At 40.4% G+C, this 256,080-nt stretch overlaps 1 protein-coding gene and 1 long non-coding RNA gene across 2 annotated transcripts; both read right to left on the bottom strand.

Annotated features, from left to right (window-relative positions):
• Nucleotides 1-4,372: 4,372 nt before the first annotated feature.
• Nucleotides 4,373-198,344, bottom strand: SCUBE1 (signal peptide, CUB domain and EGF like domain containing 1). The gene is made up of 23 exons (XM_069003376.1): nucleotides 198,227-198,344; nucleotides 195,319-195,441; nucleotides 167,290-167,418; nucleotides 146,706-146,840; nucleotides 99,171-99,296; nucleotides 90,973-91,089; nucleotides 88,026-88,115; nucleotides 72,345-72,461; nucleotides 51,899-52,021; nucleotides 32,301-32,417; nucleotides 30,168-30,290; nucleotides 26,674-26,793; nucleotides 25,517-25,609; nucleotides 24,715-24,831; nucleotides 22,948-23,106; nucleotides 21,748-21,951; nucleotides 20,198-20,359; nucleotides 16,730-16,897; nucleotides 15,727-15,888; nucleotides 14,138-14,335; nucleotides 12,543-12,695; nucleotides 11,993-12,072; nucleotides 4,373-10,939 (listed from the first exon to the last, which is right to left on the bottom strand). The coding sequence occupies exons 1-23, from the start codon at nucleotides 198,312-198,314 to the stop codon at nucleotides 10,787-10,789; spliced, it is 3,057 nt and encodes a 1,018-aa protein (XP_068859477.1). The 5' UTR covers nucleotides 198,315-198,344; the 3' UTR covers nucleotides 4,373-10,786.
• A 24,615-nt stretch (nucleotides 198,345-222,959) lies between these two features.
• LOC138104754 (uncharacterized) lies at nucleotides 222,960-246,817 on the bottom strand. Its single transcript, XR_011148264.1, has 7 exons — nucleotides 246,547-246,817; nucleotides 234,540-234,605; nucleotides 233,529-233,710; nucleotides 229,210-229,273; nucleotides 226,487-226,586; nucleotides 224,875-225,120; nucleotides 222,960-224,131 (listed from the first exon to the last, which is right to left on the bottom strand). It is a non-coding gene; the product is annotated as an uncharacterized lncRNA (long non-coding RNA).
• Between the last annotated feature and the right edge of the window lie 9,263 nt (nucleotides 246,818-256,080).

Consider the following 256,080-nt stretch of genomic DNA (forward strand, 5'->3'; position numbering starts at 1 on the left):
AAGGTCTATATATTGAAGGGCTGCAGTAGGTTGGCCGGACAGAAAGGAAGTAGAAAGAGAGAAGAAATGGTGCCTACGTGCTGTAACTATACATCACCACTTAGCATCTGAGGATCTAACTCAAATCTCCAGGTTGGCTATCTGAATAGTAAATGCAGGCAAATTTTCCTCTTTGCCTGAGACTGTGTCTGCCTCACCACATTTCTGTGGTGCTGTGTTCCCACATTTCCTCAGCATAAAGGCTCCACTAGGATGTCTCTAAGGAGACCTCTCTGATTAAACAGCGGAAGATCAAAAAATGGTTGGATTTCCAGTGTTCCTTGACTGCGTTCCCACCCTGCTACCCTGAGTTTGAGCACATTTTTTGCTAATACTGTGGTTTAGGGAAAGAGGATGGCTGTGGTGTTGATCTTGCCCTAGTATTGTAAAATGTGGAGATTTGACCACTTACTAGTCCTCCTGGGGACCTTACTTACTGAGAAGGCCACCCTTCTCTCATTTCTGTCTTTGCCATGTTACGTAGTTAACTCAAATATTTTACTTACCTTAAAAAAAATCCATCTTTTTTCCTTAAACAGACCAAGGAGGAAAAGTGTGGGGTGTTTTCCTGTCTTTGTTCAGTAGAGCGACAGTGATCACGTGTTGTCCATAGGCAAGGGGAATGTGATCCTGTTTGAACATGAGATTTACATAATTCTTTTTCTCACCAAGTGTAGGCAGGTGCTTTCTCACTGCTTGTTTACACTTCCACCTCACTTTGGATGGGAGTTGTGGCTGCTGGCCAGCTGGCTGTGGTGCCAGGCTGTTTGTGTGAGTTTCCAGGTCTGGGGGCTGCTGCTGATAAACTCCAGGTAATAGACACAGTGAGAATCACTGAGGTTAAGCCTGTACGTAGGCTCTTCCCTGACTTTGTCCAGCACTTACTTAAATGTAGTCTTACTCAGCTGCTGTGCTTGGCAGCTTGTTTTGCTTTTTTTGCTGGTTTTCCACAACAGGAGTAATTCCTGGAGCGGGGGCCAGCGCTCACCATTCTACCACTGCTTCGAGCAACATGAGGCTTTTAGGAGCAGTCCTTCCTACTCTGATGTAGATCACCTGTGATGCCAGAGCCATAGCCCAGGGATACTACTGCCAGCCTCTCATGAAAGCAGGTGTTTGTGGATAATCTTTGTAAAGGAAAGTCACCACAGTATTTTATTCTGATTGTTTCCTGAGGAAGAGTGGCTGATTTACAGTGCCTGAACAGTGCAGCCCTTAACTCAATGTGCTTGTTAAATTTAATAGGTTACATTCACAGAGTATGCAAAAAGGTCTCAGCAAGGCTGAGCTTACTAGCACCACCCCAGTCTAAAATAAGAGGACTTAGCCTGCTGGCACTGTCCATAGGAAGCCAACCCATGGAGCCTCGAGCCTCTCAGTCACAGCAGGCCCCATGACTTATCCACCACCACCACATTTGGTTCCCACCCTGCAGCAGTCTGTAGCAGAAATTTATCATGAGTTAGCAGATGTGAAGTAGCATTTGCCCCCAACAAACACAACTAGAGATTTTCAAAGTTTTGCAAGTCTGGCAGTTTGTGACTTTATTCCAAGTGTTTATGGCTATCTCATCCAAATAGATCTGACGTGCATTCCTCACTTCACATTCCTGTTGTTTTAACATGAGAACTTTCCTCTTTGCCAACATGGCATGGAAACCTCATGAAGAGAGGTAAGGATATAAGGGGCAGAAAAGACCTTAACATCATAGTGAAAAGGAGGTGAAGGGACATATTTTTGGTGCATTTGACAATAAACCCTCTAATATGTTATAAAATAAACCATTTGCTTTCAAGTCAACAGCTTTCTCAAGGGTAAAACTAGAACTTCACAGCATGGAAAGCTGTGATAGGGGCTCAGATGAGAGGACCATCCTTTGGTGTAAATATTTTATCATAGCTGTATGTGTGAGTTTAAAACCTCAGAGAGGTTTGTAAGAAGGCTGTTTTAAGAAGGCAAAATGTATTCTTCTGCATCAAAATAGCAGGTATTGTATATAGATATTGCCTGCTTGCTTTGTGGACAGGTACCATTTTTGGGAAGGTTTTGGAACACCCACCTGTCAGCTGGAGTCTGTACGAGGTCTCTCCTATACCCTGGCTACCATGTGACAGTGGGGCTGTGCTGTCCTGCTGTGTGCCTGGATGGACACCCGAGTGAGGAGGGAAACCCATGATTTGATCTTGGAATGGGCGCCCATGTGAGCGTGGAGTTTGGAAAGAGCCTTGGAGAACACCCTGCAGGTGGATGAGTGATCTCAGGAGGTTGGACTCAGCCTCCTCTCTAAAGGTCTGGCAAGAGATCAGTGTGTTAAGGATAATGAACCAAACAAATTGTCTGGCACAAGCAATACTCTGACTGTGTGTTTTCCCCAAGAGACACATTTACTGCACCCACATTATGCGCTGACAAGCGCAGGTGTTTTACTTTCAAAGACACTCTCTCACTGCTCATGCAGTACTGGGGTGGAGGGAGGCTGCCCTCATTCTGGGGGTACAACATGAAAAAACATCTTGCCAGGCAGCTCCAAGGATCTTTTGTCCACGTAGGCAATTCAGCATGCTGCCCTCAGTCCTGAGGTATCCTGCTGCACCTCCACAGCCACTGCTGCAGTTTTTCACCAGCTGCTTGGGTGCCTTCAGAAAGGCAGATCCCTGCTTTTCCCTTTCCCATGTCTTTAGAGGTACATAGCATGCTGTCTAGTATATTACTTTTATAACAGTTGGAGCATTACTTAGGAGTACTGTTCTACACACACAATACAAGTGAGCTGGAGGTGCTGTTATTCTACATTTGAAAAAGTGCTTTTGGAGTGTAACATATCTCATGCTGTGCTGACTGCCCATTTAGATGTTATATTTATGAGGCAAAAATAGCCAGTTGTGGTGGTTGTAGAGGACCGGCCCTTTCTGTGACACCAGGAGTCAGCTGATGTTGATCCCTGGACAAAGAGAAGAATAAATAATCTATGCCCAGCCTGCCTTCACTTACCTGCTGGGTTGTGCCAGAGTGCTGTTCCTCAGGCCATTATGTTTTGTATACTTGTTGGGAAGTTATGGAAAGACTGGAACTGAGAATGGGCCCCTCTGCAATTGGCATCAGGCAATGTCTGTTTCAGTAAATGAGAATCTTGTGCTCAAATGAAGACTGTCACGACTGCTGAAACTTAAGTGGCTGTTATCAAATAGCCTTTTATAGGCTGTTCTAGAAGGCAATCAGTTTGACAAGCAGGGGTTTCCTCTCATGAAGCTGTGCTGGCTGTGACTGATGCCTGTGTTGTCCTCCAGGTGTTTTTCAATACCTCCTGGAATAACCTTTTCCATGATTTTACCAGGCACTGAAGTGACACTGACAGGCCTGTAGTCTCTGGAGTCCTCCTTTCTTGCCTGTCTTGAAAATCAGGACAATGTTTGCCGACTTCCAGTCAGCTGGGACCTCTCCGGATTCCCATTCCAGATTCTGTCCTTGTGCACAGATACTTCCTTACCAGTAGTCAGCTTGATTTCCAATGACTCTTAGGAACTTGGAGGTTCAGCTTCTCTGTCTCTGATAGGAGCTGACTTTTCTTGTCACTCATTTAGAGCTCTGAAGCCACAAGGACAGCTGACTGCCCTTTCATATGGCACGTCTGCAGTCCCATCAAAGTGATGTTGTGTCTTCTTGGAATGCAGGGAGGACAGCTGCCCAGATTACCTGAGTGAATTACTACCGGCTGAAAAAGGCAGTAATTGATATTTTGCAGCCGGTTTCCTGATGCCTTTCAAACCTGCCAGAGACACCGAGCGTCATCAGTCATACTGACAGGATATATACAATTAACAATGTATATAAAAACAGCCAAGCTGATACTGTCACATTGTAAATGCTTTCTCTTAACAAGCTGAGCTGCTCACATGAGGATGGCAGCAGAATGGCACGTGCCATGCGGCACATGGGAGCTTCCTTCCTCTTTCTTTGAGGCTGCTTCTCAGTAGAGGAGTGTGACAAAGGGCAGCTGCATGAGCTATACATGGTAGCACCAGAGTTACCAGTTTAACAAGTAGTTAAAGGTCCTGAAGGGATATTGGTGATGTGGTCCTTCACTGTGGCCAGGATTTCTTCTTTGAAAAACTCTTCTTGAAGCCTGTCTGGAAGGAACTTACATCAGTGTCCCAAAAACTCAAGTGGTTTGATGAGAAAGAAAAAGCTCTCTGTTGCTTAAGGATGAAAATTAGACCAAAATATGTAAATGCTATCAAAAAAGAGAAGTTCTCTTCTGATTCTTGTCCACACTCGTGCAAGAAGCCTTGTCCACATACACAAATAAATGGCAGGCAGGGGCATCCGTTCCATTTTATGTTTATTATGAAAGTGATTTTAACAAAAGTTTTATTACATGCTTCGTTTTTAACTTTGACATAGAAATCAAAGCTATTAATATACAGAGGCAAAAGGAAATGTATTTTCTTATAAGGTACATTTACAACAACATTTTCTACTATAAATCTGACAGAATTGTTAAAATATTGGTAAAGCTTAGCACTGTATTTTATTTTCTAAGTATCAAATTTTGTACAGTTAATCACTACCCTTGCTCTAAACTATTATCGTACACTTCATATGGAAATAGCTGTTTGTACACAATTTACATTGGTAATAAAGCTTAGAAGTCCCAGCAGCATCTACAACAGTTCCGTTTAAAATCTCACTCCTGCGCAGTGGTTACGTGGAGCAAATTGATGCAGAAACCAGTATTACACTCCGTGTGCTTCCCCCTGAAATCCAGCCTGCCACAAACTCCTGCTTACACTGGTGCTGGACATGATCATCATGAACTTTTTTGCAGGTGGAAGTACCACTGGGCTCAGTGGTTTTGCCTAAAAAGGCTCTGTGATCTGATCCAATGTGAGGTTTCATCAATTCCACTGCTCCCTATGAGCGTAGAGATCCCACAGCTTTCCTTGTCTTTCCACTATCCACGGGTGTAATCTGTTAAATTCCCTTTTATTTCTGAGTTTTGTGTTGTTTCTTATCCTAACAATGGAAGAAGTACGAGCACTAACTTTAAAATACATATTTGTATGTTATGAAAATGGGAAGCACTTGAGAATGACACTTGATAGTAAATTCTGTTTAAATTAGCATGTTAAATTGCCCTACAAAATGCTTCCTGTGATGCCAGTGAGACTGAAGAAATAACGGGATCTGTATTTATCGGAATGATAAATCTGGCAACTGCTCACATCCACCCCAGTCTCCTAAAGTATCTTTATAATCAACATGTTGAGTCCCTGCTGCTCTCAATGCAAATTAATGGCCTTTCTAAGTTATAAAACATAGAAAACAATATTTACAAAATAATTTTAATTAAAAAAGTAACAAAAACAAACTCTAAAAAAGATATTTTCACAATAATTAAAATAAAGTTTAATTAATCAAAGCCACTTTTTTTCTAGATATTGAGAAAATTGAATTGCAATTGTTTGTATATCTTTAAACTTGTTATCTCCGCTCTCTGAATACAGATGGTTTAAATTATTACATCTAAAGGTACTTCTGTACATTTTACTCTTGTATATTACATATTAATTTTATAATTAAAAGCTTTATGATGCAAGAATAAATAAATGAAATAACAAACTGGAATTGTATAAATTCAGATCCTTAGATAACAGTTGACATTGTTTCTTTCCCAGTCTGCTTCTATTCAGATGAGAGATAAAACATGAGACTTGTCTCTGAATCCAAGTCTCTCGCTGAGGAGTAAGTTCATAGTACCTTACAGAAATTTCCCTTCTTCCATAAATTCTTATGGAAGACAAAAGTATTCCTTTTCCCAAGTGCTTACAACAGTCTCTCATTCTAGAAAACTATTTCATTAAAGTCCCAAAGTACTGAGATTCTATAAGAACTCCTCCAGTTACTCCCATTCCTGTCAATCAGTGGTTTTCAACTATGAAAAAATGCAACTCCTTGAACTCATGACACAGATATAAGGAACTCTGTGTGTCGCTCGTTCCCATCATTAAAAAATCATCCAGGCCCCTTAGGTGACTGAGAAATTTGCCACTGGGTCCAGTTCTTGAAGATTTTACTCCAGCTAAGTTTTAAAGAGCATTCAAAGGTATTTAGAGTCCAGACATGGGAGCTGTCATAGAGCAGGTGGGTTTTCCTGTCAAACACTTGTCAACAGACCCTGTATAAGAACCACAGCACTACTTTTGCTCCTGAAGTTCCTAACCTGCTATCTGCAATATTAAAACTGGGCTGTTTATAGGTAAGACTGATCTGAGAAATTTGAATCTGTTGGGCAGGCTTATAAAAAGGCACAGGGTGGGGTTTGACTGTCCTTTTGGAATGCTGAACACATGTAAAGGATGTTTCTCACTTATGTGTCAGCATCCTTTCATTCTGCTCACAGACAGGACTTCAGGTGAGCTGTGCTCTTTAAAACACGCTGAGAACTCAGAATAGGGATCCTCTGAAAACTCTCTGACCAATCCTGTATTTATTTAAGCTAGTCTAAAACTAAACTAAAGTAAACCTGGCTTACAAGGTAAGCTAGTTTTAAGTAAGCTTATTTACTTTTAAGTGTGCTTACTCTAGAATGAAGCTGCTGTGTAGGAAGGATTAGTCTAAATCTTAAGTAGCCGTAACTTTATTCTATGGGGGAGGCACAAGGAGGAAATAAATGTCTTTTGAAAAGCTGGTCTTTATGTAAAAATCTAATGTATGATGGAAGAAGGAAGACAGGGCAAGAAAATGGGCTGAAAGAAAGACTTCAGAACTTTTAAATCCATCAGTGGGCTAAATCTCCAGGCAGAATAAATCTTGTCATTGAAGGCAAGATGCAGTGTGGCAGAAGAGGTGGCAATGTACTGAACACAGAATCCCACTGCTCCCTGTACTCAAATGATACACAGAGGCACCTTGTCCTCAGTGCTTTCAAGGCACAACTCAGGGCTTGATGAGCAACTTGTGATTGCTGCAGTGTCCTGGCCTGCAGCAGGTGTGCAGGCAGTGATTTGGTGGCCTGTGAGAATGTTTAGGGATGATTCACTACCACCTCACTAAAAATAAGTGCAGTATTTAAAGTAGAAGGAGAGGCTTAAAATGGTAAGTGCTGCAGGTGCAGCTTTTAAGCATACAGGCATTTGCAAATTGAAAATAAAGAGCTTTGTTTGTGCCACGGAATTGGGCAATCACACATGGGCACTTCTTCAGTCTACCTGTAATAACACATAAATGTGTTGTTGCAGCTGTCCTGCAGACAATGTGTAATTTCATAAGAACAGATACAAGGCTGTATTTATTGACGTGTTCAAATGCAGTATTTCATATTCAGGGTAAAAGCTACAATGTTATATTCTCCCATATTCCCAAAGCTGCTTTGCCTAAAGGCAGCTGTATTTCTCCTTGTGTGGTTTTTGGTTGCCAAATGTGTCTAGGTCTTCTCTGTAGAAGAAGACATTCTTTGTTGTTGTGCTGTTATTGTGTAGTAGCAACAGGTTCTCTGACTTTGACAAGGAAGGCATCCTATACTAACAGATGAAGAGCTGAACTCACCTCCTCTTTGGTGACTGCCAGTTTCTGTAACTATAAATCTAGTATGAAAGTCAAAGCATTTGTAACTTCTAGAGCTGATATGAAAATTCTGTGCTGTTCTACGAATCAACTGAAACCTTAAAGTTCGGACTGCCCTATATACCACTTGTCATTACTTATTTCATTAGAAATTTGCACATCCAAGAGCATTTCTGTGCAGAGTGGCAGGCGTTCAAGCCCGACTCATTTTCTAAATATATCAAATATGAACACCCCATATGTTCACAAGCATTTGCGTGTCAACTTTTGAGGGTCAAATTATTCTCTTTCTTTCCATGCTTTCAGCAACACAAAGCCTGTGTTGGCCACAGGAGTCCACAAGTGCCTTGTCCTGGCTGTGGAGTCCCTGCCCTGACGTGGCTCTGGGGAATATGAGCCTCATTCTCAGGTCTGTCAGGATGAACTGGACAAATTCTGGTTTTGTGTAGTGTGGTTTTAAGTCAGGGCAAGTGGTACCAGAGCCAAATGCAACTACTCTCACCTGTATTCACCCCTCACAGCTCTACCAAGGCCCCACTACCAGTGCCCAGAACTGGGACATGTCCCTCTTATGGTTTCTCTCTGGCACTGGATTTCCCATGGAGCTAAGAACCTGGAAAATGTTACGGTGCTGCCTGTGGTTTCTGGGCTCTGGCATCAGTGTCATACAATGGTATTACATCCAAACATGTTGGTTGTTAAACAAATATTTTAGCAAGGATTGTACTAAACTCAGTGTACAGTAGCAGGTTCTGAAGCTTGCTCACTCAAGTTTGAAATCTAAAGATTACTGTAAATCATTTGCCAAGTGAGCAAGTTATTTTTCTCCATATTTTTCATCTCTTTTCCTTCATATCTTTCAGTAGAATGGCTGCAATCCTGACTTATTCTAATGGATCTGAATAAAACTCTGACTAACCTATCAGACTTTGAACTACTGTTTGGCTGAAGTAGTTTTGTAGCTATATACTCCTACAGAATTGAGTACCTGAAAGGATTTTTGCTTTTTAAAGTTTTGGTTTTTTGGTACAAATGACTACTGTTAAAGAAAAAATTCATGAATTTTTTTTTCATTCCAGGCACACAATGAATCTAGGACTGATGAGATGTTCTTTGTCCATCTTTAGTGGCCCTTGGTGAATAATAAATAAAAGTAGTTTGAACATCCTCAAGAAAAAGTTAGGTTTAACAGCCTTTAACAAAGGACTTTTATGGAGAAGTGACATTTTTTAACAATGCTTAATGTATATATTTAAAAGAAAGCTCACCAAAGATCTGAGGTCCATGAGTGGAAAAAAATTAATTGTTAGACTAGAAGTTCAGGCTGTTCAGGCATAGAAAGAAAAAGTTATATTCTTCAACAGAAAAGGAAAAAAAGGCAAGCAAAATTACAAGATGGTTAAGTAGAAAAATTCAACAGAATACTTAAGGTATATTCTCATAGAAATGGAATATTCAACCACTTGTAGTCAACAGAAAACAACTGTGTAAATTTAGGCAGTACTTGCTCAAGGACAAAAAAAAAGTCAGAAGATAACCACAACCACCTCTAATATATGTCTTTGAGAACATCCAAGGATGTGCTAAACTACAGGGTAGACAGGCAAAAAAAATGCAGCAAAGCAAAACTGTGTGTTAATCTTCTCCTGAAAGGATGCTGCCAGGAGTTCATTTCTCCATGTAGTAAACTTGCAGAATCAAAAGGGAAAAGGACTGAAAAGGAAAGAGGCTGAAATACTAATACAAAGAAAAGGCTCCTCTCTCATTTGAATTAGCTTCTGTGCCAGGAAGCAGCAGGAAACCCAGGATTTATCATCATGGCAAACCCACTGTCGCTCTGTGAGCAGGGCCTGAGCACAAGGCTAAAGCTCTCCTACAGTCCCTGTGCTTGATGGGCCCTGTGGCTACAAATCTGGAATAAAAGGGAGAGCTGGTTCTCTGGAAAAACAGAGCCTGCCCTCCAACTCTTCTGCAAAACTGTGTCCTGTTCACCCCTGAGCCCCTGGCAGTCTGGGGTAACTCTGTTGGTCTACATGTGGGGGGTTCCCAAGGAAGAGGCAATAGCTAACCCTTTATTGGGCAGCAACTGCATCTTCACTGATGCTATTTTTCCTGGAATAATACATATTGAAAGAGATTGTCCCAGAGTAAATCATTATCCAGTATTATAAAACCTCAAAAGGCTTCAGTTGGGTGTTAATAGAGGTGACAAGCACTTGGAGAAGTCATTTAATTGTCTACACAAAGTTACATATAGATATGAGTAAATAGAGTGTGTGGGAGTAAAGATTTAAGCATGAATAATATTTACAGTAACTAGAGATAACATTACTAATGTACCCACAAATAGAAGTATATATTTATATATTTATATATTGTACTTAATTAGATGCTCTCTTAATGGAAAGAAAAACAAGACTACTAGTGTTGTTGTTCATTTCTCACATATCCTACTGTAAATGTCTTTAAAGGGACCAACTGATGCATGGAAATCCAGAGCTAAATCAGTTTCAATTAAGTAATTGACAAACCTCTGAAGAAGTTTAGAACAGGACAGATAAAAACATTAGGACGTTGGGGCATGGGACTCAATCTCATGTAATTCATAAAACAAAATTATACAGTTTTTTTCTTCTTTTTTTTCCTTTTTGATTTCTACTTGGACAGAGGTTCCACCAAGCCACAAATGAGAAATAACAAAATTTAGATTGTTTTGTTTCCTTCTAAAGATTCAAATATAAACTTCAAGTGCAATTCAAAATCCAAGTATTATTTATACTACAAACTTCTTTCTATAACAGAACTTATCTGCAGGTAGTTTAATCATATTTGAATAGATTCCTCCTTTCTTTGATAAAAGTTATTGTTGATGAAAAATAAAAAGGTAGAAAGAATATTTTTACATAGTGAAATTTCAGATGGAAAGTGAGGATACGCCAGTGCAGGCCCAAATCTGGATCTACAACCAGATGCACTCAGGGATACACAATTTTTTTTTTTTGTAGTAAGAATCCCATTCAGAACATTGACTTTTAACAATTATAAAACATTATAGGTGTTCTTCAGTAACAATTGAGAACAAAGACTGCAAGAAAGAGCCTTCAAATTAGCAAATGTTTCTACGATGGAGGAAAGACGATATTTGACAGGAATGCAAAGTAACCAAAAACTGAGTACTGCTAGACTATTTGTATGGTCGTAGAAACCTGGAAACTTTTGATCGCAGTAGCTTTATAAATGATCTTGGAAACATTTCTTTTGACTCTTGTGCTGTGTACTTGAAGTAGTTTTGTGGGTGTGCCAGTACATCAAAGAGAGCTTTAATCAGTTTCTTGTCCTACGGAAGACAACACAGATACGTTAGATAAAAGCAGGATTTGGATTTAGTGTCGGCACAGGTGTCAAAACTGAGTAACAATCAGGTCTGTGAGTCTGGGCAAAGCAGTGTAAGGAAACTGCTCCATGGTGCTGTGGAGTCTTAGAGGGATGAGTCTTCGGGCTGTGCTGGATGTTTTTTGCAGTGCTCCTCGCAGGTCCTGCCCTAGGAGGGCAGCACTGAATTAACCACAAACTGCAGGTGTCAGGCATTAGAACTGCAAACTGCCTCTGACTGTCCTTCCAGACTGTTCCATGCTGCTCTCCAGGCCTTCCCTCCATGGGTGGGAGACAAGGCTGGTCCTCAGTGATGCTGAGCTTCCTAAGGACCTTCTCCTGTACCTAGGGAAAGCCTTGCTTCAGAGCCTCAGCTGAGCCTGTGCCTGGCACTGTGCACTGCAGCTGGGACCTGAGCAACCCAAAAGCTGGAGTGAGAGAGCAGAGCTGGGCAGGGATGGCCAAGGGAGCCGGCTCTTCCTCAGCTCCTGTCCTTCCAAGCCCTTCATTCATATGGCTCAATTTTGCCCTCTGAACAGCCTTTTGTCACTTTTAATTAGTTAGTTGTTACAGGTGTTGCTTGTACCTTTGGAAAACCATTTCTTATTGAGGCAAGATAGTGATTTAGGTAAACAGATCTTTTAGTGCACAGCAAACTTAATGAGTCATTTAAACATTTAAATGTCAGACTGAGGCTGAAGAAGGCTCTTCAAATAAAACATTCTTCATTCTTGGCTGACTAATTTTTCTAACATACAATCTTATTAATCATATTAGCAAACATTTCATTTAGTTCCTGATTCCACAAAGGACATGAACATGTGCTCAGCCCAACTGAGCTACTTGATTTTGAGCTGCTTCAAATACCAGCATAATCCTCAGAAGACAGAGAACTGAATTTGGGGTCACCCTTGAGCTTTAAATATAATGACTCTATCAAGGTAACAAGAACTATTTTAGGAAAATGTGTAGGAGAAGGAATTCTTGGTTGGCCTCAAAGAAAGCAGAAATATCTTACCTTGAGAATTTCTTGATGGTTTTCTGATGCATATAATCGGCCATCTCGAACAATGTCTTCTATGAGTTGTTGGTAATCCTCTGAAAAATAAAGGTCAGTTGAGTGACTGTGACATCTGTTGGGAGGGCAATAGTCAGACATGAGCTAGACCTCCTCTTGAAGAGAGAGGTGAGAAATTTTGTATCCAGTTAATTAATCAGTGTCTCTCAGGCTGCTGAATTCTAATTTAATAACCTTAAAATTCTCTATTTCTTTACAACAGTGATTTTGAATTATCCCTATAAATAGTAACATCCTCAAAAAACGAATCCCTCCAGATAATAATGCTGTATTATCTCCACTCTAGAGATGAAGAAACAGGGATACAAAATCATTTTTCAAACATTATATATATGTATGTTATTTCAAAGTCTTTGCAACTAAAATCAAATGAGTCACATAAAGTTTTTCCTCATTCCTCTGTCCCTGTAAGCAGTGTAAGAGATATTCTAAAGGAAAATTTTCTGTAATTCAGATGTAACACAAAGATGAAAAACAATTCCATTCTCACCATCGTAGGTCACATAGGGGACCTGAAATCCTTTGCCACTGTTTCCTTCATTTGACTTGAACTGAATCCAGAGTTTCCTCGATCTTGAGGTAAATGCAATAGGTCTCTCATATGTCTGACATGTTTCATATGTAGTAATTGAAGTAGGAGAAGCTGGAAATAAAGTTAAATGATGTTCTTTATAAAATAACTTTCTGCACCCTTCCTCATCTAGAGGTCAGAAATGTCAAATTGACAAGACGCTTCTCAGCTGCCATATTCCCGAGAGCAGAAGTTTTTTGTGATAGAATGGATGTTGTCCTTATTTGCCAATAAAGAGGTTTTTCCACAAAGGTACTGGGAGTCCCCCAGCAAGAAGCTTAAGCAGATGGTGAGGTATCATTTTTGACGTTTATAAAATTATTATCAATATTACTTATTTTTTTTACTACTCTAGCATTGTATCCCAGAGTTCCTATATGCTTGTCCCAGATAGGTAAGAACAGGTGAGCTGCATGCCAGGCAGACATGATAACCAGCCCCTGACATGCCCAGTTTGGGGAGTTCATCTGATAGCAATAAACCACTTATAAATACAAAATTATAAAACCAGAATGTAATGTCTGGTGTAGTAATTCTGACCAAAAGACTGACAGAGTCAGTGACCCACGAACAGTGAACCTGCGTGTGAGGAGGTGACTGGTGACAGCCAACACAGCTTCACGAAGGGCAAATCATGCCTGAAGTGTAGCTTTACCCTGATGTGACTGGCTTTGGTCACTGTTGGAACCGCAGTTTGGGGTTAGAAGGACAACTGATGTGTTTTGTTATAGTAAGTGCTTTCCTTTAAAAAATCTCATCTGGACAGGTATAATTTCCTGCCATCTATAGTGACCAGGTGTCTTCCTTCTGATATACAGAAATGTCAACACAGGCCCTCAGGGATAAAAAGTTGTGAAAATTGTTTTAGCAAATAAAAGACACCATTTTTGTGAGTAAATACACTGTTTTGAACAAAACTCCATACAAACAATTGCCTTTCAGGTTTGGTGCTTGTTGGAGAATAAGCAACAAATCACCAGAAGGATGCCCACATCCTCCATGCAAAAGAATGCATCTCATTGGGATCTTAACTTCAGAAGCTGCTGAATTAACTTCAAAATCAAAGACACAATGCACCCCCTCCATTCCATAGAAAAGCAGGATAACTTTGGATTTCTTGAGGGTGTAATTTGTACCAACCCACTGCCCAGATTTAGCAATAACTGCAGCATATATGTATTTACAAAGGGTGAGGGCACAATTTGTACAGATTACAGACATAGTTCTCCAAATATAATTTAGCATTGTTGACTTCGACAGAGGCAGTGATTTATCCCTTGTGGTAACTGGGCCAGACAGAAGCCCATTAACTGCTTTGTGATTCAGACAATAAACTTGAATAATTAATATCACTCTGCTAACTGTTATTGGCAGTGTTCTGTTTTAACTTGCTGTGCCACTTCATTCAAGAAACCTTTCAGAAACACTGGCTGCACTGAAGACACTCATCCCTTCAATATGAACTATTCACTCCATCAGTTTGCAGAAAATATAACCCATGTCTGGCAACTTACCACTTTTTCTCATTACTAAAACATCACCACATTCATCTTCAATCGGGAGAAATATCTCAGGTACTACGATGAGTATTCTTCTCTTTGGGGGTGGGTTTATATTCCAAATGCATTCCACATTAGCTGGGTAGTCTCCAGGATAGTTGGGAGATTCAATGTAGCCAGTGTAGTCCCCCAGTTCTCCTCCACAGTGCTGGTCTGGGGAGAAACATAAATTAGCATTTGTGTTAGTTGATTAGTTAATCTGAGGTGTTTTCCTAGATCTGTCAGCAGCAAGTCTTAAACTCGTGCTTGTGGCTTTAGAAACGCACGCATTGTCCTGCTGTAAAGGAATATTTGATCCACAAGGTTGCTCCAACTGATTGCAAAACCTTAATCTCCAGTGCAGGAACTGATTCAAAGCTTCACCCAGGCTGCTTTAACATTTGATTGAGAAACACAGGTAAATAAACATGATCTGATTGTGGTTACCATGGATACTGACATGCTGACATGCAGAACATATTCTGCTTTAACTTACTTGGCTTTTAACTGGGTTTATGCTGGTCCCAGTAGCCAGCCTTACTTGATTACAGATCTGCACTGCTTCGTCTTAGATTAAACCAGTTAATAAAGAATCTCCACTGAGGGATCAGGTTTTCTTTCTGAGTTTTCAAAACTCCTACTGAATTTGGCACAAGTTACTTAAGCTTGATCTCTCCAGGCCTACTCATCTACATGAAATTAGATACATGTTTAAATATTTTGCTTAATCCAACCCTCAAATAGCATGCAAGGTCAGAAACTGGCTTGAAAAGTGAGAGGATCTAAGACAGCAAAGTAACAAGGGTGGTTTTATTTTACAGGAAAATCATCAAACTTCTTCAAATTTCATACAAACATATAATTTACTCAAATAACATTAGAAATTATGAAGGGCTTAAAAGACACATGGCACACAATCAGAATAAAAATTTACAGTAGATCTGCACATCAATAGTTAGATGACATTGCTTAATTATTATAGAAACATTCTCTTAAATTAGCATGGTAGAGATGAAAAAATTTCTTGCCTAAAATAATCAGTCATTCACAAAAGATCAAATAACACTGCACTGAAATCCTTGGGGATATTTAAAATGGTAATTAAGATAGGAGGCTGAGTACTGCAAAAAAGCCTCCAAGAAGATCTCACTGTCATAAGCGATTTCCTGGCAAATGCAGCATGCATAACCATATCTTCTAATATTTTATAATTATTCTAAAATGGCAGTTACTCTGACAGAAGATATTTTGCTCTACAGAGACACAGAGAAATATTCATCACTGTTACACAAGCTACAGGATCTGGGAAATGAAAGGCTCTGTAGTTTTAACTTGTAGCTGGCACTGTGTGAAATCATATTAAAGCTAAAACACTCATATGCATCAAGTGGTACTTTCCCAACTCTTTTTCCTCCTTGTTTTCTCAACTTTTACTATGCTCTCTGGCAGTAGATATGTGCTAACTAGGAAATACAGAACTGAAGTCCAGCCTGACACATGGAGCCTTCAAGCTGCAGTTCAGACCCAAAGACACGCTCTGTGTCACTGATATAAATGTAACTTACTTTTGCAATGTGTGACATTGGTGGAGCCATCGAAATCTGTGCTGGTGTTGCCAGGGCAGGTGATGCAGTAGTTTTGACCAAACTCAGGCTGGTATGTTCCCACAGGGCACCGGATACATCTGTGTGTTGTGGAGTTGTAGTAGTGTCCAGGAGAACAGTGAACTGCAAGGTATGAGGTGTATTATTTTCAAAAAGTAGCAACCTCCAGTGCTTAGAGAACTTTCCTCTGCCCTGGACATACCTGGTCTGCAACATTAGGCCATAAAGGGCAGAAAAGACGCCAGCTTCCTGTATTTCCCAGTATTTCCAACTGAAACCCCATGACTAGAGCTGAACCCTTATGACTTAGAAATGTGTGATACACATCTCTCACTGTATTTAATATATTTGTAATAAATGGAAGTGGATGTAAATCCACCTCAACAAGAAAAATTACTTTCCCAGTTGCAGGAGAGAAGTTTCCATTAGTGTATGCTTGCCAGGACCAGCATGTCATTCCAGTAACTAAACCAAAATGCATTTGGGCAGATTCCTTTTTCAGCATTGGCATTGGAAGTTGATATTATGGAATACAGAATGCGTTGTACACTTACAGTTTCTGCCTAGCCCATGAGTAATCAATCCTTAACTTCATACAACTTCTGCAGTGTTTAGTGTTTTTGACACAGTAAATAAAAATATACAGGACAAGAAAGCTAAAGCATTGTCTAATCCAAGTTTGTGTTATTTACAGCCACACAGTGGGGCTGATTCCCTTACCAGCTGCAGTGCTGACCCCATACCTGCCTGTGGTAAATTCCAGAGAAAACCATAAATCCTTTTCAGTCTGCACAACCTTGGGAGACCATTCCCAGTTTACAGATTTCTTGACCATTTCATTTAATCACATGCCCATACAGTGACAATGTTTATTTTGGAGTCTTCAAGAGCCCCTTGGCACTAATGATAATAAACCAAAGGCCAAAAAGTAAGAAGATGAATTGTGGAAAGATTTTGAATTCACCTTTGGTTTCACAGTCTTGAAAGGAAACAGCACCTTCGTATTTGGTCACAAGCCCACCGCCACAGGGAAAGCAGAGGGTCCTTCCTGGTTCAGGCTGATATGTACCAAGAGGACAGACTGTACAAGGTTTAAAACCATCTGAAGAGTAGTGCCCAGGAGAACACTGCCCTAGAAATTGAAAATGATAATCTGTATTAGTGTGTTGACTTTTCTGGATGGAGTATAAAACCCACTAGTAGTTAGCAAGGCTTTCTTTCACTTGAACATGTGACATCAAGACAGCTGCAGATCAAATTCTAGTCTTACCTGCAAATTTTGTATTGTTCCTGTATCTTCTTCCTAAAACCACCACCAGTAAATAGAACCAGTTTCATAATATGCTTTTTGGCAACTATGTTTCTGTCTGGATAATTTTTTAATTTGTTTTGGTTTTTTTTAGAAATGGGTCTATTAAGATTTCATTAGAATACTTTGTACTTACACCAAGGCTTTCATCTCAATATTTCAAAGCACTTTTATAGGAAAAAATGAAACTGCACTATGCCTATGAAGCAAATTTTTGTATCTCCATTTTAGAGATATGGACAGTGGATCATGGGATTTACAAGATGGGATGGTACCAGTCCAGCACCTTCTCTGTGAGAATACCTAACACTAGCAACTTTCCATGTAGTTGTGAAAAGTAGTGCTTGTCAGATGCTCCTCTGCCAGGAAGTGGTGATTTGTGTAAAGCAAATTGTTTTGTCAATGAATCTACTGACAGAAGTTTCCAAACTCACTCTCCAGGCAGTTCCTGATAGGCATTTGTTTGGCTTGGTTCTCGCTAGCTTGAGTACTTTACTCTGTGACAACCTGAGCAGAAGGATGTCAGGTTTTTCAGGATTATGGCATGAATGTGTATCTTCACACCACTCCAGACAGGGACACCAGTGCTGTGAGATGCTACATATTCCCTGAGGCTGCCCAATCCCAGGACTTTGTAATTTAGCTTCCCTAAGAACTGCACAGCAGACAGAAAAAACTGGCTGGAAAACAAGAAAGTTTTGAGAGCTCTAGGTATTGTTGGAGTCTTGTAAGAGCCCTGATACTTGTTGGGAAATGCTTGGGGCATTCAGTATCTTGGGTGCTTGGCATGGACAAGGAGCTTTGGTACTTAGGATGAACTAGAGCTCCTGAGTGAAAGCAAAGTTCAGGTTCTGTCCCCCCAAAAGCCAAACTCCTGTGGACACCTGTGGGGCCAGGATCTCCAGGATTTACTTTTTCTTCCATCCCAGCTGGCTGGAATATGACTGTACAAACTGTTGTGACACAGACCTCAAAGAAATACTATGAAGTTACTAATTTGAAGACAATTCTGCTCTTGTTTTTAGTAGCAAAACTGGTCTACCTGGCCTGGTCCAATCAGTTACTGGAACCCAGACCAGAACAGGTTTTCTGGTGGGACTTGTGGCCCTGTGGGGGACCCGTGCTGGAGCAGGCTGTGCCTGAAGGACTGACCCTGTGGAAAAGTGACTCGTATTGGAGAACGCTTGCCCATGAGATGGAGTCACATTGAAGAAGTTAATGAAGTCTCCTGTTGGAGGGACTCCACGCTGAAGCAGCAGCAGGAACATCAGTGTGATGAAATGACCAGAACCTCCATTTCCATCTCCCTGTGCTGCTGGGGGGGAGGAGGTAGAGCTGGGAAGGAGAGAGGAGTGCGGAAGAGGTGTTTTTAAGAGATATTTTATTTCTCCTAATCCTGCTCTGATTTTGATTAGTAATGAATTCACTGAATTTTCCCAATTCGAGTCTGTTTGATATTTGGTGAGTGGTCTCTCCCTGCCCTTAAGAATTGAACCTTTGTTATCCTATCTCTTCCCTCTCCACCTGAGGAGGGCAGTGATAGATCAGCTTTGGTGGGTGCCTGGCATCCAGGCAGGGGCAACCTGCAGCAGCACGGAGTTCACTTGCAGCTACAAGTGATTTCGGCACAACAGGCACTTAAAACCTCTGACATACTTGTGGAATGTACATTCCTCACCTTTAGCAGTGAGGATTTCAGTAAAAGTTAATTGATTACTGCACAAGCATTTCTGCCCTGGAAGATAGGATGAAAAAATACTATTGATTACTGGCAGTGAGTACATTTCTAACAAAGTCTGGCTATCAAAAATACACTGTTTCATCACATGTGCTGACACAAATTTTGATATAATCTTTGACAGGGAAATTTATGAAGTCCAAAGCATATTCTCTCTTGCCACTTCCAGAGGAAAAGGGGAGAGCTGAGCAGAAAAACACTGTTATGATCTGACAGTAAATATTAGGAGATAAATCCATCCAGCAAAAATAATCAGAAGGGTTTCTTTTTGTTGTTGTACAGAACAATAATTCCAATTTAAGCCTTGAAACAAAAGTCTTTTTCCTCTAGTTGCTATACTGCTTTTGTCAGTATGCTATAGTCAATCTTTATAAACTCAGGCTGTATTTTGAGAAGCTATTCTTGTGTTTTGGATAAATACAAATCAGCATAGCAAAGATGCACAGGTGTTTCAAATTTTTCCACTGATAGTTCCTTCATACATCAAATCAGCAAAATTTATCAAATGTTTGGAGTGGAGACACTACAGTTATTTTTTATTCAGCAGATGGGAAAAAGTAGCAGTTTCTCAAGTGACATTTGCCACGTGTTCACTTTAGATATCCTTGAAGAAAGCATTAATGTAAATTGCATGGATGAGTTGTCAAGTTAGAACTTGTGTAGCAGATAGGACAGATTTATTTAAAAGTCAGATAATGTATCTGTTACAAAGTAGATTTTGATAGTCTGTAATGAAATGAGGTAAAGAAAATAATTAGCAGTTTTTTTGTCTTAAAAACTTATACTGATCAAATTACAGTAGAAGCACCAAGTATTATCATCATTATAATTTAGTTTATAAATCATGAAGTTGAATCAGAGATGCTACATCACTTGCCAAAAGCTACAGTGCATTCAAGCAGCACTGAAAGTTGTAGTCATTAGTTCTGAGTCTGGCTTACAGATCCTTGCAGCATAACTATCTCAAATTTATAATTGCTGCTAATGAGAGCAGGTAAGCTGCATCTCATGCAAAACATTAAATCAGCGGGTTCATTATTAGACTCACCAATACCAGTCCAAAGTAATCCATTCCTTTGGCTCACAAGATACTGATGAATCCTTACAAGTCAAGGTACTTCCATGCCTGACTTGAAGCACAAAGTGCTTTACTTGGCTTGCTCATTTCCATACCACAACTCACATTGCTGTAGCAGATCCCATCTTCTTGTCAGCAGTGTGAGTGCATGGCCCAAGCCCAACCCTCCGTTTCTCGTAAGGGCACAGAGGTTTCTTCTGTTGCCTTTACAAGACAGAAGTGTGGCAGGCTCTCTCCTCTCGCAGCCTCCCTCCCTCACAGCGTGTGTGGCAAACACCTAAAGCTTTTATAACCACGTTCAACTTGCCTCCACATTCCGACACGTTCCGGGCGCCCGCGACTCCCTGGCCATCGTTACTGGGGCAAGGCTCACAGGTGAGCTGACCTTCCGTGTCCTGGTACGTTCCCGGCGAGCACGGAACGCACTGGTTCTGTTCTCCGCTATAAAAGGTGCCCGTGCTGCAGGTAACTGAGGAAAGAAAAGGGGAGGCTACAGAAGGATGTTCATTTTGATCACATCATTTGTCCTAATAGCAAACTTAGAGAATAGCAAATTTATGTCCTAATAGCAAATTTAGAGAAGATGGATGTCTTTGGCCCCAGGATTATGATGGCATATGTTTCGCATGTGTTAGTCCAGGATCCTCACCTGGTGTAAACCACATCTCCACTGTGGTCTAGGTCAATTTCTATCAGGGTGAGGTCCTACTTCTATTGTTCAAACTATTAAATGGCTTTGTAATGCACTCAGGTGTTTCTCACACGTGTGTTACTGGGTGCAGTCTTAAAACAGTATCTTGCAGTTTATTAAAGCAGTGCTGCACAAAGTGTGGGAAATGTGAGCTTTTAGTTTATACCAGGTGCAGTTACAAGCTGGGTTTATGGCAAATGACTAGAAAAAGTCTGCCTCCTGAGATCAGTTCTAGAGATTTCTCCATGGGCAATGTATTCCCTGTAATAATTTGTGTCTCTTGCAACTCAGATACCCCAACTGTACAGCATCTTAAGAACAGATATGAATACACGAGCTTTTCTTGCTACAACAGGGCATGTAACTACATTACACATTTTTCTCTGCTGGATAGGGGTGGTTAAAATGCCTGAGTTTCTAAAAACTAATAGCAACAGTCTTTCAAATACAGTTTATAAACCACTGTTCCCATATGATGACAACTACCTCTGAACCCACTCATTGGAAGCACCTTTCACATCTGACTTCTTTTAGCTTGTAAATCACTTGGTGTCTAAAAAGCTGGAGAAATAGATATGATGATTTTTGAGTAAGTGATTAGAAAGCTTGCAGTGCTGAGAACTGCCATTAATAAGATTGCACAAGCACACTGTCCCCAGCAAAGCACAGAGTGCCTATGTGAAAAGGCTTAAAGAAATTAAGTATTTTACATAAAATAGATTGCTATAATTTTTTTTAACTGGACCTCTTGAGCATTAAATAGAACACCACATTATTTGGCGGTGAGGTGAGTGAGAGTGGTGGTGTAAAAGTAAATATATAGCAACGAGGCAAACATCATAATATTATTTTATGGAATTGTAATTATATTTTGATAAGATGGGAGCAACTGGGAACTAATTGCCAACATTGTCTTGTGGCAGGATTTGATACCTACCACCTGACAGCATGGGAATGTATCCATATTTATGCTTTTGATTTCCTACAACCATCTAATGAATTCCCCCCAGAGTCTTATGAACCATCTATGGTCCATGCATATATACTGAGTATTAAATTCTCAATCATTATCTCAGAGATTTCCTCCCTGGTTCACCATGGAAAAGGTAATTTTGGACTGCTTGTTTTGGGGGTTATGACTGAATATTTGAGCTGTTTGGACTTACCACATTTTCCATCCTGCAGTACTTGCCCTGTACTGCACGCTTCATGCCCTTCAGTAGCTTTAGCTGGCTTCTGAGCCACTTCATATTCTGTCCCAGAAAACTGAATGTAAAATTGCTGTTTATTAATAGATTTCCTCAATGTTTTGATTGCAGTTTGCAGCTTCTGCTCCATCCTTTTCCGAACACAGTCAATGTTACAGGTGTCTAGATGGGAAATGATAACAAAACTAGAAGCAATTGAGATTCATGTTTAAAAGAGGTGCTTAACAAAAAGCTCAGCCTGCATTGCACTGTGACGCCTCTGTTTGCTTCACTGTCTTGTCCATATAAACTGAAGCAGCAGCTCACTGTATTCAAGATCAGGCCTTTCAAAGGGACAGGACAGTATCCTGAGGTCCATGGAACAGTTCCATGGCCTACAAGTGCATGCTGAGTACTGCAGAAAGCGACAATCCCGATGTGTTCTCCTTCCAGGTGTGTTCAGTCTGCCACCATTAATGTTCCTGAATTTTCACTGCCTATGCTTTTCTCAGTTGATTAGGAACTCCTGCCACTTCCCTGACCTAAACACCTTTGTGTCAGTGACAAAAAGAAAGGTGCTTTCATGCACAACTACTGTTTGAATCACTTGGCTAATGAGGCGCCCCTCAAGGTTAAGAAATCTGCCTTTGAGAACTGACATCTTTATAGGATTCAGTCCACATTTTCTTTGGCTGGAATTTATAAGATAATATTGCATCTCATTAAGAACTTAATTAGTTTTATTCCTGAAGTTTGGTAAGAAAACATGAATTTATCAACTGTGTGATAAAACTGTGTGATTCACAGACTAAATATTCAGCAGCTTACATTTTGGAGGATATTTTTACCATCGTTTTTGCAGAACTTCTACCTAATCTTTATGTTCCCTGTACATCAATTAGCACTTCTGCTGTTTAAAGAAATCAGACTGAATTAAAGCACATGACTTAAGGCCTTGAAGGAATTTTGACGCAGGTTTAATCTTTGTTCCTTTGGCTTAATTTCATCCCTGGTTCTTTTCAATGAAATCTCTGAAACTTTGAGTTTGGAAAGGCTGTTGAGTGAGGCTTGTGCTAAAGGGTGTTCATGGCAGCTAGATGAAATAGCATCAAAGAGATTTTAACAACACACTGAGGAAGTAAATTCTGATTTCTCTCCATAGAACAATCTTTCACAAACCTGAGACTTCTTCAGACTTCATCTCCACTTCAAACTCTGCTGTGATATGGGACACTTCTTTTGATGGTGACTTGCGGCCTCTGCGTTTTTTCTTGGAGGAATCGCACTTGAGATTCACAAAGGTCACCTGACAGTTGTCTGTACAGGAGAACTGACCTCCTTTGCATGAGAGAAGCAACACAGAAAAGAAATCAAGTAGCAAAGTAGCAAGTGACAGGCTAACAAGTGATATCTCACTGGGTTATCGTGAATGCAGTGACAGGCTTCATAATGTTTCCTGTGTGTTGTGAGACACCTCCTTCTCTGGGCAGTGCTGGGTTTGCTCCTTTTGCCAGGGAATGCAGAAGGCATAAGCACGGTCTGGTGATGCTCAGCTGCACAGTGCTACCTCCAGTGCCTAAAAACTGCCCAGCCCTTTTCTGCATAAGGATTAGAAAGCTCTTTACAGAAATTATTTTAAATCAGCAGATACTATAAACAGACATTTGATGATGGCTAGAGAGTCGATTTCATAAATCTATGAGAATGTCAGGCCTGGGCCTCTAGAAACTATCAGCAGGTATTCCATCCCTTTCAGAAGTGACAATCATCAGATAGCAAAGGCTTTAAAAGGCTTTGATTGTGAGGTTATGAAAATGTACTGGAAGGTTTTATCTGAGCAGGAATCATAGTTTGCCACAGGTGACAGACCTTCCAGGTGAGGGAGCAATTTGTAGCACTCAAGCCACCAGAAGGATTTAATTCTGAGGGTGTGGTTGTATGGTATAATCTTACTGTTAGAGGTTCAGATGACATAAACACAAAGCAAAGCAAGCAAAGGACAAGGAAATGCATCCAAGGGATTGTATGGACCAAAAAATTAAATTCAGCTTCTGTGACTTTAAAAATGAGTCTGATAATCACATCTTATTCACAGGGCAAGTATCTTAATGACTAAGACCTAAGTCAACACTTGCAAAATTAGAGACATAAATGTGTAGATTTCAGGGTAAAGATGAAATATGAGTCTAAATTTGTAAACCATTCACTTTTTTTTAAAACCAGTATTTTTACTCTTCTGTGTTCCGGGCTCATGTAAGACTTCTCACTCACTAGTGAAAGTGGTGGTAAGAAAAATTCACAACAGAGAATGGATCACCAGTAGATGTTTGGTGTTTTAAGCAGCAATATAGCTTTTTTAACACCACATTTTTGTTAATTACATCTAAATCTTACAAATATTTTTTCTAACATCATTACTACCCACTCTTTCATAACAAAAGATCTAAGGCTGCATAACATCAGATTTTTGTAATAACCTTCCCTCTTAGGAGTTTTCTTTGGTGCCATAATAGGTTACTAATCCAGCATAAACCAAACAAATAACAGCTTTTGTTTTCTTTTAAAAACCTCATTTGGGAAAACTAAACCAAACCAAACTAAACCAAACCAAACCAAACCAAACCAAACCAGCCCTGTTTCACATAACTTTGCATTAGTCATAGCTTTTTGTCTCAGGGTATTTCTGCCATTATCAAGGCCAGAAAAAGGATCATCTTAATTCCCAACTCATGTACTTTTGAACAAAGATTTTTCAAAGCAACTGGTGAGATTTTCAGCACCCAAGATCCAACCCAAGGCAGTGTTCAGCCAGAGTGGGAACCTTGGTCTGAACTTAAAATTCCGACTGATTTTTTTTCCTGTCTGCAGTGTAAAAACAAAGCATGCAAATGAACAAGCAAAAAAAAAAAAAGAAGTGTTGTTTACATGCTGGAAGAAACCACCTACCTGAAACAGCCTGCTTCCCAGAATCTTTTGTTTTTTCTTTGCTGCGAGGTCGTAAATGGCATTTTGCATCTTTGATTTTAAAACGAGCTTTCTGCTTGATTGGAGGGGCCAGGGAATCTGTTGATGTAAAGTAAAAAAATCTACCACTGGGACAGAAATGAAATGAGATCTGAAACTTATTTTTAAAAACAGACTCAAAAACTTTCTTGTGACATAGAAAAGAGGCAGCCCAAGAATTACACAGCTTGTGCAAGGGGGTTCATTGTCACAAGCACATTTCTTTCATGTGAGTACCTACCCTTGAGCCCACACAGATCAGTGAATGTGCTAGTACCACGCTTGCTCTGCACATCTTGTTGGATTTTGGGTGAATTTGTCTTTTACTATGTTTAGCCTTATTCTTAAGAGAAGTCCTGACAAGGACATCGTATTTTCTACCAGAACTTAAGAGACTTATCAAGAGAATAGGGTAGGGAAACTCCAAGGGGGCTGACCCAAGGGTGGGTTACTGGGGTAACTGATTTCCTATTGGATGTCCCGGCCAGATATACTAATTAATTAACCCTACAGAATTACAGAAATCCTGTACCACAGGTGCACGATGCTGTACTTTGCACACCTGAAAGCTTTCATTAAAGAGCCGCTTTTCTATCTTAACACTTTAACTCTGTTGCAAGGTTTTTCCTTTTGTTACTGGGCAACACCTTAACCCTTGCCTTACCTAACGAACGAGCCTGATGTCCTGCAATCCCTGGAGGTCCATGCCCTCCCTCCCCGGGCCCAGCAGCAGGGCAGCACCCACCTGAGCAGCTGGGCAGGGTGGCGTTGCGCCTGGGCTGCGCCTTGCCGTGCTGCGCGGGGACGCCGCAGCTCAGCGTGTAGCTGTTCTCCGAGTCTGGGGGACAGAACACAGTCAGCACACGGGCAACAGCCTCACAAAGCACCTGCCTGAGGCTTCAACTTCTTAATGCTGCTAAGCAAGGAGACATTGTAAGTGCTGAACTTGGGTTTTAAATGGCTGAAATACTTGAAATGTATTGAACGCTTCACAGCGTTGACTGCAAGAGCCGTTTCTTCCGGCACTGAAATGATAATTTTGTAAGTGATTTGGCACAAGGTTAGCCGTGCACATGTAAAAAATATTTTGTGATTGTCCATGGCGAAGTCCTTCTGCTTTGATCACCCCTATAATTTAAAAAATAAACCATGTACTTTCATAATAATTTTAGCTTCAGGTTCTGACAGAATTTCTTGGCGGAAACAAAAATGGCATACTTAGAACCAGAACAGTGTCTACATATTGCAGAGATAGAACTGTGTCCTGGTGCTTACAAGTTAGAGAAATGCACAGTTCCAGTAATCTCTGCTAAACTGAAAATAAAGTCTGAATAGCTTCACTGCATATAGGGCCAAGACTAAATGTGAAAAGCAGACACTCAAAAATAATCCTATGCCAGAACATCTATGAGAAAGCAGCAGCAATCCCCCCCTCCTTCCCTGCAAAACTGTGAAGATGAAAACTACCAGTAGCAAATGCTAAAAAAAAGTAGAGAAGGGAACAAAATGCCCAAATTTTTATAAATACTACTCAGCTGGACTGAGAGACACATCCACCTTAAGCAGGATGGTGCAGAAAAATGTTGTTATATATTGAATTGCTGTGACAAAAGGGAGGGCAAAAATGAACAGCTGATTTCAGTGAATTCCTGTTACTTTTTAATACAAGCTTTTTGTTAGAATTTTCCCACCTTCGCAACTGACACCTCAAATTAGGCAATGAAGGACCAAAGTTCTCATGTGTAGTTGACAATCCGCTCTTCTTGATTTAATTTATAGTGATGTTTTGCTCATTTACTGTTGTCCATATCAAAAAATTATTGCAAAAATCATGAATACATTAACAGAGAAAAATCATCATGTCACACCCTAGATGTAAGAGGACAAATACTTTGTACAAACCTGGAACAAAAAGAGTATTGGATGGGCACGACAGGAAGCAGCTCTCTATGCCTCCTGTCTTACTGCACACTAGCTGAGCCTTGGGAGCTGGTTTGGCATTTGGGAGACATTTCACCATCTCTGAGGAGAAGAAAAAGAAAGAAATGTAAAACAGTCGGATGCTGCCCAACCCAGAACCTTGTGTGCACACTTGGGTACAATGGTGAGAAAAGGCAGGAAGGGGCAAAGACCATAATGGCAGATACACGTATTTCTGAAATAAGCACGTGTTAAGGGAGGGCGTCTGGATTTGGATGTTGAGCTTGTACTTGAAAATGAAACTCCTTCACATTTTTACACCTAAACTCTAGATTAGTCTTTCCCTCCTATCCTCTACTTCGGGATCTGGATAGGCAGGTGACTCTATGAGCACAATTCTGTGTGCACATCTCGATCTCAGAAGCAACAGGTAATACTAATGCCCTGAGATTTCCTTTCCCCCTTTTGGAGGCAGAGCTCTCTGTTTTAACAGACCAACTACACACTGTGCACAGTGATCTGTTTGCTTAGATGACCACTAAAATGGTATTTTTTAATTCTCCAACTCTCACAGACTTTTAAACTTTAGCTCTGTGCCCTAGCTTCTGGAGCTAAGAACCTTCCGAGCCAGGCAGAAGTGAGGCAGGAGATGCTGGGATGGAGATGGACGGTCCTGCTGGTCCTTTCAGACACTGCTGAAATGCCCCAAACAATGCTAGAAGGGACCCTGTGACACACAAAGAGATCACAGAGCCATTTCTCATCAGTGCCCACAGCATGAGGCACAGTGCAGCTCATGTGAAGGAGAAATCCAGCTTCTCCTCTTCACTTCATGGCAGGATGAAGACAGAGAACCCTGCAGGTCTCACAAGTGACTCTTTGTACTTGGATAAGGGAGTGCTTGTGTTTTAGCAGAAAGCACATGAAGTTGCTGTTAATTGTTGGAGCAGTCTCTGTGCTTCATCCTGAGATGATGGTATGACACTGATAATCATAAACCTGCACTTATTTTAATTTGCCATCCTTTTGGATTGAAATATTACTGAAGTACATCTTTTCCCTCACAAATGACAAGGTTCATTCCTGGCTACTGTTGGCACATGCCATCACTTCCTACAGGGAGGAGGCCTCACTGCTTCCCTCCTTTCCCCAGAGGTTCCCCTCTGCACTGACTGCTGACCAAGTGCAGCTGGGCACCTCTTCAAGCAGCTATTTCTGCAGCAGCTGCTTAAATCTCAGCCAAGTGGCTGAAGGGCAGTTCTTGCTTCAGCCCCACAGAAATGCTGTTTCAGGTACATGATTTTTCTCCAAATGTTTCTTGCTACTGTTTTCTTCCAACTGTTTCTTCCAAGCCTGCTCTCCTTACAAGACAGGTTTGGCTGACATTTGTTTTTCTCACTGCTGACTGTGGTACTGCAAATGTCATTTTTCCTACCTGTCAGCTCACTAGCAGACCACACCGAGGTAGGGGTTGCTTCTGACACCAGAGCTGTAGCAGCTAGGCTGGTTTGGGTATACCAGTGCTTGGGAAAAGCCCAGTAAAACCAGCATGAAACCAAGCAGCTCCAGTGCAGTAGCTGGAATGAGTGTTGCCTGTCTTGGCTTGAGTGCAGAGGAAGAGTCCCAGCAGCCTCCAGCTGGTTTGTATTCCTGGCCTCACTGGTCATTAAATATAAATATATACAAGTCCCATAAACATGCCTGATGTTCACATCTCAAATATGGGAATAATCATCCTCCACTTATCTCCCTCCTATGTCTTCTATGTTGCTCTGGTGATGTCTTTAAAGGAACTATTTCCTTGGATTGAGGAGGCAGCAAAACACAAAGTTCCACTGCTCAGTAAGAGAGGGTTTTGTTACTGCAAATGTCTCCAAATCACGTGGCATTCAGGATCACTAAATACAATTCCTCTGCTTTTTATTGTGCTTTTGTAACAATTTAGAATATAGTTTCCTCTCAAAAATGTTGGTAATAAAGGCAGGTGATCAGCAGGGAGATGACACTCATTTTAAGCCTCACTGAAGTCATCAAATACTAGAGTGTGTATCAACAGACAAGAGCATCCTATTTCCATCTCCCAGCTGAGCATTTTAAATAATGAGGAGAAATTTACAACCAGGAAAATATTTTCAATACAGCCTCTTACCATGGGAACAGCATTCTTAGTACATTGAGAGGGAATATTGCACAAGTAGTCTAGCTTTATACCAGACCTCCAAAAATTTTAGTCCCAGCTGTTAACTTACAAAATCCTTTCCAGAGGAATAACTGGTATGTGGCAAGGGAGACCCAGTGGATAACTACAAACAATACTGAGCTATTTCTTACTGTCACAGTGCTTAGTTCTCTACATAGCAGGGAAGGTAATGTACAGACAGGTAAGCAGGAAAGTGAAGCACTTAATTGTGGTTAGGAAGAACATAATGGCAAAGGCTGGAATTCAGCTTGAGGCTCTCACCCCCCACCCCACCTTGGTTATAAAGTGCTTTCCATACTGCTGTATCCATGTAAAAAATGCCACAATTGTGTGATCACATGAGGCCAGTGCAGTGCTCTCTACTCCAGATTAAGAAGTGCTTTCTCTCTGTATGTGCAGAGATTCCCTGAAAGTAGATTCCCCTTTTTCTTGTTCTGTCTTGCCCCCAGTTAGGTATTAGGCATCATCCCCTAATAACAGGAATACAAATGTGCCTATGAGAAGTTATTTGTGGTTAAAAAATTTGGCCATAAAATGCCCAGGTATGCCGTTCTCATTAAAAATGAAAAACCAGAATTAAAATCTCACAGAAAATACTTTGGCTGTAGCCATGACCAAGATTTTCTGTGCTTCAAATATGACTCCAGAAAAGAAGTAATCTATTTAAAGGATACAGAAATTCAGGTCTGCCACAAAGTGGCACTAGTGGCAAGTGCCAGAAGTTTCCTGGTCTCAGGATTTGTGCTCATTTGATTAATACTTTTGACTCAGCTAGTATCAGTACTTTATATGAGGCAGGATACCTTTAGAGATAATTTGAAAAATTGGGGCATGGTTCTGTGAATACCCCAATTATACCATGAATACCATGTCTTACCTGTAAACAGTTAACTATTTTGAATATTCTAAATAGTGTTAGAGGTAAACAGAGTAACAGCTGACATTACAGAGATGGGAAAAGGGCAAATTAAGGACAAAAGTATAAAATACATAAGATAATAATAATACTTAGATTTCTGTGAATGGACCCATAAGCTTAAAAAAAGCGTTCCACACAAATAAAATCCAACATACTGCTCCTTTGCTAATTGACCTGCAGTTGTATCCTAGCCCGTGGAGCTCCACAGGATCAGGTGTTACCTGAGTTTATAAAATGAATTTGGGGATCTAGATGGTGAAAATGAAGCTTCTCTCAAGCAAAACCATGGGCTTTTCCACCCTCCTGGAGAACAGGAACCTCACCACAGTCACTTCTGAGTCTCACTTCCACACTTACCAACACAGTCCTTTTTATTCCAGTGCAGTTTCTTTCCAGGTGGGCAGACACACTCATAGCTCCCCATGGTATTAAGACACCCAAAGTCACAGCTACCATTGCTGATGCTGCATTCATCAATATCTGAAAACATTTTTAAAGTTGTGAAGAGTCTTAACCATGTGTACACACATGTATCATGCATTAAGATATGATTTGCATAAGGAAATCTATTTCTACTGTACCTTCTACATCTGAGTCTAAATAAAAATGTATAAAGACAAACAGGGCCAAACAACTTCAGTGCATATTGCATGTATTTGTCCTTAACCTGTCCAGCTCTTACTCTCCCATGGATTTATGCATCTGGTACAGTTTACTTGCCAGGACTAGTTCCACTGAAATTCTTGGAAGTACTCACAAGATACAAAACATGCTCAAAAGTCTCTGCTGCATCTAGACAATAATGCATTATATAGAAAAATTTCAAAGGCATAAACTTCTGTGAGATGACAGCACTTCTGCAAAACAAGCAGATAAATTTACACAGCGATTCCCAGAGTTTTCTTTTAGAAATTCAGGTGAAGGAGGAAATGATGCATTCAACAGAAACTTAGCAGATGAAGTGTAGTTTAGGCTTCTACTCCTCGAATAAAAATAAAAGGTAAAGCTTGCAAGAAGGCAAAGAAACTATCCTATATGTTATCAGCAATATTCCACAGAAAATCTTTCAACTTTTGGGACATTAGAAAAGTATTTAGCCAGTATGATGTGTATCCTCTTCAGTCCATGCACTCATCATTCATATACTTATGCCAACAAGGGCAATCTCTCATCTCCTCTCTTCCCACCACCAGGAGGACGTTTATTTATTTAATGAGCTGAAATGACACCGAATCAACAGGAGATACACAGAATTGCTAATGCTCTGGCTCACTGGTAGACCTCAAAATTAAGCATGCAAGGACTCAAACTAACGACAGGCCTAAGTGGCAAAACTTGAGGCCTGGACAAATCTGGATTCAGAGTTGTGATGTTGTATCTGCTCATAATGGAAAAAAGCAGGAGGTTTGGATCTGGTTATGTTTTTGCTCAAAGTTCAGCACTGAGTATTTCCAGTTAGAGTTTTGGTCCTTCTTCAGTCTTATTAAAAAGACTGAAGCTGAACTGAGGCTTAAGGTTATTTAAAGACTGAGGCAGAACCCCAAACTTTGCGGCTTTCCCTAAATTAGTACATTAGGTCATTAAGGAATTAACAGTGAAACTGAGGATCAGTCTGTCCACACCTCACATAACACAGATCCCAAAAACTTTCGGACTCTGAATTTGCTTTCACAACTGCTCTCAAGTGGAGTCTGATCCCAAATTGCTTCCTTGGTTGGACTCCTATTTCTCTTCCTGCCTGCCTCTACTCTTACCATGAATTCACGTGATACTTCTCTATAAAAGAGAGACCAGCATACACCTCCTACACCTTTCTCCCAAAAAAGAAGCCATGCAGAGATACCATTAGCAGTGTCTCATGTTGACATTACAAAATCAGGTGAACTCAGCCCTCAGAAGTGAGGGGCCAGCACCTGTTTCTGCTACATCAGTTCAACCTCTAATTTGGTCATTGGGGTAATACTGCACTTCAAAAATATCCCTCCCCTAGATAATGAAACATTACAGCACCAATTCTTTCCAGTCATACCTAAAAGACTGAAACTAACTCCCCAGAAAATGGGAGGAAGATCCACTACAGCCTTCTGTTATGCATTTCACAGGTAGTTTATATCACATACTGGTAAGGACAAATGCCAACAGAGTCTAAATACACAAACTTTGCAAAATGGACATCCTTCCCCTATTCTCTTTGTTGCCCATCGTATGAAGCCTCCTAACAGTTCTGAGTAACCTCATTCCTGTGGAAGTACTGATCAAAAAATGGTGGGACACTGGTTTTCATTGGTGCTTTTCTCTTGGGAATGCTTCAGCAAATTTGAGATGCTGAAATTTTAGTCCCATCCAGCTCATGGCATTTTAAGTTTATTTTAACATTACGTCTTTATCATCTTGAGTTGTAAAACCTTAATCTAAAAGAATGTGTGGCTCTGTAAAGAGTTCACAAAGCAAACAAGCACACATGATGTAAGCAAAACTCAGTTTCCAAACCTCCACAGTGCGTCAGTCCGTACAAGGTGTAGCCTTTGTGGCAGAGACACTCAAAGCTTCCAGGGTAGTTGATACAGGTGTGGTCACAGGTCCTTTCAAAGGAACACTCATCTATATCTGAATTCACAGAAAAAGCATTAAGAAATTAGACTTACTCAGGTTACAGTGAATGATTGGATTTTCTCATTGGGTTGCAATGTCTTGTTACTGACAAAGTATCATTTACCATCCCAGGTAAAATCTGAATAAAATGTTGTTCTCATTCCTCTAGTGCCTTGTAAAGAAAATACTTACAGGTACATGCAGAAGGACAAGAAGAGGTGATTTGCTAAAACCCCACGAAGACTGTATTATGTATGTTCCCCATTAGATGGCAACCTTTAACTTCTGATCATACTGACCCAGCAGGCCTGGGAGAGTATGGAGCTTTTGGGGACGGTAGTGGCACAAAGGAAAAAAGGTTTGGGTTGAATCAAGCAACTCCCTCTTTCACTGACCAACATGCTGACATCTGCCCACCAGGACAGGGAGTTGCTCCCAGATTTCTCCTCTGCCCTACAAGACTGTACAGAGTTGGAGAGGCTAAGCAAAACACTGCCGGCATCAGGAATGGACAGGCTGCACCTAGCACAGAAAACATTAGTCCAAAGTCCACATTCTACCCAACTCAAGAAAATATGACCTCTTTCCCCTAAGAAAAGTCAAGCATCTCTAATTATCACTGCTCAGCAATGTGAAACCCTGGCTTACACAGCCTCTTCAACCCAGCAGGCCATGAAAAAAGCAACCAAGAGCACGTTGCTCCCAGGACAGTACAAAGGCTTTGCTGAGCAGGTGCTGTGGAGGTTTATTTGACAGCAGTCCTGACAAAATGGGCTTGCTGAAAACATTAAAGGTACCTTAAACAGCAATCTGTGCAAAATAACACTTTTGAGTTAATTTTATTGTCCTTTTTTTAAAAAACAATCTCTTCTGTGATTAATTTTTCTGCTTATGGGTCAGAAAATTGAATACAATGACATAATTTGAGTGGTCATTTCAAGAAATCTCATTCCTCCAATGCTCCTGACTTACAAATGAATGGAATAGTACTCCTATGACAGTTTCCACACTTTCTAGAGCTACTTTTTAAAAATAAAACCTGAATGCCACCATTACAATATGTAACTTAGACTTTCGTATTGTACATGCCTGGAAAGCTGCTGGTGTTTTAAAAAACTTGAAAACTCACCATACTTCAGGGTATTCTACCCAATTCCTATATCCAAGCATTATTTACATAGTTCTGACATTTAATGAAACATTCTAGGTCTCATTCTGCTATTATAAATGCAAATACTTACCTTCAAGAACTACAAAATTAAGATTTCCTGTATGTGTACACAAACCCAAAATCTGTGTGAGAGTTTATGCACAAATTCAGAATGTCATAAGCAGCTATATTTTATATGACCTCCAACTTTCAATGTTTCAAAACATTCACACGAGATAATTCACAATGTGGGAAGCAACTGTTCAGGCAAATGCATAACATAAAATGAAATAAACATGATGAAAAAAAATCTGTGCTATCCAGTTTTATGTGTGCATCACAATCACTTGCTATGATCAAGTCACACAAAGATGACAACTGAGATCTTCTCTTTCTTACATCTACTTAATTTTTAATGCATTTTTGTATCCTTTTTAAAATATCATCATTTGAATTCCTAAAGTAATTTATTTTTAAGGTTTCCTTTACAGTCTTGGAAATATGCAGCTTTTGAATACACATAAATGGCAAACTGTTTCAGCTTTCTCTAAATAAATACACAAAGTAAAATCATTTGGGAATGAACACCGCAGCTATAGTTAAAAAGGATTTTTAATGCTTGAGAAGCCAAATCATACATCATGGTTTCATTCATGTGTAAGCTCGTTTGCTATGTGGAATTGCAGGAAATTTACAAAAGCAGTTCATTTTCTGGCCTCTGACTTACCTTGGAAGTCTCTTTTTCAAAACCAATTTCGTATTTCTCAACAGTGATCTTATCCTGCACTAGTTTAGTCCATAGTGTTTATGCACTGCTTTCACATGCAGCACTTTGTGTTGCTGCATAAAAGGCTTATTTCTCTTCACATTAAGGAGGATGCACTTCCCTCTTTGCCCGTGGAAAAACAGTCTGCCTGATGACATGACCACTGCTTGCTGAGTAACAGGCACTCAGGATGGCCAAATGCATTTCTATTCCATAGCTTTTTCACCCTTTAAAGCCCTCATCCCCCCTCCTGCTGCTGTTCTCAGAAGTTCAATCTGCTGAATTCAGCATCCTGCTCTGGCTGCTGGAACAAGGGAAGCCCCTGTGCAGGTTCCCCTGGCTGAGCCTCAACCCCGGCTGTTCCCGGCTGAGGAAGGCAGGGAGGGACCCAGCTTTCTGCAGAGCCCTGTCTGCACAATCACCAGCCCCCTGAGGAATTCAGCACTTGTCATAGAAAAGGGAAAAATATGCGCTGCATACTCTTCATTACAAGAAACTGGTGGTGTGATACAGGACGCTGGGATGCTGAAATCCTCTTTTTTTTTTTTTTTTTTTTTTTTTTTTTTTTTTTTTTGAAACTCTGAAATCTGTGCTCTGGATGATGTTATCCCCAGGCTCCCAGGAACTTTGAAGCTGGCCTTCACACCTCTGTGGTGCTTCACAATACCTCTCCATATTTAGCCTGAAAGGATGTGCTTATTTCCCACCACCCTCAGGACACAGGTGTATCTCACAAGAGACCACGGAGTTGGGAATTTGACCTTCACAGCCCCGGGTTTCAAATCCTGCTTTACCACAACAATGGGGAAGAAACGTGGGCATCTAAATCCTGTCTCCTTTGTACACAAAACACTACAAAATCTGGTAGCCTCATCTACTGAAGAGAAATCAAAAAATACAAAAGCAGAGATGTGACAGGTTACAGTCCCGTCCCCACCCCCACGTACACACTCAAACATACAAACATTTTTGTATTGTGTTGCTCTGAATTTCCCCCCTCCCACACCCCAAAATAAATACTGATAAATTAACTTTCTGGGTCTGTGGTGCTCTTAAAATGATTTAAAGTTATTCAAATTAAGTTTTTTAACTGCTTTAAGATGAAAAGTCAAAATGTTGTGTTTCTGAGGAACCACGGTGGAAAACTTCAGCTTAAGGCTGAAGTTTGTTTTCTATTTTTAGTTGCATTTGGCATAAATTCACATGTAGTCCCAGCTGTCTGAGAACATTTCAGATTTGCTAACGCACTTATTTGACATAAACCACATTTTTTTTACTTTCACTTAGTCAAAAATTCATGCCACATTCACCACTGCAATCAGCATAGGTGACGGTGTCATTTCAGTGTATTAAGAGGGGTCTTCACAGCTGAGCTGTTTGAAGCTTGCAGGGACTACGGGGCTAAATTCACTGCTGGTAGAATTTCCTGCCAGCTTTTCTTAGGGATACTAATGATACACATAAAATCTAAGCAAGGAGCTCCCTACTTCATAGCAGACCCAGTGGAAGTGCCAAGTTCAGGGGTTGGAGCAGGTGACCTCCAAAGGTGTCTTCCAAGCTCCACCATGGATTCATGGGCACACTGGCAGTGCCAGACTTCTCTTTATGGTGTCCTGTGCTGCTGATGGCTCTCCTTCCAGCCCCTGTTTCCATGGCATCAAGGCATCATCTCAGGCTGAATAAAGTCCAATATCTCTTCTAGCAAACCACGTTCTCACCTCCAAAGAGAATGTCTGAACAAAGGAAGCACTCCCTAATTTTTTCCCTAAAAAGGATTCAACTGGAAGAGATTGTGCAATGGTTTAATAAAGGAGCAGGATTTCCCTGGGGTTCTGAGGGAAGCAATTTTTGGCAATAGTGGCCATGCTTGATAATATTAGTTTGGCTAGGTTCCTATTATTTCAAGTCAGCATTTGGATTTTATTGTTGATTTTTCGATCATATGCAGCATTTTTTTTTTTAGCTCAGGCTTTCCCATGTTAAACGATTCCATAATGTTCTTTATTTTTCTTGAATGTAAAGTTTTTTAGTGGGTGTCAGATTGTCAGTACTGCAAAGTAAATTCTTCTATCTCCAGAAGGGAGCTACCAGAGATCGAATTTCTTCTCAGTTTCCTCAAACAGATGTGTCTCAAAGGTGACCTGAGGGAGCAGGGAATAAAGCAGCTCATTTTCCATGCTCATTCAAGTCCCTGCCCTTTCCACTGGTGCTGCCACTAGACTCCCAATTACAGTAGCACCAATTGTTCAGTGGTTTGTGTGATGTGGACACTGACTCATTTGTGGACGTAGAGTGCAGGGCACCCAGAAGCCATCACACAGCAGTGATTTTTGCTAAGCCTGAACCTGAGCTGGATTCTGACCAGCAGCTCTGAAGAGAAAGGCTCCTTTCTGTACTCTGTTTCCAGCCCTTAGATGCAGTACCCTGTATTCCTGATTGTCATTGCTCTAAAATAAATTTCAGAGTAATTAAAAGGAACCAGTGATCAAGAAATCAAAGCGTACAGCAGGACATTTCCAAAAAGCATTAGCATTACAAACAAGCAGCTTAACATCAGACACACACACAGGTGAGACTGGTAAATCCTGCTGGATTTAGAGATGTTTTAGAACTGCAAACTGATGCAGGAACTGCTGTAACTCCCTGACAGAATGAAAACGTGCAAAACTCACTTGCACAGAGGTGTAATTTGAGGGTTGTGGTTATAGAACTGAAGAATTCAATGCCCAGCTTCCCAATTTCACATTAAAAATCTACTTCAAAAATGAGGATTGTCCCATCTCTGTTTTCCTTAATGTAATTTTGTTTGTTAATATTAAGAACAAGTGAAGAAGTTGTTTAGAGGAAACTAATGGTCATCTCAACAGCTTTTCTCTGAGAGATACACTAAGTAGCTAGGTCAATTTATGAAAGTGGGAGCCTCCTTCCAGAACACAGGTCATATATCATAACTGCATATGAGTTTAGTCTTGAGCTTGGAGTAATTTTCAGATGATCAGAAAATAAAAGTGGAAAGGAGAGATCACTGTTATTTGGTGGTGCTATTTGTGCTACAGAGAACAAGACAGGAGTGGCTCAAAGACAATAAAATCTATAACAGGGATGGGCAACAGAGTGCAGACTGTAAAGATTCTGGACACTATAAGCAAAGAACCCATCTTACATTTGATTTGTCTGTGTTCGGTGAGGCAGGACATGAAGTATGCACTAGATCACTGCATACATGCAAAATGGATAAATTAAATGTAAATATACTATTTCAAATAGAAGTAAAACAGAAAAGAAATATTTTTTACTTAGAAATGGAATGTACAATAAAAACAAAAGGAAATATCTATCTCTACCATCAACTCCTTCATCGGTAGAAGTGACTCATGACACCCTGAACGCTGGTAGATCAGTCAAAAATGGTCATTTTTGGTATTACAGCAATACTTGAAGGTGCTATTACAGTTGTGAGTCCATACAGTCCAATCCTCCCAGGAAGTTTAGGTATTCCCTGATTATGGCAGCAAAGATTTTTATCTGTCTCATAACTGCTGCCCAGGCTGCTATGAAGAACATTCACAGCAAGGAATCCGTGGGTTTCAGATTCAGGCGCTGGCGGGGGGTGAGCCCCAGGCTGGGAGCAGTGGCCCAGGTGTCCCGGGGCAGTGAGCACAGCAAAGCCTCTCTCAGGGCGCTGGGGTTATCTCCTAACAAGGCTACACTCTCCTCATGCAAAGGCCCACAAGATATAGTTCTGTTTTGTCCATCTCACACAGCCCTGGTTTATTTTTAACCCCCAAGCCAAAAGTGGACTCAGTGTGGAGCACCCCAGGCCGTGCACACAAGCCAAACTCAAGGTTAGTCAGAATGTTTTGTGTTCACCTTTCTCAGCTTCCAAGTTATCGGCTCCTCTGAGAAACAGAGCCTTTCCTTGTTCTCATTCATTAAGCACACATACATAGAAACTCTAAAGAAGTGTTACATGATGTTTTTAAAATAAACACTAATGCTTTTTTTGTATGTATTTTGGCTGAAAGTTATATTCTGTCTTCTCCTCCTCCCCCCACCTCCAATTTCTGCGGGGAACTGATACCACCCATGTAATGTTGTTCACCTCACAGCCGAGCCAGCCTGGTTTCCAACAATATTTGACAGACATTAGGGAAACCACATATCTTAATCTGAGTGGTTGCTGCACCACAGGGAGTCATGATTCAAGCTACGTTCTCCAACAAATGGTGGTTTAAATTCAATGCTGGGAAGGCATTGTTTTGCTACAGCAGCCATGTGATGGGGTTTCCACCACGTCTCACGTTTTTTGATCCACTGTGACTTAGCCCTGTTCACAGTTAGTAAAAATGCATCCTCCGTGTGAGAATGTAGCTCTCTAATACACAGCCAACCCTGACCAGGAGGAATGGCTCATAGCTAACTTCTCCTTAAGTTTCAAAGCCTACAATAATAAAACCAATGAAAAGGAAGCAGGGAAAGATGTAGTAATGTACAAATCTTCTACTTCATTACCTTCCCACTGAGTGCTTCTGGAGCAGGCTAACACAAAAGGGGAAAAAATAGCCATAACTCCAAGCCTTTAAAAGTAATTGAAAACCCACACCCATTTAGACTTCTCACTGCATTACTGAGTTGCAATCAAGTCATCTTGCTGCTGAGATTTAATTGTTAATAACATACCTAATGGCCTGCAGAAAAAAACCAGATCTGGCATTAATTGCTGTAATTTTAATGGGAATCTAAGTGCCCAGGTAGGACAGTCTCATCTTGTATTTCAGAAATTTGAGTGGGAAACTGTCCATTATAACTAATGTTGACTTGGACCAAAGCATTTATTTATTTAAGAACTTTATTGCTCACAGTTAAGCATGTGATTAGTGAAGACCAAATGTAACCCACTAATCAGGGACTGAAAGACTTCTGAAGGAAATTGATTCTGCTTGCAAGGAAATGTGCTTTTTATTAGAGATGATTTGTTAGAACGCAAAGAGGTAGTAAAACAAATAAATGTATGTAAACAACAAAAGAAAACTGCAATATATGTTTGAGACAGAGTCAATAAATAATTAGAAACCTGTGACTTATTATGTAAGCATCCTAATGAGGTATTTCAAGGATTCAGCAGTACACAGCAAAGTGATTGTTACTCAGCTTCAGGGATAGGCACACAGTATATAGCTGTACTAAGGACAAATATTATCATCTACCTAATTCTACCTCACAGCCTCAGGATCCTGTCTGTATGTTTTTATTCAGTGTATTGAGATCCTGGAAACAGCTTGTTTTCATCCTCCTCCCAGCTTATCTGTACCCACAGTAAGCTTAATAACCCCCTACCTGTGCTCCTGAGGCTGTCACTCTTAGGACAGGCCACGTCCTTCTCTGTCTTCATACAGTACCAAATGCAGCATTAGCACTCCATACAGCTTTGGTGCAAATGCAGTTTAGGGAGCTACAGCTGTCTCTGTTGTTTATCATTTTGGTCTGATCATTTTAGATACTCTCATTTTGCTCTAAGAATATCTGGGCATCACTGACTTCTCCTTTTACTGTGTGTTCTCACACTTCTGCTACATGTCTGAAATTGAATAATGTCTTCCAAGACATAACCCAGTAACTGGACGTTTATTTTGATAGAATGAGTATATTCAATGCCAGCATTAAACACTCATACTCATTTAGTCCAACCTCCTGTACTTAAGCAGCCTCTAGCATTTTGCTTGGTAACCTCCAGAAGCATCCCTGTCCCAGAATGGATTGCCTAGTTGTTTTCCTGAACTGATCCCTTAGTCTTTTCCATCAGCTTAACTTTTAGAGCTCAAATTGGTGTGATCCTTTTTAACTGCTAAATTTTGTAAAGGCCAAATAATTTATCTTAAAAAGTGCAATGCATACCTGGTCCTTTCAGGAATAAGCAGGTATCTCTTTTTAGATTTCTCGTATTTTTTTCTTGGGCCTGAGGTTACAGACAAGAAAGCAGGAAGGATTCGAACTAAGCAGTTCCCTTGGGCTGGCTGACTGCCTCTATTAATTCCTGTGAATTCACCTCAGTTTAAAAGACAGCAATCTTTCACTGGCCCCTTCAGTGTTCGAGGAACTGCAGTAGGCAGATCCTTCTTTGATGCTAAGCACCAAGGGGACCACTCTTCACCCAGCAAACTCATCACCCTCATTAACATCACAGCAACTGGTTTCCCACTATTTACCTCGAAGTTAAAGCAAAGGGAACTGCTTTTAGGAAGAGCAAGACAGCACATTTGGGAAAGTCTTTAAAGGTAAATGGCAGCTTGTTTCCTTTATCTCTGGTATCAGACCTTATCAAAAGAGACCAGTTGCACTTTCTGTGAACCACTGTGCTATCTCTGGGGTTTGAAAACAAACAGAAAGCAGGTTAAAAAACTTGGCAATAAAATTGTAGGCCTAGATTCTTTGCTCCCTCTCCACAGAAAACACAATCTTTTCTTTAGGAACTCTTCCAAGTGAGCTTTGTGTGATCTCACGTAACAACAAATTAATTTTCCCTTCTCTTTTCAATTTCTTTCAAAAATTTCATATTTAGTTTTTCTTCCACACAGAATCCACAAGCTCCTTCTCCTCCACAAGCTTCCCTCAGGACTTACTCTGAGTCTGCAGAAATGGGGCTGTGGAACAACATCTCACTGCAGCAAACGCCTATTCCCTTAACACGTGTGTGTTCCCCCTAACGTGTGCCAAGCCAAGTGACCACCACACATTCCTCTTCCTGTCAGCACTGCAGAGCCAAGTCTGCTCCCAGGCACTATGGTTTTGTTCTGCCTCATGCATCAGCCATGGATCTGCTTGCTTTTGGATCACCAAGAGCTTTGCCCAAGGGGCAGGAAGATTTATGCTTTTGGATGGAAACTGCAGAATCTGGCAATTTCAGCCAGGCAAAAATTGGCAGCCAACTTTGGGGTCTTTGGGGGTTTCTACTGTAGGTGATGGGATGTGGACCAGGGCTTTTTTACATTTCTATAGTGAAATACATCATCATTATCACCACCATTATTATGACATTATTATTTTTCTGCTGTTGGACAAAAAGAAGGATTTCTGATATGTTTCCCTGCAGCAGTATGGAAGACCCTACCATCTGCTATTTTTGGGGGCACCACCAAACTTAAAAACAGAATAATGGTAGAGGATTACTTGATAAATTCGATTTTGGCAGATAATTTCTTCTAATATTTTAAACACAATTGAGCAAAACTACTTGCTAAATCTCAGTCCTGCAAGCAGAGTTGGGGAACAGCAGTGTCAACTTTCCCCATGTAACTGCTGAGGAGGAAAAGGTGCCTGGTCTCAAGTGTCAAGCCAAGTTTCCCTCTTCTTCTGATTCTTCAGCAAAGCTCAATTCTGAATTTGGTCAGCTGTCCTAGTAGAGAGAAGAATGAGAAAACCAATGCTGGCCACCAGAGACAGCTCTGCAGATACTTTCAAATAGAGAAGTTAAAAAAAGAAAGTTTTTTTTTTTTTTTTGCAGGTAAGAAAGTTTGCCTGGTCTCTCATGGAACATGGGAAAAACCTACTAATAACTAGACACAATGGTATAAAATTAGTAAATCTGTCCAAGGTCACAGGCACAAAGTGAGCCTAGGGAGGTGTTCTATAAAGGCATTTGTAAGAGCAGATTTCAAATTGGTACTGGTTTTCTCTGTTGAGCACATCACACTTAACCTCACCATAAGCTCCTGGCAGTTCTCTCATCCTGCTTTTACTCCTTGCTGCTATCTTTGTGAATAACAACTTATAAAAGGATTTCCAAACGATTTTTAAAACATATAAAAAAGCACTATAGGGATCTGAACCTGAGTAAAGCACCATTATCTTCTAACAACCAAAGCTAATAGCATAAAAAATGCCTAAGTACACTTAACAGTATTATTCATTTTTACAACCTATTACTGTTAAAATCAATAGGAAATGAGTTAAGCTAAGCATTTTGGCAGATCATAGGAACTGCAAAATATACTCTTGACTGCACCACCATCCTCAACACATCTCTGACACTGAACTTATATGCTTTATAGCTTCCTCACATTACGTACAGATTGTCTTTGACATAAGATTTTGAAACAGAAGTATTTATGGTATGAAAATAAAGATCCTCTTGAGCCAATTTGTATTTCTCTATGTGACAATTGGACACAACCACTTCCCAGCAACACAAGGTCCTCCAGGCTTTGAGGGCTGAATCTGCTGTGACATGAAGTGAAAGAGATAACTGTGAACAAAAAAGCAAAAGCCTAATTTTCATTCTTGAACATCTTGAAAGTGGAGACAGAAGTTGTGTCAATACTTAGACTTCCCAGACATTATCCTTGCTCTTGGGCCTATGCTCACCTGTCCTAGCTCCTCCCCATCCCTCTCCATTACTTGAGAGCTTTGTTGTGCTCAGCTTCCTTTGTTAATCTCGGGAACCCAGCAGGAGGCAATTGGCTTTGGCTCCTATTACATTTATCCTCCCACCATTGTTTTGCTAGGACAACCTAAAATGCAATTAAAGTCAATACTTTTTCCAATTTTTTTTTTAAGAAAAGAAGTACTTTTATCAAGACATTGCCAAGATTTTATAAGCAAATGTATAATTTTCCAGTATCAATCATTTCCCAAGGCAAAGGCAAGCTGAGTTATCCACTGCTATTATAGGAATAAACTGTGCTACTTCGTCAAGAGCTTGGGGTGGGGGAAGCCATATATCAAGAGAAGTGCATTAAAAGAAACTTCAGGCAGGTTTATTTGTTTTCCTACAAACATAAATATGTTTACTCGTCTGCACTCTGCTCAAGCCACTATTTATACAGCAACTCTGTAAGAGCAGCCTAACAGCCTGAGGAGAACATAATAAAGGCTTTACCCCTTCTGCATCAAGGAAGAAATATTCCCCCCATCCTGCAATACATTTGATTTTTAGCTGTATTTTTGAAAAGAGGAAACTGTTCGCTTTGCTAAGGTGTTGTCTCCATCACCCTTTAGTAGGAGCTGCTAGTGAGACTTCTGGAAGGAACAAGGGACTAGTCTGGGTGAAAACATGCCTGGTGTTACTTGACAGGGCTGAAGAGCAAGTACAACAACACAGTTTCGATTTTCAGCTGAGAACTCAAATGCAGCACTTCCTTTCACCTCCTGTGGACCTGTGCATTCCCAGCTTACTTCAAGCTCTTGCTGAAGTCAAGGGACCACTGAATATACACAAGACTTGCTGTTCTCTGGCTCTGCCTCAAAGGCTTGCTTAAAACCCTGCCCAGAAAGGCTGGCCTCTGCAGAGTCCTGGCAGGTATCCCTCTGAAAACACCAACACTATGGTTTGCAAATATGCATCAAAAATCCTCCACCCAGCAAAACCCCAGAAGACACTCCTCCATTCCACTGACTCAATATTTGAGCTTAGATTTTTGGTTTTATTTCACCTGTTGTAACTGAGGTCTCATCTCCAAGTTAGCAAAACAAAGAGTAGCAGTTCATAACATGGCTAACAGAAGAAAATCACACTCCTTTGTTTCAACAGGTTAGACTTTTATTCTCATTAGAAGGAAATAAGCAAACCAGAGCACTTTTAGAGGGCCCAGGAATGTAGATGCAAGCACAGAAAAATGAAACTCTTTTTAATATTTGGGATAGAGTTGTCATTTTATTGCAATTCTGTTTAGCACTCAGGGTAAAGGCTGTCTGACCATAATCAGTGTAACTAAATGCTTGAGGGCAGTAATATGGCATTAATGTGCAGTAGTGGAGAATAGATATACACATATAGTCTTTCTCTGATTCTCTTTAAAAACAATTCCTATTGAATTACAGCTTTCAGCACGATTTATCAACAGATTATTGTTTGTGGAAGAATGCTACCTTCCTGCACAAACTATTCCAAGGCTGACTCATATCCTGGTAATTCATTAATACATAACATGATTCCAGTCCAGTAAAGTAATTTCTGCACTATACAAGTCATAAATCCTACAACATCAACTGAAAAATATATCTCAAATTCTCTTTCTAAACACTAATGGAACGTTTTGCTTGGCTTCCCACACACATCATCAACAGGAGGGGGCCAGACACAGCAGTAAAAAGCAATTTGATAGCAGTATACTTTATAGAGTTTAACAGTATAAGAGCTACCATACTGAATGAGACCTGAGGTCAAACTAATCTACTATCTAACTTCCAACAGTAGCCTGTGTCAGAAGCTTCATGGGAAAACAGAAGTGGAATAATCTGTCCCATCTGCCCTCTCCACATTAGGTCCCATTGTATTAGAAAGTGATTTAAAGCCTAGATTGTGAGGTTTAATATGCCTTCCAAGAAGCAGCAACCAAAGAACATTCCCCTTTAACTTATGAAAACACTGCTGCAGAGGGGAGAACCGGAGGTGGAGGGATGTGTTTGTTTTCATGTTTCAGCAGACTTAATTGCTACAACCAACACTGCAGATACTATCACTTGGCAAACAGACTTGTACTGGCTAGAGATGTTTTTACTTCATACCTGGGGCATTTATTGTTTCTGGGTATGATCTTGCAACCCTTTTTTCTCACAGAGGCAGACTGTACCAATATTCACAGTCTCACTGACACCCAGTGTAACAGAAAGGATTTGAGAAGTATTCCTTTCATTGACAGTGTAACATGTTGCTTACCCAGTGGAGTATTTTTTAATCTTGATGCGAGAAGCAATATGGTGCTTGTCATAAGCGAGATATTTTTGTAAGGCTCAGTGGTGCAGAATGCCATAGAGAAAATCTGCGTAGGGAATGAACATCATCAGTGACAGGGAACTCATCCCGAATTTTCTTTCTCTGAGCTAGTCTGATTTCCACAAGCAGCTCCCAGTATCTCCTCCAGAGCATCACTGCCTGGTTCCTGAGCTACACTGCCCTGGCAGCTGAACCAGCACTGTTGTCTATATGAAGACTTCACACAATTAAAACACACTGGGACCAGACTCAGCTGGACTGGATGAAAATCAGCCTGTAACAAGCCAATGTATTTTATATGTTAGGGCACATCTGTCCGGTGTGGATGGGTGTATGAGTGCATCTAGGCAGGATCCCTCTCCTTCATGTGTATCACAGAAATGAATGTTGATAGGGGCATGGCCTGATCTCTCCATCCCTCCCTCTCATTATCCACCTCTGCACGGGCACTGAATCACCCTGTTCCAGTGGTACAAGGTAACAAGGACCAGCAGGTTCCTTCAGTGTGACAGCACTGTAACTCTGCTCAGTACAGTAGCCTTCTCTTTGATGTACATGAGAGCAAAATGAAGCCCTGAATATTTTCTCTGACTGCTGAAGACCTCAAATAACAGCGAATGCACATGCAATCTCAGGCAAAAGACAATGAGGGGACATAGAAACCTGCTTGCTCCTCACTCCCGACAGCAAACACTCTCTGTGGGATCCCCATTGCCACCTCCCTCCCCAGGACACAGGCAGCAGAGCCTCATGGCTTCCTAGTGCTCTCCACCCATTACTCTTCAGTCCTGACCATGAGGGTGACAACCTCTGAGTATGAGGGTTCAGCTAAAAATGTTTTTTAAATACTAAGACAAAACCCCACTCCAGGCAGTAAAATTTCTGCTTGTGCCCTCTTTATGCCACCTCATCTGGCTGTGAAGCTCTATGTTATTGCCACTTCGGAAAGAAGAGGAAGGCTAAACAATGTTATTTTTATTGAACACTTGCTTTTCTCTGTAATGGGGGAAGAAGAGGAAGGAGAGGGGGTAGACCAACAATGCAACTTTCCACCCCTTTTCACTGGAAAGTTGGCCAAACCATGCTGACACATTGAATCTGAGGGGCCAGATGCTCCAGCCCTGACTTCTATGCTCTGATGTGTTTTGTTACCTTAGAGGAGTGATTGTGTCCTGTATTAACCAATGCAAGGGCTGTACCCTCGTCCTGGATATGTGATTAGGACAAGGCCTGTTGCTTTGGGTTACATGATCAAATGTGAGTGACAGGTCACTGTCATGTAACCCAAGGGTGCAAACCTCTTTGGCTATTTTTTAGTTCTTAATTTGGTTACTCTCTGTAAAAGATGGCTGGAGATTCAGTGCTGCTGGTGTGGATACACTGATTATTTGGGATTAAACTGGTCCTGTACATCCAGATTTATCATCAATAGTTCCATACAGAAGAGTATAATGAGATCTTTGTAGCTAATCTTTATGGGCTTCTTTAGGCCAAAAAAAAATTCCCACAAACACTTTCTATTTGTCCTTCCCTGTATGATTAATCCCTCATTTCATACCCATTTTCAAAATGGAGATACTGTGCTGGGAGATCTAAATCTTACCCTGGGAAGGCAAATAGTGCATATTTCATACAATAAGTAAAATTATGGACATTATGAGATGTGATTACCTACCCAGTTAATAGGGCAATGTTTCAAGACCACGCCTGCAGGATCCTTGGATCACAGACAACTACTGTATTTTTCAAGGTGTTACTTTTCTTTCTCTCATTCTGGGATGAAAGAAGGCTTCTCCTGACACTAGGCATTGGAAGCCCTGTGTAAAGCATCCCTCTAGTAACAGATATGCAGAGACATAAAACAAAAACCAAACCAAAAAAAAAACCCAGGAAACAAAAAATCCAGAGCTGGACAAGGCTTGAGGTGTATTGCAGGACAGCACTGCAAAATGCTGCCAGTTACTAGGGAAACTGCTTCAATATCTGCTCACAGCATCACTGCTCTAGCCACTACTTCCAGCTGCCCCATTGCACGAGCATCGAGTCTTGAGGAATACTTGGTCTGGAAGTGAAGCTGAGTAGCTGAGGTACAGAGGGACACAAGAAGCACATTTGTTTTAAATGAAAGAAAAGTACAAATATCAAATATGATGGTGTAAATGCTCCTGTCTTGTAGTGAGAGCAAAAACCACCTCAAATCAGCTGTACTTGGAGCTCTACTGGAGAATTTTGCAGCTATCCAAATCTAGCAAAAGGTGCCCATAGAAAATCACTAGAGGGAAAATTCAATTATTCATGAAGCAATCGGGCAAATTCTGTTTGGGATTTCCTATTGTAGAAACATACATCACTGAATCTCCTTTGGACAGACACCAGCACTATCAACAGCAGACTGTGAGACCCTGTGTTCCAGTGCCTGCCTACAAAAGGGTCAATTGCATTTGTTTAAAATCTGGTAGGAAGGTAGTAAAGAATAACTAACAGTCAAACAGGCAATACTTCAAAGCAAATAAAAAATGCTGTCACCTATGGCCCTAAAGAAGGCCCAAAAAAGCCAGATGGCCCATGCAGGTATTCCATATGCCCTGGAGGTACTGTTCCCTGGTGGACAGTCATCTCCTTTTATTACAGTGGCTGTATCAATTCAAATGGCTGGAGAGAAGGCAACTAGAGCAGACTTTATCATGTCTGTGATATCATCAAACCCCACTTAAAGCCTACTCTGGAGGCTGTTAAGTGGACCAGAATGATGCAAATGCCTTGAGCTTTTGCCCCCTGCAAAAGTTTAAATGCCTCAGAGTAGGAAGATTTGTCTCTTTTTTGAACTAAGGTGGTGAGAGGCAGAGGGTGAGTGTGGATTTAGCAGCCCAAAATATTCCATGTTGATCACTGGATGTTCCCACTAAAAGCACTTTTTTTTCCCTCAAGGTAATGCATCTTTCTATCTCTGCAACTCCCTGGAGAGATTTGTAACAAAGTGTGTGCTGTCTCTCACTGTCGTGCTTTGCAAAAAGCAATTCCTAGAGCAGGAAGACAAAATTATTTACGACAGAATTTCACACATTTTTCTGGGTGCTTAATGAAGCTTGAACTTGAGCAGAGCAGAGAGACTGCTTATTGTTGATTTTTTTTCGAGATCACTGCACAACAAACAGAAACTGAATAAGCAATTAAGTTAACTGGCTCTAAAACTCATACTGGCTGAGGATTAAGGTAATTATGTCTGAGCTTACACACATTCATTGCAGCTTTATTTCATTGCAGCAAGTCTTGCCTGCTTGCTTGTTGCTGATGTCATTCTAGAACTGATCTGAGTTGTTGTCCTTCTATTAATTACCAAAAAGGTTACAAACACAAGCTCTCCTTGCTATAATATAGCTATGTTATTTTTACTACATGTTCAAAGGAGATGCAGACCTCTTTTGCTAGGTTTATACAAACAGATCCAACTGCTTCTTCCTGCACCGAAGAATTAACAATACTTTAGACTTAAGGGATCAATTAAAGTAATACACAATAGATGGGTTTGGTATTGTCATACAGTGATTTCCCTGTCAAAGGGGGCAAAAAAAAAAATCTATTTTTAAGTCTGTGTGAAAGAAGAGACTCTGGGAAAACAGTATCAGTCTCCACAATATTACTGGCAGGGCAGTATGGATTCTTCACCTTCTGGGTTACAAATAAGTTTCCCTTTAAATGGCTGGAATGCAGGGGAGGGGAAAAGAAGGGAACCCCCCCACATTCTCCTTGTCTAACAAGGAGCCACAGCGTGAGAACCACTCCCTAGCAGAAGTAATCTGTGATTGACAATGGTTTTCTTTGCAGCCAGGGCTAAAAATGGTTTAGCTGCAAACAGACAAATGCAGAACATTTTAAGGCTCTTTCCAATGGCTAGGGCTGCTCATACAAGCACTCAAAATGCAGGGTGGCACCAAGAGAGCACCAAGCACCAGAGTTCCTGAAAAATCAAGGAATTCTCGTATCAGGATATGAGCACAAACACAAGAGAATAACAATACCTTGTAATGGGCAAAATAGCAGGGGTAGATTCACAAAAACTGGAGGTTTATTCTCTGGGCAGTTCAAGTATTTATATGTGTGATCTTAGGCATTTAGGCAAGCTGCTGTACTTGGCTTCACCCTTCCTGCCTGAAAACTGAAAGAGAAATACTTTCCTCTTCACAGAGAGCATGAATGTGGGGAAGGCACTTGGTACGACCGGGCTGGGAGCTCTGCAAACAACCAGAACAAAGTCTGCGACTGATACAATTTCCCTGTACTCTCAAAGTCAGCTCTGAGGTCTACAATAAAATGAAGGAAATTAGGTGAGGCGTGACAACTTCAGAATTTCACTGGGAATATGAAGGAATTTTATATTGAAATATGTAGAACTGGTTTGTGCTGATATTAATGATGAACATGTTTGGAGATGAATGCTCTATACACTGGGGAGGCCACCTGAACTAAATAGGACCCAGTCCCAAACAATGCCGATTTCTAAGGTCCTAAATGAGTGTTTTGTAAACATGTTGATTAGTAACTGAAAGAAATCTTTATTTTAAAAAATGAAAACCAGAAGAGAAGGGCAGTGTTGACAGAAAGATCATAAATCATGGAAACTCTATTATGAATCAAAACAACAGATGTAACATGAACAACAGCATCTTTTATAAACAGAAATTAGACTGTTCTGTTTCACTCACTGGAAAGGCTAATATGCCTAAAATAAATTTCCCTGAATCTCTCATTAATGTTTTACGGTCAGCGTTGACCGGCTGTTACAAAAAACAAAATGTGGATGATTTATATCCCAGAAGAGTCACTAACCCCAACCCACATTTTCCTGACAGACCTGGTATTAATAACTATAACCACTTCCCCTGACTATATTCTTCTTGCAGCGGAAGAAGCCAAGTGCAGGTGATTCATACATCGGTGATTTCTTGCTCTATATTCACTTTCCTTCTCTTTTTATTAGCAGGCTTACTGACTGCTTGAGTCACCAATTATCACCTTAAGCACCAGACAGGAACTAAATTATCACAGTGATCCTCCACAAAGCAGGCATCACACCATGTTTGCTGGGGCCCAAATACCTCAGACTTCAAACAGGAAATGACTTTGTCCTCCCCATTTCATGGTATGAAGAACCAGAGTTTCTGGGATGAAGGAACTTGTCCAGCCCAAAAACTCTCTGGGCTTGCACTAATCTATCTGTTACAGCAACAGATAAACCACATTATCAGTCAATGTACCATGTAGAGGCAAGACTGAGTGCCTGCCCTTCGTCACTGGCAGTGGGAAAAGCAGGATGGCCAGATCATGGTTATACTTCCATGTCTGAGCACGTGAGGGGGAGAAGATCAGCTACTACTTTAGCCCTTGCATGGTGTGTATTGGTACCGGTAACTCTCTCATTCTGCAGCTCTGGCTCGTGACAAAACAAAACACACTTTAACAGTATTTACAGAGCTGCTTCTAGATTCTCACTATCACCACAGAAACCTGATCATTTACAGGGAGCTTTTAAAGCCTACTATTAACCCTCTGCATAATGAACAAATAAATTCTGCACCAGCTCTTGCCTAACTTTTCCCGAATTTCTTCCTGCTGTAATAACATTCAGTTCAGTGGTGAAACCTCTGACTGATACCACAGTGAGAGCATGTCATCACACATGAAATTCATGAACAAGGTCTTCCCAACCATCTCTAAATACATCATGAAGAGAACGTTTCTTTTTAATATTCTGTCCCTGTTTTTAGCAGGTAAATCAAAACCTGGCAACTTCCCCGTGTCTGACATGATCCTAACGTGTTATTTCTGCTGAATCATGTTGCACTAGCTGGGCTAATCTCAGCTCTTTCCATCCTGCCCAGCTTGAAACCAACCTTTCACTAACTCCTTTGTGCCTAATCACACAGTCAGGGTGGAGGTGGCTTCTCAAATGATGGATGGAAGTACCAATGAGAAGCAATGGAAAAATTTTGAATGACACATATATCTTAAGATCGTGGTTTCCCTATTGCAGATAAACAAAGAAACTCTAAAATACTAATGCTGTTTTGGACTTCATAACTTTTACTTATTCAAAACCCATGCAAACAATCATGTATTAATAAAACAGCAATTTCTGCATAAAATTTTAATTGAATACATCATCCTTCCCTTTCTCTCTCTATTGATGCATGCTCATCTTTCTAGCCTTTTCCAGAAGTTTTTTAAAAGGTAAAGCTACAGAGTTTAAATGCCATTTCTCCAAAGGTACATGGTCAGTACTTGGAAATGGCTATGCTTTTAATTAGCCATAGAATACATAACATCAGATGACTTAGATAACAAATCATGCCATGCACAGGAAACAATATAAAACACACTTCATTTGAATTCCCACAAAATGCCACCATTATCCCTTCATAAACAGTTTCTCTCAGGAAAAGGTGAGCTCATGAATTAAATCCTTTTTTTTTTTTTAGTTTAAATCTTGCAAACACTGTATTACAGTCGTTTACTCTAAATGACTCTGGTCTACATAAGCTAAGCCTCTGTCCCATTCAGATCATAGCAAATGAGAGGATTTGAACATAAGACTCTTTGCCTGAGGCTATTCCACTATGCCACTTGGATTTTTACACTTCAACAGGACACTGGCATTCCTACTACAAAAAACATTGAAACAAGACATTTCCAATAATCTTCTAATCCCACCTCAGAAAACAGAAATCTCACAGTTGTTTTCTAACCTTACTTCCTATAACAGTTAACAATTAAAACCTGCAGTACAAATGACTTAAGTATAAAAACAACAAAAAAAATCCACTGGAAATGACATCCTCATTACATGAAGAGTAAGGTTAATGAGGTATTACCTTGGCAGGTCCTTTCATCTGTGAGCAGTTTATAGCCTTTCTGGCAGCTGCACTCAAAGCTGCCAACCGTGTTTCGGCAGAAATGGTCACAGCCACCATTGTTTACCAAACACTCATCAATATCTGCAAAGAATGAACAGCAAAAATTTAGTTCATGACAGAAATTCAGTCATTTAGGGCAGAAATACAGGAATACACTCAGATCCCCAAGGAGGCTGCTGTCCCTGTTGGGAACCAGGCTGGTCAGATGTGTTCCTTCCCAGACCTATCTCACAAGGCTTACAAGGAGAGCTATGGGCTGAGCTGTTCAGGAGACAGAGGTTTTTCTCTCAGAACTGGAACCAACAGATGACCCAAGCTGAGGTACTTTGGTGTTAGGGAACATTCAGGGAAGCTTCTCTGTAGATGGAGTGCTCTGCCTGACAGCAGACTTCAACCTGTGAAGGACGTGAATCTTTTACCTTGTATAGGAACTATCAAAACATAAGAACACATGAAAAATTGAAATAATAACAAACATGAAGTAAAAGATACTTGAATTCTGAAAAAATGCTTCTATTACCCTTACACAAACAAATGCCAGGACACATTTTTCAGAATGAGCACTATATGCTATTTTGCTGATTATTCAGTGACACAGTGACACAGTGTCACCTCTTTTCATGTGTCAAACTTTTTTCACTTGGTGTAGCAGAAAAGGAGCTAACTGTGAGTGCACGTGAAAGGTTGCTTCTTCAGTTATTCTGAAGGTAGAGCACCTATTGCCTTTATTTGAAAGCCATATATATATATATATATATATATATATATAAGTATATATATATGTATGAAGGACAGGATCAATGGCTCTTACTTCAAATAATGATGACAAAGTGGACTGATGAACTTGGTAAGACCTCTGTTCTGAATTTCATACTGATGATTCTACTTTGTGCCCCTTTTAACTTCTCCCAAAGGTCTTGAAGAACTGGAATGACCACTCCCTTTTCTAATCCATCAAAGGTTATGCAGTAAGTATATAACAGGCCAAAACCCCTCATTTGAAATACAGGGCATCTTTCCATCCTTCCCTGACTATAAAACCATGGATCCATGTTTATTTGAAAAAGGAAAAAAAAAGTACTTTTACTTTTTTTCAGGAGAAGAGCAGTGCCAAAAAATAGCTCTTTTTATGAATACATACAGTGAAGAAGTAATATGACATTGAGCCTTGGCTGCCCACTTCTGGAATTGAAAACGAGATCTTTCAGGAAACTAAATGGAGAGTGATGTTTTCTTTTGAAAAGTTTCTTGCTATAAGAGCTTTGAAACTTTGAGGTAACAGCTGGCCATTTAAAGAGCAAATCTTGAAAAATGCAAATCTAAATGCCAAAAGGTCTAACATATGGAGATGGAAATTTATCAAAACCAGCAAGATGATAGGGAATGAAGGGCATGTTTTAAAAATTATTTGAATTTAGGAGGATTCTTAGTGAAAGTAATTCATCAATTTTTGGAAACATATGATTCCAACATGGGAAAGTGGCATGGTGCTTACCACATTTCTGCATGTAAAATATAAACAGCAGCAAGAGGAGTGAGGTGGTAAATCTAAAAACTCTAACACCTGAGAGGCAAATTCAGCCATCATTTCTAAACAGCACTTTGTTACACACACCCTGACAGAAATATGTCCAGGACTCAAATAAGCAAGAAAAATGTATATTGTTATAAAGGTTTTCTTATGAATTGCAGTTAAGGCAAGAAGATAGGAAATTTGTTCTCAGACCCTCTGAACTAATACCTCTGCTCATTACTTTTGTGTCTGGTTCTGCAGAGGAGTGGCTTTTGCATTCAATCCAGTTAAAAGAATGAGGGTAAATTGTAGGCAGCAGCTGTGGAACGCCCTGAAAGCTTTGCACAAAGCCAGCTCAATTCTTTGTGTCTTGGGTAATGAAGTTCCCAAAGTGCTCCAAAATCAGGAGTCTGTTTGTTGTCTGCGCTGCTCCAGTTCTGGCATTTGGCTGGCCAACAGCAGATAACCCTGGGCTCCCAACCTGATAAATCTGATGAAGAACACACTGAGGGTCACTCTATGTAATACCGTGAGGCTGGAGGCAGCAACCTTTTTGGATTCAGCTGTGATCATCTGCACAGGTCAAGATGGCAGTGAAAACACAAGAATTTTTGGTCCAGTTCCTGCAGCCTGGCATTTCCTTTGGTAGAAGTGATTCCTAACAGCTCTCTAATGTGCAGCTGGGACTGTGGTGTGGGCCTTAGGATGGATCACCACAAAAAGTCCCATCCTTCTGCACAGCACAGGTGTACCTAACTACAGTTTAGCTTGCCCTGACAAAACTGTGGGATAAATGGAATTGTGAATTAAAATTACTAATACATTATGCATTGTAAACACACAGAACAGTCATCCATCATGAGGAAGATATCTTTTACCAGTGATAAGAACAATATGACCTCTAGGCTACTCTGCTGCCTGAGAGAAGTCAAAATTACTTGCAGCCTGTCAAACACCATTCTGGAGTAACGATTGATGTTTTAAATGATGGCCCCTGGATTTCACATGTTAAATTCCAAATTCCAATCTCTTTTCAGGGTCTCTCACGACCATAAGGGGCAAAAATGAAACCCTGCTGGCATCAGAGTGTAGATTTTAGGCTGTTAATAACTGTAATTCCACTGACAATGAAGCATATTAGCTTTACACCAGCAATGCTTTGGAATAATTCTGAACCAGGATCTGGGTAAAACCTGGGAGAGTCTACAGGAAAAGAAAGTATTTATTCATTTCTTCTAACTGGAAAACATGACATGACCTTTTGAAACAGGAACCATCAAAACAGAATAGAGGTCAAAACTGTTAGCTGCAAAAACATTCTAAATAACATAAACAGTGCCAGTGTCTCTGCTTTCACTGTATTTCTTTCCATGGCCATAGCGAGACTGACAAGGCATGTAAAAATTATTTCACTCTGTGGAGAGCAGTACATTGCTGCATTTTACTTGGAAGAGAGCAGTATCCAACTGTATGTATCATGTCTAACTGGTTCAGAGAAATTGCAAAAAAAGTCTGTATCCCCACTATTTTTATTTCCTTGGCTATAAATAACTTGTGTTATGAGCCATGTGAAAATATTCCACTGTGTGAGAAGGTGAGGCCCCATGTATCTTTAAACTCACTGGTACCCAACTTTGTCAAGTGCCTCTTTGAACTTCTCAGAGGGGTAAGCATGTCTGCCTCTCATGCAGGGGAAAAATACACAGTGGAAACCCATTGTGGTGTCTCTACCAGCTTGGACATTATTTAGTCAAATATTGCCCTACTATTATTGGGACTGTCTGTGAAGCAGTCATAAACCTGCTGTCTTCAAACATAGTTCTCAAGTGGCTCCTTATGATGCAGGCTGCAGAAGAATAGCTCCAACTTCCCACAGGCTCTGCTGCCCTTTATCCTCAGGAACACAAAAGGATGGAAAGAGCTCTATTCCTCCATGGGGGCTGTACATAAAATGCCCTGATGATACTGTGAGAGTCATATCAGACTAGGAGATCTGATGGGCTTGCAGCTCATTGGCAATAAAATCCCAAGGGATTTCTCCTAATGCAGTAGGTCAATATTGTTAAATGATACCTTGCTCATACAAGTTGATGATCTGCTACAAAATACCAAAGGATGTGGCAAGTACAAATGGGATACGTGTGGATATGAAAATACAGGCCAATGAGAAGCCACAGAAGCATTAAAAATTATGGTAAAAACTGTCAGGTGAAGGTATGGTGTAACAGCCAACTCAGCACTCAAGCCTCCTGTTAGCTCTGAAAATGGTTCCTTCAAATCCCATGCAATTAATTACAAACAAAAGCAAAGATAAGATTTGCAACAAGGAAGCTAACACCTTCTTTAAAGTTGTAATATTTGAAGGGAAAAAAACCCAATTGCAAATATTTGTCTGGAGATGGAGCTCAGCAACACCATCACAAAAGCTGTGCATTTGTGTGAACCCAGAAACAACCCCTGGGTTTGTAAATATAATATAATATAATATAATATAATATAATATAATATAATATAATATAATATAATATAATATAATATCATATCATATCATATCATATCATATCATATCATATCACATAATATAATATATCATATCATATCATATATCATATCATAATATATATACAAATAGTAATAATAGTAATAATAATAATATCTAATATTATTTTTTCTGAGGATCTCAAAATTTGAGGAAGGCAGTGGAATCAGCTTTAAATAAAGCTTTTCAGCTTTAAATAGAAGCATAGGAACTCAGAGACTTTGTGCTAAGTTGCACAGCTACAATTTGACTCGGCTAAGCAGGCAGACTGTTATTTTTCTTTTCATGATCTTTGAAGGTTAATGGGAATGCCTGCTCCTGTTCCACTTACACTTTTTGAAGCTCTGCTCAGTGTAATGCATGTTTGGAAGGAGCTGGTTCTGATCAGGGTGCATGTATGCACTTGTGTGTGCACATATAAACCCACAGAGATTTGCCTCGCTGCATACAACCCAGGGAACAAATTAAAAAGTAGGGATTTTAGGCAACTTAGAACTTAACATTTCACATAAGCTGCTTAAAGGCAACTGAAAGGGTAATCAACATGCAATCTTCACTTAGCTGTTGAACAATGATGGAGATGGAGATTTCCAGAGCCTCATCAGAGGCGGAAGTGAGGATCCTCCTTTCAATGGCTGGACAAATATTTGAACTGATTGTGTCTGTCTAATCCTTTGCAGATTTAAAATGCTACCTAGCTCCAGGAAAATAATATACTCCCAGATTAACCTAAAATAATTACAGAAACTTTATAACCTTCTTGGTTTTTATAATGAAAGCCAGCATGTTGGAATTAGTAATGCTATTACCAGTGTACAGTGGACATCAATATAAATATATCAATATAAATATATTTTCTGCAAGGTGGGCTGATTTCTTTTTATTCCCTGATTTCCTAATTTTTCCTTGCTTTTCTTTCCTTGTTCTTTCTCATGGTTTTACAAATCACCACCGTCCCCTAAAAACTGGAACTAGTGTTGCCTTGTTGACACAGATATTAGTTCCCTGATGCACACAGACCACAAAGTACTTTATAAAGCAGCCACAAAACTTTTTAACCCCATGCCAGAGGTGGGGAAATAGAGGAACAGAAAAACAAACTAACTCATCCACACTTGAATCCAAGCCCAGTGTACAACTCAGCAGGTTACCCTGGGGTGCCAATCCACACAGGCTTGCACAAAACACCTTGTACTGCATGCTGTTCTACATCACAAATATTACAGAGCCACCAATGCTCAGACTGAAATTATTTTGATATTTGCCTGCCACTTCTCAATAAAACTTGTAAACTCAGGATTAAGGTAAGCATAAGCTACCAGGCTCCACTTGCAATACTCTAAAAGTAATATTCCATAGCATCTTAAATGCATGCCAGGGATATAAGGCAGAAAGATAATTTCAAATCCCCAGATTCATTGGATCAGTGCCACTATGAGAAAATCTAAATAAAAGTAGAACACAGGCTCTGCTGTTCCATCGAGAAGCATCAAGCCAGCTGTTGTGTGGTTAGTTTCCAGGGAGTTGTAAGTCCAAGTTCCAGTTTTGCAATGGATTTATCCAACATTTGGGCAAGGTGTAACACTTCCCTGCTTTACTTCATCTTTAAAATTGGGGATTGGCAAGTATCACTCGATATTTTCAGGACCAATACTTTAAAATGCACTATTATTGAACAAGGTGTTATGAATCCAAGTCATTTGCTGTCAAAATTTTTAAGTCAAATTACAGGTGTTTTTAATTTCTGGTCTGGGCTTCAGAATGGTTTGATCCAGCAGCAGGTTCCATGCTGGTAGCACTTTACACTGGAAGATTTTGTGAATGTCTGCAGGACTGTTAGGGCCATGTTTACTTTAGCAGGTACAATTGCTGTTCCACCACTCTACCTGAAACTGCACAGTTCACTGCCTCTCACGTTTCAGGGAGGAATAATTCTGTTTATGCAGTGCCTTCTACTTGAGGATTTCAAAGGCCAGCAGCTTATTATCTGCATTACATTAAACCTACACAACACTTCTGCAGGAGAGATACATTTAATTAATTCTTCTTTAACAAATGTGAAACTGAGGCAGGTAGGATAGTGTGTGACTCGCCTGCATCAGATAGCTACAAAATGAAATAAAGCATATATTATAGCACCTCTAATTTGAGTTCTGTGCTTCAACAACATCCTCATTTTCCCTCCCACAGTGCTAATTAACTGTAAAGTATGATAGTCATTACTGAACTGAAGTTCCACTAAGTAGCAACGAAGACTCTCTGTTTAATTAGCTTTATAGCTAGGTTGTGGGACAAGGCATTTTCCTAATTAACAGGATTAAATCTAGACTGGGCAGACAGGAATGAGTGTAATTAAAATTTAATCTCCCTCATCCTGAAAACAGGCTGCCCACAAAATAGAGAGCTTTGTGTAAATGCTCTTAGAGCATGGAAAGGTTGAGGCAGGTTTCAACACATTTCCCTCATGTCACTTTCTCAATTTTCACCTGTTATCTTCGCAATTTCACGAAGGAACCTGTCTTCCAACACAGATGGTAATCTGTCACATATGGATTTAGGTGTCAGCTATTCTCCTCCAGGACATATCCACTCTGACATTATCCACCAACCAATCAATAAAAGAGTCTGCCAGGCTGCCAAGAGATCAATCACCTTGTAAAACAAACATTATGTCCTATTATTTTCTTATTACAGTTAATTAGATTTATAAAACACAAAAACCTTTGCAGGTGAAAAACTCAGAAATGCTGTCATAATAGGTTAGGCCCAGATTTCTCATTTGTAAAAGGGAAGGGATTTACTAAATCTAATGTGAAAAGAAAGGATTTTCATTTAAAAATTTTGCTGAACACTGAATTCTTTTCTAAACTTAAAAACATGTTAGTGCAATGCTATGAACCCAAACAGTGCAAGCTGTCTGAGGCTGTGACACCAGAATGTGAAGGGCACTGGAGACATAAAGATACAGACTGATAGTCTTTTACTGTCTAGGCTGAGCTAAATGCTAGAACTACCCCTCCTCCCCATGGCCTCCCAGCCAAAAGAACAGATAAACCTCACAGAAATCCCAGGAAATAAAACTACTTTCCTCCTCCTGTATAATTTTATCAGTCAAAATGCTTTTGTCAGTCAAAATGCTTCTTATAAAACACTGGAGGGGAAGAAATGAGTGTGCTGTTAAATCTCCCATGTGTACTTGGGGACACCAAAGAATGTCTCTCTGTTTTTTACAGAGCACATGGAAACTACAGGACATCAAATTCTGGGAAACTTGGCTGTACCTGTGGCCATGTGAATGAGGACAGGCAGAGCTGGAGGCTGTGGGTAAAACAGTGGGAGAAAATTGTGCAAATACACTGGGCTGTCTGCTTGCCTACCTTAATTATTCACACAGCCACTACCACCAGAATAATTCCATGTGTAATGTAATTATTCACACAGCCACTACCACCAGAATAACTCTATGTGTAATGTTTATGCAGAAGGAGCTGAGGCAGAAGAACTAAATGGGCTGCTGCAGGTTAATAACAAGAATGAAAGAGTCAATTCAGTGTTTCTTAAGGAGTAAATCAGACAAAATTGTGGGGCTGACATCCCTGGGCATTTTCTCTCTGCTAGGTGTCACTAAAAACAAGGCCTGGCTCTTACTCTATTTAATTTTTCCATATAGGCTGATTTGGGAGCAAAGGGGCAAGTGAGCTAACTGCACTACTGGACCAAGATACAAGAATCCCTAGATTTAGTGTATTAACTCAATTTACATTTACTCATGGTTGTTTTCATTTACCCCCTTGGAATTATTATCTGCTCAGGAAAGCTCTGTGCTTATTTCCAAGAATCTCAGTTTGCTTCAAGGAAAGTGTTTGTTTAATCAAATAAAATTGGTATTAAGGACAGTTAAAGGTACTGATGCTCTCCCTAAAATCCCAGTGAAACTGTGTTAGGTTTCCTGGAATAAAGCTACTCCTTCTGAAAGGGGCACTTGAATACAATTAGCCCATGATAATTTTAATAGTTCTTAATGAATCAAAGAAATTTGGATGCTGACCAAAAATTAACCCTCCAAATTTTTTGAAGACACTGCTTCAACCAACCAGGGATCTGCTCTGTACCAGGGAAGAGAGACCCATCACTGAGAGCAGAATCTAGTCATATTGAAAAAAAAAAAGCTGTATTTTATGATGAAAAAGGCAATGATAAAAGAATGAAAAAAATACTGCAAGTTTTGAATGTTGGGAGCTATGATTATGTGAGTAATCAACTCCCAAGTCACAGAAAGCACAGCACACTTTTCCATAATATACCATGCTTGTTGATCCTCAGGGGGCTTTATATTGTTGAATAAATGCAAGGTCTTTTCAACAACTGAAATGCAAAATATGACCCTCTGAAGCATTAATTTAAAGGATTTGGCATTTTCAAAGGGGAGGTTCACGAAGACAAATAACAACTGCAAGTTTCTAGGGAACAGGGATATTGCCTAGTCATGAAAAAAACCCTAACTTAGTACACATGAATTTATTTTGTGGGGATAGATGGAACCCTTGGGAGGGAATGAAACAGAATGAGTTACATGGCAGCTGACCCAAGTCTGCAATTTTTTAATGGAAGATAATTTGTTATATTATATTTGTCTGTCATGAACAAGTCTACAGCAGACAAATGAATTGTATCTCTTTGAGCCAAAAACACCCCAGACCCAAGGCCCAACTGAAAACCTAAATGGCAATTCCCTTAAAAAGAGGGAAGGGGCAGTGAAAGTTTCACACATATTCTGGATTAGATAAATTTGCAGCAGCAATTAGAAGGATTCTGCTCTCCACACTCTCTCTCTCTCTCTCTCTTTTTTTTTCCATTCCATTTGCTTCTTTCTGACAAATTTCAACAGTGTTGGTACCGAAAACTTGCATTCCCTTTTTTTTTTTAAATTAAAAAATCATGGGTTTATAATTTGATTTTTCATCACTGTGGTCTGGAACTTCAAATGTCTCTATGAAAGCCTGAACCAATTATGTCTCTAAATCAAACAGTAACATACATACTCCTCAGTGAGTGTCCAATTGCTCATCTTTTCTGGTCCCCACACTAGGCTTCTGACCACTTCCACCTTCCACCAAGAGCTTTCCATCTTTTCCTCCCTCAAGTCCCACTCATTCACTCACTTTCTGCTGGTAACCAGCAGCTTTTTCCCTCTCCAACATCTCTTCCACTATTTATGGTTTTACCACCAACTCTTCTGAGCCTTCTCCTCGCTCAGATACTCTCTCACCTCTCTTATCACACACCAACAGTCAACTCCCCGCTTGCTTTAAAAAAGTGGGGAAAAAAATCAGGAACCTAATTTTGAGTCACCTCCCAGTCTTAGCACGTTTTGGAACAGCTGTTTCCAGGGCAGCAGTGCTGGCCCAGATGGTTGTGGTTCTCTTACTGGACAAGACACAGAGCTTTCTACTGAGCTGCTACAGCTGCCTGCTGGATGCTGTTATGTTTTCCTCACACTGGATTGATCTTGCATGTTCTTTGTCGTGAGACCTGGATAACATCAATGGAATAGCATAAAATGACTGCAGCCTCAGCAAAAAGGCCTCAATGTTTGCTTCTTTAACCCACATTTAGGTAGTTTTTTTGACAATGCTTTTGTAGCTCCCTCAGAACTCGTGCTCTCACCCAAGTCTCATCCACCTCTTCTAAAACAGGGATCTCTTCTGATAAACTGACCTTGATCATTGTTCTCCCATTGGTTACTCAGTTTTCCCTCTCTCAATACTGATCTTTGTGATGGTTTTTTTTGGACACAGATGGTCTCGCACCTCGCTTAGAGTCCTATCCAACCAAAAATAACCTCAGAACTGCCTCTGTATTTTAATATTCCCTTTTGGGTTTAGTTTTTCATTTGTCATTCCTAGCAAATAAGTTCCCTTTTGTCTTCTTCTTTCACCAACTACAAGTCTACCTGTTATCTCTGCAGCAGGCACGTGGTTGATTCATGTGCCAAAACGTTCCCCTATAGAAGCATTTAGTGGGTCCAACTGTAAGAGTCTTCTTGGGGCTTTCCCAAAGTGTGTGTTCTCAGAAAATCACGCCAGGACTCAAGCCCTGAACAGGGCCACTGTTTTCATGACAAAATTCCTAATTTTCCTCTCATTTAATGTTGGTTTCGTTACTTTTTCTTTGGTTGGGCAGACACATCTATTTTTTCATAGCATCAAGTCACCCACTGGCTGCCTTTGGTTACATGTTTGTCACAAATGCCTCTATTTTTTAAATCATATGGTGTTGTCAGAAAAAGGAGTATTGGGAAGGGGAAGAGACAGGGTGATCCAGCTGCTGCAACATTTTTCAAAAAAAGTCTGCTGGTTTCTGTAAATGAGTTGAGCAGTTTGGGATTCACACAAATCTGCCTTTACCAAGAAGGCTTCCTGCTTGCTTCCTGAAAATGGCATGTGGTCTCAAAACCCTTTAACGGTGCAGAAGTACTGGAAAATGGTCAGAACTTGTTTGTCAGAAGGCAATTTTAAGGAAGTTCAGCTATTTTAATGGAACATTTAATTGCACATTTAATCTGTGCATCACACATATATAGAAAATATTATTTTAAATTAATGTTTTTGTTCCTCCTAAAGGCACTAGGCTAATTACTGCAGAACCCACATTTTCACTACTATCATTCTTGACATCAGTCTCATGTTCATGAATTAATTTAGGTGCCAACTTCTCATGCAAGGCAAAGATGTCCCTCTGTCCACGCAAAAATTAAGAGATTTTTGTATTTTTTTTCCCTTGTTTTTAGGATAAAAGACAGACCTCAGCCTCAAGATTTGCATTTGCCTTATGATCAGCATAGAAATTGTTTTGATACGTGGCTGTAGTGGCTTGTGATTACACCTGATCTCTTCTGTTTCCTGACAGCTTTTTGCTTGCAGGTACAGAGAAGCAAACTCAAATGGTGCTTATTTTTGAACATGCACTTATTTCTAGTTGCAAACACTGGGAGGGTAAGTTGCTGTAGCTTGAAAGCAGAGTAGTGTAAGGAATCTGATAGAAGCAGAGCTGCTTATAATGAGTTATGAAAACCAGATCTTGATTTGACTATTGGGAAGTTTATTCTTGGCTTAAGTAGATGAGAAGTAGGGAGAAAACCATCTGGAGGGAAAGAATGGCTCAAAATGAACCACTTCAGTAAACCCTTAAGGGTTGTTAAAAGACAACACATACTTTAATAGCTAACTTCTAAAACTCTACCCCCTGACTTGGGACAGCTTGTGGACTGGCTTTGACAAAATTTGGTCTGCCATTGGAAAAAATCAAGGCACTCTGATTCCTCTGGAGTAGGGTGTTTTTCAGAGGGAGGGACACAGGAAAAAAAACAGAGAGGGACTGAGAATTTGTCCCACACTGACTTCCACATCTGAATGGACACCACAGGCCTCCTTGCACCACTGTATTAACACTTTTTCTAATATTTTGCTTCTGTTGCTGAGCTCAAGGAAAGGCACTGTATTCCTTGTTAGACTCTGAGGGGAAGTGGAAAGGGTAAGGCAGTTTAGGGATATTATCAAGGCAAGTAAAGTGGGTACCCTACAGGTTGGGATTAAACTCTTCCCATATCCTTAGGAGCATGTTATTGCAATAAGATATGAGTTCAGACAGTGCCAGCTGTCCCATGTTATTTCCCAATGCACATATCCCTAAGCTTGTACAAATAGGAGGTAGCTGAGCCACATGATGTAAGACCTCTAATCCCATCAGGAATTACCAAAGGCTGACATGCTTGTTTTCCCTTGGATCACCAATTCCTCTGGCTAAATTCTAGAATGCAGCTCACAGAGGGGTTCCTGAGAGCAGTACAAGGCACGAGGTGCAAAATCGAATTTGATGTCCCCCAAGGGCTGATGCATAGGAGAGAGGACAGAGATTCTACTTGGGTATCCACAGTGGGGACAACAGTGGCCTTGGGGATCAAATGAAGAGTCACTGAAGGTGGAGTCTACACAAAGGCCTGAGGATGACCACCTCTGCTTTAAAAATGAAATAGCAATTTTCAGTGCCTTTTCTACTGAGGTTCTTGACTAGAAATCCCATGAGCATTAAATTTTCTGAAATGCCTGACCATTTCTGAAATGTTTTCCCCTAAAAAGTCAGAAGTGTATCTGACCTATCACCTTAAAACATTTGCACTGCTTGCCACTCCCAAGAATCCTGGTTAAAGTGGTTTATGTGCTCAGGTCAGCTTCTTCATAGAGAGTCTAAGCACTCAGTGCATCTCAATCTCTTTCCATTTGCAAAGTTGGGCATTTTTTTCCCAGCAGAGTAAGTTAAAGTATGCTGAGAGTAATCCTGTCTTTCTCCTAGTTACTTTTGACAGACTCTGAGCAACATGCACACTACGGCTCTGGGATATCCCAGAGTGATCCAGCCCAGATACCTTCATTTATGTGCAGCAAGCAAAGAGAAGCTATTTATCAGCTTAAAGGAAAAGCTGCCCTCACTCCTTGTCACTGTAACTTTGACTAAGGTAAGGCTAAGGGACCATTTCCCTTATGCTCCTTTCCAAACCAAACTATGAATATAAGGCACTATTTCAGCAGAATGTTGCAAAATTTAATGTGCTATACACCACATTTCTCTGGCATGAAGCACTAGCATTATGAAGCAGTGTCAAATGTAAAAGTACAGTCACTCTATTAACTACCTAAATTCTCTCAAAGATAAGACATGTAAGTACATGGCCACAGTGCAATGATCAAGGGAAATGTAATCAGAAGAAAAGGGAATAAGACAAGCAGGTCTCTGCCCTTTCTGGCTTTGCCAGATGTCCTCTTCGAAAACCCACCGCTGCTTGTAATTTTGAAGCTGACATTTATGCTGACATTTGCTGGTACCATAGCATTCTGACTGCAGAGGAGGTGATGACTGTCAGCAACTTCTTTCATTTGAGTTCTTTCACACCATTTGCACGTATGTTTTTTCCCTTTTTTTGCTTTGTTTTTGAAAAAGCACTGGAAAATAGTAATGGCTTGTTATGGCTAATGGCTCATAACGTGTACATTCTTCAAAAATCCTATGTGTCTAATGTGGAGAGCTGAACTGACCTCTTCAATTGTTAAAAAAGAAAGTTCACGTTGCTAGAGAAAGGTGGGCTGGAAAGAGCTCTTTTTGTAAGCCCCAGGACCTGCTCTAAGGCCACTGATACTCCTTTCACTGTGTGGAGCATCACAGATATTGCACACACTGCTCATGGGAGCTGCACAGAAAGAAGCTGTGGATTCAAAGGAGGAGGAGTCTGACAGCTATGAACAGATTGGCCTCTAAATGAAAGTTTAAACTCTTCAAGAGATAACTGAAATTCCTTTTCATTTAAAATGTTGATGTATGTGAATAAATTCAGCCAAGGAAAACCTTGTATTTAGGTGACTACTTTCAATGAGGTCACTTTGCAGCTAAGGAAAAAAACTAGAACAGTGCCCAACCAAAAAAAAGAAATAAAAAAGAAAAAAAAAAGTTCATTCACATGGAAACATTTGGGCCTGTCTTGTATTTTTCTCTTAGGTCAGATCCATCTTAGTTCAGGAGGCCTTCTCCAAACCTACAGTCTTGACTCTAAAGGCATTGGGACACTTGTTGCAAGAAGTGTGGTCATATGAGCCATGAAAGTTTTATGTGCCTTAGTGTAAACTTGACTGATGCATACATTTTAGAGGTTTTCTTGCACTGGGGTATATTTTACTGTCAAATTTTTACTAATATGTAAACAAAAAGTCAAACTGATCAGGGATATTAACCAAACAAAACCTGAGTTTATCAAAGGTACTCCTACAGCAAAAACATTGCATTTAGGCAACAAATGAAAAAAAACCCCACTCTGAAATTCATCTAATCAATCACAGTGAAATAAAGGTATTATCATAATTCAGGCAAGCTAATAGTGGATGTACCAGATTAACAACTATATCTTACCAGTAATAAACAGTAAAAGTAACCTGTGTTCTGTCTGGTGTTCTTGTTTAAAAAAGAGGAAACATTTTCAGTTTCATATGAATTGATTGGGACTGACAAGATGCAATTCTAAGTGCTTTAGTCAATTTAATCTGATTTAGAGGAAAAAAAGCTAAAACAAATTTTAAGTAATTTCGATTAATGGAAGTATGGAGGAAATCATAACTGTTCACAGATACTCTGTAGCCAGGGAATGAAGCCAAATTGGCCAGCTAAACTGTTCACTGTGAGCTTTTCACTTAGTGTTAGTGTGTTCTGAATGAAAAGAGAGGAAAGTCTTCAATAACTGAGTCATAATCTTATACCAAACTGATGTCAAGCATTAATTTTAAGCATTTAATTTAATGAAATCCTTCAGTTTGGATTTAACAAAACATGACATACTTTGTTTCATTGAAACTCATTCTCTAAAAAACTCTTTTCTTACAGAAACAATTCCATTTTCAAAATTTAATTCACTTTCAGGGTTTCATTTTTTTGTGTCCTCAAAACTAATTTAAAATGCATTTTCCTGCTGTAATAAGCTGTAATAAAGCAAGATAAAGTAATTGCTATATCAAACTAGTACAGCCAATGCAAAATTTCCCTTTTATTTCAAATAAACTTCGATGCAGTTCTTTGACTGAAATTTTTCATTCGTCTCTATGCTCCTGCTTTTTTTTTTCTTTTTTTTTTTCCCCCCTAGATTGCTTAATGATAAAGTAGGTTACAGAGCTGAGTTACTGGACAGATCATTCACCACTCAGGCATTTCTGATACTCCCACTGCAGCCCAGTCAAGTATTTAAGCGCATAAGTGCCACATTTCTTTGCTACATCTGAATGCTGAAGGATGGGGGCCTGTTTCAAGGAAGTGGAGAGCCCACCCCATTGCTGGGTCACCATGACAATGAGACAGCAGGAAGGAGAAATGTTTGCCATGCAGTCACATAACCCCAGTGTAACACCGCCCTAGTTAAATATGCCAGAGCGCTGAGAAGGGCTGACTTAGTGTCACACAGAGAAGAAAATGCACCATCTCTAGGTGGGGATGTGAAGGGAACTTTCTCTCTCCAAAATACACGTCTGTGAGATCACCTGGGTTTGGCACAGACCTATTCATGCACAGGAATTAATCCTGTTGCATTTAGTCACGGCTGGTGGCACTTTATGAATGTGTAATATCACATTGCTACTAAAACTCCCTGAAATTCCAGCCCAGCTGACTATCCCAAAATCCTGTTGTCAAGTTCCTTCCCCTTAAGGGTGGATTGTCACAAGATGCAAATCAAATGAAGAAATGAAGGTGAAATGATGCAAAACAGAAAGCCAACTGGACAAAATAATCCGCATCTTGCTATTACAAAGCATCTATGGGACATTGCAAAGTTAGGTAGCACTTTATGGAAAAGTCATAGCTGAGATGTTGCTTTTGCTCTATGACCCTTAGCAATCCAGTTTCTCCAGCTTAAAAGTTTTATTTGCTGTGCCATTTGACTCTAGGAGCTCAGCAAGGGCTGCAGCCTGCACAGCTCCTGTGTGTCTAGGTGCAGAGTGCTGTGAAGTCACTTCACTCAGGCACAAGAGTGCCTGGGGGTACAGTTGCTTTGTTAAGTCCCAGGGCAGAAAAGGAGCATATATATCATACACATGGTCCTACATTTTACACCATGCTAGAAGATTGTGGCCCTTCCTCTTGCTCTAATTCACTTCTTAGAGAAGCCACAAAGGAAGGTCCCCGTCTCTCTCAGACATCATCTTTTGCCATCATTCTCAGTCCTTCTCTACTTTAAGTCCTGGGAGAAGAATTTGCCCTGGCTCGGCTTGTCTCCTGTAGCTGCCCTCGGGAAATGAGCTCTTTATTATTGGATCCAGTTTGGCAGATGGATTTAAACAATCTTCAGAAATCTGTGCTAAGTCTAGTCTAGTCTGACTTCACTCCTTTTGAACCCTGCAAGTTTTTTGCAAATGAGCCTCCTGCATTATCAGTTACCCAAGCTGTATCTAGTATAATTAAAATGCTGAACTGATCAATCTTCTCACTGAGGGCAGAACGGAGCTGGATCCATGAAAAGGTCACTCAGCAGGAAGGATGCACAGAAAACGACAACAAGGGAGCTCAGTACCTCAGAACCCCTGATATGCACAACACAGAGGATATTAAAATGTGGGTAGGAGGCAATGAGCAATAAGCATCTCAGGCCTCTATGTCTTTTAATCTTTGGGCTCCCTTTCTGTCTGAATTAGCTGAATTCTGTGGGGATAACTTGGTAGGCATTTAAGGAAGTGACCTACACATGTTTCCTCATGTGTAGCACAATAATTGTCAGCATCAAATGAACTGAGCATCAAGCTGGCATCACCCAGTTACAATGGCAGTAGAAATTAAATAGCATTAATTAGAGGGAGAATATGGAACTCTTTCTGGCTGGAATGTCTCTTCTCTTAGCTGTCAAAAGCCTCCATGGTTTGGCTTATTAAGAGCCAAGTTGACAGGAAAGCTGAAGGGAATAAAGGAGCATTCTCCATTGTGTGCCAAGCCAACTGAGGGAAGACTTGAGTTCAAGACTGACTTTTAAAAAATGGCAAAAGGTTAATGAACTTTTATCCAAGCACCATTAACACATCTGAAGATCATTCTAATTAGACCACAGACAACACTTTTGCTCTTATTTCACTGCAAGATCAGGTAAGTAATGTGTGTAACGGGGAAAGAATCAGAGATTAAAAGGCTCTTTTCAGTTTCCAGAAAGCAGAGCCATCTTCCACGACAGTGGAGAGTAGTCTTCCTACATGCTCTGCTGATACCTGTATGTATTCCATGTTAAAACTATCTCCACAACAATTTCCCCCCCAATTTTATTGACATTTGATATAAACCAGACTCTACTCTGCATTAAAAAAAGGAGCTTGATTCTTCAAGGTACAATGGAGTCTCCTTTCTCACTATGGAAGAGGTCAACCTCTTGCAACACCACTGAAGGCAGGTTCCTTGTATTACTTGCAAGTTGCTTTCCTACACCTTGCATTCACTGATGCACTGGGAAGGGCCAGGAGAAATATCAGATCTTTAGTCAGGACTCAGTTCTGTACTCTGTGATTTAAATTCATGCCAGCTTCTATGATAGAACTATAGAATAGGAACTGTGATATTGCAAACAAAGTATAGAACAATTAGTTATATTTAAAAGGGTTTATTTGCCACCTTTTGGTGATCAAGCATGTCTGCATATACTCTTTTTAAAGAATTTGTCTTCCCTTTTGTATCTATACTTGCCTTTTTTCTGTACTAAAGAATTAATGTAACTCCCAACTACTAAACAAAAACCTGTGGAAATTTTGGACAGTAAACTTTTTTTCCCATTACATGTCTACACAATGCCTAAAACTGACTAGAGTCCTGATTGTTGAACAGAACTATCTAGAAATTTTTGTTAATTAGAAAAATAGTGGTTTTATTTCATTAATTTTTAAAAATATATAACTCATTCCCTTGTTTAAAAAAAAAAAAAGGAAGAAAAGTGTCAGCAGATTTCCATAAATTACCAGTATGGCAAAAGCACATTATTAAGGAAGTCACCTAGAAGTGAGCTAGAATTACACATTAATAAATTACCCTATGTCTACTTTCCAATACCCAGAAGTTCAGATGTTTCTTTGAGTCTTATTTAAGCCTTTTGAATCTAAGCATCTGCAGAATTTCATATAGTAGCTGCACTATATAAAATGGCTTAGAGTGGAAGATGCCAAAATGGACTAAAGAAAATCATAGACTTTCCAATAAAAACATTATTTTTGGTCAACATTATTTGCTAAATCAAACCTAAACATATTAATCATTTTGCTCAACCCACAATTGCATTTTTCAGCTAATATATTAATTCTTCTTCCAATTCCTCTCAGCTTTTCTTACATGCCCTACATCTCTACTTCCCCATAACAGAAAATGGCATCTCGTTCTTCTATATTTAGAAACACAACCTCCCTTAAAATGATGTTCTATGAGAAACCTCACTTGGACATGCTGTGACACTCGATGGACTTGAAAACTGTGCCCAAGAAAGACAGGATGTGACAGCTCCATGATCCCTGAGGATGCTTTAAAGGGCATCCAAGAGATAATCCCTTGTTCTTACCACACAGATGTAAAATTACAGCTGCAGGAAACAGGGAACTGGATATATGAGAAATTGTGGGCCAGTCAAATCAAGGAGAGTAAAGAGGAAAAAAATCCAAGGAGAAAACTTGTGCTGATCACTCTCTTCTTTTCTCTTCTAGAGAATGCAGAGGAAGGAGTATGTGCACACGGACTTTCTCCTGCCTGGTCTTTTCCAGGCTTTACTATCAGCAAGAGGAGCCAAGAGGACATCAATGTCACTCCACCAAAAAGTTCACTTTTGTGTTCAGGACATGGAAATCCTACAGAGCCATCCCCTTTGACTAAGGGCTGCCTGCAAAAGCTGTGCAAGAAACTTCACTGGTCAGTTTAAGTGCAGGATCCTTTGTGCACAGATTTAAATGGAAAATCACTTCAGCTTCAGGAGAGCAGGATCTAGCCCAGAAATCTCACAGTGCAATACATAAGATAAAATTTATTAATTAAATTAAATTAAAAATGTAGATTTCACCATTTTATGATGAACAGTATTTCCTAAAATGTCAATAAAGGTTAAAAAGAAATGGCTAGTTGCTTTATTAAACCATCTGTTTTAATTTCCAGTTGCTGCTTATTTTAAGAAAGTAGGAAAGAATCAGCAGCATCATAAAAATATGGATTCTGTTTCTTATATTTTCTACTCATAAAAAAGGGGAAAAGCAAAATGTGAAAGAGCTTAGAGCTAAGGTATTTGGTTTGAGGATCAGTAGAATATTTCATTTTGTCTGTAGGAATAATTATAGTCTTGATTATTATATAAATATCGTTTCATGTTAGTTCTCTGGCCAAATGTCTAAATTTAGAATTAGGCTTTTTTTTTACAACACAGTTTCAATAATAAACATTATGATCAAGCCTAGGTGTATGTTACATTATTAAAAGGCCTCCTTTTCAAGCACTTGGTGGAATCACTTGTTACTGTTCTGCTATGGCTTAGCTAGTCTGCTGGTAAAAATGAAGATTTATTTTTATGTGGCTTGAACTAAGATGACTGAGTTTTGATGTGTGCTCACCCTTAACTATTAACATTGTGTGCAATGGCAGTTTAAATGTTTTATTTTCAAATAAACAGGCAAATGGACTGTTATTTCTATAAATACTAACAGGATCATGCCCAAGCACTGGGATTTTTCAGCCTGGAGCAAGAGGAAACCACACATTTTCTGTTTATTTTTGTGGATTTTACTATTTTAAGTAACATCAAGCCCTGGACTGAAGATATTCTGGCATTTCTGGTTACTTTGAAGGAAAAAAAGTCACAATAATTTCTTAGCAAGTTAGGTCAACTTATGCTAAGTCACTGAGTGATGAAAAATATTCTCTGTGACAAGAATATATGCAATGTCCCCCTGGATCTCCATCGTCAAGTCTTTTGCAAAGAAGCTCAAAAGGAATACACAGGAAAGTGGGAAAATGGGAAAATGGTTGATGGATGGCCTGGTCCTACTCACATGTACCCAAAACTACTCATGTGCCATCAAAGTGGGATTGGGTGGGGACATTTGGGAGCTGTCCCTGTCTCCTTAACTGAGAACACATGCTGACAGTGCTATCGGATGCTCTTTTCTGGTCTCTTTCCCCTGACCTCAGTTTTAACACACACATGAAAGACAGAATAGCAAGGTTCTCGTGCTGCCTTTGGAGCAGTAAAACCTGGGCATCAGCTGTGTGGTTTAGACTCATGCATCTGTAAATGTTATTTTGGTTTTCCTTTGTGGCTGGCTATTTATCTTTTGAAGGTGCAGAAATGAACAAGTGTCTGGGCTTTTTTCTGAGCAATACCTGGCTTCACTTAGTAATAAGCAGTTGATTATCTGCAGGTAACAAAGTACTGCTTGAGAATTTTAACTCACTTTCTGAATAGACAAATTCAGACACCATTAGATGACTGAGGTTTTACAAAGGTATCAGAATATCCTTTGAAACTAAAGGCTTTTTGCAGCCCAGAGCTGTTCCTCTAAATCTCTGCTCAGTTTGAAACAGTTTGACCTCTGCATCTCATTTCTTTGCAGTAATAAAACCCCCTAATAAATAAAAAGAAAAATGATTGAACTAGGTAAATACAGAAAAATTAGGGAAGGAGAAAGCTAATGAACTTAATTGCAATCACTATACCAGTATTGCCTCGACTTAAAAAGTATTGATTAAATAACTGAATATTTACATCTTGTACTGGACCTGCTGAAAGCAAATGATGCATTGCAAAGCAAACAGAGGCTGACCTTTGCACGTTTTCCCATCAGGCTGCAGGGTAAATCCAACTGGGCAACTGCACCGTACCCCTGTCGCGGTATCCTTGCAAGTCCGATCACAGCCTCCGTTATTGACAGCACATGTTTCTGCAGAATGAAAGAGAGACAGGGAGAGAGAGAGGGAGAAAGGGAGTGTAATGAAATGCTCTGGGGGAGGGGAAGGCCACTGCCTCTTTAGGGCACTATTACAACATATTAAAAGCAATATAAGTTTTAAGCAAGGCAACTGAAGCAAGCTCAAGGTCATCAGGGTCCGTGTACTGGTTTTGACTGGTAAATCATTTCCACGAGTCATGATTTCTTTTCCCTCCCAAAGTGGAGATTTTACTTAATATATTTAGTTACTGTTTCTCAACGGTCTTAGACAATAGGATGGGTTATAACATATGAAACAAATTTAAAAAGAAAAAAAAAAGTAATTGCCTTTCAAAGCAGAACCAAACATTCTGTTTTGCATCAGTCAATGTCTAGCTGAGATATTTTAAAGTTCACTTTTAAATGATGTTGTAGGCATAATGAACTTTAAAAACAGTAGAAAGCAAAGCAGCGTGCTAGACTTGGAACTGAGAGTTTAAAACCCTTAGTTAAGAAAGAGTTAATGGAAAATGAACTACATATATCACTTTGACAAGAATCTACATGCCCAATCTGTTCTTACTGAACTACAAGCAAAAGGCATCTGGGTTTTGTCCACTTAAAGCTTTTTGCAAATTGAAAGGAGTTTGGAGTGGGTGGGAGGGCATAATTGAGGTCACTGAACCCATTCCAAGCCGTGTCATTGAAATTTCCCAGTGCTTGTAGTATGTAGAAGGGTGGCTGGGCAAACACAGGCAAGAGAAAGTTGCAATACTTCTGAGCTTTTACTACAGTGGGCAGTGACTATCAGGTACCACTAGATTAAAAAAAAAAATCTTCAACATCATAACAGAAAAAGCAAGAACCCCTCCCTCGCTGCCACTGTTTGGTGTTACTCATGTATGCACATGCACACACCGTACACATGCATATGCACAGACACTCACAAACATATCCATTCAAGAGATAAAAGGCAAGGGAAATGATTAACTTTGCTTTGATCCACAGAAGGGAATGGATGTAAGGATGCCAAGTTAGCACGTCAGTTTGAACTGTACATTTTTCTGAAAAGTATTTATTTCAGAGAATAAGTCCTTTTAATAGTATCTTTTTCAGTTCCTCTGGATTTGATTAAATTAAAATACCCCACTGCCCCCCAAGATTGCCATTATTCTACTCAGCTCACCTCTTTCCCTAAAGAGGCTTTGTCATTACTTACTCAGATTTACAGACTCCTATTGCTGAATATTCACAGCCTGTGTCACAATTGTACCCTGTGGACAGGGTCTGACAATCAGCTATAGGATATGCTAATTGGGAATTGCCTTGGAACAGTACATTGATCAAAAATTATTTACACAGAACAGAACAGGCTTTATCTTTCAATTGACTAGTACTAAAAGATTTTTATTTTAAAGTACCCTGTGCTTTGCCCTCAAGGTGAACTCAGACTGGCCCTTTGGAGGGACTTCACTGCTTTAAAAAAAAGTGTTACTGGTTTTTTTTTTTTCTTTTGCACTGGCACAGGCCTCTCCATCAGTTGTGAAATAAGCTCCTGGCACTTAAGAATGAACTGAAAGCATGGATTTGGGGCACACATGCATTAACAGCATGGGACAGATCTCTGAGCCTGTATACATTCACACATGGTCCTCCAGATAGATTTTAAATTTTTATGTCTGTTTGCTATGAAATAACATTGGGTAGAAAGAGCTACCAGTATACAAATGGATTTGCATATAACTGCCAGGAAGCACAGCTAACAAACAGATTGACATGTTTTCTGGAACAGCTTTCTGAAAATGGAGCTGAGTCTGCAGCTCCTGATTTTCAGGCAGTTCTTGCTCACCTTGCAGGACCTGAACCTAACTGTTTAAGCAATATAGTTCTGATTTTCATCTACTTCTCTGGGAAGGACTATTTTATACACTTAGAGGCTGAAACTTCTGCTTGAAGAATTCTTCTCAAATGACAATGCTGGCATTTCCATTTGTATGTGAACGTGCGTGCGTCCTTGTGGACCAACATATCAAATAATAATTTTATGTTTCAGAGACGGAAAAACATTTCAGGTCATTTAAATTTTTTAACTTGGGCACATTTTAAGGGCAGGAGGATTTGCCAGGAGTAAAGAGTTAAGGTTAAAACTCAGGAAAAAATGCTGAAGGTTACGTTTGGCATGGCACTGCAAAGAGCAGTAAATCTTCTGTTAGCAGATTAACTCTGGCATATGAAGACTCCTTTATTGCAGTGCGTCAACACGAGATGAACATAAGCAGTAATATTTCTGCTTTCTGGATGACATCCAGTGAAAATGAATAGACACAACAATTTTTTTTTCCCACGTCATGGATGACTGGATCTATAGGGTAAGGGTCATTCAATGAACAAGAGTTATTTCTACGTATAAATAGAAGGAATCAAGCCAGCTTTTCTTATTTTCACACAGATTTAGTAAAACAAACCAAAAAGGATAAATACCCTACAACCTTCCTAGCAACTCTGACTTTCATACATGACGAACTCTTAACAGAATGAAGATCCAAGTGAGCAAGAGGACATGTGACAGTACCTCTCACACTTTGGATAATTGGAGAGATGTACTGATGAAATTCCTTAAACTCAAGGTCGTGAGAAAACATTGGTAAAAGAAAGCAAACATGAATAGCAGAATGTGGGAAAGAGGCTACATCAAAGAGAGGAGCTGAGGCCTACGCACAGCACAGACCGAAGGCATGACCACCTGTGCTTCTGAGTGGGGTGACACCGACTCATCCTTCACCTCACTGCTATCAAACCTCAGTATGTATTTGAAATGCAAATACAACTTTAAGGCCTCAAGCCAAGAGCAGAAGCAAATTACTTATTTCCATTCGATCACACCGGAAAAGCTGTGGAAGGGAAAGAACAGATGTTAAAAATTGGATCAGGTCTTCATGGTGATATTGATCCTACACACCATTTTTACTGTTTTCTTTCTGTGTAAAAGACAACTTCAACATTTTAGCCTTTTTCTTGTTTGTTTCAAAATTTTTTGCACATTTTTGTTCGGTTTTTGTTGTTGTTGTTGTTCTGACAAGGTAGCAGAAAAAAGAACTGGAAGATAAGTAAAGCAGTGTCATGTTACTGACATTTAGATTCCTTCTGAATTATGAGAAAGATCATAATCTGAAACAATTAGACTCCACTGTTAATTTAAAGAGATGTTTGTAGCCTCATCTACATCCCTATTGAATGCCTACCAGAAAATTCAGGCAGAAACAGGGATCTAAAGAAAAGGACATCTATTTATATAAGGCGGTCTAGGAGAGATTACATTGTAATTTTCCAGTGTAAGCTCCTAATTCTGGAACAAACTCTTGTGTGTCTGCTCAGCGGATCCACAGACAAGAAACAACTAAAATCATTACCTATATGCTATGGTTTAATCCATTAGAACTATTGTTTTAACATCAGTCCACTGTATTATGGGATATGCACTGCTTCTGGATATTAAAATATCCAATTAAAAAGCACAAGCTTGAGCTGTCGGTCTTTCAGCACCGATGAGGAACACTGGCTTGGTTACCAGGTGAAGTTACTCCAGTGCCTGCAATGGTTTAGCAGTGAAAGAGCAGCTCTTCAGGTTCTACTTCTAAAGCTTTTGAACTAAAGCAGAATCTCTACCAGATGGCAACAGCTCACTTTCTTAAAAAGAGTCACATCAGACAGGGTTTATTTGGCTTTGAATACTATTAAATGCCTGAAAGTCCAAACACGTCTCATGGTTTGAAAATATTTCTGAAAGCCTGATTTTCAGCTTCTTCTATGAAACAAGTAAACATGACCATTTCAAATATAAACTTCTAATAAAATCTGTTTGGTTGGGTTTTTTTCAAACTAGCCAATTATTTCATAAAGCAAATTTTTGTGACTTCAGTTCATCTCATGAATGAAAGAACATGATATGATTTTAAGGGTATTGGTCAAAATCAGGCAAATCTTGGAATCTTTATTATTCATTGTTGGCAGCCTGGTTCAATTTGAACTAAGATCCAAACCAGTTTTATAGGAATTGAGATGCAAAACAGAACATAATTACATAGGTCTTTGAGACTAGAAGGGATGCATCTGAGGATCATGCTGTAATCTATGTCTTAACTAGATCATTCTCTATAATCTTTGATAAATCATGAGGACAGATACAAAGACTGGAAAAGGTGAACACCAATGAAGGCAAGAGGAGGGAGATCTAGCACCAAGGTGCTTTCTTTAGAGACATAGAGAAGTCATTCTCTGATCTTTTCTGTTACCCATCACAGCAGTCTGAAGTCAACAGGATCCAGAAAACTATTTTTTTCCAGGCTCCTGATCATGACACAATGACTGGAAAGAGTGGATAACAACTGTAAATGTAAGAGCTGCTCTCAAGAATGTGTGTAAAACATGCAAAGAAGTCTTAACAGAAGAGAAAAACCCAGCTGTAGTGAAAACAAGAGAGCTATATAACCTAAGTGAAAATGGGAAAGGGAAGCCACTGAAGTCATCACCTACATTCAAGGCAGCCGTGCAGCATCTGACTCTTAGGAAAAGCATGAGAGGGACACTGAATGGCACCTTCTTGCTCAGAAGAAGTTGTTATTGGACTAAATTAAATGACTGTGTTCTGCAGGGCTTATGATTGCCATTTCCTCTGAAGCAGAGGAAGGCTGGACTGACCTCCTGTCTTAAGGCCTTGTGCAGAGGAAAAGGATTTTTTGCAGCAATAGGTAGGCTGTGGATAAAAGACACAGCAGTCCCCCAAAACAAAGAGTATTCTCTAAGTTTGTCAGATTTCTGTAAACTGTTTAGGTTGACATGGTAAGCAGTAAGTACAGCTGAAAGGAAGACTTGAAAGTGGAAAAATGCTTTTTTCCACTACCTAGTTCCTATGATTGCCCAAATGAGAACACTGACCAAAGGGCAAGTTAAAACTAGCAATTCAAACTGCCTTTATTTGGAATTCATTTGCAGTAGGCTAGAGCTCATTGGGGTCAGCAGAAACAGGATGATTGGGCTTTGCTCTCAAAGTCTGTGCCATATTATTTTGAGCTTTTTCTGAGTCAACTTTTATGCTAGGCAAGAACAATTCTTGATGGAGCAGCCTGAAGCTCAGAATTTAGAGAAGCTATCACATCCTACCCAGTAAATCATAGTCCAAGCAAATTATGAGTAACTGTACTCAGATTGTAATCCTATCTACTTCTACACCTGGTCTGAATTTTGCACAAGATCTGAACACAGTATCTTATGCTCAGAATAACTGTCTTAAATTCAGGGGTCAGACACATGGACAAGTCAATCTTCATGCAACTAAAGCTAAATGTTGCAAGCAGGACAGCAGCTTTAGTGCACTTAAAGTTTTAGCCAGTGCAATGAGAAGTATATGGATTAACTGGACCATTTTTTCCTAAAGAGGTGCCTCTGAAGTAATAATTCCTGGCAACTGGAGTGGCAAAAAGGTCAAACTACTCTCAATCTCTGTTTCTCAGCAGATGTGCTGTAACTAAAGCTGTTGTAAACTGCTACTGTCTCTGAATCAAGGGATAACCTGTTTACCTATGCTAAGCACATAAAAATGAGTTTATTTCTCTGTACTTAATTCACTGTGAAACACCAACTTTGAACAACTAAGATTAAGGACATCTGTTAAAGAAAGCCAAATATATGGCTTTGAGAATTTTGAGCAGGTCTAATCTAAAACTATTAATTGCCATTGTCTATTATGATTCCTTGCATCACTGTAGTGTTTTGGGGCCCTCATAAGGACCAACACCAGGACTCCATTGTGCCAAATATGTTGCAGTTATGAAAAAGCGATGATGGTAAGGTATTAGAGCAGTTCTATGGCAGGGCAAGATCCTGCTCAGCTGAGTGGTACTGGCTTCCTCCCCTTAAAAACTGTTGAATACATTCAGTTTAATACACATAGTGTCTGAAATCAAATTAGTCCTTAATTTGGACCTCCTCTCCTCTCACACCTCAAAAAGCACTTTGCTCCATCTGGCTCAAAGGCTGCCCGTGCAGACATCTCATCTGTTTTCTTCATGTTGGTGCCACAGCACAATCTCCACCAAAGAGAGCTCTTTCTGAATTCCAGATACACTGGACGGTGTGTTTTTTTCTCTTCCTTTTAACTTTTATCCAGAGAATCCAGAAATAATTTTAACCACTACTGGTAGGTGAAGTGCATGACCATGCCTAAGAACAAGGACTACCTAACCAAATAAATAAAATACACTGAAGATCCCCCACAAATTCTGACCAAAAATGCACAAATCCTGAAAGCCTGAAACTTGGAAGAGATTCAAACTTAACCCAGGAAAGGCCATTTAAAAAAAAAAAAAATTAAATTCTATGGATTATAAAATGAGCTTGCCTTTACATAAGAGGGAATATGTGGTATGAGTAAGAAAGCCATGAGACAGAGAACAGATGATAAGACTGCTGTTACCATCCATAAAAAGAATTTTACTGCAAGTACATGAGGTACACATGCTATGTGGCAGGAGATCAGGGTACAGGGAGCGACCCAAAGGACAACAGGCTCAAGAAGAAACTAAACACACTAAATATTTCAATTTTCAGTTAAGGGAGAACTATGCCATTATCATGCAAATTATGCTCTGTGATGCTGAAAAGAATAGAGAAAGAGCATTCACAAGAGTATAATGAAAGAAACAAATAGCTGTGAACAGATGAAGGAGAAACTGAAAGAGCTTCATACTCAGGCAATGAAAAAGGTGAGACAGAAAGGGTAACTTGCAGGATGTGGAATTCTTCACTTCGTTATGCTTGTCTCCTCATTTCCTTGCAATTTCATGATTGGTAGAATTTTATTTGCATGAAAATAGGATGAGAATTCTGCCCTGCCACATAGGGAATGTGTGAAGAAACAACTAGGTGAATCTTACACTGAATCATGAACCCTGCAGCTCTCACTTCAGAAAAGTTCGATTCCTCTTCAGGGAACACTACATATTTAGGGAATGTCACTTGATAGATTGGATCAGGTGTTTTATGAGCATCCTACGAGTCCAGTCTGGCTCTTAAAATTAACACTTGTAGCTGTGGTGCTCTCTCTAGATAGACAAGCTGCATTTAAGAAAAACTGAAATTCTCTGAACATCGCGAAGGAGCATTATCTCCTGACCTTGGATAAATCCTTTCATTTAAAATGGGAAAGCAAAACAATGGAAGGTATTGCCAGGAATTCTGGATAAGGTCAGAGTCTTTATCGTCAGCAAAGAAATGAAGACAAGGGATTTTTACAGGAAATAGCACACCATTCACAAACTCAATGAGTAAAAGTGACGGTAACTCAAGATGAAAAGATCTGCCCTTGGGAGACAGAGAATGCATGAGTGACCTCAGGGATTCCTTCCCCCTGCTTGCTATGATTTCATACAGCAAAGTAGAACTGACAGAAAGAGTTAAAGTGAGGTCTTGGTTTCACAGTCAGTAACTGAATTATAGAACCTCCCAGCAATATGCCTGCTAATGAAATGTTTGCAATTCTTTATTGACTAAAGCACAAAAGGATTATGATGCATACAGAGCTGCACACTTGGTTTTCTGACAGTGAGCATTTCTAAATCGGTAAAAGCCATTCAGAAAAATAAAGACATATTTTAAGTAATTGGGAAGAGTCCTAGGAGGCAGCACAACAAAGCTAGGTACTGAAGTACATACTGGAAAGGTGCTCTTGGCTTAAAGTGACCCTTGGTAGGATAGAAGTTAACTGCCTCAGAACAGCACTTGAAAACAAACACTAGCTTGTCCACCACCCTGCATACACTCTGGGAGTAGTATCACCTGGAAACCCTCATTCTATTTTGAAAGAAGACAAAAATACAGTCTGCAGAATCCATGTTTAATTCACGTTGGAATATAAGACTTTTGGAAATTGTCAAACCAGAGCTCTTACACTCTTTACTCCAGTGTTTGGTAGTTAAGGCATTAAATTGCATGTTAGAAAGCCAGGTCACATATTCTATGCTTTTATGTTTACTGAAACTGAAAAATCCCTAGCCCTTTTTAGGCTACTGATTACCAATAGTGGCTCCAGGGGTGGAACATATACATGAGGCAATAATGAGTTAGGCTGACTTTACAGAACAACATTTTCCTTGAACACAGGTGGCAATGCACTATGCAAGGGTCTTTAGTATCATTTCCTCACATTTTAAATGAATATTCTAACAAGTACATTCTGTCTGTGTGCATTCTGTCTCCCTGTTTCTGAAGATCATTCCAGGAAAAAGCACTGTGAAAACCAGTTCCCCCACAAAACCTACTTTCAAGAAAAAAGGCTTTTGAGAGAAAACTCTCATCAGATGAAAGGATTTTTTTAGGTTACGAATGCATGGCTTCAGTAAGTTCTACTGTTCTACAGCTCCTTTTCCTGAGCTGCAAAAAAGCTAAATATGGCTCTACCACAGAGTCCTGAAATCCAGAAAATGGTGGATTTCCATATGACCTACACTATCACTGTGTGGTTTTTACAGCATTTCAAGACAGATGTTTGATTTTGGATAAGTTATTCACACTGAGTCACCAGAGGAGAGATCTTTGGATGCTGAAAGAACATAGAAGGGAAGTTTCCATATTGATATGATGTAATTTTAAACCTAGTAGGAGAAGATAAATTTAACTATGAGACTCTGGTAATCATAGTTAACTTTGTGGATTCCATTTTCCTGTAATCAAGAAAAAGCTGTGTGTCTCTACCAAAGAGAAAACAGTGATTCAAAGAGTCCTATGTGTCATACAGAGAGGTGGAAATAAAAAGAAGCACACTAGAGAAATTAGAAGTTTTTAAACTGCAGTTTATGTGCATGTTCATAGAGAGCATAGATCCTTGCAAGTTAAGACCTGAGATGCTTTTAGCCTTCTCAGCTCTTGAATCCCAAGGATTTCCAGGTGGACTAGGAAAAATTCGGGGAGAAGGTTGCTGACCAGGCGAATGTGCATGTGGACATAACATCATTATCAAGATGAAGTTCACGCACTGGGTGTGTGCCCTCTGTAATCCCAATTTTATGCAAGATACCTGACAGAGGATCTTAATTCATTAGAAACAGGGAATGCAGAGTACTGCTCTGCTAAGAGCTGCATGATACCTGGAAGTCTCTGCAAGGGACAACTGCAGAAGCAAGGATGGTGCTTCAGTGGCTGTCCTGCCTTGAACTCCTGGGGAGAATGTTCAGCTCACACCGGATGGTTCTTCCTCTGCTCATTACCAATCAGGTAACTAACACAATCTGTTACCTGCAGTGGGAATTCTGTGTGGGAGTAACTATGACTGGGTACCTTCCTGCCACTGAGGCAATCAGGTGAGAGGTGCTCCAGACAAGTCAGTCAAAGCACGCTTGATGTCCAGGATGAACAGGGCAGCCTAATCCTTAGGTAACTGGGGTTTAAGAAAAGACGCCATATGGGTGACTATTCAGCTCAGATGACTCAAGGCATATGAAGTTGAGTACCATTTTTGGTTCAAATGGGTAAATCCAAGCTCTAAATTTGTAAATCTCTCTGCCTTTTTTGATGTAACAGATACAAAAGTGCTTGCCTTTGCTACAAATGCTGTAAGTCATGGCCATAAGCTCAAGTTGTGGGTTTTTTATTCATTATGATAGGAGCAGCTCACTAAAACCTATTGTAGGTACTGGGCTAAAGATATTAAACCAAAACAGTTTTGGGCAGGACAGGATAAACAGAGTTACCTTGGCTGATGTTTCCAGGTACCTTCAGGAGGCACAAGATTGGAGGAAAGAGCTGACCAGCACACAGAGAAGAGAGTACTGGCATGTCATTAAAGCGGCCAAAGTAGGACTTGCACTTGTGATCTATTAGTCTGAACTGGCTTTGGCCATTTACTGCAATGTTTGGGATCCTTGGAGTTGAACTGATGGGGAAGTACAACTTCCACAGCAAACAAAGAGATGATTCTCCCCCATGTAACATGCAGGGAAGATATTCTCTGTCATAAACTAATCTGTGGCAGAAATCCCAAATTGCAATTTCCACCGCTCACACCTCTAGTTATTGCTGTGTAGAGGGAATGGTCTTAGCTCCCTGCACACTCATCTCTCCAGGCAGGTAGCAGGGTGCTCATTACAAACGGCTGGAAAGCTACTGATAAGGTAATGGAAGAGGAGACATCTGCAGAAGTCAAATGATTCTTGCCACAAAAAGGGAAAATACAGAACTAGTGAAAATACTACGTTATTTGCTGGTTATATGCCATCGATACAGCCAGACCACAGAACAATTCCTAGGAAACCAGGGATGAAATGTAATACAGGTGCCCATATATCCCAGCCTGGCGAAGCTGGTGCTTATTGGTGTGATTTTCCAAATGGCACCACAGAAGCAATCTAGGCAGAGGTAAACTTGAGCAGTAACAAAGACCAGCACAGTTCCGATGCACTTTACAGCTCATACCAGCATTTCAGCTGACAGTACAATACTTTGGAGGGTTCTTAGGAAACAGCTTCCAGGGAAGAGAATTGCATCACTCTCTAAGGAGGATTGTAAATATCCTTTCTGATGACCCAAGAAGTCGGTGTCCAATGGCAAAATCCTCAGCTGCCCTGACACAAAGTTAGTTGAACATGTCTCAGGAAGGAGTGAATTTCTGTGCAGAGTATGGATTTCTGAACACACCTGTAGCAATGGTATTACTGGCACCATTTTGCTTCCCTTGAGCATGCATGGGAAATTACTGCACTTCCTCAGCTTCAGGATGGGCTCACTGTCCTGTTGCTCTGTGCTATACTTAAAACTACTTTGTACACCCCTCTTCTTGTGACAAGAAGGGCCCAATTTTTTTTCTTCTAGGGCCAGAGCAAGAATATTTTATGGCCAAAGGGAGTTCTTACAACAGTGATCTCTGGGAAGAATGGAAAAGGGATTGAAGGTGAGGAAGATACATAGTGTTGGCAGTTGTTCTGAAGTCATGTCATGTCAAGCCCAAATGAACCTGATCCATTGACTGCTAAAGTGTAGAGCAAGGAAAATGAAACTTAGTGACAAATGGGTCAGGTCTGCCTCTTCAAGAAGAGCTGACCAGAGGACAGGATCTAACAAACAGCCTGCACAGAACATCATGGTTGTGTTGCTAAAACACTTTACAGATTCATGCAGTCTAATAAGGCCTGTGATGATGGCAATGCAGCAAGTGACTTCATAAGATAATATAAAAAAGAACTTCATTAAATTACTTGGTTCAAAGAGTTGATGTAAAGAGCAGCCAAAGAGCAAAGCAGTATCTCTGACTAGGAGATGAGGACTCTTTGAGTCTAAATTCCAGACAGTTCTACAGTTCTGGTTCCTCAAAGAGGAGGTTTCCAGCTGCCTGTCACCTCTCTGTAAGCACTTGACTTATTTGTCATGAGGGAGCCCGATGACGTAGCTGATGCTATGAATTCTATTTCTGTGTCCAGAATATCAAGTTCTAAAAGAAAGTTTGTTAAAGAAAAGTTTTGAAAAGAAACTTCTAAAGTTTCTAAACAGTTTCTAAAAGAAAGCTTCAGGATATCAACAGACAATTGCTCTATAAAAACCTTGTAGCATTTTCGAGTGAAAGACAGTGGCCAAGGAGAATGTTAGGCCCACGAGACTTGATAATTTACAGTTTATTTAATGATGAAGTTCTACACTGCTGGATGATTTATTTTTACAGCTGTAGACTGTGACGGGGCTGTTTGACTTATTAATTCTATCCAGGGCTATAGCAGCAAAAAGAGATATGGAAACATGAATAAAAGCAACTTCCATTGCTGAAGATGCAGCACTAGACAAAATATTTTGAAGATAAGTGTATTAGTAGGGTTAAGTGGAAATTTGGTGCTTCTAAATTTGTGTGCCCATACTAGAATGGCTCTCATACAGGTAGGCAGGGCATATAAACCGTGATTCACACTCATTCTGGATTTAGACTGAAAAACATGTGAAATTCACTAGTCCACTCCTCTAACCAGGTAGGGCAGTCTCATGCTATGATGCTGTGAGAGAAGAAACAAATGGGTTCCCAAGGAAAAGAAGGTAAAGGAAAATGGAGAAGGTCTCTGTGATGCTCCTAAGAAACACACAAAATATTTTCAGAAAAAATTCTGTTATACCGCACAAACCAGAGATTTGAACATAATTTTAAGAGCTGAAGGCTGTGCTCAACTAACTGCAAGATGAACCATACCAGATGCTTAAGAAGACCTGAAGACATTGATTGTGCCCTTGTGGTTTGTAGCAAATGCAAGGTGCTCTGCAACAAGGGGAATGAAAATGTCCCTTCCAGACGATGGTACAGCTCTGGTTCTGGAGCTGTGCACTTCTGCAGGATGAATGTCCTTCCTCATCTACAGGATGCTCGTGGCTCAAGGTCCAGTTTGAAGCAGCCACCACGGAACCAAGGCAGGACCTCTCCAGGAGGCCCCCTGGAGTACAACTAAAGCTGCACTGCTGCCACTCCATGATGGCAATGGCCAAGGGGAAGTGAAGAAGAGGGAAATGAGCTGTATGAACATTCATTGACTAGACAACAGCCATTCAGTGCCATCTCTGTAATGAGAGCACTCTTTACTCTGAATCCAAGTGCTTTTCTCTGATCCAGAGAATTAAGTGACAGCGGGAAGCCCTCAGGGTCTGTCCAAACATGAAAAAGTTAGATGAAAATTCCTAGGCATTGTTGGACAGTTCTAAAGGGAAGTTTCTTGTGGGTCATCAGAGAAGACCAGTTTCTCATTTGCCTCACAAGATCTACATAAAAATACATCTAACAGGAAGGAATAATGTGTATTTTTCTACTTTTCTCTGTTTAAGATTTAGCCACAAGTCACAGGACCATGGCATGACTCGGAGACAGGCCCCTGTAAAAGCCAGTCTGAAACACAGAGGTGGCCAGTCTTGCTGCAGCAAAAATACTGCTATAGGCAAACTTGTCTAACAGCAACACTGTTCTAAAGCAATCTTGTCAAGCTTTTCTGAGCCTTGGCTGATCTTAAGGGTTATACAGATCATAGTCATTTTGATAGCGTGCAGAAAATGACAGGGGACTACAAATTATCATCTCAGGACTTGCAACTGAAAGCACCTTTCATCAGATTACTAAAATTACATAAAGTTGTCTACTTTTCTTACTCTCCCAAGACTGCCTGCAGGAGGGTCAAAAATCACAGTCCATTTAGAAAAGCTGGGAAAAAAGTTTCCTGAGGAGCCTTCCAGTACTTCCTAAAACAGCTGTTTAGAAAGCATCTGAAGACATATGGAATTTCATGGAAATGCCACTACACTTTGGAAATGAGTAAGACTCCATTAAAAAAATAAATTCTGACTATCAGCAATCAGTAGAAACAAACAAGTAAAAAGGTCCCCAAATATTAAGCCACCCACTCAGATCTCACTCACTAATTAAATTTCTTTTCCTCCCTAGTTAATGTTTTTCTAAGGAATCAGTGGTTTAAACACAGCATGTCCAGAAACTCTCAGCTCTCAGCTGATACCTGCTAATACAGGAGGTACTGAAGAGTTAAACAATGTATTTTGCAAACTGGATTTTAAACTATCTCCCTGAGTCTATTTCTACGGTCTGTGTTCAGCTTGGAACTTGAAGACCTGGTGTAATTAAGAAGACTGCTACTAATCTTTTTATGGCTAAACTTTTTAATGCTATTTGCCTGGACTCTTGGAAGCAGTGTGAGCTTATTTTCAGGTTGGATATTTATTTTTTTCAGAGGGTGAGGCATCAACACAGTGCACTATGTTGCTCAGTACCTCTAGAGAGAACTGCACATACTATTTGTGGCTGGGCAAACTCAACACTGAGACCCAGAGGGTTGCATTTTTCAGTGGCCTAGAGGTTTTTGGGCACATTTATTTTCCTGACTTCTTGTGAGACTATGGGTCTTATTGAAATTATAGCTAAAAGTGTTAAAAGCACATTGACAAAGCAAGATGAGCTGCCTCATAGCTTTTGTTAGGTTAAATGACTTGAAACAGTGTATCATTAAAAAATAAAACTATACGGGTCACTTGCTAGGTCTGCAAACTAATTGGAAATTAACAGTCATGGATAATCTAAAAATAAAGTACCATATGCCCAGCTTTTCACATGAAGGAAAATATTTTACTTCAGTCTTGTCATCCAATACCATTACAGAGTTACAACACTGTGCCATTTCCTACACAGTGGTTGTATGCTGGCCTGTGGGCAAGTGGATGGTTTGTCATGGATGATAAGATACAAATGATATGGAAAATTTATAAATATTGCCACCTACTGCAACTGTTAGCCCAGCAATCAACTAAATACTCAAAGCGAGGCTTCTGGTCTCCTAGAGGTGGTCACTCCAGATAGCTGTGGATGCTGACAGGCAGAGCTGAGCTTGCCAATGGCTAGCAGGACAGTCTGCAAAGGACTCAGTGGTTTTAAGAAAAGAAATAGGAACCCTGAGGGAAGAGAGCAGAATCTTGCCCTGCCAGAATCTTTTCTGTGGTGATGAAGCCCTGTCTTGTAAGGGGATCCATTGGGTACATCTCACCAATGGTCACTATGTTTAAAACCTAGTGGAAATAATTTTATGTGGCGAGTAGAGCCTCAGAGTGGAAAATGCAGAGGAATAAACCACCTGACAACCTCCAAGCATCATTCAGCAGTCTGTGCTACTCTGTGGTCTTTGTCCCAGGCAAAGTCTGGCAGAAGCCCAGCCACTCGACCCCTTCTATTCCCAAAAGGCCTTTCTCACTAACAGCCAGAAATGTAACGTGAAGGAGAAAAGCACAAGGGTGTGCAATGGGTTAACTGAGAGCACAAGCTAAAGAATTATCTTCACTGTTCAGTGCACTTGCTACTCTCTTCCACTCTCAAGCTCCAATGACATAGAGAAACAAGCCATGCCTCAGTCTTGCAAGAAGAACATACAGAAGCTCACTAGTCACTAGGGAAAGATCTCTTTCAGTGGTTACTAAAATAGCTGCACAAAGGAAGTGAAGGAATTTCCAGTCATAATATTTATATTTCGATCAAAAGTACACGAAATTTTAATTAGGCAAATACACTTGTTCATTTAACACCACAGATGTAATAGAGCATTGGTTTATATCATCATCATCATCATCATCATCATCATCATCATCATCATCATCATCATCATCATCATCATCCACTTTTAAGTCAATAGGCAGGTCTGCAACAGGAGATTTTTCAGGAATTCTACAGCAACACATACACACAAACACACAAATCACATGTAAAAAGTAGCTTGCATAAGCTAAGTAAGGTTAATAGCAAAAGCTTCTTTCTATGCAGAGAAAATTGAACATTAAAGTTGCAGCATTAGGAAAAAAAAAGTTTAAAAACAAGGAATGAAGTTGTACAACAGATGAGAACTTAACAAAATTGGTGACCTTTCCACACAGATGAAGTCAGGTTAAAAAAAAACCAGGCCAAACCAAAACCAAAGGAGACCAAAACCAAATGAGACCAAAAGAGAACCTCCCCCCCACATACATACAGACAAAAGTGAGAGCACAACAAAGGAAGTGGAAGAAAAGTGTTACCCATAAGTAGCCGCCGTTTCACCCGCTTGTCCACATCAGCTACTGACGTGGCATTGTACTCAGAACTCTCAATTGCAGCCTCATCCTTCTCTAAAACACAAGTAAGGGACAAACATGGAGCAGTTGGTTAATCACAAGCCCAATTTTCCGCTGCCTAAGACAGTTTCTTGGCATGGCACAGCCAAAGCCAAGAAGCAAGGCATGAAAGCACTAAATCCCCGTTAGAGAGTTAATTCCCTTTGAGAACCCAGGAAAAAATTAAATGGGTGTTTAGGGAAAGGAGGAAGAAAGAGGGTGAGAAGGAAGAATGGTCAGCTAAGAAGTAATTAACCACATAGAGGAGGCTGGATTTCTACTGGAGAACAAGACAGCTAACATGGGTGCCCCAGAGAGGTGTTAATGATAAAAATTAAAATTCAGGAAGGCTAGTTAAACAAACTACCAAAGACAAACTGTGATCCAGGCTAATGGGGGCACCAGGATCTGAAGGCAGCAGGCAGAAGACTGAGACAGACGGAGAGAGAGCGAGAAGAGTCCGGTGATGGATGGGCATGGATGAACCATAGCCTTGTACACATCGACACACTGAGAAACCAAACAACAGCATGCAAATTAAACAACAACAACAACAAAAATAAACAAACAACAAACCAAACAAACACAAAAAAAGATCAATTTGGGCAGTGCTGGTTGCCTGCTTGTCTATGAAACACTACTAGCTAAACATTCAATGCTAGGAAAGATGTTGCAAGAACAGGGTTTAGTAATTTTATTAGCATGCAGTGAGCAGGATGATGTCATCAGAGGTCACTTTACAAGGTAGTCTCTGACATCCTACAAGTAAGAGTTTCATACAGCATAATGAGGACTTTGGTTATGCTTCATTAGAAATACACAGAAACAGTCACAAGTGTGGGAAGAGATGATCAGTAGGTGAAATAAAATTAAAGATTTCTGATACAGAAGAGCAATGGAGAAGCAGCAGCTGGGTAAATAAAATGATCTGTAGAAAAAAGGAAATGCTCATCAGGAAAACAAAAAACAAAAATGCAAGTGGGGACTTTCACATGCAGCAAACGTAAAAAAAAAATAAAAGGTTAAGTCAAGCAAACAAAGACAAAATATGTTAGACAAAGGGTCAACAAGTATTTATCTGGCATTGCAGAAGTTTGCATTCTTGCAGTGATGCCTGGAATATATACACCACTGAAGACAGCAAACACTGGAATCACTGAAGTGAGGAGGAGGAGGAGGAGGAGGCTGGCAGGTTTTGTTTGTGGCAACTCTACATGGTTGAGTGGTAACAAGAAGTTGTTTTGTTTTGTTTTTAACAAGTTCTAGATGGGATCAGGCTGCAATAGAGGCTTTTGTTTGAGTTTTTGGTTTTTTTTGGTTTTTTTTCTCTGTAAATAATTAATAAACGTCAGTTATCAGACAAGACAGGCAATCAGGAACCATCACCAGAAAGCAGGAATAAAAATGTAAAAAATAAATAAAAAAATTAGAAGTATTCTAAGAGAAAGAACTATTTTAGAGGGAAGAAAATCAGCACAGGCAGTAATATGTGACTTACATCACAAGACCAAGGAATGTAACATGGAATTGTATGTATTACATTACAAAAATGGAAAAAAAAGTAAAAAAAAATAGATGCAATGTACACAGCTTTTAAAATAATTTTTTACATGCTGGACAAAATAAAACATCAATCCAACGATATTAATGAACAATAATAAATAGAAGATCAATTATCCATTCAATAAAACCTGCTCTCAAGGCTCTCACTCTTGCAAGTTCTCCACATCTGGAACTGCCACAGAACAGGGATTGTAGGATGGAGCCCTCTGCATTATCAGAGGCACTCGCTGAGAGATCCCCTGCACTCAGACACACCTTGTGCAGACAAAAAGGCAGAGCCCAGCTCTGAGCTCCATTCAGCTTTACCTCTGCCAGCAAAAACCTGGCCCTACCCCACAATTTGTGCAATTAAACCCCTCAGAAGTGAGCAAGGCTCTGGGCAGCCACGGAGCTTAATGCCATGGATCTGACCAAGACAGACTGGCTAAAGGTAGCTGACAGATTTCCATGGGTTTCAAATGCTCTGTCTTGCAGTATAGGAGAGAAAATATGATAAATATGTGTCTGTGTTTCTTTAACCTCAGGAAATGACTAAGAATTGGTAAGGACTTGAAATTAAACAAACAAAAAAAGTCAACATGTCCACAATGCCAATGAAAACCATTATGGATTTCAGGTTCTGATCTGTGAGTAAGAATTTTCAAATGTTAACTTGCACTATGCAAAAATGCACTTTTAAATTTTTTTTTTAAGTGGAGTGGAAAGAAATGATGTTAAGCAAATAATACATTTTATAATCATACGTGCTTGCAAAGCATCTGCCAAGACGCTCCATGTCTTGACTGGCTTTTTCCTACTGATATTCTGAATGAAAGCTTAGTCACTACAAGCATTGTAGTTTTCAGAATCATGAAACATACAACAGGGGAGAAAGCACATAATGATGACTCCTTTTCCCTGGTAACAGCTCAGAAAAGAAGATCATTTTCCTAACCTTGCTTACACAAGGAAGTCTTGACTAACGAAAGTGAACTGAAGAGCTGAACTTTCATTCAAAATGATGAATGTTCTACACCTTTATACTTCAAAAACGAATAGTTACGAACAGAAACAAAAGTTACAAGTGAGTAACAGAGGGATACTTCATTAACAAACGTTTTGACAGACCACGCACAAACGCTTCTCCGTGCGCCTGGCTGAGCTCGGCTGCAGCAGCCAGGAGCTGCTGGAACACCCTTCTGCAGCACTGGCAGTGCTGAACCCCAGCGGGACAGCGACACTCACGCCCCACAGAGCCACACACACACACACAAATGGCACAGAGATTCGCAGCAGTACGAGATCAAATGTGCTGCAGAGAAGTACTCACCAATGCAGGTTCGGCCATCTGAGTGCAGGGCATACTTCTGATGACAACCGCACACAGGACCGGTATCGGTGTCATCACAGGTGTGCTGGCAGCCTCCATTCCCATAGTTACAGGTTACTAGTTAAGCCCCAAATGAATGTGTATATATGTATATATAAATAAAATGACAATGAAACCAATTAGTCTTGAGAGCCTATCAGAACACAGAAGAGCAGTAACACACCAAGACATACGGCAACGAAACAATTGTGCTTGCAATTATTTCTATTTCTTCCTTCTGCCCCCTCCCTTATGCCCATCTCATGCCCTAGCCTCAATCCATGCAGCAAAGAAAAAAGAGAAAGAAAAATAAAAGCATTTTCCCCAGTCTACTTGTATTAAAAATTTTAGTGTGACTCTTAGCCAATTCTTTGTCTTCCTAAAAGCTACATGCTTCATACCTGTGAAGAAATTAACAGTCTACCAATACACATGTATACTTTCAGGTCTATAGACAGCATCACTCTTTTGCTTCCCCTTCATTCTCTAAGTAGAGGAAGCAGAGACCAAGCAGCAAGAACAGAGCCATAAAAGTCTTGAAATCTACTATACCAAGTACTGGCCCCCCTAAAGCAACAAGTTTAAAAATAAAACAGGAAATGGTTGGGTTTTTTTTCTTCTCTGCAACAAAAAAATACACAGTTTTTATGGCTCTGCCATGTGCTGGCCTCAGCCAGGAAGGAAGCATTGGAGATGCCACTTTCACTTCCAAGCAACAGTGCAGAACAGCTTTTAGCAATTCAAATGTCCTCTGGGGAAAAAGTACTAAACATACATTAAAGCAAACATTTTTCATGAGAGTAGGCAGAGTTTTGAAGGTTACACAAATTAATAGATCAGATTCAATTAATTTCCTTTGTCACATGATGGATTTAATTTCTGCCAGCTAAGAGAAACCAGTTTTTAAATATTAACCTGGCTAGCACCATTAATAAAGCCTCTCACTTGCCCCTGTTTCATTTCATCCTTTGCAGCTGCACACCTTGATGCTGATTAACACAGTTCTGATCTGACTGATTTCTGAATTCAATTTACTGTCTTTATTTGGACTAGGTTCTTTATTGGTAAATATACACTGGCAGATATGGGGGAAATCCAATATGCCATTATTTAGTTATATACTCATAATTTCAGAGGACTTAAATGTTTTGAAATGGTATGGTAATTTAAATTGAGACTACACTCATTTAAATATTGATTCCTAGTAATCAGAAGGAAGTTCCTCACACTGGTCTTAGAATTTTCTTTCTAGATAAGAGTTTATAAAAGAGGCAGGGTAGCAAGTTGCAATATAGAGTAAAACCAAGATACTGGTTAACAGGATTTGAAAATCACGTATCTAACTCAAATCTGAGGTTGTATCTGATGCAAGAGGGCTAAGCTCCTGTATTTTCCCTCTGAACTCAGTGACCCTGCTTTAATTCTAGCTTCTGAAAATGGAGTAGACCAGAATTTTCCATCACAGTAACTAGAAATGAAATACCCCACCTCTGGTGTGAGTGCTGAGCAGCCATGTCACTCCCAGTAATCACTGAAGTATTTAGCTTAAAACGGAACAGTTCTAAAAAAAGCAACTGAGGGAGACCCACCACAGCATACCCAACAGAATTCCCATTAAAACCTCCTGCCAGCGTGGGAACCACAAGTTTACAACTTTAGCCCCTGAATTCTGGCAAAGATCACAATAGGAGTTGTCCACCTCTCAAGTGAGTGCAGACCTGAGGCCATTACAGGTGCAAGCATCCTTGATCCTTCCCACTGTACACTTGGAATAAAAACCCTTGTGCTGTTCAGGGATAGAGAGGGAACAGCCTTGGTGTCTAGTGGCCAGAACAATCTCTGAGAAGAGAGACTTCCTGGATTCCCACCTCACTTTCCAGGAATACTGCTGTTCTATCCAACTGGAAATAACGGCAATGAGAAAGATGGGGAGACCTGCCTGATCCATGTCCCCTTTTTGGAGCTTGACAGTGCACTAGACTGGAAAATGGAAATTGTCAGTCCAACCAGCCAGAGGAGAGAACATACCCTAAATCATAAGAATCCTAAACTTCCAAGGAATTACATTACAAAGCCCCCTAAGCAACAGCCAAACTCAGGCATTCTTTCTCCTTCTCCTCTTTTATAGCTTTACTAACAATTTATTTTTGTGAAAAAATACCTGGAGCAAATCATTCTGCTTTGCATCAAATGGAAACAACATTTCTTTCCCTTCAATACACAGTAACATTTTGGCTTTTATTTTTGATGCAAAACAAACAAAATTTTATGTCAATTCTCTATTCTTAAAGCTCCCACCTTTCCAATGAAGACATGCTTATTACTTGACCCCATATGCCTCCAGGACTATGTGGAGTTTCTATCCTCCTTGGACTGCAGTGCCATCACAAATTAACTTAAAGGTGTTGTTTATGCCAGATGTTTAAACACATTTCTAGCCAACAGTATTTTTATTGAGGATTTTAAAGTGCAATCAGCAACAAAGTGTGTATTTAAAAAATGTGACTGCAGTGGTTATTTTTGGCATTCCTTGCTGAAAGCCTCTGCTGGCACAGATGAAAATATCTTAACATGCTTGCTCTGACCCACGTAATATGAGGAACTTTTCCTTACTATATTTGTCTTTGAAAAAATCTCACTAGACTGATGGCATTTATAGCAAACCCTGCAGAATCACACACTTTTACAGTTTCCCTGCATATTAAAGTTACTGGTTCCCATTCTACCCAGTCCATGAATGCACATGTAGGTCAGTTCCTTTTCCTGTCTCCTAGAAACATGAGTAAATCATGTTTTTGAAGGATTTGAATTTCTGTCTAGACTACAATTTATCTATTTATTTTAAGTAACTTGAGTCAACATTCTGAAGCTTGACAGCTCTACAGGTGAAATTGGTACAAAATCCAGTTGTAAAATATGTCATTTCCATTTTCTTCCAGCCCTCATTCTGTCGCAGTGACACAGTGGGAAGTTTCTCTTGCTTAGAGGAAGAAACCCATAATTATTTAAAAGCAAATGGACATCCAGATCTACTCCATTTTTGTCAGAAAGAATTAAAGCAATATTAATGAGAATTCACAAAGTGTTCTTTTGAAACTATTTCTGATAAATTTAGACTCTGCAGCTATGCAAACAACTGTGTGCTCATTCAGAGTCTGTGACATTAAAGAGGCAAACAGGCAAAACAGTAAATTCCAACAAACACAGATCACCTTAAAATATCATAAATCATGTTAAAATTAAAGGGATGGAAAATAATAAGTTTGTTGTGGTTTTTTTTTAGCCAAAGGAGAATATTCATATATCTGTTAGAACTCAGACAGACTTTATTCCCACATGGCAGATTTAAAACCAGAGTAACACCATCTTTTGACAGTGCTTCAGAACTTGTGTATGTCTTAAGTGCAGTTAAAATGCTGGGCTCTTTCCCTTGGTGGGAGAAATGTCCTGTACAACAGCAGAGAAGCCCTACAATGACACACACCCTCGGTGGGACACGTCCAGTGCTGGCAACCAAGTCACCAGTCTGTTCTCCCAACACTCTTCCAAATGGATAAAGAGCTTTAGGGCTGACACTGGGGCTTCAGAGTGCCTTCAAACCAGATGAATTCTTTTCAGTGACTACAATGCTCAGGGTCCTAGAGTGGCCAGACATCTTTCAGGCCCTGGCAGCTGGCATAATGGCATATGCCAGCTGGCATAACCTGTCCACCTGCCCACACTGGAACCAGCAGCATCTAATCAGTTTGACTAGGCTGAGCTAAACCGTCCTGAGACACAGCTTGGCATGTGGGCCAGTGCTTACACCCAGAGAAATATATGGAGTAGTCTAGAAATGACATTTGGATGATTAAAAAATGAGAAACAACTGTCTGAAAGAGAAATGACATCTTAAAGAACAGGAAGGATTTTAATGAACATATTCCACTAAGTATTGATATTGATATTCCATACTATACTCCCCAGAAGACAGAAAATACCAGAATTCAGCCTCACTCTACAGCCTAAATCCTGTTTTCAGTGCTTCTCCGAAGTTCCACAAAACCCTTTTTCTGATTCTTCCATCTTACATGCCCATGATAAGAAGTACTTGAAAACATATGGCCAATTATTTAATCTAGCATTTATTACTCGGTAACTTAAAAAATTGGCCAAGAGAACAGTGTCATGATCTTGTCCACATGTGGACTGAAATATATACTATGGCTCAGATGCCACAGAATTTGTCACAAGACAGATCTTTTGTATTTTTGTAGGATGGACTTCTCAAATGAGCATACTGTCAATTCCAGGTAACTTAAAAATTGCACTGTTTCTTAACTAAACTGGCCATTAAATACATAATTTACATAAATATATGGACACTTCTCTGTGTTAAAGTTGTGCATGCAACATTGCTGACATGATTTATTCTAGGATGGCTTTATGTTTTTAACATTCTGGGGATCTTCGCACTGATAGCCAATAGTTGCATGAGGACACAGTCAGCAGGAGATGAAGAGCTGCCACTTGGCATGGGTAGGTTGGCATTTTATTGTAAAAGTCCTAGACAGGATTTTTAGAATTACTTTGCACTAGCCTTCCTGCTCACTTAAATCATTATTATCCAAGGAGGCCGATAGAAAGAGCTGTAGGTAGGATTATCCAGCATTTTTCATTAAAAGATCCAGCTTTGACTTGTTTATAACTCTTTCAGGTTGCAACTTGCAGGTATGTGAATCTGCTTTAGATTTCCTCTTCTTTTTAAGCTTCCAGCTAAGAAAGAGATGAACATAAAATCTCTTGGTTTGTTCATATTTGGGGAAAGTATCTTCGGTTTATCACAAACTTCTAATGCAATCGTGCCCAGGAGCAGGATCTTAGTATCTATCATGGACACAGATGTAGAAAGAAGAGGTAAATTCCCATGTTTATTTCAACATACTCTGGAGCCAAATTCACTGCTCTGAATTCTTCTTTCTGCTGCCAGCAAGTATCTGTGAAAATTACTGACAAAGCATAATCTTCTTCTGGGCTTGTGTACACCAGAGGCTATTAAAGTAGTTTACAGGAGTAGCAGTAAACTCCCAGAAGCTGAAGTTTACTGATGCCTTGGATGTAAAGGATGCAGCTTATCTGAGGGAACACGCATGGATCCTGGTGATTCTGCTTGGTGCACTTCTAGACGGCCTCTTGAGGTCCCTTTCAATCTCCACACTTGAGTGTTTTCTTAGCATGTTGGGCAACTAGAAATTGCATACTTAAAATTTACACTAAGAAACCATTAAGGCTGCAATCTTAAGCACTCAAAAGCTACAAAATACCAGACTTGTTGTACATAGTCCTATTGTGTTATGATAACTCTCCTCAATGACAAATGCAGAAAACACTCCTGTCTCATTTAGTGCATAGTGAAGCTGGGGAAAGTCAGGGCTGTGGAAACAGCTGGGAATATTTTCTCATCTGCTGCAGAGTGAGTAGCAAATCAGAAATGGACTGTCAAGAAAGAATAGTCTTGCTCAGAAAGTGAAAAGAGCCCTAAAGACTCTAACCTATTTCTGCCTTCGCTGTGGAATTCCTACTTAGAGCTTGGCTGGTCACTTGAATCTCTTCTATTACAGGTTACTGATATTCCTTTCTCCATGGCATTTGCAACTACAGCTGGAGCCATCAGGAGTTTGGCTTGGATCACATTACCCTGCTGTAAATGCTTAGCTGGGTTCTGTGTAGTTCTTGTTAATCACCTATCACTACTAAATGACTGACATTAATATTTTTATATTAATTTCTCTTTTGTAAGATAGGCAAACCAGTACTTTTTAACTTGACAAGAATGCTTTGAAAATACATTACAAATGCCTACAAAGCACTTTGATAATACAGAAATGAATATCATGGGAAAATCCACGAGGAGATTAAAAATTTTATGTTCACAATAGAGCTTAAATACTGTGCAGCAGAAAAGGCATGACACTAAATTATGGAGAGGAAGCTAATGAACACAAGCCTGTTTAATGAGCACTGACCATCATGGACACTGAATGAAGCAAAAGTGACAGCCTTATCAGCATGTCATGGTAAATGATAAGATGGTATGTGCTTATGTAACTAGCATGTCATGACAATCGTGTGATGCATGCATAAAAAGCATGGAGCCTTCCTCCAAGTGTTTCTGCTTTCTCACTTATTTTAACATCTTCCTTTGAGGAAGACTTGCATCGTGTTACTAAAGGCCTTGGGCCAATACATTTGAAAATCTCTCTCAGTGGTCTGACTGAATTGCAAACTGGCTGATAAAAATTCACCTAGGTGTACTAAGAGGTGCTATGTTCTCTGTCACTTGTTCACATACAAAAACCAGAGCAGCAAGCTCTGACAAACCCTGAAAGGCATGGACTCCTGGAGGACCATGATAAACCAGCATAACTGAGAGGGATACAGAGTTTTACAAGGGTGCATCAGACCCCACAGTCCCTATTATACAGGGCTACAGACCCAGTCCAGGCTGGCAAGTGGGAAGTGTCTCTTTTCCAGCTCTTCAACATAGCTGCAAAACTGAGTAGTTGCAAAACTGCAGCTCAGGATTTAAGCCATTTCCACTGAAATGGTTAGCTGTGAAAAAGTTTTTTTAAAAGTTGAGATTTGGTTTCAGAATTAGGCTTCCATAAATAGCCTGCTGTAATCTCACAATTATTGTCCCAGGCTATCTGGCTACACCTCTTTACTTCTTTGCATTTGGAAGGACTAGAAGTAATTATTTTAAATAAGACTCTGGATCATACTTGGAGAATGTGCTGTGGGTTTAGAGGTTGGTGTACTCCAAAGTAAGCTCTGCAGCCTTGGAAAACTCAGTGTCCCTACTTAGAGGTCTGACACCAAAAGTTCATTATACTTCCAACTACAATTTGAACACCAGAGGGCACAGAATAAACTGAAGTTTTTACTCTATTAAAAGGCATTTAGGAATAATGTTTGGGAAAAGGCTCTAATCCTCCTGCCACCATCTATGAAAAAGGATACTGAAACTCCCAAAGAATATAAGAATTTGAGGAAACAAATAATAACAACATAAGTAAACATCCTCCCACACTTCACCAATGTATCTGATGTTGCACTCCAATTAACAGCATGCAACATTCACTTCTAATGAACACTGAGAATGAAAATTACCATAAAGGCATTTTTTTCTGTGCTTTTGCCTTTGGCCATGTGTAGCCTTTTAATAATGAGCAGAAATCAGGCTGTACATTACTCTGTGGCATTTCTTTATGGCATTCAAAAGTGATTCTTTTGACTTTGTACTTGGGAGATAATATCATCTATGTGTGTTTACAGAGTGGAGGTCTCAGGAAGAAAAAAAACTGAAGTGCAAGAAAGACTGTCTCAAAAATATTGGCCCTATGCAAAGCAGCAAACATTTTATGTTGTTTGATTGCACTTTTTTTGTCTCTCTCAAAGCTACCAAGTAGGAATGCAAGCTACTGGACTCAGATCTAAGACTCACTGAAGCCATCAGAAAGACTCAGTTCTGAAGCTTTCAGATGACGATGCTGAGGTCAATTATTTGAACCTGTACAGAACAATTTCTAATTTTGTGGGCTAATGAGTATCTGCATCTTTAGCAGCCCAGCTTCAAGAATATACCACTCTGGGCTTTTCTCTGAAGAACAGTATATATAATGCAGCTGCACGTTTCCCAAGTGATAAATCTAGAGTGTGAGCAGTGTAATCAAGACTAGAGCAATCATTTCTGTCTTTTCAAAAAATTGGAACTCACACGCTTAATTTGATAGCTCTAGTGAGTTTCTCATTAAATTCACTAGTACACTTAGCAATGCACACACCTTTGTGGATCTTCAAAATACTGCAAGTCAGAATCCACTATGCTTTATTTGTATTGCTTTAAAAGGAAAGTCTGGATTAAACTGATCCTTCACTTTTCTGCATTCACAGGAAAGTAGAAAAGTTGTTATTGTTTTGATAACTGAGCCACTGCCAACGTTCTATTATTCAATCCCTCTTATCCGTCCCCAAATGCATCTTCTACACCAAAAAAACCCTCATTACTAAAATTACAAATCAACTTTGGCCAAAACAAAGTTAACTTCCTCTGGAACATAACAACAATGAAGAAAACAAGACATTTTGGGGCATTTGAAATTTAATCTTCATCTACCTACATTTGCAGTCCTTCTGGTTTTTGGCAAGTTCAAAGCCAGGTCTACATTCACAGGCAACCCCACCTTTGGGTGTCTCCCGGCAGATGTGTGCACACCCATGATCTTTGTTCATACAGTTCATACCCTCTGTGGAAAAGGAAAGAAAAATAGAAAATATTAGTATTGAAATAAAATTACAAAATAATTATGCATATCCAATCCTCCAATAATTTTATCTGTAACTTTTATTTTTCATCTGGACTGTGTTCCACAACATGAAAAAACAGAGCTGGAAAGAGATACATAGTCAACAAAACAGCGTAATAAAAGACAAACATGCTCTGGGGCAAATATGAGCCTTGTGTGTCTCTGTTTCATGTAGAAACTTGGGATTTCTCTATTTTGTATCTATATTCTAATCTTTCATGAAAATATCATGGGTTTAAAGGATAGTCCAGGAACTTGTCTGTCCCACAGAGCTGAATAAGTGATCTCACAGTTATTTTTTTCTTGTGTAAATTCAATGGCTGTTACTGTCTGGTGCATTTTTATTTCCCCGTTAATGTGCTTTATATTTTCTAACACACAAAATCTGCCAAATAGTATAACTAAGCATTTTTGCTTGGATCTGTTCCTTTGCTATTTGTTTTACATCTCAATTCCCTGTCATCCACCATAAACACAGCACATCGCCAACAAACCTACTACCACTTTTCTCTTTGACTCTATTAAACAAAACACACCAGCTGTTCAACAAACATCCAAGTGCCATGGGTGGATTCCTGCTAATGTTTATGCCAAGGAAAAGTATCAACCAGCTCTCTTTTAATCATTGCAGAGACAATTTTAGCTTTCTAAACCATGTCAGTGATTTAGATACTGAATGCACCTTATACTCTTAGAGCCTTTCATTACTGTGTTAATTCAAATCCCACATATTCACAGAAATCTTGAACTCACTTCTTATGGGTCAGCATCTAACATTCCTTGTGTGAACGAAGGCTAGCTAGATTTGCATTACAAAGCCTTCCCAGACTTCCCCTTGGATATCTGACCTGTAAAGGAGAGACAAATTCTCTCAGAGTACACTGGCAGAGAATGCACATTGTAACTCAGCTTGCTATGCTGAAAACTGCCTGTGTTGCCCAAACCACTGCTGTGAGCAACATCAGGGAGGACTCTGCAACTCATTTGGCACATTGCAACGTGTCTACTCCTACCTATTCATTCTAGGCTAATTTCTCAAAACTACTCCAGTGCAAAATGTTCAACTTAAACCTACAGTGCCGGTGTATTGTAAGTAAATGTTTTCTGTGTATAGAATTTTGAGGAGGAAATGCTACAGAAAGTCAGTCAGGGATTGCCTCAGGGTGACAGAAGTTAACAGCTTCAAGAAGTTATTCACACTGCTCAGATGTGCCTCTGAGAGGTTTGTATTAGCAGAGTAATGAAAAACATACATCACCAGTCTGATTGGGTATTTTTATTCACCCCTCCTCCAAAACACACCAGGATCTTAAATCTCACCATATATAAAAACCAACATTATAGACAACAGATATATTTATTTCTTCTAAATTCCCCTTTGTGTTGTCCTTGAGCCTAAAAATGTGCCAAAACATAGTTAGTTACTATAATCAAGTGAGTTATTCTTTGTAAACTGCAGCCTGGACAACAGATGCTGTTCTGAGATACAATACATACTATATGCTAAAATACACCATCCTACACATCAAAGTGAGGTACGAACGCTTTGTTTGGCTGAACAGATACAAGAAACCTGGGAATGGCCTTATTGAAGGGTTTGAGGCATTTTATAATCTCTTTCTCTCCACTTCTCCCAACAAAGGATTTCAGACACAATGTGTTTGACAAACTGCATTCCTGTGCACTGCGCTATGCTCCGAAAGGGATCTGGGAAAGATAACACATGGCTGATTGAGTCCCACTGCCCAGGCTCTGAGAAGAGAGGAATTATAGAGATGAAAGCAGATATTTAATGGCCCACAAGTGTAATCAAGCAAGTGATTTTTCAGTGTTTACTTGCAGATACCGAATATCTGCCTTTATGGGAGTACAGAAATTGTGCACTGCTAAAAATATTGGGAGAAATCAAAGATCAAAATCATTACATTTAGAAACAAAAGTGATCCTGGTATTTGTGTGTGAGACCATAATATTTTAGTTACTGTATTAATTATTCCAGCTATTTTATTAATCAGAGTTGTAGGAAAAACTATTTCAGTTCCATGTTTAGCAGGAGAACACCATAGAGATCTCCTGAGACTGAAAATCATTATTTTAGAAAATATAAGGTTTTTTCTGTTGAAATGAAAGACCACTATTTTTCAGTCAAGAGCAGGCGCTCAAGTACAACAAAAATTCTTGTTTTTATTTCAGTATTTTTCAAAATCCCTAAAAATTAGATTACAAAAAAATTCCTAAACAAAACCTTTTTTGCCTGAAAAAATTCTTGAAATAAGAATGCAGCAAATTAATATTTTAACTTGCTAAAAAAATGCAATCTAACCCAAAATTATGTTAATTTGCAAATAGTTTTAATCATTCAAAATTCTAAATTTTCAGCAAATACAGCATTTGTCCAGATGTCTTCTGTATCAATCTACATGCACAAATGATTTATGAATCACCATTGATAACATTTACTTTTTTGCAAGTTGACTCTTCAGACAATACTGAAGCTTTAATGATACATAAGCAGCACTAAAATTACAAAAAATATGCTAAATACCTTTCTAGTACTAATCTTAGTTTCTATACAAATGCATATAAATATGAGAGAAAAATACTCCTAAAATGACTTTGTTCAGTATTCTCTTCAGCAGGATGTAGTCCAAACTTTAAAATTAACTAGAAATACATAAACCACCTCCAGTATTTTCCTATACTGGAAGAAGGTGCACTGCTGGTTGTAAAGAACTGCTCTGATGAGTTCACTCTCTGCTGCCACAGGAGTAGTGAGATGCTGCACTTACCATTTCTCCTCACTATTGCCCCCTGAGAAGGAAAGCTGTGCAACATTTTAGTAAATGTTTAGCAGCCACCTAATGTGCACATGCTTTTTCCATAAGGGGAACAGAGTGTGAGTTACAGCATGAGAAAACCTTCCCTAGTGTTAAAGGGGGATTTAAGCCTCTCTGTGCCTGCCTTGGTGTTCAGTCCCAGGACAACGAGTGACCCAAGGGGGAGGTGGGCAGTGCGCTCCAGCCCCACCGCCACAATCAAGGCCAAACAGCTTTATTTGCAGAAAGGAGTGGAAAACTACTCATTCAAATAAAAAAAGCCATGATCATGGAAAAAGTTCATGTGATTCTGCTGCTCATTTATGTGTTTGAAGTTTTTCTCTTTATCACCATCAGCCCCAACTCGGCAGACGGCTCCTGGCTCCTTCTCATGGTGCCCCTTCCTTGAGCTGACTAAAGTAGTGCAGAAACAGGACTGAGAGGGAAATCACCCAAGGAACTATGTGAGTCCTCTCCCAAGTCAGTACAGAATTATGCCCACAGCAGTTTTACCTCAGTGCATTGCACAGCCTGGGCAAAGTATCAGACTTGTTCCATCCAAGCCCTTACCAGAAGGTATTTACAGAACTTGAGACCCCCCTCTCCCTCCCATTGTGTGCACATCTGCCTCACTCTGGTTTGGAACACAAGGAGCTGTTCCCAGCTTGTCTTGATTGTTGCTGTGCTCGGTGTGTCCCAGCTTCTAGAACTGATGGGACTATGGGTCAAGTGGAAAACTGTGGCTCCCAAATGAAGGGAAAGACTAAGTGTTGTTAAGAGAGAAGGCTGTACACCAAAAAAAAGTCATTATTTTATTGGCATGACACTAAAATGTCCAGTGTTTAAAGGTTCTAGGTTTTACATATTAACTGTTAATAAAAGCAGTGTCTTAATCCCATATGCTGCTACTCAAGGTAATCTCTAAAGCCAGCAAAAGAATGGGTGCATGTCTCTTCAGCAGTGCTGGCAGACAGTAAAATAAACTTCTGAAACACAGACACATTCTCAGCAAATTCACCTTACAGACAGCAAAACAAAATCCAATGGAAAATATAAACAGGAAGAGAAATGTCACTTAAGAAAGGAAAACACTAATCTAATTAAACTAAATCCTCTCTCAGCATTTTAGATATGACTTGAGAAACTCTCTTCTATTGCCTTCCTGGATTTTTTTCTGACTCTAAGTTACAAAAGACTGCTCATGGGAGAGTGACAGCCACTGTTATGTACACCCACAATCCACACTCATTTTTGTTCCTGGCCTAGGAGAGATTTGGATGGGAGTCTACTACATTAATCCAGTCTACCATCTAGTTATCACAAATCTCTTAATAGTGCTGTTCTGCAAAATGTTCAGTCTGATATAATGGCCTCTCCATTGTACTATGCTCTAAAAATGTTTTCAGCTCAATGGCCCTGAAAGTGCTTAAATCAGGCTGACTGTGACAACTAAAGCACGGATCAGCCTTTATTTCTCATTAACACTGTCTGTTCTCATCTTAATTAAGACTTTCAGCAATTATTTTACCATGTGGTTGACCATATATGCTTAGATTATCCTCTACGTTGCCGTGATTTCACTTACACTGTATTTATATTGCTGCTAGTTTTATAACTTTCAAATAAACATGCTGATTCGAAACACGATCTGGCAAAGACTACTTTAAGTTGCATCAATAACTTTCAGAATATTGTCAGACTACATTGCTTGAATGTGCTAAGAAAACACAAGAAATCTTGAATTTAACCCATACATGCACACTGACATGCCCAGTAGCATCTGCATCATTTACACTCAATCCTGAAACTACATAATCACATTCCCTTTTTTGTTGATAAGTTAATTTTCACACAAGGTACACAGTGAGATCTCTTATTAAGTTGCACCATATATAAGATACAAGATACATCTTCAGCAGCAGAGAGAGGAAATAACACAAGAGGAAACAAGCATTCTCATTTTATTTGTTTTGTAAACCATTAACATTGTAGAATTTCTTTTTTGTTGTCATTTTAAAAATTGTGTAAGAAACTACAGTGCTACAATAAAACACACTGGTCAATGACCAGGCAATTTAGAAAACTGACAAAGACAACTCCTCTCACAGAGTTCTTACTCTGTGAGAAATGGAAGCCAACCAAAAGACACCAAGTTTCTGATGGAGACAGGAACATGATGTTAGTGAAAATGTGAGCTGGCTGTTCTAAGCCAAATGGTACATTATGCATGAAAGTTTTTATCATATAAAAACAGACTGTTAACTTTTTGTCTGGCTTGTGGAAAGCAGCTCCCCATCTACACCTGGGAGTGTCCCTGTCTTTGCCATCTAACACCAGGATCTCATGTGCATCTCAAGGGTGATGAAAATCACCATTTGGCTAAACGACCCAATTAGAGTCAACAAATATATGTGGCCAGATCTTAGGACCAATAAAGCCAAAGGATTGTTTTCCAACAGACTGCATCTGACCTTTATGCTGCACAGTTGCATCAGATTGTCTGGACACTTCTGGCTCCCTAATAAGAACCTGATTCTTGGATGTGAAGAATGTCTGGGTGAGTTCTGCTCCCCAGTGAGAGATGTTTACATCTCAAAACAGAATGTACTTTCTTGAGGATCAAAACCCCCACCAAGATTTGCTCTCTTCAGCAAGAAAATGGAGGGTGAAACTAACAGACTAAGGCAGGTGCCCTTTGTCAGCTGATCACAATGCCACGGGTACAAAGCATCCATCTAGGAACAGACCTTCAGAGCTAAGTGAGAAACCTCCAGTTGGGCATGCTGGAAATGTAATCAGCTATGTAAAAATCCAATGTTTTTCATAATGTTAACTTAATGAACACAAAATTTTCTTTCAATCCTCATTCCTGAAATAAGTTGCTTGGTTCTGCCTAAAGCTTTAGGAAAAAATAGTTGTTTCAGTGACTACCATTCACCCCAACAGAGGTTGAAAAGAAAACAAATAAAGCAGGCAAACTGACCCAAGGAAACAGAATTCTACACTATTAAGTAGGTTGTCTGGAGAAATCCTGGACATAGTACAAGAAAACAGCTGCTGGTATATTATAAAATAAACAAATTCAAGTTTGTTTAGCAATTACATGTCTTTTCAGTTTGGATCTAAAATGTGCTTAGGGCCAGCATCTTCAGCAGGCAGACTTGCAGTCTGATCTCTGACAAGATGTTCCTGCTCTGAGTGGCAGCCAGAAAACCACATGGAGAGGGTTTTTGTCTTGACATTTAGAAATGGGCATGTATCAGAAACATAACTTCATTCTGTCAGCAGTAAGAGCACAGATTTGCAGTTCTGCAAAGGTGCTGTGGTTTCAGGAGAATGACAAGAATGAATGGACCAAGTTTAAGAGAGAAACCATGGAAGCAGGGAAAGGAAACAGGTTCCAAAATTGCCAGAAAATGTCATGAATTCCCATGGGACAAAGAAGAGAATAAAGAAGACTGGCTGAAATCCATCCCGTGCTGGTTGTGACCAGCCTGTGACTGTATCATGGCTTTTTGGTGAGCACATGTAAGAAGGTTTGCAGTCTCAGTCTGCTTCCCACATTGCACAGCTACCAAGAGAAGCTCAGGATCACTGAAACTCTTTCCAAGAGTCTCTGTTACCTTCTCACACATAGATATGGATTATCTTAAAAAAAAAAATTCTGCACAGAACCTGTGTGGCATTGCTGCTCTGGCAGAATTAACTGTGAGGCTCTGCCAGTATAGACTTGGCACCTGACACTAAAGGGGAATAAACGGCAAGGGAAGAAAAAGGTAAGGACAAGAAAGGAAAGATAAATAAAACACAGTCAACAATACAACCTGCTTTTCATTTTGCTTCATCTTGAAATAGCAATTCCTTAAAGAGTAAAGCAAAGCAAAGAAAAGGGAGGTTTTTGGGGAGTTGCTGCCATACGATGGCCCTTGGCAGATGGAGGTGACCCTGAGGGCAGACAAGGCTGTGCAGGAGGCAGAGGAGAGAAATGCACTCTCTCTGCATCTGAGTCTTGACCACCAGTCTCCTATTTCTTGGTGCCTTGGTGGGAGCTAATAAACCTTGAGTAGTTTGGGTATCCTGAGCACCAGAGCTGTGGTGCTACAGCAGAGCCAGTAAAGGACAACATCACCACAAGCTCCAACACTTTCAGCTGGGCAGGGGTGGTGGTACAACCACCCAGCCACACCTCAGCCCACTCTGGGATCTCAAAACACTCTCTCACAATAGCAGGACTTCAGGAAACACAAAGAAATCCTGAGCTGGCACAAGAATAAGAAACTTGCACAATTCTTTTTTCAATATTCATATGAGGTCTTTGGGCCTCTTAGCATACTACAGCTAGGAAAACTTGTCTCACTCTCTTCTAAAGTCTCTCTTTCAGTACCTGTTCATAACATGGGAAAACTGTAAAGCCAAAGATCAGAAAATGCCAAGAAAATATTTTTTCCCTTCCTGGTTGCAGGAAAATTCAGTATTTAATTAAATATTCACCACCTCTACCAAGTAAAACTTCTCACAAAGATGTAGCAAAGTTTTTAGGTCTCCAATAAAAAGACTTAATCTCAGAGAGCACTTCTCACAAACATAAATTTAAAAATTAATTGAAAAGATGGCTTTTCATTACTGTTTCCTGAGAAGGATTTGAACAAATTCCAGGCAAAAATTAAATCACTATAGTATCACTTGTGTAAAGGTAAGGCAAGAGATGGGAGGATAAGATTTAAAAAACCCAACTAAAATCTTGCAATTTTTTCCTTCTTCTGCAATCTGCACAACTGACATGAGACAGACTGGGTTTCTAGAAATATTTCTAATAAAATATTTTAAAGGTAACTATTTCTAGGGCACTTTTTCAAACACATATAGTATATTCAGATAGATGGAATAACAGTAACTATTTCAACAACAGTTTTGATCTGCAGGAACTCCTTCACATCCCAAACTCTTCCCAGGACAATTTCACAACTTCCTGCAAAATCATGTAATTAGCAAAATGATACAAGACATTATAGTATATGTATCTATATATAACATATACTGTAATAGATGTATGAGTCATTATATATATGTAGCAATTTTTATATATAATGAATATTCATAATTATATGTGAGTCTATATGTACTAATGCATATATAACTGATTTAAACTCAAAAATATGTTGTGCAAGGAATGAAGGCTGTTCACTCTTCTCCAGGTAAATACAGAGTACAGATCAAATAATCTTACATTTGGATTATCATTTTTGTAGTAGGACTAAACATAATCAAGATCTAAAGTTCATTTTGCCACTTTGTTCCTTATAAAATAAAAAAACCACTGACTGGGTGTTCAGGTATTCCTCAACTTGCCCCCCTGCAGAAAGGACCCTGTAGCACTAAGGTGGTTACATTTGTCAGAGATAAAGGATAAAGCAGTAGAGTTTCCAGCTTCCTGTTCAGTTTTTCAGGAGTCACTTCAGCTGGAAAGCTGAATGTGAAGCAACATCCAATTGTAGCCCTGCTATAGTCCCCAGAGCTTCACATTTTCGTTAAGATTTTGAGAGCAGAAATATCCAGTGGTCAAAGTTATTGTCCAACAACCAAACAGCTGATTTCTACCAGCTGTGGCGACTTCCAGAAAAGTCACATGCAACTTAGAACCAACATTTTAACAGTGTATTTGGAGCCAGAGAGTCAGCTACAGTTTCTCTCAAAAATAAGATTGTGGGTATATTTAAGTGGTACATTTACACACAACACAGGTCCTTCTTAGGTGCAAAGTGTTCAAGTCCCAGGGTTTGTACAGCCCACTTCCATGCTCCATTGGCATGCAGGAGGTAGTTTGTTCCTTGGGGAAGTCAAACAGGAAGGTGTGCACTTGGGTGCCAGAAAAAGCACCACAGAGAGCAGAATGGATTTCAAACATGCTGAATTTCAATACATTCCCTTCTTCTTTCTTACAAAACCACAGATATATGTCATTGATGACTCTGAGAAATAAAGTAATCCATTTCAGAACTGCAGTGGAGTCAAAAAGAATACAATTATACTGTGCCTTATAAAATGCTATCACTTCTAAATGCTAATATAGAAGGATTTTACATACTTGAGGACAATGGAAGACCGAATATGAAAGCCAAAATACATGTTTGCAAACTGCCTTCTGAGAAAGCAATTTGATTTCCTATCAAAATGTGTTAAGATGTGTGTAGTGCCTGAAGTAAAAGCAATGTTATCTGGAGTACTGTCATAACTAAATAACTACTTTAATAAGCTCAGAGTGTTCGGGTCCCCCAGTTTCGTCTGTCTCTTGATTGATTATTTAGTGAGTCTGGTGCTAGACCTCATAAATTTCAAAATTCTTTCAAGTTTTTTTTTGTCTTTCTGATCAAAGAAATGTTTATGTATCCTTCCCATACTGTGTCTCTTTAAACCATTGGCTTTTTCAAAGTGGTTTTTTTTTTTTTTAACACCATAATGTGATGTACACAGAGAGGTAAATGATGTCAGAATCCTTTCTGCCCCAAACCAGTCTGTAAATCTTCAGAAAAGCAAAGTTCATGGGTGCATTTAAAAGGGGCATAATCTGTTTGTGCTTAAAAGAAAGTCCCCTTTTTTTTGTGTGTGCAGAATAACAATGCCAGAATGTGTTATTCCAAAGAACTGTTGCCATGGTGATGCCATCAATAACATCATTTTCTGCATCCTTGTCCTTTAAACACATAAGGAACGCAACAAGCATTGGTAAATGTGAAAAAAGAACAATTACCTTTTCTTTCTCAACAGCAGAGGAAGCCTTTATTCACCTCATCAATAGAAAATTATGTAGAAAGGAATAATAAAGACTGTTACAAGAAGCACCAAGAAGCCTATTAGTGACAAAGGCTTTTTTTTCCCTTTCCATGAATAATTACAGCTCTTCAAGAAGAAATCAGCCCAGGCTAAGGACCCTTTGCAAGCTTTAGATGGTAAAACAAACATTTGACTATACAAGGATTTCCCTTTCATGTACTTTTCCAAGGAAAAACAACTAAAATCCAGAGTGAAATGAGAGAGAGAAAACCCAGAGAAACATCTGCTGCAATTAAATTTACAGAACCCTGCTCATTCACCTAAAAGACTCATAACAAAAGCAACTAGACTAGCGACAGAATCAATATAAATTTCAAGCCAGCAGGTTAAAGTTGTCTGTAGTGGGAAACTTGGGCTTTTTAAGTCACATAATAACAGGAAGCTATTCTGATTCTGTACAAATGGGGGAAACAGGATTTCAACACTAGATGTGTTACCAAACAGTCGGGAAACACTGTTCAGTTTAAAACCTCAACAGCCAAAGCAAAATGGTAGATAGAGCTCCTACACAAAGTCAGTTCATAAATAATGGAACCTTTACCAAAGCAAGATTTGACTGCAGGGACTTTTAAGAGTCATATAGCAAATAATTAGGAAGCCCTTCTGAAACATTACACTTTTGTCCTGACTCTCATGGCGATGTGCAAATGGGAGCCCTGAATGTGCTGCTCGGTGTTTTCTACATAAAGTAAAGGTCAATGTACTGTGCACTGGCTTGTTTATATCTTTTGGACCTTTCTTCATATGCCTTTACTAGGGTCAGAGGCTGAAGGTGGGGATGGAAAACCTCCTGCTTCCTTCTCCTTGCCTTTAGGTAGTAAAAGGTACATGTGTAAGAGAAAAGTGTGGGGGAAAGGAAGAAAGGAGTGATGTGAGTTGGAGATGAGCAATGTGTCTCCCCACAAAGTTAGACCAAAGGGCTAGTAGGGTTAATTACAGCAAAGATAGCAGAAAACTAATCGGATTTAAAGCAGTAACATGAATTTACTAAGATGATGCAATTCCAAGCTCTTGAGCTGAATTAGACTGGTCTATGAGTTAAAGACAAGAAGTTAGCCATATGGCCACATTTACAGTAGAAAGTTTGTGCTGGTTAGGAAGGGAAATCCAAGATGTTTGAATCTTTTCCTGCACGTGTGGTTTTACACTGTCCTTTGATTTCTCACTGCTTTTTCTCTCTACCTCTAAAGAGAGAGATAATGCTTGCTCATTTAGGATAGCTCCTTCAGCTCTCCACTTGTTACTGTGGAAATCCTATAGGAATTGTGACCCAGCAAAGAGGAACAACATATGGAGATGGTGGGGACCAATTCTTTCCCTTTCTGTTTAGAGCTTCTGCAATGTTTTAAAGTATTCCGCTATTCACTTCAGTTTAAATGCTAACACTGACTGGGTTCTCTTTAATGGAAAAAGAGCTTCCACATTCTTTCTAGATTTCAACACATTTAGGAATTGTTTAGAAAGCTCTGTGGAAAGGCTTTAATACAGCAGCTGATGGCCTAACCCAGCTTATCTGAGGGGCTATTCACCAAATTCCCCAGAAAACAACAATTAGTGAAATCTGTTTCTCAGTATCCAAACATCACTCTTTATCTCTTAAGCCGAAGGAATAAAAGACAAATTCCTGGAAGGAAATGTTATGATTCTCTTCCCTTCTGACCTGCCTGAGATTTGGAAAGAAAGTCTCTGCTTTTGTAATTTCCTAGTTGGCCTCAATAGGCTGAAAGCTGAACGGTAATTCCCAGTTTACCAGTCCCTCAGATCAACACTCCTGCACAGCTGTCAACAAAACAAACCAATTGTTTTGATGAATTGGTAAAAGCCTCTTGAACTCCTCTGAGATCATTTCAAGGCCATTGGAAGTTTATATGCCTAATTTATGAAGTAAGTATTAAAAGTGTACATGTGTCTTATTAAGCAACAGTTTCCTAACTCTGCTGAACTCTGTGACTGAAAGGACACTTAGTATTAATTGCTTTTAGGTTACCTTAGAATGCATGCAATACATAAGGGTCACTTCAATGTGATAACTGTTCTTATACAGATCTTTGAGAAAATCTTCTGTAATTTTTATTCCAAAGAGAGAAGAAAGCTACTGAGATGACATATTTTAAAAGATATGCCAGTACTTACAATATTATTCTCCTTCACCAGTAATTTAAAGAAAAAGATTAAATTCTTTACAATAATCGGGGATTACCTAAATCATTCTTTTTTTCTGTCCCTTGAATCCTCAGATGGAATTTACTCCATTTGATCCTATACAATTGTACCATTTTTAAGGCAGAAGCAGAATGAAGTAAAAAATTAAACTTCCCTATGTTAACATATTCCAAATTCCAAGGTGCTTCTCAAAAGAGAAGGATCTTTCCATCTTAGGAATGTTTGCTGAAAAGAAACCTGAAGATGAGCCCTAAAGTCCATAGTGGCCATTTAGAATACATAAAATTTTTACTGTGCCTGGACTATCACAAAAATAAAGCAAACTACATCATGCTAAAACCTGATTAAAACTTCAGTTTTTTATGGCCTCTGCAAGGATTCATGCACCTCTACATGAATACAATTCCCACTTGAATGGGTGTATTTGCCCTACACTTAGGTCACAAAATTATTTTTCAAATGTTCTCAAAGATGGCACTGAAAGTGTTTAATGACACATTTTTTGACCACAACCTGCAAAACAAAAGCTAGCAAGTATGTCTTACAGCTGCTCTTTCATCACCATGGAGGTGACAGAGAAGACTTTTTGTGACACACCTCTGCTAAGAAACTTGCCAGATCCTTGGCTGAGAGAAAAACGAAAGCTGTTAAGTGTGTGGGCATTGCTCAGATGGAGAAAGCAGATGAGAGCTGGGTCCTAGAGGCAAAATAAGGAGCTGACGGAGGCTGGACAGGCATGAAGGGACAGTCAGTCTTTGTGACTGAGTCAGAGGCCTGTAGGGAACAAGAGCAATAATGCTGGCACTCAGCATATGAGCAGTCAGGAGACAGGGTTAACAGTCCATGCTGGAGAAGGAAAGGCAAGTCCCATAAAGGGAAGGAAAGCAAAGCTGTTTCTGATGAAGTGCTGGAAGTGATCTAGAGTGGATATGGAATAGGGAAGGCAGTGTGCTGAGTATACCAGTAAGCTACACTCCTTGCACCCAGAAAAACAGGAAAAAAGCCCAGAAGAAAACACTGAAAAAGTGGGACAATGGAGTTATAAGTGGAAAGGCTAGCAAACAGAAGCAGTCATTGTCTAGTGCCTTCAGGCTCACCAAGAAAAAGGTGTGCCACTGAGTTTTCCCATATTTCTCAGTGCCATGACATGACAATTGCGTACACATCACTAAAGTTCTTGGCTTGAAAACATGTATGCTTTCCAAGATGTCTAATACAGTTTTGTGGGAAGGCTTGATTTCATCTACTACATTCTCACCACAGCTCTGTGTGCCCAGGCTGCTTGTGGGGTGACATCAGACCAAAAAAACATAAGCATTCCTCTCTGCCACTGGCATAAGGGCCATCATTATCAATATCCAGCTAAGCATAACACTGGAAACTCTGTATGTTTAGAAGCAAAGTACTGGGCAAACAACCTGCGATACAAACAGGAGTTTCAGGCTCCAGGTAAGATACTGGATGAGTTTAGCATTCTTGAGTCCTCATGAAGTGAAGTTCTTTTTGGGTTTAACAGTATGTTTCTATATGGCTGTGTTATTACCATAACTTGGAATTATTTGTATACCTGGAAAGTTCCCACAGGGTGTGGGCTGTATGTCATTTTAATAGATGTTGTATTGTTGAGTTTGGGCATCACTCATGGGCTTTTTTCTACACTCATTGAAACAATGAAAGAGGCAAAGAACACACACTTGGGCCTGACTTCAAATTTAAAAATCCAGTTTGATGGTAATCCACATCCTTAAAAATTACAGGGTACCATAATCTGAATTAAACACAACATACACACAACGAGCTCCACCTACGTCACTTGGCCAGCCAAGGAAGAGAACACAATTATACTTTAGGATTTGTGTTTACCAGATTGGAAGTGCTCCCTTTTTGTGTAGAACTTGTTCTGCCAAAAGTGATGAAGAAGACCAGCCAAGTGGTAGGTGCCAGAAAGCAAAACTGGGACAGCACTCCCTAAGCTCCTCAGAGCTGCTCCAGGAAGCCTTTCCTCTTCCCCTGTGACTGCAATTCTTTGAAACTGCTTTTATGACCTCACCTTCACAAGTCACACATGCAGGTTTGTAGGTCTGGCACATCTGCTGACAGGGGTATGTCCTATCCCAGTCTAACAACAGTGAACTTCCCAGCACTAGGAAGCCATTTCACATGATTTATAACATGCTGCTCCACAGTGATGCCACTGGACTTCCATCTCCAACTCCATGGCGTGAGCAAAAGGACAGAGATTTTCCTTCTGTTATGAAACCCTACTGGCAGCCACTCTACTTTCTCCCTCCACTATGGTAATTGCCAGATTTCGTAAGTACTGAGAGACTTGCTGTTACTTTTGACCCTGACTCTTGTCTTCCAGGTCTTCTCTCTTGCATGCAACTTTTACTGATGGCAATTTGGAAATAATAAGGAATCTAAGAGCAATGTTAGGTAAACCCACATAATCTTATAAATAAACAGTACTCTGTAAGAGTCTTTGCACTAATGTGTTTTTCTAAGATGACATTTGCACGTACATTCCTACCAAAGAGCGGTTTTTGATGAAATGTTGAGCAAGCTTAGATTGATAATTTAGAAGTCATTGCTCTTTGCATGGAATTTATGATGTTGCAAGAGCCTTCAGATCCAAAAGGGACAGTACAACACAATAATCACTGGCAATCATTTTACTCAGCACAGAACCACCACTTAATTTCCTTAATGAAGGACTAGAGAGGAAGAGGTCTTCATCTGAACAGAAAAGAAAACTGTGATTGACTTGGTTGAACTAAGCCACTAATGTCAGAACAAAAATGAAACTGGGAAATTATTTTACAGTCCTTGATGACAAGTCATCCTAGAAGAAGTCCCTGAGGAAATTGCATGAAAGGACTTCTGAAAGAAATTGCCTGCTTGGACAGAAAATTACACAGGTTCCTTCTTCTAAGATGATGCAAACTGCTTGTTGAATGATTACTGCAGCTATTGCTTCACTGTGAATGTACAATGGATTCATTTATTGTCACTCTGGATAAATTACTCTTGTTGTCACTGAAAATTATACAACAGGGGTTGTGATAGCCTGGCATGGCTAATTCAGCACAAATTGTGAAGGATTACTTTTCAATGATCACTTCTGCATAGATACCTTTTCAAGACAAACAAGTAGTGGACAGATTTGTTACCAATGGAAAGTGTTCTATTTCTTTGGTTCTGTAACAACTTTTCAGAGTTTAAAACTGAGGAAGTGAAGTAATTTCTCATCCTCTCAGACAAGGTTAAAGGCCTCAAGTGATAAACTTCATTTTCTAGGAGCTAGGATAAATGAATGTGCATTCCTATGCCACGCAGAGACACGAGGAATCAGTGTTAAAGGAACAGTGTCAAAGAAAGCCCAAACCAGAAAACATACCTAATTTAGCCAGAGCTTTCTAGCATTATTGAGGTTGCTCATTGCTTATTGATACTAATTGGGAAGGCTAATAAAAAGTGATTTTATAAATACATCAACAACAAAAGGAGAGCCAAGGAAAATCTCCCTCCCTTATCAGACGCAGGGGGAAACCAAGGATGAGGAAAAGGCTGAGGAACTTACTGCCTTCTCTGCCTCAGTCTTTAATAGCAACACCAGTCATCCTCAGGGTGACCGGCACCCTGAGCTGGTAGACAGGGATGGGGAACAGAACAGACCTCCTGCAATTCAGGAGGAGGCATAGCACAAGAGAAATGGCCCCAAGCTGTGTCAGGGCGGGTTCAGGTTGGACATCAGGAAGAATTTCTTCACTGAAAGGACTGTCAGGCAATAGAAGGGGCTGCCCAGGGAGGTGGGGGAATTCCCATCACTGCAGGCGTCCAAGGAAAGACTGGATGTGGCACTCAGTGTTCTGGGTTGGTTGATAAGGTGGGGACCAACCACAGGTTGGACTTGATGGTCTTGGAGGTCTTTTCCAAACAAAATGATTCTGCAATTATGTCTGTTTTCAATATCTTCAGAAGTTTTTTAACAGGCAGGAACTGATGCCCAGGAAGTTCCACCTGAACATGAGGCAGAACTTCTTTCCTGTGCAGCGAACAAGCCCTGAACAGAGACCAGAGAGGGTGTGCAGTCTCCCTAACTGGGGATATTCCAGAACCATCTGGACACAATCCTGTGCCCTGTGCTCTGGGCTGGCCCTGCTTGACGTGAGGCTTGGACCAGATGAACCTCTGTGGTCCCTTCCAGCCTGAGCCATTCTGCAATTCCTGATTCCAAGGATAATAAAGAAGTTTGAAGAAAATTAAATAGCATTGTTTTCATAGGAAGGCCAGTTAAGTCAGTGATTTTAATTGCTACTTCTCACAGCAAAAACATTGCTTCCCAGAAATCTCTAAACCAGCTGCATTTTACATGAACAAACAGTAAACCCAAATTTGAGACTACTTAGATTACAGTAGTAATTCCAAAGAAACTAAGGGATGTAAAAGTGGGAAGTCTGTATTTTTACAATCCATCTCAAATAGTTTCTGTCTGTAGAAGGAATGTAGTCTCTTTTCTCCCTGCATGGTTAAGGGAGAGAAATAAACTCCCCTAGAAGTCAGAATTTATCTGACTTCTGGACACGTGACATTAAATGCGGTGACAATGTCCCTATGCCTCAATTCCCTCAGCCTTTCAAAGAGAGTTTGTTGGTGGACTGCAGCTTTGCCACCATGAAGTCAGATGAACATATTTTGAAAGATGATTGAATATGTTCGCTATGCTGGAGAACAGTCTTCTATCACATCAGTTTTGTCTCACACACAAAAATTCTTCCTCATATCTAGTCTGAATCTACTAGTTCATAACCATTACCTCTTGTCCTATTGCAACAGGCCCTGCTAAAAAGTCTCTTTCTTATAAACACCCCTTTAAGTACTGAAATTCTGCAATAAGGTCTCCCCAGAACCTTCTCCTCTCCAGGCTGAACAACCCCAACTCTCTCATCCTGTCTTCATAGGAGAGGTGTTCCATCCCTCTGATCATTTTTGTGGCCTCCCTCTGGACCTGCTCCAACAGGTCCATGTCATCTAACACACTTTTAAAACCATAAAGAGGCAAAAAAGACTTGCACATCATTTTGAGAAAATATGACTGAACATTCCTTTGACTAAGAGACTAGAAAAAGTGCATGTGGATCTGTGTTCTAAGACAACAGTCTAGTACAGGATGCCCAAAGAAAACATTATTTGTTTCAAAGGAGTATAGTTGTGTTTTTTAAAAAAAACTCCAAAACAAAAAAAACAACTCTCCAGCATCCAGGCTATCTGCTTCACTTCAGTTAAACTATGATGTTTTTGTCCTGTGTAGTGTAAAACACTGATGAAAAAAGCTCCTTAGCAAAACACTTTGCACCTAGAGATACAAATTACAAAACACAGCAGAAAAGCTGACATTTATTTCAGTCAAAAAGTGCAACAACTATATCTGCAGCATCTACCAATGTTTCCTCCCAGACTTTAAATACTTTCATCCTACTATTCTTAATCTTCCTTGCCACCAGGACCACTGGTGACAATTTATGCCATGTTTGTGCTTCACCTTTAGGTGCTCAGACCAGTCTATGCAAGTACCAAGAAAGATAGGTATCAATTATCTCTTCCAGCTGTTGCCTTTCTTTTTGGAAGTATGTAGACCTTTTCTTCAGCTTTTAGCATCACAGTTTATTAGAACAAGCAGGTTTTCTTCATGAGCTGCCCTGTACAAAGCTGGAAGTGCAGTACTGAAGGTGTCAGGTTTGCTGGCTCAGCTGGCTGCCCTCCACAGGGACTGCAGGCCAGGAGCATATGATACCCAAGAATACAAATTGATTAAAACTACCTGGATGCTGAAGGAAGTTGAGGACAGGCAAGATGGATGGCATGGAAGGTTTCTGAGCCTTCCTTCAGGAGCCATGTGAGAAGTGGGCTGAGCCCTTCCTCTGGGCAGCTGCAATATGGGTGCAATGGGAAACATGAACTGAAAACCCAACAAATAAAGGAATCCTGGGAGAAAAACCATGACAAAAACTAATGGTAATACTTTACACTGACAGAATGAGTACAGAGCTCTCAAGTATATTTGACTTATGTGGTAACTCCACCAGTGAATATCACAGGTAGGGCTTCACAATAATTACACATCTTTGCATCTCACCTGATAATTACGCTCAATCGGATCCCTGAGTATTTACCATATAACTGCTCTGTGGTTTAGAAGATGAGATAGTTGTGTAATTTGCTGGTATTTTCCAGGGCTAAACCCTGCTATTACATGGTGCAGTTCTTACCACAAATCATCACCACTATGGTCTACACAGATGTTGGTTCTCAGCTGTAAAATTCCATAGGATTGAAGACCTGAGCTACAATGCACTAGGTACTTCTCAAACTGCTGTTAATGTCCAATGTACATCTGTATTTCAAAGTAAATGACCACGAATGTTGCATTCTCTTTTAGGCATGCTTTCAATGAATCTCACTCAGATAATTTGCTGGCAAAAGCATTTTGCTGAAACAGCAAATTTTAAGCTGGAATTACACATTATTTATGAAAAGAAATATTTGGAGAGTATGTGAGTAAGACTTCACACCTGAGTGCTAGCCATGTTGGCAATATAAATCATGAAGATATCGCTTCTAATGGAAAGTGTAGACAGGGACTGAAAAATGAATTAGTCAAACAGCCTTTACCTTATGAGTGAAGGCTCTGAGCTGTAGCTACTAGAGAAACTCTCATTTTCTGCTACTGCAGGATTCAAGGTGTGATCAAGTACTTCTGATAACACTGGATTACAATTAGGCCACTAAAACCAACCAATAACAACTTCCTTTCAGTACTTATCACCTATAACTAGGGAAGGAATCCCTGCAATGAGTCTACTAAAAATGATAAAAAACATCCGTCTTACCTTTTTTTCAAATAAACCAAGGTATTTTGGTCTAAAAATGATACAATTTTTTCTTGCAACTATTTAAAAATACCTGCCTACCAGAAACAATAACAAGAACAAAACTAAAGTGTAGAGAAAAAAGGCCATGGAAATAAATCTACTTTACAGGCTTAACTTGAAATACTGGAATATTACAGTTGTTCACAAAATGGTTGTGAGCAGAAAATATGCTGTAATTTTGTAAGCAATCAGCTCTACATCTGAAAGTACACATGGTCTTTCTGGTAATTATTAGGGAAAATTTTTGGGGGTGTGAGACAACTCCTTCCAAACGCTGGCCTGTCCAAATCCATGTAAATTTGCTTTCAGGATATGGCAGTGTTCCTTTTAGCCTGGAGATACTATCTTGCAGCAAAAATCCTGGAAATTTGAGTTTATTCTTTGTTTACGCACCTAGTGCTCAACACAGACACACCAGAATCCAGTGAAGAGATATTACTGTGATTTAGGGAATGGAGTATTGGGCCTGTGAGGAGAAGCTGACACAGCTGGGATCATTTAGCACCAAGAACAGAAAGCTCAGGGGGATCTCATCAATGTGTATAAACACCTGATAGTAAAGGGGAAGTAAAGAAGATGGAGCCAGACTCTATACTCAGTGGTGCCCCGTGATGGGACAAGAGGCAATGGGCACGAACTAAATACAGAGAATTCTACTGAAATATAAGAAATTCCATTTTTTTCTGTGGGAATGTCACAGTATGACATGCTCGTAACATCCCAAGGGCTAGAAAAGGGTTATGACTGATTCACTGTCTCTGGATTTAAGGATGACAGGAATGGCTGTCTGGGATGCAGCATCTAAGGTGTAGGCTGTGCAGTCTTCAAAAAGAAAAGCCAGTTGGGGAGAGTTTTAAAATAATTTGTATGCTATTTTGGAATTTGCTTTGGAAATAAAATAAAGTGGAGTGGGAAAGAACTTTACATAGTACCCTTGCCCCAAAATGTAAAGAAGCAGAATGCATACTCAGAAATTTTCCCTTCTCTCCTTATATCCCCTTCTGAACTATGAACTGATCATTGTGTGAGGTGACACCACTGTAAAAGTTTGTAAAGAAATTAACTCCTGAGCCAGAGATTTGAATTTCGAGGTCCTTGGAGAACAGTTTTACTGTCATGCAGCCAGAGACAATTATTTTTCCATGTTCATTCAGGGGCAACTTTAGAAGCACTTACATAAGGTAGGTGTCTCCAAACAATTTTTAAAAAGTTTGGACACCTTTTTCTCCCTCCAGCTCAGTGCTGGACTTCTCCGAAAAGAGAAAAATGTGGACTGAGAAGCACAGCACATTCTTTTGACTTCATCACATACATTAGTTTTGAGGTTCTCCTAGGGTTACAACTACGATCTAGATCCAGAGAACACTCTTCCAAAACAACCCAACCACTTTACACACCTGTCTACCTGCATATTTATCATGCCATCAGAACACCAATTACAGTAAGTCCTGCTGTCATAAAATAATTGAGTAACACAGATTGGAAGGCTTCTTTAAACATCACTTGTTTCAAGCCTCAAAGTTACATGGAGTCTTGCATTGCTGGATTTTGCTTTCTCAAAGATACCTATTTCTCAGCACAGCAGCCATGAACTATGTCATGTTTGGTGAAACGTCTTTTTTAAACATTAGAAAATTAATTCTGAGGATTTTCATGATAAAATTCTCAGCCATTTTTTATGTTACTGATAAGTTCATGTTGGTGACATTTGTCACCTGTATTTTTGTCACTTTAGCAATGTGCTTTTATTGTAAAAAGATTAAGTAATGAAATACACCAAGTTACCTGTGTGGAGGAGATACTGAAACAGAATCACTTGAAGAACAATTCTCACCATGCCTCTTTTCTCCCTGCTGGAGATAATGATTTTATCACCTTAATTCCCCTGCTCACTACAACCAGTGTTTCACTCAGTGCATCTAGTCAAACACGGAACAATTGTGCCCAGTTCATATTTATCTTTCAACATTTTTGTTTTCCATGTCTATCAAGTCAGTCTGAAATTTCCTGTCTTCTGACAACCCCCATGCTTCTCACGCCATTAGGAGATCCCAGCTATGACTGCCCTACTGCTCTAATAAGATATCTGTATCCCACTGTGAAATACTCCATCACTTGGGTAAACCCTCGGCTTTAACAAAATATCAAAATTCGTTGAAATTTCAATATAACTAAGTTTTCACTATTTTAAACCCTCTCTATATTTTGCTTCAAAAAAGGATGGAGAGAGCTCTGACATCTGACTCCAGTCAGCTCCTGTTCCTGCAAGCAAGGGGATGCCCTCACACTGCCAGAGCTCCAGTGCCCCTTGCCTGTCGTTAAACTCTGCTTGTGGGGTGATGGAAGCCAGAGTTAGAAGAGATCCTCAGGTGCAAAAATATATTTGCAATGGATCTTCCTAACCTATGTATTAGATCCACACTTCCCTACGCCTGATGATGCACTGGATTCACAACCAGGAAATAGGGAGAACTGTTGTCCAGAACCAAAATGTTGTTTTGGGGAAGAAGGGCTCTTTTCTATGCCATATCTATTTGTGTGATATTCCCTTCCAATTTTTTTCTTTAATTTATGTGCATCTAGTTAGAAACTTCCAGCAACATATGTAGTGGTGAGAGCTTTATCTAAAGTCATTTCTATTGTTAACGTGGTGGAATAATACCAGAAAAAATGACACTATTTTTCTGTGCATATGTGTCTAGGTATTTAGGTATGTATAGAACTGACTCACTGGGAAATTTTTCCTTTATGACCACATAAATCTTTTTCATTAAAATCAGTGTTATTTATGTCTAGGACTACCTGTGCTTGCACCAGAGCTGGTGGGCCAGAAGAAAACCCTGCCAAGACCACAAACTAACCCACCTCTCCAGGGATTCCTAGTTTGCCATAAGGAGTGGCTTAAGAAAGCAGTTTTTTGAAGTCAAGTTATGAGTCCCTGTGGGCCTCCTGCTTATTTTATGAAGGAAAAATTCATGCTACCTCTTTACCATATAACCCAACACCCATAGACAAGAGGAAATGCTTTGAGAAATTTAGAGAAACTGCCCTGGGAAAATTGCAGAATCTTGTACACCTTGCTTATGCTGCTGCATGTCCAGAAAAGAAAAAGACAACTCCCTAATATTATATCCTGAAGAGATCATTCTAGGAATGAAATATAACTGTACACACTGAAAAACAACATTCACAAAACTCTGAGCAAATATTTGTGCTAATGAAGGTTAAGGAGTTGGCAGTTCTGAAAACTGTAGTCCTCTATTTATCGACAGCCTAATTTCAATGCAGGCAGCTGGAGTGGAAGCTTCCCTACACTGGCCTGCCAATGCTTTCAACCCTGACCCAAAGAGACCCTCTCTAGAAGCAAGAAATAATTAATTCTTTATGCTTGTTCAGCCCTGGATTTATTTCAAGCAAAGGCTGCCAATTCCACTGAATCTGTACACAGTGATTTTATAATACAGTCTACAGTCAACCGGGATGTGAACCGAGACCACCTAAGTCATTCCATAAAAACAACACACTGGAGTAGAAATAGAGTGCTGGGAGCAAAAGGCCAGAGCTGTTATCCACTTCAGCTTATTTTTGTAATTGGAAGGGGGTTGTGAAGGAAGGGAAAGCTAGTTGAGTCACACCTAATAGCCTTGAAAATGACATAATAAAAATTAGGAGGGAAAGTCAGAGAGCGCTAGAAAATGGTTTGGACCTCTATATACTTGTGTGACCTATTCTTAGAAACACAAATGTTCCCTGTCCTTTTTATGGAATGAAGTGAATTGTTCATGATGTAGGAATTCACCTGCTGTAGGCACGTTGAGCCTGATGCAGTGTTCATTAGTAATGAGATGTATTTCCATTGACTGAGATAGTGACTTATCAGATCCTTTTTTATTTAGGCCAGCTCTCAGAATGTGTCAGTATTCCAGGATTTAACTTTTGGGTTCTGCTTAAGGAGTAAAATTTTCAGAAATTACTAAGGACTCTCCTTCTGAAAATTAGTCCATTTAATGCCAGACTGTAGCCAACCAGACCTGCAGGCACACCTGCCACTGCTGGAAACCAGAAATCCACATGGCTGCAATCTGAAGCCCCACCGTGCTTTTTTTCCTTGAAGCTGCTGAAAAAACTGTTCAGTAATACTAGAGATTGTGTCAAAAGGCCTGCATTAGACAGAGCATCAGTCTCCAACTTAAATTTTAATTTATTCTTTCTTAGCTATGCATAGAAAACAGACTTTTCCTCTGCTAAGGATGAAGAGTTTCCTCACATCATGGCCATGCTGTCTGCTTCAGGAACACACCTGCTACTCCAGAATGACAGCTGAGAGTACAGCTCTTGCATGAGACTCGTTCCTCCTGGAGTCAGAAGTTCACTTCACTACTGACATTTGTGAAGCACAGCCTCGTTATAATCTGACTAACAGGGGAAATAATGCAAGCGGTACAAAACATGAGTTATTTGCAAAAAAAAAAAAAAAAAAATTATACCATTTGTGAAATCTATTGCTTTTAAAACAGATAACTCATCATGTTATAGCTCATTTTAACCTATTACACCTAACTAAATCAGCATCCTCCAGCAGAATATCATGAGTAGAAAAACTCTTGGAAACTAATCAAAAACCTCAGTGATTATGTATTTAATCCTGCTAAATTCAACATAAAGATGCACTGATAGCAGTAGTGTTGGATTAATCCCATAACTGTTTTATTTGATCAGAAATGGACAGTTTAGATGTGATTCTTAAAAAAATATATGAAAATGACAATTTAAATCTTACTTTTCAGTTCACTTCTATAATTCCTTTCTTCAGAACTGATTAGGGCCATGACGGAGGCCCTAATACTCTGTAGCACAAGCTACTGCTGCATGCAGAATATGACTGCATTCATTTTCCATCCTATGATTTTATTTCATAGAAAGACAGCTCTGCTATCTTTGACCAAAGAACCACACAGATGTCACATCAAATTATCTTTATGGAGTAAAAGTAAGTATGCTTCTAAAAGTTTGCAACACAGGACCTAAACTGTAAAAGGGTAATTGAAATTTATTTCTGTAATTCAAAAAGGTATTGATCAACACCCCAACGCATCAGTTTTAACAACACATTTACATCCCTCTTACTGAGACATCCTGACATAGTTGACAAGTCTGCTACTTGTTTTTTCCACCTCAGCACAGAGCTGAAGCTTTGGTACTGAGTCTGCTTCCTCTTGCCTTGCCTCACACCTGTGCCAACTTAATGTCTCAGGAAAGCAACAGAACTGTAGAGTACCTTGCAGAAAATGGTGTGCTTATACTGAAAGGAAGATTGTAACACCAGATATTCAATTGTTAGGCAGCATAGAACGTTGGAAGGAAGAATTACCAGCTGCAAAGATAGAGAGAGGGCCAAAGCAGTAGGTCTGCTAGTTCCCTGTCACTGGACAGAAACCATCACTGTATCTTTTAATTCAGGGAGAAAAACTGAACTTTTTGTCCTACCAAATGCAACAGAAGTAATTCTTAACAGTGGCTTAATAGCAACCCACCTACATGAAACAGAACTTTATGTCAATTAGTCTACTTGGACAGAGGGAAAGATAGTCACAGAATTTCTTTTTCAGCTACATTCAATATTTACTTTGAAACACATTTGATGCTTTTACTAAACAAGCCCCGCTTTAAATATTCAGAAATCTCCCTTACACTTCATATTTTGTGTGTTTCCCTCACTACATTTTAAACACATAACTCCATGTAATCTTCAAGCAAGCAAACTCCCACTATTTCTCGTGGCTCTCTGACAGACATCAGCATGAAGGGCTCTGCACCTCCTGCCGGCCCCCAGGTTTGTTGACTTGTTCCAGGTAGGGGCTGCCCATGCCAAGGCTGGACCAAATGGATGCAGCAAGATTGGAATGGGGTGGGGAACGCTGTGCAGATCTACTGTGCAGGTATCATGAAGGAAGAATGTGTGAGAGTGCACACAAACCAACAAATCTCTTTCTCTTGCCCCCTGGGAACAAGGGGCCACCAAATGGAGGGAGCAGGAGCCAGGATGAGACAAACAGGATGTGGCAGTTCTTGAGACAAGAGGCTGCAGGCCTGAAGGGCTCCTTTTAAAGTGCCTACATGCATTCAAGGTAGACAAGAAGAGTGTGTGTAAGAGGGATCCACTAATGGCTACAAAGCAGACAAACCACACCAGGCTTGGGAAATCCCCCTGAGCTGGAAACAGCGCAAGGAAGTATCACGTGTGCCTGCCCTGCTTCTCCTCTTCCCTAGGTACTTAAGGCTATTACTGGAGACAACTATTACAGCAAGACAGGCATGTACGCTGATCAAGTACCCCTGTTCTTGTTATCTAAGAAGAATCCCTCTGGCATGTTCCCTGTGGCCTACATATTCTGGGTTTTTTCCCATTATTAACAGATTATACCATTCCACACTTTTCCTGGACAAAGAAATTATTTTACTCATACGGCACATGAGACGTTTCTTAAGTGCTATTCTTCTTAGCTTTTCTGCTGCTAATTTCACAGAAATAAATTGGCATTCACACACTTGCATATTTGAATCCTGTTTACTCTCTCCCAGCAGTTTTCTGACTGATAACAAACCCCTTTTCTAGATCATTAAGGGTGGACAAGCCTCATAATACACAATTAAAAGTTAGATACGTGTATTTGAAAATACCAACAAATACTTTTTTTTAAAAGGCTAATTTGCAAGGGTTTAAGATACCTTTAAACCAATTTTTACCATTTCAAATAAAAATTGGGGTTGCAATGGAGGTTTATTTCATAATTTAAAGGGCAAATTTCTTTTCAATTTACTTAGTGGGGGTTTAATTGCCACTGAGACAAATGTATCCTCCTCCTCGCTGCCTTAGTAGACCTGTAATAGGATTTCACTGGTTTCTTTTTCAAGTGGAAGTAGGCTTATGTTCCCGGCTCTTGACATTAAGTTGCAGTATTGAATTCACATCAAATTCAAGGGCAAAAGGATGTATTTGTACTATTTACTTTAGGCATCTAATACCAGCGTTCCTGGGACCTTCTGGAGATGTGCAGAACTCAAGTGCTCTGAATCACAGCTTCATTAGAGTTCATAGTCATTCCTATTAATGACTTGAGCACAAACGTTAAAGCTTCAGAGAAACTCTTCATATCCATATGGAAGGAAGGCTTTGTGCATCAAGGCTACAACACTTTTGGGTTTTGTTTCTTTTAGGTTCAGTGGATATTTTTGCAGTTTGCTTGGCAAAATGAAGCATCAACAACTTCATTTAAAGACAATCAAAATAAATTTTTTAGTCTGCAGATATTTTAACCCTTTTCCCTCTAACATCTGAAAAAAATGTACGTGTATTCATCTCAAATTACTGCTTCTCTGAGAAAGTTTTCTGATTATTCTGCGAATTTGCTTATCAGTCCAGATTATATAAACATGATTTTTCAACTAATGAACAGTTTGTCTGTGAGATCTTGCCCAACACAGTTAGTGAAGGCTAGGAATCTAGTGGGCTAGCAATCAGGAGGCAGCATTCTCTCTCTAGGGAGCCCACTGAATACCTCGCCTCCTTGCCTGTAAAGTAGGGATACACATCTTTTGTCTGGCTGAATGGAGAGTCTCAACCTCTCAGTCTCTCTCTCTCTGTATAGCAGTTGACACAATAGACCCAGACCTAAAAGCTATTGTAATACAAATTAATACTACTTTTCCACAAGCCCTGCACCAGTGCTACCTAAATATACTTTTCGGCCACAGTACCATCCACAAAACAAATGCACTGCATTAGAGATTTTCACCACCCGGACTGCAATTGCCACAGTGATGCAACTTTTTTTAGACCTCAGTGGTATAAAAGGAAAATAGCATCATCTTGTTCAATGCCAGCTCCTCTGCTAAAATATTCATCACCTAAGTGACAGTTATGTGCTTTTTCGGAGTGTAAAATGCACAAGCTTTGCCACTGGCAGACTATGTTCTTACTATGTTTAAACCTGTGTAAAACAAGAATGAATGGCCAAAAGTGGAAAAAAAATCCAAGAGACTATATGTTTTAATTCAAATTACACACAGATTTTGTTATAAAGAAAATTAAGAATACCTCATAACTGAAAAATGCAAGCCTAAGCATCTGAGCTTTTCAAGTAGCTGTTACTTTAAAATAAAATGCAGTCATAGTTATAAAAAAAAATGAAGTGATATTTATTGTTATTACCTGTTACTATTGGTACCATTTGTGGTTATTATTTAAATGCTATTGTCATTGTGCTTTACAGGGAAATTATGCTCGTGCAGCTGTGCAAGGATTCTTGTGGTAGCATGTGGGCATGAGTATGGAGAAAGCATTCCACTGACCATGAGACAACAAACAGGCCATAAACCACAGTTATTTTCTGACTCCTAAATAATGCTCCATGACAGAAAGCCATAATGAAGTTTCTTTATGGACATAAACCATGCAATTCTACATAAGAAATCTGCAGATATACAATCAGGAAAGTGCTTCACTAGATGGGCTTGTGGATCAAGCTAAAAGTTAAGGCAGCTTCTGGGGAAAAAGAAACAAAAAAAAGGAGTTGATGAGCAGACCTTGGGGAGGGGGTGGTATTAGGTAAAAGAATTTATTCCAAATAAGGCATTCTGTTACATCCTCCTGTCACTCAATAAGGGAGGTAGAATTTGTCTTATCAGAATGGCCCATCTTTTGGTATTTGTGTTTATTGCAGAGCCTGTTAAATGCTCTGCTGCTCCCAACAATGCAGCCGTTAAAGGTTCACGTGTCATCACAGATGCCCCCACAAACCAGACACAGCAAAAATGATTAAATTCACGAGCAATTTTGCCCTGAAAGGGCACTGATTTAATATGTCGCCGTTTGTGCTCCTGCCAAGAAACCCTGGGCATTTAAAGCCAATGCTCCAGAGATTCACAGGGTGAAAACTTTGTGGCTTCAAGATACCATTTCAAGTGTTGCATGAGACCTAATGAGATCCAAATGACTCTACAAAATTGCCTCGGCTCCCCTCTGCTAAGGCGGTTTGCTCTGAATCCCACCACCCGCACTTGCAGCAGGGATTCTCCCAGGTGTGGTGTAAAACCCGTGCCTTTGCTTGGCTACGTGGGAGTCGGACGGAGCTCACGGCTGGGTAAGAAGATGGAAGGTGCAGAACACCCCTTAGACAAGGTGGGTTCTCCAGCTCTCAGAACAGCTGTTCAAAGCACCTGCCAATGTTTGTCTGTTGCTACCCTCTCCTCATATTCCGACCAGGAAACTCAGGAACAAGAGAAATTCTGATTTGAAATCAGTGTGAGAGCAATCTTTCTGAATTTGCTGTCCCTTGTAACTGGACACAGAACTCTAGGGTTATTTGAGAATTTAATTTATGTTTCCTGTCACTTCAAGGATCTAGGGACCTGGCAATGGCCTGGATTTTTTCTTTTTTCTTACTGTGGTAAATTACAGTTGCGGCTTTTGTGGTTCTTCTGTAAGTTTTGAGTTTGTTTTGCTGACAAGTGTTTTGTGGCTCGTGGTATTTAGTTGCATCTGGAATACATGTTCTCTGAACCCTTTTGAACTGTGTATCTCTTGCAACTGACTTCAACTGATGACCTTGGGGATCTTTTGTAGCCATACATTGCTATATTTCTGTTATTTGTTGCCCAGACACCAATTCAATGAGGGATTCATGCTACTGAAATACCAGGAATTAGAAAAGAATCTGAAAGTATTGCAAGAATAAAGCAATCATCACGTACATTAAAAATTGTAAATGGCAACTACAACTGTAGCTGAACACAAATAACTAGTTATTAAAAAAAAACATGATTTCTCTTTGCATGTGTATTTTTCCTTTCAAATTTTCTAATCAGTCAATGTAGAAATTACATAAGACTGCTATTGTGCTAACAAAAACCTGCAGTCTTAATTTGAATAAAAATTTAGGTCTATGGGATTTTTGTTTTATTTCAAAGTATCTTGCTCTGAGACCCATTAAGACAATCATTGTTTCAAGGCAAGATATTTGATGTTTGTAAAGTGTATTAGATACTTACATGCTTTATATTAAAAAGGCAATGATTGGCTTCACAAAGAACCATACAAATACCTTTTTAATTGAAATCTTTCCATCTCCCCTGCTTTCAAGTCCCCAAAGGTACCAAGCTATGAATTTCAATGAGGGCTTTGCAAAACAGTATTTAATTAGTGCTTTTCTCTCAGCCTATCTTCCATCGCCCATCTAACCATTCTTGTTTCTACAGAGACATGCAGCAGCAATTTAATATTATACAAAAGGAGCAACATTCTCTCACAGATAAGAGTCTAAAACCTATCAGTTCAACCTAATTTTGGTATGGCTATTTTCCAAACCCACACGAAATAGTGTCTGTTTTGATTATGGAGGTAGCAGACCTTATCCATTAAAAAAAAGGGGAAGAAAAAATAATAATAAAAAAACTTCTGCACCTGAAGTAACCAAAGGCTTAAACAGGAGCAGTCTGTTATATCTCTGCTGCACTTCAGCTGTGCTGCTAAAAGTATCATCATGAGAAAGTGGGACTAATGGTGATCCACAGCAAATGATGCAGATGGACACACGATTCTGACCAGCATGCAGACACTCTGTAGGTTGTTTTGGTCAAATATTAGTCGGTCAGATATATCCCTAGCTGAAGAAGCCTTTGCATTCTTTGTCAAGTAAACCCTAACACAGCAAAGTTCACAGTTAGCAACTTCCATACCTTGTGTCTAAAAAGGAGAATGGCCACTAAGCCTGGCTGCAGTAATTCTTGATGTTATCCTCTTTCAGTGGGACTAGAGCAAGGTGACACACCCAGGCTCCAAACCTCTAGTGCTTCAGAATGCTGGTATCACTCTGCCAAAAACTGCAGTGCTTTACCTAGCTTAGGCAATCAGACGTCACCCCAATTTTCTGCATTGCCTTGCTACTCAGGTGTCATCAAATTTTTGATGCTTATCTTAAAAGACTTCTACACCCAGTTTCTCATCATCTTCAAAGGAACTATAAAGCCCTTAGTGGGAATGACCTAACTAGAAAAAAGAATCACTTCTTTATTGAGGCGTAATTCCAAGGTAAAGTTGGTTTATGGCAGAGACACATCATTCCTGGAGGTGAATGGAAGAAGGGGAATTGAATGATGAGATCCTGTACACACATCACGTGGAAAACGTGAGAACACAAACAAGCTTTGTGCAATAGAAATAACTTCTACTGATGATGCAGAGTGATACTGCAGTGTTTACATATGAAGATGATTAGGATACAGCAGCATGTATGGAATGGAGCAGCATCACAGCAGACTAATGCTGCTTGAACTGCACCCTTCAAACATTCATTCTTGGAGTAAATGGAACCATTCAGGTGAATGCTTCCATATGAGAACTTTAAACTTAATTCAGCATGACTAACAACTTCTTGCTCTGACAAGGGGTCAGAAATGGAGGGAAAGGGATGCCACCAGCAAATAAGAATGAGGGATTTTGAAAGATGTGATGAAGGGCACTTACTCATGTTGTGTTTTCCAAATATTTCTCATTCTTTCGATTACCTTCTTAACATAAGACAAAATACATTCAGAAACCCAAAGATTAAAGTAAGAAATATTTTTAAAATAATGATTTCAAGCAGAATTGGGAAAAGATGTAGTATCCAGAAATAAGAATAAGACCCATGAGGAAAGCTGACAGCACCACATGAATTGCCCATTATGGTAGACCTTTCTGTCCCCAGTCTTGGCTACAACTAGTGAGTATCAAGACACTAACTTTGGTAAAGAGAGAGCAGAGGAGAAAATGAAAGTAGCAGTAAAAGCCACAAGACACCACAGGAGGGTGCTACACACAGTCACTGTATTCTTCTGGCAGGAACAGCTAAATGCAGCATGACTATGTTTTCCACAGAGTTGGAAAGCAGCAGTAAGTCCTTTTCCCTCATAGAATCCCAGAATAAATCCATTTACTTATAAGCAGAGACTCAAAACCAAAGGGCACCAGTTATGTCAGCCTGAGACCCGTTGGTCATAATGGTACTGCCAACCAAGGCCCATTGAGAACATGAGGAGCAAAAATTAGCTTAGCAAATGAGCCATCCAATGCAGAGTTTAATGATTGTACAAACGTTGCACTGTGTTTACACTGTGTCAGATAGTAACTCCTCTCTACCACCTATTCCTTACATGCTTAACATCAACACGTCTTCGGATTTACACTCTTATGAATCAGCAAATGACAATACACTTTCTATAAGTACAGACAGATTTCACTCTGCCCAGATATGTTTTCTTTCACACTTCCCACTTAGTTTTCAGTAGCTAAACAAACCCAGAGCACTGTACTACATAAAAAACAACACATTTACCACTAATTACTTTTTACTGAGGCTGTTTACAGCAATTTAAAAGAAAAATTTTGAACTACTCATCCCTCTCCCAAGAGATTTATGCTAACTTTCCAGGGTAGAGGTTACTCCCTCCTGTATCTCAGTGAAGGTAGGAGAGCTCACCAAAGTAATATGATGCATCTTGTGGGTCCCTGGAAATAGAAAAATTGGATATGTTTTCTTTAAAGTATCCTCTAGTACAATGGAGGGTCTCTTGCCCAACTGCTCAAGTATGTGCTCTGCCCAGAACTTGTCTCTTCATTGCCTCATCTCAGTGGAGCTTCTACTCAGAGCCCTTGGGTACAGAAGAAAAGGACATGCTAACCCACAGAGGTAGTGGAACTACTGGCCTCTTCTTATGTAGGGAAAGGGAAGATAATGCAGGGGAGACTTCCAAGCAAGGATCTGGAATTTTTTCCTTCCCCTCCCCCCTCCCCCCTTAATGTTCTTCAACATCACTCATCCCATTCTCTTCTGTCATTCTCTGATCCCAGTCTAGTTATATCTTCCTGAGGTGGTGTTCTTTTTGTTGGGTTTTCTTCATAGCTTCCTTAATCCTAGAACCGTAACTTCTCTCTAGTTGGACAGAATCAATCAGGATCCCTGTGTCCAGCTCCCAAATTAATGTAATGTTGGCCAACAGCTACTGCACTGCCAGATTTCTTCTGTCATAATGTCCCTTGGAAGTTACCACTCCAGTTTTCTTCTCTTTACCTAGTTACCACTTGCACCTTTGCTTTCTCTACAAACCCTTCTTTCCTTATTTCTCTCTTACACAAAGCTTCTCCCTCTTCAAGGAATAAGTCCACCTGCTGCTGACTCTTTGACCCTGGTGGCATGTCAGCATTTCCACTCTCTATAACAACAAACCTTGTTCTGGTTTTGGAGGCTTGTGCCTCCACCTGTTTCTATACCCTCCTACTTGATGAATTCCAGTTGTTCTTCAGGGAGGTGCTGAAGGGGAAAACAAGCCCTAGTTCCTCATTCTCTTCACCTGATTGTAGTGTTTAATCACTACTGGGAGCATCACAGTTTGTTGTTCCAGTAAAACCCAGCATGTGATGTATGTACATCCCATACTACCCATAAATTCAAGCATCTCTGTCCAGAGGTCAGAGATGTCCTAGGATCACACCTCTAAAGCACCCTGGGATATTTCAGAATGAAAGGTGCTCTGTTAAAAAAATAGGTAACCACCTCAGAAGCTGCACCATGAGAAAACAATACATAGCCATGCCTTAAAATAACTTCTGGTTTACTAGTCCACACAGGAATTAAAAGTTAATGCAACCAAGCCTGGAGACAGCATCACAATGCAGGACAGAAAAAGGCCTAGAATGCTTGGAAATAGTGTCAACATGCAAGGTAAGATGCAGTCAGCAGCCCCACTTTCTGCAAGGTAGAATCCTGGTGCTTATGGCTCTACTGGGCCATGACCTTGCTCTGAGAAAGCCACCAAATATTAATCAGAAGTAGAAAGCAGGACTTAACACAGCTGTGGAATAAATGGGCTGGTGACTGAGAGCACACGCCACAAAAAGCAGGGCCAGAGGGAGAGTGAAGATCCTCAGCTCACCTGGTCAATTTGCTACTAAAGAAATTTCAACAGAGGAGCTCACAAATAATTTAGCAAAGTGAGAACACATCTGTTGCCTAATAAGTTGTATAGAAACATGTGTTTTTCCAATTCAAATGCCACTGTCAACATTTCATTCCAAAGGAGATGCACAACTACTCTCCCATACTTCAAGCTGGAAGCACAGAATTAGGCAAATGCTTTCACAGAAGTTTCTATCAGCCTGCAATGAATACCTGTTGTCACTATCACTCTAATTACTTGGCAGCCAAATTTTGTTTCTGTCTGGAACATTCCACAAGGAAAAACCATGCATACAATGCTACTTTCACAGAAGATAAGAAAGCATGGCAACAATGTCCACCATGTAGACTTTTTCTGGAGGGAATGGAGTTTAGATGGGAAGAAAAGGGGAAGATCATCTATCAGAAAGCGATGTAGAAATACTAACTACTGAGAAGACATCCAATTTTTTGACATACAACTTCACAAATAAAGCAAAAGGGCTGCTTGTCACTCTATATCCTATACAAATACTGGAAATGCAAACTGTCTGGAAAGAAGGAATAGAATGCTATACCCTGGTATGTGCACTAATTTGCTAACTGCTCTGTGGCTTCAATCCAGCAAAACACTTAAGCGCATGAATAGTCCCAACAACAAAGGTCTGAAAGACTGCCCATACATTAAAGTAAATTGCAATGTAGGCACAAGCCTCTCCCTTGCTTTCATTAAAGCCTGCAAAAACTCAGAGAAGAAAATCAATGCTGCCTCCCTTGGGTATAGCAAGCAAGGAATGGGGTCACAGCAGCCACTTTCAAGGATAGCTTAGGAAAACGTATTTACAAAATGTATGTGTATTTGTATACACAGATTTTAAATATACATACATTTGTGGTGTAACATTGTTTTCTAAGCCAAAGATAAAAAAACCCCCATGTTGTTTTCTAGTTGCAATATGAAAGGGCTATTTAGCTATGAAAAACTTCCAAACTTTTTACTGGGTTTGCTTTTATGGTGAGACAGTTTGCCACTCTGTGGAAACAAAATATGTTGCTGTGTTTTCCCTGAGTTTACTTCAGAAGAGGAATCTGAATGAAATGTCAGCCTGAGACATGCAGCAATCATAGCTTACACAAATCAAATGTCAGGGTTCAAGCGGGTGTGATGATAACATTTGGTGGGGGCACAAGGGAGAGAGATGAGTGATTCACAGTCTGGAAGTCGACATTGCAGGGTCTAGGTCAGGGGAGAAGTGAGAGCTGCTTGGGAAGGATGGGTGTAGCAGGGAGATGATGAATATATTGCCATTTGAGAAAAGTTACCTGCTATCAAGATTCACTCAGACAGCGCCATTAAGGCGCTCAAAAAACATATTCCAGTTACCTTAGGGAAAAAAATCCTTTATTATCTGAACAAGAATATTACCAAAAGGACCATTTTAAAGCACAGTTATAATTTCTGCTTTTACTGTCCCTAGTATTTACATTCCTCCTTTTGCTTCTCTGTTCAAATGCTAAGACCAGCATCTAACACAGACACACAGTGGGCATACGTAGGCAAATACATCTTCCCCAAAGCAGCAAATTTGATCCCATTCCTGTCACAAATGGTTAATTTTTTCTGGGGCACTCAGCATCAGATTTCATGTGGAGGCACCTGAAATAGCAGTTCTATGTTATTAGCCATTTAAGACCAAATGCTATCAAGAACACAATAAGTGGAAGTCTAATATGCGAGTTGTACTTCAGAGATGAATGAAATGTTTACAGGGCAATAGTGGTGTGAAAGTGGAAGAACCTGCTTCTCTCAGAACTCTATATGCTCTGCTGGCACATTCAGGGTGAGAAACATCCACTGTGTACACAAGCCACACTGTTACTGTCATATCACTGCTCTTTTTCTGTGCATTGAGGCTTATTTAGCACTGCAGTATAGTTTCCTCACCCTAACACTGGCAAGCTCTCTTCTGTGCCAAAGTGAAGAGCATCACCTGTTTATAGCTCTGTTCTTATTACCATAACAATCATTAGTAGCATTTGGGAATAGTAGGCTGTGTAATTGCTCTGCAAGTATATTCTTCAGGACTGAATTGCCTTTAATCTACTTAGCACCTCTTGGTTTATTTCTTGCTTTTTATTCTCTTTCTCACAGCTCTGCATAGCACCTAGAGTCGCTTCTCTCCTATAGTTTAGTGAAATGATTTGCTAATTTATTCTGCAGGAAGTGACCTGTAGTACAATTATTCCTGACTTTCTTTACCTGAGCCATGGATGATTTGCTTCACCTTCTGATTCAATCTCTGTTGTTGGCAGATGTTCACCGTTTCATGATGCCAGTTCAAGTCCTACTGAAACTGCTGGGAGTCTGTGGACTTCAGAACCGGTTTGATCAGGCTTGCATCTCATCTCCACTTCAGAGAGAACACTACAGCAGTGACTGGACCAGTCTTTGGCCTCTACAGATTTCATAGGCTAGAAATGCTGTATTATTTCATCCTAGTCACCATGTATACACTAACTGGTACTCAACTTTTTAAAAAGAGCAAGGAGGTGAAAAGATAGAACGAGTGAAGATGGTGATACATTAGCAGAGCTGCTCATGGAAATAAGCATGAGATCTGCTAGCAGCATATTGGGTTTGTAGCCATCCCTGGCTTTAATGATCTAAGTAAAGAAAGGTGAAGAAAATCCTCAGGAACGTACAAGCTGTTTGCAAGAGGTCAGCAGAAGACTAAACAGAGTGCAGTCAATATTGCTGTGCTTGTGTGAACACAAAAAAAAATAGAATTCTTCTTGATAAGCAGATGTATTTGATTTCTGTACTTTGATGAAAAGCATCAGCTAAACACTGAATATGGATTTTAATTTGGGTGGTATTTATTGGAGGCCAAGGTAAGCAGAAAAAAAAGGCAGTGTTTTTCCTGACATCATGCCATATTGGAAAGCAAGGAAATCCTGTTTCTGCCTGTAAATAGGACTTGTGGAAGTCCAAAGAGAGAATAAATATGAAACAGGAAAAATGGGATGTCCAACACAGCCACACTTCTGATCATGATGTTGCTTTTGAGATAGCTCAACTTTGTATAGCTCAGCACAGAAGTAGCTCCATGAAATGAGTCATAAAAAACACTAAGAGAAAATGAGGCCTTTGCAGGTGTTTTTGGAGGAAATGAAGAAAGAAAACAACCCCAAAAATATTTAACCAAATGACATAGAAATAAGATGGAGGCATATTTATCTACATTTTGGGTTTAAGCACTTGACAGCTATTAGGAAGAAGTGAGTTTGATGGACATTCAAAAGTGCTACTACATATACACTAGAGCTGGGTTAAACAACAAATCCACAGTCTGGACAACAGGAAAATTCCTTTAGTCACCAAATATCCCTGCTGCATAAAACCAGCAAAAACAACATAAAAACCACAAAGGAGCTCTTCTGCTCCCACCAGAGAGGATCCTTTAGATCCTTTTAAAGGATCTAATTACTGAGTGTCATAAGTGGTGTTATATGATTTTACTGTTTTCCCAGCATTTTACTTTGCTGTGAGACTGTTTTATGGAGCATTTTGACAGGCTCCTGATAGCCAATCCTCCAGATTAATTCAGCATTCTTTGGGCCAATAAGTGGCCAGCTTCTCTGAGAGACAGCATAGCAATGGCAGCTTGCTATCTCCTGGGAATTCCAGGAAGATTGAACACCACAAGGTATTTTGAACTAATGCCAAATGTTCAAAAGTCATGTTTAGGTCTACATAGAAAGCATTTTCAAAATAAATCTCCAGGTAAATGTACTACTCAGGATTCAAGTGTGAGACACAGTAGGAAACTACAAATCCTGCTTTAAAACAGATCATTACAGGTTTGGTTTGTTTTTGTTTTTTGTTTTTGTTTTTGTTTGTTTTTTTTTTACAATATGTTTTTCAGACCCAAATTAAAGCAGAATAATTAAATATCCACTAAGTAAGCACTTAGGCCAAACGATAGCTTTTCCTGGGAAGCTTAGAGGGAGCTCTGAAAGCATTTTGTCTGGAAAGGTGAGGAGCAGAATCCCAGTGGTGGAGAAGAGCAGGCAGACAAGCAGCTGCCGCCCAGGCAGGCCAGTCTCACCTCCAGCACTGCTTGGATGCGCCCTTCGGCAGAGCTGGCAGGACCCTTTGGCTTTGTTTTGCTTGGTTTTTCCCTGCAAAGCTCCCCCAACACTGAAAGATTTCACCTGTGAAAGGAAACAGGATTCATAGACACTACCAGGAACACACTCCTGTACCCAGCAAATCAGGCTTCATGTTTGAGCTGCTCCTTGTACCAGCCTCTCTTCCCAATGAGGGGCTTTATGGATATCCAGTGCCATACAACAGCCACTCACGGAGGCAGACGACACCTAAACACCACTTCCACACAGTGCCACGGACATCTAAAGGTTTCAGAGTTTTGAAGTTTGGGTTTTTAATTTTTTTTTTTTAAAAATATATAATAATTATTATTATTTCCAGAAAAATCAGCTGTTTCAGAGAACAAAATTTGGCTTAGTGAGAGAATACACTTCTTTCAAAAATAATGCTGACAACATTTTGTTGACATTTTCAGGTGGCTGTATTCCTTCTTGCTTCTCAGAACCTATCCATTTCCAATGTCAATTCTGCTGCCTTCCCAGTACCAAGGCACAGTGCAGAGAGTCAGCAGGCATCCTGAACTTCAGTGAGACGTCAAGCTGCCTGGCACCATCAGAAATTGTTCAATTTACAGCACTGAGCCAATAGAGAACAAAGAGAACAAAAATGTGGGAACGAAAGGCGGGAGAGAACAGGATTTGCGAAATGCACTGCTGTCCACCGGGCTCCCTGTGCTACACTTTGACCTCTAAACATGTACACGTAATTCATCAATCATTGATGTTAAAGTGCACCCGGGATGAAAGAAGGGCATTAAATAACAGACCAACAGAATGGGGCTCAGGGTATCTGCATTCTGTTCATAGTAGGAGCATACATAAAAACAGATACTCAGCTTAACGAAACAGATTTGGTGAAATCAACACAGTATCAATTAAACTGCATACACTGACAAATGATCCCTTCAAAGGTTTTCTGCAAAGTTCTTGTGATTTCTACAGCCTTCCTGTGTAACTCTAGGCAAATTATTTAACTTTTCTTCCCTCTGTATCTATAAGTTACAGCTCATGGTGTAACAGCTCGTCTTTCAGAGGGGGTGTAGGGTCCTGAGGTAGTTTTTGCAAACTCCTGCGACATCCTCTAGCAAATTAGGGATTAGAAAAGCAAGTAACTAGGAGTTCACTTCTGAAGCAGGCAGAAGGAGAAGAAATACACACCATAAGAACATTTACATCCCTCCTTCCCCATCTTGGCATTTGTAGCCTTACAAAGAAATGTCAGTTTAAATAACCAATTCTCATTACACTAAATACTGAAATGCCAACACTGATCATGTGGATTTCTGTTAAAAATTAATGTTTTAGCACGGAGGCTCTTAGTTTTGGCCTTTCTAGTACTTTGCAGTTTGATATGGATTGAAGATAGCAGCTATTTTTCCATCCTCTGCCCATATAAAGTGTAGGCAGAAAATCTGCCAGCTCTGGTAAATCATCAGTGCAACACAACGCTTGCAGCACCGAAGCAGATAATGTGGGCTTACATGGCATGTGCAGTGATTTAGCAAGCTATAAACACAGAGAACTTTTAAAGAAGGTACTCCATATCAAAGGGGGCCAAAAGTGCTGTTTCTTTTACCCCAAGGTGAATGCTTTATGACTGAACAAGAGAAGAAAGATTACTTGCAGCTTTTCAGCCCCAATAAATCAGGCACAGCCTTTGGAAAATGATTAGTCATACTATGCATCATGCACAAACCCCAGGTTAATCGATTTGCAGCACAAGCTCAATGCTTTTATCAATAATGAACATAGTTCAGAGACTAACTCCAACATGATGCTCTCCTCCCTGTTACACTTAACACCTCTGTTTCTGCAGTTCTGGAATCCTGGGAGCAGCAAAGCAGGGAAATCATCCTGATGAGTTGCTCATGATTGCAGGTTAGTTTTGCAACCTCAGCACACAATCCATTCCACTGAGAAAAAAATAACATTCCAAAGACACAGCTACCATGACTGTTCTATGACTATACTGTGGCTTATACAAGAGAGAAGTTACCTAAATGAAAACTCTGAGGGAGTGGATTTTGAACAGAAATGTTACTGGTGAGCCAGGGAATTAAGGAGAGAGAAGTATGGATTTTTGCCTAATGTTGTTTCTCACTCTTAGTTTTCTATCTATTTTCCTCCTCTTCACCTCTCCCACTTGGCTGGCTGTTTCTCGTCCTCCTTCTCTTATTTTCTGTTTGCCTGACATACCTTTGTCTCACTCCCTTCTTCCTTTTTCACCCCTCTTAAAAATAGGGTGTTCCTACAAAGTTCCTGCTATGAAAGCATTTGCAGTGACTTCTAAGATATGAAATTTAACAAAGCATGCAAGTATTCTTAGGCTTGAAATATACATGACTATTAAATGCATGCATCTCCCCTCTTGTTTCCATTAACTCCTAAATTAATTCAGAATAGCTCAGAGCAACCTCAAACATAATTACATGGAACTGAATAATTAATGGACCTGATGAAATGCATACCACATGCAGGAGGAGAACAGTTTATATGAACAGGTATTTGCTATTCATATATTGAATTTCTACTGGTTTATAACCAGAAACAGCATCAGTCTCTAGAGTTCCTGCTGGATCACATCTCAGATTTGTCACGAATAGCAGAAAAGAGGAACGGTGCCTGCAACATGGTCTGTGACTGATTTCCCTGCACAGTGAAAAATACAAGACACACATGGAGAGACCCACAGTGACTACAGTAGGTATGAAAGATGCTGAGCATCACAGTATTCAGAGCAGGTCCTACATTCAGAGAGAGACACATGACAAATACAACATATGGTATACTTAAAACAGAGTCCACTTGTTGTGCTCATGTGTGAATGGAAGCTTTTTTCCAGTATGCTCTGGCTTAATATTCTTCCCAGATCTTTCTCACCTGATGTTTCAGTCAACTGGATGCTAGAGGCCTTTAAAAAACATGTCAGTTCTTTTATTTAGTATAATCTTGCTATATCCAAAGTAGACAGTATGAACAGAACATTGGTTCACTTCCAATGCTATTGAATGATTGAGTGTGAAAGCCCCTTTTGCCCATTTTCTCCTGTAGGTTTTTTTTAAGGTCCTACTTTCCAGTGTGTTTTCCCATTCGTGCGTACAGTTTTCCCATCCTGTCAGCACTGCCAGTCACTCAGCTGCTGAGCTACGGCCTGCTCGCTGCACTTTCTGTCACACAGGTGTGGAGAGATTTCTGATCTGACTTACAAATTCTGTGCTGCCCCTGGCAAGCTGTCATGCTGCTGAAGGGTGTTTCAAACAGCTGCTCTTTGCAAGGCATACTTCTTTGCACCTCCAGCTTAATTCTCCCCCTTTAGTTTTCATCCTTTCCATACCAAAAGGCATTGCCAATGGAGCCATGCAGAAACAACGACTCTACCATTAAACCATTTCAGATTCTTGCTCGTTGAGAAATTATCTGCATGTCCTAGTTTATCACTTAGTCAGTCATGTTCAACTGTGCATCTACTATTCAAGCACTATATCTAGATTACCTACCAGTTGATGTTTCCTAGCACATCTAGGCTATGATTTTTTTAGTGTTATTTTGTTTTCGGATTTCTTTTAAAAATATTTATGCCTCTTCTGATAACTATGCTTAAATCTGGTACCTATTGAAGGACAGCTTCTGCACAACACTCTTGGAATTCAACCCCTGATTTTGGCAAAGTCTGGACACCTGCTCTTGTTCCTGAGGGTTGGGAGGCTTTTCCTTTGAGTTTCAATTAACTCACCACAATTGTATCCCCCAAGCTGTTGGTTTTCTAGGGCATTCAATCTCAGCTGAGGCAAAGCAACAATAGGTATTGACTACTCAACAAAATTTGGTTTTCCTTCTGAATTAAGACTAATTCAAAGTCCCAGAAAACTTTTGAAACACAAGGTTTTTCTTTTGGAAGGCAAGCGAGCTACAAAACCAAGGTAGAATGTGCAGAGACTTGGTCACATTTTGCTGATTGTAAGTATGATACGAGTCTGAATTGGTCCCTAGGAACTCAACAGAGGACTGAAATCAACCTTACTTGGCTGTATTTAACTCTGCAGCTTGGGATATACTGAAACTCTATCTTGATTTCATGTCACATAACATTTTCTCACATCCTGGTTTCCGTCTGGACTGCTCTGAGCAACAGGACTGCAGCTGCTCTAATGGATGGGATCTGTCCTGCAGTCCAGACACAGTCTTAGACAATACTGGAATATTTACACCTCAGTTTTCTTACATATAAAAGGAAGATTGCAGCCTCAGGTTTCAGATGCATTTAAAATCTTTGTAAGCCAAAAGTGGCATGCCTCTGTCTCCAATTCTATGACATCCTAAGCATTTAAGCTGACATTTATTGAAGGTCTTAAACTGAAAAGCTAAGGGGGAAAAAAAAAACCCAAAAAAATAGTACTGAGAATTTTGATACTTAAAACTCTGCTTTTGCAGTTTTATTTGGACAGACTTAGTTTTACTTGAATAGTGCTTAGAGGGCAGCTACAAAGATGACAGAGGCTCTCTTTTCACAAGGAGCCAGGAGAAAAGATAAAGAGCAATGGTTACAAGTTGCATTGGCCGAGGTTTTATTGGTTTTATGACCTAAGAAAGACAATTTTTACAATGAGAATGACCATTCAGTGAAACAACATCCCCAGGGACAGAGTGGAGTCACCACCACCACTGATGGTGGTTTTCAAGATCTGACCAGACAGGGCACCTGCTATTTTCATCCAGGCTCCCTTTCCCACAGAAGGCTGGAGGTCCTTTCCAACCTGGGCTGTGATATCATTCTAGGAGACTTCTTACTATCACATCTAGCCCTAAACTTTCACCTAAGACTGTTTTTGTAATTCTGTGATGATTACTGCTTCCCCTTACAGCTGAACCTAAGTCAGATTACACATAAACTGGTTTCACAGCAGTGTCAATTTACTAGCCCTAATCATGGTAAGTCATTCATATACAAAAGGAGGGAGATTAGGTCTAACAGAAATTACTTTTTAATCATATCAGGTAGTTTCACCTGTTGCACATTCCGTCCAGACAAACTAAAAACTCTTTCTATTCCAGAGGAATAGAGAAAGAAAATGCAAGGTGGCCTTCAGACAGGCTGCTGGAGCAAATAAGAATCCTGGAAAGGAAAGTACAGTAATTTTTGTGGGTTATACACAGTTTTAAAAAGTTATACATTTCTAACAGCACAGTGAGATTTAAAATAGCTTTTCTGTATCTATATCTCCTATATTCTGTGAAAGATAATAAATTGAATCTTTTATTCTAAATGTATCATGGGAATATATGAAGAGACAAGTTTCTATTACCCCTAGGTCACAATGTGTGCAGTTTTAGGAAAAGGCTTCCAAGATCACACTGTGTTTGTCCACATAAAACTGCTGCTGCCTGAAAAGTTTTCTTATCATTTTATCAATGAAATGACTTCCTTAAAATTTGCTTTACATATATTCCTTTACAGTCATATTAGGATTCCAATTAAAAAAGACAAAGAGGATTGTTCTGTGAATGGGATGCCTGCACTCAGGGCAGCCATGGTGAAGCATGTTCAGATAGTGGAGTAATTTAACTGGTTACATCATCATGGAAGAGCTTTCATAGTCGAGATGAGAAACTCGTACTTCATAAAGTCTGGAACAGTGCTGGCAACACTTAGTTACTTAAAGTCACCCTTCCATGTGAATTTAAATATGAATAGATTACTGTGCTTTCTGTAGAAAAAACACCTCTTTTCTCTAAAGTGCTTTGCAGAAATTCTGAGTCGCAATAACTTTCTTGCCCAGAGTCCCACAAGGGATCAGCACCAGAGATAGGAATAAAGAATCCCAGAATCCCAAATGTAACACTTCCTTCGGTGACTGGGGACAGCGCTTCCTCCCAAGGAGTCCTAACACATTATTCTACCACTACAAAATTGCACTGAACTAAGAAAACATATGAAGAATAAAAATAAATCATGGAAAATAGGAAGGAAAAAAATTGAACAAAGGTGGCTTTATAATCCTCAGAAGGAGAAGAAACTCAGTAGTTTGATGTCAGCTGACCAATGGACTCCTGTGCTACTACTGCAAAATTAGCTAGGGTTTAACACATAATCAAGTGTAACAAGTTTCTGTGTATCAGCACAAGCATGGTAAGCCATTCCACAGGTCTGCTCAGCAAGTGCAAGACAATGTGGCTTAGCACATTTCCTCTGGGACTAAAGCTACACACTTTTCCTACAGAGAGAGACAAGCTGGTTTTGAGAATCTTGCGAAGTTGTGGTAGCTTGACTTTATGTCAAATTCCCTAGCACTGCTAAGAACATAAGGCTAATGGGATAAGGGGAGGTGAAAAAGCATTTCCTTGCTAAGTGTTTTTTTTAACAGGCTTGAAAATGACAGTGGCAACTGTGTAAAAAGCTTTTTCACCATTTGATGAGGCCACCATGATTTCAGCCTTCTATAGCCTGGTACTTCTCCACCTCTTCTCATCTCCACATGTAATTACCACTCATAATTCACCTGCCTTTTCAGTTTACTTGGTACTTGCTGTATAAAAACATTGGCAGTGAATAATGATTAGACATAAGAACATTAATATAACTATGCTAGATGTAGACATGCAGGGGATGGAATCTAAAGGGGCTGAAGTCTTCCAAGCCACAGAGCTCTTGAAGTATGTTGCTTGTAGGCAAAAAACCTTTGTGCTTTAGGAGACTTGCCCCTGGAGGTGGGACTCAGCTGGGAATTTGGGTAGGTGAGGCAGTTTGTAGCCAGGGCTCCTGCCCACAATACCTTTTGTAAGTTGCAATGCAAATGGGATGTACCCTACCCTTCACTGTGTTCATTCTGAGCCCCAGTGGAGATACAGGCACTCTGTCTCTCTGTCCATTTGGTTTGTCTATCTATAGGCACTCTGCCTACTTTGATACATTTTAAGCCCAATTTAGATTTTTAACCAGCTTTCCTAAATTAGGACTTTAAGGATCTGCCCCAAGGCTTTGTTGAATTAGGGCTTTTGGTTTATCATCAAATTCAGTGAAAACGTGCTGTAACCCACTAACCTGACTCAGTCACAGCTTTAGTGTACGACGGTAATCTCCACATTTATTAAACACATGCTCCCTCTGGAGCTGGAGATGATACAGTAACAGCTGTTTTCTTCAGGTTTCTGTTTAAGTCATGAGGAAACAAACACAACCTTGTCTCTGGTATAATCCCCAGTGTTCATACCTACTAATGCAATTAAGATGCACAAAGATAAACAACTATTAAATTCTACATAACTTTTACAATCTGTTTTCCCTCCCATTCTCTCTCCCCGTTGTTGCCATCATTATTGTGATTAAACTAGCACTGAAATCTGACTCACCAAAGTGAAATTCAGTTTTATGCAAAAATAAATGAGGTAAGTTGTACTGGGCATAACATCCTCCCAAAAGATACTGGGACTAAACATAAGAAATCAGTAGGCCTGTAATGAAGACAGTGGAACAAAGCAAATGCTGGGACACCATGGTTTGTTCTGACTTTAATGTCAGCCTGGCCTCCCACTAGTATAAAATTATTGTTTCTCTGTGCATAATTAATCCTTCTTGTCTATAAGAAATAATAACACTTCTGGATGGCAAGAAAACATGCCTTTTGGGAAACAAGAACATAAGTCCCTATCGTGAACTCCAATATGGCTTTTAACCACAACTTGTGGGTAGGAGCACGGTGACACAAAACACCCCAAAAACCCAGGACAAGCACAGTGCATCTCTGGAAGCTGAGAAAATTCACACAGCAGCCAACAACTTTAAGGAGGATACCTCTTATCAGAAGACACCATTCCTCTGCCTGGTAAGTGCAAAAAGGGATGTATTCTTTCCTCTGCTCAACTCCCAATACCCAAAGCCCTTTTTCAACTGTGAAACCATCACACTACTTGAATGTGCTGGTGAGCTCCAAGCATGCGGTCAGCACCAGCCCTGCTGGTGTCTGAGGCAGGTGAGCTGGGCCTGAAGACATCCTTGGGCTTGGTGCTGCTCCCTCCCATCTGAACTCATCCCAACTCCAGTTATGTTCTAAGCACCTTGAGGTGCTTCTCCCTTTTTTCCCAAGGCATTTGAAAACAGGAGGGAAAAGCTGGCAGCAAACTACATGAAGAGCCTTGTGGGTGATGGTTTTAGACTGGCTGAGTCCTTGGAGAGACTTTAGGTAATGTCGAGGACACCAACATTCTGTGACTGCACATGCATTTTACAGAGATAGAAATGCACCCACACGGCAATGAATGAATCTTATTATGCACAAAGTCAACAAACTTGCTAAAGGGCTTTGGCAAGTCAGTGCCTTTGTGTATGGATGGCAGTGCTGGCTGCGTGGTGTGCCTTTGTCCACTCCAGCCTTGTTTACCAACAGAGGTACAGTCACAATATAGCCCTAGCCACCATTCTGGCTAAATATGTTGATGTGTATTTTTGTGTTCCAACAGTTTCTGTAACAGAGTTTACAAGTGAGACCTATGAAAGCAAGTAAACAGAGATATTTAAAATGCCATTTGCTTCCTCACCACGCATGTTTACTGTCTGCAGTTCAGTCACCTCTGACAAGTGAAAGAGATCATTTAGTCTCAATTCCTTGCTCCAGCATACCCACCTGATGTATTTCTGTGGGGGATCATGACACTACAGTGTAATGTTTGCTGTTATTGTAAATTGACACTTTACTTTTGAAAAGCTGCAAACCATTTGTTCATAAAACACTCTCCAACCCCCACTGGGTCTATCTGGTAGTTTGCTTGGGTTTTGTCAGATCTGAAATAATTTTAAGATATTGCTTCAAATTAAACATCCATGTCTTCTATGACATTTTCTTTGTAAACAAGTTAACGCAAATATATTTTCCATGCATATTTATTATATGCACACAGCAATCAGTGTAAAAATCCACTCCCCTAGTCCTTTTGACAAGCTAGGAATCCTCTTTGCCATAAAAACATACTCTTTTCCCCCACTAAAACTATTCCTTAGAATAAACTTTTGCCTTTAGAGTCTCATTTTTCATTTATTTCATTAGTTTCCATCTCAAATAACCAAATTCTTTTTTTATTACAGCTGGGAATTTTTATAATGTGCAAATTGAAATAATGATTGTAGCACAGTACTCTGCAAGTGCTTTTCATTAAGCCTGCAGCTACTATTCCTTGCTCTGTTGGATATCTTTGTGTCAGGGTTAGTTTACACTGGACAGAAATCTGGACAATTTAAGTTGAAAAGAATGACTAAAAACCTATTAGATAACAACCTCAAAAATGCACTGATTCATGTAGCTTAACTGCATATTCTTGTCATAATCGAAATACTTAAAACTTAATATTATCATGCTAAAAAGTGGACCTGTCAATATATCCCATAGTTTCAGGATTCTGAAAATCAAAATCACCACTTGTCTTTATCACTGTGTTTAAGCAGACACACGGTGCCAAAAATACGCTTACATTTTTGAGATGCTGCACTACGACGTTTTGCTTTCTTGTCAACAGTGACTAAATTAATACTCTGTGTTCAAGTATGATTTTCTGGTTAGCATTAGTCACTTAAAATAGTTCAGAAGCATTTGTGTGGCTGGTTTGAAATATACATCATGCTTACATTGTTGATCACTAGTCTCATCTTGCTACTTTGTCATTCTGTATTGCTTATTGGTAAATGAGTTTGCCAGCATATATTCCCACTGCTGCCAGGGTCACAGAAGCCTGAATGAACACTGAAAGAGTCCACTTAATTGCAAAGATTTATAGCTATGTTGTTTTCTTGTCTCCCTTTCCACTCAAACTTGTCTTCCATGTCTGACATCTATAGAAAAGGGAGAGCTGCTTATTCTAGTCCAAAACAGCAGCAAAGGACCCCAGTTCTGCAGGGATTCCTTATTTCTATTGCTAGTGCATAGGCAACAGAGAAATAGTTTTTTAATCCACCCTAGGACAGGGTAGTGAACCAAAAAAAAAATCCTGTGTCAATATAATATCAACCATGATCAGTCTGCAGTGAAGTAATGAGCTACATGACTGGCAAAAACCCCCATAAGCTGTGTAATTTACAGAAGTAATGAGCTGTTCATTTCAATTTAAGACCCCATGCTTTCTAAGGCGAAACACAGGTGCACTATTATCCAATAAACAGATGAGAAATTTTTAAGTCCTGGAAACTCAGAAGCAGAAAGTTACCATTTGAAAATCTGTCTCTGCCTGCCCAAAGAGTCTGCTGTGCGAACCAAGTATAACTTGTGTGTCAAACCAAAGCCCGTTTCTTTGTCTTATTTATGACTCTGCTACAAGTTTGGGTAGCAGAGGAAACAATCAACTCCAACCAACCAGTAAAATGATTTTGGGAACTGTAGAGATTAAAAAAAAAAAACCAACCCAACAAACCCCAAACTGTTTCAGCTTTTCTGCTTGAACATGGTTATTCTAAAGAGCACATTTTACACGCTGAAAACTTACCAATGGAGCGATGAATGCAGGTGTGCTGGTTATCACTCAGAAAAAAGCCCTCTTTGCACTGGCATTCGTAGCTGCCCATAGTATTTACACAAATCTGCTGGCACCCTCCATTGTTATCCAGACACTCATCAACATCTAGAAGACAGAAGGAAAAAGAAATGCAAGATAATGTACAGATTCAGAATATAAATCTAGAAGAGTGAGGAATCCACACTGTAAGGAAGGCACACTGAAAATTAAGCTAATGAAGACTGCTCAAATCAGTTAATCCAAATTAATCCCTCTAATTATTTTCCCTACAGCCTAGGCTTAAAGTTAACATGAAAAAAAAACAAAACAAAACATGAAAAAAAAACAAAACAAAACAAAACAGTGGGGAGAGGAATCCACCCATGTCTTCATGTATTCTGAGCTGCAAATTGATTTCCAATGCACAATGAACATGAACAACCTAAAAAGGCTGTGACCCCATCTGCCAAGTGTGCTGTTGCACTCTGTCATTCCCACTCCACTTGGAAAGACATACTTCAGGTCTACAGTAATTTCTAGCAGGGGTAGCAGGCAAACACAAAGGGCATTACTGGGTGAAAAGAGCCTTTATAGAGTTCTGGTCTTGAACAGAACAGCATGTTTCAATTACTGGAGTCATAACCCCCTACTTTGTCAGTTTGTTTAATGTTGTTTAGTGAAAAGAAGGCTTCTTAAATCTAAATGTTCCATGTCTGTATTGTCATTTTAATAGGCAAATATATAAAACCACAAAGGCAGTGTTAGCTACTGGCTGTTTTAAGGGCCTATCCCCCATCAGTTCTCTTTGGCATAACTGTTTTTATGCTGTAGTATTTAACACAGATGTATGCATCAGCATCGGGAAACCACTGCCACTCTTAGGTATCTGACCTACATTCAACTTTGCAACTCTCCTGTTTAGCTCATGAAAGTGAATCATATATATTTTTTGCCTTTTTCTTGCCACTTGAAAATTCCATGTTTTCCTTTTTAATGAAGGCTCTTCAGCCAGTTATTTCACAGTATGCGCCAACACGTCAGCAATGGAGTTGGTGTGTGTTTTGCTTTCATTTTGTTTTTGGAAGTGGCAAAAAACCCACAACAAGGCTAAATTATCCACAACACTCCAAACCTCCAAAGAGCTGGAACACCTCCTGCAGAAATTAATTCCTCCAGGACTGGCCACAACACAGTAAGGTAAACCCAAGCTGCTTTTGCTGGTACACTTGCAGGCAAGGCCAGGAAGCTCTGAATGCAGGCTGGCTGTGAGCTCCGGCAGCTTGCTTGGCTGAGCCGGCTATCGCTGTTTGTGCTGCCTTCGTGTACAGCAGTTGTGGCTCTTTCTCACAGAGAAAAAAGCTCTGGAGTCATTACAGCAGCACCAGGGAAACCACGCAGTGTCATTCTGTCTTGAACTACAATGCAAGTGTGTAGACTTGTTTTATTTACCAGGATATGTTAAGCACTGTTGACTCAAATTTTCTGTATCAAAATCCTCCCTGCCCTCAGTTCTTACTCTTTTCCAGATCTGAACATTTTCACAACCCCATCAGAGATTCTGGGAGTGTGTAGGAAAAGGGGAAGTGAAGACTTTCCTTGCCTACTGCTGCACAAGAAGGAGAATAAATAAGACATCTTGGTTAGACCCTTCCTCTGTGAGTCAGCAGGCCTTGCTGCACTAATGATGCCTTAGTGCCAACTCAAACTTGATCCTTCAGAACAGCACCCTGGAATCTAGATTCTCCCCTCTGGAAAATTAGCTGAACACTTACTGAAGGAAAGTCTCAGTTGGTACATGCACAAACCCCAAATTATGCTACAAAGTATGTGGTCTTCCCAGAGCTCTGTTTATGGTATCACAAAGTAACTCAAACAGTTGCCTCTCAACTCTGATGAATAATCTGAAATGAATGCAATGATTTATAAACATATTTTCCTGCTCTTGATAGCAAATGCTAATGATTTACCACTTCCATAAAGAGACAGATCAATTTACCACCAAGTCCCAAATTCATAAGCTAGAATAAAATTATTACAATCAAAACTCTTTAAAAAGCTTTTCTATGAGGAGTTTCTTCCAATTGTGTTCAATTACTTGCCTTAGACTTATTTTAATATGCATTTATGAGAAGGACTTGAAGAAAGGAAACAGATGGGACCTAGGACTACTCTATCTCTATACCTCATGCCTTGCAATGGATCTTGGCCTGATGGTGCAGGATTTACGTGTTCTCTCCCCAGGTCTCAATCCTACCAAGGTCAGGCTTTTTGGAGCACTTTGTATTACTGCAGTCTTAAAAGGCAGTATTGCTTACTATTCACCATACTGAGCAATCTATTGGATGTGGATGCCTGGAAAATATTTACTGAATTATTCACTTGGTAAACTTTCCTTCCAGTAAAGTCACTTTATGATCAGCCTATCAGTTTATTAGTAACCCAGTTTAGAGAACAGCATGAAATAGTCTTCTGAAGTTATGCAAGAGAACTCCATTGATTCCAAGAAGCTCAAGCTTTTGTAGATCTGGCAGAGTAATTCCTTAATGTTTCTGAATTTTTTTCAAAGCTCACAAATGAAATACCCGCCCAAGGGCCTATTTCTTTCTTTCATTGCACAATTCTCATTCAATGCAGCTCAAGTTATCCACCTGAATGTGAAAACATCGGTAGCGCAGCATGGATGAGACTGCATTTTGGACCAGATTTTCTAGAGGTTAAGTTCCACATAAACACCAAAATAAGCAGTAAGGTTTTCGATAAGGCTTTTTTAGCTCTGGTTTTGGTGGCTCTCTAAATGTCAAACATGGCTGTTGACTGTTTGGAAAAAACTGAGGGTAGATTCTCAGAAGCTCTGATTGGTGCCAACTCCGTGTGACAGTTTACACCTGCACCCCAGGGCCTAACTCCAGAGATTTGAAAAAAGTCACTTACAGCATAAAATCCCTTCACTCAAACATTTAGTCTAAGCCCCAGCCAAACCCATTTTAAAAAGTTTTAAATTGACTGAGCAAAAATACAAAGCTTGCTTGGTTTATTACTCTATTCTTACTAAAACAGATTTTTCCTCTTCTTTTAGAACAAATAGACAGGTGCTCTTTCATAAACTTTTACACAAAATCAGGTACCACTGATCTTTCAGGACCAGATTGTCTCTCTGAGGATGGCAACCTCAAGGTAGCAGGGGCAAGACGCCATTCCTTTAAAGAGGTGTATGGAAAGTCAAATCCATTTCCTAGCCTCCTTATCTGACAAAGTTTCAGCTTGGCCTCACCACCTGACAGTGTGTGTGCTGAATCCTAAAGTACATTATCCAGTGCTTACAGGAGAGCTGAGTCTCAAAACCCCACTGATGGTGGAAGCTGCAGCAAGACTTCAGCAAGTCCTTACAATCCAAACCCACAAAAGAATGGAAAAATATTCTCACCTGAGCTGAGCTCAGATGGTTATTCCACATGGCTGCTCCAACCCTCATCCTCAAAAAGAGGATGAAAAACTAGTAGAGAGTGGTTACATGTCCATAAGCCATTTCCCATAATGCTCGTCACAAAGAACTGTCCTGTGATTCTGTTTGCCAAAGACAACTGCTGCTGGAGGCACCTAAAAATAGCTCAGTTTCCACAGCTCTTACCTGCTCCTTACCAGCACAAATAAACAGCTAAGAAGACAACCAGCACAAATGTCAGAACTGCTGCTGCAGAATTTAGACCAGTGACAAACCTATGTTAGCAGAGAGAGGAGCGCCTGGACTTCAGAGTGGCCACTCCTCCTCAAGGACAACCAGGACCAGGGCAAGAGCCAGCTCAGGGAAAGGCTGGGAAAGGAGGAGGATCTTTCAACAGAGACAGAGAGATAATGGCTGCATAAATGCATACATATATAGCTAAATCTATATCTATATATCAGAAGCATTATGCAAATGAATGCAGATCTCAATTTGCATAAGACCTCTAGCTTTTTGGCCCACTGCCTTCATATAATCAAACTCGTGTTCTGTACCTTAGTAAGATGAGATCCTCCGGAGAGTGGTAGTGTGGAACAGTATCAAAGGGTAGGAAATATTACTGTTGATAAAGATGAATGTTTTATATATTAAATAAACAAATGTTTTCAGTTTCTCATTTAATTTATCTGATGAATTTTTCAAATTAACTTCACTGGTGTTTTACCCTGATCTGGCACAGAGCTTCCTGGAGCGTTTGGCCTTCCTTTGGCTGGAAGAAGATCTTCCAGCAAAGTGTCCTGTTTGGATACCGTGGAGGGAGAAAGGTCTGCTAAGGGTACCTGAAACCAAAACCACGAGCAGGAAGACACAGAAGTGGAAACACTACACAGAGTCAATGCCAAGAACAGTATGTCCACTGTTTGCTTCCTCCACTGATCTTCTCTTCCTTCCTTCTGACATTTCTCTTTCATGTCAGCATTTTCATAAACACTTAGGTCCCCCAGAAATCTGAGTCTTCAAAATCTCCAAAGCATTTCGGAACCATAGTAAAATGTACTTACTGTAACACCAAGACTTCTAAAGACAAGACTTTGACTCATGATCCAAAGAGCTGATTCTGCTATTTTTTTTTCTCTACGCTACTCTTTGAAACTTTTGGAAGATATCTCTTAAGATACGTATTTTACCAGTGCAGAACATTGTGACAGAGATGAAGCACTGATAGCAACACTGCAGACTTTTCTCAAATGCTAGCAACAAAACACCACTTAGGATATTTTCACTTGTAGGGGAAATGATTAGCAACCACACACTCAGAAAATGTAAGGAATTTTAAAATCACTATATTCTGAATATTTCTACTCAGAAAGCTGGCTGAAAGTCTAAAAATTTAAAAAATCACACTCCTGGATTTACTACAGTCATAGTCATACCAAAGTAACATTTAGCCCAGCATCTCTAACATTTTCCTGGAGTTGCTATTCAGGAGAAGACTGCAGAGATGGGACAGAACCATTGCAGACATGTTCTTCCAGGTTTCAGCCATCACTTTCATACCTATCAACTTTCCTAAATCACTTCCTAGACCATTGTCCTGCTGGTTCTGTCCTGTATGGATTTCTCTAATCTCGAATGAGCCCAACACGATGGGGCAATTACTTCTCCAATTGAATTATGAGATTTAATTTTATTATAAGTTTTATAAAAAAGACATACTTTTGTTTATTTCTAAGATGCTGCTTCATAGTCTGAATGAATGCCCCCAAATTCCACTATTGTGAGAAAGAGTAAATATTCATTCACTACTTGCCTTTTCTGCATTTTTGGGGATCTTACAAATCCCCCTTAGCCTCATACTGTCTCTCTCATCTATTCTGAACCCTCAAGCACAGCAATATACAAGTAAGATAATTACAGAAACAATTCAAATGACTTCAGTATATCATGTTTAAAACAAAATGTGCTCATTTCTAGAAGTTAACCTTTAATGACAGCAGCATTTGGAACACACTCTTCTCACTTCTCTAACCCTCCAAGTACCATGATGCTTTGTTGGAGTGGGTGTCTTGGAAGATGGGATCTCAAGATACCCATGTAAGCCCAAAGTTCAAATCTGGCATGTAGGAGTGGTATCAGATCAGAGGTTGCAGGCAGGTGCTCCTGCTGGAACGCTCCTACAAGCAGTGACATGCTGTGAAGGTAGGGAGGGTGAACCCTTGCAGCAGCTGAGGGGCCATGGAAACAAGAATCACTGCTACTTGAAAGAGCTGCCAACCATCTTCCCTAGACTGACTTTATATGAGCATGCAGGGAGAAATATTAGAAGCAAGAGACGTCGCAACCTAGGTATACAGCATTTGTATCTCCAGCAGATCTGAAATCAGACTTCACCAAAAATTTAAAAGCTGGGCCTAAGTTTTCTATTATTTGCACATGAAGATAGATTCTACTTTTTGTTCCCTTCTTTCAGAAACTGAAAAATCTGGTGAAGAAAAGGAGAAAGAGGACCACGGCCTTGAATTCAACGCTTCCTTCACTCCCACAGCTGCAAAAATATTCACTAGAGCCCTTGCTGAAAAAAGATCCACTTGCAGAAGATGAATCCTACATGGTCAGTGTTTACTGAACTAGACATAAAGGAAAAACCCCAAACCAACAAAATGTGTGAAAAACTGCCTTTCCCTGAAAAATATAGCACATTTTACAGAAGGGAAACATAAAGAAGCAACCACAAGAATGCCTCTGGGTGATGAATACTAAAATCATTCTAAAATGATTGATTAATTAATTGATCCCTAGAACCACTCTTTTCTTACGTACAAGGATACAACACTTAAAGTGATGGCTGTGATCTGTCCTGGAGAATTCAGTGTTTTAATGGGCTACAGTCACCTATACCCTCAGCACCACTGACTGGGCTTCTTGTTTGCCTGCATAGCTATAGATGCGCACAACTTGAAAAGGATGCTTCAAATCTTTTCTGTAGCTTTTTTGTGACACACAGTGGAACGCCTCAAATTTCACAGTACTCAAACACAGCATAAAGGCAGCTGCAAAAGACTGCTTTGCTCTGTACAGCCTAGGAAACATGCATGTAACTCTACAGTTTGCTGCATGTGATTTCTACCCATTTGCTGAGCTGAAGGTATCAGCCCCATGGATATTGAGTGGATGTTGCATCAAGTTCAAGTCTCTTGCTGTCACTTGTTACTGGGCACCACTCCCTGTCCTCTTAAGACACCAAAGCCCCTTTCACAGCTTTTAGCATTTCCAAAACAAACATCCAAATCTGTGAATGTGACTTCTTAGTTGTAGCTTCTATCCTCCTGACAACAGAACCTAAACACAACAAAGCTCCTGCTCAATTATTTATTCATATTATCCACTCTTTTGATTAAGGTTTTAAAACAATTTGGTGTGAATTTGATCATGCTTCTCTTCATCTGTGCCACTGTCTAGGAAATGCCAGCAGCCTCCAGCTTGGCATGAAGCTTTTTCTGTGAGGCACAGACAACCACAGCCTCATTAGTGTAAGCTTGCAGTTCCCACTGACATTATTTGTATGTAGGCACTCCAAGTGGCAAATGCTGGATTCACAATATTCCATAAACTAGTGGAGGGAAGCTAACTACAGATACAAACAAGCAGCAGTCCAGATCAACTGAAGGAAAAATCTGACATAAGTGAAGTAAATGGTTTAGTCTATTATCATAATGCCCCTTACTTTGTCTGGTCCCTCAGCATCATTAGCTGCTGAAGGCTGAACTGAGCTGTCCTTCCAGGATTACTGCTTATACCTGCTTCCTTTTACATTTACTTATAGACCCTACCAAGATTAGAAAAATCATGTTTGGGTTAACTTGAAAATGCTTTTTGTTGTTGTTGTATTGTTATTATTGTTTCAATAACGAAAAAAAGATTTTGCTGTGGGTCAAACAAACCACGAAACTTGACATGAAAAATGAGACAGTATCTCTATCCCAAGTTGGTAATATTTTCCAGGTCTATACACATGAAGCATGGTGTTCCTGAGGTCTGGTAATAAAAGCCCAGAAAATGACTAGATTAATGATTTTCATTGGTATCTATAAGTAACACAGTTAGGGGCCTCTCTAGATTCAGATGAGTGATTTTACCCTAAGTACTGCAGCATCCAGTGGGTTATGAAGTCATTCTCACTCTCTATATGGATAATACCTGAGGTCCATGAAAAGTGGAAGTAATGGGAGAGTCTCAAGCACAACTTTCAATACAGTGAAATGAGAACTATAGCAGGAGTTGAAAAATATTGGCTTATTCAGGCAATTTATCTTAGTCAGACACATATTTACTCATTAAACTTTTAGGGAACAGAAAAGTGCTGAAAATGTTTTGTAAGTGCTGAAATTGTTCCTGTAGGTCACATCAAAACAATTACATTTTCCTGAAAGTGTCTCCATTGGTGAAAAGTGTTTTATAAACATGGCCTCAGTTTCTGAATAGTTTCAGAGAATGAATGCTTCATTTGGCACAAAATGTTTGGGCAAATGGGCATTTTTGTCACCTGGGAAACGAGTTCAGCATTTCCACTCTCCTAAACATGAGCAACACAAAACCTAGTATTTAGAACAAATATTTTCTCTGCATTCTCTGACATAAATACCTGAAACATAAAGATCTTACAGGAAAGAGTAATTGTTTTTTTTAATATGAAATGGCAACTCTAGCTTACCACACAAGCCAGTTGTGCTGGATCACACAGTACAAAGCTGGACTGGTTGGTTGGGGTTTTTGGACTACCTGGTTTTAAGAAAGCAGTTGGACACCTGTGCACCAGCTAAGCAGCAGCCATCCATTAGAATATGCAAGCTGCAGTAAGTTATGTTAGTGCTAAGCAACTCAACAGATGGACACATCAGCCACATTCACCTCTTATAAAGAGAGACCAGCATTGCCCTGAGCTGGGAATTACCAATGAAAAGCAACAGCAGTCAAAAAACCTGACTTCAGGAACATCATATTTGTGTAGAGAAGGAATGAAATGGGTAAGTTTGGAGCTGGCTTGGTAGTGTAAAGTCAACACAAACAAAGAACCCAAAATAAATCAAAACAAACAACCACCTTAAAACTCCACCTTCCCTATAAAATTCACCAGAGCTGTATATTCTTCTCACCAGGACTTGGGAACACATAAATGGCTTTCTCTAACAGCTATATAACAGTGTGCAATTTTTTAAGAAAAAAAACCTAAGAATTCTTACTTAAGAGTACACTGAAGATCATCCAACATCTCTGCTCAGGAAGGGTCATCCTAGAGCATATTACTCAGGATTGTGTCCACATGGCTTTTGAGGGTCTCCAGGGAAGGAGACTCCACACCCTCTCTGCGCTTCCAGCGCTCAGCTGCCTGCACAGTAAAAAAGCTTCTCCTCATGTTGCTCATGGAACACTTTCTGTGTTTCAGTTTCTGCCCTTTGCCTCTTGTCCTAATTTTTGGCACCCCTGAGAAGAACCTGGCTCCGACCTCTTATCAGGACACCCTACATGCAGAACTGACAGACATTGATAAGATCCTCTCTTGGTCATCTCTTCTCCAGGCTGAATAGGCCCAGCTCCCTTAGCCTCTCCTCATTCAAGAGATGTTCTAGTCCCCTGTTCACCTCCACAGATCTATGCTGGACCCAATCCAGTAGATTCTTGCACATAAATTGATCTATAAATTACAGGAATGGTGCAGAGCTTTCTGTGGGCAATTTATTTCACTGAAAGCCTTCTTACCTTTTACTCCGAGATATCCAGTGTTGGTTGTACAGAACCTTAAATCAGAGGGAAAACTATTCACATGTTAAGACAAGTGGACTGACCATCTACTGACAAATTCTGCAACTTGAAAGCCCTGAGGCTGAGGTCCCACTCAGACACGTAGCCTGTGTGAAATGATGAAGTGGACACTTGCTGGAATCCACTCAAAGCAAAACGCAGTCCATGCCTGGGGTATTCATGTCATTTCAGAGCACAAGAATGAATGTTCACATTCTTTCAATGTGCAGTCATTGACAGCCTGAGCCTGTGGTCCACTCTGGTTTTACAGTTTGGAGGAGTTCTTCAAGTTATTTTTGAAGTGAGTTAAACCAAGTCTTTTAGACTTCCCTAACATGTTCATACAGGGAGTTTTAGAGTTTTTTTGTAAGTACTGAACAAAACTTGGTGCCATATAGCCACTCTCAGGCCTGTTAAAGAAACCACTGCATTTGCACAGGCAGCAGACATCATGACTCATATCTGTTGTGCACATAGAAGTTTTGATGAACTGGGACCAGAGTGCTTAGCATCTTATCTAACTAGCCTTACACAATTGGCCACATGCTAAAAATCCAATCCCCCAAAATCCTTAATCAGGTCCAGAACCCTTTCACTGCTGCCATACTAGTAATTTTTACAGAATTTCTGATTAATTTCAGAAGCAGTTTCTTAATTATGCCTTCAAAATAAACAACACAATTATCAAATAAAGTTTCTCAACTTTTTCAAACACTTCTGCTCCATCCTATGGCACAATATGGAGTCTTATTTATTTAACAAAGTATATTTTAATTACAGAAACACAGAACAGACAGGGTTGGCAGGAACCCTTGGAGATCATCTAGCCCAATACCCTGGCTGAAGCAGGGGCACCTGGAGCAAGTTGCACAGGATTGTGTCCAGGTAGGTTTTGAATCTCTCCAGAGAAGGAGACTCCACAGCCTCTCTAGGAAGCCAGTTCCAGTGCTCTGTCACCTTCACAGCAAAGAAGTTTTTCCTTATATTCAAATGGAGACTTCCTGTGTTTCAGTTTGTGCCCCTTGTCCCTGATGATATTTGTACACATTTATAAGATCCCCTCTCAGTCATGTCTTCCCCAGGCTGACCAAGCCTTGGTCCCTCAGCCTTTCACAGAACCCATTTGGTTCCTCACAGGACAGATGCTCCAGTCCCCTCATCATCTATACAGCCCTTTGCTGGCCCTGCTCCAGGAGCTCCCTGTCCCTCCTGTCCTGAGGAGCCCAGGACTGGACACAGCACTGCAGATGTGCCTCACAGGGCTGAGGAGAGGGGCAGGATCCCTCCCTGACCTGCTGGCAATGGTCTTCCCAATGCACCCCAGGATTCCACTGGCCTCCTTGCCCTCAGGGCACTGCTGGCTTGGGTACAGCTCACTGTCCACCAGGACCCTCAGGTCCTTCTCAGAGCTGCTCTCTAGCAGATCACCCCAGCCTGTCCTGGTGCCCAAGGTTGTTCCTGCCCAGGTGCAGGACCCTGTTTCTTGAACTTTATTGGGTTCTTCTCTGCCCAGCTCCCCAGCCTGTCTGGGTCTCACAGAATGGTAGCACCTTCTGTTGTGCCAGGACACTCCTTACTGTTTTTGATCATCAGCAAATGTGCTCTGCCCCTTCACCCAGGGCCTGATGAGTAAGAGGAACAATACTGGGGCCAGTAGTGACCCCTGGGAGCACCACTGGCTACAGGCCTACAGCCAGACCCTGCAGTGCTGCTCTGCTGTTCAGTCAGTTCTCAATGCACCTCTCTGCCCACTCAGCCAACCTGCACTCCTGGAGCTCAGCCACGAGGATGTTGTGGGAGACAGTGTGTGAAGCCAAGGCAGAGAACATCCACTGCTCTCCCCTCATCCACCCAGCCAGTCACTCCAAAACAGAAGGCTATCCAACCGGTCAAGTGTGATTTCCCCTTGGTGAATCCATGGCATAAACAAAGGGATCGAGGGCACCCTCAGCAGATCTGCAGATGACACCAACCTGAGGGTGCAGTGACAATCCAGAGGGACCTGGACAAGCTCAGGCAGTGGCCCATGGGAATCTCATAAGGTTTAACAAGAGCAAGTGCTGGTGCTGCACCTGGGTCAGGGGAACCCCTGGGTTCAATCCAGGTGGGGATGAGCAGGTGGAGCAGCCCTGGGAGAAGGACTTGGGGGTGCTGTGGGTGAGAGCTCAACATGCCCCAGCCCAGAACCCCCCTGAGCTGGGCTGAGCCCCCAGCATGGGCAGCAGGGGAGGGGGGATTCTGCCCCTCTGCCCCACTCTGCTGAGACCCCCCTGCAGGGCTGCATCCAGCCCTGGGATCCAGCACAGGAAGGACAGGGAGCTGCTGGAGCCAGTCCAGAGCAGGGACACCAAGGGGAGCAGAGGGATGGAGCAGCTCTGCTGTGAGGAAAGGCTGAGGGAACTGGGATTGTTCAGCCTGGAGAACAGAAGGGTCCAGGAAGACCTTATTGTGGGCTTTCAGTAGTCCAAGTGAGGCTACAAGAAAGCCAGAGAGGAGCATTTTACAAGTGCATGGAGTGATAGGAGAAGGGAAAATTGCTTTAAGCTAAAGGAGGGTAGATTTACATTTGACATTATGAAGAAATTCTTCCCTGTGAGGGTGGGGAGGCCCTGGCACAGGTTGCCCAGAGAAGCTGTGGCTGCCCCATCCCTGGCAGTGTCCAAGGCCAGGTTGAATGGGGCTCTGAGCAACCTGGGATAGTGGAAGGTGCCCATGCCCATGGCAGGGGGTGGGACTTGATGATCTTTAAGGTCCCTTCCAACCCAACCAACCTTCCAACTTGTAATTTTATGATTATTTTCCTCCACATGCTCAGAGGTAACATCCAGGAGGAGCGGTTCCATCGCCTTTCCAGGGATGGTGAGGCTGACGGGTCTGTAGTTTCCTGGGTCCTCCTTCTCACCCTTTTTGAAGACTTGAGTGAATTGTTTCTAATAATTTCTTTCCATATCTCATAAGGCCTCTTAATAATAAATTTTGCTTTAATCCCAAGCATTCCAAATTCTCTAAGATATCATACTTGTAAAGTATGTCCAGTGACTTTTTAATGAGTAATAATATTATTATTTTGATGCTAGCTACAGTCATCAAAAAATTCATATTAAAACATGCTGCCATGTCCCTTTCTGCTCCTCTTTTATGCAAAATTACGTCTTATACTCTGAACCAACTCTAGTAAGGAACATGTACACAGGGAATATTTTGAGATGCTTGAAAAGGAACTGAAGTTTGCAGAAGGTAATGAAAGCAGTAAAAACAAGCCTCTACCTTGGTCTTGTAGTTTGATCCATACTTTCAAGTTTGTACATTGTACACTGAAGTCAAAAGAATAATGTAAAGATGCAGAAATTCATGGAGAGTATTAGACAGCAAAGGCAGGGCACTATGGAAAGCTGAGACCCTAAAATCTACTTAACAAGGAAATTCACTACCAACTTTCCATCTAGGACTCATTCCTACTGGAAAAGAGTTAGGTTTCATTTTCTAATACAGTCAGCAATTATGTAGCAGATATTCTTCGTGATGGCTGTTTCTTGACTGTATAAATCATACTGTTTATTATAAATCAACACTGCCAAGAATTGACTGCATTCTAAGCATAGCTCGACAGTGACTCTCCTTGAAATCAGAGATCAGATGACTTCTTTGTCTGATGTCTTTTTGTAATCCAAATGAATTCAGTGTTTCAACTGGATCTATGTAATTTCTAGGACTGAAAAAGGCACCATTGCATTAGGGAGGGCTTGAATGCCATACACAGCTAACACACCCATTATAGGCTGAAATCCTGCACCCTCAGGTGAACACACATTCTCCCTTGGGTTAAGTAAGTGCTAAACATGATGCAGCTCCCAAAGCTTTGATAAATTCAATATATTTTATAGTTTTTCCCTTGAGGTATACATTGATATAGGCCACACTGGCTCAGAAATTTGCTATTATGAGAAAGTTAAGATGAATTAAGAAAAGATACAAAACTAACACAAATCAGGTAAAGCAGTAAGGATGCAGTATGTCTGAGCTTGTTGAACCAAGACACTATCTACAGCCATATCAGACCAACTAAGAGCATCTATATGGGATTTAACTTATATATATTAACTTCACACTCTAAGCTGCTCATTCTTTACTTTCCTGAGTGTTCAATGTAGAGAAATCTTTGCTGTAATTGATTACCTCCTCCAGGGAGTAAGTATTTGAAAAAAAAAAAAAAAAGAAAAAGGCTCAGACAACAAGAAGACTTGCAGAAACAAGAGACTGAGATTGATGCTGCTGTCACACAGCTCCCAGTTTCCTAATTTATTATGACAGTCTGAGAATCTAACTTCATAGCTGACAGCCACCAAGATTTATTCTACACTTTTGATTATTTCCCCATACCTAACAAAAACCTTTGGTCTATGCTGATTTATAATCTCACTTGTTTTGGTACTTCTCAGATCACATTGGCTTAAGAAAGCAAACTTATGGCAAATTAACATGTAAAGAAAGTTATATCCCATTTGAACTCCAAAGATTAATGTGGGGTGACCAAATATTAGAGTACTTTTAAAGGGGGAAACTTTATACAGAAACAGAAAAGTCAAGATAAGGAAAGCAGTGTGTTCAGGTCCTAGCTTCAGAGAGGGCTGGATACCAAAGACCTTTCCATTAATCACAAAGAGAATTCCAGACTTTTATGGATTTTGGAAGATCATCAGAACTAAGATATTATAATCCCATCTTGAAAGGGAGAGACTTAATTCAGTTCTCTGACTGCCTGCTACCACTTGGCACCACAGAGACTTTCACAAGATGCAGGCAGCCAAGTAACAAAAGCAAACACATATATATAGAAGTTGCATGTAAACATCTAATACAGAATTGTCTCCAGAACATTTACACCCTAGCTATCCATATTTTCTCAGCACCTAGTCATCAGTCAGCACAAACTGCAGAACAGCAATACATGTTCTAAAATCTGATTCATGCTACTGTACCATGAAGACTGAGTACTTTAAACTCTTGTTATGAATCACAGGTGTTCTTATTAACCTAATGTACAGACCAAACAAGACTGATAAAATATCTAAAACCAGGAATAGGGTAAAAATCAGTTCGCTGAAGAAATATATCAGAAAACAACTTTCTTTGTTTTGTTTGTTTTGTAGGCTTGCATCTGAAAACCAAAGAACTTCAAAAAATGTTTTCATTCTGCAAGAACACATTTGTCACTAAAAGGCAGTCTACTGTGCAATTTGCAGCAGGGATTTGTGTGAACACACTCACTGCAGCCTGTCTTGGTTAGGTTCGGTAGCTAAATACCAGAGGCTCCCCACTTCTCAAGGTTCTTACTACTCCCTAAGGACCTGATCACTGCCTGTCATCTTTTGCAGAAATGCAGAGCTCACAAGGGTTTAAAACATACAGATACATCTGTTGTTAAATGTTGCATTTTGACAATTCTCATCTTGTCTATAAATATATATATTGTACATTCCCATTCCCATCTTGTGGCCTGGACCCTTCACAGTTAGAACAGCCCCTTGCTACTCAACCACTGAGATCTGATTTGGGGTCTGGCCTGCTTCTTTTAAGGCATAAACCACCTGCCAAGTCCCAAAATTCTGTTCAAGTCTGGAAATAAGTAAGAGCTTCAAGATTTGGATTATTAACCTTCTTGACAAAAATACCATAATTTTACATTTGTTTTCATAAAAAATGAAGAGTTATAAAAAGAAGGCTATTGGGTGGATTCAACCTTCCTCCATCTGCCAAGGAGCTTGGAACTACTAAGAAGGAAAATCTGGAAGAGAGTTTATGACTGATAATATTATTAGAGGCCTTGTTAATGTGCTAGAGATAGGACAACACTTAACTGTCAGCTCACCTAATAGTCTTCTGGAACTTGGAAAGAAGGGGAAGGAAAACTGGAAGATGGCCAAGGAAATGAACCGTTTTTCAGCTCCTCTTTAAAATATTTGTTTTTATGAAACTAAAAACAACTTTCCAAAAGCTGTTTAGTTTTATATTAAAAATGTTTGCATTAAAAAAAAAAATCTATTTGAACTGTCAGGAAACATAATGAAAAATAAACATTAGGAATACCAGCATTTTCCTGGAGTTTAAGCAAGCAACAATTGTGCACAGCTGTTGTGATAAGAAGAAAAATACAGCTAAATTAAAAGGAAGACACTGGTCCCTGTAATCATACCAGTGATGATGCAATCCTGAGTTATGTGACACTTCTGGACAAGATACATCTGGCAGCTTTAGAAATGATTTCTCACACATTTGCAACTGTCCTCCCACTTCATGTTGACAGTCAGATTAGGCCACAATCCCAAGTCCCAGTGTGTACATTTGAACAGCAGGCTAGGAACAGGTAGATTTTGATTTCTAATGGGTTTGGGTTTATTTTGAAAAAAAACCCAAAAGCATAGAACACCGGAACATTTACTGAAAGATGATTGAATGATATGATATGATATGATGTGATATACATACATTTAAAATTTGGACTCAATAATCTAAAGGTTAAACTCAATGATCTTGGAGGTCTTTCCCAACCTAAATGATTCTGTGATTCTGTGTATATACCAATGTTAGTTTTGTCATCTGAGTCAGATTGCAGATTACTACCACCCAGCCAGGAATTAAGCCTACATGCCAGGGTTAAACCTCTTCTCTCTTAAGCCAAGAGATTTTAAAAGAGCACTGCAAGACAGGCGCTTGGGTTTAGATCTTAACCTCAGACCTTAGATGAAACAAAATTGTGTGACTTCAAACACGAACTTTTATACTGATTTGAGATTCCAAGGTCTATTTTGTAACAGGCACCTCAAGGCCTGTGCCTCCTCAGCTTCTCCACTGTCTCTGAAGTTTCTCCTTTAGCTGCAGGCTCCCAAATACCCAGCTGGAAGCGCTTTGCTCCACCTGCCAGAGCTGGCAAATCAATACCACTCCTGGAGCGGGTTCAGCTGCTCTGGGGAAAGTGCCACCTCTCCTTTCCCACAGGGGTTTCCATGTGACTTTGTCACTCTGTCAAGAGATGCAAAGTACCACCTGAGAACAGACAAATAAGAAGCTAATTTCCATTATTCAGGCTGGAAAATCTGGCCTTCTGCCCCAAGCACACCTTCAAGGTTGTGGGGGCATAGCCAGGACTTTCAATTCACAGCTGACACTGTGCTTGTGTCTGCCACACTTGGGTCTGCTCAGCTCCTGCAGAGAGTTCCATGGAACCTATCATGCACACTAGGAATTGCATTTCTGCCCCGATTTCTAACCAGAATTTCCCTCTGCTTCCCAGGATTCTTCTCAGTCAGACAAAGAATTAACTGCTGAAGAACCACAAACTATCCAGAATCATCAAAACCTACTTCTATAGTCGTCTTCAGGAGGTCTGACATACAAAAGAATTGATCGAGATATCATATTACAGATGTCCAAATTTAGTAATTGCTAATTTTCTGTAAGAGAAACCAAGGCTACACAGACTATTTGCAATAAAAGCAGGGATGCAGAAGGGTAAGGATTCTATTCTTGCTTATGGTGCAGACATCAAGATACCTTGTGTGAAGACTGAGAAGTAACTTAATCTGTATGCCCTAGTTACTAATCTATAAAACAATGGAAATTACATCTCTTTTCCTTACAGGAATTTCTGAGGACAAATTTATTAGTATTTACAAGGTATTCATATATGTTCCTAGAGCAATTAATACCACAGAAAAACCTATAAATGTCTCTGAATACATTTTTTTGTCTATGCTGCTTTGCATTTTTTTTTATACTTTCTAAGAACAGTTTGCAACCATCTTTAGTATGCTTACAAATGACAGAACACATGAAAAGCAGAGGACTTCATGGAACCTATCCTAATCTTTAGAAAAAGGAAGAGTTAGGATGCGTGCAGCCTGGCAGCAAGAAGTGCTTATGCAAAAAAGCAATGCTTATTCCCTATTAAAAAAAAGTGACAATCCCAAATCAGAGCTAAGGAGAAAGAAAATATGAAAAAAAACCCAACCAACACACAAAATGGAGAGATGAGAGCAGGTCATAGATATTGTATTTATATCAGAAGAGATAAGCATTATAAAACCCCCAGACTGGTGTTTCATGTACAAGAAGGGAAACCGTATTTCAAACCTGTTGTATGAGACCAAATACTAGTCTTGCATCCACTGAGCAGAATTTAGAGCAATTTTTGAGAAAAAATTACTGCTGTTTCAGGGGAGTGCAAAAAAATTTTATTTCTAGCTAGACAAGGATATCATCATATTTGAATCCCATGTGGAGTCATTTCATGTTATATTTGAGAAACTCAACAAAAACATGAACCAGGAAGCAAGTTGAGTTGCAGGAAGGAAGGAAGGAAGGAAGGAAGGAAGGAAGGAAGGAAGGAAGGAAGGAAGGAAGGAAGGAAGGAAGGAAGGAAGGAAGAAGGAAGGAAGGAAGGAAGAAGGAAGGAAGGAAGGAAGGAACACTTAATTTGTCCACAGCATCTGCTGTAATTGAAAACTCCAAGTTTGCTATTTATAAAGAAGATTTTAATCATCTTGCTGTACTGATTTACTAGAAAGACATTCAGTGAAGATTTATAAAGGAATGTAAACCCTGTCAAGAAGAGATGGCTTAAGATTTTGCAGAGACCTCAGTCAGGCAAGATATGTAGAAATCCTGATGTTGAACAAGGTATGCAGAAATTCTGATGCAATCTTGCTCATTACAAGACTGCATTGAAAGGTGAAATTGTGAAGCATTCTTTGTCTCCATAAAATCCATGAAAAATAAGTGGTTTCTCAAAAAGCAAGAACAGATGGAAACCAGTGGACTCATCAAAACTTTAATTCCTTTCAATGCCTAATTTCATCATGGTGAAAAAGAAAGTCTTTAGAATAAGCAAACCAGTTTCCAAAATGTTCTAGAAATGCTAATTTAAATCTGTATGTGCAAATACAGGTTGGTTTTTTTAATTTGAGGCCTCATTGCAGCCTCTTAAATCAGTCCAACTGCATTTACACATTCATTGTAGCATAAGAGAAGGGAAATAAAGCTGGTCAAGAAGGTAAGGGATTAGAATGTCGCCCTTTTCAAAAACTGATACTCTACTAATGGAAACAACTAGGCCATCACAACAGTCAGTACAACTGATTATGCCAGCAACTAGGTGGGGTGCAAATAATGGCAGAAAAATACCATTAAAAAAAAAAAAAAAAAAGTTCTCTCTTTTCTAGCAGTGGTTTCCCAAATCTGAGTCAGGACACAACAAGCAGTCATAGCAAGACTGGCATGGTCACTGACACAGTTGAAACCTTCAGTCTGAGACACAGTTAAAACCTTCAGTCTAAAACCTTACAACCAGACATGTTGGTCCTCATTAAATTCATTCAAATTTTAAAGAAGGAAGGAAGAGGGAATGTGCCTTGATTCCCTTTTCAGTGCCTGTAAGTAAAACCAGATATTTTATTAAGATATGCTAAGGATCATTCATTAGTTGCAGACACAACCACACCAATCCATGGTCTCAAAATTAGAAAGACAATTGTGACCTCTTTTAGTGTCCTAGGGTTGTACATTGGGAGAAGGGGAGCTCTTTGCTATTATTCCCAGTGTAGTCACCTGTTTATATTATTGTTGGCCTTCTTTTTTAAAATTAAAAAAAACAAAAAAAAAAAACAAAAAAAAACCAAAAAAGACAAAAACCACCCACAAAAAACCAAGTGGCTGAATAGAAATCAATGAAAATATAATTAGAAATGTGACTATCTCTGTAGATTTAGCCTCCACATTTCATGACCAGAGAGCAAAAACACAGACAGTAGGTCCAAAAAAATCCCACAGCTCTCCTCAATGGCTCATCCTTGATCAGGTCGCTCCTTTTGCTGTTCATTGTTCAAAAAGTTTTTTTCCCTACTATAATGGGAGTTGTTTGGACAAAGTTGAAACTAGTAAGCTGTTTGAAACAACACATATGCACAGTTATTTGAATTCCAAATAGTTGAACCATATGATTATGCTTGTGTTCTGTTTCAGTAACAATTTATGAATATTAGAATAAATAGAGTTTTATTTTTTAAATTAATGTCTGGATGCTCTTTGTATAGGAAATACCTCTTGCACCATTAATCATTTGACCACCTCAGGCTGAGGCAAATCTATTTAGTCTGTTCTATAACAAATGAAATTTGGAAGTTTGAATCAAACCCCTGTCAGTGGTCAGGATATATAATCCATCTGAACAAATATTGCTCTGTTTGAAAAGAAATGCAGTACAAAATACATCTACTGAAAGGCTAATCAAATCCTTGCCCTGAAATTCTAGTTCTTTCATAGCTTCAGTTAGTGCAGACTGGTGATACTGGACTTCAGTATTTCTAGTCCACTGCCTCATTTCTTGACTTTGACTGCAAGTATCTCAGTTTTTACAAAAATAGAGCTGCTGCTGACACAGAAAAAACATCCCTTTTACACACTTTTTTATAAACAATACCTTGAAATTTATGCAGGACTGTACCAAAACATGGTCATTGCATTTCTATTTGGAACACCAAGAAACATAGTCTAAGTACTAGAATTTAACAAAAAATGACCAGCAAGTAGGCAGCTATGGGAAACTGGACATAGCAATCTAGGTTAATTTCCAGGTAATTGCTGTGAAGAAATTACATAACAAAAACACCTACTTCTGTAGCTTCTAGGACAAACCAAAGCTATTTAAACCAGAGCAATGGCCATGAATCAAATATACAGATCCCCAAATCCTCAGACTGCTAAAGCAATGAAGATCCTGCACTTTGGGCTTTGCACAGTCAGTGGACAGTGTCCCTCCACTTATTACAGGTTACTGTTTCTTCTGACCTGTTTCAATGTCCAAGTATTCCTTCCTCACTTACTTGTACTTCTAACATTCTGTAGTTTATGTTCATACACCATATCCTAAAACCATATTGCCTGAAAAGGGAAAAAAGGGGAGGGCAAGCTCTAAAGATACTGGGATTTCAAAAGTTGGAAGAAACAGACAAAATATATCTCAGTATATTTAATTTATTTAACAGATTGCTTTTCTTAAAAAAAGAAGCCCAAGCATCCAGCACAGGCTTTGGGGGTCAGGGTTTTCCTCAGCAATATTAAACATGGACATACTGCTTTGAGCATGTCAAGATTCAGAGTGACAGCTGTAACCATCTGACCTAAACCACACTGGAGTCAACACACAGGCTTGAATTTATTCAGTGTGACCCGGATCAAGTCTTTACTGAAGTCACGGCAGATGATAAAATGCAGAAAACAGACCAGGCCTACTTGCCACAGCCATGAAATGAGAGTTTCTTGCCAGCATTCACTACTTACCAAGACAGTTGTGGCCATCATGGGCTAACATGAACCCATCATAGCATGTACACCTGTAGTTGCCTGGAATGTTGATACACTCGTGGACGCAACCCCCATTGTAGAAGTCATTTTCACACTCATCGATATCTGAAACACAAGAGGAGGAAAAAGAAGCTTTTGTAAAAAGAGAATTCTAACAAAACAGAAAAATTTCTCCAATTGAGCATGTTTTTTGAATATATGCATATCCCTAATATTTCTTTTAGGCTCATGTTGGCAACTTCATCTACACATAGCAGTGTCATATGACTCTGAAAAGCAGCAAGCCAATGTACAGAACACTCCTTCACAAAGTAATTGGAGTATCATCACAGTAAACAATGATATGTTGTCAAAAATAAAAAATGAACACTTGATTTTGGTACACTTTTTGTATTTAAAATGTAGTTTTTATTTTCTGGCTTCAAAATAATCAAGCAGAGAATGAGTGAAACCTTTGACCTGTAACAACTATGTGAAGCATGCTATTAATATGGCATGAGACAAAAGTATGCCTTTTATAACAAATAAATTGTAATTTTCTGTATTAATCCATGTATAACAAGAACCACAAAAACTCCAGTATTTTATTCTCAGAAGATATGATAGAGTTGTTTGGGGTTTTTCACACTGGTCTGTATCTGAAAGAGGATCATAAAAGATGAGAGATGGATTCTGCTTCAACTACAAACAATCCTATCATGATCTTCCCTCCCTCATACAAATAAATCAGTTCTCTACTCACTCTAGAGAAAGCAAACTTTCTTCTTTTAACAGACTGTATTTTGGCTTATACATGGAACATTAGTATCACAGTCACTCTTGTGAATAATTCAGTGGTGCACATCAACCAACTAAAAATGCATAAATAATTAAAGATAACCTCATAGCTTGATAAGTATCAGGTCTAAATCTGTGGTGTGCTAGACCAAAACCCACAGCTACTCTCCCTAAGTTAGGCAGCATATGATAAACAGACACACCTTTTAGAAAACCACCTGTTGGTATATCAGAGCTATCATAGCGTTACATTTCAAAAGTGCCTTCCATTGCAGAGGTGATTGACATATTTCTGAATTAGGTTCTTGTTCACACAGACTTGCATTTTTTTTTCCCCTCCTGCTTTTAAAAGTACTTCATGAAAAGCTTTTGCTGCCTGGTATCATACCCAGATGCAATCCCAAGAAAGCAAAGTGGTTTGAGGAAAAACAGGCTCCTCTGAAGAGCCAGCTCAGACTCAGCCACTCAGTGCTTCCAGCACTTCTGGCCATTGGATTGAGGATGGCTGGATTTGTCCCTCCTCACACAATCTGTGAGAGCAGGGACAGGCTTCTCCCAAATTCTGTTCCAAGACCTCCCCTCATGTTGGCCTCTTCCAAAAATCTACCTTAAACTCAGAATTCTCCAAGTCTCCATCCACCTGCCTCCAAGAGCTCTGAAATTCCCCTTCTACAATCTCTTCAGCAGCTCAAAAATGGAATTACAGATTTGGCTTTATCTGCAAAACCAATTGGCTATTTCGTAACTCAACATTTGGCACCACAGCAATACCTGAAATAAGAAGCTGGAGAAAGGATCTTCCAAAGAAAAATACAACCTGCTGCTTAAAGATAAATTTCCTTGTCCTTAAAGCACTGCTCTGTTTCAGAAGTTTCTCATTCTTTACTAACAATTTCCATCCATTACTTGTGCCAGTGCCCACTCAGCACAGCCTGTGATTGTGCCCTACCTTCTGAGTCCAGCACGACAGCAAAAAGAGACATCTGTGATTCTTCCTGAAAACAAGAACCAGCAAGTCAAGTGCTCATTCCAAACAACCTGCAATGCAGTCTCTGAGAAGCTGCTCTCATTAGGGCACAGCCCCATGTGCCTGGGAGCATATTCCCAAAATGTTATAGTCTGGTTTCCACTCAGCAGATATTTGCAGGTTCCATAACCATTGATGAGTATTCCCAGAAACTTCCTATCTAGCCTTCTCTACAGGCTACAGGGACAAAAATAGAGCTCTACAGTAAGGCCAAGTTTAAACTGGCCAAGTCAATACTCAAAAAGCATCTAACATGATTTAGATGTCAGGCGTGCCAGGTGTTCCCCTCAGGACACTCATAAAAAATGGCATCTTCATTTTAAGGTTTGTTCTCAACTTTTTCCAGCAATGAGTCTTTTGAGAAGAGGGAATTCAGAAGAAGCTGTTATCACCTATGTTCCTCAGCATCAGACTGCCAAGGGTTGATCAATTAATTCCCGTTTTCTTCAAGCAATGAATCAAACAGGACTATTTTTAAATGAGCAGTGGGAGAGCCCTCAAAAGGCACAAAAAAATAAAAATCAAAGAAATGTGAAGCCTTTAGAGTGACTGCCCCTTATATAATACTTATTTCTAAAAAGCTGTACTGTGATTAGCAGCACAAAGTGATGATGCAATACAAATACTCAAGTTACAGAAAGGGCAATGCAACAGATACAGAAACCACAAAAATAGCAAAAGAAACGGATTCTTTTTACCTTGTTCTCTCAGGAGTTCAAGTCACAACTAATATTGCATAAGGATTAGAAAATTATTTCTCCCTTTTGCACCCCAATAGCTGTACTAAACTAGAAGTGGAACAAAACATTCTAACTCCTTTTCAGAGCCATGTTGTGGGGGTTTTGGTGTTTCTTCCCCTCCAAAACTCACACTACTATTTAAAAACTTCACCTGGCAGGCTGACTGGAATTTCTATCTGCAGTATTGCTAGCAAAAACCAAGGGGCTAAGACTGGTGAATTTAACACTTCCCAAAAAAAAAACCCCAAAAACCCAACAAAATACACACCAAAAAAACTCCAGCCCCTCGCTCCCCACCAAAAACCCCAAACCAAAAAAACCCCAAGAAAACCTCACAAAAACATGCACAAAGCCTGCAAACTCCAAAGGCTGAACCTTTTTGAAGCTCTAGCTGCCAAGTGAAACGCAAACAATGTGACCACCACTCCATCTTCTCCTCTCTCATACCTGGAGGAAGACATTCTTTAAAGAATGCCTAAGTGTGGAACAGCTGTAATTTATGGACAGAATGTCACATCTGACATGCCAGAATTCACAGCTTCCTTAGTAAGTTTCATATAGATTAAAAGTAATAGGAGTACATTCAATCTCATAAAACCTGCAGACTTGCTCTTCATTTTGTCTGTTGCAAACTCAAAATTTGCAAGGGCCACCTGTGTTCATTTCCTTTTGGTTAGGTCATATCCTAGTATTTTTTTCCTGTAATTGATAGAATTGGGTGTTAATAGAAATCTCCACTCTAAACACCTCTGACTGAGAAATTAAGCTTTCCCTACTGATTTTGTAGCCTCAACTATCCTTAACATTTTCAGCATTTGGGTCACTTAATGTTGTCTTTCATCATGAAGGAGTTACCATAACAAAAACCAGAACCAAAAGGAAAAAAAATAAATGTAGGTATCCAACCATGAAATTGTAATGGATGTACGTGCATCTACTGATGAATTAGCAAGGTTTCTCAAAGGGAAACCTAAAGTTTTATCTATACTGGCAAAATACTTATAGTTTTCAATTCCTTGAATTCCAGCTGTTCAGACAGGGAACTCTTGGGGTGTTTAGTGAAGAAATCACCTTAAAAGAGTATTGCAGTATTTCTGCTCCAAGAGAAATTAATTTTATGTGGCACTACAATGGCAGGGATCACGGGAGTCTCAGAACTAAATGCACCAAAATGATTTATAAGGTGTAGGGCCATTTGTAGTAGTGACACAGTCTGCCAAGAACCTGTTTGAGCTTAGTGTATTCAAAAGAGACAGCAACTCCCAATCCCAAGGCTGGATGTAAGCAAACACATCCTCAGACGCTGGCAAAATAATTTTGATCCTCTCTTCCTGGAACTGGTTCAGAGAAATCTCATAAATCCACTGCTTGTTTCAAGAGTTTACTTGTTTCAAGTAAAAAATGATCAGGAAAAAAGAGATTAAAACCAACTTGCTTACTTGGGTGTACTAGTAACTGTACTGGTTCAGCTATTTATTTACCAAGGTGAAAGAGGCTTGAAAACTCCATCATAATTCTTTCTGGAGAGCAGAGGTGAATCTTTTTGTTACAGTTTGGAAACAACTCCTCGAGCACAGTCCTAGGGAACACAGCCATGCTTTGCTACTGCCCTCCTCAAGGAGCAGTGATGTTACTTAAAGAACACCCATTCTACGAGACTGCAGTTATTATCCAATGCAAGCATCCAAGAACTTTTTAAAAAAACCTTAGACAAGTATCTGAGAAAATGTGAGGATGAGTTACCATGGGGACGTGCTGCAATTTACAGCCCTTTTATGCTCTTCTAGAACCACATACAACTATGAAATGTTCAAAATAAAACAAGAATCAAACTCCTCTGCTTCCCATATCACAGTATTGCAGCTTTCTGTTTCAGCAGAGAATAGAAGACACATCAGCATGCAATAATTAATGTCCACAAGACAAACCAAACTGCAAAACAGTGAGGAAGCTGCAAAATGGCTGGTTCCCAATTTGTCTAAACATTTTCAGCAGTGTCATGAAATTTTCTGCATGCTAATCATCTTTTCCAAGCAGTAATCAGCTTTCCTAGAAGGTGGCACAGAATTCATGCCAAGAAAGTAGAAAGTCTACCTCCAGAAAAATTCATTCCCACTCTTCATTGCACCAGTTGCAATTAATTAAGCTCCTGAATGTCCAAAAATCACTACAACACATGCAACAAACGTTGTCAGCACAGCTACAGATCATTATGGGCACAGCTACTGACATCAAAGCAAATGTCTGCATGGAGTTGATGAATTTTGGATGAGTGTCACAGCTAAACTGTCACAACAAGCCTTATGGCTATTAACATGCAAAAGGAAGAATGACTGAGGCCTGGAAGTCAATGAGCCAAATTCAGTGTTTAGTGTTGAATTCCACAGATTTCTAAAGAAAATGGGAAAGTGTGCATTGACACAAATTTTATCTTGGCATCTGTCAAGGCCACAGATCCCAACACTCACAATGCAACAGAAGATGTTCAAAATAGGCATAGGATTGAATAAATTCTGTGTCCACTTTAAAGTGTTTCTTGACTAGCAATATAAGGGCAAGATCTGGAGCTAATTTAGTAAACAAAAACTTCAATTGACTTTGAAAGGAGTAATTTATGTGCTTGGACATTTCAAAATAAATAGCCAAAGAAAGCTGTCTGCCCACATCAACTTCTAATTTAGAGAACCACAAACAAAAGTGATCATGCAGGTATATTACACCGATGGAGAATATCTCATAAAGAAGCTGGATCCATTAAATAGCTAGAAAAAGAAGTATGAAAATCTTTGTAAGTACATATTGATGGATAAAGCCACATATTTCTTCAGTATCTAAAGAAAAAATATTTTGGTATTCATCTTTATCTAATTGCTTTAAACAAAACACTACCAAAAAGGCACTATGGAGACAGTAAATAACATTGTCCTTACAAACTTGACAGGAAAGTGTGTTTTACCTTCTTGCTTGAAGAGAGGTTGCTGCTAGCCCCTACAGAGGGCAAAGCATACCAGATGAAAAATTCTTTTATCAGTTGTCTTCTGCTAAAAAATGTCATCCTACAGTTCTGCAACAGCAGCATCTTGCCTGCTTATCCACAACTATTATTCAACAAAAATATGGCAATATGCTGGCGCCCATATTTCCAGGTGGTAATATTTTTCACTTTTATGGCTTCTCTCTTAAAAGCTTTCAAAAAATTTTATTGATTTCTTATTGAGTTTTGGTCACTGTTCCTCCTAGGGTTAATGCACTAACCTAATTGCCGCAGAAAAAACACAAGAAAAAAGGGCCCACCCCTAGGTTCTGAATCCTACACAACTAAGAACAGATTCACAGTGCAGAACTGTCTTCCTCATTGCATAGCTTTATGCAAGCTTGATCTCAGATGCCTGTGAAAGAAAGCAACCTTTAAAAAGGTGAAATAGCCTGAGATGAAACATCAATCCTACAAAAGTCACAAGGCTTTTTTTGCCACTTGCTTAGTGAAGCCAGGAAGATGTATTTTCTGGGATTCACAGTAGAGAGATATGTGAGACAGGATCAGCACTGAAATTTTTTGTTCCCGTTTCCAATTCAGAGCAAACAGCAGCATAGCACTGACACTGCTACTTTAAAGGTAACAGGCAGAAGTGAAGCTACATGCATGCTGACAAGGATTACAAACAAGTTCTGGTCCTGGATCACAATCAGATCAGCATCTTATTATTCTTAATGACTGAGTTTGAGACTGTAAAAGCTATGAAAATAAGTAAAAATTACATGGGAATATTTATATACTTATATATATTCTTTGGCAGAGTCTACATTTAATATACCTCCAGCAGATATGCCTCACACACTGGAAAACCTGAACCTAAGGCATTCATATTTCCCATACCAAGTTGCACTTTCCCTAAGAAGGGAACCAGTTCCATATCTAAAGGCCAGGATAAAAGCTCAAATGTGGTTAAAGACCATTCTGGTAAAGTGCAGGTGAAATTTGCCAGAAGTTCAGCTCTCTGGGAAACACTCACCCTAAACAACAATACTAAACATGTTAGATTCTTACAAAGAGTTTAGCATCAGCACATTTCCACACATTTGAAGTCTGCTCAGCTCTACTCTCAAAATTTGCAAAACCTGACTCATGTATGAAGAATTGGGTGGGAAAATGTTATCGATTTTCAATTTCACTCAACCTGACCTGATGAAATACCATTTCCATCTGCGATTTGTGGTACCAGAATTCAACATTTACTCCAAGTCCAAATTTTATGAAGAAAATATTGACATACCATGACTCATTCAATATTTCGACTCCACAAAACCCCTTCACCTTCAGAGAAAAGTCCATTTTTGAAAATCTCTTTCTACGAAAAGCTTGTTAAATCACTTTTTCTATAAAACAAATTATTCATTACATCTGGTCCTTCCTGTGATACTTTATTTTTTTTACTCATAAATGTTAACATCTTTATTCTTTAGATGCTGTGACCTTGTAAATGTTACAATCTAATGAATCAGAGGAACACCGAGTGCAGTTTTTACAGCTTTCAAGTTGCCATGATGTTTTCAAGACGCTTGTGCCAAAGAAAACTGTAAAATTTGATAGCCATTAGGACTTCTCTAAGAGGCAAGGTCAAGGGTGGGCAGGCTGGGAGCAGGGTAAACTCAGAAAGAGCAGCCGGATGTTTCTCAGTGGAGAAGGAAAAAGAACAGGTACAATACGTTGTTTAACATGAGTTTTTTTCAGTATAAATCCCTCAAGAGCCCTTGCACTATGGGTCCTGCCTCTCCCATGTTTTTCCCATTAGTGCATCCACAAAGGAAAAAAAAATTCAATTTTACAGCTTCCTTCAAAAATGTCACAAGCCCCTATTTCCCAGTATTAAACCAGCAGTAAAACGAAAAGGCCATGCCAACTTAGTGGACATGTTTTGGATGCAATCTGTGGTATTGTGCTGTTTTTCTGGAAGCCATTTCACCCAGTTTCCAGAAAAGACCAAGTACTCTGTAGCAATTTTGTTTCCTTTCCTTCTGTGACAGCCAAACACATCATGTTATATCTTCTTAAAGTACTTTCCTGAAAGAAGGGGGGGAAATGGAATACAACCCAAACTGTGTAGAGGTGTGTCCAGCTGGTTAAGCAACACACACATTTTTAAAGTGTGAACAGTTTCATGTTTAGAACTATTTTGCTTAAAAGCATTTAAGATACATCTGAAAGACAGATGAGATGTCATCGCATTTAGCACTGCCTGTAGATATGACTTTTTTTATTTTCTATAGTTTTTTTATTTAATATTTTTTACTATTGTTTCATCCTTTTTTCCCTAACCACGATTATTAACTTTTAATTTTAAAGAAAATGCAGAGACAGCTATTAATGATCCTTATTTTGCCCTGAATTTTGTCTGAATTTTTTTTTCCTATTATTATACTGTGTACAGCAAGCATGAATCAAATTTTCAAGTCACACAGAGTAAGGATGGCCTTACAGGAGTCACCCTCACTGGTTGGGGAAAAACAGACAAGCTTTCAGATACACAAGTCCTTCTCTAAGGAGGTGATGAAGTAACTGAACTGAGTTTATCAGCTGCAGAAAATGTAGGTGTGTTCAGCACTTGCTACTTTCCAAGTTTTAGTTAATGATCTTCAACTATTGTGCATCATAGAAAGATAATTAAAGGGTCACATTTAAAGACACCAGTGACTAGACAGTATCAAGCACCCACTGTTGTAAGCTGACTTCAGCTGACGCAGCTCCCACATTGGTAAATGAAACAAGGCAATAGATGATGAAAATCCAAAATTTCTGCAGGAGCTGAATGGCTGTATCTCACATTTTTGGTGAGTAACCATCCCATTCTTCATTCATCAATAAGAAATATGGTGTCTGGAGACTCCTTTCCTTACACTTTTCTTAAATTCACCTTCCCTTCCTCCATTTCCTGTCACTGTTCTTTCCTGTGCATTTTCCTCCTTATTTAAACTCTTAGTTCAAAGAGTGGAAAGAACATTTTTAACAGCTGGACATTGATATGCCAATCAAACTGACAACAGACACAAGAATCCACCCCTTTGATTCCTTCTCTGAGGCTGCCTGATGTTCAATGCAGGTATTCCTCCTTCAGTGCACACGTACTTTGCCCATTGAAAGTTATCACTGAAGTACAGTGAAGTAAGAAATAAATAAAAATATTGAAAAAAAAGGTAACATATAAACTGAAATCTGAGACTCTGTATGCATTTGGTGTCATTTGCCAGCCACCTAAATACTCTATATGGTGGTGTGCAGAACACCCCAGCAGCAGGAATGGGGAGGAGATCAAATAAGTGATATGGAACTCTCTTCACTTTAGGACCTTACAGAGTTTCTGACTGCTTAATTGGCAAGTTTTCCTACTGCATTAACACTGGGCTTGTACAGAGCTATTTACCTACAGTACTTTTTGGGTGCCTGAAACCTTTGGAGAGCTAGACTCATTTATGGAAAAAAATTCAGCAGAGTCCTTTCCCTAGGGAACAATATATTTTCTATTCTTGTATCTCAGTATCCCTGTGTGACATTTGCCATCTCGACTAGCACAATGGGAACTTATTTGGGACCATTACAGCTTCATTTATAGTAAATAGAATTTTTTTTCCTAAATAAACCCGAAATTCTTGTTATCCTGCATTCAGCATCTTGAACCCTTGATTAGAGTTTGTAGCGGTCTGACATTTGTCTTAATTGATATTTAAACAGATTGGCTGCAAGTTCTTTGAACTCAAATGAGATACTCAAATAAAGATGGATACCTGCAGAGCACGTAACAGCTTTAGAGTCTGTCTTTATTTAGTAGCTGCCATGCCCAACAAGCTCAAGCAGAGAGGTTTCCTGTTCACAAGCTGTTATGAATGTGAAACATGACATTTGACAGCATTTTTCCCACCACTTCTAAATCACAGCCATTTTCCACCATGATTCCCTCTTTTAATATAATGGGAAATGTTTGATTCCACAATGAATCTTTGAACTTCTTGGAGAGCTAATGGGAGAGTATTTCTGTGTGCCTTACTGACACTGCTGGTGTGCATGCATCCTAACGATAGTTGTTTCAGTAAGTCATGGCAGGAGGTAGTTCCTATATCTTTAAATTCAAATATGCACCTATAAATTTTGAGAAGAATGTTTCAAGTAGTGAAATTAGCTCACTGATACAGATATAATTCACCTACTTTTTTTCCAGACTCTGCAGGCATCTCATTCTCAGATGGTGTATCTCCAACCTTCCTTTGCATTTCATTTTTAAATGTCTGTCCATTGACAAAGAGAAAAAAATCCCAACCTTCAATTCTGAAGTAAATTTCTTAATAACCTACCAGTGAATGAATATTAACTTATCTTTCTGTGGGGGAACAGAAGGTGGCTTCTTGCCTATTTCAGAACAAGTCAGGGCAGATTATGCACTGTCAAATGGAAGATTTCTTGGTATCATAGAGTACATGCTTCCTTAGTCCCTGGCAGACTGACACTACTTCCATTTCAGACTGAAAAAGCCAAGACCAAAAACAGTATGAGAGGCTATATAGCAGTGGTTTCCAGCCTTCCTGGATATGAGGAACTAGTATGTTTTCCAGCAGAAGAGGAAACATTTGTACAGCAAATTTACATCTTCTGACAGCAGGCTTACTTTTTCAAACTGTTTTTCTCACCTGTACTTTAGTAGTAATCCTTGGGCTATTGCATACTCCTGGCTAAGAACAACTCTTCTGTGCTGGTTAACCACTTGGGGAATATAATGTAATTTATATCATGCAAGATTTGTAAAATACAGGGCTTCCTGCCATCCTGTACCACTTGGTCAAACTTCCTACTCTGTATCAGACATGTATCAAATATTAATTTTGCCAGCCTACAAACACTGGCAGGACAAGTAATCTGTCTATGAGCAGATCAGCTCTGCATTACACTGCTGGTGTGCCCTGCTACGAGAGAATCACCTGTTCAGGGTTGCCTTTCATTTCAACATTTACTGAAGTTGTGTGGCTACTTCCCAACAAGATGCACAGGAAAACCATGAATTTGTGTTCCCTGCCAGACCCAATACTTATGAAGCCCCAGAAACCAACTCTGCCTCCTATTTTGCCACCTGTTCCCTGAATACAGACAAATTCATACCATTCCCCAACAACATCCTTTATGAACTGAAGGCCTCTCAGCATTTTGGTTTGCAGAGAACAGTAAAGAGCAGCCTACCAGGAGTGCCACTCCTAAGTCCTTCACAAGGATAAAGGCTGTAACTCTGCCCTAACTTGGGTCATCAAACACAGAACCTCCTTTGGTTTAGAATCATAATGTTTGGTTTTGCTGTAAATAGTTTTTCTAACTACAGAAGCTTTTACCCAGTCTAGGAGGGTCTGCATGATGGTACAACAGCTGTAACACACATGGAATGCACTGAAAAATGAAAGTATTGGTCATTCATTAAAACTCAATGAAACAGGCATCGCTCACACTCATGGTAATTAAGACTCCAGGGTACCTCTGGCAAGAGGAATCTCATAATACCAGCATGTTGCCTGATTTCCAACATTAATCATTTCACATTACACTCTTAATCCAGGAGATAGTACTGAGGATTTCTTGCTTTCCTTCTCTCTTCTATGGTGTTAAGAAGACTTTAAGTGCTCCAGCCTAGATACAGGTACATTACTTGAATTTAGTTTATGTTTTCAGGAGAATGGTGTTAATTTTGCTCATGAGTCCCTTGCAGGGCTGTGGGTATTTTTCAGGAAACAAACAGTAAAATTAGTTGACCCTACATTAAGCCATTTTTACTTCGCTCATTTATGAGCTTGACACATTCACTTTACAAAGATCTGAGAAGACTAAACTGAACAGAAATATCAAGTATTTACAATACCTTTTTTTAATCTGAGACAGTCTTGCAAAAAAGCCTAAACTCATTTTTGTCTACCACCCTTCAGCTCTGTGCGCCATCTAGAAGGTACAAAAGTTACCAGGCTACAAATTTTGTTAATATGCAAGAGTTTCACATGATCAAGTCACATTTTGTTCCTGTAATGAAAATTCAAGCTTGTTGAAATTTGTGTTTCAGCATCCCACTTTCAGTAAGTTAAACCTTACTAAACCTATAATAATAATGATTATACCCCAAATGTGAGCACACACAAGCACTGTCTGAAGCAGTTCACAGCTCTAAAAGCTCTCTCCACCAGAACTGTACAATCATGAAACGTGGAGCTATTTTCAAGATGCCAAAACAGTTGGCAATTTTGCTATGCAACTCAGAATTCTGGCACAGCCTCTCTCAGCTTCTTAACAACAATTCTGTCTCCACAGTGTGTAAAGTACCTGCCATGCAGTTTTGCTTGGATGTACAGACTGAATGTTTTCCACTTTTTGGAAAGCACGGCCCTGGCCAGTATCAACAAGAAGCCCTAGATGTTGTTGCAGTAGATGAATGCAAAAAGGGTTTTTAATTTTCAAACAAATACCACACGGATGTAATTTTTGGATTCCAGCTATTTTATTCCTGCAACAGAGAACCCAATCCTATTGATACATTCTGGCAGTTCTAAAATTTTACTCACAAAGAGAGTTCATCAGTTATGATGTAGGCTCTACCCAGTGTTTTAAAAGGCCATACAGAAATTAGTCTTGTGAGCCAGAGCTCTATTTATCACCAGAGACAAACAATCACAGAGAAAATCTAACAAACAGTGGTAAGCAGCCTTTGGTTTTTGACCTGTGGATGTGTAGCCATTGTCCAGCAGGGACATAAATGTACAGATAGCGAATAGCAGCAGGCAACCCACTGGCTTTTCCACCATCATTACCCTTTCCAGACTCTCAAAACATTTCCTGGACTCTTTGACAACTAGAGAAGTAAGCAATAGCAGAAACAGGAATTAATGAAGTTGCACACTCATCTTTGCTGAACATGAGGCAAGTGAGGGTTAGGTGAGGCCAGGGCAAGCTGTACAAACACCAATTTTGTAGTGAGTAAAGTCCAGGAAAAATGGTAAGGATGAAATTTAACATTCAAATCTGAAAAACACCATTGCTGACCTGTGAATCATCAAATATTTTCATTTATGAGTTGTGCTGATGTCTGATGTTTGGACCAGAAAGGGAGATAGGGCAAAGAGATGCAATTTTAGCTTTGCCATGAAATTACACATTTTTGTTCCAGTGTTCAAATATCCTGTACTAGAACGCACACACAGCTTCCATTAACATTATTAAATGAAAAAAAGGATGAAACTGCAGACAGGAGTAATAATACGGGCATTTGCTGTAAATTGAAGAGTGCTCATATTCATAGTCTGGAAATTTTCCTTTGGAAATTTTAAGCATTTTTATTTGTTCATTATGTTGGGGACAATGTTAGGTAGAGAGAACCAAAGAATGCCTTCAGCTTCTGTGCAGTATTCAAATAATAATCTGCTTTTGACAGAATGCAGCACAGAAAGCCAAGCTGTAGAACTGAACTGACCTCCTCCCCAACAGCAGAGGGATAAAAGTGGCTAAGTTTATATAGTTGTTTAGTCCTGTGAACCTATTTCCAATACTCTCACGTGGATGATTTCTTATGAGGTGCCTTGCACAACAATGCTATTTTATTATGCAGAGATAAGCAAAATGTCTTGCTTAAAGACTTGATTAACAACCCAATAAACAGTTTGGGTTCATTTTTTTTTTGTTTAATTGGACAGTACATCCAACATAAAACTAGAGATTTCAGATGTCACTTGAAATGTTCTTCATGAATTCCACATGCTTCTTCCTCCTTCCCATCTTTCTAGAGAATCCCTGTTTTAGGACTGTCTCTGGTGTATATTCACAGTATTTCTAAGATGCATAAACAGAAGTCCAGGAGAGAACATGTTACAACATCCTTTGTTATCCACTGAAAACAGGGCAGCAAGGCCTGACTAGTTAACTCACCCACAAATAATACAGGACTTCAGCCTCAGTAAAAGAATAAAAAATGAAATAATAGGGTTATGGGTGTTTATCCACAGCACCTGCTTTAACAGTGTAGCCACCTGAAGTTAGGTCAAACATCCAGGTCAAACTTTTCAAAGTACATATTAATTTTTCACAACTGACTTGAGACTCTCCTTAATGAAGTCTCATTTTCAGAAAAGTGTGAAGGCTCATCACTCTGAAGATGCTGTTAGTTGCCAAGACAAAAACTAGGGTTTGTAGGGTTTGCTCATGTAGAGAAACACAACGTGAGGTTCCTGGTAGACCACAGTAGATGGGAGGCTGCAGAGAGACAGGTGTACACAACTACCTGTTCCTGCACAGTGCTTTCCCAGTGTTCTGAGCATGGCTAATCACCTGTCTACCACTGTGAGTTATGCAGAACACCTGAAGAAGCAAACATACTTCTCTTCTCTTCCCATTCTGAAGATGTCATTAAACACAGTGAATTGAATGATACTTCTGGCTCAGGAGGTCTTTCAATCTCAAGCTGCATTCTTCCATTTCATGGTTTTTTTGTAAGCTGCTGTAAGCATCCACTGTTGGCCACTGTCAGAGACTGCACACCAGGCTAGACAGACCTTCAGTCAAACTTGGTCTGGCCGGCTTACACACTTTTGATATTAGAAGATAAATACACATAGGTAGGAAGCATAGGTAGGGACCAGATTTTTTGCACCCACTGTAGAGAGTCCTGATTTTGCCTTCCTGTACTGGGTATAATTTAAAAATCTTTGTATATTCCATCAGGACAGACATAAAAGTAACTGGACAACAAGGAGAAATTCTAAAAAATGCTTTAGGGGATTTGCAAAGATCTGATAACTAGGCAAACGAAACTGACATTCAAGAAGCTCTGACCACTTTCATTTCTCCCAAGTGCACATAAAGGTCTAGTAGACATGGCATATAAAGGACTTTTAATTTGTGTTTAGTTTGTGCAAGTAGGTAATTCAGCCACTGAATTAAAAGCATTGCAAATTAAATAAAAGTATGATCACACAGTCTAGCAGTGCTTCCTGAGTAGGATGAACTAAAAAAAAAAATAAATTAAAGAATTAAAAATATAAATCTGAGACTGGGAGGATAAATTTCATAGTGATCCAATGATAACACAGCAGCTTAAAAATCCCATGTCCTGGTTAAATTTGAAGGACAAGTACAGAATATTCTTCATTAATTTCAATGGAATTTGAATCTCACGGCTGCAGGCTCTTTGCCCAGATACACCTCATCCAACTTTACATGCCTCCACTGTAGATGCCCACATCTGTGTGAGAAAGAAGACTCTTATTTTCAGGACATGATTTATCTGACCTCTTTTTGTCTCCAATAATGCAAGGCAAACTGCATGAAGGAAATTAAACTCCCTCAACTATAAAGGGAAAGTAAGCCTAATGGTTTAAATGTGCTGATTTGTACTACTGAGATCCACCTTTGGACACATTAAATCCACCCTCTGTCCTCTTTAGACAGCCCTGAAAGGCACAGGAGCTCTCTTAATACATGCAATGCTCAACAGATAGAGCCAGGGCCTGCCTCCCACCCAATATAAGAGACTTGATTTATACTGAAATTTAGGTCTCTGAAGGAGTGCAGAGACCATAATCATGTGACTGAGCACGATTTCAACGTTAAACTAAATGAATTATAGGGTGTATTATTAATGGCTGTAAGTGACTGACAAGCCTTTGCCTGAGGACAGACAAATGCAGGAAGCGAATGTTTGTATTGATTCACATGTTAATCTTGTAACTTGTGACCCCAGAAAACTTTTAAAACAAAGGCAGAAACATGTTTTCAAATTACCACAGGAAAAGTAAAGTAATCCCACCCCCCACCAGTCAAACAATTTTACAGCCAGCAGACTGCACAATACCACATGGAGGAGATATTTTTAATTAAGTGCAATATAAGGAGAATAATGGTTACCCGTATTCAGTCTAAACAATTATTAGCAAAAGGGCCTTAGAATTTTAAAGTAAGCCATTTAAGAAATGCTTACTGTTTTAAACATAGGCTGTTTCTGATTATAAACTAGAGCTTCTAATTAAGATTAGTAAGGCCTAATTCAAGCTATAATTTGGTTCCTTTAGTTAGCAAATGTCTATTAAGACCAAGCAATTAAGGTTAAATGGGTTGAAGCATTTAAAGCACTCCCTACTGCTTCAAATACTATAATAGAAAAGACTATGTCAGTGACTAATTCAGACCAGAAGACATGTATTTATTTCCCTTAAGTTTTTTTACTTCCTTGTTCACCATAAAGTTTATTGAAGAAACTCTTAGTAAACTAGATTTTCAGTAGAACAATATGTTTAACAAAAAAACCAAAACATAAATACAAATTCTGCCGTTTTATATAGTATAAAGTTTGTTCCTATTATGTTTCTTTTCCTTAATTTTATAAATATCAATAGTAAGAATATGCACTAGACTTCCTAGTGGCATATTTCTGTCTCTTGATAGTTGTGCTTATACTTGGCATGATGGTCTTAAGCATAGATGTTGTGTGTGTGCTTGACAGGTAAAGGTAGAAGTAAACTACGATTTGTACTACTTACGTAAGTGGCCTTTTAAAGCATTCCCACCTCACCTTCCATCTCCCATTTTCCCCATTTTCACAGTTTCTTCAAAGACTGAAATTCCTCATGCCTGGTCTCATCTTTAAGATCAAGTATTTCAGCAAGTTCAAGCCAAACGGGGTGAGCAAATCAAGGCTGCATTCCTGAGGGCACGACAGCCTCCCCCACATCCCCCTGCCCGCCTGTGCCAGAGCCCAGCTCCAGAAGGACCCTCTGGTAACACTCACACTCAGACCTCTCACTTGCCTTTTGGACTCTTCAGAACTCCCCCAAAGAACACAAACAAATCACAGTTATCAAGACAACAGGCTGTCCTTCCCATTAAACAGGAGACCCACAGAAAATGCTGTGTGCAAACAGGACCACTCAGGTGCTCTCAGCTACAAACTCCGGGGCTTTCCTCCCTGGATGGCAGCACTAAGGAAAGCATGCTGCTCCTTCCAGAAAGTGTCCCCCATCCCTTGAGTCCAGACTCTTGCTAACACAGGCAATTGTATCGTGTAATCCTACTCAGGATAAAGACTGATGTTGTCTGCCCACTGTGGAGCAGGCTACAGCAACTGCCTGTTGCCTTCCATACAGACCACCAGAATAGTTGTCTTAAAACAGCTCAAAATTATGACTAGTACCTAATAATAACATCAATATTAATGGTCATCACTAAGAGCCTGTCAGCATAAGCAGTACAGGTAGGTATTCTTCTAATAACTCTTTTTTTTTTTTTTTTTTTTTTTTTTTAGTGCAACAAAGTTCAGTGAAAGAACTCAGAAATGTGCATTGGAAACTTCTGTATTAACTCAAAGTAAATTGTGTCATTAAGCTATTCTAGAAAATTAATGCAACTGCTGTTGCTATCCTGAATAGATTTCTGTGTATTTCCTGTTCAGAATAAAAGCTAAAGCTTTTGTGTTTTCCTCCGTCAGACCACATGTGATGCAGTCAACAATTTTTTTTTTTATACTGCACTACTTGCACTTCCCTCGAGAAAAAGATTTTAAAAAAAAAAATTTCAAAACAGACAGTGAAAGGATACAAAGTGCCAGAAGGATAAAGAAGAGAAATATGTTTAATATACACCTAGAAATGATTGTTATACAAAACTTAAGTGACAACACCTTAGATTTTACCCATATCACAAAAAAGTGTTTTCTTAGTAAACAATCATACTATAAACTATTTGATGGGGTTGTTTCCATTGTTAAAGCTTTTGAGAGAACTGTATTATAAAAGTCCTTCCATTCTGAAGCCATAATCTCCTTAAATGTAAAACTGTGTGTATACAGAATAAGCTGCTGCCATTTTCACAAAGTGAAACATTCTCTACCTAATGAAACAGACCGTATCCAACCAAAGCATTTTAGTATGAAGGTTTTTATTTCCACACAACAGGCTGAAGTTACCTATTGCTCTCTTATACCCATTCCCTGTCTCACTCTTACAGCCAAAACAGTCACAAGTCAGAGAAATCCTGGCAGTCCTCCTTCCCTCATTTGTTCCTTGCACTCTGAATATGTCTGCACACTCCCGTCTGAATGGAGGTAAAATCGCTTCCCTAGGAATTCAAGCCAAGCAAAAGCCATAGGGTTCCACTCGTGTCTACCCTCTAGAAGCCAAATAATGCAGTTAGGCTCCCTCATGGCTTCGGGTTCGGTCTGCAGCACAGCCAAAGGACGCTGCCTTTACCCAGTGTGCCCACGCACACAAAGCCACCAGGAGAGCCCTTGGGAAAATCCCAAGGCAGGAGCAGGAGCAGTCTGTTCAGAGCATCTGCCTTTGCAGTGGGTGTGGTACCAATACCTGCACTAAAGATCAGATGAACTCTTACCACTGTGCCAGCAAGAATTGGACTGCTTTAAGAGAAAAGTGGTGTGGGGGGGGAAGGACACTCAAAGAGGAGCTTTGATCACATTCATCTTTAGACAGGTTGGAATGCATCAGGAAAAAATGGAAATTTCTAAATAGAGTTGGACTTTGGTGCCTTGTAGTTAGCAAAAGATGTTGGCGTGTCTCCAAGTCACAGTTTTTATGGAATCCTTTTCCAACATAGTTTTGCAAACAGAAATGTGCAAGAAGAATAAAGGCACAACTCTACTTGGTAGAGACACTGACATCTCTAGAGGTATGAAGTCAGATATCAAATTCTTTCTATGCATGTGCTGCCAAACCATTTAGATATGAATTACCTAAGCTACTTATTCAGCAAAGCAAACACCCCACATATTTCAACCCCTTTTTCCACTATAACAGTGAGACTGAAAGTTCTGAATGTGACCTCTGCTTCCAGATAATGAAATCAGAACAAAGGCACTTCAGTGCAGTTCCCCTCTTACAACAGCAAGAGCTAGAATTCACAGCAGCAACGTCCTGTAGGATTTTCAGCATTGATACGTCCAACAACTACCTATTTCTCCAGAGGTTCCCCTTCTCTGAAGCACATTCTGCAGCAGCACCATTCCCTCCAACAGCATTAATAATCACCAAATTGGTACTATGCATTGCTCTTATTCTTTTCCCCCCTCAGTTAAACTTCTGATGTTCTGTGAGCACGATGTTAAATGTAAGGACTGACAGCGGTTCATGCAAATTAAGGCATGGGAACGATGGTATGAAGCTTAGTAATGTCACTCCGAGAGAGTAAATGAAAATTGGCTTTTACATTCTCTGAGATAACAGCTCATCTGCTTAACAAATTGATTGGAAGAATTGGAACAATCTGGAAGTTGTTTATATTTAATATTTCTGATTCTTTGATAGCTGTAAAGCATTATCAATAGTTGTGAAAGCATGGTCTTGAATTTGGTATGTTGTCTGTGGGTCCTACAGCACCAAACAAACTGCACTAAGTTTAGGTCTAAAATATGTGCAAGATGAAGGACTCAAATCACCTTTTTAAATGATCCAGATTTTTTTTTAATTCCTTGGTCACTGACAGAAAAACTGTGACCTTCTACAGGCTCCAGAGAAGCAGCACTGTAACTTAAATAAGGCAATAGCTTCAATTTAATAAAGCACTTAAACAGAATTACTTTAAAATGTAACAGTTTCTTAAGATTAAGTACATGCTTGAGTACTCCAGTGATTCATGGCATTCGAAGAGAAAAATTCTGCCAACTGTAATGTAAGGGTATTCCTTTTGCTCAGCATCTTAAATGTGTAGAAAAGTCTTGAAATTTCAAGGGGGTCTGTCAGACCCTACCTTCAGTTTCTTATAACTCTGCCAAACATTTATATATGAAATATATTTTTTCTTGTAAGGTATCTGCTTTAAAGCAGGTCTTTTTTTTCAGTTGACATTTAAAACAAATATATATACTAAAACAAAAAAAGGAAAAAACCCAGGAAGTTAGCTTTTTTCTAAAGAGATTATATGGAAAAATCACTGCTTTGTTACGTTTAAAAATTCTCCCCCGATTACCTGAACATTTATTTAATGCTCTCAGATTTTGTTTCCAATAAGGTGTCAGGGAGTTACCTTTCAGGAGATTTCTCAGGACAGAAAAAGATGGTCAAATTACAGCTGAAAATTTACCAAACAACAAAAAAAAAGCCATCTAAAAATTCATTAGCCCCCTTCCTTCCCCAAGAATATAATAAATTCAAAGCTAAACAGGCATCTGCAGAAATTTAGGCAGCTAAAGTTTCCAAAACAACCTTCTTGGTAGGTGCCTTTTTGTGACCTTATGCTATAGTTTCACACCACAATGGCTTTAGAAACTAAACCAGGTTAGGAAATCTATTCACCTCATTCACCACCACCTTTTCCTTGCCATGTCTCAGCCTCTATATTCCAGTTCATTGACTTTTCAGTGTAGAGCTGCTTACAGGGCCAGACTGTACTCCTTTGTGTTTTCTTCCACTTTTGGGGGTATTATTTCAGTGATATTCTTCCCAGAATAGCCCCACATCAACTTCCCTGTGCAAAAAAGAAGGCACGATCAAGGAAAAGGAACTTCCTCAATCAGTGCAGAGGGAGTACTACTCCTTTTGCAACCAGAATCCACACACATTTTCCCTACAAATTCCTACAACACATCCTCCATCTCAGGACCGGCTGAGCTTTGGCCAAACCTGCCTTGCATGTAAGGTTCACAGCTATCCTGGGATAGAACAGCCTTGGACTGGTACCATGGGTACAGGGACTGTATCCACCATCCTCTTCCACGGGTACAGACACCATCCATGATTCCCATTCCCTCCACAGTGTCCTAACAGCATGGATGCTAACAAACAGAGTGGATGCTACCTGGCTTAAATGCAGAGGAGACAAAAGCAGCATTAGTAGAGCTTATTTGGGCAAGGGAGCAGCAGGAGGTCACATTCCCTAACTCCTCCTCTGCCATCATCCCAGCAGAGGCTACCTGACCATGTCCTGCATCAGCCTCAGATCAAAGAATGTGTATTTCAGCAGTGCAATCAATGGACACACATGAAGACAGTGCCCATAATCAAAGAGGAGCTAACAAATGATGGCAAACAGCCAGGCAAAGATGTTTTTCCAGCCAGCCACTGAGGAACGAGCCATGGGTCTGCAGGGGGTGGAAACAGCAGGGAATGTGCCAAGGGACAGGTGAGCTCCGAGCTGCTGATGGGGGCCAGGAAAGAGATGGAGAAAAGGGAGAAAAAGCAAGAAAAAGGGGAAATCTGAGAGCTGGTAGGAGCTGTTTTGACTTAAAGATGAAACTCAAGGGAAAGGACCAGTAAGGGGCACGTAGAGCTTACAGCTGCCAGCTCTCCAGGCCCAGAGGTCTTGCTGTGGGACACTGGCACTCAGAGCAACACTGCTGTAACTGCAGCAAGCCACTGAGACAACAGGGGAAGGAAAGGTAAATGAAATAATTGAAAATACATGAGAAAAGAACAAAAGAGAAGCAGGATTTGCAGTAGGGAAATGACAAGGTTAAAAGACAGCTGCGTAACAGAGTATACAAGACAACATAATGAAGACTGTAAGGAAAGGGGGCTGCACCAGAGTCAAGGTGACAGGTGAGAAAACAAGGACAACTGAGTAGTATCTGGCAGATGTAAAAAGAATGAAGACAAAAGAAGGACAGAGCTATTGAACTTAGTGCATTTTATTTATGCTCCTTCATTTTACTATCATTTTCGTGGCAGTTAATTTACATTGTATATCTGGGGGAAAAGAAGTTCCTTCCAAATACCAAGTTTACATCACCCCAGGAGGCCACCCTGGGTTCTGCAGCTTAGCAACTGTTGAGGCTGATGAAATTTTATATCTATTTATAAGTCCCCAGAGTACCCATAGACCATCCAGCAGACAGGGAGCTTATCAACTATTTAGAGAAGTGTCCTTGGAAAAAACCCTCTCTTTTCCTAATTGAGAAGTACATGTAATGCTGTTGAAGAATGAGGCCCATATTTCATATGGCATGGGATTTGTTTATGCGAAATATAGTGATATTTGTATCCAAGAAGCATTTCTGGAGAAAAAAAAAAAAAAAAAAAGAAGAAGAAGAAGCTGGAGCGAATGTTCTTTTTCTAAGTCAAAATGGAAGATTTCCAAAGTGGACCACCGGGGGAGCTGTTCACTGAAGCAGCATCATGGGCTGTCAGAAAGCAGCTCTGAGAGGTAGGACAGGGTAGGGAAGAAAAGGGAGAGGAGAAAACAATAGGGTTCGTGACACATGGGGACTGATGGCCCTGGGAGCAGTTAAACAGGGCATCTCAGCCCAGCTAAGGGATATTCTGGTTTTAGTAGATGAACTTCTGAACAAAGTTGGGAAACTACAGTAATTTGAATAAATAAATAAATAAAATCAAGGCTCAACTCTGACCAAAACAAAAGCCCTATTCAATGAACAGAAGCAGCATGAAGGAGGAAAAAAAAAAGTTATCATAAGACATTAATTCACTTAGGCTGTAATAAAATTCTGATTTAATACAGAATGTTCTCAGGAGTATTTTCTTACTTGCTGCTACTGCTCCACTTCTCTATCCCCCAAGAAAATTCATCCCCTGGTGCAAGTTAGAAAATCTGCAAGCCAGAATTGAGTCTTAAATAGTACCAGACAATTGAAACAAAAAAGGAAAAAGAAAAAAAGCAGAGATATAGAAGGCCTCAGAATTCAATTCTGGGAACACTTTTGTCAGCCTAACCCAAATAAAATGCATCAAGCTACCCACTAAGAGAAAGGGAAAATAAAAAAGCAGTTACCAGCTCAAATCAAATAAGCTAGTTTATATTCTCTCTCCCTCATTCTTTGACAACATGTACTGCTTCATTGTGAAAGCTGCTTTCAGTGAAACCTGCTCAGAGGCTCATCCAGAGTAAACCCATAATCTGTGTGAATCAAAGTGGGAAGGAAGATTTGACCCTGGAATAGAAATCCCCCTAAAATCTGGAGGTGTCAGGGTGTCTTGCTCTGTGCTCAGATGGGCTGCTGCAAGCCAATGGTACAAACCCAGCAGCACAGACTTGGAGCACCAGGTCTCATCTGGAACACGGCCCTTAGGGGAGGGTGACATGAACTTCAGCACATGACATGAACACCATCTGTCAAGGTATTGTAGCCCCAGAAAGCACAGCAGCTTCAGCACCTAATACCTACCACAGACCTCATTCAGTGAGATCAAGGGAGTCCTTGAAAGCATTAATTCACCTTCTACTGCAATTGGGAAGAAGTCACTTAAACTGCCTTGTTCAGTGGTATCACTGCTATTCTGCAGAGACAGACAGAACAAGCCTAAGCTCACTAGGGTTGTGCAAGCATCAAGATGTCCGAGTTTCAGAAACCAAAGGACACCCAACAGTGTCCCAGCTCTCACAGGACATCACGGATGAAGATGGTTTCTTCATCAATGAAGAAAGAGAGAACGGCTGAGAGTGGATTGATGGGACACCATGGAGCTCTTAAAAGAAATGGGATCATTGTTCCACTTAAAAGACATCCAGAAGTGCCTTACTTACTTTTCCTTGCAGACAAAAGGAGGCTTTAGTATGAGATACTGGACTGGGAGCTGGGAAATGAAAAGTCTGGAAAGTCCTGTGTTTCCATGTTGATTGATTCTGAGCAGCCCTGTCACAATATTTGGATTCATTTTTGAAGAGTGTGAGAAGAACACAGCAGGTATTACAAAGACCATAATAAAATGAAAATCCAACAAGTGAGACCATTAATGAGCTTCTTAAGAAAATGAAAGCTAAAACAGGTCAACAAGATTAAAATTATAACAGGAATATTAAGTCAACCCTGGAGAGTCAATCATTATTATTTAAATGAAAGCGATGAGAAGTTTTTCCAATTGCTAAGATTTGTTTAAAATCCATTAAAAATAGATGTAAAAAACAGGTGCAAGCAGAAACTTGGCTTCACATCCACAAAACTACTGAAGATTATAATGACTGGTCAGAAGGGACAATTGGTCTGTGTTTCCAAACAGACATATGCAGAATATAACCTGCTGTGAGGCTGAATATACCTGTGATTGAGGCAGGAATGGTTTCTCTTTATTTTGAGACTGTACCACGCTTAAACCCAATGAGGTGCCACCACTGGAGCAATCAAGAACAAAGGCCCTTGTTACAGATTATCACCATCACCTGCCTATTTATCTAGAATGATTATTTACATTAAGAAAAAGACTACAAATACATGAACACATGACAAACTTAAATCACTAGAACTGCATAATCCCACTCACCTCGCGGTCAAGCAGAACTGCTACTGATCCAGCACAAATTTCCAGCGTGAGCAGACATCTGAAAACCACCCTCTCAAGGCAGACTCTATCAAGACACTTTGCCATGGTATGTGCATGTTGCCCTCAGCAAGAAATCCATCAACAACATTATGAAGCTTTACAGGAGAATTAAAAATAAGAAAAAAGTCCAGCTGAAAGTTGTGAACGTTTCTCTTCTGCACAAAGACTTCAAGAAGCATGGTAACAACTGTATGAGATCAATTATTAAAAGAACTGAAGCAGAGTTATGAAAATACAATGAAAGACAGCAGAAAAATGCTCCAAGAGGAAAACCTCAGGAAATATGGGAAAGCTCAGAGTAGAGTTTTACAATCCAGAAGAAATAGGTCCCAATAAACGTGTCTTAGGGGTCCTACATGTAAGGTATAATCCAAAAGAAAAAAACCCAATAGCTAGAGCAACTCATTGAAATTACAGTCACACTAAGGGAAAAATCAACTTATAAAACAAACTTAACACTAACTGGATATAAAATGGGCACAGACAAACATCAACCAACAACTATACAGAGTATTTTAACCATTAATGACATGAGAGTTTGGAGTAGTCAGAGAAGTAGCATGGAGTAAAAAACCCAAACAACTGAGTTTGAGAGCTAAACCCCTTCATACACTGTTCAATGACAGAATATCCTAAAACTACAAACACACAACATTGGATCAGAGACAAAAAAGGCTCTGTCAAGGCATAAGGAACCCCAGGACCTGGAATCCTTTTGACCCTTCTGGAATTTCCATTGCTTTGACACAATTTTGTTGAGATACCACCCTGTGGGGAAGCCAAAATTCAATGTTGAGAAGGTAAGGATAAAGTCCTGTGGACCATGAAAGATCATGCCTTCAGCTGAATCCAGCCCACTGCATTTAACATCCTGACTAAAATCACAATGGGGAAGACTTCTTAGGTAACAGCAGGTGTGACAGGGCAAGTAAATTAATTAATTATCAATTAATGGATTTTGTACATTGACTAGAAATGGAGAATTGAAAGCAATTATTTTTTAAAGATTACCTGGGTTGGACACATTATTCTGTCCTATGAAGATGCCAGCTAGAGAATTTGTGTTCAAGGGATACTGATACATTATGTGATATGGGAAAATATCATGGCAATGCTGACCAGGAGTCTTTACCAGGCATAACAGATACCTAATTAAAGAAAGAAAAAGGTCAGCTGAAATCTACAGAGGGAAGCAGAACACAGGACACAGGAAGAATGAGGAACTCTTCTGTCTGGAGAAAGAACTATGCTCTGTGGAAAGAAACAGGTCAAGTGGTTCAGGCAAGAAAGACAGCCAGAAAAAAAGGGAATAAAAAGATCCATGAACTGAGAAGTCATCCTCAATCCTCATAAACTCTGGAGAAACCCAGGCCAAAAGACATTTTGAGAGAAAATCAAAGTTCAGAAAGAAATTCCCTACTGAATAAACTTAACAGACTCGCAGGAAAATGTTTCATTTCCATATAATTGCTGCTAGAGCTCTCCACATGTCCTTAAAGAAATATTTGTGGCATATGTATTTCTCCCCACCCTTCAGCTCACAGCAGCAAACCCTGAACAAAATCCTGCACAAGTGGCTGGGCTCCACATTTACGGCATTGGCCTCCAGATCCCATTGTTCAGAAAAACTATAAATAAATACACAAGAGTACCCAAATACATATTGATATACAGGACATGTTTGTACAAATATGTACTCCTAAGAATCATCTAAAAGATGTTATTTCCCATACTCTACCCCTTGCTCTAAAATGGATTTTAAGAGAACAAAAGCAATACTTAAGACTACTGTTTAAAACAAACAAACATGCACGTTTCTAAATTAATTGCAATGCCTCAAAACAACCAAAACTGACAGCTCACTAAAATTTATCAGAATGCATTTGATAGTATAATGTCTTTAAGCTCACTGTACTGTATGAATGACAATTCTACTTGTTTAGTAAAATCTGGTTGTATGAGAGAGCCTGGAGTGTAAGTGAGTCAGTTAGGATATAATGAATGTTCTTCAGACATGAAGCAACACAGGTAGATTGCTACAAACTTACCTAAAGAGGCTCATTATCCAACAAAATCATTTCCTCATAGGTAACTAGTTTCACTGATCAAAAGGCTTGTTTTGAAAAGCCCAGTTATAAAGACCAAGAACCATTTAATGACCTAGTTTTGGTTTTGGCAGGACAAAAACTATCCAGTGGGTTTCATCTTTGTTAACAGTCGCTTTCATCTTAAAAGGTAACTTCTAACAGCTGATCACTGAGGTTGTCTTGTGACAGAATACTCAAAACCAATGAATTAAGCTAGTCTGTTTATTTCTGTAGGTTTCACATACTTAACCTCAAGATGTAAAATAAATCCACTCTCCATGTACAGCCGGCCTGAGGCAGATCTTAGACCTGCCACTGACCCTTTCTGAAGCTTTCTGCTTCTTCCAAAATTTGGCATTAATTACTAAGACTTAAGACACAAAGCTGATGCAAAATCTTTAGAACTATTACCATAATATTGGATAAAAAAAGTTATATATGATGCACAGTAATACCTGGTTTAGACAGCTTACATTACCTGACTAATGCTGAACATCCATGCAGAATGAGTTGCAGTCTGCCCCACTTTGCTTTACTTACCAGGCTTGCCAGACACTAAATTCTATTAGATATGAGTTTGATATCAGACACAGATGTTCCATTATTCTGTACATCAGTACAAAGATCAATATTGGGTTTTGTTTGGTTTTTTTGTTTGTTTGTTTTTTTTACTGAGCCAAGGCTAGTCAGGCAAAGAGATATACGTATATTAGATAAGCATAAGCCATGTCTACCACTAAACAGAGCTCAACAACTAAAATACGAATAGTTAAAGCATAAGGAAACTTTCAATGTAGAAAACCAATACAACAAGTACCAATGTGGAGAATGCTGTAACCCCCACAGCTGCAGCCTTGAGTACATTTTCTCAGAGTTCTGTAGCTCTTTCCCTGGAAGGGATGAATAGAGAAAGAACTGGTGCTGAATGATTATCCCAATTGCAAGGAAGAAAATCTGGCTTCCAGAAGAGCAGCAGCTCAGAGATGCAAGAGCACCAAAAGGTGCACAGTAAGAATTCGTCTCTGTCAATTTAAGCCCAAGACAGAAAAATAGGACAACCACAAAAATACTTTATGAAGGCACTTGAACCAACATTTTAGAGGTCCATGGAGAATAATATGGGGTTTCAAATTCTTGTAGACCAAAGTAATTTCTATGTCTTCACTGGCTTTCTAAAAAACTGATGTTTTTTAAAAAGTTTCATTCTGTCATAGAAAGAGAGAGACTTGGAAGGAAAATGTTATACCTACTAAGCACCTACAAGTAGGAAAAAAATAATAATCTTGCATCTTTTATTTGTAAGGCATTCTGCTATGATTACAATATTGGTTCTTTTCACCAGAGAATCTCTCCACTGAGATTCAATAGACAAGACGGAGTACATAAAATCCAAAATATTAGTGTACACAGAGCCTAATAAAACCTGCTGGGTCTTTTTCAATTACAAAACTGATGTGAGGACATAGAGAAGTAAAGTAAGTTTTTTTAAGTCTGTGTAAGCACAGTCATCTGAAATGCTTCCTTTGAAAATAGTGTTCCATGGACTAGAAATATATGATCATGACACATGTAGAGTGTCAAAGAGAAGCAAACTCCAGCATCCTGTTCAATTTCTGTAACTTGTACGGAGAAAACAATGGCGAGTCCTGTCCATCCGCTCTCTGCCGGGGAGCTGCCAGGGGCCAGGCCCGGCCCGGCCCGGCCCATCCCATCCCATCCCATCCCATCCCATCACCGTGCCACACACACGTGTTTGGCGTGGTGCTTCGAGACCCGAGGGCAGCGGGCCCAACACTGCTCAGGAGGAGCTGGTGCTATCAGGGAATCGCCTCAGTGGGGAACGCCACCCCCTCTCACCCCCTTTTTTATTTTATTCTTAAGAGCAGGCTGGCGGGCACAAGGTTTTGGTGCTGGACAATTAGCAAAAGCAGCAGGGGGATGCTTGCCAATAAACACCCAGATATGAGGTTAAGCAGCTGTAAATCTGCATTAATCGTTTCAGGAATTCAGCTGTTTACAAAAGCTTTTAAAGAGCAAACAAATAAGAGAAGGGAGGGGAGAAGAGACAGGAGAGGAGCCGATCTGTCCTTACCTTCACACTGCTTCCCTTCCCCTTTGTAGCCCGGCTTGCAGATGCATTTGTAGGATTTTGGTGTGTTTTGACAAATGGCATCGATGTGACAGTCATCCGTAGCTTCTGCGCACTCGTCAACATCTGGAAGCACAGAAGGAACCCCAAGGGGACAGATAAGACGGGAGACCCGAAACACAAAACACCAAGGATACATATTCCCCTTGAAGCTGTTTGCCTGCCTGCTTTCCCAGTGTCATGCTGGAAACGAGAACATCTAAGGATAAATAACTAAACCAGCCAACATGATATTCTACTCAAGTCACTTTTAAGTGCTGCTCCACAGAGCTGGAGGGACTCAGTCTCACATTTCTGCACTATGAATGAAATACTTAGACACTAGAAATTAGCTTCTGCTGTGTAAGTATGGTGCTGGAGACCCACATCTTAGTAAAACAAGAGAACGCTTAAATTACCAATAAGAGGAGGAAAAAAGACCACTTACATGTTCTAGCACGGAGATTTTCTTAATTTATAAAGATAGACCCTAGTTTAAATAAACTATGCTGGTGGGGGAATGGGAAAAAGAAATATTTGAACAGCAAAACCACATTAATACTTTTAACTAAGCAGAAAAAAAAAAAAGAAAAGAAATGGAAGACCATATGAAACTCGGCAAGGTAGTGTGGAGGAAAGCAACCTGCAATAACATCATCTACTTGGACCAACACTCATTTAGGAGGAAAAAAGTCCCAGCAGTCGTCCCGGCCCCTGCTTGGGTGGGTTCCTTACTGGGTAAGTTTGACTCTGAAAGGGGGGACCCAGACCGCTTTTCTTGTTTTCAGAGTAGGCACCCTTTACAAACATTTCAGTGACGGGCATTCGTTCTCTCCCCCGAATTTAAAGAGGATGGGGAGGGAGGAGGATGAGACAGAGTAGAGATTTGGTAGTCGTGGGAATGTTAATGAAGTGAGCACAGGAAAAAAAAAACAAACCAACCAACTCCGACCTATTCAGGGATAGGGTGTGCTGGGAACATGGGAACACTTAAAGCCCCGCCTAAGCTGCCCCGCCCCCCGCACTGCCCCCAGCCGCTCCCCGGCCACCCCGGCACCCGCAGCGCCCGACGCCAGGGGCTGCGATGCCACCGCACCCCGGGAACACCGGCCGGGCCGGGCCGGCAGCGCGGCCGTGGTGTCAATCCCGCAGCTCCCAGGGATTCCCTCCCCGCCTCACGCCACAGCCGGGGCTGGCGGCAGCACACGGGCAGGCAGGCAGGGGAGCGGGTGAGCAGCCGGAGAGGGACCCGCAGAGCTCCACAGGGCACAGCCCCCCTTTATGATCAGGGAGTACCGAGGAGACAGGGGTGCTGCGGAGGGAGGCGGGCAGGGAGGGAGACGGGCATCCAGCGAGAGGCATGTGCAGTTGGTTTCATGCCAATTAGATTAACAGATCCTCAAAAAGGTGCACTAAAGTGAAAACAGTTTTATTGTTAGCTTGAAATCCTAACGCTAATTGTTTCAGAAGTGCTCACTCAGCCATCTCCAGTGATAACACACGGATCCTTCAAAGTCACCGGGAGCAGGAGGGGGCTATTTAGAGAGGGGAGAATAAGCAGACATTGTAGCATGGCACACACAGCAGAGAACCCTTAGCGCTGCAGACCAGGGCGGCCCCACGGGGCACCTCTGGAATCCCAGCGAGAGAATTGCCCGGACTGTATTGTTGTTTTTGTAGGGGTTTTGGGTTTTGTTTTTGTTTTTTGAAGAAAGAGGGGAACAGAACACCGAGCGTCATAATTTTCCGGAGTAAGGCAGAGCTGCTGTAATCTGTTGCCTTCTTTCTTGTCCAATCGTTTATTTTTACCGCTGAGCCAGTTCAGATCTAGCTGTGATTTACGTGAATTAGCTTAGGTGTTGCCCAGATCAGGCACAGATTCAGTCAAGCACAAAGAGAAAAGAAGTTTTTTGGGGGGCTTGGTCTGGTTTTTTTTTTGTTTTTTTTTTTAATGCTTTGGTTCATACTTTTGAGGCATTAAACCGGCACCCATCTCCCATCAAGATCAGCAAAAGTGACAGCTGGACTCTTTATAATGCCGTCAAAAACTCAAACTGCATTGAGCCAAGGGGGACATTTCACAGCAACCAGAGGATGCCTGGGAGTCAGGCGTGAATGCCAATGAGTCAAATGAAAGGGCAAAACCAAGTATGAGCCCCTGCTCTGCTCCACATCTCACATTGCATTACTCGGACCTTAAGAACTTCTAGGCTGACTTTGTTCATTTTGTTGCATTTAAACTCCTCTATCCGAGGAACAGGGATTTTTTCCATACCCTCACCCTCCCCCCCGCCGCCTGCCCCCGCTCGTACTTCACCTTAAAAGATTTCTCCTAGCACAACTTCAGAGCCCACATACATTTCTTTCAGAAATCACTTTGGGCTTGCAGCATTCCAAAGCAGATAGGATTGGGGGGTGTTTGATTTTTGGTTCGTTTTTTTTTAAACACCGAAGCAAAGACTAAGTATCATTACAGCTATTGAACTGATACGAGAGCCGGTGTTAACACCAGGTCTTTGGGTTAATGCGCAGATAGGGAAAACCTGTGAAGATATCCCAGCCAGCGCTTGCTCTGCGGAGTCTCCAGGGCTCAGCACAGAGTTATCTCGTAGGCACTCAAGGAAAGTAACTTTTTCTTCCCCATTTCTCCCTGCAAAAATCCCTCGGCTCCGGCTGTGTCAAACACGCGAGAAAACGCCTCCCCACCGCAACTTCCAACACGCTCGGCGCTATGAGCAGCGAGAAGTGACCTCCCCCTCAACACCTTACAGCGGGGAGAGGAGAGCGGACAGACACGGTCCCCCCGGGGCCGCGGCTCCGCGCCGCCCGCGCCTGGGCAAGGCGGCACGGCGGCGGAGCCCCCTCTTCTTACCTGCGCCCCCGCTGCCTCCCGCCAACCTGCCGGCCCAGGCGAGAGCGAAAAGCAAACAGCAGCGCCGCGAAAAGCAAACAGTGCCCATGATAATGATGCGATCCCCGGTCCCTGTCTGCGATAAGGGACGCGCTCGGGGCCGGCCGCGCGGAGCCGCCGGCGCTGACGCCCTGACAGCGCCCCGCTGATTCGCCGGGGCTCCCGCGGCGGGGGCGGTGCCGGGGCGGGCCGGGGGCAGAGCCGCCCCCGCGGCTGCCCCCGCGCCCCGCCGCCCCGGGGAGGGGGTGCTCGGCGCGCCTGGGAGCCGGTCCCTGCCCCGGGCGGTGCCTGCTGGCGGGGCGTGCGGCGCTGCCCGGCGTGGCAGAGCGCCCGGCTCGCTGCCGCTGCTGCCCCGACAGGTAGGGCCGGCAGGGGCCCGCAGGGACCCGCGAGGACCGCGCCCGCAGCATCGCCCCCCTCGGCATCGCCCCCCTCGGCATCTCCACCCTCGGCATCGCCCCCCTCGGCATCGCCCCCCTCGGCATCTCCACCCTCGGCATCGCCCCCCTCGGCATCGCCCCCCTCGGCGCTGCGCCCCCCCGCGGCTGGGGCCGGCTCTGAGGGCGCCGCCAGGGGATGGACGGACGGACAGACGGACCCCCCCACGCCGCGCTCTGAGGGCAGACAGGCCGGCGGACACTGCCCATCTCCTTGGCAACCGCGGCCAGGGATCCTTCCCCTTCCCGGGCTCAGGCTAAAAGACAACTTTTTTTTTTTTTTTTTTTCCGCTCCCCTGCCTACCTCCTAGCTTCGGCTAACTCCGTTCCCGCTTGCCACGGGTCATCACCAGCCGCTGGCTTCCTCCAGCGTTTTAAGGGCTTTGCTGCGGAGGCCAGTGCCCGTTTCCAGCCCTGGTTTTGCTCCTCCAAGCCCCGCACTTGGGCCAACCACGGTTCCGCAGGTGACCCCCTGGCCCGGCCCAGGGGAGATGCTCTCCCCAAAATCATCTCTGCTGCAGACGGACATATAAGTGTCATTGTCACCAGCACCTTGGAGGAGAAAATCCTTCACTTTTAAACCCAAACATGAGACATTTCCCCCCGCCGGGGCAAGCTCCATGACCCTAAAGTCTTCCAGACTGTCTTTAAAGGACTGAAATAGCTGGCAGACATCCCTTGGTATGGCCGTGCTGCCCCTCTTTGCTTTACACCTTTCTTTCACAGATACCCCCCTGCTGAAATGCTTTGCTACTTTAGGTTTTTTCAACTCCTAATTCCCCTGCGAGGCTGGCTGTTTGTCGTGTATGAGCTCCACTCGGCATCTGGAAGATAAATACACCCTGTCATAGCCTTAGATGCCTCTCTTTGACAAGTTCCTCCCAAATGTACGTATATTTCAGTACAATACCCTTGCCCAGAAAGCAGCACAATTAAGTACTTTCAAGCTCGAAGAGATGGGAAGGAAATGTACGAAAAGTTGCTCAGCCCAGCTGCGTGTTTAGTAGAACTCCACACCACGGTCTTTACCCTCCAATAAAACTAAACCGCTACTGCACGGTGCCAAAGCTGTTTGCTCTCCGCCTGTTTACACCTCTACTTTGGGCATTCCCGTCCTTAATCCCTTAGGGGTGGGGTTAGGGGTATTGCTAGTTTAAATCCGGACGCTTATTTTTTTGTGTGACCCGGCTGAGGTGCAGCGTTGAATTCCATGCCCCAGTCTTCCATGGATACACGGCGCGTCCGTGCCGCGGAGGTCCCCAGAGGGACCACCCGGTGCCTTGGAGCGCCACCTCGTGACCAAGAGCCACCCAAGGGCCGTTCTTTTCCAAGACTGAAAGAATGAGTTTTGTTCTAGGTGAAAAGTAAGGCTAAATATTTTTTTTCCTATTTGTTTTTTAAAAATATTTCGCAGTTGACCTTTTCATTCAATTTCATGGAATCATACTAAAATTTATCATGGGATAAATAGTCCAAAAAGTTTATATTTCTTGAAGGAATCCACTAGAATTTTCTAAAGAGCAACTCTCTCAACTTTTAAAAAAGACACAGTGCAATAAAGAAGTTTGCTAAAGCAACAAAATACTTTCACTGCCTTGGTGACTCGCTCTCTGCCGTGTATTGTGTCATGTTAGCTGCATCTGTTGAGTTACAGAAATCACCACACTTGTGCCTGACTCTATACATTTATAATCTGTAACACCTGTATGGCACTCAGGAAAGGAAGCCCCCTTGATCCAAATATCACATTGTCTATATATGTCCTTGTATACTCCGAGGGTGGAATACAACTGAAAGCTAAAGATTGTTCAGGTCAGGTGTCCATCTTCTAGTAAGCTTGCTGTGTATTTCCTTAAACCAAGATCCTGACAGATAGAACACATGAGGAAATACAAAAGTACAGTATTTATCAAAAGAGGGCCTGAACTGTAAGTCAAGATTATCACATATGATAAAGAACATCATCTACAATGCCAGGCTGAATATTTCCAGATGGGTCTTTTCAGAGTCTTCCTTGCTAAGGGACACATCTCAGAAAAGGGGATCCTTGTGGGCTTCCACCTTTCTCACCTGTAATTATGTTCCTGTGCTTGTTTATAATCATCTAACATCATCCCTGTGTCAATTCCACAAATGATTCTATGAAAGAATTTAATATTAGAAGTAATGACTAAGCAGCTTCTTCCAATGTGGGCACTGGGTAAGGGGGGTGAGCAAAAGCTGCCTGAGATGCAGGTGGAGCCAGCCCAGCCTGGGAAGCACCTGCAGCATTTCAGCTCTCTACCAAAGTACTTTAGCTCTGCCTGAAAACTTTGGGCAGCCTGCAGCATGTTAATGGGCTCATAATGTTCTTCCATACCAATGCCCTTAAAGCTTTGGGGACTATTCCAATAAAATAATAATAATGCTAAATAATAAAAGAGGTATGTTTTATTAGGATCCATTTCTTTACAGAATAGAAGGTCCTTGAAAAGCTGCATGTCAGGGAAGAGCATAAATGGAATTGTGGTTGCAGAGCAGTACTCCCACCTTCAGAACACCTTCTCCCACAGACATGCACCATTCCAAAAGTGCTTCGAAAAGACAGAACAGCATCTGCAGAATTGTTTGGTTTCCCGGTTTGCTATTTATGAACATCTGTATATTGGGGCCACTGCTGCCTCAGGAGGCAGCACAAGCTATTGATAGGGCTGGGAATCACAGTGGTCACCGAACAGCCTGTGCAAACTTGAACCAATTGCTTTACCTCTCCATTTCTGTTTCTCTTCCTTCCTTTGTTCATCTTGTCCATTTGCAGTGAAAGCACACTTTAGCAGGGCCTGTCTTCCACTGTATTAATACAGCACCTCTCAAAATAACATACTAAACTTACTTTGTTTCTCCCCAGTTAGGGCTTTCATGAGGCCAGTGAGGCACATAAACCCTGACCCTTTTAACTTCAGTTCATCTCTTTTTCTGAACTGTACTTCAAAGAACTGATAGAGACCTGGTCCACTTGGATAGGGGACAAGGAGTCCATGTACCAGAATTTGTGCTGGGAGCACTTACACTTTGAACCCTGAACCATGTATCTCCAAGCTTTACTAAAATACTTTCTATTAAGAAGAAAGGAACAATGCAAACCCAACTCTTCAAAGCAATATAGACTATTCTGCATTTCTACACATACTTTGGGGAAGCTTTTGAAACTAACAGGCAATAGATGTGCATAGCACCCCATACTCAATGCTGTATTACTTCTTTCCAGGAAAATACAGATACAGCATGTAAGTTTCCCAGAAGTTAAGTAGCAACATGCAGCTGAAGTAATTCAATAATTTGTTCTTGTACATGGGAGTAAAAAACAACAACAACAAAAAGTCCACCATAATCCATAATAAAAGGTTTGCACAAGAAAATTCAGCATATAAGAGGACGAGGATTTTTTTTTCTTTTTTTCCCCTGATTGGAGAGAAGGGGGAATTACGTAGCAGCTGCTGTAACAGATAAGAGGGGACATTTATTCCATAGCTTTGGTGAGATCACAATCGGTTTTATCTCACTCTCCCATCAGTGAGACAATGTGTGAAACCTTGTGGAAGTAGTGGTAAATTTGGATATTCTGGGGAAAAAAAAGGTGTGAATCAGTGCCAGACTTTGAAGAGACACATCACCTCATGCTTGAGGACAGCTACTTTCTGTGGTGTTACCTTCCTCCAAAAGTTGTCACCTGCTTCATCCAACTGTCCCTCCCCTTTTATTGCCACAGTGCCAAAAGAGATGAAGACTCATGCAAAAGCATTTCCTTAAACCTGTAATTATTTTAACACAGTGGATCATGAGGTTCATAAGGTTCATAAGGCTCAAAACACCTCACCGAGCTTTACTGTTGACAAATCCATAAGATTCTTTCCTCCTGTCTCATGAACAGTTTTCCATTCAGAAAAATGCTTGAACAGCTAGAAAGAGGAGGGGGAGGAGGGAGTTACTAGAAAGAGTAATGGAGATGGTAGGTTTTTTCCCCTCCTGCTTGAATTATAACCACTGAGAGGGAAAGAAGATAACATTAATGAAGAGATGGAAAATACCATAATCATCATGAAAAGTAGAGTAGATTCTCCATTAGTGGTACTCACTCCATCCTAGTAAAAGCATATTTTGCCAAGATAAAGGTTACATCTCAAACAAGTGAATAAGGACTTGATGCATAAAGACCTGGGCAAAACTTTGGAACCTTCGTTGTACAGGAGACTGGTTACTGCAGTCTCTCTTGAAATTAGTAAGGGACACCTGTAAAAGCTGCAAGAGAAATCGCACAAAGCAAGTTTGCACCTACTAAGTGCTCTGGGATTATACCTTAGCAGGTGGGAGAAGATGACAAGGACCTGTGGAAACATACAGCTGAAAAGGATACCTTCTAAAAGTCCTGTTTGATAACCCTGTTGCCAAAATACTTTTAGAAGTGGCGGTGATGTGTCCTTCTGTTCACAAGGATATGGGCAGTGGCATTCTGAAACGGTTTGGTTTCAGGAAGTGGGGGCATAAGGGAGCCAGAAGGGAAATATCAAGGGAAAAAGGATCCAATTGCTCTTTGTCCATCCAGTAGCTTTAGAGAAGGATGAAAATTTTAACTCAATGACTCCTCTACTGAAGCCTTCAAAACAGTGACTTGTGCTAGTACAAGTTCTGGCTCCTACTGTGCTGCAGATTACTTGCCACTGTATCTTAGCATTGGCAGTTCAGTTACTCTCACAATGAATCTCACTGATTATTGTGATTGCCAAGAAATATGTTGCATTGCTGCTGTTCTAACATGCAATCCTCTTGAAACACCCAGCTTTGCACACTCTAAAAACGTCAAGCAACTCAGAGGAAAGTAGTGATGTATGTATTTTAGGCTTATCATAGTTTAGATCTTAAATCTGGATAGTCATTAACTGCTCTGGACTGCACAGGACAGCAAACAGAATTCTAGTAACTCAACAGATGAGAGAAAGCTTTTGGGTTGTTTTAGAAGACATTTTCTGGCCTCTTGTTTGAAAGTGAACTTTTTCTCAAAAATGGCTACAGCTGGCTCTGATTTCTTCTTCAAAGCACTTTGGGCACTCAGGCTGAGGTGCTTTCTGTTGTACCCATGATCTGTGGTCAGCTATCAGTTTGCTTTCCTGGTCTAATCAAGGCCCTGAACACGCAAGGAACACTGAAGCATGTACATATTTATCAGCAGGACTACTCTTGCCTATAAACTTCTGCAAAGACTGTCTCAGCAGGCTTGGAATTGTATAGTGCAGGATAAAGAGAAGAGGCCATGCCCTCCACTCACAGTCCCTTTATCCTTCAGCACAGCTCAAAACCAGCTGTGGGGAATAACATGGCTCTAATCCACATGGGCAGTTCTCTCTGCTCTGTGGAACACACCGTGGCAGCGGTTCAGAGGCAAAAGCAGATTCAGCTTCACAGAGGACTTAACATTGTGAAATTTAAATTTTTTCCAATTCAGAGCCCTGCCTACCTGCCCTCTTTCCCCTCAAAAATCCTATTAAAAAAAAATAGCCCAAAAACCAGCACAAACCAAAAGCACTCACAGAAGCCCCAGGACTTCCAGAGGCTGCAAATTTCAACTGCAGCCTGGCAGAGCAGCTGCAGATGGGGGTGAGTTGGCAGGACGTCTTGCCAAATCATGGCAAGATCTTGTAAGACTCCTGCAATAATTCTTTTGAACCGTTCCTGAACCAAAACCATTTCATTTTTAATGTTAATAGCAGCAACAAGATTCCAGGAAAATTCCAACAGAAGCTTTTTAATAAAATTTTTTCCAGACTCCACAATTCCACAAACAATTAAAGGTTATTTCTCAGGACACCTTCTTGCAGACAGGAAGGAAAATTATCTGTAATGCAGCCAGCTCCTGCAATTTTCTTCCTTCCCTACCCACCCAGCCACTGAGAGCTAGAGTGAGATTTGTGTACTGATTTGAAATTCTGCATTCTTCAGGGAGGCCCCCAGTACCAAAGCTGCTCTCAAGATTTTCCCTTTAACTTGCTGTAATATGTAGAGAGCCCAATGCTGTTGAAGCTTAGATAGTTTTGTATTGCAGCATCTGTTCAATTTACTGCAGCAACAAAAACTCTTTCATCAAAAACAGCTGGAGGACTAAGCACCAGGTCAGAGCATCAATCCCTTTCCCAATCCAAGTCCAAGCCAGCTATGTAGTGGGAGCTATGTAGTACAGATTTCCTAAAATCAAAGTGCTTATTTTAGTTCAAGTGTAAACACATACTCATCCCCTTGTTTAGCTGCAGTCTTTACTGCACACAGTCCACAATTTCAGAGCCCATTGCCATATAAACTTAATCTTAAACAAGAAGCATGTTACTGAAGATGTGGTTGAGTTCAAGCCCTGACTTTATCCAGTAAGCCTGGCCTATTACCAGTAAAAACTTTTATCCTAGACAAAACCTGTATAGGCAAAGTAAAGTTCTATTCCAAAGTAGGTACCTGTTGGGGAAGATGAAACAGGAAAGCCTTATAAATATGATTGCCTAACAAAAGATTTTGGGAATATGAAAACTGTGAGCGACATCGAAATGAAGGCCATCTTTGAGATATAGAGTCTTAGTTACTGAACAACTGGAAAACAATGGTATAGCCGGCTGAAGGTAATCCCCTCTTGATTGAACAATCCCCTCTGCTTGCAGACAGGTCCAAGGGTCAGAGCAGACCCTACTAGCTCAGCAGAAGGGGTCCAAGGAGTAGTTTTTAGAAGTTAAAATGTAACACTCTATGGTAATGTAAGAACTCTTATAGGCTGTATGTAAATGCTATAGGATTTGTACCTTGTATTAGATTGGCTACTGAGAATTAGAATATTCACTACAGAAGATGATTTATTGTATTGTAACAAGCTCCTCGCTCTCTTAACTCCTCTCCTCTTAGTAACGCTCTTAGTAACTCTCTTAGTAGCTCTCTTAGTAATGCTCTTCTCCTCTTAGTAACTCTCTTAGTAACTCTCTTGCTCTAACTTTCTCGCTCACTCTCTCTCCCTCTCTTACACCTTGGGCCTGCTTGGAGCTGCAGCTGGCAGCTCTAAGCAGTGCCTCTGTACCCACGCCCTCTGCAATAAACTGCATGCTCCAAAGACCTGCTTATAGAGAGCTCTCGTCTCCATCCGTCCCTCCCCGCCAGGCCCAACCGAACCCACACCATCATCACCATCAGTTTCGACAGGTACCTATATTGAAATATAAAGACATTTGTACTGTAATTAAATGCATTTTAATTCAGTTACTCTGTTCATTCAACACAGCTGAATTGAGATGGGCTTTGATCAGGGAGCCTGCATCTCCCCTGCTGTGACTGGAGCCTTGGCCTCTTCAGCTGTGAAAAAATACTATAAAACACTCCAGCTGTCACCTGGAGAGACCAGTGAGTATCAGGTGGATGGCAGCAGAAAGTTAGGGCTGTAGTCCTGTAGCATGAGCACCGTGGGGCTCACCTGGTGAGAAATAACCTTCAGAGCAGCACCACACCGCAATCAAAGGTTCAGAAAGAGAAAAAGCAGGGTCCTGTCTCCTATGGTCTTGTAGTAACTCTTTCCCATCTCTAGCCATGGTCAGATTAGCTGAGGATTGTGACAAATAAAAAGTTTCAACTGTTTCCCAGTAAACAGAATAATGCTTCTGAAACAAGAAAAGTTCAAAACAGGGAGAGGACTATTTTTCCTCATCGTCTTTTAAGGAAGAAGGATAGATCTCACAGTAGGATCTTTAAAATACTTGGATGCAGCATTGTAAAGTTAATATTCTGGTAAAGACAACCAAGTAGATTATTGTATAATTTATATTAAATTAATAATATATAATAATTTTAATAACTTAAAATTATAATAAATTATGAAGTAGAATTATATAAAATGTAGAATTATATTAATTTTAGAATTTATATTAATTTTATAATTTATATTATATCAGCTGTGTTCCTCACATATTTAGATATTCGAATGCTTAAAATGTTAATGCTGAGCACTATTATGAACCTCACCACCAGTGAAAATGAACATGTTTTAGTAAAGACTAGACAAAGGAAATGAGAAATAAAAGTTAGACCTAAGGATACAGTTGTGTGCTTAGGGCTTTAATGGGAATATTACAAGTAAAATTCAGTTCCCACAGAACTGTGCAGCAATAGGAAAGACCATATCTTGTGTGGAATCATGCTACACTTGTCAACACACAGAAAAATCTGATGGAACCAGGCTATCATGATCTTTGTGGTTTAAGAGAAACTTCCAACAGAGAAGATACTGCAGAAAATATTGAAGCTCAAATCTTTGCCTCAGATTTTTCTACCCCATCAACCGCTGCCTCCCCTTCTTAAAACAAAATAAACAAAATATCTATACACTCATGTATGCTGATTTTTACAGTTCTAACCTGAGTTTAACAAAACAAAAGGTCAACAGATCTTCATTCCTCCTAGCACATTTTTCCCAAGTCCCAGGACTCTATTTCAGTCCCATTGTGGCTGCAGAGGTAATTGCAGCTGCTGTGAGGGAGCCCATGGCTCACAGGCCACGTTGGCACAGACACCAGCCCAGTTACCCAGCAGAGATCCCTGTGCAGCAAAATAGGGGAACACCCCTCCCCAGACCCCTCATACTGCCAGCATGCTGCATCTCAGTGGTAGAGTGTATATCTCACACGTTTTCCCAGTAATCATGTTTAAAAGGACCAGGAATCAAGGTATCCTGGTTGCCTACTTCATCTTTAAAAGCACACCCTGCTTGGCTACATACTTGCAGAGGCTTTGCAAATACATCATTCTATCAAGATATACAGCAATGATTCCAGAACCACTTGGAAACCCCAATTATAATTTTCTGCTAAATGAGTTCTCCTCCCTAAGGACTCTCCAGAGGAGCCTATGCTTTAGTGCACTAAGCTACCTATGAGATAGCTGAAGCTCAGACAAACCCAATTCCTGACAGGCAGCTGCAGTTTCAGCTGGTGTGAAATGGCAAATAAAAGAGAAGATTATCAAATAGAATTAAATGCAGCTTCCTCAGGAGGCCTTGATATAGAAAGGGTAAAATTCCACTCACCTTAATCCTGCATATTATTTTGTTCAATTGAAAGGCCATGGCTGAATGAATAAAGACAGCAGGATTTAGTCTCATGTGTTCATTGCTTCTCTTTTCAAATTACATGAAATACACAGTGCAGACCCATTATTAGTGTTGCCATTTGTTAGTATTATTATGTCATGAGAGATGGATTGGATTAACACAGGTATGGTAAATTACAGTGAAAGTAGCTTACGGAAGATAACAGCACAGTAAGACTTCATAAAAGTGTGCTCAGAGAGCTGATGAAATCACAAAAATATATACTACCACAAAATGAAAATACAGCAGGCACAAGCTACTGACTACTTGAAAGCTCTCAGGTAAATTCTCATTGTTCTTCAACTTAAATTACACATCTAACATAATTTGGAATCAATTTCAATCAAATACAGTAGAATTATAGACAAGCAAAATCAATAGTTGTGTCACCAATTCCCAAATGTAAGAATCCTTGGACACCAAAACGGCCAGATGTACGTAGATATATCTATATGTGTCAAGACTGCAGATAGTGCATGTGAGATCTTCTTGACATTCAGAACCTGCATGAAACACAGCATCCCAGATTTCTCTTTTGTTACCTAGAAATAGGCAACTTCATCTACATGTTTTTGTGGAGCTGACACGGAACATGGCAGCACCTGCCTTCTACAGCTCTCCCTGTCTGCTTTGTCTCCAGCTAGTGTTTAATCAGGGTGTTAAATGCTTGAATGGGATCTCAGTTTTCATCTGCTCTCTACCTCTGGAAGTCCAACCCCACAACTCAGAATAGTGTAGAGCTTTCTGCTGGCTTTATTTGGCCTTTAGTTGCACACTCAAGTTTGTGTTGAGTGTGTGCAAACCCTGCCAGATCTAAACAGCAAGATGAACAACTCTGCAGAGTGCAGAACAACAGTGTCAGCCCTGTGGGAGGCTTGCACTGCATGTCCCAGTTCAGCCTGAACACAACTGAGGTGTGGTAGAGCCCACATCTCTCTCTGCAGGGGAGGGATACCATGAGCAGCTGGGCAACAACTGCAAGTGCTGCCATCTGTGCCACTCAGAGTCATCTGTGCCTCACTTGGTGCTTCCATGGCTTGCCAGCTACAGCTGATCAGCCTGCACACTCTGTTTTGGGCAGAAAACAAAATAGGAACTCTGTCTTTGGACACCAAAGTTACATAAAACTCACTCCACACTAAGAACTGAGAGGGTGCAGTTCCATAATCACTCCTATATCAAGCTATAGAAACTCCAGAGTCTCCAATTTGCAGTTTCAAAAATTATTTATGATGGGGCCAGTATTGTACAACTCTCTTCTGTATAAAGAGATTAATAAATATTCATGACTTAGGTCTCATAACACAGAAAAGGGGAGTATTATTCTCCCCTAGTAAAGATAAGGGAAAGATCATAGAGAGAGGTTAAGTTACTTTCTCAGGTTCCCACAAGAAGTTTGGAAAACCCAGAAATAGAGTTAGAGCCAGGATTTTGGAAGGAATTTCATTCAGGTGTCTCCATTATACACGTAAGGGGGGCTTGACACAGTCACTGCAAGCTCCGTGCATGTTTGAAATCAGGCCACTCAAGAGGCTCCACAATTAGGCAACTACTGCTACTGATGACCTTGGCAAAACTTACCCCCTATTCTTGACTGCTGCTCCACAGTCTTCAGTACTGCAAAGTGCAGTGTGCTGTCCTACCAAAATATAGTGGGAGCTAATTAAAGGCTGTAACTTGTCCTTAGCCACCCAAAAATTAAAGCCCCACATTCATTAAGCACTGTTTTCTTTCCTAATCTGTTCAACAGAGCTTAAATGCATTATATTTACACTACAAATTTGGGATAAGTCCTGGATATTGCAGAACAGTTGTGCTCCAAGAAATCCTTTCACTCAGAAATAGATGATTACAACAGTTTCTATAAATATAAATTGTTTTACAGCTAAAGACAGACATCTAGTTTTCACTGAAATTAAGCCAGCAAATCTCTTCTGCCAGTACTATAACAATAATCATGCTGATGGTGTTATTTCGGTTTAACAAAAGCCAGAATCCAATATGCTACAAATTAGATCAAGCACCAAAAGATAAGCAATGTGAAAGGAAATGAATCCTAATAAAAAAATTTAAATGTTTACATTTGTTTGCTGGGTTTAGATACAAACCCAACACACACAGGCAATCTCACATTGAACTGTAGCTTTATTTTCCCCCTGTTGCCATTCCTCCCACACCTTTTTTTTTTTTATTATTATTTAAAAGCAGATTATGCAGACAAAGATAATATGAGAGAGCATATTTCAGTTGTAAGGTTTTAGGACAGGGGAAGGAAAACAGGGCTCAGACCAATTAAAAGCTTTAGAGAAGAAAGGCAAATCAATTTAAAATGCCAGAGGGCAGACATTGCTTAGAAAAAGAAGAGACTTTGACAAATTTGAAATAACTCTGTTCTCCACAGTACATAATGGCAGATGAAAATAAGCTACCCTCATACCCACAAATATTCATGGGAGAATAAGGCATCTGACACCTCATGGATAATACAGGTCTGTGCTTCCACACGCTGAATAAACAAGCCACAGGACTGAGTTAGCATTTGGTGGGTACTTTGGAGAAGAAAAGCAACGTATGAAATGTGAGGTGTTATTTTTAAAACACACAAGCAGCCAGCCTTCCAACTCAGCTGCTGAATTATTAGTCTTATTGATCTGCTACTGCATTATTTTTTGCACCACAAAACTCGTTCATTCTCAATAGAACGCAGACACTGAAAAAACAATAGTCATAAAAAGATTTGCAATTTGGAGCTTCAAAGAAATCATATTCCAATTTTAGCAGCTTACTAGGAATAAGAACCCAAACTGCCATTGCTGAATGTATCCTTTGACTGTAACTATAATTTAAAAGCATTGTCCGATGTAATTTCTTCTTTTTTTTCACACAGTGATTCCAGGCCAATTATTTATCCCCCCTCCCCCATAAGAATAGTGTTTTGAAGTCAGCCAATGAAACATGTTTTATTTAAGGACTATATTCCTAGAGCAATGGAATGGATTCTTTGGAGACCTAAAGGTTGCAGAGCACTTCATTAGTTCCACATAATGAAAGAATGGTGCAATTGAAGGAGGTCTCTAAGGGAGAATGGTGTGAAAATTAGAGACTCGTCTGCTCACTCGCCAAAAAAAAAAAAAAAGAAAAGAAAAGAGAAAAAAGAAAGGAAAAAAATTGAGAAAAAGCAAAAAAAAACGGGGAAAAGAGGGGAAAAAAAGGAGAAAAATGAGAAAAGGAAAAATTTTGTGGATTTTCTAAATAAAGCACACTGTCTCCATTCAGCCCATGGAGAAAGGGTGCCTACTCAATCCTCTTACCGTTGACAATATAATAAAACCAGAGGAACTTTTTTGAAGTAGATCTGCACATTCCACATTTGGATTGAGGGGCAATGGACTGTTTAAATTGCTATTTACATTTCCAGCTGTTTTACCAGTGATTTGCCCAACTTAATAGCTCTTTAAGCTTTTAAACAAGAAAATAGCTATTCTCACGACTCAAAGAAGAAACCATGGTTATTTCAGTCTGCCTCTATTGTAAAAGGCTTAGACCCCTCTCTCTTTATAGATGCCCTTCCCTTTATAGTACTTCCCTTTTCCATCTCCTCCTTCTTTCTAAATCTTCTTCCATCTTTTTAGCTCACTTTTTACATTATATACCTTTAGCACCATAATGTATCTTTGCTGATACTGCTGATTCAAGGAAAGTGTTTGCAAGTAGTCACCAAGGTTCCCAAGAGAGACTTAAGTTAGCCAGAAAATTAGATTTGCATGTATAATCTTCTACTAGTTATTGGGGAGTTAGTCCATGTTAAACAAATGCTCTACAGCTATTGAAAAATGGATATTTATTTATCCACTTTCCTCTGGGGATATATTAAAAAAACCTAGACGTGTGTACAGACATAATGTAAACTGTATTTTCTGCCTATTTTTCAGGCAAAGTGGAAGAAGAGGGCAAAGGGGCAGTCCACAGATAAGAATGAGACTAAGATGAAAGGTTGAAATGGGAGGGAGGTTATTTCATAGTGGATCTATAAAAAACTGCAATTATTTTGTTGTAATTTGAACCTATTAACTTGTTTAAGTTGGTGCTAATAAACTGTAAAATCATGAAGAAGAAATTCGAAAACAAAACCCATCTCCTGCTTTTCCCCTGATCAAAGCTTCAATGTTTTCCTTTTATTAACTCCAAATGTCCCCTGTGTTTACAGATCGTTGCAACACTAGTCAGACAGTGGAGCAAACAACCAAATCTAAACCTTGCAGGTGGTAGCAGCAACTCTGATTAAAATTTTTGAAATGAATACAGTTCAGTAAAGAAAATTTTAGTAGTGGTCAGAAAAATATAAGTCCTTTTTAGACTGTATCCTAACTCAAATATTTTTAGAGAAACGAATTGCAATTGGTGTAACACCGGACATCTGTGATTTTCTTTTAAAGGTAACACTTCATATTTAACTGTCATATATTCTAAACTAAACATATTCTAAACTAAAATTCCCATTTCTTTAGTAAGGTTTGTAAGTTAGCTTATGATCCCCAGACCAGGCATATTGGCTGCTACTGAGCAAACGTTTGTCCTGGTGTCACACACTGGCACGTCACTGACAACATAGCAGTGTCACTAGGAAAGACAGGACCAAGAATCAATGTGTATTTGAATTACTGTGGTTATAAGAAAATTGGCTTGTAACTGGACCATCTGTTCCCTTCAAAAAGGAAGGGAACCTGCACACCTGAGTCACTGAAAGGTGACAAAGTTCTAGAGGAAGCAGGTTTAAGGGTAAATCAGGTGCTATCTTTGCCTACAAAGGAAAAAAAAAATATCAAACAGCACAAAACCCAAGGTCCAGTAGGAGCCACAAAAAACTGGAAGAACATCCAAAAATTCTAAGAACAATTAGACTTTATGAAATTTTCTAGTGAAAAGAAATTCCATTGTCTTTTAGCACTCTGCAGGAGGGTTGAAAACAAGCAGTATTTAGCAGAATTTTTTCTGGAAAACTCTTAGATTTTGAAAATTCTGAGGCAGCTCCGCTAGTAAGACTAAAAAGAAAACAAATATACATGGGGAGAGGGCAGTGGGGGGAAAGAGTTTGTAAACATCTAATGTGACAAATCCAGCTCTGTTTTAGTACTGTTGAAAAAACAGCACTCTGCCTAAATATATGTTACAAGAACACATGAAAATACTGAAAGAATGGTTTGAAAGGAAGTGCCTCAGAGCAGACATTCATCTCATGGCACTCAGTTCTAAGAAACTTGATGCTTTCCCACCCTACCCAAGACAGATTTTTGGTTATACATAAAATATCTCCTGTTTCTACTATATTTCTGTTATTGTTGTGTAGCAGTAAAAAAGGAAGACTGCAAATTGGATCTTGTTCTGTGCCAAGGAGCCACCTTAGGAATTTAGGTACACTAGATATATTCCCCTAGCCTTGGTTTCAACAGCTAAAGAAGAGCATTAAAATCCATTTTTATTGAAGTTCCTAACAAAAGAAGAGGAAAAAAGCTACTGTGTAGAACGTGGAAAGAATTAGCTTACAGGCCAGTCCATTAACAGCCAACAAACCTGTGCAGTAGAGTAGCCACAGGAAGTCACACTGAGTAAAAAAATGTTTGAAAGTAAAATTTTCCAGCACTGGGCAAGATTAAGAGAGACTAACTCCTGTGAGCAGCTCCACTAAAACCAACAGTGTACAGTAATGAAAGAATCAGGACCCATTCTTGAGCTGCAGGAGCCCTGTATTAGAGAACTCATTTGTATTAAAATCCTACTTTGTCTCAAAGGTGGAGGTTTTACTGCCAAAGGAGCCATAGTAAAAGGTCAATGACTCAACCTGAGCACTCTGCAGTGTATGGAGAGTTATACATTTTATGCAGCATTCAGCTGCCACAACCACCAGATCTCAGTAACACCTCCTGACAAACCTTGTTAGGCTTCTTCCTGCTCTATTAAGTCACTGGAGGTTAGGAAAGAAGGATCCTATCTATGTTGTGCTGCCTAATGGGTTTTATATTTACATAAATATATACTAACATAGGAAAATTTAGCCCAGCAATTACTATTTCTCTAAGGGCCTGCATAATACAGGCAGTTCTTAGTGCCCACAAAGTAAAGGTTAATCTGACACAAGCACATTATAAATGTGGATCAACACACAGCTTAGATGCCTGAAAACCACAGCAACTCTGAAAACAAGCTCAAAACTACCTTCACCTCTGATCTCTTCCAATTCACGGTGGGTGCTATAGCCTTCTCCCAGCAAAGCTGCTTTGCAACCCCTTACAGACAGCCTCTCTGAGCTGGGTGTTAATACTCAGGTGTGGTTGATGTCACTGACCTTCATAGGCTCCTCCAACCTCCCTCTCCTGTGCCTGGGCTTGCACACCTGCAGTGCTGGCAGAGGGCCTGAAGGTGATGGGATGGGGGTAGGCTACACCTACACGGGCTGGACAAATGCAACAGCAGAGTTGAAGGCTATAGGAAACTGATTATTTAATGTAGATATTCCCTTCTTGGAACTTCTTGGTATTGTTTTCCCCAGTTTAGCACAGAAAGGTATTTACAACTCCAGAAATGGTGTTGCAAGAAGCAGAGTTTAGAAGCAAAGAAGTCACTCCAATCTTTATTGTAGCTTGTTCCATTTCCAAAGCCTCTCAGGTGCTGGGAGAGCATTTAAGACACTGAGATGGACCAAGCTAGGCATGCTCTCGTGCTGCAGGAAATGCTCTGAACTCTGAGCAAACTGCTTCCCCCAGTATTCCAGACAGGAGTCTCAGTGTAACCCTGGGCCACTGCAAGGTTCACCAGGGAGGAGTCGGTTTCTAGGCATGCCCAGTTTCCAGTGCTTCAGAGGAACTAAGCAAACACTAACCCAGAGTACATCTGGCTAATTGTATAGTGAGAGAAAAAAATCTTTCTTGACCCCAGTGGTTACCCAGCTAAACCCCTGAAGCCCAGGCTTTTATTACAACCATTATCTTTATGCAAATCATGATGATGCTGAGGACTTATTCTGCCTGTTACATATGAAGGAAAGAGCCGAATGAATGATACATTCTGGACAGATTCCTTGGCCAGAAGGGACCATTCATGCCAAAGCCAGTTTGAAAGAATATCTTTTAGAAAGATATCCAAACTGCTTCCTAAAGATTCCAAGTGGTGTCAATCATGCTGCCCCCTTCATCTATTGTAATGTTCAGTTGCCCTCAATACTAGGACACTCTCTGAAATCAATGTAAAATTTATCTAGCATGAGCTTTTCTCCATCAGATCAGTTTCTGCAAACCTGAAAAGCACTGATAAACTGCTTGGTTGCATTGCTCTGTTAACATGCCTAATGATGGCAGTTTTATAAACTGCCCTGAATACTCAGTTTCAGGCTTCAGTAGGATTCATAAGGTGTCAGGGAAATTCTCTCTTAAATGCCAAAAGTTCTGGAAGGGGATTAGGCAAAAACTTATTTTCTAACTTTTTTTCCTTCTTTTTCTTGGATGGATAAACCAGACAGCCACAAGAGAAGCAAAGAAGCAAAATGAAAACTGACTCTTGTCTACAAGCTATGACACAGAGAATGGCTGCAAGACAAACTCCTTTATCCTTACTCACACCTCTGTCCTTTCCAGTAATATTTACTGGCCACACAAAAACACATTGTGTGATCTCAACCTACCAAAATGAAGCCTAGGGAAAAGCATAAGCAGGGAAAGAAAAGACAATTAGTGAAACAGTAAGTGGGATCTGAGGCAGCAGAATGTCTCATGCAGCTATTGCTACAAACTCAGTGATGGCTCAGAGCTGTGAGCACTAGAAAGGCACAACCCATTACTCTAATTGTAGTGGGTAAAACATGGGTTCTTGCCAGCTGGAGATATTGCAATGAAACATAGCAGAGGCCAGCTTAGTCTGTGTCTCCTTGTTACAGAAACATCTGAGGCAACAGAGAAGAGCAGTCACACTCAATATCCAGCATTATGTAAAAGCAGCTCCTCAGCAGCTCTGGGATGTGCTCAATCAATAGCTGGAAAATACTGTTTGGTTGAGCATTGAGTAGTAGCAGGTGCACCTACTAAGCAGCTATTAAAATGCCTATTCCCCCAATCAATTCCTTATGGATATTCCTTGGGCTACGGAGTATTCAAAAGCTCTGTCACTTAAGGCTTCTCTTCTCTGGCTCTGTGGCCACCACCACAGTAGTCACACGAGCACATGTACCTGTGGTGGATAATCACTCTGCTTTCTGCAGCACAGCCTTCACCTCTGCTGGCTGACAAATGCCTGAATGCAGCTTCCTGGCTGTATCTGGTGCCCTTCTGTGCTCCTTTCCTTCTGCTCTTCCCTTGCTTCAGATTGAACAGGTAGAGTTTGTGCTGTTTGCTCAGTCAGCCCACACCTGCTGCCCTGCCAGCTGCACTTCCTTTCAACTGTGAGTAACAGCCTGGGAGCTGAGAGCCTAGAATTGACTGAAAACTCTTTCTAGTCCTGCCTCCTTGCTGGTGTCTGACTCAAGTGTTGAAGTCAGTCAAAGTACAAGACATATAAGCTGAAAAATCTGCAAAAATGTTTTAGTCCCTAAGGTCAGAAGTACAGTAAAAGTTATTTGTGTTTCTTGACATTAACCCACTCCACAGTACTGCTAAAAGTCCTATGCTGAGAGTCCAAAATATGAGCATATGTAGAAATGGTCTGTCCAAATTCTTTTGAGAAGGCTCAGAGGTGGGAAGCATTAGCTGACTAAAAATACCAGGCAAAGTGAAGGTTTCAAACCTTTATTGTGGATCACACTGCATAGTATCATTCTGCAGGTTTTTTGGAGTTTCTCTATTAGAGAATGAACTTCAGTCACTGAAGATACACAAAACTTGCCCTCAAATGCTCTATGGCTTTATACACTTCACACCTGCATGTGAAAGTCTGTCACAATTTGATTCCCAGACTGCCAGTTCTGGCCATTTGTAAATATGTAAAAATGATCAAAAAAATACAAAAAGACACAAAAATGCTCAAGATTAGACCCCTGGAATGCTGCATTATGTGAATACAAATATAGTTAGGAATCTGTTCCTTTGCAGGGACAAATCCTAAATTTGCTGCATTCAAAGAACCTCAGAAGGCAAATTTACATAACCAAACTCTTCCACTGTCTGTGTCAAGGGGAAGCAGCACTAGCTGGGAGGTGTAGGTGCAGCCCCATGAGGCTGAGAATCAAAAGGGATGTCAGAACTGGCACAGCACGTTCATGGAGCTGCTGGCTTCATCTGGATACATGAGGGCTGTGCTGCTGTGAAGAAATTGGCAAAAAAGTTTGTTCTCTGCCAGAATCTCTCTTAGCAGAGTCACCAAAGCCTGTTTCCAAGGCAGAACAGCTCCTCTGGGGCCTGGTGTTATAATTTTGGCAGACAGTCCTTCATGCTGTTTGAGCAGAGGCTGGTATATGTATGTGGCATATATGGCACCAAGAGTAAATTTCTCGTCACTGCTTTGCCTTCTGGTTGGAAGTTAACACTATTGCTCAGCAAAGGGCAACATTAAACTGTAGCTCCCTTATTTAAAACAATAACAAATGTCTCCTGCATAGAAAACTAATAGGCCCTGTCCCCAGATGGCGTAAATTAGCATGGCACCACTAATGTCTGATTTATAACAACTGAAGATCCAATATACCCCATGATTAAATGTGCACTTTACTAGCCTGGAAATGTCTTGAGGGCCATATAATTGTGTGGTAATGAACTAAACTTTTAATTAAGTTCTCATTTTGAATTAGAATCAATAAGTCAATAAATAGCCTTCACTTGATTTAGATGATAAATATGCACAGCTGAGACTACACTCGATGTCCTCTCTAGTTTTCAGGGTCCCTTTTCTCCTCCATATGTCAGTATATAATGAAGGAGCTCTGAAGTATGGTCCTAATATATTATTGTCACACATGGTGATAATACTGGTAGAGTTAGGAGACTGCCAGATTTCTATTATAAATCCTGTTCCCAAGGTTTTATAGCATGTGTGTTTCAAACTGCAGTCAGCAAAGTTGTTTTTACAAGGAGCTGTCAGCCCCAGTGTGAATTTTTGTCAAAATAAAATTAAAAATGGATTTGATAGATTAAATCTGTCAATTTTTCAGGATTTCTGAAGCTATTTTTGCTAACCTCTGGCATAATACGCCTTGGATTTGAAAAATGCAGTTTCATAGCAAGCTTTCCAACAAGACTAATTGATGATTTTTGTTGGAAGAAGAGAAAGGGCAAATGGGTTAGTAGGGTGTCAATGACTCTTCTATTTTAAGACTAGATAAGACTTTTCTGACCATCTAGTCTGACCCTTTGAATAGCTAGGTGACAGAATTTCATCCAGTAATTAACACATCTGTCCCAGTAACTTGCAGGTTGAATTACAGCAGTTCTTCAGAAAGTTATTACCTCTTGCTGTAGGGAATGTCACAGACAAACTATAATCTAGCATTTGGAATGGCAGATTTGAAGTTATCACTTCAGACTTGTACTCTTCACTCTGATTCTGACTCACTGTGTGGTCTTGGGAAAGTAACTTAATTTTTCTGATTTCTCCATTTTTCCATCTTCTGCAATGAGGAAAATAATATTTAAAAGCCTCAGAGAGGAGGTGGTGAGATGTAATAAATTACTTGAGGAATGCTTTGAACTCTTCAGATAAAAGATGCTATTCTGTAAAAGTGAAGAAAGACACTAGCATGTATTCAAATTTCAAAACTGATTACTTTTCAGAATGTGTTGTTTCTCTCTATTTGTGTCAAGCTAACAGCTGCTGCTGAACAAATCAGGTTAGGTGAAGAACTGAATCTCACAGTCCATTTTAGAAAGAAGTAGTGTAGAAGTTGGTATGGATACTTTCACTCCACTTGTAATACTTTACTAGAAAGGGTGGTTTTCATTATGACCATATTTTGTCTTCCTTTCCACTGGATAGAGTGTCTTTCAGTGGGACTCTCTCAGGGTTACAGTAACTGTCCCTTTCTTGACTGTTTAAATATTTAAATATGACTGTAGCAAATTTGGTTCTTGAGAGCAACTGAAATTATTGGGGCAATTTGCACTTTGGACTCTCACTGTGGTTGGACACTCAAAAAATAGAGGGTTTCATCTTCAAGAGCCTAATAATAAGGCTTGGCACTGGCATAAAGAATAACTCAGACAATTATACCTAAAAAATATACAGTTTCATTCAACTGGAATATCCAGAGCCTTTTTCAGAGTGCCTTTTACAGTTAAGTTCCAAAAATAAGCCTTACTATTTAGGGTCAATATTTACCCTGATAAACACATCTGCTTCAAAAAGTGTCCCTTGGCACTTAGGCTAGTCATGCAGAGTGACCTGTACACACACTGGATGTTGTGCTACTCTAAATTGGCTCCTCAATGTCCCCAAGAGATTATTTATTATTTTATCACAGCTTTCTAATTCAAAGATTCCAAAAAGCAAGGGAGAAGTAGGGTAGTGAGGAGGGTCAGGTCCACAGTCTGTGGTACTGCAAGGTGCTCAGCCAAGTCAAATTACTTCTCTGAAGGACCATCACAATGAAAACCCCAGGGATATGTGCTGGGGACATCAGCTCCTGACCCTTCACTATTCACCAGGACATGTCCTGTGCAGGAGACCACAAGTGCAGCATGATGGCTCCAGGAACATGGTCTCAGTGGAGAACATGGAAGAGAAATGAGGATTGCACTGGAGCAATCATTGCTGCAGTGTGGTCAGCGGTGACTACACACAGTGACTTTCTTGCAAGACACGAGATGTAGGGGGAAGACTCCCAAAATAATGATAAAATTTCAGATGTATGGAAGGGGTAAGTTTGGATTAATGAAACTATGTAGCTGGTCTTAACTTGTTTCCCAAGGTCTGTACAGCCAAGTCCTTTAGAAACACAATTTCTGTGTTAAGAATCTGTGTTCTTTGCCTCTGTGTTTTTTTCCACCCAATTGAATTACAAGTTCACCACCAGATGAGGGTTCTCAAAGCCTTGTTAGACTCAAGAGAAATTTCTGTGATGGTTTGGGAGGTTTCAGGTTCTGAATCCTGGCCACAGAGAAGAATGAATTTTTGTGTGAAACTCAGCAGGACAGTTTTTGGTTGGTCTTGTTAGCTTCAACGACACAAAAAAACCAGATAATATGTTTTTGCTCACACAGTTTCAGTGTTTTTTAGCAGTATAACTGGGGACCAAAAAACAGTGGGGACCAAAGCTGAGCTGGGAAACAACTTCTGAAGAGTCCACATTAGCAAGCAAAAGTTCTCAAGCTGAGGATAATTTAGATTCAGGACAGGATAAACAAAAGATTAAACAACCTACACACCGTGATTTCAGTAACCACTTAGATACAATATACCAAATTAATTCCTCATTTACGGTATTACAGTGGGGTTGCACCAAGTTGTGAATTTAGCATGCTGACACTGTTCAGTGAGAGATCCAGAGATGTAGAAATAAGCATCACAAAAGCACTTAAAATGTTGCTTCACAGAATGCTTTCCTTTCCCTTCGGACATCAATGATGACCAGAAGTAGTTGGAGCAGAGCTGGTCAGCAAAGGCTACAAGTATAAATATACAGAGGAAGAGGAATCATAAGCCATTCCTCTAAGTGAACAACACTGTTTTGTCATGACTGCTTGAGTATTTACAATCCAGATTAGTTCTGAGTGTAAAAAATAACCAGAAGCATGTTCCTCTGTGAGTTGAAGCTCACCTTTGTCACAGATAAAGAGTATAAATTGCCATGTAATACTTATTCCTTGCTGGCTCACTATTGAGCCAACATTATTTCCCCTTTGTCTCTAGAGCTGAAGAGTTTGTGAACAAGGTGATACAGACTGTGCTGTTGAGATAGGATGCTGAAAAACAGAAACCATATAACTTCTGGCTGCCATCTATTACTGATGGGATTTATTTTATTTCCTTAATGTATTCAAGCTTGTGGGTAGGTGTCCCGAAAAGCTTTGGACTAATGCTAGCTCCCCTTCAAGGAGGAATAGGTCCTTTTTCTCATTTACTGATGTGCAGCAGCAGATGGCCAGAAGTGGGAATCTTCAGGCAGATGATGGGACTAGACAAAACAGAAATATAGGAATATAACTGGACAGCTAACAAACCATGGCAGCACAGACAAAATTAACTTGATTCTCAGTAGTATTTATTCCACTGTCACAGGGCTACTAATCTCAACACAATTAAAAGCTCTCAACAGAATTAAGAGCATTTTGTCAATGTGTGGCACAGGTCTCTGAATATGGATAGTCAGCTTTTCACCAGTGTAAACCACCCATGTAGACCAGCCCACCATGAACAGCTTGGGTGTTTACAGGGGTTAGCCTATCATGCAGATTAAGTCTGAGTTGGAGCAGCCAAGTGTTTTGATCCTCTGGCAGTGTGCAGGGTAGATGGAATATTAATCTTCTGAAATATCATGCCATGCAATTTATAATAATCAGGGGAGTGATGAGAAAAACCCAGGACGATATTATGGAAAATGGGGCATTTTAATAACCTGGCTTTGGCAGACTCAGAGAAATGGGCAAGAGATTCCAGACATATTTGAAGACTTTGAAGGCACCAAGGAAATAATCCATTTAATTCAATAAAAGTCCAGTCTGGAATTGCCTCATTTGCAGCTTGCTTGACATTTGCTGAAACTTTTGGTGCCAGTAAAATAAAATTTGCTCTCTCAGTATAATTAACTCACTAACACATTATTGAATGAGACATTCAGTGTGTGTCTAAACTTTTTGTCTCAAAACCAAGAACATGAAATATTTTAACCTAAATGGGACATGAGAATTGACTAGTGACATTTGAATGCAGGGACTGGTCTGGACTCTGCCTCTCAAGAGACTCTATCATGGGCTCCTACTGTACTTTGTGCCATTTTAAAAGCACACTTTAAAAAATGTTCTGGTTTTGGCTGGGATAGACATAATTTTCTTTTGGTTGCTGCTACAGTGCTGTGTTTTGAGTTTATGATGAGAATAGTGTTGATACCACACTGATGTTTTAGTTGTTGCTAAGCGGGGTTGACACTAAATCTAGGATTTTTCAGCTTCTTCTGCTGCCCTGCCAGCAAGCGAGGCTGGGGTTGCACAAGAAGCTGGGAGGGGACACAGCCAGGAAAGATGACCCCAACTGGCCAAAGGAGTATTCTAGACCATATGACCCCAAGCTGAACAATAAAACTGGGGGAATTGGCTGGAGGATGGGAACTTGCTGCTCAGGGATTGGCTGGGCATCAGTCAGCAGGTAGTGAGCAATTACACTGTGCATCACTTGTTTTGCATATTCTCTTATCTTCATTATTATTTTATCTTCCTTTTCTGTCCTATTAACCTGTCTTTATGGAAGCCCATGGGTTTACCTTTTTTCTGATTTTGTCCCCCATCCCAGTGGGGGGGGAAGAGGGAACAGCTGTGCAGTGTTTAGCTGCCTGCTGGTTTAAACCACAACAAAAACCTGCAATTCACAGAGAGTTTTGCTGGTTTTGTTTATTTTTTTTTCAGATGGACCACTATGGACACATTGTGACACCTCTATCCATAATAGAAGCTTGTTAGCTACATTATAAATCACATCAGCACAGAAGCCTGTGGGTGCATGTCTCTGGGCACACACTGCAGCTCCCTGTGCAGTGGCTGGCTGCAGGGCTGAGCCATAAACCAGTACTAAACCATCAAACCACTATTTATGACCTTATTTGTCTCCCTAGACCAGGGGGGATAACCCAACCTCATGTTGGGGCTGATGGAATGCATCCTCTGACTGGACGCTGAAAGGCAGTGACACATGTCTTGTTCAACAGTCACTGCCTGCCAAAATCTCACAAACAGTAAGAAAGGTCCACAGCCAATAAACCTCAAGAGCTTAGCATCTAACACAAGCACAAAGCCAAGTGGGACACTCCCCTCTCACCTGCTCAAGGAACAGAAGCTGTTGGTGCACTGCAGCTTGTCCATGAGCTGCATCCTGATACAGCCACATAGGGTTGTACAAAACAGACTGCACAGAAGAACTGGACTGCTTTTGTGTGATGTAATGCTCTTGCATTTGTTTCCCAGGCCATTTGCTTGCAAATTGGTCTCTTAGTTCATCAGTGAAATTGAAAGGCAAATCAAGATTAGTAAAGAAATTATTGAACCTGCAAAGTGTAGCATCAGGGCTATTTGGCATTTCAGGTGAAGGGAATATATTGAATACAGATTAAAGAACAGTTGGTTAAAGTACAAAGATGACAAGGAATGATACTATTTTATTTGCCTAAAAGTGAAATGGTCCTGATAGAGGATGGATGGATTCACTTTTACTTAGGAACACCATCCAGTTCTTGAAATGTCAACAGAAAATAATTCAGGAACTACAAATGTGCTCTAATGTCAAACAAAAGATGTAATTTCAAGTCATGAAACAACAGATTTCAGTGGCATGACACATCCTTCAATTGGTCTGCAGATTGTGCCACACAGCTACAAACAAACTTTGTGGGTGGTAACACAAAGGAGGCATAGAGACTCTCTGGATATATTACAGTATTATGGCACAATTCTGTTTATTAAGTTAATTTTTCATTCTCTGCTTTAAAATGTCTACAGTTATTTCCCCTCTTCCATTCTCCTCCAATTCAGTTGTACAAATGGATTATTTGCACAAGTCTGACCCAGGCCACCAAGGCTGAATCTCATCTCTTTCCTGGGGAGGTGACACAGGACACTGCATGGCTGCAGCACTTGTCCCTTCATGATTTTGGTCTGTGTGGCCAGGCTTTGGTAATGGAGGAGGGCTACAGGGGTGGCTTTTGTGAGGAGCTCCCAGAAGGCTCACCCATGTCCAGCAGAGCCAATGCCAGCTGGCTCCAGGACAGACCTGCCACTGGCCAAGGCTGAGCCCAGCAGAGATGGTGGTGACACCTTGGGGATAATGGACTTAAGAACAAAAGAAAAGTTCTTGCACAGCTGTAACTGGGTGCAGAGAAGAGTGGGGTAAAAACACGTGAGAGGAACAGCTCTGCAAACATCCCGGGCAGGGCACGAGGAGAAGGAGCTGCTCCAGGCTCCAGAGCTGAGATTCCCCCGAGATTCCATGGACCATTCTCCATGGGTGCAGCCCATGGAGAGGCAGCTGAGCCCCTGCAGCCTCTGGAGGGCTTAGGGGTGCAGAGATCCACCTGCAGCCCCTGGAGGAGCCCACGGCAGAGCAGGGGGGTGCCTGAAGGAGGCTGTGACTCAGAGGGAAGCCTGTGCTGGAGCAGAGTCCTGGCAGAATCTGTGGAGAGAGGAGCTCAGGCTGTAACAGGCTTGCTGGCAGGACTTGTGACCCTGTGGGGGACCCACACTGGAGCAGGCTGGTCCTGAAGGACAGACCCCCTGGAAAGGACCCACACTGGTGCAGTTTGTGAAGAACTGCAGCCTGAGAGAAGGACTCATGTTGGAGGGACTCCACTGTCTCCTGTGGAAGGGACTCCACACTGGAGTGGGGAAAAACTGTGAGGAGCCCTTCCCCTGAGGAGCAAGGAGCAGCAGAAACAATGTGAGATGAACTGACCACAATTCCCATTCCTGGTTCCCCTGCACTACTGCAGGGAAGGAGGTAGAGAATTTGTGAATAAAATTAAGCCCAAGAAGAAGAGAAGGGTGGAAGAAGGGGTTTTAAGATAGGGGTTTATTTCTCATTATCCTGCTCTGATTTAATTGGTAATAAATTCAATTAATTTCTCTGAGTCTGTTCTACCCCATGACAGTAACTAGTGAGTGATCTCTCCCTGTCCTTATCTCAGTCCAGAAGCCTTTAGTTATATTTTCTTTCCCCTGCCCATTTGAGTGAGGAAGGCAGTGATAGAGCAGCTTTGGTGGGCACCTGGGTCAACCCACCACACCTCCCTAGCAAGAGCCTGCAGGGCCCCTGGGAAGTTCCCAGAATAGAGGAGGGTTACCCACTGGCATATCCCACTCCTACTGGCTTCTAGCTGCTTCCCTGCAAAGAAAATAGAGGGTTTACTGGGTGCTTACCAAGATCTCATGGTTTCTGTCCCTAGGAATGCTTCTGTCAATGGAAGGAGGTTGGCAAATAGCTCCATCACTAATGTCTTGTTAGCAGGAGCAAAAGCCCATCATACAGGAGCAGCTTCTCCATACTTATAGGAATTGTAGACCTTAGATGTGTTCTTCCATGTACAAGAGCAGTGACACTTTGCTTGTTCTGTCTTTTTCCTTCTTAGATACTCCCAGGTACTATTTGTGATTTCAACTTTTATCCTAAAACATTCCATAGAGTCATCACTCACTACTTTCCAGGATGCATTCATTAAAGTCACCAATATTGAGATTTTTCTCTCTTTTGGAATGTTTTTGCTGTCACACATAGCTCACAAAAGGTTTGAACAGTGGTTTTTTGTCATGATTCTCACAGGAAAATGAAGCCATTTAAAAGCAGAGTAATAGAATGATGGTGATTGCAGCTTGTTGCTGACCTGCTGTGGGGTGAGTAATTGCTCAGTAATTAAAGCTCCAAAGACCATTTTATACTTTTCAGTCCTTCACTAGCACTGGTATACCATTGCTTCCTGCTCCAACACTGATGCAGAGGTGGTAATTATTTGCAAGGCTGCTTTCTAGCTCTCCAGACAAGAGGTGCTGGTTTAAAAAAATGCATCTCAAACACCATGCTTATCTTAGAAAGGGAGTAAAGGAATTATCAAAATACATGTCACCATCTGGATTGATTCAGGATTATTTCTGGCTATACATGCCAGAGAATTGCTGGGTTCTAAACACAATTTAATATAAATTTGCTATCCTAAGGAAAGGCAAGGAAAAAACCGAAACACTTTAGATATATGTGCTTCTATAGGACTGATCTTTACACTGCCAATAAAAATAAAAATAATTAAAGCAGAAATGGCTGTTGTTGGCAGTCCACAATATTTAGGATCAATAAAACAATAAAGAATGTATAATGCCACTTTGGGTTAATCTACTTGATGTGGCCAAAAGTCACATCCTTCTGTAAGTAAAATAATTCACTTGTTAGTTGCATAGGTCCAGGATACCCTGCCTCGATCTGTATTTAATACTGATATATCTGATAGAATTATGGGATAATACTAAAAAAAACCTGGTTGTTACTCATTCTGTCAAGATGTGACAGCTGTGTCAGCCTCAGGAGACCACTGAGTCCATTTGGCATAAGGCATGGAGCATTGCAATGGATTATTTGGGGCTCAGCTGCAGATTTGTGAAGTCTTCTTGGTTTCAGACAGGTCACAACAGCTCCGTGGGAGCTGGGGATAGGACACTTTCAGGATGACCAAGGCAACCACATCCTCTATTTGTCTCTCTTTAGTTTTCAAACCAATAATAGAAAAAACTGGTATTGTTTTTGGACCAAGTCAACAATACTGACTGATGTGGACCACTCCAAAAGGCAAAGGCCAAAATCAGTGAGTATTTGATCAGGCTGCAGATTTTTGCTGCTCAAGTTAAGGCCATGCATTCGCTCTCATCTCTTTCTTTCCCACCACCCAAAAAGGGCAATTATACCAAATTAGTAGTAGAGTAATAGAGTAATAGAATAATAGAGTAGAACAGAGGATAAGGAGTTAAAAAAAAAAGTCCTTTGTACCTCTGTAAGATGGTCACTTCGTGATCTTTAATTAGGCCTGGTGATCTCACTGGAACACTCTGGGCAGTCTCAAGGGGGTAACATGCAAGACCACATTGAGCTAAAAGCAGAAATGGAGAAAGAGCCTTCAGATAATAACTGCACACATATTTTGAATTGTCACGTTACCCATCTTCTTCTTAAAGCTATTTGTAGAGATGCCAGCACACGTTACCTTGCTCCTGCAGCCAACCTAGTGATGCTGCAGTCAGACAGGATGTCACTTTTTCACTGGGTTGTCTCATTGAGGCTGAGTAAGTTGATGTTTTTTCCACAGCTACTTGGAAACCACCATTCTTGTGAATAATGTGGTGCACTCAGTATTAATTTGACACAGTGTAAGTTACAGTTATTAGAATACAAGCAAATTGCCTTGAACAATTAAGAGATGTCTTTCAGCTGAAAACAAATTTAGGATTGATCTTAATCTCTGAAAGTTACCACCAGTACCAAACTTGCAAAAAGTGCAGGCTAGCAGAAAGCAGCAGAGCACAGCAGTAAATCTGCAAAGCCATTAGTCTTCTAGACAGCTGTTACAAATACAGCAGAAACGTATGGATCTACATAATCTCAAATGTAAAAAGTCATACCTTTCATTCAGAGGAGTGCTTTACAACCATTAATTAAACCTCATGACACTGCAGGGAGTTAGTAAAATGCTAATGCCAGTTTGGCAGATGTGTAAATTAGCCTATTTATCATTCAATATTTGAATGTACTTGATCACATCCAGGGGAAACTGAACTGGAACCTTTTTATCTATTGATTTTCCTATGCTAGGGGATATGTATGGTATCTCAAGAGATTTAAAGAAGGAACGTTCCATTTTAAAATGAAATTATTTGGAATAATAGAGATTCTTTAATTTTCTACCTTTCCACAACAAAATTTAAAATAAATATTCTCCCTCCGCTGTACCTAACACTTCACAAAAGACATATACAAATTTAGGAAGGTATGGAATAAGTTATTGTTTCTCTGTTTTATTTGCCTACTAAACATTTTCAAGAGTACTTTTTCTGTAGAGATAATTAAAGATAAGTGCAACTAAATTATCAACCTACTTTCAAGTCAACCCATTCCTAGAAGAAAGGAAACAGCACTAGGGCACAACACATGACTTATGATTTCCAAGGAGGAGGGGAAGGCAGATGAGAAGTAAGCAAATTCTTAATGTTCAGATAATCTAGAAAACCTTAGGTCCATTTGCTCTGGATAACAAATTTAATTAATGCTGTAAGCTTTCAAAAGATGAGGCACATTGAAAGAATCCATGGAATAAAATACTCGGTGCTGTGAAGCCTCAGTAGCACACTTAGCGAAGGGTAATTTAAGATGTCTGGCCTCTGAAGTCAATAAACACTTGAAAGGACTGGTGGTATCTCTAGCATATGGCACTTTTCAGAAGTGTTAAGGAAGGCCTGACCTTGTAATTTGGTGGGCAGGAAAGCAGCTGAAGCTGAGTGGTCCTAAGGCTTTCAGCTCTCTGCCCACTTCCCATCTGTTCCAAAAATCAGGACCCAGCAGAAAATACATTGCAGAATAATCACATAACTGGTCACACAAACTTACATTGTGTCTCCCTATTGAGCTGTATTCTATTTTGGTTATAAAACCTTAGGAAAACATAGCAGGGGCTGAACAGGTAACTGAAAGGGACAATGTAATGACCTGGCAAAGCTGTAGAAGCCTAAATATGATTGCTACTAACATTACAGCTGTACAACTCACTAAGTCAGGGGTAATCAGATCTCCTCCTACGGGGAGAAAGCTGAGTCCTGCACTGCAGAGAGATGCTTACCTCAGTTCTCTCCATCTTTAGTTAGTCATGCTTTGGCTACGTAAACTCATCCAACTTCCTTTGAACCATCATGTCCTGACAGCTGCTAGGAACAGGATATCTGACCTGATAGGTATAGCAAATCCTAAATTCCTGGAAAGGGCCTCCTTTGAGTGTACTCTTTGGTATTTCCTTTCCTATGGAAATGGGCAGAACCGTCAGCCTCCTTGGAAACTGCAATTAATCCAGGGTGAGGAGCTCATTGCTGCAACAAAGATGCAGACAAAACTGTTTTTTCTTCTCAGCATGTCTACTCTTCAAACATTCTGGTCGAGCCACATTCAGTAGGTTCAGCTTTGAGCTTGAAGCCAGAAAGTGCTCCAAGGCTGTGCTCCTGACTGTGATCCTACTAAAAAATGCTGTGCTAAATAAATATCTGATATATCTGGGATTTATTCCCTGGAAGGATCACAAAGTGTTTTGCATGCTATATATAGGAATCACTTCATCTACCACCAAAATGTGGTTACATATGAAGTGAAAGGGAGGGCAGAGAACAGAAACACTGCAGCTATGATGTGAAAAATAGATCAGCTAATTTTAAAGGCAGATGAATTTCTTGAGCCTGAATCAGAGCCTTTGAATCTATTTAACAGAAAACATCACAAAAATCTTCATTGATGCCCTATTGTCAGGTTCTTGGCTCCCCTTTACTGCTGAAACACAATGGTGCTATGTTTCAGTGGCCCTACCTGAATTCAGGCTTTGATGTACATTTGCCCTTTTACTGTAACATGATTATTTTAAATATAATTGTGACTACCAGGGGGACTTGCCACAATGACACCAATTCCAAACACTGGAGAAAAAAGCAGCAAAGAAGGAAAGACTGGTAATAAATTACCTGACAACAGCCATTCCTGTAGTTCACCGGAACAGTGAGTAATGCATTCGCCGTCCCAGCAATCCTGCAAAATAAAGATCATCACTTACACTGAGGAGGAACCAAAGGCTCAGAAAGACTCACACCCTCCATGCCCAGCAGCTGTTCTTCCACTTAGATCACAGTATCAAAGTCCCATCAATGCCTCTAGGCAGAGGCCAAGGATTGTACCCTCTCTCCCTGGGGACTGGACAGGCCCCACCAGGGTCTGGGACCTAAAGCTCTCCCAGGGTCATGGACTAGGACTGACAGTTTGGTGGCTTCTTCCAGCTGTTGCTGTGGAAATGAAGTTCTGGGGCATCTTCCTAGCTACTGCTAGGCTGTGTCCAATCCTTCAGTTCCTGCTTATCACTGACCATGGAGCTGGAGCTCTCCTTTGGCTCTTCCCTAATGCCACACCATCCATCTTCCCCTGGGGCATCTAACCCTGCCCTTAGGCTCAGGGTAAGAGCTTACACTGGGAATGAACCACCTCCAAAGCAGCAAGAGCAATGTCAGAGCTGGAGAAGGAAGCCAGTGCCTCACCAGAGCCTTACACTACCAGTTCTTCAAATTGTATCATTCATCTTCTACCTATAGCCATGTTCCAACGAGACTGCACAGTTCACAGCTCTGGTAATCAGTTCTGGAGCTTTTCATCTCGAGGTTACAAGTTCACAGTCTCCCTTGGTTATGACTGTAAGCCACCCTTTGGTGCTTTCCCTGACTTTTGTGTTTGTTGCAGGGCAGTTATCTCTACCTCTTTCTACCTGTTACCTGTTTCACCAGATTTTTTTTTAATGGAACCCATTGTTTGGGTGGGACATGAATTGTAGGGTTGAAAATTGTAAGCTTGAAAAGCATATAAAGCATATAAAGAAAATATTTACATGTGGTAAAAATGCACTGGAATTCTTAAGGCTTTTACTTTCCACAGAATTTTGAGGGACAGAAAAATATAAAATATTCCTCTTCCTTTTTCCCAAGTAAACTGGGTTGCACAAAACAAATCTAGCATGGTGCTGCAAAGTAATGACCACAGAGAGCAAGATCCAGTCTCCTGGAGATAGCCAAAAAAGATGCCAAGTCAGTGAACCTGTGAGAATAGTCAAAAACCCCCAGTCTCACCAGGAACATAGGATTTGCCATCCTGGATCAATTAATACACTCCTCATGAGAGCAGCATTTCTGCAAATACATGGGGCAAAGGAGCTGAGAAAGCTTATTTGGGATGTCTCCTGTGAAATTCAGAGGCAGACTGATATCTATTTCAGGACAGTATGAAAGAAATGTATGCTGCTCCTAGCAATGAGATACCCTTCTGTAGATAAAGCTAACAGTTAGAAATGATGAATTTGCTTGCATTCAAATCCCCCAAAAACCAATCAAAGTGAAAATCTGTCTTTTCTCTGAAGGGTAGATTTAAATTCAGCCACTTATGACTGAAGCAAATACACAATTTAAATATTCCTGGCTTGTCCATTCTGCTTTATTTGAAGTATTTCTGACTCTCTTTCCTAGCAAGGCACTCTAAACAAATAGCAGTTCAGAAAAGTTACATGTAGTTGAATTTAGTGAAGATATGGAGTTTTGATATTTGAATTTTTTTTTCCAAAATTCAGCTTTCAGGCTCATGCGAGCACGCAAGAAGTCTCAACTTCCATTTAGAAAAAGGGAAAAAAGCAGAAAGTTTCTAGCCCCTGTGGTTGCAAAGAAAGATTTTGAAAATAGAGATCATAAAGTCTCACAAGGCAGAAGACAAACAATAAACCTATTTATATTATTTTAAAACTTCCAAGTTTTTTAAGCCAGTAACATAATTTGGGGTGTAGGGTGAATGTCTGCTCCCTGATATTTGAATGCCTGGTTTGGAAATGCTGGACTTGATAGTATTATTTTCTACTTATTTTATATTTTTAGTATTGAGGACTAAAATTCCAAGTTTCAGTGGAGTAGAATGCTTTCTTCTCCTGAGGTGATAAATCCCTGAAAATAATGGAAATACTGATGGAACTGTAACTATACTGTCTCAAACTAGTCACCCTGATTTTTAGTTTCTAATTAAAAGCATATTTCTTTCAAAATTGGCTCTTATATAACTTGTAAATCATTTTGGTGGCAGCTCAGAGGGAAATAAGGGGAATGTTGATCTTGGCAGGCTTGATCTTGGCAAGAAAAAAAGAATTTTCATCTGAACTTCAAATTCTTAAAACCTCTTAATCCAAACAATATATATACTGGGTCAAAGAGTTCTTTAAAAGAAGAAAAAAAAGCATCAGCAAGTTAAAAGTTGCAAAGAAATTGACAGGTATTCTGCTGCCTCCCTGTGGAAGCTGGGATGCTTTAACTAGAATTCCTTTTGAAACCAGAATCGAGTGCACCAGCCTTTTTAGTTCAAACCAATTTGCAAGAGTATTTCTAATTATCTGCTGGGTTTAAAAGCACAAACAATGCATGGGAGCAAAACAGATGAATGCTGTTGAAGGATGGGGGGGCGGGGGGGGATGGCCATGAAGGCACTGTGGGTGCTGCTCAGGCCCCAAGGGCTCTATCTGTTGCTAGTCTAGTGGCCAAGGCTGTGCTTTGAGTAATCAAGGAACCTCATCCTGCTACACACTCCCACTACTCCTAAACTAAGCTCAAGAAGAAAAAAAAAGGTTTTAACCCCAAATCTGTCTTCTAGTTAGTGCAGGTAGGGAAGCAGCAAAGTGCTGCCAGTGGATTCAATTTCTCTGTAAATGGAGCTTCCACTTTGGGTCTCCCTCACCCCTGTGGAGCACAACCATGTGTGCTTCAATTCCATACCACTTCTGAAGAAAAACTGTGGAGATAAATAACTCTGACCCTCCCCTGAAGGAGAAAAACAGTACTTATTTTACAGAAGACAGTAGCAAACCACGGGCTTCTGGACAAGCCTCCTGTAGGGAGGGAAGGCCTGGAGTGAGCAGCACAGGGGACTGAGGGGAGAAGATGGGGAGGCAGTGGCACTCCTTGGCCAGCACTAGAGGAGATATGAGCCAGTGCTGACTCAGCAAGCACTGCCTGCCAGAATAAGGTCGTGTGTGTGTCAGCATTGCCCTGCCTGCCCTTCTCCAGCACTGAAAGGACTGATCAGATCTTTGTTGCTCCTCGTCTCATATTTCTACTTCCCAAATTTCTTCAGCAGCTGACACTCACTGCTGTGTGATCCAGGTGCAATGGAGTCTGTCCTGGCATTTCTATTAAAGAAGAAATGGTGATCTGATTCCATCTCATCTGAGCCACCTGAGTGAGCTAAACCATCCTCAGGAGATGCACTGCTCCTTACTTAAGAATTGAATTACTTTCGGGGGAGGGGAGGGGAGGGGAGGGGTGAGGAGGTGGGAGAAACCTTCCTCTAGAGATTATAAAGGAAACCCAGGAGACATCTTGATCCATGTACTTGGAATTATACAGGATTAACGACAACTGCATGAGCATGGGCTGGGTGTACAGCCTACCAGCTCACTAAACACACCCAGGACAAGACACCACTGACTGTTTTAGCTTCTCTGGGGCACTTTCCCAAGAGTCATGATGAGTTCACAAGAATGCAGGTTCAGTGGGGGTTTATGTCATTTGTCCTCTACAAAGTGGACAGTCTTCTCTCCAGGCCCAAGCCAGCACAGACTGTGAGATTATTGCATCACATTCAAGCTCTCCAAGAGATCTTGATGAAGCCACCAAAACTGAAGAAAGCCACAGCATATATTGTGCCAACAGGTAATGAAATATCTTTAAGAATAGGTTTTCCGAGCAGTAATTCCCCTTAGACATTTTCTGTCACACTTTTCTCATATGGCTTTAAACATACCAGGACATGCCTAGTACATAGAGAAATAACACAGAGCAGGACATCACTGAGCTTGAAAACTACTTAAGGAGATATCTGAGCAATCCACCTGCAGAAGTAGCTTAATCTTCAAATAATCACAATATTTTGTTTTATTAGCATTAAATGTTGCCACAAGCTGAAAAATTATCAACTCCTAAAAATATAAGATTGCTTTTTTGGCACAAAGAGCCTCAATCTGTACGTAATTGTTGTATTTCTGACTACACTGGTGTGCAAACATTAATTCCTGGTTTGCTTCTCCCTCTCCCTGCTCCCTTTTTCATTCCTGTCAAGGTGGTATATCCTCACGAGGAGGCACTTATTCTGTCTAGGATGGCCTCATGTCTAGGGCTGACCTGGAGAGTCATGAAACACAGGCTTTACCTAGAAATCATAGCCCCACTGAGTTCCTAATTACAGAAAGGGCAAGAAGGACACAGGATCTCACCTGATTTACACTCTATGTGCCAGTAGTGTGAATTTTCTCATGCAGACCAGATGTCAGTTGAGCAAGAAACAGCAGCACCAGCAATGGCTCCGTTTTCCACTTCATATAACTATGGAAGCTGGTTGGCAGGATTTTTGTTCCTGCCAAATTTCTCACATTTTTTTTCTGCCTCTGTTGAAAGTCTGAGGGAAAATTTCAGTTTTCAGATTTTTGACTGAAAAAGTGAAACAACTTAAAAAAAAAAAAAACCAGCAGCCACTTCAGGGAAAGTGATCTGTAACCCTAAGAAAAGCACTACTTTAATTCCTAGTACCACCTTTAAAAGAAAACACTTCTGTTATTTGCTGTCTTGCATCTGTCTTTCTCACAGGAAGAAATATTTGCAAGAAAAAAAAATATTTTTGGAGGCATTTATTTCAGTTCTGTGATCTCTAAACCCCTTCTTCTCAAAGAAAAGGGCAGAGAACTCGAAATAAAAGTGTGTGGGAAGAAATGGTCTGTAACCATCTTCTTCCATGGAATAAAAAGGACAATGTAAGTAAGGAGAAAGAAATCCTCTCATTTGCTTACTTCTCATCTATTCTCCATTAAAAAACCAAATAGAGGGAACACCTTTCAAGTAAAACAAAGCAGGCAATTCTCTTTTCCAAGGGAATGTGTAAATTATGGAGAAAAACAGTTTTGGTGATTTCTGTTGTTTCTGTGGTGCCTTTTTTCACCTGTGGGTAAGGAAAGAGAATGGGAAAGTTCTACAAAAGCAGGAATTCTGATCCTCTTGTCAAATAAAACAATATGACTCTTTTTAATGAGTCAAACGTTCCTGTTTCTTTTTTTTTTTCCCCAAGAGCCTCAAACACTGTCTCAAAACCTTAAAAAAAAAATTCCATAAAGTATTTACTTTTTAATGCATCGCTCCTCAGGCCACATCAGTGATTAATGAATGACCTGGAAGATGTCATCCAATGACCAATCGATAGATTGAGTGAGCAATCTGTGTTTTTGTCCACCTACCTACTTATCACTGCTTGGACACAGTGTTTCTTCAGTCTCAGGTCACACTCTGCTTAGCATTTTCACCTAAATATTAAAAACAAGGGGCATAAGGATCGAGAACTTGGTAGAGTGTAGAGATGAACTACAACAAATGTGTGTGGTGTGGTCTTTAGCAGAAATACTTCAGTGAGAGTTTAAGGTTTCCAGGGCTGAGGATCTGAGCAGTGTCATCATCCCCTTCACTGTCCCAGCTATGACATGGTTACCTGAAAAGTTGAAACAGACAAAGGACCCAGTATTTCCTTTTTTTTGGAAACAGGACCAGCTCCTACAGGACTTCTTCTCACAAGGCCCTAATCCCATGTAGGACAATGTGTTGGACCTCATCTGAGCACAGAGCCCATAGTTTAAGCAAACACCCAACCACACATCTGTGGGAAAATGTCTGAAGCAGGTAGATTTTCCAGTTAGCCTGAAAGAAAAAGGGAGAAACATGTTTGGGCTGTAGTCTGTGTGTCATACAGTTCATTTATCCCCTTTCATATCTTTTGGGAGGGAAAGGAAACAGATCAGTTTCTTACTTCACCTACAGATGTGATTTACTTGGGGACCTTCATGGTCCCCCAGATTTTAGCTAAGTGGCACTTGAGCAATCAGGTGCTTTGGAGCAGGATGAGCACAACTATCCTGTGGAGGAAACTTCAGGAAAGCACCAGGCAGGGAGTTCAGCTCAGTGAGGTTCTCCCTGCAGGGCTGCCAAAGCCAGGAGAGGATGGACAGCAGAGCTGTGAGAAACACGGCAGTTCTGGTCATCTTCTGGTGACTGATCATAGAATCATTAAGGCTGGAAAAGACCTCTCAGGTCATCGAGTCCAACCAGTAACCTCGCACAGACAGCCCTGCCACCAAACCACGTCCCTAATGAAATGAATAAGATGAATGTGTCTTTACAAACAAACGGTGAGAATCTGCTTGTAGATAGGGCCAGGAACTTACAGATAGGGAACTAATGGAAGAATCTGTCAGTTCTAGGAAATGTTGCTAATTGACACAGACTGCTGCTCAGCCAAGGCTGAGTAAAATTCCTGAACTTAGAGAAAAAGAACAAAGACTTAATAGAATTATGAATAGTGTTTTGTTATTAGAGGAACAAAAAAGGGGGGGTGCATATTAGAGGGGGGCATAGACTGGGAGATTCGGGAAATCTGTACTTTCCAAGTACCTCAGCCAGTGGGGGAAGGAAGACGGTGATGTGTCTGGGAAATTAGGATAAAAAGGGGGCTGCACCCCCAACAATTTGAGGGACCCCATGGGAAATGCCCCACGGCCTCTCCCTTTATTCGAGTAAAGTTACAGGACTCCTCTGTCTCCCTTTTGGACATAAACCTCTGGTGGTGTGAATTTTTCTACACTAAGAACCACATCTACAAGTTCCTGGAACGCTGTGAGGGCTGGCGAATCAGACCCTTCCCTGGGCAGCCTGTCCCAACGCTTCACTACCCTTTCGGTGAAGAATTTCCCATCCCAGGATCCAAATGGAAGCTCCGCTGGCACCACCTGAGCCCTTTCCCTGAGGGGAAAGGCCCGGGCCGGGTGAGGCCGAGCGGGCGCGCGCGCTCCCGCCGCGTGCCACCAGGGGGCGCCACCGCCCCGCCCGGGCCGCCTCAGGAGCCGCCGCGGGATGGGGCCGGGTCCGCGGAAAAGCGGGGGAAAATAAACGAGTAAAAAGCAGAGTAAAAAAGGAAACGAAAGGTCAGCACCTCACAGGAAATGCCCTCCCAATTTCCCTCTCCAGACGAAATATTTTTAAGAGCCTGTTAAAAAAAAAAAAGAAAAAAGTTTGGAGGGGGAAATATCTTAAACAACATTTTTTTTTAAGACAGATTATTCTTATTTTTGACCTTGATTCCAGGTATTAGGAAGAACGTGTGAATGTGAGCGCTCCCTGCGTCGTCTCCGTGGTGCAGAAGAACTTAATCTTTTACTGTGAAAATAATGATGAGTAGCTGTTTCTGAGTTCTGATTGAAACAGCTTATTGTTTATGTTTTAATGGAAAAAAAAAAAAAAATATATTTTGTCACTTCGGTCTAAAAAATAAAGGATATCTATGAGTACTACTCACTTTTCTGGAAATAATAGGAGTAATATACGGAGAAATGGAGCAGCTGAAAAATTAAGCCTGTGAAGCAGATCCTTGCTTTTTTTTTTCCAGGAGTGAAAAAGATGATTTCACTCATTGATTAAAATAAAATGGATTTGAGTTTAATGAACAAAATTAGATTTTTTTTTTCTTTTTTTTTTTTAAGTAGTTCTTAAACTGCAAATTCCTGGCCAGGTCTGTCAGTTCCACTGTATCTGCAACAGCCTGGAAATTTCTCAGTTTCAGGGACTGTTCCTTTATTTCTTAGCACTTTTGAGAGTCTGTTTCTCTCTACCTAGATAAGAATGCCTTAATTATGCTTATTCTGTAGAGAGTGGTGGAATACAGGTTTCTGTGCCCACACTTGCTCTCAGCGACGCTGCTTTTAATGACCTTAAGCCATGCTACAGAGAGTAATCACTAAATTCTACCTAAAATTGTTTGGGATTTTGGATTTTTTGTCATTTTTCTGAAGTAAAAAATTATGTTTCAGAGAGAAAAAAAAATAATGTTGCCAGAAAAAAAAAAAAATCATTCAATGCACTGATTTTTCAGTACTGTCCTGAAGAATTCTCCAAGAGGTTAAAACTACTGAGTTGAATGAGCTTTTTATCTTCTCCTATTCCTTTTAAATAAACATGTACCTGAAACAAAAGAGTATCTGCCTAAAGGAAATACTAAAGAGAAATCACCTGTTTTTTAACTTGCCTTTGATTTTCAAACCTTTAGAATTTCTAGATTCAAACATATCTCTGCTATCACAAAAGCTGAAACATGGCCATTTTTGAGGGAGCGGGGATAATCCTGATTCCAGCAAGTGAGGGCAAGGAAGATGCTGCATGTTGTGATGGATGGCAAGGGAGCAAACCTGGGGCTCACACAGTGGGAGAGAGGTCAGTAATGTGCTCCACTGCCAGTGAGGAAGGGGCAAAATCAAGGAAGAGATAAAGGACACAGCCCAGTGCCCTGGGCAAAGCCCACCCATGGGGTATGATGGGCAACTTAGAGCTGAAGGAGATGGCCCTGATCCACCTTTTGCTTCTCGGCTCCTGATTGCTAAACCACCCTCAAACTTTGCCAGTATTTATACAAGACTTGCTGTTTTCAAGGGGGCTGGGACCTCTGTTCAGCAAAAATTAATACATTATTTAATTTGGAAAGCATATTAAATTCTTTTTTTAGTTCACTACACTTCACTCCCCAGTGAAAGCAGCTCTGTCACTACAAGTGAGATTGCTTTGATATTTACCTGAGCTCAAAAAAATGCCATTTCTCAATCTTACTGAAGATGACAAGTAATAATTAGGAGGGGGAACACTGTCTGAGGAATAAAGGATAATAACAAAGGCAGCATTGCATCTGTTGTTAAAATACTGAAATAAAATAAGACTAGGCATGTACCATCCCATTTTCTCTTACAAAGGGTATGGATTGAAGGCTGATTAATGTCTTGTATGGCATTACTGCCAGCTTTTTAAAATGAATGTTCTTGCCAGGTCAGATTTGGAAGGTGAAAGGAATATATTTATTTTTAAATTTCTGTCACAACAAAGTTAAAATAGCACAGGCACGTATGAGTGCACTTTCTAGTGACTCACGTATCACACTCATCCAATAAGGATCCACATCTATTAAGGATCAGGGGAGGCAGCAGAGCAGAAACCAAGCACTGGCATGATGCTCCACGTGCAGGGTGAGCACAGGGTTCCTCCTCTGTGGCTCTGTTCACCCCTCATCATTTGCCACAACTGCTTTGTCACAAGCTCTTCAGATGCAGAGACTGGTCCTCCCCACGAGCAGAGTGCCTAGAGGTGGAGTTTTGCTATCAGCCTAGGCGTCTATGCCCTACTCTAATGCAAATAATAAATGAAAGGCTTATTGTGCCTTCATGCTGAAGACAGCACCTCAACCGCAATCATGATAAATGCAAAACAATCTCTCTCATTTATCCAGGTCTTTTTTTGTTCTGCCAAAGCCACAAACAAAGCAGGAAAGAAAAAGAAGGTAAAAATAGCACATTTAGTCTTGCATTCCTAGTAGGGCTTTGATGACAACCACACGCAGTGGATTATATATACTTCATTTTCCAGCTAATAACATGAACTATTCATTCTGTTCCAACAGACCACACATTCCAAAAATATTTCATGTATGTTTAATACACTGATTATTTCCTCCATCATGCTACTAAAGGCAAATTAAATATACCTAATGATCCCTTCCAGTTCTACAATCCCTTTCATCCAAAGGTCCTAAGGCACACTACAATTGTTGATTTGCCATGAAAAACACCCTGCCATAGAGCTGTGTTAATAAATGATTTTGGTAGCTGAATCTAATACACATTTGGTTTCAGTATGACCCACAGTTACACTTTTAGCTTTAAGGAAAGGAAAAACATTCATTTTCCAGTGAAAGGAAACATTCTGTTTAACCTGAAGCATTTTATTTCTGGAGAATGTCGATTTGGAAAGAAGTGGCCAGATTCATAAGGAAAGTTGTTCAAATAAAGTTGAGGTTATTATGCAGCCTAGGGTAGTTTAAAGGTTAGGACAGTTTTGGAGAAAAAGGAAAAATATGAAAGGGGATTTTAAGATAGGTCTATTCCAAAAAATCATCTTCTCTCTAGTTAGGGTTTTTCCTGGAAAGCAGAGAATCCATAAACCTCCTGAGAACCAGGCATCAGAGGCATGAACTCACAGTTTGCCTCACAGAGACTTTAGGTACAACACAAAGTTTAAGGGCACATCAGAGCATTGCTTAGAAATCCTTTGTGTAACAACTCAAATCTCTCAATTTCTCTCCTATTTAGATATATTTTTCCCTCTTCCAGTAGGTTGTTTACTCCCCTTTTTCATCCTCCACCTGCAACTCTTTTTTCAGGGGGAAAAAAAGCTTATTCTATTCTATTCCATTCCATTCCATTCCATTCCATTCCATTCCATTCCATTCCATTCCATTCCATTCCATCCTATCCTATCCTATCCTATCCTATCCTATCCTATCCTATCCTATCCTATCCTATCCTATCCTATCCTATCCTACTCTTCATTCAGTTCCTTTTTAGTCCAAGTAAATCAAGGCATAAGATTGCATGACTCAAAACAAGTCACCAAACTCTATGAGTTTTAATGTTAACATCAGTGAAAGTTGTGTGGCATCCACAATCACTTACTGGTGGAACTGAGAATCTCCCTTTGTGGTGACCTTGCTACCGCACAGATGCCTCAGCAGTTGCAGAATTAACAGGTTTAGGGTTTTTTTAATACTCTTGTTTTGGATAGTGATAAGCACAATTCACTTTGTAGATGTTCTTTTCTGTGGTTTAACATTGTGGGAAGTAATGAAACAAAATTTAGGAAAGTAATTAGGAAAATTTAAACAAATAACAAATTTAGGAAGCCAGAAATCATTGCCTAATATACAAGCAGAATATAATAGGAATTTTGTAGACAAAGCACCCAACTTTGTGAAATCTTCTGACTAAACATCCTCTTAGTAGATTTAATTTTAGCATGTTTGCAGCATGTTTAATGACATTTTCCTCTCAGATGCTATTGCTTTGTGATTTGGGTCTCTTGAAGATTAATTTATCTTCTATTCTCTTGCTCCAGATCCATAATTAGGGTCCTTCTATTAATCTGGGCATGGTGCAAGTGCTGAGAAAGAATCAGAGCCTGTTCCACAGAGCTTACAGGGACACTGCAACTCCATCTTGTTTTCTTCTTTTACCCCAAATTTTAGTACCTCGCTTGTTACTGCTCATATTTAGACAAACCTAGCTCTAATTCATTACATTCACAGTAAAATCCAAAACCGTGAAGCTTACAGTGGGCACAGACCTCATTTTGCAGTGTCCCATTACAAGTCATGCTTTCTTAGTTCAATTACACTTTAGCTAAAGACCTGACACCATCAGATATCAAAAAGATATCTTTATGTCACTGTCATTTTATCCACTTTAGAGGAATAAACTCACATCTTACCTGCTCCAGCACACTGAGCTCTTGCCTTTGAAAGGATTTGCATCACTGAAACTAAGCAGAGATTCTTCCAACTTCGAGACCTATTTCAACAGCTACTAGTTATACTGCTCCCCCCATTTTGCTTTGTGGTTTGAATAATATCCAAATTTCAGGTCTCAAGTGAGATTTTTGGCGGTTGTTTGGGGTTTTGTTTCTTTTTGTTTAGTCTTTCTTTTATAAAGTACCCAGCATTATTACCAAATCGATTCACGTTGTGAGCCCTGGAGGACCTTCACAGTGTCCAAGTTCTGAGTTTAGACATGTTTTTAAAGCACCCCTATTTGTGAGTTGGCCTGCCCACCAATGAGTGTATTGAATGCTTGCCACTGTCCTAAATGCAGATACAGAGGTGACCTCTGCCACCAGAGCTCTTTGTTCTTTCAAGAAGAGCAATAAAACTGAGAAAAGAAGTATCCAACTTCTCTCTCTATACACACTGGTACGGAACTATTTTTTCAATTGCCTTGTGATAAGTTACAATATCTCTCAAATCCACAAACTTGTAGAACTTCTCGAAAGCAGTTTACATACATAATTGTGTATGTTCAAAGGATACATACACTTTTTTTTTAGGCCTATTTTGGCAGGTGATGATCTGAACTACAAAAGACAGGAGAAGGAAATCTCCTGCCACCTGCAATCTTACACCCATGGAAACTTGAGGGAGTGCTGGTATAAGAATGCATTATACCCAATAAAAGTAGTAGAAGGTGAGGCGACATTATCAGGAATGACAGTGAGGGGAGATAAACATGATGTGTAACAATAAAACAAATTGATATCGTGTCCACAAACATTAAAAGCTTCTTTCTAGGGCTTTCACTCATGCAGTCATGTTCTCAGTGTGCACATGCAAATCTGTCTCTCCCAGAGTACCCCCACCAGTCATTAACAGTTTTTAACAAATTGGCCAGACACCAAGGGTTCCAGACTAACCAAATTTTTCAAGAATTAGTGAATTAAGTGACCAGAAACCTTACAATTAGCTCTGCTGAGGAAAAGAGAGTTATTTAGATTAGGATATTTTTAGATGCCAAGGATCCATGCCAGCAAGAGTGACCATGTAAATATCTCAACTATGACAAAATTTTCAGTGAGAGATTGCTCTTCGTTGAGACGCCACCGTGGACAACGAGATGTACATCTCCATAAAACACCAGCCTAGTTTTGATATTTAAGGAGTGGACTGCTTCTTTTGGACATTTAATATCATTAATGGCAAGATTGAGAAGAATGAGAAGATTACTGCAGTGCAGCTGATAAGTGAGGCTGCAAGGCACAACATCAAGCACCATGTTCCAGGCACATGGGTTTGGTTTTAGAGAGCAGGGAAGGAGGATGGCCCACACCAGTTTGTAGAAGCAGGGTGTTTGCTGGGTTCAAGCTGACAGATATGTCACCAGACAGGCAGTGAGTGCTGAAAGGCAACTGATGACGTTCTGCTCAGTGTGAAAAGCCCATACAACAATTTAAAGTGGAGAGGGAAAGAGAGACAGAGCTATGAGACTGACATCCAAGGACTGTGGCTTCTAGTGGCTTAGCTTGAATAAGTAAGGTTGCTGTTACAAAGCCAAAGGAGAACAGATTGTAGCATCTATGACATGAGACGCAGTATGGCAAGGACCCCTATTTTAGCAAGAGAAGAAGCCAGTCATGTTTTGAAGAAATATTTGGCAGAGTGGGGAGGAAAAGGAGTGAGGTGTCAGACCATGCCTCTCAAGTTGTGAACCCCTTAGACTAGCTTGGCTTCAGCCTGCTTGTTATCCTCTCTCTGCATATGATACCACCTTTCACATGATTAGCAAAAGCAGCTACGTCACCTCTGCTTGAAGGGGGGGAAAGTCAAACATATGGCATCCTTCTCAGAGACAGGAAGGCTTTTAAGGATTAATTAATCATCTAGAAATATTACCAAACCTACCTTCGCTAGGGGGTAAAAGGGCTGTTAAATATTTTAATTACATGGGATGACTGCTCTGCTGAAATGTACATATTGAGGTTTGACCAACAGCCATTAAAAGTGTAGGAAATACAAAGCTGCTTAGAAAACATAAAAAGTAAGGGTTGAAAAAGATGAGACTGGAGGAATGATCTGCTTTGAGAAGGGAAATGTGTGCAGGGGAAAATGAAAAGGGCAAAAGTAAAAAATGTAAAGAGCACATATTTAAATTAGATTTTCAGGGTGAAATTTCAAATAAACAGCCACTGATCTCAAACTGATTGCAGGAAAATATCAGGGAACATAGGTACAGGAATACATACAGTCACAATCTCAGTTGTGTGTGTGTACAGGAAATGGGTATATAGGAAAAGTAACAGGGAAATACCAAAGGTGTTTGGCAGCTACCAAGTGTGGGAGGGCATGTGAAAAGAACAGCCCCAGAAGTTCAGTACTATGAAGATCACTTGCATGAAGAGCACCTCAGTTGGAAGCAACTCTTAGAGAAGTGGAGTGTCTTGAATATTGCAGTAAGATGTGGAATTAACACAAAATAGCTCAGCTTCCAGTTGGATTTGAGTATGTGCAGCTGTGGAGAGGGATGTTCTACTGCCCAGGTTGTACCAGACTATTACCGCTGGCCTGGTTCCTAGGGTACATCACCGTGTCCCACAGCCATAGGGAGGAGGAGGAGAGAAGATCCAGCAGGCAGGAATTGTGCAGCAAGATTGATTTATTTAATTATTTTACAAACTCTTTTATAGACTTTTTTCTTCATAGTCTAATTGGACAAAGGACCAGCCACCCCTTGGGGGTGATTGGCTAAAATCCTAAAACATCCATTGTCAAAATATTTTTCTACTATACCATAAACAAGACTTTTCAAGGTTGCAGGTGTTTGGTTGTTTACATTCCCTGCTACCTCTTCTGTGAGAGAGAAAAGTCTCTCATGGACTTAGAAAATAGCAAGAAAATCCTTGCTAGCAGCATTTTCATATCTACACCAGACAGTGACAAAAAACCAGCTCAGTCAGAAGAAGCAGACTGGAGAACTGAGACCCTTGGGGTCACACAGCAGATTTGAAAAGGCCAGGGTTGAAGATAAGAAAAATGCAAAGGGTTGAGTTTCATTTGCTCTATCAACACCTGTAAGAAAGGGGTAACAAAATTAATATCAAAGCAGAAAAAGAGAAAAAATTCTTCCTAAAAATCATGAAGAGCAACAAAAATTAATTAAAAAAAGTGGAGCTGAGAAGATTACAGCAATGCACGAAGCAGAAAGGGGACCAATAATTCAAGGTGAGCAAGAAAAGGTATCTTAGGGTCTCATTCTGACAGATAATTTATGTAGGGAAGATGGATGAGTACCTGGTGTGAGAGCAGTTTAAGCAAAGTAACAAGAGCCAAATAAACTTTTCTGTGTAGCTTCAACACCACAGGTGAGGTTACCCCACAGTATACTTCTTCTTTGTTGAGCCATTCTTCTAAGAAACAGTGTTCTCACACATACCTGAGTGTTGAATGTGTGGCATTTTTTAGTCAGAAGAAATAAAGTTTTCAAGAGTGCAAAAGTGAGTTAGCATTCTCCCTTGTAATACTATATAAATAAGGTTAGCTTGCCCTCCTACACACAGTACATTTAACATGCTGAAGACAAATTGACTCAATAAATTCTCCTGTCTCAGAAAAGAGCGAGAACAACATGTTGATGACATTGAAACAGTAAAAGATTGTATTCTAAATGTTCCAACATCTTTGACACATTATTTCCGAGGTTCTAACATCAGTGGCATGAGATTCCTATTTTCCAACCTTAATAGTATAATCTTTCATGCCTTTTCTTGGCACCATGAACAAAAAAGTTCCTACTGTGGAATTTTTCTTTGTGCTTGTCCCTATTCCTTAACTTTAGAGTGAAAGGATCCACATCTCCCTGTGCCAACATTTTTTTTTCTCCCTACTGTCCATTTGCAAAAAACAAGATGACAGACTGGATCCATGCAGTGGATGAAAGTGAGAAACTAGTTCCTAAACTGTCCTAACTATCCTAGCAAGTAACATGTGTGTTATAACACCTCTTGCCTTCTGACTCACAACTTTGGCCATTGCAGGTTGTTCCAGTTGGAGGAGAAACCAGTTGGTCAGCTGTTTTTCTGATGCCACCCTGTTGGCCTGAGCAGAAGAGGACTCAAAGAAGACTCTATCTTTGATTCTGGACAAATGACTTTGTTTGGATTGAAATCTCTATCACTTTTACTGCAGCGTTTCATGAAGAAGCTTTACAGCTTCCTATGGCTTACTAGAATTATAAGGGAGGCACTGGGATCTGATTCAAGGCAATTCACAGCTGTATCTGTTAACCTCATTTATCACTGCAGCTTAGGATAGCAGGTTTAAACCTATATGCCACCTTCAAAAGGAAATAAAAGTAGAAGAGTCTTTCTAGAGGATTCAATACAAATTACATAATTTTAAGCAGCTGTATCCTATCTATTAGGGTGTTTTCATATGCTACTCCAAATTGTAGCTCCGTGCCCCTGTCTTTGGAGTTTCCCACTCACTGTTCAGATTTCTTTCCGGCTGCTTGCAGAGACACAAGAGACTCCTGAGCAGTGTCAGGTGTGTGAGCAGAAATTTCTGGCTGAGGCACCCCACACATTGTGGCCTAAGCGGGGTGGGGGGTGCATGGTGAGGGCTTCCTATTGAAATGGCCTTTGCTATTTTGAAGTTGACAAATATTCTCTCAAATTTGAGGAGGAGAAAGGGAGAGGAACAATCTTATCCCTGGAAATGCTCTCAGTTGGACATGACAATTTATTTCCAGGGCTGAACCCCAAATTATCTTCAATGACACTGCTTGCATTTGCATCAGATCTATGTAGGGCCCTATCCAACGTTTAGCCGGTTTAAGTTTTCCAATCAGATTTGGCTCAAAAGCAAGATTCACAGTTCAATGGAAATTTGAGGGGGCTTTTCAGACTTGATTCCAGTCCAAATCAAATCTAAGTGAGATATTTTCAGGAATTCTTCTGAACTGGAAGTTCCCCAAACCATTCAGCTGCTCAGTGATTATCACAGATAAAATGAGCATTGACTTCACAAAGCAGTGATAGGGACTCAAACTTCCAGTTCCAAGTAGTTCCATCTGTGATGTGTTCTGTGGGGAGGACATAATCATCTCCAAAGTTTGCCAGAAACTTAGGAACTATCTTAGATCCAGTGAAATCAAACATGGCTTAAGATGCTTTTAACAAATCCCTTTTGTCTGAGGAATGACACTTGCTACTGAAAGAGAGTAGTCTCTGGCACACCCCTGCAGTCCTGATCTCCCCAGCTGAGAAACTCCAAGCTTTCTTTGAATCTCTCCATGAAAATGAAGGGCTCGTGTGCTCTGGGTGTTGTCTCAGCACAGCACCCACACCCAAGAGCAGGGAAGTACTCCTGGCTCACACACTAGGAACATCACTAGTAGATAGTCCTGTTTATCACAGGTTGGCTTTAAATAGGCAAGCATAGGACACTTTGGGTTTTCTCCCTTTGGAATTAAGGGCTTCAGAATGACCTAAATAATTGTTGCTCCACAAGAACTCCATGTAGAAGATTTCCCAAAGTCTTCAGCCTCCAAGCAAGACTGAGAAGCACTAGCCTAAACTCCCACATGTTCAAAAGGAAAATAAAATGCTAATTTCTACCTCTTGTTGATAAGCAAGCCAGCAGAACTTCCAGCATCCACTCTGAATTCCTCCACTATCTTATCAGAAATTGTTGCACCAAGATGGTAGGTACTTAATAGATTTTCTATAGTCTCACAATCTACATAAACATTTTGATTCAAAACTTCTTCCCTGACCTGGGAATTACCCACCCCAAAGTTTCAAATCTAGGTAATCCTCTTTGCTACAGCGTGCTCCACTTTGTACCTGTGAGGAAGCAACCTGGACAGGGCTGTTCCCTAGAGGAAGGTGAGCCAAGGGGAATGCTGGGCCCATCAAGGCAGGTGCCTCACTGGCCAGGCTCCAGCCCACAGTACTCCAGGATATCTGGAGGTACAAATCCAGAGATGGTAGCCAGGTCCAACAAAGAACTCAGATCTTAAGGCAAGACTGTGATGATGAGGCCGGTTCAGGTCAAGCTGTGAAATCAGAACGTGAGTTCAAATCTGGCTGCACAGCATAGCTCTGACCCACAGCCTCTCCAACAAAGCTCAGAAAGAGAATGAAATGCTGGGCCTGAGCTTAAATAGAGCTCCTGGGCTCTCAAGGAATGTGGGTAGAGAGCTCAGGTGGGGCTGGTCAGGGACTTTGAGACTTAGTGCAATCAGGGCCCTGATAATGCCTTCCCAGGTGATCTTTATGTAATTTTGGGAACTACAAAATTCCCAAGCAAATAATAAATGCTAGTCCTTATCAAAAATATCAGAAAGATCTGCTTAGCAAAATCCTGCTCAAGAGATGCTTTTCCTATGTCTCAACAGTTCCTAGCAACTTCTACATCCATTTGTAACTCATGCAAAGGAAATCATACCACTTTACAACAGCCCAAATAGTCAGCAGTTTTTAAATGATGACATTACACTACATCCTTCTTTTACAGTAGATCTAGAGCCAGCTAATAAAGCTTATAATCTACTGCTTTCTTCCCGTCTTTTATACAGAACTTGATGGTAAACTCCAAGCTGTTCCACTGTGAATGGAGTTTTCACTCAGGTGAAAAAACCTCAGGAGTTTTCACTCACACTGGGACAGATTATATTCCATGAAGGCTGTTGCAAATAGCACAGTACTCTGGTAGGAGATTCTCTCTGTGGGAATAATTCAGTTTCTTGGGAATCCTTGGAGCAACTGTTCCACTAGATTTGCACTTCTGAAAAAATACAGGAGAGGAGGAAGAAATCACCTCTCCCCAAAGGTGTTCATTCCCCCGAACAATCAGTTTTTGCTCCTTGCTTGTTCAGACTGGCATTTGCAATCAATCCCACAATGAAGTTATTCGGACAAGACCTCAATAGCAGTCAACGTTAAGCCCAAATCCATGTGTTTGGGTTACTACAAATCCATAGCACCAGTTATTCCAGTCTGTGGTGGAGCTAAGTTGCCCCTCTGGTTTGGAACCTGAAGAGCCACTGCTGGTCCATTCCCATCAGAAGCCTCTTTCCTACAAGTAGCTGTGAACATATTCTACAGTTTTAACCACTTGCAGAACACAAAGTAATTTTACTCACGAGAGTTTAGCCTTTGACTCTTAATAAACTGTCATCTTCTTAAGTAATTTTAATTCCTATATCAATATCCAGTCCATAAACAGTAGCATCAGTGTCTAATTGAAAATGAGGTTTGTAGCCCTGGTCAGTTAACAGAGAAAAAGTCAAAAGAACCGTTTCATCTCTGAATAGTAAATCACACAATGACCATTGAAATAACAGCATTTTCCTTCCCCTTTTTTGCAAATGTTATGTAATATTGCAAAACACGGGAGTAAACCTTTCCTGGTAGGATTAAAGTCCCTCAAAACTGCACATCTGGAAGTGTCTGGGGAGCTCTCTGGTGTCCAAAGATCTTAAAATTTCCCTCCCCATTCTTATATGTGCCAGACCTAAATTCATTCTTTTAACACAATCCCCATTGCTTTGGGTGCAGTTTCAGAACAGAAGCTTTGGGCTGATCCCAACCTATTTGTAAATATATCTAATTTTGTTCAAAGATACTAACATGTGCCCAGGGTGTTATTTAGGTGCAGTGAGTAAGCCAGGAGTAATCCTGGACCAAAGCCTCCTTTAGCAGTGCCTCAAATGTAGCTGCCCACTATGACAATCAAAGGCCACCACATGGAAATGCTGCAAACCTTGCTTGCAATAAAAGCATTTTCTCTCATTTTTAGGGCCAATTTCTATTGCCAATCTTCACTTAATATTCAGTCTGAAAATCAGATTAAATTTTTACAGAGCCTTGGGAATCATCTATTCACGGAAACTCAGAGCAAGACTTTTAAAGCATTCAAGGTAGTTTCTACGCAGGAACCAAATCTGCCATGTTTTTTTTTTCTAACAAGAATTATGGTTGACACACAAGAACAGCTGAAGGCTCAGTTATGCCCTTCTGATATGTTTTTTCCATGTCCTTTGTGGTCTCTTCATTCTTTGCTTGATGGTAAAAACAGATGAGGTAGGTGTTTGATGTGCTGTTTCTCCCTCTGAGGGCCTAGAGCTGGCTTGGAACACTGCAGCCTTGATCTTTTCTGAATCAAGAAGAAAATCATGACACTCAACCAAAAGGTCTTTTGGGCCATTTTGCAACTGCCTGTTTAAAGCAACAGTACTATATCAGAACAAGTCTAACAGAAACCTCCAATTCCATCTCTCTAGTGTTTCCCCTTATACAACTATGCTTTTTCTCCAGTGGGTTTGCATTTTTATGTTTTACATGGCTCCCTTTTTTTCCTTTTTGCTGTTCACTACACTTTAGCCACATTAGCAAACATGTTAAAAATCACCCCAGCTCCATATCTACAAAAAATGTAATGCATAACATCCTGATTTAAACTTTGTCTAAAAGATGATTTCAGCCAAAGTTTTCCTCCTCTGGAAAATTATCATCATACTGAACTGCTTTTGGCATTGTAGGACAATTTGTTCGGAGTTGGAAATTACTTACTCCACAGAACTTACATATTTACTTACAGTATGTACTGAACAGTTCCTCAGAGACTTTGGCACAGGCTAGATTTATAAGGTACCACCTGTCAGCTAACAGTCACCATTAGTCACCCAAATTGCACAAGCAGACAGACTCACTTAGTCTGTTTAGCCAGGCTGGCCTAAGGATTGTCATGTTGGAAGCTGTGTCTACTTTGGTCAAACATAGGCTGAAGAGGGTCCTGGCTTTTCCCTTTTGAGTATGGTGCCCCTTGTTTCTGGCTAGTTGTGTAACAGTCTTTATTTTCTTCTGTCAGCATTTAGTCAAACTATTCCTTTGCATTGCTGTAAATTTGCTTTGTCTTGTAAGCCAACTGTGTTACTTTTAAGGATGGCTTGAAGGATGAGACAGGCTCTCCTGCCAGCCTCAGAGCTGTGCTAACAGAGCTCATGGCAGGCAGTTCTCAGCCTCCTTAGGAGTGCTTGCTTCCCATCCTAGAACACTGCTGTGAGAAATGAGAGGTTTATGGGGAAATTCCATTGCTTTTCTATGAGCCAGTAACTCCTTCACTGGCCTCGGTCCAGGGAAACATATATATATATATATATATATATATATATATAAATCTCCTGATAATTTATCTGTTTCAGTGGTATCTGTGCATTCTATAGATTTGCACAGTGCTCTGCAAGTGAGGTGAGGACTCTGGTTTTTCCCTCTTCCTGACTCCTGGCTGTTCTCTAGCCACTACATCTTTAAAACAAAGGCTCAAGACTTCCTCAAAGCTCAGGAGAATGCCATGTCCTTCTGGTGGACAAGGCGTGCAGGGCTGTCCGAACTGTACCTTGTGACCCTCATCCTTTCTGTTCTTTATCCAGCCATCACCTACCAGGGAGAGAGCAGATCATTTGTAGGAGAAGCTAATTATTCCCTTTATGCTTAAACCAAAGGTGCAACAGAATAGGAAACACTGGAGGCCTTTTCCCAGGCTGTAAGAGAGTGGTTCCTCAGACGCTGGACTCTCACCGAAGGTCAATGAAGTGCCAGGAAAGGAAAGGAAGATTCTACTCATGTTTCTCTCTAAATGGTAGATATACACTTCCTTTACCTCTGAATTTCCTTGTCATGATGGGTTTATTTGACTGAATTGTGTGCTTCTCTGGCTTCTCTGGTTTAATTGTTATGTTATTAGGGTGAGTAAAATAAAGCTGCAGCTTTTCTTTTGCTGTATTAGTGCAGTTTAATTACATTTGGGAAAGGCAAAAAGGAGAGTGGGAGCTTGCCAACATTAATGCTGTCTGTCATTCACAGCCCATTGATGACAAGGAGTTGAAAGCTTGGCAGTTACTCTGGTAATCAGCAACCTGGCTGATGACGAATGGAAAAGATTATGTGAAATTTCCTGAAAGGGGGAAAAAAAAAGAGTTCTCCAAAGAAATAAAATACAAAATGAGAACAAAGGGCAAAAACCCCAAACCCCAACTTCTAAATCCAACACTAAATCCTTTCCATAATGTTTACATGAAAGACGCTACATGAAACAGATATAATAAATGAAAATTTTCCAGTAGTAAACTGTGTTTAATGCCTATAAAAGGAATATGTTCCTAAAATAGGAGCACAAATATGTCCACTTAATTGTTGAAATGGACTTTTTCCCCTGAGCTGAAGAATACATATCACTGATAAAAACCAACCAACTAAACAAAAAGCCTTTTATTGCTATAAATGGCCTCTCAGTAATATTTATTAATTTATAACACTGAAAAGCAGCTCATGTCTTAGAGCTGTTCCAAATATATAATTTTACAGATTTCAAAATACAAATACTTTGTTTTCTTTTTTATTCTCTCTACTTAATTTTCTATTTTTAATACAGGAGGGTGCAGATATTTCATCTTGCTCTTAGGAAAATAAGCAACTGCTATTCAGGTTTTACAGTTATTTGTAGTATCTCAGCCTCTGACACATAGTAGACTTCAAGAAAAACTCATGTTAAATGAAACTCAGAAATACATCAGTGTTTAAGGAGAAATTCTACATTCTACCTGGATTTGCTGCGATCTGTAAAATGCATAATTTGTGACATTTCTCATTTGTCTTAATTAAAAGCTGAATATCGTTCTGAAGCCATTTTTTGGCAGCTTTGGGAAGAAACAACGATGGCTTTTTTGAGGTTTTGTCCTGTCGTTTTTCTGTAGCTGCTGGATATACCTACTCAGTTTCACAAGTCACAGAATTGTGCTGTGGTATTCAAGACTTCAGCTTTTCATTTTGCTCACAGTGGGCAAATGAAAAGGTCCTAAGGTATCTATAGTATTATTAGACCATATTTTTAAGAATGAGAAAAACCCATACAGTTGGACAATGTACAATTGTTTGCTGGGCATGCAAGCAATTGTGAGACTTTTGTCCCTTCTATTTTGCCAAACACAGCATAAGACAAGAAAGAAACAAATGGCTTTTAATCACGACATTAAGCAACTCGGGCAATTTAAAGTTTACCAGCAGGCAATGTTGACTGTGTGGGGCTGTGAATAGGGAATTTCTCTTTCACACTGCTGAACAGATACATCACTATGTGGCTCCAGGCTTTTTCCCCACAGGCAGAGTACCACGGCTCCGTATTTTATGAGGAGTTGCAGGGAACACCTAACCACAGCTGAAAGGGGATCACTAAGGTTTACTGGAAAACTACACGAGGCTGATTTGATTGGTAAGTTTAGTATTAAGAACTAGCTATGTATTTATTACATTAAAAATATCACACAGGTTAGAGACCTCCTTCCCACTAAAGAAATGACGATGGGATATTAGTCATTCATCAGACCTATTTTCAAATTTCGGTGGAAAAGATGTAAAATTTAGCAAAGAAACCTGTAAACTTTTAAATTTTTTGTGTGTGTGTGTATGCGTTAGCAGTGTGAAGTTCCACTGCCTGAGGAACAGGTCTTTCCATCCTGGACAAAATATCATTCTCTCCATGTGATAACCATGCCCAGGCACAACCCCATATTTCTCTGTATTTGTCCAGGTTTCATGGACATAAAGACGTGCCTCAGAGCTCAGGTACACCACATATCCTCATGTCCTGGCAAAGACCACCCAGATTGTGTAGATCAGCTGTTCCTTGCACACGTGCATTCCATCTGATCCCTCAGGAAAGCACTGTTGGAGCGTGAGTCAGAGCGGCTTGCGAAGTGCAGACTGGAGTGCACAGGCACAGACGAGCTCGGCAGGGCATGTGCAGGAAGTCTGACATGCCACAGAAGCACAGGGGATGGGGAATGGAGAACCTAAGAGAGGATGGATGGCACATTTCAGAGCTATAGGCTGTCACTCAGCAGTGGTCTACTGCTCCTCTTCAGCTGTGACACTGTGCTGACAGAAGTCTGCACTAACTCTTATCTGTAAAAATCAAACTGCTCAAGAAACACAAAAAAATCCTAAAGTAGGCTGGATTTGTTCATTTAAGGGATGGTTTTGAAGCACAGGTTTAATTTAAACTACACATAAATAATTGCCAACCACCAAGAAGCCAAATCAAGTACAAAAATTCAGCTGAAATGATGCACTGTTATACAGGATTATATTTATTATCCATTTCTCCCTTCCCGAGTGATCGTCTGAACTTCATTTGCCCAACTGCCTTTCACTTTAGATAAGGGGATCATTCCCTCTCCTATCAGCTGAAATAAATTTTTCTCTGTTGCTACCTAAGTGCTCAGATAGAGCATTTTCTGTCTTCAAAACTAATCATTCAAAAATGAGATATATAAGCCCTTCCACCTCAAAGTAACAATCTCTTTGTACCATCAAGGGTAATTATTTAGGGGTCCCTTGTTTTGTTATGCTATTAATTTGATCAGAATTCCTACAAATACTGTCCTTGCTGGACATTATTCAATAATATCTTCCCCAAAGGCTAATTATTAAAAAAAAAAATCAAGTAACATTTTGTTGAAATTTTGTCTGCACCTCTTCAACTGACACTTGATACTGCAGCTAACTTGAGCTTTCCTCTTGCTGTGGTGCACTGGCAGGAGTCAAGACAATCAATCAAAGAGATGTTCGCTGCTTCTGAGCTTTGGAAGGTGACGCCACCGGCCTGACTGAAGGCCCTGGCTAAGCAGATGGAACAGGATGCAACTGATGCAGGAAAGCAATTTTTGAGAGCTGCAGTTTCTTCTGCAGGCATGGTGAATATCTTCTTTGTTTCAATCCATTTGAGCAGTTCAGTTAGGAACTATTAAAGCTGAAAAATCAACATTCGAGAAGAAAAAGTAAGATTGCCTATTTTCCCCTGTCAATCTAAACTCAAAGTGTGAGAGGGAAAGATCTACTTTCTCTAAGATTGTCAAAGCCATGGCTACCAGAAGCTTCCAATTTAATTCCCATCTCATTATTTCAGTTGTTTCATAAAATATTTTAAAATGCAAAGATACTTTTGAAATGCATCAAGCATATTTAAGATAGTTTTAATGAACAATTTTAAATGACCTCGAGTGAATTTTAATTGAATGTCAGTTTTCATATAACGAGAACCTGATGCAAATCATAAATAACTAAAAATGTCAAGTACTATTCACCCTTTTGTAACAGTAGAGGGTGAGAAATTAATTTTTTTGAATAAAATATTTTAAACCAAATCAGATGTATTTAATGTGTATAGATATGATGTTAACTCTATAGATACAATGCTAACCTTCAGTTGAAAAATCAAAATAGCCAGATCTGCTAATACTGATTTATGTGATTTATGTTTACATGCTCACCAAAAAAGAAAAATCCATTTCTCTTACAAAAGACAACTAAAATTTAAAAAGTGAAAAGAAGATCTAAATTGCCAATATCAAATCTTTCTGCTTGTTCTTTTAAAGAATAGTTAAACTTAAGGATTTGCATCCAGCCATCCTTGCCGCACCTGGAACATTTAATCAACAATTTTTAATATTAAAGACAAAAATAAATAAGAACAATGCTTAGCACATTTGCTTTTTTTTTTTTTTTTTTCCCGTAGGAATTTATTACTCATATTTCCCATGGGGAAACCACACAGCCTCAAGATTTCCAAAAAAAGGTGCCTGTAATTACTTTTCTAAGCTTGTATTCATGCATCTGAATAAGTGAATTGATTGTGAATATGTTCTTCAGCTTCTAATAGGTCCTAACCATTAGGCCGATCAAAAATTTTTCAAGCACATTTATATTGTTGCAAAACCGCTGACATGTCAAAATGCAAACTTTCAAGATAAATACATACGTTTTGCCAGCAATGGAAGCTGTGGGGGAAGGTTTTCAGGTGCAGTTTTGGGGTTCTGAGCCTATGCCCAGAACACGGGAACTTCTCAGGGGGCAGCCGAGGGGTCCCCCCACCCCGGGCAGAGCCCATCTGCGAGTTTGGCTTCTGCTCGGTCATACAGAACCGTGTGTGGGGGTAGATGGTTTCCTTTATTTCCTCCAGAACACTTCCCAGGGCTGTCTGTTTCATCCTGACATAGAAGAAATGTGCAAGGTAGAATTTTCTTGTCCAGAACGGGTATTTTCCAGCTCGGGATTTTCAGACGGCTGTTTGACCAGCAGTAAATCACCATGTGTACTAAACCCAGATGTAATTCCACTAACTGTTGCTGGATATCCAGCATGCTTTCTTGCCTAGCAGGCGACACAGGAACATGCGAGCAGGAACTAAATTTATTCTTGTAAGGATTTGAATTTTTTTCATTTGAGAATCGCTCTGCAGTTGTGCAGTAAAGCCCTTTACATGTAATTTGCCTCTCCTCAATGCATGCATTTAACTCTCCTGCTCTCTACTCATAATATCATAGGAGTGTAATATTATATATTTATGATTCGACGATGGCCTGATTATGAAGCAGAGGGAAGCTGTGCGTGCTCGGTGCCTCTGAGAAATACACCAGGCGCTGTCAGGGAAGGGACCTTCCCTTGGCCACCTCCGTGTCCCCTTGTGCCCCGCCAGGACCGGACCTCCGGAGTCCCCCACGACGCCCCCGCGCCCTTCTCGCCCACCACCACCTGCGCTGCGGAAGGGACGGTCGGCTGCTCCCTCAGCCCCGGGGAGATGGCCGGAGAAACCCCCCGGAGTCCCGCAGCGAAACTTCCCCCTGACCGCTGCGGGAAGGATGGGGACGAGCGGGGCCCCCCCGCCAAAAGCCGGCGCGGAGTTCCTGCCTCCCGACTGCACACACACGCTACCCAAGGATGCTGCCTCAGCTGTGCCCCGGGCCACGCAGCCCCTCGGCGGGGCCGGAGGACGCAGCCTCCCCTCCCGCCGGAGGCGGCCCCGCGCCGCCCCCGCTGACCCGCGCCCGCGGCGGGAGGGGACAGCCCGCGCTCCGCCGCAGCGCAGCCCGGCCGCGGGCACGGAGCACCGGGGCCATGCAGCGCCGCAGCCCCGGCGCATCACCGCTCCGGCCGGGGGGGGAGGAGGCAGGGCCGGCAGTGGGGGATTCCTGGCCCCCCAAAGGAGGTGGGGGAGGCGGGGGAGGGGAGGCGGGGGGGAGGGGAGGCTGAGCTCCCGGAGAAGGAGACGATCGCTCGCACAAAATCCTGCGTCCTCAAAGCAGCCCCGGCGGGCAGGGTATGTATTTGGGGGGGAGCCCCCGCCTCGCTGCCCCCGAAAGGATGGGGTCGGGGCTGGGTTCCGGGAGGCTGCCCCGGGCGGGAGGATCGCGCGCAGGGCCCGTTCCCGGTGCGGGATCGGTGGAAGGCGGTGAGGTTCGATCGCCTCCCCCGGCTGGGGACCGAGGAGACGGGGGGGATGGGTCCGCCTGTGTTGCCGTGCGAGGGTCTGAAACCCCC

This window comes from Aphelocoma coerulescens, chromosome 1A (assembly GCF_041296385.1).
Source record: "Aphelocoma coerulescens isolate FSJ_1873_10779 chromosome 1A, UR_Acoe_1.0, whole genome shotgun sequence".
Classification (NCBI taxonomy): Eukaryota; Metazoa; Chordata; class Aves; order Passeriformes; family Corvidae; genus Aphelocoma; species Aphelocoma coerulescens.

Coding starts and splice junctions, on each gene's coding strand:
- SCUBE1 (XM_069003376.1), bottom strand. CDS start 198,314: ATGGGCACTGTTTGCTTTTCGCGGCGCTGCTGTTTGCTTTTCGCTCTC. Junction 15,889..16,729: donor TCAAGACTGTGAAACCAAAG/GTGAATTCAAAA, acceptor CATACCTTGCAG/TTCACTGTTCTCCTGGACAC. Junction 12,073..12,542: donor CCCCTATGTGACCTACGATG/GTGAGAATGGAA, acceptor TTTATTTTTCAG/AGGATTACCAACAACTCATA.